This window comes from Anomaloglossus baeobatrachus, chromosome 8, assembly GCF_048569485.1.
Source record: "Anomaloglossus baeobatrachus isolate aAnoBae1 chromosome 8, aAnoBae1.hap1, whole genome shotgun sequence".
NCBI classification, from domain to species: Eukaryota; Metazoa; Chordata; class Amphibia; order Anura; family Aromobatidae; genus Anomaloglossus; species Anomaloglossus baeobatrachus.
In genome coordinates, this window is record NC_134360.1 from 173,882,389 (window position 1) to 174,170,746 (window position 288,358).

At 46.0% G+C, this 288,358-nt stretch overlaps 1 protein-coding gene across 2 annotated transcripts; it reads right to left on the reverse strand.

The window, feature by feature from the left end:
- Window positions 1–57,371: 57,371 nt before the first annotated feature.
- On the reverse strand, window positions 57,372–240,184 carry CDC14A (cell division cycle 14A). 2 transcript variants are annotated; one of them, XM_075322218.1, is made up of 16 exons: window positions 240,023–240,184; window positions 234,473–234,563; window positions 221,183–221,258; window positions 148,669–148,761; window positions 141,655–141,734; window positions 127,409–127,475; window positions 122,248–122,310; window positions 118,117–118,204; window positions 113,900–114,130; window positions 97,293–97,431; window positions 96,207–96,366; window positions 85,491–85,600; window positions 85,197–85,244; window positions 80,301–80,429; window positions 65,845–66,124; window positions 62,405–62,527 (listed from the first exon to the last, which is right to left on the reverse strand). In XM_075322218.1, the coding sequence occupies exons 1-16, from the start codon at window positions 240,063–240,065 to the stop codon at window positions 62,498–62,500; spliced, it is 1,728 nt and encodes a 575-aa protein (XP_075178333.1). In that variant the 5' UTR covers window positions 240,066–240,184; the 3' UTR covers window positions 62,405–62,497. The 2 variants fall into 2 exon arrangements, with proteins under 2 accessions (XP_075178334.1, XP_075178333.1); XM_075322219.1 differs by lacking the exon at window positions 65,845–66,124 and having other exon boundaries at window positions 57,372–62,527.
- Window positions 240,185–288,358: the final 48,174 nt, after the last annotated feature.

The window sequence follows — 288,358 nt, forward strand, 5'->3', positions numbered from 1 at the left end:
GCTCTGTGATAGCCTCAGTGTTCTGTTTAAAGCACAGATAGCATCATGAAGACCAAGGAACACAGCAGGCAGATCCATGATACTGTTGTGGAGAAGTTTAAAGTCGGATTTGGTTACAAAAAGATCTCCAAAACTTTAAACATCCCAAGGAGCACTGTGTAAGTGATCATATTGAAATGGAAAGAGTATCATACCACTGCAAATCTACCAAGACCCGGTCGTCCCTCAAGATTTCATCTCAAACAAGGAGAAGACATATCAGAGATGCAGCCAAGAGGCCCATGATCACTCTGGATGAACTGCAGAGATCTATAGCTCAGGTGGGAGAGTCTGTCCATAGGACAACAATCAGTCGTACACTGCACAAATCTGGCCTTTATGGAAGAGAGGCAAGAAGAAAGCCATTTCTCAAAGATATCCATAAAAAGTGTTGTTTAAAGTTTGCCACAAGCCACGTGGGAGACACACTAAACATGTGGAAGAAGGTGCTCTGGTCAGATGAAACCAAAATCGAACTATTCGGGCACAATGCCAAATGATATGTTTGGCATCAAAGCAACACGGCTCATCACCCTGAACACACCATCCCCACTATCAAACATGGTGGTGGCAGCATCATGGTTTGGGCCTGCTTTTCTTCAGCAGGGACAGGGAAGATGGTTAAAATTCATGGAAATATGGATGGAGCCAAATACAGAACCATTCTTGAAAAAACCTGCTGGAGTTTGCAAAAGACCTGAAACTGGGACGGAGATTTTTCTTCCAACAAGACAATGATCCCAAACATAAAGCAAAATCTACCATTGTAGATCATTGTCTTGTTGGAAGTGAAATCTGGTTCACAAATAAACGTATCCAAGTGTTAGAATGGCCAAGTCAAAGTCCAGACCTGAATCCAATCGAGAATCTGTGGAAAGAGATGAAAACTGCTGTTCACAAACGCTCTTCATCCAACCTCACTCAGCTTGAACTATTTGCAAAGGAAGTATCGGCAAGAATTTCAGCCTCTCGATGTGCAAAACTGATAGAGACATACCCCAAGCGACTTGCAGCTGTAATCGCAGCAACAGGTGGCGCTACAAAGTATTAACTTAAAGTGGACGAATAATATTGCACGCCCCAATATTCAGTTATTTATTTTTTTTAAAAGTTTAAATATGCAATAAATTTCGCTCAACTTCACAATTGTGTCCCACTTGTTGTTGATTCTTCACCATAACATTAAAATTTTTATCTTTATGTTTAAAGCCTGAAATGTGGGAAAAGGTTGAAAAATTCAAGGGAGCCGAATACTTTCGCAAGGCACTGTATATATAGATGTATCACAAAGCACCTATTCTCCAGTCAGTAAAATTATAGGGAATTAAGCAACTTGAGAAAAACAGTACTTTCATGTGTGATGTTTATGGCAGATTCTTCCTTTTTCTGCTCGAAGTTGAAAACTGCTATTAAATCTCATAATATGACAATCATAGTCCATTAGGAAGATGAAATGGGAAGCGCAGGACGATTTCACACCCACACATGGCAGATAAAAATATAGCATTTAAATATGTATATCATGTGTGTATATATATATATATATATATATATATATATATACAGTTAGGTCCAGAAATATTTGGACAGTGACACAATTTTCGCGAGTTGGGCTCTGCATGCCACCACATTGGATTTGAAATGAAACCTCTACAACAGAATTCAAGTGCAGATTGTAACGTTTAATTTGAAGGTTTGAACAAAAATATCTGATAGAAATTGTAGGAATTGTACACATTTCTTTACAAACACTCCACATTTTAGGAGGTCAAAAGTAATTGGACAAATAAACCAAACCCAAAAAAAAAATATTTATTTTCAATATTTTGTTGCGAATCCTTTGGAGGCAATCACTGCCTTAAGTCTGGAACCAATGGACATCACCAAACGCTGGGTTTCCTCCTTCTTAATGCTTTGCCAGGCCTTTACAGCCGCAGCCTTCAGGTCTTCCTTGCTTGTGGGTCTTTCCGTCTTAAGTCTGGATTTGAGCAAGTGAAATGCATGCTCAATTGGGTTAAGATCTGGTGATTGACTTGGCCATTGCAGAATGTTCCACTTTTTTGCACTCATGAACTCCTGGGTAGCTTTGGCTGTATGCTTGGGGTCATTGTCCATCTGTACTATGAAGCGCCGTCCGATCAACTTTGCGGCATTTGGCTGAATCTGGGCTGAAAGTATATCCCGGTACACTTCAGAATTCATCCGGCTACTCTTGTCTGCTGTTATGTCATCAATAAACACAAGTGACCCAGTGCCATTGAAAGCCATGCATGCCCATGCCATCACGTTGCCTCCACCATGTTTTACAGAGGATGTGGTGTGCCTTGGATCATGTGCCATTCCCTTTCTTCTCCAAACTTTTTTCTTCCCATTATTCTGGTACAGGTTGATCTTGGTCTCATCTGTCCATATAATACTTTTCCAGAACTGAGATGGCTTCATGAGGTGTTTTTCAGCAAATTTAACTCTGGCCTGTCTATTTTTGGAATTGATGAATGGTTTGCATCTAGATGTGAACCCTTTGTATTTACTTTCATGGAGTCTTCTCTTTACTGTTGACTTAGAGACAGATACACCTACTTCACTGAGAGTGTTCTGGACTTCAGGTGATGTTGTGAACGGGTTCTTCTTCACCAAAGAAAGTATGCGGCGATCATCCACCACTGTTGTCATCCGTGGATGCCCAGGCCTTTTTGAGTTCCCAAGCTCACCAGTCAATTTCTTTTTTCTCAGAATGTACCCGACTGCTGATTTTGCTACTCCAAGCATGTCTGCTATCTCTCTGATGGATTTTTTCTTTTTTTTCAGCATCAGGATGTTCTGCTTCACCTCAATTGAGAGTTCCTTAGACCGCATGTTGTCTGGTCACAGCAACAGCTTCCAAATGCAAAACCACACACCTGTAATCAACCCCAGACCTTTTAACTACTTCATTGATTACAGGTCTTCATTGATGACGCCTTCAGAGTTAATTGCAGCCCTTAGAGTCCCTTGTCCAATTACTTTTGGTCCCTTGAAAAAGAGGAGGCTATGCATTACAGAGCTATGATTCCTAAACCCTTTCTCCGATTTGGATGTGAAAACTCTCATATTGCAGCTGGGAGTGTGCACTTTCAGCCCATATTATATATATAATTGTATTTCTGAACATGTTTTTGTAAACAGCTAAAATAACAAAACTTGTGTCACTGTCCAAATATTTCTGGACCTAACTGTATATATACCCAGCACTGCAATGCCAGTAGAGTGGCATTGCAGTGCTGGGTCCTGGGTTCAAATCCCATCATGGATGAAGTTTGTAGGTTATCCCTGTGGATAATCCGCTATAGTACTTGTGCCTCTGTGCCCATTGGATGAATATCTGTTTTTAATCATTCCAATAAATGCAAGTTTTAGTTTTCCACTCTCCATGATGCTGGATCTTCTTTTTTCCTGAATGTGTTTCCCGCCCGGGCCAGGGCGTTCCGTGCATCAGTGTGGAATCCAGGAGTGAAGAGGGGTGAGCTGACAACGTTCTTTTGTTTATCCCTGTGGATTTCCTCCGGATGTACTCCAGTCCCCCCAACCTCCTCCCAAACACATACTAATATTGAATTTAGATTTTCAGCCCCAAAAGCACTGGATAGTAATGGTGCCACGGTATATGAGTAATTAAATAAATAAATAAATAAATAAATAAAATAAATTCATATTCCATGTAGTTTAGTGATTGTGCATCTACACTGGAGATCAAAATTAGAGAACAATGTATGATCACTTGCTTTTTTTTTTCCAGAAATAACGTAATCTACATTGATGAATATTTGAAGGTTTTTGTAAGGGGTACACCATACCATTAGAAAAGTGTTTTTTTTTAGTTAAACCAATTTTTATTGAATTTTCTTTCTTTAAACAGGATACAGAAAGAAAAAAAACAGGGACAGGGGAAATATTATGAATCACAACATCACCCAGCTTTAGAGAGGGAAGGCCTCTCATCTCTGAATTCCCTATCCAACTACTTTCCTATTTCAATCCCCTCGAACTTGTTTCACCTCTTAAGCCCCCTCCTCCCCAATATTCCAAAACATCATAAACCCCCACATGCAACAAGACTGAATCCCTTTCTTTCCCTACTCTTAAGTCAACCGACTGTTTTGCCTTAATGAACTTGCAATTTTAGTTTGCCCAAGGAACCCTTCAGGTCCTCCATTAGATACCACTCGTGTATGTGAATGGAGATACAATCTGCCTTATCTCTTCACTGAGCACATCCATGTTATAAAGGCTCTCCATTCTCCAAAACATGCTGCAATCAGCTTATCTTTATTTCTCTCCGCCTCCAATTTATTTCTCCAAGCTGAGCACTTCTTTCAGTCGACTTACCATCTCTTACCGAGATGGTACCTTTCTTACCAACCATTTTTTTAAATATTGCCTTTTTGCCCAACATTGCTATGTGGTGAAACAGAGGTGGTAGCCTTCCCCCGTCCTCCCCTCCCTTCCCTCCTTCTTGATGTCGGTAATGAAACAACCAAAGTAAAGGCTCCAGTTCCACCCTTGACTTCCAAATTTCTCTCATTAGCCCCTGGGCTTGATTCCAAACTTCTGTATCTCCCTACATGGCCATACCCCATGGTAAAGATCCGAACTTTCCACATTATATTTCAAGCAGTTCAGATGTTTGTGTGTTAGGAATGTTAAATCCATAGATTGCCCTGTGCATGAGCCTGAATTGAGTATCCCTCGAGCTCCCGTTGGTGATATATTTCTGTAGAACCAGCCATCCCTTCAGAATTTTCTCCTCCCCTTCTTGATCCTCTATTTGCCGGAGTGTGCCCATGCCCCAAGAGTTGCACTCTTTATGTTGGGGATTAGCATCTCTCTCAGCTTTCTGTATAATGTGGAAATATTTATTTCACTTGTGTGTCTCATTATGATCTCATGCATCTGGTTAGCCCTGTACTCCTTGGTGATGTTCTGTAGTTTGAGCATTACGCCCCATCTAACCTGCTCATATTGAATAATTTGAAATGGTTACAAGTTAACCCCTCTTTTAATTCCTCATAAGTCAGCCATCTCGCCTCCGTGCCATGCAGCAAGTCCTTAAGTTTTTTTTTATACCCTTTTCTCTCCACTCGTGGAAGAGCTTATTTTCAAGTCCCTGTGGAAAGCCCAGATGTGCCCAAATGTTCAGATATTTAGAGACACTCCATGCTAACCCAAATTTTTTTTCCTCACTGCTTTCCACGCCAATACCGTATCCTTACAAATCAAAGATTGTTTTATTCTAGCTGGTAGATTCGGGATGGATGCATGTAGAATTGATCTCAAGTCCCAGGGTCTACAGAACTCTGCCTCTAATGTACAGTCTGAGTAGCGTTTCATCTTTCTCAACCAGTCTACTACATGTCTCAAAATACAGGCCAGATTATAACCTCTAATGTTGGGTAATTTAATCTCCCCCCTCTCTAGCGGCAATATCAGTATTTTGACGCTGATCCACGATCAAGTCCCCTTCCAGAGAAAGTAAGAGAATGTTCTGGTCAACCTGTTCACATCTGTGTTTCTTAATGCCCCGTTACATGCAACGACGTATGATAATGATATTTCGCCGGAGTCACGGATTCTGTGACGCACATCCGGCATCGTTAGCGACGTCGTTGCGTGTGACACCAACGAACGGCCGTTAACAATCAAAAATATTCACCTTATCGTTGATCGTTGACAAGTTCATTTTTAAAAAATCGTTGACTGTTGCAGAACGGAGGCTGTTCGTCGTTCCCGAGGCAGCACATATCGCTACGTGTGACACCTCGGGAACGACGAACTACAGCTTGCCTGCGGCCGCCGGTAATGAGGAAGGAAGGAGGTGGGCGAGATGTTACGGTCGCTCATCTCTGCCCCTCCGCTTCTATTGGGCGGTTGCTTAGTGATGCCGCTGTGACACCGCATGAACCGCCCCCTTAGAAAGGAGGCGGTTCGCTGTCAACAGCGACGTCGTTAGGCAGGTAAGTCCGTGTGATGGCTCCTAACAATTTTGTGCGCCACGGGCAGCGATTTGCCCGTGACGCACAAATGACGGGGGCGGGTTCTTTCATGCTAGCGATATCGCTGCGTGTAAAGCCCCCTTTAGGAGAAGCGGTATCATTTGAAGTGGGTATAGGCGTTTAGAGAAGCTCAACATCTTTATCAAATGATTTCTTCCTAGCAGTGTCAACAGGAGATTGGTTCACGCATGTAGTTCACGCTCTATTTTCCCAATTAATGGGGAGTAGTTAAGTGAGTAGATGGTCTCAGTATCTCTCCCTACGTGGACCCCTAAATATTTGATCGTTGACTTCACTATTGGTATACAAAGCTTATCCATCTCTTCCTGTTGGTTACCCGGCCTCCCCCGTCCCAAGAACAGTATTTCACACTTAGTCTCATTGAGTCTAAACCTCGCAAGTCTCTTGAAGGTTTCAATTCGCTGGAGGACTTCCTTAAATTGATCACAAGGTTTGTTCATGGACAAGATAATGTCGTCTGCAAACAACGGTGAATAAAGTGTTTTTTTCCCAATGTCGATCACTTCAAATCACACTCCCTCATTTAGGCGTCTATGGCCAAGTTAAACAATAATGGTGACATTGGGCATAGTCCCCTTCATAAGTGGGAATGTCCCTGACAAAAATCCTGGAGTGCACACTCTTGCCTGTGGGTTAGCGTATAAGACCCTCACAAAGTCCCAAAAAGCCCTTTGCAAACCAATTTGATCCAGGACTTCTAGCCTTGGCCACCTCACATTATCGTATGCTTTTTCTGCATCCAGAGTGATCAAAGCTCTCACCTCTCCCTTTGACTGCATCTATCACCAACATCGCTTTCCTGATATTTACCCCCACTGAAAGTCCTTTGACAAAACCCGTCTGAGGAAGGGCTGTGATCTCCGGTAAAACCATCACTAAACTATTTGCCATCAACTTCGATAATATTTTTAAGTGGTTTATTAGTGAGATAGGCCTGTAACTAGAAGGGTCTTCAAGGTTCTTCCCCCCTTGGGTATGAGCTTTATGCAGACAAAATTAAGCACTGGTGATATCGCCTCTCCTTTCAGGATTGTATTGAATACATCCGTCAGGATAGGTGCTAATTGTTCCGTCAGGATTTTATAAAAGTCCCCACTAAAGCCATCAGGTTTGGCGCCTTAAATGTGTCAGCTCCCCTATGACTCCCTGGATTTTTGCCAGTTGTAAATTCCCCGTTCAATGCATGTCATGTTTCATCAGTAAGCTTTGGCATCTTAGTATCTCTCAACCACTCTCTTCCCTCCTCCAACTGAGCTTCTCCTCCCACTCTGTACAGACCTGCATAAAAGTTTCTCAAAATGTTGTTTATTTCTTTGGGATCTGTCGTCTTACCCCCAGCTGGTCTTGTCAATATAGAAATCTGTTGTCGGTCGTCTGTCCCTTGCAAGGATCACCAACAGTCTTCCTGCCTTATTTCCAAACCTGTACAAGTTAACCTCCTGTTATGTTTTGTATATATTTTTTCTCCTTTCCGCCGATTTCTCAAAATTGCCCTTTGCCTCTATCCATCTAGTCTTGGTCCTTTGTGATGGGTTTTCTGCAAACTCCGTATAGGCTTCCCTAACTGCCTGACTAGCTTCCTGGAACTTTTCATTAGCTTGTTGTTTCAACTTCGCCGCGTACCCTATCAGCTTCCCCCTCAGAACTACTTTGGCGGTCTCCCAGTACAATAATGCCTCTTGTGCCTCTCCCTCATTAGTCAGAGTAAAGTCCACCCACCACTCCTTTAAGATTTTATGAAAGTTGCCACCTTTAGCAAGAAATGTGGGAAAGCACCAAATGTAAGCTTGGCCCCTTTGGACACTGCCCCCTATCGAGGCCAAAACTAGACTATGGTCCGAGATTATCATGTTCTTTATTTTTATCTCATCTCTGGGACAGTGTGGAGCTCATCAGTAAAAGATCTATCCTTCACAATGCGTCATGTGGATGGGAGTGGTGGGTAAACCTCCAACAATCCTGCAGTGTCGTGGTCATCAGCAGTATTTGTAGCAGCCCACTTGAGTTCCCTCTCGGCCCCTTCTCATGCCTCCTTCTATCCTCCCTGGAGACACAACTGAATTAAAGTCTCCCCCCCACCACCTTGTGCACTCCCACGTCCAGCAGAATCTTGCTTGTTATAAAATCATAGAAGGGTCTCTGTTCTGTATTAGGAGCATATATATTATGGATGCTTAAATTACTCTGACGGCTAGCTAGCTCTAAATGGATGTACCTCCCCGCCTCGTAAACATCTTGAGACTCTACCATATGAACAAAATTCCTATTAATCAGAAATTAAGACCCCAGCTTTTCTACCATTTGAGTAGGACCCATATACCCCACACACATCTTGTTCATGCAAAAGAAACCTCCCATCTGCAAATGGGACCTCTATAATAAAGCAATATCTACCTTGAGCCGTTTAAGATGGCTCAAAACCATATTTTGCTTGTGCAGTGATCGCAGCCCCTTCAGATTCCAAGTAAATAGCCTAACCATTATCCCAGTGAAACTGGTGTCTTGGTCTCGGCCGTGTCGCATAAAATCTCCCACCCTCCTTCCCAACACACCCCACCATAAACTGTAAATGGCAAACCGCCACCCTAACTTTACTGGAACTTTTTCTGGAATGGCTAACACTCCCTTCCGGCCCCTATCTTGCATAGAGCCTTCTTTAATAGCCTATGTTACTCTGTCACACCAAGCCCACCACTTGTACATTTCATAAACATCTGTAGCTGTTACATCATACCATCTTGAAAATGAGAAGAACAATGATGAAGAAAAGGGAGGAGAAGGCAGGAGAGGAAGAAAGGATGAGAAATGCAGAAAAAGAAAAAAAAAAGAAGAAAAAAAGGGGGAGGAGAAGTGGGTGGGGGTGGTAAAGGGAACAATGTCACCATTATAAAGGTCCATTTAGCAGTCCTTAATTACAGCTTACCTCCCTCTCTCTCAGGAGCAGCCGCCTATTCCACCTGACACCTGTTGCTGCTCCTTTGGGCTGCCTGGTCGGGAACCAAGTGGTTCTTTTCTGATCTTGGGCCAGTTCCTCCAGACGTTAATGTCCGAGAAGGCTCCTCAATGTCATTGCCTGCAGGTTCTCCACCACCGCCAAACGTCTTGCGTGGCACCGCATTCCACTCCTGCAACAGAATCCTCTCAGTTTCCAGGGAATCTCTGAAAGTCTTTGTATCCCCATCCAGGTCTCTCACCTTCAATATGGCTGGATATAAAAGTTGGAATTTGGTGTTTTTGTGATAAAGGGCTGTACAGACCTTGCTTAAAGCTTTCTTTATCGAGTTACCTCTGCTGAGTAATAGCCAAAGAGTAGGATCTTATATCCCTTAATATTCAGAGGTTGTCTCCTGATCCTAAAGGCTGCTTTACACCAGACAATCTATCGTGCGATAGATCGTCGGAGTCACGGTTTTTGTGACGCACATCCGGCATCGCTGGCGATGCCGGCCTGTGTGACACCTCCTAGCGACGCAGTATAGCTCACAAATCGTGAGTCATGTACTGCTCGCTAGGTTCCATAATATCGTTTAATTTAGTTGTTCATCGTTTCCGGAGTAGCACACGTCGCTCCATGTGACACTCCGGGAACGATGAACAGCAGCTCACCTGCGTCACGCGGCCGCCGCCGGCTATGTGAAGGAAGGAGGTGGGCGGGATGTTTACGTCCCGCTCATCTCCGCCCCTCCGCTTCCATTGGCTGGCGGCCGTGTGACGTCGCTGTGACGCCGAACGTCCCTCCCACTCCAGGAAGTGGACGTTCGCCGCTCACAGCGAGGTCGCACGAGAGGTAAGTATGTGTGACGGGGGTTACTGACTTTGTGCGACACAGGCAGCGATTTGCCCGTGACGCAAAAAGGACGGGGGCGGGTGTTACATCTCGTGGCTCTCCTGAGGCAAGGACTGAGGCAGTCTCCCATTCCTTGCCTGCCACGAGCACTCCTGCTCAGCAGCGCCGAAGGTCTGCCAGACTGCGCAGTGTGCAGGAGATACCTTCTCAGAGAGGCAGCAGAAGGGTGACACCTAGTGGTTCTCCTGTTACAAGGAGTGAAGCGGTCTCCCATTCCTGGCCTGCCGCAGACTCTCCTGCTCAGCGGCCCCGAAGGTCTGCGAGGCTGCGCAATGTGCAGAGGTTTACTGCTCAGGGAAGCAGTGAGATTCCCGTTATCTCTGCACATTGTGAGACCGAGGATCCCGCCTCTATTTCCCAGAGGCAGGAGGGTGAGCATGTGCAATGCGTGGTGGGTCCTGATTCGCTCACTGACGTCACACGGCTTGATGACAAGGCTGGTGACGTGGTGAATCCTGACTGGCCAGGCTGGGACGTCGTGGACCCTGATTGGGTCAAGTCCGTCATCTCCGCCTCGCGCCCGCCCTCGGGTGGAGCTGCACCTCCTTAAAAGCTCCCCCTGCCATCATGGCGGCGCGCGACCATCCTTCTATGTTTGGATGTCTGGCAGCGTGCTGCCACGCCACTGCTCAGGCATTACTGTCTCTTGTGGGCTTGGCCCTTGCTGCTCCGGCAGTACCTCGTTTGCAGGCCGTGTTCCTGCCTTGCTGCTCCGGCAGTACCCCCGTCAACAGGCCGTGTTCCTGTCCCAGGTGAGCTCCTCAAGTCTCCATTGGACTCACCTGGTTATTGAAAGCACACGTGCGTGGGCACCTCTGTGCTACCCTCGTGCCATATTCTCGTGACTTCCACTGGCACACGTGCGTGGGCACCTCTGTGCTTCCCCGTGCAACAGGTACACCGAGCCGTGAGATCTGTGCCATACAACCCTCAGGGGTTAGGGCAGATCGGTGTACATAGATCGTCTGTGACATTCCAGACGATCGCTAGCAGCAACCCGCTCACTCTTCACCCACCATAGCGGCGGTCCCTTACACCGCACAGTGGACCTTGACCGGCGGAAGCAGTCCATTTCCCATCTTGGCACGCTTCCCCGGGTCCCCCTCGTAACATTACGGTCGCGCCAAAGGTCTGGCTATGGCTGAAGAGCAGCAGCAGTTGCTGCGTTATGTGCAGCAGTTGGAGTCACGATTGGCAGCAGTGGAGCAGTCTTCCTCCGATAAGACTACTCTGACGACAGTCGCCACCCAGGCGGCTACCCAGGCTGTGCTATTGGGCGGAAGGTCTCCTCGCCTTGCGCTTCCAGAGCTCTTTAGCGGCAACAGCTCTGAGTGCCGTGGGTTTATAAACCAGGTTACCACCTACTTAGAGCTGTCCGCGACTCTTTACGCTACCGAGAAGGCGAAGGTAGCCTTCGTCCAGTCCCTGCTCACAGGGAGAGCGCTGAAGTGGTCCACGCCGTTGTGGGAGCGCGGAGATCGTGTGGTGAATAACTTAGCAGCTTATCTTGGGGCCATGAGAATGGTGTTCCTCGGGCCTCAAGTCACCCACGATTCCGCGCTGCGCCTCCTACGACTTCGGCAAGGGTCTGCTTCAGTCGGGGACTTTGCTGTACACTTTAGGACACTGGCCGCAGAGCTGGACTGGCCGGATAAGGTCCTTGTCCCTGTGTTTTGGGAGGGCCTGGCAGGGTTTTTCAAAGACGCACTGGCCACACGTGAGGTGCCTGCCACTTTAGAGTCCTTGATTCAGGTTGCCTCTCGCATAGACATGCGCCAGGCGGAGCGAAGGCTCGAGGTCTCTTCAGCACCCACGTCTTCTCGGCCTAAAAAGCGTCTGACTCCCGTCTTCCATCAGACAGGTCCCCCAGCCAGTCCTGTAGGCGACTCCGTGGAGTCAATAGACGTGTCCAAGGTGGTCTCCTCTGCCCCAGGTTCTCGGTCTTGTGTCATCTGCTTTTCCTGTGGGCAGAGGGGACACATAGCTACCCGATGTCCCAAACCGTCGGGAAAAGACAGCGTCTAGTTTCTATCAGAGGGGGGACTCTAGACGCTACTTCTCCCTCTAGGTTGACTATCAGCGCCCAGTTGCAGTTCGGCACTACTCTCTTCTCTGCCCTGGCTTGCTTGGACTCAGGCGCTGAAGGCAATTTCATCTCGACCTCCCTGGCAACCCGATACTCAGTTCCCCTGGTTCTGTTGCCCAAGCCACTCAGGGTCCGGGTAGTCGACGGGTCCATACTACTCGATCCTATCACCCAGATCACCATCCCTCTCAGGATGGATGTACCACCGGGACACCATGAGCAGGTGTCCTTCCTGGTGCTTCCAGGGGGGACGGATGAGATCCTACTGGGTCTTCCCTGGTTGAGACAGCATGCTCCTATACTCAACTGGGCAACAGGGGAGATCTCATCCTGGGCAGGATCCTGTAGAGAGCACCTCGTGACTACCGAACCACCCGCTACCATTAGGTCGGTTGGGTCCTCAGGGAATACTGAGGGGCCGGGTTTACCGACACCTTATGAGGCCTACAGGGATGTCTTTTCCAAAAGGGCCGCAGATACTCTTCCTCCCCACCGGCCATATGATTGCCGAATAGACCTGAAGCCAGGCTCCGAGCCCCCTAGGGGCAGAGTGTATCCACTCTCTGCTCCAGAGACGGAGGCTATGTCCAAATATATTCAGGACAGCCTGGCGAAGGGGTTCATTCGCAAGTCTATTTCACCGGCTGGTGCAGGGTTCTTTTTTGTGCAGAAGAAGGAAGGGGATCTGCGCCCCTGTATCGATTACAGGGGATTAAATGCAATCACAATCAAGAACAAATACCCTTTGCCCCTCATTACTGAGCTATTTGATTGATTCCGCGGGGCAAAGGTCTTCACAAAGCTGGATCTACGCGGGGCGTATAATCTAGTGCGAGTCCGAAAGGGCGATGAGTGGAAGACCGCCTTTAACACCAGGGACGGTCACTACGAGTATCTAGTAATGCCCTTCGGACTCTGCAATGCCCCCGCCGTATTTCAAGACTTTGTGAATGACATTTTCCGGGATTTGTATCTTTCCGTGGTTGCATACCTGGATGACATTCTTATCTTCTCCCCCGATCTTACCACCCATCGGAGGGATGTCATCCGAGTACTTAAGAGGCTCCGCACCCATTCGTTATATGCTAAGCTGGAAAAGTGCATTTTTGAACAGGAATCCTTGCCGTTCCTGGGGTACATAGTGTCCAGTCAGGGGTTAGCAATGGATCCGGGGAAGTTGGAGACAGTGATGAACTGGCCTGAGCCCCGCTCGCTGAAGGCGATCCAGCGATTCTTGGGGTTTATCAATTATTATCGCCAGTTCATTCCCAACTTCTCGACGGTGGCAGCACCCATCATTGCCCTTACCCGCAAGGGCGCTAATCCCAAAGCATGGACACGGGAAACGGTAGAGGCATTTCACACTCTCAAAACTCACTTCTCCAGAGCTCCCATCCTTCATCGTCCAGACATCTCCAAACCCTTCCTACTGGAGGTAGACGCCTCTTCGGTCGGTGCAGGTGCAGTCCTGTACCAGAAAAACGAACGAGGAAGGAAACATCCGTGTTTCTTTTTCTCCAAGACCTTTTCTCCGGCCGAGAGGAACTACTCCATAGGGGATAGGGAGTTACTGGCGATGAAACTAGCATTCCAGGAATGGCGGCATCTCCTGGAGGGTGCGAAGCATCCATTTGAGTTTTTTTCTGACCACAAAAACCTCACATACCTCCAGACAGCACAACGCCTGAACCCAAGGCAGGCCCGTTAGTCTTTCTTCTTCTCCCGGTTCCGCTTTAGCCGATGCCTTGTCACGTTGTATGGTTGTGTTGGAGGAGGACGAGGAGGAGCCTCGTCTTATACTACCCCCGGACAGCTTGAGGATGGTCACTCCCACTTCTTTGGACCAGGTGCCACCTGGCAAAACCCTCGTTCCCCCTGAACTACGGAACGAGGTGCTATCGTGGGCCCATGCCTCCAAGGTCGGGGGTCACTTCGGGGTCAAAAGGACCAGAGACCTGGTGACCAGGCATTATTGGTGGCCGAGACTACCCCAGGACATACAGGAATATGTGGGAGCCTGTATGTCGTGTGCTCGGAATAAGCCGTCCCGGCAGAGACCGGCAGGTCTTCTTCACCCACTGCCAGTGCCGGATCGTCCCTGGGAAGTGGTAGGGATGGACTTCCTGGGAGATCTGCCCAAATCAGCAGGGCACAGGGTCGTATGGGTCATCACGGACCACTTCTCTAAAATGGTCCACTTGGTGCCTCTCCCACGACTCCCGACGTCACGTGCTCTCGCCACCTTGTTCATTCGGCATGTATTTAGGTTGCATGGCATGCCTGACAAGGTGGTGAGCGACCGGGGTCCCCAGTTCGCGTCTCGCTTCTGGAGAGAGCTCTGTAAGCTCCTGCAGATAGAGCTGAACATCTCCTCCGCATACCATCCCGAGACCAATGGACTAGTGGAGAGGACTAATCAGACCTTGGTAACTTACCTCCGCCATTTTATATCCGCGCACCACGACAACTGGGCTAACCTCCTTCCTTGGGCCGAATTTGCCATTAACAATTCGGTCCATGAATCCTCTGGCCAGACTCCGTTCCTACTCAATAACGGACAACATCCCAGAATCCCGGTTCCGATGCCCATTACGTCACCCGATACTAGAGTGGAGGATTGGGCGACCAAGGCCCGGGAGATCTGGGATGACACCCAAGAGGCTCTTAAAAGGGCCAAAGACCGGATGGTGACAACAGCTGATGTTCGCCGCCGCCCTGCACCATCCTTCGCCCCTGGTGACCTAGTATGGCTGTCCTCTAAGAATGTTAACCTACGGGTACAGGCAGCCAAATTCGCCCCTAGGTATCTGGGTCCGTTTAAAGTACTACAGCAGGTAAACCCAGTGGCATATCGACTCCAGCTCCCTCCACGCTGGGCTATAGCCAACACCTTTCACGTGTCCCTCCTGAAACCCGTACGACTTAATAAATTCTCGGGGTCCCTGCCGGCTCAAACCGACTCCCCGTCCGACGACCCTGAGGTGGCAAAACTTGTGGAGACAAAAGTCATACAGGGCAAGAGGTACTACCTCGTGGAGTGGGCCGGCCGTGGTCCGGAGCATAGATCCTGGGAGTTGGAGGATCATATCCGCGCCCCGGGTTTGATAGCGGCCTTCGAGCACGGACAGGGGGGGGGCCTAGACGGGGGGGTAATGTTACATCTCGTGGCTCTCCTGAGGCAAGGACTGAGGCAGTCTCCCATTCCTTGCCTGCCACGAGCACTCCTGCTCAGCAGCGCCGAAGGTCTGCCAGACTGCGCAGTGTGCAGGAGATACCTTCTCAGAGAGGCAGCAGAAGGGTGACACCTAGTGGTTCTCCTGTTACAAGGAGTGAAGCGGTCTCCCATTCCTGGCCTGCCGCAGACTCTCCTGCTCAGCGGCCCCGAAGGTCTGCGAGGCTGCGCAATGTGCAGAGGTTTACTGCTCAGGGAAGCAGTGAGATTCCCATTATCTCTGCACATTGTGAGACCGAGGATCCCGCCTCTATTTCCCAGAGGCAGGAGGGTGAGCATGTGCAATGCGTGGTGGGTCCTGATTCGCTCACTGACGTCACACGGCTTGATGACAAGGCTGGTGACGTGGTGAATCCTGACTGGCCAGGCTGGGACGTCGTGGACCCTGATTGGGTCAAGTCCGTCATCTCCGCCTCGCGCCCGCCCTCGGGTGGAGCTGCACCTCCTTAAAAGCTCCCCCTGCCATCATGGCGGCGCGCGACCGTCCTTCTATGTTTGGATGTCTGGCAGCGTGCTGCCACGCCACTGCTCAGGCATTACTGTCTCTTGTGGGCTTGGCCCTTGCTGCTCCGGCAGTACCTCGTTTGCAGGCCGTGTTCCTGCCTTGCTGCTCCGGCAGTACCCCCGTCAACAGGCCGTGTTCCTGTCCCAGGTGAGCTGCTCAAGTCTCCATTGGACTCACCTGGTTATTGAAAGCACACGTGCGTGGGCACCTCTGTGCTACCCTCGTGCCATATTCTCGTGACTTCCACTGGCACACGTGCGTGGGCACCTCTGTGCTTCCCCGTGCAACAGGTACACCGAGCCGTGAGATCTGTGCCATACAACCCTCAGGGGTTAGGGCAGATCGGTGTACATAGATCGTCTGTGACATTCCAGACGATCGCTAGCAGCAACCCGCTCACTCTTCACCCACCATAGCGGCGGTCCCTTACACCTCACAGTGGACCTTGACCGGCGGAAGCAGTCCATTTCCCATCTTGGCACGCTTCCCCGGGTCCCCCTCGTAACAGGCGGGTACGATCGATTGTGAAATTGCACAATCGGTCGTACCGTGTAAAGCCCCCTTAACAGCATGCAGAATCTCCTCTTTGTCTTCATATTGTAGGTACTTTATTACAATCTTTCGTGCTCTGGACATCTTTCCTGGCCTGGCTGCACCATCACCTCCTCTTTCTCCCTCTGGCTCTCTCATGGGAGCCACTCTGTGAGCTCTCCACACAGCATCTATGATTCATTCCAAGTGCCTGGGGTAGATCAGTTTCACACAGCGAGTCCAAGTGACGGGCACTCACAGATTCCGGCAGGCCCACCACCCTTACATTGCTCCTCCTGGACCTATTCTCTAGGTCATCAATTTTGTCTTTCATCAATTGGGCAGTTGCGTCCAGCTCCTTAAACCTGGTCTCCTGCCGTGCACTGCTGCTGCTGCTCTCCCTCCCCTCTTTCCTTTCTCACTTTGTCCAGTGCCATCTTGGGATCTCTCACCCAATCCTCCCGCCCGTCTCCACCGGCTTTACTCGGAAGTGTACAGGCCTGTACATTGAATGACTTTGGCCATAACTTAGTCACCAAGGATTTTCCAGAGGTTTCTACTGGGATTAGATCAGGACACTGGACTGGCCATTTCATTGTTTCAATGTTGTCTGTTTCGAGAAATTGCCTTACCCGTTCTGTTGCGTGACAGGGGTCATTGTCCTGCATGAAAATTGCTGGCTGAGTGATAAGAACCACGTGTTGTTGAAGAAGGTCCTGGTACACGCATGCACTCTGCCATGTGTATGTATACATATATATATATATATATATATATAATATATATATATATATATATATATATATATAAATATAGAGAGAGAGAGAGCTTGTTTTGCCATTTTCTGACACCCGTAACATTTTCAACTTTCATGATATTGGGTTGTGTGGTGACTTATTTTCATGTTTGTACTGATACCATCTTGGGGTAGATACAATGTTTTCTTTGCTTCTTATTGCATTTTATAGCAGTGTTACAGTGACCAGAAAAAAAAATAATTCTGACATTTTGATTTATTTTCTCGTTTTGCCTTTTATTGATTGGATTAATTTGTTTTATATTTTGATAGATTGGACTTTTACAAATGTAGTGATACTAAATATTTGTGTGTTTTTTTTAATTGCTTCAATTTTATGGGGGCAAATGGGATGATTTGATATATTATATTTTTTTATTTTTTCATATTTTTCAAAACATTTTTTACTGTATTTTGTTAGCCCTTAATGAAACTGAGATCATCTGATCGCTTTTACTATACACAGCAGTGCTACAGTAGTGCTATGTATAACAAAAATTACGATTTCACGATTGCAAGCTATGGGCTGGTTTTCACAGGAGCATCATAATGACTGGAACAGAGGTCTTAAGGCCGCTTTACACGTAACGACATCGCTAACGAGATGTCGTTGGGGTCATGGAATTCATGACGCACATCCGGCCTCGTTAGCGACGTTGTTGCGTGTGACACATACGAGCGACCGCTAACGATGCAAAATACTCACCAATCGTTGATTGTTGACACGTCATCCATTTCCCAAATATCGTTGCTGATTTTGGACGCTGGTTGTTCGTCGTTCCTGAGGCAACCCACATGGCTACGTGTGACACCCCAGGAACGACAAACAACACCGTACCTTCGTCCTCCGGCAACGAGGTGGGTGTGACTTTCATGTGGCTGCTCTCCGCCCCTCCGCTTCTATTTGATTTGATTTGATTTTTTATGCTCTCGTGTTTAGTTTTTTAAATTTGTCAATTAAACAAACAAGACTGTGAAAAAGTTTGAAAATAGAACAAAAAAACAGCAATTCTGCTGTTGTTTTTTTAACGATATACTATACACTTGACCTGGTAAGTTCATTCCATGGGTAAGTATGCTTAAAATACAAAATTTCTGTATATTTTTTTTTCTTCTTTTCTTGTTCGTAAAATAAAAAAGGAAACTTGCAAAGTAAAATCGTCTTTAGTCACCATATTCTGTGAGCCATAACCTTATGTTTGAGGGGGTTGGTATTTTGGGGTCCGACAACTTTTTAAGTTCTTTTATCCAAATGTGTTGTCCCATGACCAAAGTTCATTTTAATCAATAGATCTAAAAAATAATAATATTTTCCACAATTTTATGTGTTTAAAAAATGTTCCTGAGCGGAGATAATCTTATATACAGTACAGACCAAAAGTTTGGACACACCTCATTCAAAGAGTTTTCTTGATTTTCATGACTCTAAAAATTGTAGATTCACATTGAAGACATCAAAACTATGAATGAAAACATGTGGAATGAAATACTTAGGGGTACTTTGCACGCTGCGACATCGCAGGCCGATGCTGCGATGCCGAGCGCGATAGTCCCCGCCCCCGTCGCAGCAGCGATATCCTTGTGATAGCTGCCGTAGCGAACATTATCGCTACGGCAGCTTCACATGGACTCACCTGTCCTGCGACCGTCGCTCTGGCCGGCGACCCGCCTCCTTGTTAAGGGGGCGGGTCATGCAGCGTCACTGCGACGTCACACGGCAGGCGGCCAATAGGAGCGGAGGGGCGGAGATGAGCGGGATGTAAACATCCCGCCCACCTCCTTCCTTCCGCATATCCTACGGAAGCCGCAGTGACGCTGGTAGGGGATGTTCCTCGCTCCTGCGGCTTCACACACAGCGATGTGTGCTGCCGCAGGAGCGAGGAACAACATCGGACTGTCGCGTCAGCGTAATCATGGATTACGCCGACACTGCACCGATGATACGATTATGACGCTTTTGCGCTCGTTAATCGTATCATCGAGCCTTTACACACTACGATGTCGCATGCGATGCCGGAAGTGCGTCATTTTCAATTTGACCCCACCGACATCGCACCTGCGATGTCGTAGTGTGCAAAGTACCCCTTAAAGTGTGAAACAACTGAAAATATGTCTTATATTCTAGGTTCTTCAAAATAGCCACTTTTTGCTTTGATTACTGCTTTGTACACTCTTGTAATTATATAGTGCCGTTTGCTCTACCAAATTCACAGTAACAGCCAAGCAAAAGGGTCTGAAAAATGTGGTAAACAATTAAAATGTAACCTTTAATAGCTAATCATTAAAAAGTCATAAACCACACAACAATAATGGTTGTAAAACCAACCCAATAAGAAAGGAGCAGATGTCAGGCTCCTATATTTGCTAACTCAGGACAACCTTCACATGGAGGGGGAACTCGTCCCTCCGTAGTGATGGTAATGAAGACAACACTGAGTGAGTTGTCAGACACAATAAATAATGTTCAGCAGGGTCATATAGACAAAAATCACTGTAGTCTCAATATAAAAAAGAGAAAACAAAGTTGTCCAATATAAAACAGGATGAAATGACGAATCTTTATCTACACTTTTAATAACTGTTCCACAGAAGTACGCCGGATTCTCGAGCGACATTGGGCCATCCTGAGGATGGATGTGGACATAGGTGATGCAGTGGGTGCTTCTCCAAAATGCACCTATCGGAGGGGCCGTTCCATCGGCGATAGGGTCGTTCACAGCCATTTTGTCCGTCCTAAGTAAGTCAGTTGGTTGCATTCGGACCTAAAAGGCTGTTTTACCACATTTTTCAGACCCTTTTGCTTTGCTGTTACTTTGTACACTCTTGGAATTCTCTTGATGAGCTTCAAGAGGTAGTCACCGGAAATGGTTTTCCAACAGTCTTGAAGGAGTTCCCAGAGATGCTTAGCACTTGTTGGCCCTTTTGCCTTCACTCTGTGATCCAGCTCACCCCAAACCATCTCGATTGGGTTAAGGTCAGGTGACTGTGAAGACCAGGTCATCTGGCATAGCACCCCATCACTCTCCTTCTTAGTTAAAAAGCCCTTACACAGCCTGGAGGTGTGTTTGGGGTCATTGTCTTGTTGAAAAATAAATGATGGTCCAACTAAACGCAAACCGGATGGAATAGCATGCCGCTGCAAGATGCTGTTATAGCCATGCTGGTTCAGTATGCCTTCAATTTTGAAGAAATCCCCAACCGTGTCTCCAGCAAAGCCCCCCCACACCATCACACCTCCTCCTCCATGCTTCACGATGGGAACCAGGCATGTAGAGTCCATCCGTTCACCTTTTCTACAAAGACACGGTGGTTGGATCCGAAGATCTCAAAGTTGGACTCATCAGACCAAAGCACAGATTTCCACTGGTCTAATGCCCATTCCTTGTGTTCTTTAGCCCAAACAAGTCTCTTCTGCTTGTTGCCTGTGTGCTGCCCCAAGTCCCCGTTACCTTTAGGTCGTCTCAGGGTCTTCAGGGACGACGCGCCCTGGGTCCTTCTGGTCACAGGTAGGTTGACTTCTATAGGATTCGTGACGCCACTCTCGGTATTGCGGTCAGGGCGACCGCCACTGCAGATTAGGGGACGCCTGGGGCTGATGTTGAATGCAGTTAGATGTAGTGGCCTCCCGAGAGTGAGGCTGGCCCCAGGGCCCGGTGTGGGTGTGTGGAACCACAGGTCGCAGAATGACTCATATGCACAGGAAGAATATCTTTCAGGGTTTTTACTCACGTCAGATGGCAGGGGGTGAGTAACCCGGGCGAAGCTGTGATAAACAGGTGGAACCAGGAATTCCTTCAGGCTGACTTGTGAGGGTGGCTACTGACTCGCCTTCCTAGCCCTTGTGTTTTTGTGGTAACCCAGACTTGTAGTCCTACAGGGTCACCCAGGGAAGTTGCTTCTACCTTTTCTCCCCTTTTTCAGCTTGTCTGATTGTAGCCTGGACCAGGTCACTCTGGCTGCTTGCCTCTTGTGAACTATGGGCCCTCTTATTGCTACGTGGCTCCGGACTCTGTGGTGTTATGGTGGAGGGTATGAAGTACCCCCCCACCTGTAGGTTTGGCCAGTCAACTGAATGGGACCCTGCGCTGGGGACCTGTAACCCCGTGTGGCCTGGTCCTCTCCTGGCAGTCCCTGTACTCAGCCACCTCTTTGCACTCCAGCCTTGGGTGGTTTTCGGGCGGCACTACCAGGTGACCGTTCTCCTCCATCAGTAACCACTGCACCTGCGGTGTCTGACTAGTGACAGCCTCCAGGTCTCCTCCTTTGCGACTGCTCTCCCTGAGCTTCACTTCAGACTGGCTCACTACTTCCTCCCCTCTGTGTTTTTCCTCCGCAACTCTAGCAACCAGGCTCTCTACCACACCCCTTGAGTGGAGATGGAGGCCACACCCCCTCCTGGACTTCCCTGGGGTCCCTTCAAAGGTCAGTGTGGGAGACCTGGTTACTATGTGCTTGCGTAACCACACCTCAGTCAGCCTTCTGGATTACCTGTGTTGTACTGCCCCCAGCATGGGTGCAGTACTCAGTGGTGCCTAACCAGGTCAGGGGCGCCACATTCCCCCTTAGTTATCAACAGCACGTCCTCGGGCTGCAAGATAAACATTTTAAAATGCATAAAACAGTAAAACATGTAAAAGCATCATAAAACACTGTAAAACCACACCAGGTACCATTTTTCACCCACCTCCACCCACAAGTGCGTTACCCACCCAAACCCCTCTCAGGAGGCAGGTCACCGGTCCTTTTAGCAACCAGGTCTGGGCCATCAGTTTCCCCAGACCTTTCCTCCAATTTTCCTCTCCTGGGGCTGGTGGTTGAAGGCAAGCCCCTTCCCGTCGAGCCGCGTCTTCAGCCTCTTCTGGCAGGATGTAGAGGCGGCTTTCTCAGTCGGTGTTGTTACCGGGTTGCCCTCTCTCTTGTGGAGCAGCGCCTTCGGCCTCTTCTGGCAGGAATGTAGAGGCGGCATCCACAGTTGATATAGACAGGGTACCCTTGTTGTGATGGAGAGCCAGGCCTCATAAACAGGCGTGCTCTCTGGTCACAGACGAGCCAGGCCCCATAAACGGGCATGGCCAGGTAGTTGTACCTCTGGGGTAACTACATACACTGCGAGAGATTGTGGCTATAGCCAGTTCATAGCCTAATGGTCCTTTAGAAATGCACAAAACCGGGTGCAAAACCAGACTTTGTAAACAGGGTTCTCACATCAGTCTATGTGGGCACATACTCTTAAACTTTTTCTTTAAATGTTGCAAACTGGAACATCAACTTCTTGCTTTACTTCTCTTTACATGGACTTTTCTTCCTTCTTACCAGGGCTTTAGCCTGTAGGGCTGTGGCACCTGTCAATCACTGTGTCTCTATCGTCATCTGTGGTACTCGCTGTGTCTAGCTCGTGCTCTTTGTCTTTATCTTCTTCTTTTTCTTTATCTGTTTTTGTTTCTTTGCCTTGTTCTGTTTCTGTTTACCTTGGGGTAGGCTGGATGGAGACAGCTGGGCTTCTATAGGCATTTCTGGGGCATGGTGTGACATCTAGTGCAAACCAGCCACGTTCTCCCTGATGCTTTGTGAACTCCACCAGGTCTCCCATATGCAAATTTCTTCCAGGATGTCCTCTGGGCAAATGGGCTCTCACATCCCTCCGGCTGACAAAGATTCCTTCTCTGACACCAGGTGCTACAATGAAGCTGTATCCTGATTTAAGGCTGAATTCTTCGATTACTCCACGGCAAAGAGGTCCTCTTTCCTGGTGGCGGGCTTTTCTTAATATCTGTTTGTCTTCTAAGTCCCGGGCTGTAACATCTTCTCTATGCCAATCTGGGGACTGCTGCATTGTGGTCTGTTTTGCAGTCTGTTTTGCTCTGGCGCGACGTCGTGCTCTGCTCGTGGGACTTTTTGTAACTGCAGGCTCCCAGGCTACGTACATTCATGGTATGGTGATGGCCAGAGGTTCATCTTCAGCGGAGACGTCAGGCTCTCCTCATCCCAGCGGGAGTACGGTAACATCTCTGGCTCTGGGCCCCCTTCAATCACACATGGTGCCGCGTCCTCCTCCGACAGTTCTGGGGTCAGCTCCTCAGCCTCCAGGCCTCCCCTCCCCCTTAGTTCTCTTGAGCACTCCTCCGGCAGCAACACTGGGGACGGACATTCATCGGATGGCAAGGGCGGTGGGCTCATCTTAGCCAAAACAGCTGCAGGAGTTGCTGGGTCCACTTCGGGTGAGCACCTGGGTACTAAGTACGTGTCCAACAGGTCTTTTGGGAACCGCGCCTCCAACTCCGCTTTGAATTTTAGGAACGCAGGGTCTTCTCCCGGCGGGGACGCAGGACCCGGTTCTTCAGTCAGCGGCTGGGGTGCGGTGGCTTTCTCTGCCTTGCGGACAGGTGTAGATGGCCTTGCCGCCTGGTCTTGGTGGGCCGAGCCTGGCAGGGTTGCGGCCAGGTCTTGGTGGACCGAGCCTGGCGTGGCTGCGGCCTGGTCTTGGCGGGCCGGGCTGGGCGCCGCTGCTGCTGCTTGGTCTTGGCAGACCGGGCTGGGCATCGCTGCTGCGGCTTGGTCTTGGCGGGCCGGCCTTGGCTACGGCTTGGTCTTGGCGGGCCAGCCTGCTCTTGGCAGGCCGAGCATGGCAGGGCTGCAGCCTGGTCTTGGCAGGCCGAGCCTGGCGTGGCTGCGGCCTGGTCTTGGTGGGCTGGGCGTCGCTGCTGCGGCTTGGTCTTGGCAGGCCGGGCTGGGCATCGCTGCTGCGGCTTGGTCTTGGCGGGCCAAGCTGGGCGTCGCTGCTGCGGCCTGGGCTTGGCGGACCGAGCTGGGCGTCATTCCTCCCGGCGTCTCTACAGGGACTGCGGGCTTCACAGCGTGGGCCGTGGCGGGCATCGCCTCCGGGGCCGCAGCAGGGATCTTCGCGGGTGTGACAGCGTGGCGCGCCGCGGGCATCGCAGCGGCCGCAGGTTGGGACAGCGCCAGCGGGGTCAGTACTCTCACGAGGGCAGGGGCAACACTGAACTCACTCATTGGCAGCATCATCGGCATCTGAGTGGTCGCCGCCCGGTGTGGCACTTGTTGCGCGGTCCACCTCTCATAGGCCCGAACCGCTGTAGCCATCTCCCGGAGCTAGGTGTGTCCTTCCCTGAGCTGCTGTACGATTCTGGCCTCCAGCCGGTCACAGAACTGGGCAAGCTCCCAGTCCCACCAGGCAGTGGAGCCTGGCTCTGGGTCTCTGTATGCAGACGCCATGCTTCCTATGTCGCTTCTCGTCCAGTCCTCTCTCTGCATCTGCTGAGTTTCGTTATCTGCAGACTGATAGCTTCCCACCGTACAGGGACAGATCCGCCTCTCATCCTCTCTTGCAAGGTCAGGACACTGCAAGGGTTCTCTGGGTAGCCACACGCTCTTCGTAGGCGGCTACTTCTTCTTGCGCGGGCTTCTGTTGTTCTTTGGAGAAAAGGAAGGAAATCCAGCAACTCCAGGAGAAAATCAACTTAAAATCAGTTTCTTTATTGGTAATAAAATTTTTTCCATCAGTACAAGACAAAAATAGGGAGGCAGATAAGACAGAGGAGCAATTTCCTACGCGTTTCGACCTATAAAGGTCTTAATCATGGAAAGATGGGCTTCTGTTGTTCTTTGGCGCGCTTTCTTTGGTGGCAACATGCCGGCGCTTCAAATTTTTCATGTGGACTGCCAAAGCACATGGTCATCTGTCTTCACAGGTCTAGTCCTTATCCTGTTCGTGGCGCAGGAATTGTGCCGCCCCGTGGCCCTGTTACCTTCAGGTTGTCTCAGGGTCTTCAGGGACGGCGCATCCTGGGTCCTTCTGGTCACAGGTAAGTTGACTTCTATACGATTTGTGACACCACCACTCTCGGTATTGCGGTCAGGGCGACCGCCACTGCAGATTAGGGGACGCCTGGGGCTGATGTTGAATGCAGTTAGATGTAGTGGCCTCCCGAGAGTGAGGCTGGCCCCAGGGCCCGGTGTGGGTGTGTGGAACCACAGGTCGCAGAATGACTCACATGCGCAGGAAGAATGTCTTTCAGGGTTTTTACTCACGTCAGATGGCAGGGGATGAGTAACCCGGGCGAAGCTGCGATAAACAGGTGGAACCAGGAATTCCTTCAGGCTGACTTGTGAGGGTAGCTACTGACTCGCCTTCCTAGCCCCTGTGTTTTTGTGGTGACCAAGACTTGTAATCCTACGGGGTCACCCAGGGAAGTTGCTTCTGCCTGTTCTCCCCTTTTTCGTTCCGTCTGCTTGTAGCCTGGACCAGGTCACTCCGGCTGCTTGCCTCTTGTGAACTATGGGCCGTCTCGTTGCTACGTGACTCCGGACTCTGTGGTGTTATGGTGGAGGGTATGAAGTACCCCCTCACCTGTAGGTTTGGCCAGTCAACTGAATGGGACCCTGCGCTGGGGACCTGTAACCCCATGTGGCCTGGTCCTCTCCTGGCAGTCCCTGTACTCAGCCACCTCTTTGCACTCCAGCCTTGGATGGTTTTCGGGCGGCACTACCAGGTGACCGTTCTCCTCCGTCAGTAACCACTGCACCTGCGAAGTCTGACTAGTGACAGCCTCCAGGTTTCCTCCTTTGCGACTGCTCTCCCTGAGCTTCACTTCAGACTGGCTCACTACTTCCTCCCCTCTGTGCCTGCCTCCACAACTCTAGCAACCAGGCTCTCTACCACACCCTTGAGTGGAGATGGAGGCTACGCCCCCTTCTGGATTCCACAGGGGTCCCTTAAAAAGTCAATGTGGGAGACCTGGTTACTATGTGCCTGCGTAACCACACCTCGGTCAGCCTTCTGGATTACCTGTGTTGTACTGCCCCCAGCATGGGTGCAATACTCAGTGGTACCTGAACAGGTCAGGGGCGCCACACCTGTCCTTAGCAGTGGTTTCCTAGCAGCTATTTTACCATGAAGGCCAGCTGCACAAAGTCTCCTCTTAACAGTTGTCCTAGAGATGAGAAAGTGTGTCCAAACTTTTGGTCTGTACTGTATGTGTCCCTGCTATGTACTGTGTAATGGCCATGTCTGACTGTACAGGGACATGGTCTGATCATACCACAGCTCCTCAGCTGAGTCCGGACAGCATGGGATTACAGCTAATTCTTTCTGTGATGTAAAACATTTTCTGCCTGTTCCTAAACATCTTTTACCCCACTGAAAGCTGCATTCCCATGTTCTCCTATATTAATACACTTTTGTTTCTTCCCCTGACCAGGAGCTATGGTATGTTCATGCCATGTTCATGTATGGTCAGACATGGCCATTACACAGTGCACACAGTGACACATCTATAAGATTATCTCAGCACAGGAACATTTCCAATTGTGAAGCTTATTATTACAAAATATATTGTGTCATGTAAAACTGTTGAAGGGTGTTCACCCCCCTCGTTTCCACCATCAGCCACAGATCGTCAAGACGATTATCTGATCGGCCTGGAAGCTTAAGGTATTTACGACATGGGTGATGGTATATCTACAGAAAACAAAATGCAGAGAAAGACAATCCTTTGTTATATTGGCGGGAAAACTTCCAAAGCAGGTTTTAAGCGCTGTGTTAATGCTAGAAAAATGAAAAACATATTGCCAGAATCCCTGTGTCGTGCAGAACCCAGCGTACCGTCTCGCTTGACGGGGAGATCGCCGGAATCACGACAAATTAGTATTGGCCAGTAAAATCTTACTAGAGGCATTGTGTTTGGTATCAATGTAAATGTAAAATCGAGATATAAAATATGACGCTAATATCTTTCACCTGTGTGGCCCAGGAGCAAAGATATGAAAAACCCTAGAATTATGGAACTTTGTGAACATCGCAGCACAGCCCACAAGAGACCATAAAATGATGTCACAGACAAGGGGGGCCACCTAGGGCATAAGAGACAGCTCCTGTCTGGGGGGCTCAGTCAGTATTTGGAAGGCATCTGTAAGAGGTGATGCTGGCTCTCTTAACATCTTCTTCCTGTGGAGACCTCCCTCCCTAAGTAGACGCCACTTCTATGGCACAAGCTTAGTAAGTTTCACGTTTTATACCTTGTAATTTTAATGTAACTGTCTATACTGTATGTGTATTTTTCCCTTTTGTAAATTCTTGTATATTTTTTAAACACTGCCTATTCTCGGATTAAATATATAAAATTTAGTATTTTCTTTCCTCATGCTTTATATACAAATCCAATAAACCCGAAGGGCCTTATGCTATCTGAAATGGGTCCCCAGCTATCCCGAAAAGCTGGGTGGTGGCAGCGTAATTATTATTGCATAGAATTATTGGAGTGCTATCATTAAGGGTACAAAGCTATATATATATTCCATTAGCGGGAATTGGTGATATATACATTTACCCTTGCTGTGAGACCTCCAATATTTGGCATTATTAGCTCAGCAGCCTCATCTTATGCATTGTCCTGCAGTACCAAAAGTGGCCTGCAGACAAGGAGGGCGCTAGAGAGTAGTCGTGTTTGTGACAAATCAGTGAACAGCTGCGGATTTCTGAGTGACTCCCTAGGCTGTTCATGACAAATTGGTGGCAAGCAGTGGGATATATAGAGCATTAGTGATCTGGTTTGAGCAATCATCCCTTTCACTAAAAACTTGCAAAAGTTTTGAGGATTGAACTCAGTGTTTAAATATACCTGGAACAATACTGTACGCGTAGCAGTTACCCCCTCCCTTCTCTCTTGTCTTTCTATCCTATCTTTTTTTTGGCAATGATGGATGCAGTGGTACAATCAGCAGAAGAAGGAGGTTCTTGCTGCAGATCCAAGTTGATTGATGCTCATGGCAAAACAAGGCAGGACCTCATTAAAGAACTTTTACAATGGGACGCAGAGCATGTCCGTTCCCCCAGTGCTGAAGAACAGGAGGCAAGCCAAGCCCTGGATGATACTGCGACCAGGGCCTCTCCTGCAGCTTCAAGCCAGAGCAGCGTCCGGGGCAGCATGGACTCCTACCTGCAGATGGCCCTACAACAACTCGCTGCAGATGACCAGGCGGGACGGCTGAACCTCATTCAGCAATTTCATGAGAGAGCCGAGCGCCAGGCCGAGCGAGAGGCTGAGAGAGCTGAGCGAGAGCGTCAAGCCCAGAGAGACCATGAATTGAAGGTCATCCATGCCCAGCAGCAGACATCTTCCTCACTGAACGGTGAGTCCAATAATGCCAGCAGCTGTAAGCCTCGACCGGAGCACTTTCCTATGATGGAAAAGGACAGGGACTTGGACACCTTTCTGAGGGTATTTGAAAAGAATTGCTTGCAGTACCAGTTGCCCTCAGCACAATGGGCACGATACTTAACCCCAGGGCTGCGAGGCAAGGCCCTGGACGCGTTTGCCAGTCTCCCTCAAGAGCAGAGTGGAGACTATGGGCCATAAAGCAGGCCCTAATACGGAAGTATCAGATGACTCCAGAGGTGTACCGAAAAAAATTCCGGACCCTCCAGCGCGGACCTCATGACAGCTACAGCGATTTGGAGGGTGTGCTCCAGACCACCTTTGACCAGTGGATCCAAGGACTGTCCGTTACAACCTTTGAAGGGCTAAAGGACCTCATGGTGAAGGACCAACTCCTACATGTTTGTCCTGTGGAGGTTCGACAGTTTGTTATGGACCGAGAGCCCAAGGAGGCCTCAAAAGCAGCCCAGATTGCCTATGTGGCCAAACATGCATCGGGGGTGCGGAAGCCGTCCACCGCCAGCTGGAAAGGGGGTAAGATGACAACTACGACCACCCCTGCCCCTACCAGCCGACCTCCCGTAGGTCCTGTGTCATCCACCAGTGCCCGGCCCACCTCTGACACTCGCAGGTGTTTTTCCTGCAACCAGCCTGGACACCTCAGCTCCGCTTGCCCAGAGAGGTAGAAGAGGAACCCCACCTCCAAGGCCCAAGGGCCTGGTGACACTGTCCTTTTGGCAAGGGAGGTGGGTGGTAGGGCCTGCGAAAACCTACATCCCGTCACCGTGGGCGGAACCCCCACTGTGGGGCTCAAGGACACTGGGGCCGACCGAACCCTGGTCCGCCCCGAACTGGTGCCTCCTGAAAACTTTATCCCGGGAAAACTCCTGACTGTCACTGTGGCTGGGGGTGTTCGCCAATTCTTCCCAATGGCCCTGATTTCCCTCGACTGGGGTGCTGGGAGAGTGTGGAGGGAAGTGGGGGTGGACGAACATCTACCAACCAATGTTTTACTGGGGACTGATCTGGGGCGATTGGTTGCACAATTTCTCCCTGATGATCCTCCCGAATCCAATAAGTCATGTGATACAAATGTTGTTGATAAGTCATGTGATGCAAATGTCGTTAAATCATGGGATGCAAATGTTGTTAAGACATATGACCTGAATGCGGATATCCAGAACGTGATTACAAATGTTGTGCATGGTAATAAAGTGGAGGTTTGTACAGGGGAACTCAGCCATGCTACGCTGCAGGGTGACATGACTGAGGACGACCCCAAGGTAGCAAGTGTCTATGCTGACCGAGATGGAGGCAGACATGAGAACCACGAGGAAAGTGGTCAGATGCAGCTGACCAGTGTCACAGCGGGCAGTGACACAGCCGGTGGCACTGCTCCTAAAGTACTGCGGGGTGAGGAGCAAGTAGCACCCAAAGCCGGTCAGGCTGATGGGGAAGAGTTATCCCTCGGGAAGACAGCCTTCATCGGTGCTGTCACCCACAGTCAGAGTAGACCGAACGCAAACGAAACCTTGCCTTCTGACGCCTCTTCACCTAGAGGGATAACGGAACTGGTTACGGACCCAGAGCAGGGCCCAGAGGGTCCCGGTGAGCTTGGAACCTTAACGGCACTTTTGGCTACCTCTAGTCAAGAGTTCCAGGTGGCTCTTCGAACTGATGCCAGTCTAGAGACGTTAAGGGACCTCGCAGAGAAGCCCTCCTCCGAGACCGATAAGGAGAGGGTATTCTGGGACCAGGGGAGGTTGTACCGGGAGACAATTCCCTGTAACCCCCAACAAGAGTGGCTGAAGGAAAGACAGCTGGTGGTGCCTCACCGCTTTAGGAGTGAGTTGCTGCGGATTGCCCATGAGATCCCACTCGCCGGACACTTGGGGGTCAGCAAAACCAAGGCCCAGCTGTGTCACCACTTCTATTGGCCCAAAATGAGGACAGATGTTGCCAATTACTGCCGCTCCTGTATCACATGCCAAAGAGTGGGAAAGTCAGGGCCTGCTCCCAAAGCTCCCCTGATCTCTTTGCCAGTGATAGCAGAGCCTTTCCAGAGGGTCGCTGTGGACATCGTCGGGCCTCTGGCCGTCCCCAGCAGCTCTGGAAAACGTTTCATCCTTACTGTGGTAGACTATGCTACCCGGTATCCGGAGGCAGTGGCTCTGTCCTCAGTTAGGGCCGATAAGGTGGCAGATGCCCTCCTGGCCATATTCTCACGAGTAGGATTTCCCAGGGAGATGCTTACCGACCAGGGGACTCAGTTCATGTCTCATCTAATGGAGGCTCTCTGTAAGAAAATGCAGGTGTGGCATCTGATATCAAGCGCTTATCACCCACAGACCAATGGTTTGTGTGAGCGATTTAATGGTCCCCTTAAGCAGATGCTTAAGATGCTGGTTGAGTCACATGGACGCGACTGGGAGAGGTATCTCTCACACCTGTTGTTTGCTTACAGGGAGGTACCACAGGCCTCAACGGGGTTTTCCTCCTTTGAGCTCCTGTATGGCAGACAAGTCCGGCGGCCCCTTGGTCTGGTAAGGGAATCCTGAGAAGAGGAACTGAACTCCCCAGAAGTGTCCGTTGTGGAGTATGTCATCCGGCTCCATGACAAAATGCAGTCAATGACGCAGATGGTGCATGAGAATATGGTGCAAGCCCAGGCCAGCCAGAAGCTATAGTACGGCCAACACGCTCGAGAGCGGGTGTACGAAGTGGGTCAGAAGGTGTGGGTCCTAGTCCCAATGACCCAGAACAAGCTTCAGGCGGCCTGGGAGGGTCCATACCTTGTGCATCAGCGCCTCAATGACGTAAACTACGTGGTTACCATCGACCATGCCAAGAAGAGGCAAAAGGTCTTCCATGTCAGCATGATGAAAGCTCATCATGACAGGGAAGCCTTTGCCCTTCCCGTGTGTAGTCTTCCCGAGGAAGGCGAAAGTGAAGTCTTTATGGACTTGCTCGTCTCGGCCCGGGATGGAGGGTCTATCGAGGAGGCAGAATTCAACCCACAGCTATCCATGGACCAAAGGTCCCAGCTGCGGGAGGTATTCCGGCCCTACCTGATGACCTTCACGAATGTCCCAGGGAAGACATCCCTAGCCACCCACCAGGTGGCCACAGGGAGTCATTCCCCAGTCCGTCAACCCCAATACTGTGTCTCCCTAGAGGTACAAAAGGACATAAAAAGGGAGATCGATGAAATGCTAGTCCTGGGAGTGATCCAGAGGTCCAAAAGTGCATGGGCCTCGCCTGTAGTTTTGGTTCCAAAAAAGGACCGGACAACCCGGTTTTGTGTGGACTACAGGAGGCTAAACGCAATCACAGCACCCGACGCGTACCCAATGCCACGCATCGATGAGTTACTGGATTGCTTAGCCGGGGCCCGGTACATGACAATCATGGACCTGAATCGAGGGTACTGGCAGATTCCTATGTCCAAGGAAGCACAAGAAAGGTCCGCCTTCATCACCCAATTCGGGCTGTATGAATCCCTCGTCATGCCCTTTGGCATCAGAAATGCTCCTGCCACTTTCCAGCGATTGGTCGACCAGCTACTCGAGGGGCTAGGAGGGTTTGCAGTCGCTTACCTGGATGACATTTCCATCTTTAGTCCCACGTGGGATGAACACCTGGGGCACCTGGAGCAGGTGCTCAGGCAGATCCAAAGCGCTGGTCTGACTAAAAAGCCAGGGAAGTGTCAGATCGGCATGACTGCGGTACAGTACTTCGGACACTGAGTGGGTGGCAGGACCCTGAAACCAGAGCCAGGGAAGGTTGATGCCATCACCTCCTGGCCTACCCCCAAGTCAAAGAAGCAGGTGATGTCCTTCTTGGGTACGGCAGGGTACTATAGGAAGTTCGTTCCTAACTATAGTGTTCTTGCTAAGCCGTTGACGGACCTCACCAAAAAGAAGCTACCGCAAGTAGTCACCTGGACAGATGACTGTGAACGGTCCTTCAGAGCACTGAAAGCTGCCCTCGCCAGTTCCCCAATCCTACAAGCCCCGGACTTTACCCGACGGTTCATAGTCCAGACAGATGCCAGTGCATTTGGCCTGGGTGCAGTACTCAGCCAGGTAAATGGGGAGGGAGAAGAGCATCCGGTGGTGTTTGTCAGCCGCAAGCTCTTATCCCGGGAAGTGGCCTATGCCACTGTGGAGAAGGAGTGCCTCGCTATAGTGTGGGCCCTGCGGAAATTGCAGCCCTACCTATATGGACGCAACTTCACCTTAGTAACAGACCACAACCCTCTCAGCTGGCTACGCCGGGTGGCCAGCGACAATGGTAAGCTACTGCAGTGGAGCTTGGCGCTACAGCAGTATGATTTTACCATTCAACACAGGAAGGGTGTTGAGCATGACAACGCTGATGGGCTGTCCCAGCAGGGGGATGCCAGCGAGGTAGGCTTAGGAGATGATTGGCAAATCAATCTCCCATGCTACCTCAAAAAGGGGGAGGTGTCATGTAAAACTGTTGGAGGGTCTTTACCCCCCTTGTTTCCACCATCAGCCACAGATCGTCATGACGATTATCTGATCGGCCTGGAAGCTTAAGGTATTTACGACATGGGTGATGGTATATCTACAGAAAACAAAATGCAGAGAAAAACAATCCTTTGTTATATTGGCGGGAAAACTTCCAAAGCAGGTTTTAAGCGCTGCGTTAATGCTAGAAAAATGAAAAACATATTGCCAGAATCCCTGTGTCGTGCAGAACCCAGCGCACCGTCCCGCTTGACGGGGAGATCGCCGGAATCACGACAAATTAGTATTGGCCAGTAAAATCGTACTAGAGGCGTTGTGTTTGGTATCAATGTAAATGTAAAATCGAGATATAAAATATGACGCTAATATCTTTCACCTGTGTGGCCCAAGAGCAAAGATATGAAAAACCCTAGAATTATGGAACTTTGTGAACATCGCAGCACAGCCCACAAGAGACCATAAAATGATGTCTCAGACAAGGGGGGCCACCTAGGGCATAAGAGTCAGCTCCTGTCTGGGGGGCTCAGTCAGTATTTGGAAGGCATCTGTAAGAGTTGATGCTGGCTCTCTTAACATCTTCTTCCTGTGGAGACCTCCCTCCCTAAGTAGACGCCACTTCTATGGCACAAGCTTAGTAAGTTTCACGTTTTATACCTTTTAATTTTAATGTAACTGTCTATACTGTATGTGTATTGTTCCCTTTTGTAAATTCTTGTATATTTTTTAAACACTGCCTATTTTCGGATTAAATATATAAAATTTAATAGTTTCTTTCCTCATGCTTTATATACAAATCCAATAAACCCGAAGGGCCTTATGCTATCTGAAACGGGTCCCCAGCTATCCCAAAAAGCTGGGTGGTGGCAACGTAATTATTATTGCATAGAATATTGGAGTGCTATCATTAAGGGTACAAAGGTATATATATATATATATATATTCCATTAGCGGGAATCGGTGATATATACATTTACCCTTGCTGTGAGACCTCCAATATTTGGCATTATTAGCTCAGCAGCCTCATCTTATGCATTGTCTTGCAGTATCAAAAGTGCCTGCAGACAAGGGGGGCGCTAGAGAGTAGTCGTCTTTGTGACAAATCAGTGAACAGCTGCGGATTTCTGAGTGACTCCCTCGGCTGTTCATGACATATTGGTTAAAATGTGCTTTGTTGATGAACAACCTCTTAAGTTGAAACTGGAGTTAGCAATGATCTCAGCATTTACTCTTGGGTGCAGGCTATATAACGCAGCTGCCACCTGTGCAGTATGGAGCAGGCATAGTTCCTGAGCCTGCTTTAAAAGTGTGCACATCTTCCATAAATGTACAGTGTGTCACCAATGGATTACAGAGAATATGTCTAGGTTTAGATTAGCCCAACAATTTAACATGCTTTTCCTATTTGTCCTACATTACAGATATTATTTTTCTTTATTGAGCTTGTAATTGAAATCAGAGTATAACTGAAAATTGACCACTCATAGGTTAAAGGGAACCTGTCACCACTTTTTTGGCATATAAGCTGCGGCCACCACCACTGAGCTCTTATATACAGCATTCTAACATGCTGTATATAAGAGCCCAGGCCGCTGTGAGAACATAAAAAACACTTTAAAATACTTACCTAACGGTCGCTCGGTTGGCCAGATGGGCGTCTCAATTCTCCAGTGCCGCTGTGGTGCCCCTGACCTGGTCAGGCACCAATGGGTACTGCACCCATGCTGGGTCAGTACAACACAGGTAATCCCAGAGGCTGACTAGGGTGTGGACACACGGAACACTAGTAACCAGGAACACACACACAGCTAGTGGGGACCCCTGAGCAGACTCAGGGAGGGGGTGTGGCCCTCGCCTCCCAGCTAGTGGTGGGTGGTGTCACTGGGAACAAGGGAGTTGTGCAGAGGCAGCCAAAGGAGAAGGAGATAGAGGAGTCGCGTCTGGAGGGCAGAGCAGTGGAGCAGGGCCCTTCCAGACACTGCACCGTTCGTAGCTGCTGGCGGGAGGGAAAGGGCTACTTGGTAGTGCCGCCCGAAAACCACCTGGTGCAGAGAGGTGGCGGAGTACGGGGACTGCCAGTAGACCCTGCCAGCACGGGGTACAGGTCCCCAGAGCAGGGGCCCATTCAGTTGGCCTGCCCAACCTGCCGGTGAGGGCACTTTATGCGCCTCACCAAACTTAGACAGAGTCCATAGCTACAGCAGCAACGAGGGGCCCATAAGTGACTGACGGCAAGCAGCCAGAATTACTTGGCCCACGCTGCCCGCAAACGGGCCAAAAAGGGGAGAACGGCGTATGCGACTTCCCTGGGTGATCCCAGCAAGACTTCAGGTCGGGGTCACCTCAAAACAAGAAGGGCAAGGAAGGTGACTCAGCTGTCACCCCTACATCAGCCGAAGGGATATCTGGTTCCACCTGGTCCACCATAGCATCGCCCGGGTTAACTCACCCCTGCCACCTGAAAGTGAGTAAAACCCTGAAAGACATTGCTGTTTTGTCTGTGAGTTCTTCTGCGACCTGTGGTACCGCACACTTACTTCGGGCACTGGGGCCAGCCTCACTCTCGGGAGGCCACAACATCTAACTGCACCTACCATCAGCCCCAGGCATCCCCTAAACTGCAGTGGCGGTCACCCCTGACCGCAAATACCGAGAGTGGCATCACGAATCCCCCATTGAAGTTAACCTACCTGTGACCAGAAGATTTCCAAGCCTGTGGAGACCCTGCGGCGACCTGCAACAGAAGGTAATGCGGGGCTTCACACCGGCACCGCCTCTTTCGGCCATCATCGTCTTCCTTCTTCTCTACCTGCGGTGCATGATGCGTCCGACGTCATCCACACTCGCCGGCATTCAGGTCCTCAGCAGGCGCACTTTTATTCTGCCCTGAGCAGGGCAGATCAAAGTATTGTAGTGTGCCTGTGCAGGACCGGCGAGTGTGTATTACGTAGGATGATTCATGCACACAGGAGTCAGAAGGAGGACGAAGATGGCCAAAAGAGGCAGCGCCGGCACCGGAGAACGGAGACGGCCATCTGGCCAACCGAGCTACCGTTAGGTAAGTATTAGGCCTCTGTCACACGTTCGTGCCTCCGGTATGTGTTTGACAGTTTTGTCACGTACCGGAGACACGGGCACACGTGGACCTATATATTCCTAATGGTTTGGACACACGTAAGTATTTTGGAACGGAACGTGTGTCCGTTCCGTACTTACGTGTGTCTATCACGCTGACATGTCTGTTTTTCTCTGGCATCACGGGTGTCACACGGCCCGCACCCATACCACACGGATGTAGTGTGGATGCAGTCCCATGTGACACGCGCCGGAGAAAACTCACGTGTCAGAGAAAAAAAACCCAAATCTTTACTCACCTTCTCCAGCCCTCCTGTCTCTGCCGCTGCTGTCACTTGCTGCCGACCGCCGCTCATTTAATATTCACTTCACTGCGGCCGGAAGCAGCAGCAGCGGGGGGTCGGCAGGGCTGGAGACCGAAGATCAGCACCACGGACAGCAGCAAGGACCACGTGAGTATGCAAATTACCGGTTCTCCGTGTGTTATCGCGGATAGCACACGTAGAACACACGTGGTACGCACGTACCAGAGACACGTACTTACCAAACGCAACACGCAGGGAAAATACGTGTTTCGCGGCACGTGCGTGATTTTCACGTATGTGTGGCAGAGGCCTTATAAAGTGTTTTTTATGTTCTCACAGCTGCCTGGGCTTTTATATACAGCATGTTAGAATGGTGTATATAAAAGCCTGGTGGTGGTGGCCGCAGCTTACTGTATAGGCCAAAAAAGTGGTGACAGGTTCCCTTTAAAGTAACAGAAACACTAAAGTTAGGATGTAGATGATGATTAACTGAAGCCCATCTTTTCTGTGTCAGCAAGCAGTCTCCGCTAGTTATAAAAAACGTCAGTATAAGGTGGCTGGTACTGCGCACAGCACAATGTTTCAGCAGACATTTTCACCTGTAGCTGAGGAGTAATGTCACTGTGCTCTGTGAAATGCCATTAATGCCACGTCTTCGTAACTACTGACAGGGATGATTTTATTTAATTTCAAAGTGACATCTTGACATTTCGACAAGGTAACTGAGAGAACCATTTAGCTGCCAGCGTACTGGAATTGGACCAGTCTATACGTGGCCTGATTATGTCATAAATCATACTCATGGGAGATGTAGAAGAACATACTTTTTTTGTTCCTAATGTACTTATTGTTTGAAATACCATCTTCAAGATCTTCCTGTGCTGTCAATGCATCAAATTCTTCTTCTTAACATTCAAAGACAATGGGTCTGTGGATATAATTCTGTTGTACTGTATGCAGCCTAAAAGAATATATGTGAGCAATATTAGCAACTTAAATCTCCTTCTTGAGTCCAAAAAATAGAAGAAAAAGAGTGGCACTCACCATAGCATAAAATACATTTTTATTTCAGTCCATGCGTAAAATCCAGCAGTTCAGCGGCTGGATGCAGGCACCACAGAGGACGACGGCCATTTTGCACTAGAGGTGCTTCCACGGGTCCTCAGGAAGATGGCCAGATGCAGGCACCACAGAGTACGACAACCACTTCACGCTTGGGATGATTCCACGGGTCCTTAGCATGAAACGACCGTCGTCCTCTATGGTGCTTGCATCTGCCCACCAACACACTGGCTTTTACGCATGGACTGAAATAAAGATATATTTTACGCTGTAGTGAGAGCCACTTTTTTTCTTATATTTTTTTGAATCATGTTTGGACTTTTTCCCTATTAGAATGAGCACCACCATAGCGAACGTTAGGAGCATCCAACCTCACCTACTCACCAATGGTACAGGAATAGTCAATACTGGTGAAGCTGGACCGCATCTCCTTGTCTGTTAAATCTCTTTCTTGTCCTGATAATCTACTAAAAAGTTGTAATACATGTCAAATGTATGAGCCAGGTGTCTGAATTGTACTAAAAACAAAAAACCTAAGTAAAGCTCAATCCATCCCCAGGTCTATTGCTGAGTCTCTGCTGCTGCTCATGAAGTCTCTTTATGTCTTCAGCACTGACATCTTACCAGCAAAGTTGAAGGAAAAAAAATGAGGTCAGTGCCTGTCTGAGTAGACAGCGTGAGGTGCTGAGCTCACTGATTAGCTGCAGTATTAGTAACATGACATCAGCATTGCAAACAGTAACAGACACTGGGAGAAGTGGAGACACAGCATTGGACCCAGGGAGAGTGAGGACAAACTGAGCTTGGGGACAAGGGTTTTCTGAAAATGAAAGACCCCTTTAAACATAGATACTAATCCTTCATCTCCTGAACTTTATTCTAAGTTGATGGATAACTTGTGATGAGCGAACCCGCAAAAAAAAGTCTGGTTAAGCTCGGACTTGAACCCAAACATTTGCCCAGACGTCGAACCTCATATATGTCAATGGGGACCCAAATAGCCTGTAAAATAATGGGTTAAAGCAGAAGCAATATACTTACCAAGCCTCCCGTGTGGCTGTAATGCTACTTCCTGGTCCACTCATCAGTGCTCATACATATTCAGCTGTCCCCCTAATTTTGATACCCAGCCAAGATAAAGCCAACAGCTGGGGGCTAGTATTCTCAGCCTGGGGAGGCCCATGATTATTGGGACCTCCCAAGCTAAAAATAGCAGCCTGCAGCTGTCCCGGAATTGTCACATCCATTACATGCAAAATACCCGGTGCTTTTCCCTGCTCTTCCTGATTGCCCTGGTGCAGTGGCAATAGGGGATAATGACAGTGCACATCTGTCACGAAGCCCAGAATTAGTGATTCATAGAGGTCTATGAGATCCCCCCCACCACTGATCCTATAAGTCAAAAGAAATAAACACAAACACCGAGAAAAATCCTTTATTTTAACTTTTTTTTTATTACCACAACATACCCAGGTCTAGCGAAAATCCACAAACACGATGTCCACGACGATCCCAACTCTGCTACATACTGGACTGGCAGCAGGGCAGAACATAACTGCTCTGCTGCTACTCCAGGCAGAGACTGACTGAGCCACAGTTGAGAGCTGTGACATCTCTGAGTTTAGCTGAGTTCACAGGTGTTGGACACCTGCAGGCTTTGAACTCTTGTAATACCTCCAGGTGTCTACACACCTGTGAACTCAAATAACCTGACCTGAGGTGAACTTAGTGAACTCACCTCATTGTCAGATGCAGCAAAGCTGAGAGTGTCAGATGCAGCAGAGCTGAGAGTGTCAGATGCAGCAGAGCTGAGAGTGTCAGATGCTGAGAGTGTCAGATTCAGCAGAGCTGAAAGTGTCAGATTCAGCAATGCTGAGATTGTCAGATGCACCAGAGCTGAGACTGTCAGATGCAGTAGAGCTGAGAGTGTCAGATTCAGCAGAGCTGAGAGTGTCAGATTCAGCAAAGCTGAGAGTTTCAGATTCAGCAGAGCTGAGAGTGTCAGATTCAGCAAAGCTGAGAGTGTCAGATTCAGCAGAGCTGAGAGTGTCGGATTCAGCAGAGCTGAGAGTGTCAGATTCAGCAGAGCTGAGAGTGTCAGAGGCAGTAGAGCTGAGAGTGTCAGTTGCAGCATAACTGGGAGTTGATCTGACATCACCAAGGCCAGCCCCAGTCTTCCTGAGTGACTGGGCTATGGGCAGAGTTTCACCACTTGTCGCAGCCCAGCATCGCTCCAGCCTTCGGAGCTCTGTAGTGAAGGAGAGTGTGCGCATGTGAGATGCTGGGCTGTGACGTTGGGCTGTGATGAGTGTTGAAATGCCACCCACAGCCCAATCACTCAGGAAGACTAGGGCCGGGCTTGGTGGTGTCAGGTCAGCTGAAAGTTGATGTGACATCACGGGACCCCAAAGCTCACGGAGCCCGGGGGTAACTTCATGGGGATGAATGGACCACAATAGCGCCACTCACAGACAGAATTGGCTGATGAAGGTATTTAGAAAAAGCCTTCACCTATCCGTTTTACAGGGATGTGGCCACTATTGCAGAGTAGTGAGCCACCCCTTTAAGACTGGTGTAAGAAATGCCAGTCTTAATGAATTGAGCCCAAATTATATTAGAAAACTGCTTAACCTTTCATCATAGAGTCATTAACCAGTAAAACCAGAAGACCCCTTCAATTGTGTCCCTGATTTTGTGACTTTAGACATGATTAACTCAAACATCACAAATTTTATATTGAAATGTTTGATCTGATGCGAACTGCCTCCATCTCTCCTTGGAGATGGTCACAACGTAATCACAACTGTAAGGATATTATCAATGTTCATCGTAAGTGTTAAACCCTTGATATTATCAGCATTAAGGTCAACAAATTATTGTTCTTCAGTTGGAAATAAATACAAAAGAAACAGTTAATATGAAAATCCATCATACCATAATGCTGAAAGCAGTTCATGACGTTCTAGGAATCATGGCTTATATATTCTAGACCTTGGCCTCAAAAGGAACAACAAAAGGAAAACCTTGTCTCCATAAACCCTCTGTTAATGCTGAATGTACTAATAGACTTGGCAACATTGTACATTTTATTGCTTCTGAGTCTCGGCATTGAAGCAGAAGTAGCAAAGAATTTCATTGGCGGGGTCCTTCAAGAGTGATGCATCGTGGTGGGTAAAACACATGACCAAAATCTCACAAAGGTTAAGTCCACATTTGCACTAAAAAGTTCAGGGTTTCTGTTCTGTTCTGTCATAGGAACAAGAAACTGAAAATTGCAATGTACTGGATTCATTTGGTGAACACCGATGACTCCCGACAGATCCTATTGGCTGTAATGGGGTCTATTGAAGGTCTGTCATGGTGTCAGCAATTTACCCTTAAAAATAGTGTTTCCAGCTATAATGATGAATTTGTAAGGAGGCTTGGAATGGATCCATCAATGCAGAACTGATCTTGACCTAACTGAGAATCAGTGGAAGTAATAAGTATTGAACATGTCACCAATTTTCGAAGACAATATACTTGTAAAGTTGCTATTGACATGAATTTCTCACCAGGTGTCGGTAACAACCCATTCAATCCACAGATACAAAAAAAAAAAATCAAACCATAGATATCCAAAAATGTAGTGATAAAAAATTACATAAGGAAAAAGTATTGAACACACTTACTGACATTTTTCTTGGTTGTGCCTAGTTTTTGGTGAAATTATGTTCTCTCCATTTCCAGATTATGGCAACAACAGTGTTCACTGGAACCTTCAGTAATTTAGAAATTCTTCTATAAACATTGTCATCAGTATACAGTATTTTTTAACAATAAGGTTGCGAAGGTGGTCTTGAGCAACTCACTGGTTTTACCCATCATGAGATGTTTGTAACATCAGCATCCCTTCAGCAGTGATGTCGGCATACTTACCACAGCGGTTGGCCTGCACCCTCACCCGCCTTTGCGCAGCCACCATGTGTGCTCCTGCTGCCTCCTTTTCATATGGCCAGTGCACTTAGTGTGCACTCGTGCACCTTCCCTCCTCCTAAATGACCAACACCCTTTTACCTGGAAGTGCCTCTCAGCCTATGGGAGGGAGGTGCCACTAGCGGAGGTGCCTGAGCACCTTAGCCACTAGTGGTGGTGCCTGAGCAACTTTATCAGGTAATTAGTGTTTGTCTTGCTAATTAGTTGTTAGGTGCCATTTGTCCGCTCGCTACCTGTAGCCATTACCTGTCCCTATGTCCACCTTCAACCTACCTGTCAGTATCTACTGTACCCTCTGTACCTGTCTGCATCATCCATCCTGCCTGCAGACGCTACATCTACAGGCTGTACTTGAGCCTGTCCCTGCCTCGGGGGGGTTAGCTGCCACAGTCTCAGACAATGCCCTGGGAGTGGCACGTGGCATCTACTGGCAGCCAAGCCCATCCTCACCATCTGAGCTTTTGGTGTATACCCGGTGGGTGCTTAGTTAAGCCCATACCACCTCAGGGTAAGACCGGGCTTCCCCCCTGTAGTCAAGTGGGTCCACTCCCGCTCACCGTCGTAACACCGGCAAGTGCTAGTCTGCTCAAGCCATGGACTTCACTAACTCTCACACCCTTTAGACATATTTACCGCTATGGTTGGCTTGCGCCCTCCCCCGTCTGTCCGCAACCATCCAAGTGTGCTCCTGGTGAATCCTGCTCGCGGGCCTGTTAAGCCCCTCCCACATTAGGATAAGACCAGATACCCCTTGTGGTACAGTGGGTCTACTCCCGCTTGCCACCTCAATATGGGCGAGCGCTACAATATTTTTTATGTGGCACCTTGGTAATGAGACACTATAGGGCATCAGTTGAATCAACTGATATTATTTATCATTAAGTGGCAGGATTGCTTTCTAATTACTGAGAAACTTTAGCTAGTGTCATAACTTTCCATGGCTTTTTGCAACTCCCATTCTTCATTTGTTCTATAATTTTTCCCAGTGCCATTTCTCATTATTACACATAACTATAATAATAACAATAATAATAATACATTTATAGACAGCTATGATTTTATTTATTTGCAGGGGTGGATTGGATGGGTAGTTACTACCGTATTGAGAATTTCATGTCACTAGCACCTTTAGGGTTGACTCACAATAGCGTACAAAAATTGATACGATTTTCATCCAGAAGTTGGATGAGTTTCATGCACATGTATTTCCGCAAGTCAAGTGAGTGTCATGCAAGTGCAATTTTTCTCTCTCCTAGCATACATACAGTGGGGGAGGGGGGGGGGAAGTACCGTATTTAGTCAACCACCAATTGTGCAAGTTCTCCCAGTGTTAAAAAGATGAGAGAGGTCTGTAATTGACATCATAGGTAGACCACAACTATGAGAGACAAAATGAGAAAACAAATCCAGAAAATCACCTTGTCTGATTTGGCAAGATTTTTTTTGAAAATTATGGTGGAAAATATGTATTTAGTCATCTAAAAACATGCAAGATTTCTGGCTCTCACAGACCTGTAACTTTTTTAAGAGGCTCCTCCGCTCATTACCTCTAGTAATGGCACCTGTTGAACTTATCAGTATAAAAGACACCAGTCCATAACCTCAAACAGGCACACTCTGAACTCCACTATGGTGAAGACCAAAGAGCTGTCGAAGGAAACCAGAAACAAAATTGTAGCCCCACACCAGGCTGTGAAGACTGAATGTGCAATAGGCAAGCAGCTTGGTGTGATGAAATCAACTGTGGGAGCAATAATAAGAAAATGGAAGACATACAAGACCACTGATAATCTCCCTCTGTATGGGACTCCATGCAAGAGCTCACCCCGAGGGGTCAAAATGATCACAAGAACGGAGAGCAAAAATCAGAGACCTACACGGGGGACCTAGTGAATGACCTGAATAGAGCTGGGACAAAGGTTACCATCAGTAATACACTACACCACCAGGGACTCAGATCCCGCAGTGCCAGATGTGTTCCTCTGCTTAAGCCAGTACATGTCCAGGCCCGTCTAAAGTTTGTTTGGAGGAGACATAATGCTGAATTTCATCCAAAGGACACCATACCTACTGTGAAGCATGAGGGTGGCAACATCATGCTTTGGGGCTGTTTCTCTGCAAAGGGACCAGGACAACTGCTCTGTGTACATGAAAGAATGAATGGGGCCATTTATCATGAGATTTTGAATGCAAACCTCCTTCCATCAGCAAGGGCATTGAAGATGAAACGTGGCTGGGTCTTTCAGCATGATAATGATCCCAAGCACACCACCAGGGCAACGAAGGAGTGGCTTTGTAAGAAGCATATGAAGGTCATGGAGTGGCCTAGCCAGTCTCCAGATCTAAACCCCATTGAAAACCTTTGGAGGGAGTGAAAAGTTCATGTTGCCCAGCGACAGGCCGAAAAAATCACTGCTCTAGAGGTGATCTGCATGGAGGAATGGGCCAACATACCACCAACAGTGTGTGCCAACCTTATGAAGACTTACAGAAAACAATTGACCTCTGTCATTGGCAACAAAAGATATACAAGGTGACCATAAAATAACCTAAGGTGTTTGGAACCATGTGCAGACTGACCCAGTAGACAGAATTGTCTGAAAATTGGTATGTATGCTATTCAAAGCATAAGGAAATGGAAGGCATCTTTAAAAAAAAATGTATACAAAAACTCCCAACCAGGTGAAAAGTGGCGCTGTACAGTGAGCGAGCGGCCCAAAAACCATGTGCCGATAATTGGAGATGTCACAATTGTTCCACAGGCTAGCATAACTGTTCAATATTGCCATCATCATGCATGGTGATCATGTTCACCCTATGCAGAACATGCTCGACGCTTGTGTGTAACATGTCTGGTGGGATGCTGCGCACTTCCACAATGATGCGGTCTTTGAGATCAGCCAGGGTGTCAACATTTCCCCGATAAACATGCTCTTTCAAGTGTCTCCCAAACCAGAAATCACAAGGATTGAGATCGGGCAAACGCGGTGGCCATGCATTAGGGAAGGAGCGGCTCAAAATCCTATCATCGGGAAAATGTGCACATACAACATTCTTCACACGATTTGTGATGTGAGGAGGTGTTCCATCATGCATGAAGGTGGTCTTCTGAAGACACTGCCGCTGTTGGATTGCGGAATGACCACTGTTTCCAGCATTGTCTGGTATCTCGCTGCTGTCACTGAACAGATAGCAACCCCAGTTAGCCTCATTTCTTCGTAAAAGAAAGGCCTGAGGATGAATGATGAGGTGAAGCCATACCAAACAGTTACCTTTGGCGAATGCAGCGAAACCCTCTCGACTGCAAGAGGATTTTCAGTAGCTCATATGTAACAGTTTTGTATGTTCACCATTCCATTCAGGTAAAAATGCGCTTGGTCGCACCACATAACATTCCATGGCCAATTACCATCCACTTCAACTCTCGCCAGAAATATGAATGCAAATGTCATGTGAGTATCATTGTCATGAGGGAAAAGTTGATGATGATGACTAATTTTGTACAGGTTTGCCCGCAAGACCTTTCGGAGACCTTTCCACACTGTGCTGTACAGTAGCCCCATTTGCCTGGAAATACTGCATACACTGCTGTTCCAGGCAGGGTTGTTCATGCCCTGTTGCACAATGGCAGTGACAATGTCCTTCACAACCTCTCTGCTTACCGGTCGTCGCCCGAGTCCTGGCTGAACACTCAGTAGCCCTGTTGCCTCAAAACATACCATCATCTGTCTCAGTAAACGGACAGCCAATGGACCGCTACGTGTGTGAAGGTCTTTCAAATGACAAAAGGCTCTCAGTGCAGCTGTAGCATTCCTGGCATTCTCATAAAACAACCGCACTAAAGGGTGCTTTACACGATGCGACATCGCTAGCCGATGCTAGCGATGCTGAGCGCGATAGCACCCACCCCCATCGTACAGCCGATATGTGGTGATCGCTGCCGTAGCGAACATTATCGCTACAGCAGCATCACACGCATATACCTGCTCTGCGACGTTGCTGTGACCAGCGAACCGCCTCCTTTCTAAGGGGGCGGTTCGTTCAGCGTCACAGCGACGTCACAGCAGCGTCACTGAACTGCCGCCCAATAGAAAAGGAGGGGAGGAGATGAGCGGCGGAACATGCCGCCCACCTCCTTCCTTCCTCCTTTTCCGCTGGACGCAGGTAAGATGTTTGTCGTTCCAGCGGCGTCACACACAGTGATGTGTGCTGCCGCAGGAATGACAAACAACATCGTACCTGTCGCTGCAGCGATATTAAGGAAATGAGCGACGTGTCAACGAGCAACGATTTTTCACATTTTTGTGCTCGTTGATCGTCGCTCATTTGTGTTACAAGCTGTGATGTCGGTAATGGCGCCAGATGTGCGTCACTAATGACGTGACCCCGACGATATATCGTTACCGATGTCGCAGCGTGTAAAGCACCCTTAACACGCAAGGTCCGACAAAGAGGCAGGCATCTTGTAGACTGAGTTGCAAGGCACGCTCACCGTACAGCACCAATTTTTCACTTGGTGGAGAGTTTTGGTATAACATTTATTTTTTAAGATGCCTTCCATTTCCTCATGCATACATACCAATTTTCAGTCAATTCTGTCCACTGGGTCAGTCTGCACATGGCTCCAAACACCTTAGGTTATTTTATGGCCACCTGGTATAACAAAATATTGAGATGAACTTTTGTTATTAACCAAATTCTTATTTTCCACAATAATTTGCAAAAAAAAAGCCTTGCCAAATTAGACAAGGTGATTTTCTGGATTTGTTTTCTCATTTTGTCTCTTATAGTTGTGGTCTACCTAAGTTGTCAATTACAGGCCGCTCTCATCTTTTTAAGTGTGAGACTTGCATAATTGTTGTCTGACTAAATACTTTTTTCCCCACTGTATGTAGGGATAAGTGAACCCAACAGTAATGTTCGGGGTTCAGACTGGACACCGGGTGTCTGGGGTATGAACTCTTAAAAAAAAGTCAGTGTCCGAGATCAGTTGCTGTTCGTATGCTAATTAAGTAAGTTTGTTGAAAGGCTGCAGCGCAGACAATTAACAAGCTTTATTGAGTAGGGAAGATGTCTGTATGTTGCTATGAACAATAAAAAAAATGATGTGGGCTCCAGCCTATTTTTGATAACCAACACATGTAAACTGGAAGCTGCAGCCCTCAGCTGTCTGCTTTACTGGTTATCAAAAATAGAGGAGACCCCACCCCAGTTTCTAAAAATTATTTAAGTATTTTTAAAAACTTCATGGGGTTCCCTATTTTTGATAACCAGCCAAGGTAAAGCACACAGCTGAAGCTGATATTATCAGGCTGGGAAAGTCCATGGTTATTTGACCCTTCCCAGCCTAAAAATTGCAACCCACAGCTGCCACAGAAGTGGTGCATCATATTAGATGTTCCATTTCTGGTGCTTTGCCCGGCTCTATTTAATAAAAAAAAACAATGTGTGATTCTTTATTTTTGATAACCAGCCTAGGTAACGCAGAAAGTTGAGGGTTGCAGCCCGCAGTTGTCTGCTTTACCTGCTCTGGTTATCAAAAATAGGCAGGATCACACATAATTTTTTTGTTATTATTCCCTTTCCACGTTTATTTGCAGGGCAGTTGCCGTTATTTTACAGCCCCCTAGCCCTTACTACAACCATTTTACAGCACATAAGTTTGGGTCTTCACTGATTTATATGGGGTTCAGGGTTCAGCGTCAAGCGCGGGTCCCAAACCAAACTTTTAACTAAAGTTCAGTCGAACCCGGTGAACCCGAACATTTACAGGTCCGTTCATCCGTATGCCATCTGTATTTTTTTTTCTCAGCAGCTATTATTCAACAATCATTTACAAGACCATTTACAGTTTTCTATGCTACAGAATGGTAATGTATCTGTAAAAATCAGATGGTACATGGATGGTTCATGTGACATCCACTTTCTTTCTCACACCCCTTAACTTTCATTGGCGAATCTCGGCCGTTTTCTGAGACCATACGCAGCATGCCATGGTTTTTTCCTCAGGCCGAATACATCAGAGGAAAAAAAAAAAATCGCAAATCAGCACTACCTCATTGGAAAACATTGGTTCCGAGGCTAATCCGATTTTTTTCTCACATTGCACTTGTCCATTTTATATGCTAGTGTGAACAAACCCTTAGAACTATATTTACTTAGAAAATTGGTGATGCGTTCAATACTTATTATACCCGCTGTTTATGCCGGTGTGTTCCTACTACACATCTGCCCATCTAACGCACTATACTAGAATAATAGTGACCGTACACTTTAAATACCTGTTTAATGAATAATTGTTGGACTGACTCCTATCACTCTTGAAAGCCAAACATACATGCATTTTTCAGTTGGCTGAGTGTGCATTTGGCCGAAATGGGAATCAGTTATTGAAATTTCCTCATGTCTGATTCATATTTTACCTCAACATCCTGTTTTGGGGAAGAATTAAGAAGCCCCTATACGCACTTGATGGCTAACTGGTCTCATCAAAAATGGCAGGTTAAGATAACTATTCTATACTGTGCCTGCGCAATGTGTATGACCACCGTAAAGTGTTAGTTCCACGTTCAAAAAAAGAAAGCGAACGACAGACAGAAATAGTCAATGTGTAATATACTTATTATTTCTATCTGCATCCATTTATCTCTGCTTTTGTCCTTTTCTTTGCAGCTTATTACCTAAGGGACGAACTGGTGATGGGCAAATTCCTATCACGCTTGTAAGCACTGCTCTAAAATTGGCTGGGCTCGTTGAGGTGCACTGTTAGCTCAAGTCATGGCCAGCATTGGGGGTATTGTAGTCTTTTATGCTGCATAGGAAGGGTGCTGTCACGGTTTCCTCTCGCCATCCACATGGCTAGGGGGTGGAGCCTTCTCCCAGGCCTCACTTCCAGAGCTGGGATGCTTTAAATACTGTCATCTCCGGTGAACCAGCACCAGCTATAAGCTTAGCACTGCTTTGTCTGTGAGTGCTAGTCCCTGTAAGTGTGATCCTGATCCGTTCCCTCTCTGTGCCCTAGTCCTCTGTCTGTGTTCTGTCCCCTAGTCGTTCTACCATTCCTCTGTCTCACCTCCTTCTTTCCCACAATAGCCCCGGTTGTTTCCCACAATAGCCCCTCCGGCTGATACTGGCAGACACTGCATCAGCACACACTGGGAGTTCCCCTCCTTGCTCATTCAGCTCCGTGTAGTGTCTTTCCCTGCAGGACTCCAGCTCCCCCTGCTGGCAACCTGACAGGTGCGTTCTATAGCAGCATCGGAGAGAGCACTGTTCTGGCCACCGGCTAAACTATACTGTTAGCCTGTACTGTCAACCAGTGAGAACCCCAGTAATCAGGAAGTCAGAAGGGTGAGGAGCGGTGTGCCTCTGAACATTGATGATAGTACAACTAACCCCTTTATTTCTTGCTACTTCTGTATGAACACACGCGGACACACTTGCGTAATACAGTTCTTCTTTATTAAATGAAATAGTTAAATCAATAAAAACAGTGTCATTTGGGAGGGAGGTAGAAATAGAGTTCTGTTGCTGTCCATTTATTAAGAGCTCATTTATGACTACACAGAATGTTTAGTTTCATTGAACACATTTGCAATTTTTGCATCCCAGCACTTTATAATCTCCCAGGAAACCGGGATTATTGTGATTGCCATATTCACACGTCACCATTGAACCCATTCACAGAATAGAAGCTAATCTAAGTTCTTACGGCAATACTATGGTAAATTTCAGCTTTTGACTTGTATTAACACTTTGTAGGATATTAACATCTTCCTATGAATTCATCATTAGCTCAGGGAATTTTGAAAATGGAGGGCAAGTGGTCTGGATATTGCTGGGAAAGACCCATAGATAAAATACAAACCCTTAGCTCTACTCTGACTACAGTAGAATCAACAGAAACATCTCCTTAGTAGGCTTATGTGTTTATTGCTTATATACACATGTCCAGTATTAAGTACATAATGCCTAATTCCATTCAAAACCTAGAAATGAAAGTGTGCTGCTGCAAGTCCCTTAACATAGGTTCAGAAGGCTCAGTTATTGGAGGATTTTTCCCATAGATTAATCAATACTAATCAATATCAATCAATATGTTTATCAATTTGAGAAAGCGCAGAAGTACCAACCACTAAATCACCAAACACTTTTCTCTTTAACGAGAACCTTTCAGGTGAATCTTGCTGCCCAAACTCCTACTAAATAGAGGCATGGCAAGATTAACGAGTCAATACAGTTTTCTAACCCTTCATAGTTATGATAAAACATTTTGATAATTGGACAACCCCTTGGATACCCAGTTTAAGGAAAGAAACTGGTAGCTACCTTTTCACTGGGTGTCACAAGAGGCACAAAAGCTTAAATGGCTCAATTGTGGTGACCCAATACCAATCTCAGACTGTGAAAAGGGTGAAGAAAGGTACTGTGTCACACCTACAGTCACACTGATATTTCTGGGTTGAGTGGAGTTAGTATTTGAGGTGCATTTACTACGATACATTGAATATATGGTTTGTTTTACAGGAACAAGCCATCTAAAACATAAAACCCGAAACTCAAGTTAGTCTTAAAATAATAGTTTCCACTGCTAGTGTAATATTGCTTTAAAATCACCCATCAGTCGAGGCAAATACTGTAAAAACTGACTTTGATAACATAAGAGGATAAATGAATGAACCGATAAATAGACCTCTAGGTCAGGCAAATGCACTAGACTGGTGAGTAACTCATTATGTACAGTAATGTTTCAAAAAATTAATATCTCACATCCATATATGATATCTCTGAGAAGATCTAAAGTCAGAATCACTGAGCAGTAGAGATGAGCGGACCCGTGGAAGTTGAGTTTGGCGGGTTCAGCTGGACTTTAGATCAGTTTGGGACCCGGACTTGACCTGAACCCCAATAGAAGCCCTAATTGGGCAGTTTGGTTCTCTGCCCACATGTAAACAGCCATGAACAGATCACTTCCGGGGGCGGGTAGGCGGAGTATTCCATTTTTTTATTTGGTTCACACTACATCTAATAATGCTATTGTTACCCCCAATGCAAGGTGTTCACACACTGCAAGTGGCTTGCACTGGGCTGCGTACCAATGCTCGTGCAAGTAGTTTGCATATTTAATTCCCCTGAACTCCGTTTTGTTTTTTTGTTTTTAAGTCTGTGTTGGTAAGAACACCGAACCTCGGGTCACTCATCTCTACTCAGCAGTAGTGATAACTGTCGATCTGAGCTGTGGCTCTTCTTAATGTCATCATCTACTTACTGATTCAAGCCCAAAGCTTTGTGATTGATCTCTTTGCCAGATTTCCAAAAAGGTTGTACAGCTCTTCAAAACTCCAGTAGCACATAACTGCATGACCTCTAGGCTTTCCACTAAAAGCAGCAGAGCTTATTAAACTAATCACGACTCTAGTTAGAACTATGTATTTTTCTCTCTCGGGGAGGCACAGCTTGTCTATTCATTACACAGACAGCCAACTGACTTTACTGAGGTCCATGTAATGCCTTATTTCTTCAATGTATGGATCGTCATAGGTAACATACAAGGGCTCAAAAAAAATGCAGAAATGCTCATACTTACACCTTTACAAGCAATAGTTAGAGCTGGCTAGCACATCAAGCTATGCTGTATGGTAATTGAAGGCAACTAAGACCACACAGTGCCGCAGACAGAAAGTGCGGCATGAAAACAAAGGGCTGCGCACTAAGAAACCCACAATCCTTTTTTTAAAAAATAAAAAATATTCAGGGAGCTTTTTTCGCTAGTAAGGAAACTCCTGGGTCATGCGCACAGTGCCAAAATCCAGTGTTGGGTGGCGATGGCAGCGGAGAGGTGAGTGAGATCATCCTCTGATGCTGTACATTCATTAGCATGTTAGCACACCTACAGGGGCCCACAGGGGAGTACTAACATGCTAATGGGGCCGACTAGCCAAGGGAAGTAACGCCCAGGGGACTAGTGCCCGCGCTCATTAGCATAAGATAAAAGATGTTTAGAAATACTTTTTCTAAAGATCCCTTTATCTATGCTAGTGTATACAGGGACCGTTAGGCAGGGAATAGCAAATTGCACCCAGAACTGCTCGTGGTTCTGGGTACATATTGGACCTGCCAGATTCCCTTTAAAGGCTTAAAAAGGCCTCTGTCAGCATAGAATAACTGTTCAAATCCAAGAAAAGGCACTCAGTGCATCATGGTGGGGCCAAACATTAAAGTTTGTGTTCTCAACTGGTTGTTTTCCCTCAAACTCCATCTTCCCTCTTCTTTGATTGACAGTTCTGGCTTCATAGAGCCAGAGAGGGACAGAGATAGAGGGAAAACCAGCACATGGGAAGGTGCACCTGGACTTGGTCTGAAAAGTCATTCTATGCCAATAGAGTTCCTTTTAAATTTATTAAAAACAAGGTGATGAAAATGCCATAAACACTGCACACAGATGAATATTGTCTAGATGTGCCATTGACAATGCCCTGCAATGTCACAAAACAGCAAGGGCTCGCAGCTGCTGCTTTCTGAGGTAACACATTTTCCTGATTGTTTTTATACAGGAGTGTTTCTGCCATGTCACCAGCACTGTGAACTCATCATAAAGCAAGTCAATGACATACAAGTGCATTTCAATAAATTAGAATATCCTCAAAAAGTTAATTTATTTCAGCAACTCAAAATAAATAGGGAAGCGCATATATTATATAGAGTCATTACACACAGAGTGATCTATTTCTATATATTATATGGAGTCATTACACACAGAGGGATCTATTCTTATATATTATATGGAGTCATTACACACAGAGGGATCTATTCCTATATATATATATATATATATATATATATATATATATATATATATATATATATGGAGTCATTACACACAGATTGATCTATTCCTATATACAGTCATATGAAAAAGTTTGGGTACCCCTATTAATGTTAACCTTTTTTCTTTATAACAATTTGGGGTTTTGCAACAGCTATTTCAGTTTCATATATCTAATAACTGATGGACTCCGTAATATTTCTGGATTGAAATGAGGTTTATTGTACTAACAGAAAATGTGCAATCCGCATTTAAACAAAATTTGACCAGTGCAAAAGTATGGGCACCCTTATCAATTTCTTGATTTGAACACTCCTAACTACTTTTTACTGACTTACTAAAGCACTAAATTGGTTTTGTAACCTCATTGAGCTTTGAACTTCATAGGCAGGTGTATCCAATCATGAGAAAAGGTTTTTAAGGTGGCCACTTGCAAGTTGTTCTCCTATTTGAATCTCCTATGAAGGGTGGCATCATGGGCTCCTCAAAACAACTCTCAAATGATCTGAAAACAAAGATTATTCAACATAGTTGTTCAGGGGAAGGATAAACTTGTCTCAGAGATTTAAACTGTCAGTTTCCACTGTGAGAAACATAGTAAGGAAATGGAAGAACACAGGTATAGTTCCTGTTAAGCCCAGAAGTGGCAGGCCAAGAAAAATATCAGAAAGGCAGAGAAGAAGAATGGTGAGAACAGTCAAGGACAATCCACAGACCACCTCCAAAGACCTGCAGCATCATCTTGCTTCAGATAGTGTCAATGTGCATCGGTTAACAATACAGCGCACGTTGCACAAGGAGAAGCTGTATGGGAGAGTGATGCGAAAGAAGCAGTTTCTCCAAGCATGCCACAAACAGAGTCGCCTGAGGTATGCAAAAGCACATTTGGACAAGCCAGTTACAATTTGGAAGAAGGTCCTGTGGACTGATGAAACAAAGATTGAGTTGTTTGGTCATACAAAAAGGCGTTATGCATGGAGGCAAAAAAACACGGCATTCCAAGAAAAGCACTTGCTACCCACAGTAAAATGTGGTGGAGGTTCCATCATGCTTTGGGGCTATGTGGCCAATGCCGGCACCGGGAATCTTGTTAAAGTTGAGGGTCGCATGGATTCAACTCAGTATCAGCACATTCTTGACAATAATGTGCAAGAATCAGTGACGAAGTTGAAGTTACGCAGGGGATGGATATTTCAGCAAGACAATGATCCAAAACACCGCTACAAATCCACTCAGGCATTCATGCAGAGGAACAATTACAATGTTCTGGAATGGCCATCCCAGTCCCCAGACCTGAATATCATTGAACATCTGTGGGATGATTTGAAGCGTGCTGTCCATGCTCGGCGACCATCAAACTTAACTGAACTGGAATTGTTTTGTAAACAGGAATGGTCAAATATACCTTCATCCAGGATCCAGGAACTCATTAAAAGCTACAGGAAGCGACTAGAGTCTGTTATTTTTGCAAAAGGAGGCTCTACAGAATGTTAATGTCACTTTTATGTTGAGGTGCCAATACTTTTGCACCGGTCAAATTTTGTTTAAATGCGGATTGCACATTTTCTGTTAGTACAATAAACCTCATTTCAATCCAGAAATATTACTGAGTCCATCAGTTATTAGATATATGAAACTGAAATAGCTGTTGCAAAAACCCAAATTGTTATAAGAAAAAAGGTTAACATTAATAGGGGTGCCCAAACTTTTTCATATGACTGTATTATATGGAGTCATTACACACAGAGTGATCTTTTCTTATATATTATATAGAGTCATTACACATAGAGTGATCTATTCCTATATATTATATAGAGTCATTACACACAGTGATCTATTTCTATATATTATATAAAGTCATTACACACAGAGTGATCTATTCCTATATATTATATAGAGTCATTACACACAGAGTGATCTATTTCAAGTATTTATTTCTGTTAATGTTGATGATTATGGCTTACAGTCAATGAAAACCCAAAAGTCATTATCTCAGAAAATTAGAATATTATATAAGACCAACTGAAAAAAAAATTTTAAACTCAGAAATGTTGGTGCCTACTGAAAAGTCCGTACAGTAAATGCCTCAATACTTGGTCAGGGCTCCTTTTGCATGAATTACTGCATCAATGCGGCGTGGCATGGAGGCGATCAGCCTGTGGCACTGCTGAGGTGTTATGGAAGCCCAGGTTGCATTGATAGCAGCTTTCAGCTCATCTGCATTGTTGGGTCTGGTGTCACTCATTTTCCTCTTGACAATACTCCATAGATTCTCTATGGGGTGTAGGTCAGGCGAATCAAGCACAGTGATACTGTGGTTATTAAACCAGGTATTGGTACTTTTGGCAGTGTGGACAGGTGCCAAGTTCTGTTGGAAAATGAAATTTCCATCTACAAAAGCTTGTTGGTAGAGGGAAGCGTGAAGTGCTCTAAAATTTTTAAATGGCAAAATTTTTTAATGGTCTTTTCTTAAAAAGCTTATCAAGGGTGTAGTTGTCTCGTTGCTTGTGCACCTTTTTCTACCACACTTTCTTTCCACTCAACTTTCCATTAATATGCTTGGATATAGCACTCTGGGAACAGCCAGCTTCTTTAGCAATGAGCTTTTGTGGCTTACCCTTTTTGTGGAGTGTGTCAATGACTGCCTTCTGGACATCTGTCAAGTCAGCAGTCTTCCCCATGATTGTGTAGCCTACTGAACGAGACTAAGGGACCATTTTAAACTTTTAGGAAGCCTTTGCATGTGTTTTGTGATAATTATTCAAATTTTCTGAGATGATTACTTTTGGGTTTTCTTTGGCTGTAAGCCATAATCATCAACATTAACAGAAATAAACACTTGAAATAGATCCCTCTGTTTGTAATGACTCTATATAATATGTGTTTCCCTTTTTGTATTGAATTATTGAAATAAGTTAACTTTTTGAGGATATTCAAATTTATTGAGATGCACGTATAAACTTACTGGCTGCTGGAGCTTCTATATCACTGGTTTGATTTATGATGAGCTCTGAGGGCTGGAAATGCAGCAAAAACATTCAATCCTGTGATAAAACAGGCAGGGAAATGTGCTACCTCTTACCTCAGAAAGTAGTAGTCGTGAACCCCTGCTTTTTCACTTGCATACTCAATTATCATAAGTGATTTAGGCTTTCCCCCCCAGGCCAGGAGCAGTGGTATGTACTGATCATGAATTGGAGCAGCTCTGCATGGACAAATAGAGAAAATAACAGGTGCACATTTATAAGATTATCTCAGCACAGGATAATGTTTTTTGGTACCTCCAATTATTATTCTAATATCTACTGATTAAAATGTAATTGGTTTATAGGGCAATTCCTTTAAAGAGACATGCATCTAGGTTATAATTCTTACCACTTCTATTCTCAATACCGCTGCAATGTATAGAGGTGAATTGTGTAAGTGAGACTGCCTGCAGTGCTGTTGTATTGTGACTACTGGAACCCTGAAGTAGCAGAGGAAATTGTTATAATTTATTTTACATCTGGCAGAAAAGTCAGTATTGGGTATGCACCACTGCAATGTATATTACTACACCGTATAGGTGGATTTCTTATTAACACCATTTCTATTATCTGGATGGAGCAGTAAATTGAAATCATCAATGAAGTTACGAAGCAAAGTATATATACATGAATTGAAACTCACTACCATACCTAAAAATGACAACAAAAAAAAGGAAAAATAAAATAAAACACAGAAAGGAAGGAATGAAAGCATTAATACAATGGAGTTTTTTTTGTTTGTTCTTTTTTGTTAAAAAAACCTAAAAACACAGTGGAGATCTCATCAATGTAATAATTCAGATTCTAAGAGCAGCAATCAGATTGTTTTCCGTGGCTCATGCACCATTTGCATTAATTTTTGAAAAAAAGCCACTTCATAATTGGAGAGATATATCATATACACATTTCCAGTTGATATACGTTTGTAAGGTACATTGTTTAAGGAATATATATTACAGTACACACCAAAAGTTTGGACAAACCTTCTCATTCAAAGAGTTTTCTTTATTTTCAGGACTCTGAAAATTGTAGATTCACATTGAAGGCATCAAAACTATGAATTAAAACATGTGGAATGAAATACTTAACAAAAAAGTGTGAAACAACTGATAATATGTCTTATATTCTAGGTTCTTCAAAGTAGCCACCTTTTGTTTTGATTACTGCTTTGCACACTCTTGGCATTCTCTTGATGAGCTTCAAGAGGTAGTCACCGGAAATGGTTTTCCAACATTCTTGAAGGAGTTCACAGAGATGCGTAGCACCTGTTGGCCCTTTTGCCTTCACTCTGCGGTCCAGCTCACACCAAACCATCTCGATTGGGTTCAGGTCTGGTGACTGGAGACCAGGTCATCTGGTGTAGCACCCCATCACTCTCCTTCTTAGTCAAATAGCACTTACACAGCCTGGAGGTGTGTTTGGGGTCATTGTCCTGTTGAAAAATATATGATGGTCCAACTAAACGCAAACCGGATGGAATAGCACGCCGCTGCAAGATGCTGTGGTAGGCATGCTGGTTCTGAATGCCTTGAATTTTGAATAAATCCCCAACAGTGTCACCGGCATAGCACCCCCACACCATCACATCTCCTCCTCCATGCTTCACGGTGGGAACCAGCCATGTAGAGTCCATCCGTTCACCTTTTCTACAAAGACACGGTGGTTGGATCCAAAGATCTTAAATTTGGACTCATCAGACCAAAGCTCAGATTTCCACTAGTCTAATGTCCATTCCTCGTGTTCTTTAGCCCAAACAAGTGTCTTCTGCTTGTTGCCTGTCCTTAGCAGTGGTTTCCTAGCAGCTATTTTACCATGAAGGCCTGCTGCACAAAGTCTCCTCTTAACTCCTCCTCTCCTCCTCGTTCTAGAGATGTAAAGGTGTGTCCAAACTTTTGGTCTGCACTGTATATATAAAAAGAGACTAAGGGCGGCTTTGCACGTTGCGACATCGCACGTGCGATGTCGATGGGGTCAAATCGAAAGTGACGCACATCCGGCGTCGCAGTCGATATCGCAACGTGTAAAACCTTTTTGATACGATGAATGAGCGCAAAAGCGTCGTTATCGTATCATCGCTGCAGCCTCCGACATTTCCATAATGCCGGTGCAGCGACAGGTGAGATGTTGTTCCTCGCTCCTGCGGCAGTGCACATCGCTGTGTGTGAAGCCACAGGAGCGAGGATCATCACCTTACCTGCCGCCGGCTGCAATGAGAAGGACGGAGGTGGGCGGGATGTTTACATCCTGCTCATCTCCGCCCCTCCACTTCAATTGGCCGCCTGCCGTGTGACGTCGCTGTGACGCCGCACGACCCGCCCCCTTAGGAAGGAGGCGGGTCGCCGGCCAGAGGGACGTCGCACGGCAGGTATGTGCGTGTGAAACTGCCGTAGCGATAATAATCGCTACGGCAGCTTTCACTAGATATTGCACGTGCGACGGGGGCGGTACTATCGCTGCAGCATCAGTAACACATTGTTACCGATGTCGCAGCGTGCAAAGCCCGCCTAACAGTCTTTTATGATCAACAATCAGTAACCTGCGGCATTTTAAAACCACCTTTTTAGTTTCTATTATGTGAAGTAAATATGAAATGGCCATGTTGACATGAACTGCAATACTAGACTCAGCCTATAGAGGTGCTATGTCCAGTAAAAAAATTTTTTTTCTAATTTCAAACAATTTATTACATTTAAACCGACCAAAAATTGAATGTTAGAGATTAAATCGAAGGATATATTTGACAGCCACTGTCCAGAGCCCGGAATCTATTGCTGACAGTTCAATAAGTTACATCATAAATAAGCTGCATATTTAATAACATGATATGAATAAAGCAAATGTTCAGTAACCTCAAGGCAATGACTTTAGTTTTAATTGAACGAGTCTCTGGCTTAAGGCACATTTAATCCATTTACACCATGTTATTAATACACATTTGTCTTTGTAAGGCAGGACTATAACAAACAATGTAACTGCCTGGAAAAGGAAAAAAAAATACACAAAATAGGAATACTACACTAGATCTGAACGCCATGTCCCAGGATGCATATCATGTGTTTGCTAAATATTTTATAAAAATTCTATAAAAAAAGTTACAGATTATCCTCCCATTTTCCCCATTTGTTCATTATACAACTGCCCTAATATTGCATTTATATAAAATGTACCCACACCAATAATGCAGGTAAAGAATAATCCACAGCAAACATTATTACAAAAATATGATTCTAGACAGAAAAATATATCTTCTGATTTTTTTTGGTTACAAAGAATTTCTAAAATTGAAAATAGACTTCAAGATATGTCAATAATATATAACCATTATCTATCTACTGAATGTATATATATATTGTACATATATATATGCGTGTGAGTATAAATATATACTATATAGACATACATTATATATAAATATACAAAATATATAGATATATAAATATACACACACAGTGAAAAACAGCCGGAATGCCAGATTGTAACGATCAGTAGCGGAATTGTACATAAGGCCGTAATACCCAAATCTTCCTTGGTTTAGCTGAACCGGACATAAATCGTGGTCATCTAAGTTCACTTTAGCTGAACTTCAGAAGGTTCAGATATTACAGTCATAAGACACAGATGCTAAAATGGGCCAATATTACAGTGTTATGAAAACAGTCTTAAGGACACTTTACACGCAGCAATATCGCTATCGATATCGCTAGCGAGCGTACCCGCCCCCGTCGGTTGTGCAACATGGGCAAATCGCTGCCCGTGGCGCACAACATCGCTTACACCCGTGACACATACTTACCTGCCTAGCGACGTCGCTGTGGCCGACAAACCGCCTCCTTTCTATGGGGGCGGTTCGTGCGGCATCACAGCGACATCACTAAGTGGCCACCCAATAGAGGCGGAGGGGCGGAGATGAGCGGGCCAAACATCCCGCCCACCTCCTTTCTTCCTTATCGCCGGCGGCCGCAGGTAAGGTGAGGTTCCTCGCTCCTGCGGTATCACACGGAGCAATGTGTGCTGCCGCAGGAACGACGAACAACCTTGTCCTGCTATCAACGATAATCGTGAATGGAACGACGCGTCAACGAACAACGATATGGTGAGTTTTTTTGATCGTTAACAGTCGTTTGTGCATTTCACACGCAACGACGTCGCTAGCGAGGCCGGATGTGCGTCACGACTTCCGGGACCCCATTGACATCTCTTTATCAATGTCGTTGCGTGTAAAGCAGCCTTAAGGCTCTGCTCACATGTCCATTTATTTATTCATTTTAGGAACAGACAAACGGATTAAGTAAGTTATCCGTTGCTTCAGTTATGCAAATTGCAGCAAAATTAATCCATTGTTTATTATGAAGTTCATTTTTTTAGAAAGACAGTACTGCACGAAGAACTTCTTCTGCCGTATTAAATAATAGAATCCGGACAGATCCGCAAAAATCAACGGGGTTCATCCGCTTCCTTTAGCATCATTGATGCAAGAGATCTGGTTGTTTATAAAATGGAAAACCCACAAAGGGGGCATTAAAACAACCAAGAAGTATGAATATAATATAAAACATAAACTTTATTGAAGATGCATCAGATAAAAATATTTGAAAACAATTAAAATGAATCTACACAAAGAAAAAAGGTGGGAAAACCAGAAACCTTATATATGTACAGGGCTGGGCACATAAAGAAATAGTAGAGATGAGTGGACTTGTAGAAGTTCGGTTCGATGGGTTCAGACGAACTTTAGATAAAATTCGATTTGGGACCCAGACTTGACCTGAACCCCAATGGAAGTCACTAATTGGGCAGTTCGGTTCTCCGAACACATGCAGCCAGCCATAAACCGATCACTTACGGGGGCAGATGGGCAGGGTTTTCCCAATTTTTTGGGGTGCACACTACATCTGTTGATACTCTCAGCGAGAGCCGTTTAAACACTACAAGTGGCTCACATTGGCCTGAGCACCGAGCTTACCCCAGCATAGCGATGATCACATGAGTGGTGTTCATATGTAAAGCACTCGAACTCTGTTTTTTTTGCAAAGTCTGTGTTTGGCACAAACCCCAAACCTCAGGTTCGCTCCTCTCTAATAGTAACAGAACCAAAACAATTCAAGAAAAGCCCAAAACAAAGGTAATAGGTCTATGTATAAGTATACATACCATAATATAGCAGCTGTAAAGCAATAACGTTAAAAAAAGGCTACCATGTGAAAACAATATATCATGAATACATATAATAATCATAGATATGTAATTATAAAGTCAAGATAATGATAGCCAGAAGATCATAGTAAACACAAATTCACAGACATAGATCTGATTAAAATAAGGGATCAAGGTTTCTTGCCCATCCATCACGCGTTTCGCACAACATGCTTTGTCAGGGGCTGGGAATCAAGTGTAACGACACTCCCCTGATAAATGCATTGAGCATAGACCTACTAGCTTTGTTTTGGGCTTTTTCTTGAATTGTTTTAATTGTGCTATTATTTCAGTAAGTGCCCAGCCTCATACATATACGGTGGAACCCTTGGTTTAAGAGTATCTTGGTTTGAGAGCGTTTTGCAAGACAAGCAAAGCTTTTTCTAAATTTATAACTTGGTTTAAGAGCAATGATTTGCAAAAAGAGCAAATACTCACTGTGCACACTTCCGGTTCTGTCCTTTCACCACGTTCTGACCCACTCTGGAGGAAACTTTCTGTACATATGTACTGTATACAATTGTACAGTATATACTATATAGCATGTCTATCAATTTGCATTTGTGAATACAGTATTGTACTTTCTTTCTGCTAACCAGTACAGCACATTGCTTGTATAGTACCTCTCGCACACCAACAATTCTATAATGTGCAGTTTAATTTATTTTTATGTTTTTTTTACTACTGTACAGTATTTTGTTTTAGTGTACTGTAATCATTTTATATGAATACAGGACATTACTTTGTATCACTGTAATAAGTTTGTATAAATACAGTAAATATTTTTGGGTTGTGAAACGAATTGTCTGCGTTTCAATTATTTCCTATGGGAAAATTCGCTTTGATATAAGAGTAACTTGGTTTAAGAGCACACTCCCGGAACCAATTATGCTCGTAATCCAAGGTTCAACTGTATAGGTTTTCTGGTTGTCCCATCTCTTTTTCATTATGTGCATTCATTATAATTGTTTTAAACTTTTTTATCTGATACAATTTCAATATAATTTGTGATGTTTTACCGTATATTATACATACACTACTTAGTCATTTCCATGTGCCTTCTATGGGTTTGTTAAATATTTCTTGCATGTGACCTTATACACACTTTTTGATAGAATAAGGCTATTTTCACACTTGCGTTTTTTTCCTTTAGTCGCAATCCGCCGTTTTGGAAAACAACGGAATCGGTTAACGGATTCCGCTGCTTCCCATAGACTTGTATGGACGACGCATTGTGACTGATGGTCTTGTGTTGCATCCGCCGGGTGGAAATAACGCAGCATGTAGCGTTTTTCTGTGCTTCCCTGAGCATAAAAAAAACGCAATGTGCTGGATTCCATCGGCGTCCATCGTTTCTATAATGGAAGCCTATGGTGGCGGAATCCGGCGAAATCCGTCATTTGACGGATTCCTGTGACGCATCCGTTTTTACACAACTGCGCATGCTCAGTTTAGTAATTGTTGAAAAAAAAGCTACAACGGATTCCGTTGTTTTGCAGCATCCGTCGCATCAGTTGTGCCACTATATGCAACGCATCCGTTACATCCGTCACACAACGCAATGCAACGGATGCCGCACAACGCAAGTGTGAAACTAGCCTATCCGAACAGACATATGGACATAGCCTCACTCAATAGTCTTAGCTTGCATTACAAGGAGCCTTTTACGATCAGGGAGGCTGGGAAAGAAGCCTTCCTATACTGATACGTTTCCTAATTACATCAAGGTTATTCCGCTGGTGCACAGGCAGTATACCAGAGGGAAGTTTTGGACCCAAAGCACTGGATCCTGAAGACAGAGCCGACAGAACCGGGGTAAGTATTTTCCAGCAATTGTCTTCACACCATGCACTTGAAATCTGAGGTTCCCACCAGAACACTGCCAACTTGCTATGTACTGACAATGTCAATAATCTGGCATTCTATCTATTTGGTCCTACATGTGCCAGAGAATCAGGATATACTATATATATGTACATACACCTAAACATACCTTATTAGTACATTCATATTTGCAAACCTAATATGTACAAATCAGTACTGAATTCTACAAAAAAAATAAATTCAATATAAAAATCCAGTCCATTTAAAATAAAAATCAAAGATGATTAAAAAAAACCAAACAGTCAGTAGCAGAGCAATATACGTCAGTAGTGGGTAGTGATCATGCTTTCATTAAGCTTCAAATGCTATCTGGACAATGGATTCCTTTTTTTTATTCCACTTTCATTTCTCCACGGCAAAGGATTCATGGCGGGAAAAGGGTTAACAGCTGCGTGGGCGCCTTTAGAACTGAACAGATTCAGACTGAAGGGACTGGAAGAAAAAAAAAGATGCATAGTCATTATCCAGCAGAACCACAATCAATCCAGACGTGGGGAGTGGCGGCGGGGGGCTTTGGAGGGAAGCAGAGGGAACAATGATACACTAATTGGACATTTTAGGTCCAGTAAAATGTTTACACTGACAAAACTAAACAGAAATGGAGGAGAATGCTTTTAAGGATTTGCTAACTATGAAATAGTTGTGTAAAATCAATGTAGGTTAACATCTTACATTTTACACACACTAAAGGGAATCTGTCATCAGGTTTTGCCAACTAATCTGAGAGCAGCACAATATAGACGGAGAACCTGTTTCTAGCAATTGTCACTTACTAGGCTGCTTGCTGTAGTTTTGATAAAATCATTGTTTTATCAGCTCATGATTATCACTAGAGAACTAGTAAATCCACTGCCATGTAATCCTCCTGCTCTGTATAACCCCGCCCCCACCACTGATTGGCAGCTTTTTGCCTATATAGAAAGTACACAAGCAATCAGTGGAGTGGGCGGGGTTATACAGCGCTCAGCATTCAGTGAACTGGTAGATCTGCAGCAGATAAAACACGGCTTTTATCCAAACTTTATAAAAGCAGCACAATAAGTGATACATCACTGGAATCAAGATCTCTGCCCCACATTATGCTCTTAGATGTGGCAAATTTACTTTAAAGGGGTTTCCTGACAATATATATACACGTTTCTAAACTGTATGTATCCACTAATGTAACATAGGGATAGAAGTGAGAGATGCTGCTGCTGCTCTCTGACTTCCACCAAATGTCAATTATATCTGAAGGAAGAAAGAGTGAAGCGGCTGCAGGGCTCCTGTGACCGGCTGCAGGGCTCCTGTGACCGGCTGCAGGGCTCCTGTGACGTAATGTCACACAAGTTCCTGGACCGGAGCCTGCACCGAGGCTAGGTATAGCTATTATTATTTCACATTTGGGAAATGTGGTGATTGGGAAGGAGTTTAGTTGAAAATCCCTTTAATTTAAATATTTACTCGATGGTTTAATTTCTAGGTTAAAGGCTTCAATGGTAAATGTCTATAGTCTACATTAATAAAGGGTTCTGCTTTACCCACTTTCTCTCACTTTCTCTCCTGAACAAAGTATTGTCGCAGAGTTCAGGAACGCATCAACTATTTAAGTGCCATTTTCCTGCTCTACAAAATCTTTCTTCCTTGAGGTGCAAGGAGGAAATCACTTCTCACTGTGTAGCCTGCTTGGTTGTCATCATCTGGAGGAAGCACATCCTTAAAATCTCCTAGTCACGGGACCCCGGGAAAATGCAATCTGATCCATTAACTAGTACTTCCTAAATAAACCAAACAGTATCTCACAAAAGTGAGTACACCCCTCACATTTTTGTAAAGATTTTATTATATCTTTTCATGGCACAACACTGTAGATATGGTACTTTGATACAATGTAGTCAGTGTGCAGCTTGTATAACAGTGTACATTTGGTATCCTCTTAATAACTCATCAAACAGCCATTAATCTCTAAACTGCTGGCAACAAAAGTGAGTACACCCGTAATTGAAAAAGGCCAAATTGTGCCTAACGTGTTAATATTTTGTGTGGTCACCATTATTTTAAAACACAGCCTTAACTCTCTTGGGCATGGAGTTATCTAGAGCTTCACAGGAGCCGCTGTATCCTCTTCCATCCTCCATGACAACATCACAGAGCTGGTTGATGTTAGAGAGCTTGCACACCTTTCGCTTGAGGAGGCCCCACAGATGCTCAATAGGGTTTAGGTCTGGAAACATGCTTGGCCAGTCTAGCACCTTTACCCTCAGTTTCTTTAGCAAAGTAATAATCGTCTTGGAGGTGTGTTTGATGTCATTATCATTTGGGAATACTGCCCTGCGACCCAGTTTCTGATGGGAGCGGATCATGCTCTGCTTCCGGATGTCACAGTACATGTTGGCATTCATGGTTTCCTCAATGAACTGCAGCTCACCACAGCCGGCAGCACTCATGCATCCCCAAACCATGACTCTGGCACCACCATGCCTGACTGTAGGCAGGACACATTTGTCTTTGTCCTCCTCACCTGGTTGCTCCCACACACGGCTGACACTATCTGAAACAAATAAGTTTATCTTGATCTCATCAGACCACAGGACATGGTTCCAGTAATTTATATCCTTAGTCTGCTTGTCTTCTGCAAACTATTTGCAGGTTTTCTTGCGTATCATCTTTAGAAGAGGCTTCCTTCTGGAACAACAGCCCTGCAGACCAATTTGATGCAGCGTGCGGCGAATGGTCTCAGCACTGACCTCCCCCATATAACTTCTGCAGTAATGCTGGCAGCACTCATAAATCTATTTTGAAGAGACAACCTCTGGATATGACGCTGCGCACGTGAGGTCAACTTCTTTGGTTGAACATGGCGAGGCCTGTTCGAAGTGAAACCGATCTTGTTAAACCGCTGTATGGTCTTGGCCACCGTGCTGCAGCTCAGTTTCAGGATGTTGGCAATCTTCTTATACCCTTGGCCATCTCTATGTAGATCAACAATTCCTTTTTTCAGATTCTCAGAGAATTCTTTACCATGAGGGGCCATGTTGAACTTCCAGTGACTAGTATAAGAGAGTGTGTGAGCGATAGTACCAAATATAACACACCTGCTCCCCATTCACACCTGAGACCTTGTAACAATAATGAGTCACATCGGATTGGGAAGGGAAAATGGCTAATTGGGCATAAGTTGGCCGTTTTCACTTACGGGTGTACTCACTTTAGTTGCCAGTGGTAGACATTAATGGCTGTGTGGAGTTATTTAGCTGGCACACCAAATTTACACTGTTATACAAGCTGTACACTGACTACTGTACAGTATATCAAAATGTCATATCTTCAGTGTGTTGCCACAGGAATAGATATAATTTTTTAAAAAAAAAACAAAAAAACATGTAAGGGGTGTACTCACTTTTATGATATAGTGTAGCTATTTTCTAAATATGAGTGCACATTTAGTATAAGGCTGGTGCCCCCTATTGACAGATGTAATACGTTTTAGTAGCGTAAGTTTTTACTTTACAACATTACAATGTAAAAATAACCGTTTAGTCGTCTTTACGCTCGGATTAGTCAATATCTGCTCCTGTATCTGTCATCCAAAGCCAACATAGATGCATAAAACATGTTGCCAGGTAAGCAAAGCTGCATGACTATGTTAGCTGAGAAGAAACCCAAGGCAGGGAAGCGTTAAGCATAGGCAGGAATGAATGAGCGCCACCAGTTGTTAGCAGACTGCCGTGTGCCTGGTGGAGGCTAGGGTGCAATATAAGGACACTTACAGGAATAGAGCGGCTCAGATAACGTGCAGAGGAGGTGAGGCCTGTGTATGAGGGTCGGAAGGATCCGTATGAATCATTGCCAGCGGTAGACACATTCCAGTTACGGTTGTTGTTCAGCTCGCCTTGGCTTCGCCCATGAGGACTGGAGGGGTACAAGCTGGAGGGGTGAGCCGGGGAGTAGCTGGGGCGGGAAGGAGAGGAGCTGCGGGTGCTGTCTATCTCCTCCAGAGCAGAGTTCAGATTCCCAAGTGAGCCGGCATACCGTGAATTTACAGAATAACTGAGAGGAGAAAACAGGGGGGATATCACAGACCCTGGTGCACTGACACAGCTGATGAACATGCAGGAAAATGACATGAACTGATGACATGCTGGAGCTCAAATACAAGCAATTAATAAAGCAAGTACAAGACAATGTATTACACATTTAATGAGTGTCACCAGCATGCACACACATTACAATACCGAGTTATGTTCCCAGTTTATACAGTGTATACATATTCATGCAACAGAAACAATAAAGAAAAAAACTACTGATATATTAGTACATTTCCATATACCATGAGGAGGCACTTTACCAGGCCAGCTGGGTACACAGTTTGTGTATATACCGATGCTGGCACCGGATTTCAAACTGCAAACTGCATACACTATCACATATTGGAAGGGGCTGGTGTATTTACTTTGAAAAATAATGTCTAAATAGCTTTAAATTCCAAAGTTTAACTCAATAGCCAACCATCCTGTCCTATTGACGGCTCCTCAGTGTCCCTCCTCCCTGCTGCTAAAATCTAACACTGCTCAGTACAAGCTGCAGCTGGATGGAAGGCACATAAATATACAGGGTGGGCCATAAGTATGGATACACCCTTATAAAATGGAAGTGGTTGCTGATATCACCTTACCGTTTGTGGCATATTAGTACATGGTAGGGGCAAAACATTTGAGTTCGGGTGACGCCCATGGTGGGCATCTGCAAAGCCGCCATTTTGAATTCAACTTTACTCTTTTTTATCAGGGTGTAGCCATACTTATGGCACACCCAGAGTGTATCCATACTTATGGCCCATGCTGTAGAGTGCTCTCACTGCATAAAAGAAATTAGAATATGCTCATGTCAATATCAGTTATATAGTCATTCCGAGACAGATTTAGAAAATAAATACACCAGTCCAATCAGGACTAAGAGATCCAGTTGATAATGTGTACAGTGTTTAAAGCTTTTGGCGTGTATGCTAAATGTATCCATAGGGCTCCATTCACCTGACAGAAGCCAAAAGAGTGTCGTTTACATTCCATTGGGACGGAAGAAATGGGTATGTATATATTTACCGTATCTGATAGGGTAGAACACTACGCCATTCCATACAAAAGGTTTATAATAATAAACACATACCGCACTGATCTGTTTATTTACTCTAAAAGTAGGCTGAGGCTGCACAGGTATTAGTGCGAGTGTCGCATGACACTGGGCTCATGCTCACAGCACAGCGGGAGCCGAGTGTCATGCGGTGAATCATGAGAGTGTGGTGTGATTAAACCACAGCTGCGGGAGGCGGGCCGGCCCTGCGGAGGGGAGGGAGGGATTTATCTCCCTCTATCCTCTGTTGCCGGCTGATGTGATTCTTGCACTGCACTCGCGTTAAACTGGTGTACTGCGAGTGCAATGTGATGTTTCTCTCCCCCCATAGACTTGAATGGGTGCGAGTGAAACAGGATCACATTACTCCCACAGCATGCTGCAACTGTTGTCTCGGTCCGATTAGGGCTGAGAAAATAATCGCTCATAGGAGCTACCCCATACAGTAATATTGGTCCGAGTGGAATGCGATTTTTTTATCGCATTCCATTCGCTCAGTATTACTCGCCGTGTGTGCTGACCCTAATAGTAAAAGCTGGGAAATCTGCCAGGAGAAAACCTGATTTCTCCTAAATGCTGCCTGATTCCACAAAATGGCTATGTACCCATGAGGCTAGTTAATAGCTCAGCAAAAACCCCACAGGAAATATTTTGTACACAACAGAACAATATGTGGGGGAGTGAAAGTCTACAAGTGATTACGTTTTTTTTACTCATTGATATATAGGTGGGATGACATTTTGTGTAAACCTGAATATCTGATGTTGTAATAAAATTTCCCTCTAGTGTGAAAATAATCTGCTTGATTTCAGCTGCATAATGGGAATTTCCATAGAAAGGAAGCGGTGGGCTGGAGAGCAGTCAGCGCTGCAGGAAGCATTGATTTTTTTAGACATGGCACAGACTCAAGTTGTCATTCAAAGACCCCTTGTCTGTATTCAGTGCTGGCGCTCTCCATAGGTGTGGATGTAATAGATCCGGTCTATACTTAGTGCTGGCGCTCTCCATAGGTGTGGATGTAATAGATCCTGTCTGTATTCAGTGCTGGCGCTCTCCATAGGTGTGGATGTAATAGATCCGGTCTGTATTTAGTGCTGGCGCTCTCCATAGGTGTGGATGTAATAGATCCGGTCTGTATTTAGTGCTGGCGCTCTCCATAGGTGTGGATGTAATAGATCCTGTCTGTACTTAGTGCTGGCGCTCTCCATCCTGTCTGTATTTAGGAAGCCTTTACACTCCATTAACTACTCATTTATTAACTAACCTATTGCAGAATGTGATAGAGCTGGTTCCCTGTGCCCACAACATGCATATGGCTATGGAAGACACTGCCACTATTTGGATTCTTTTGTTTTTTCCCTTCTAAATTAATTAACCCTATATTGAAATTTTATTAAAAGAAGTGCATCATCTATCATTTTTTACTTATTTAACCCCTTCAGCCCCCGGGCACTTTCCGTTTTTGCGTTTTTGTTTTTTGCTCCCCTTCTTCCGAGAGCCGTAACTTTTTTATTTTTCCGTCAATCTTGCCATATGAGGGCTTGTTTTTTGCGGGACGAGTTGTACTTTTAAATGAAACCATACGTTTTACCATATATTGTACTGGAAAACGGCAAAAAAATTCCAAGTGCGGAAAAATTGCAAAAAAAGTGTGGTCGTACAATAGTTTTTGGGATATTTTATTCACTGTGTTCACTATATGGTAAAACTGAGGTATCTATGTGATGACTCAGGTCGGTGCGAGTTTGTAGACACCAAACATGTATAGGTTTACTTGTATCTAAGGGGTTAAAAAAAATTCACAAGCTTGTCCAAAAAACGTGGCGCACGTTTTGCGCCATTTTCCAAAACCCGTAGCGTTCTCATTTTTCAGGATCTGAGGCTCAGTGATGGCTTATTTTTTGCGTCTCGACTTGACGTTTTTAACGGTACAATTTTTGCACAGATGCTACGTTTTGATCGCCTGTTATTGCATTTTGCGCAAAATTTGAGGCGACCAAAAAACATAATTTTGGCGTTTGGAATTTTTTTGCCGCTACGCCGTTTACTGATCAGATTCATTGATTTTATATTTTGATAGATCGGGCATTTCTGAACGTGGCGATACCAAATATGTGTGTATTTTTTATTTTTTTTAACCCTTTAATTTTCAATGGGGTGAAAGGGGGGGTGATTTGAACTTTTAGGTTTTTTCATTTTTTTTAAATTTTTTAAAACTTTTTTTTTTACTTTTTTTTTTATTTTACTAGTCCCCCTAGGGTGCTATAGCGATCAGCAATCCGATCGCTTTGCACTATCTGCAGATCTCAGCTACAGAGCTGAGAACTGCAGATTTGCTGCTTCACTTTCAATGCCGGCTGTATTCCGGCATTGACAGGAAGTGAGTCATGTTAGCTACAGGCGTCATCACATGACCCTGTGCTACCATGGCAACCGCCGAAAGTCACGTGATCATGTCACGTGACTTCCGGTGGGGGCGGGGTAAGTGACTGTCATGGCGGCGCCCATATACATATCGCTGCCAGATTTTGGCAGCGAAATGTAAGGGGTTAATTGCCGCGGGTGGAAGCGATTCCACCCGCAGCTAGCAGGCACACATGTCAGCTGTTGATAACAGCTGATATGTGCGCGGATCGCCGCCGCCTGCCGGCAGCAGGGGGCGGGGCTTACCGGCACACGATCCATGACGTACCCAGTACGTCATGGGTCGTTAAGGGGTTAAACCAGATAGTAATACAAATCCATTTATTTTTATTATTTTTTTTACTGTAGATCTTGTCATTTTAATTTCTGTACATGATTATAGAGTCAGCCATCCTACCGAGCGGCTGTTAACAGCGTTTAGAGCTTTGATTTACAGCTGCCACATGAACTATAAGAACCTGCAGCCTGGAAATGACTCACGGTAGTTTTGTGGGCATGCTCGGTCACCTATGCGTTGGTCACTGCGCAGGGAGGGGGAGGACTTAAGCTAAGGTTATCACCTACTGTAAGTGTCTTCTATATAGGAGTGATTTTTTTATTGTACTCATGCCAGTGATAACAATGAGGTCACTACAGTGCTCAATTTTCGCCATGATTAAAGTGAACCTGTCAGTCCCCTATGCACCCAGAACCACGAGCAGTTCTGGGTGCATACTGCTAATCCCTGCCTAACCGTCACTGTATCTAGTAGCATAGATAAAGAGATCTTTAGAAAAAGTATTTCTAAAGATCCTTTATGATATGCTTATGAGCACAGAGACTAGTCGGAAGGGTGTTATTTCCCTCAACTACTCATTGCACATGATCAGAAGTCACTGCTGTTCCGGTCACGCACACTATGAAGCCAGGTGTATGCGTCCCAGCTTCAGAGAGGTCTAGTGCGCATGACCGGAAGTGCCGGGACTTCTGATCATGTGCACTGAGCGTAAACCCAACGTTCTGAAGCGGTGCCAATGGACACAGGTACGTGCGTCACCGCCGATGATGCTGGGCAATGGGCATGGAATAACGTGTTAGCACGCCCCTGTGGGCGTGCTAACATGCTAAGACGGCAGACTAGTCAAGGGAAATAATGCCTGTGACTAGTCCTTGCGCTCATTAGCATATCATAAAGGATCTTTAGAAATATTTTTTCTAAAGATCTCTTTAATATGCTACTATAGCCTGAGAGAGTTAGGCAGGGATTAGCAATATGCACCCAGAACTGCTCGTGGTGCTGTGCATATTGGACCTGACAGATTCACTTTAAAGAGAACCAGTCACCAGATTTGATGACTATAAGCTGCGGCCACCACCAGTGGGCTCTTCTATATGGCATTCTAACATGCTGTATAAAAGAGCCCAGGCCGCTGTGTAGAATGTAAAAATGACTTTATAATACTTTGATCTATAATAGCACTACAATACTTTGATCTGCGCTGCTCAGGGCAACTCAAAGTGTACCTGTGCACGACCTCAATGCCGGCCTGTGTGCATGACGTAGGACGCGTCATGCATTGCAGCTTCAGAAGAAGGAGGACAAAGATGGCCGAAACAGGAGTTGCCACACCCATCTGCACCGAACCGACCGTTTAGGTGAGTATTATAAAGTGATTTTTACGCTCTACACAGCGGCCTGGGCTCTTATATACAGCATGTTAGAGTGCTATATATAAGAGCCTACTGGTGGTGGCCGCAGCTTATAGTCACCAAATCTGGTGACAGGTTCCCTTTAACTGATCTGAAAATTCTGCTTCTGATAATGTATAATGGCAGACATATATGGGAAATATATTTATATATAGTACCTCCACATTATAGTTATGTGTCAAATCTTTCTTCTGATAGTCATTAGTACAATGACATAATAGTATTGTCACATGCAATCATGGTACATTATCCCACGCAGAAAATCAAAAGTCAGAATCCAAGAGCGACAAAAGGTGTTAACATGTTCAATGCCAGTCATTAGCTCTGATTACGGCCTATGCTGTTCATTCCCTGAAGCTTCATGCGTTTAAGTTAAATTTACAAAAAATTAACGGTGTAAAGACAGTATGATGCTTCACACCATTTTACACCCTATCATAATGATAAAAGTATGTTATTTAACTACATATTTCTGATATATACAGTCATGGCCGAAGGTGTTGCCACCCTCGAAATTGTTCCCAAATATGAAGTATTTCTCCCAGAAAACTATTGCACTTACACACATTTATTTCCTTTTTATGTATTGCAACAACAGAAAAAAGTCAGAGAAAAAAGTCAAATTGGACCTAATTTCACACAAAACCAAAAAATGGGCTGGACAAAATAGTTGGAATTCTCAACCTAATATTTGGTTGCACGTCCTTTGGAATAAATAACTGCAATCACTCACTTCCCATAACAATCGCCAAGCTTCTTACACTTCTCAATTGGAATTTTTGAACATTCTTGTCTTGCAAACTGCCCTGAGTCTCTCATATTTGAAGGCGTCTTCTCCCAACACCAATAAAAAAGAGAATTTTGTTACTTACCGTAAATTCTTTTTCTTATAGTTCTGACATGGGAGACCCAGACCATGGGTGTATAGCTTCTGCCTCCAGAGGACACACAAAGTACTACACTAAAAGTGTAGCTCCTCCCTCCGGCTATATACACCCCCTGGATGACAATCTAACCAGTTCAGTGCAAAAGCTGAAGGAGGACATCCACCCATAAGAAGAGATAGAGTAAAACTCGGAAAAACCGGAACCTCTGTCTACAACAACAGCCGGTGAAACACACGGAACAAGAACTGCCAACAGGCAACAGGGAGGGTGCTGGGTCTCCCATGTCGGAACTATAAGAAAAAGAATTTACGGTAAGTAAACAAAATTCTCTTTTTCTTCATCGTTCCTTATGGGAGACCCAGACCATGGGACGTCTCAAAGCAGTCCATGGGTGGGAAATAACCAAAACTGAGAAGTAGGCAAAACCTATCTTCACAAGTGGGCGACAGCTGCCTGAAGGATGCGTCTGCCCAAGCTCGCATCTGCCGAAGCATGAGCATGCACTTGGTAGTGCTTCGAAAAGGTGTGCAGACTAGACCAAGTGGCAGCCTGACAAACCTGCTGAGCCGTAGCCTGGTGCCTGAAAGCCCAGGAGGCACCGACAGCTCTGGTCGAGTGCGCCTTAATCCCTGGCGGTGGGGGCACCTGAGAATGCTGGTAGGCATCGGAGATGGCCGACCTAATCCAACGAGCTAGGGTCGGCTTAGAAGCCGAGAGACCCTTGCGCTGACCCGTGGTTAGTACAAAAAGTGAGGTGCACCGCCTAAAAGCGGCGGTGCGTGACACATAGATTCGGAGCGCCCGCACCAAATCCAAGGTATGCAACGCCTTCTCAAAGCGATGCACAAGGGCCGGACAAAGGGAAGGCAATGAAATGTCCTGGTTAAGGTGGAAAGGAGATACCACCTTAGGGAGAAAGTCCGGAGTCGGACGGAGAACCACCTTGTCTTGGTGAAAAACCATAAAAGGTGACTCCGAAGAGAGCGCAGCCAAATCAGAGACTCTCCTGAGAGAAGTTATGGCCACCAGAAAGACCACTTTCTGTGAAAGTCTAAACAAGGGAACCTCCCTAAGAGGCTCAAAGGGGGGTTTCTGTAAAGCTGTGAGGACCACCAGATTAAGATCCCAAGGATCCAAAGGCCGCCGGTAAGGAGGAATGATGTGAGATGCGCATGAAGGTGCGCACCTGAGCCAGTCGGGCGATACGCCGCTGGAATAATACCGACAGAGCCGACACCTGTCCCTTGAGGGAATTGAGGGACAGTCCTAGCTGTAGACCGGACTGAAGAAAAGACAGGATGGTCGGCAAGGAAAACGGCCAAGGAGCATGGCCGGAAGAGCGACACCAGGACAGGAAAATCTTCCAAGCCCTGTGGTAAATCTTGGCCGAGGAAGACTTCCGAGCCTGAGTCATAGTGGAGATGACCTCGGAAGGAATGCCTGAAGCAGTCAGGATCCAGGACTCAAGAGCCACGCTGTCAATCTGAGAGCCGCAGAATTCTGGCGGAAGAACGGACCTTGAGAGAGAAGGTCTGGGCGGTCCGGGAGATGCCACGGCATTTCTACGGACAGACGGAGCAGATCTGGGTACCAAGCTCGCCTGGGCCAGTCCGGGGCAATGATTATGACCCGACGGCCCTCCATTCTGATCTTGCGCAGAACCCTGGGCAAGAGAGCTAGAGGGGGAAACACATAGGCCAGACGGAACTGGGACCAATCTTGAACCAGCGCGTCCGCTGCGAAGGCCTGAGGATCGTGGGAGCGAGCCACGTAAACCGGAACCTTGTTGTTGTGCCGGGATGCCATTAGATCCACTTCCGGAGTGCCCCACTTGCGGCAGATTGATCTGAACACTGCCGGATGAAGGGCCCACTCGCCGCTGTCCACGGTTTGACGGCTGAGATAATCGGCCTCCCAGTTTTCTACGCCTGGGATGTGGACCGCGGATATGGTGGACTTGGAGTCCTCCGTCCACTGAAGGATTCGTTGAACTTCCAACATTGCCAGGCGGCTGCGAGTCCCGCCCTGGTGATTGATGTAGGCAACCGCTGTCGCGTTATCTGACTGGACTCGAATGTGCTTGCCCGCCAACAGGTGGTGAAAGGCCACGAGAGCTAGAAGAACAGCCCTGATTTCCAGCACATTGATCGAGAGGGCTGATTCGGACGGAGTCCAAGTGCCCTGTGCTCGGTGGTGGAGAAATACTGCCCCCCAGCCGGAAAGGCTGCCATCCGTGGTGAGAATCACCCAGGACGGAGTCAGGAAGGAGTGTCCCTGTGACAGAGAGAGGGGCCGAAGCCACCACTGAAGAGAGCTCCTGGTCTGCGGCGACAGAGCCACTAGCCTGTGCAAGGAAGAGGTCCGCTTGTCCCAACAGCGGAGAATGTCCAGCTGCAGAGGACGCAGATGGAACTGGGCAAAGGGAACCACTTCCATTGACGCCACCATCTGACCCAGCACCTGCATGAGGTGCCTGATGGAATGACGGCGGGGCTTCAACAGAGAGCGCACCGCCAGATGAAGGGACTGCTGTTTGACTAAGGGCAGCTTCACAAGTGCCGGCAGAGTCTCGAATTGCATCCCTAGGTACATAAGTTCCTGGGTCGGGGTCAGAGTGGACTTGGGCAGATTGACAAGCCACCCGAATTGAACAAGCGTGGCGAGAGTGAGCGAAACACTCCGCTGGCAGTCTGCACTGGATGAGGCCTTGACTAGAAGGTCGTCCAGGTAGGAGATTACTGCCAACCCCTGGAGATGCAGGACCGCAACCACTGCTGCCATGACCTTGGTGAATACCCGAGGGGCTGTGGCTAACCCGAAGGGGAGAGCCACGAATTGGAAATGTTCCTCTCCGATTGCAAAGCGTAGCCAACGCTGGTGTGAAACCGCAATAGGCACATGCAGATAGGCATCTCTGATGTCGATGGATGCTAGAAAATCTCCTTGGGTCATTGAGGCAATGACCGATCTCAGAGATTCCATGCGAAAGCGCCGCACCTGAACATGCTTGTTGAGAAGCTTGAGGTCCAGGATGGGTCGGAAGGAACCGTCCTTCTTGGGGACTAGGAAGAGGTTTGAGTAGAAACCTCTGAACCGTTCCCGGGCGGGAACCGGAACAATTACTCCGTTGGCCTGCAAGGATGCCACGGCCTGAGAGAAGGCGGCGGCCTTGGAGCAGGGGGGAGTGGACAGAAAAAATCTGTTTGGCGGGCTGGAAGAAAATTCTATCCTGTAGCCGTGGGAGATGATATCCCGCACCCACTGATCGGAGACGTGTTGAAACCACACGTCGCCAAAGCGGGAGAGCCTGCCACCGACCAAGGACGTTGCTGGCGCCGCCAGATAGTCAAGAGGAGGCTGCCTTAGTGGCAGCGGCTCCTCCGTTCTTCTGAGGACGCGGTTTCGCGCGCCAGTTGGGTTTACGATCCTTGGCTGAGGTAGTGGACGAAGCTGAGGGCTTAGAGGATGACCAGTTAGAGGAACGAAAGGAACGAAACCTCGACTGGTTCCTGCCCTGGACAGGTCTTCTGGTTTTAGTTTGAGGCAGGGAAGTACTCTTCCCGCCAGTAGCTTCCTTAATAATTTCATCCAGTTGTTCACCGAACAGCCGGGACCCAGCAAAGGGGAGCCCAGCAAGGAACTTCTTAGAAGAAGCGTCTGCTTTCCACTCTCGAAGCCACAAGATCCTGCGGATCGCGAGAGAATTAGCGCAAGCCACCGCCGTGCGGTGAGAGGCCTCCAGAATGGCAGACATGGCGTAGGATGAAAAAGCCGAAGCCTGGGAGGTCAAGGCAACCATCTCGGGCATAGAGTCCCTGGCGAGGGAATGTATTTCCGCCAGAGAGGCAGAGACTGCCTTAAGAGCCCACACTGCTGCAAAAGACGGGGAGAACGAGGCTCCTGCCGCCTCATATACAGATTTGGCCAGAAGGTCAACCTGGCGGTCAGTGGGATCTTTAAGAGAGGTGCCATCGGCCACAGATACGACTGTCCGGGCTGAGATTCTCGACACCGGAGGGTCCACCTTTGGGGACTGAGCCCACTCCTTAACCACCTCTGGTGGAAAGGGAAAACGGTCATCAGAACTACGCTTTGGAAAGCGTTTGTCAGGACAGGCCCTGGGCTTGGTAACAGTGGTCTGAAAACTGGAGTGGTTAAAAAACGTACTCCTAGCTCTCTTAGGAGAGGTAAACTGGTGTATTTCTACCAGAGAGGCTTGTTCCTCTGACACTGGCGGATTGAGGTTCAGTACGGAGTTAATGGATGCAATCAAGTCACTAACATCCGCATCACCCTCAGATAAATCAATGGGGTACATAGAGGTAGCGTCTGAGCCCACAGTAAAGGTATCCTCCTCACCTTGCACCTCAGCTTGTGAATCAGAGTGGGACGAGGAAGGAGAAAGGTCCCTGCGTCTCCGTTTAGGAGGACGGGGTCCTAACACCTGCTCTGAGAGCTCTGCAGAGCTCGGAGCAGCAGAGGCACCCTGAGAAGGGGGCTGCTGCATGGACAACAGAGTCCGGGACAGCTGTCCCATGGAGTCGGCAAAGGACTGTGAGATAGCCTTAGAAAACGATGCTACCCAAGCCGGGGGTTCAGCCACCGGTGCCGGAGCAGCCTGAGGGACCCCTGAGAAGGCTCCAGGCTGAGGCACCACCATGTTAGAGCAGGCCTCACAATGAGGGTATGTGCTCGGTTCTGGCAGAATGAGCTGACATGCAGTGCATATAGCGTACAGCTTAGCAGTCTTCTTGCTCCTAGTGACAGACATGCTGCTGAGGTGGAGGCTCTGCAGTAATAATAATAATACACTCCTGTAGAATGACCCCTGAGAGTGTATAATAAAAGCCCACAACCAGAGGTTGTGGCTTACCAGACCGAATGACCCCTGTGTGTGCCCTCCGGATTCCACAGCTCGGACCCCCAGTGAAGCGTCTGCCTTCCAGGATGCAGAGCTGCAGCAGCCAGCGCCGATCAGTGTGGAGACGCTGATAAAATGGCGCTGGAGTGAGGAGGGGGGGCGGGGATTAGCCCAGGAGCGGGAAAATGGAGGGCCAAGGAGAGATACAGGGGAGGGAAACATCTCCTCAGAGAGGAGTGTCCTCCCCTCTGCTGAACGGCCGGTGGGTGGCGCCACACTTTTCCCCTGCATGAATCATGCAGGGGAAGCTGAAAACGAAACTAGGCCGCAACTGAAGCCGGGGCCTAGATTTTAACATGTGGCCAACGAGCAGGCACCGTCGGCGCGGTTCTCAGGAAAAACCCAGAGAACCGGCTGGAAATCACAACAAAGTAACAAAACACACTCTCCCCACAATAAATGTACCCGGGACCCCTGAAAAGCGTCTCAATACTTAGCTTTGAGGCGCAGGGCCAAGTCCCTGGGAGAGGGCTGTTAAACGCTCCGTCCGACAGGAACCAGACAGGGCTGCGGATGGAGACCGGTCTTCTGCAAGGCAGAAAGAACCGTGATGGCTCCCACTTCAAGCCAGAGCCCATGGGATGGCGAAGGAGCACGGCATGTGAAGGCTCCAGCCTTATAAAGTCAACCTTAACAGCACCGCCGACACAGTGGGGTGAGAAGGGACATGCCGGGAGTCCAGACTGGACCCGCTTTTCTTCCATATCTTTGATATCAAAAATCTTAAAAATGAAAAATCAGAGAATGCATGTGTGTGTGTGTGACCTCCTGAAACACAAAGCATTGAACTGGTTAGATTGTCATCCAGGGGGTGTATATAGCCGGAGGGAGGAGCTACACGTTTGAGTGTAGTACTTTGTGTGTCCTCCGGAGGCAGTAGCTATACACCCATGGTCTGGGTCTCCCATAAGGAACGATGAAGAAAGATCTCTCTGCAGGTATTCAATGGGATTTAGATCCGGACTCATTGCTGCCACTTCAGAACTTTCCATTGTTTTGTTTTCATCCATTTCTGGGGTCCTCTTCAAGTATATTTGGGATAATTCTCCTGCTGGAAGTCCCATGACCCAGGATGCAAACCCAGGTTTCTGACACTGGGAACTACATTGCAACCCAAAAAACTTTGGTAATCTTCAGGTTTCATGGTGCCTTGCATGCCGTCAAGGTGCTCAGTGCCAGAGGCAGCAAAACAACCCCTATACATCTTTGATCCTCCACCATTTTTGACTGTAGGTACTGTGTCCTTTTCTTTGTGGGCCTTGTTCTGTTTACGATAAACAGTAGAATGATGTGCTTTACCAAAAAGCTCTATCTTGGTCTCATTTGTCCACAATACGCTTTCCCAGAAGACATTTGGCTTACTCACGTTGGCAAGCTGAAGTCTAGCTTTCTTATGTCTCTGTGTCATCAATGGGGTCCTTCTGAGTTTCCTGCCATAGCGTTTAATTTCATTCAAATGTCAACCCGATAGTTTGCACTGACACTGATGCACCCTGAGCCTGCAGGACAGCTTGAATTTCTTTGGAACTTGATTGTGGCTGCTTATCCACCATGCAGACTAACCTGCGTTCAACCGTTCATCAATTTTTCTCTGCCGTTCACATCCAGGGAGATTAGCTACAGTGCCATGGGTTGTAAACCTGACTATATTGTGCACCATGATCATCAATATCTCCAAAGACCAACTTGTAACCTTGAGATTGTTGATATTTTTCAACAATTTTGATTCTAAAGTCCTCAGACAGTTTTCTTCACCTCTTTCTGTTCTTCATGCTTATAGTTGCAAACACAGACACACAATACAAACTTGAGTCAACTTCTCCCCTTTTTATCTGGTTTCAGGTGTGATTTTCATATTGCCCACACCTGTCACTTAACACAGATGAGTTTTGAACAAGCATCACATGCTTGAAACAAAGGTGTTTACTCACAATTTTGGAAAGGTGCTAACAATTTTGTCAGGCTCATTTTGGGGCTTGTGTGTGAAATTATGTCCAATTTAATTTTTTTGCTCAGTTTGTTTTTTTATATAAAAAGGAAAAGGAAAAGGAAATAAACATGTGTATGACACAACATGTGTAATTACAATCATTTTTTTGGAGAAACACTTCATTTTCTGGAACAATTTTAAGGATGTTAATATTTTTGACCATGACTGTAATACGTATTTATAAAAACAACTATATCTGTTTATAATATCCATTATTTTAATGCTCTTATAAAAATAATTTTAAAGCCTACATCTGCATTAGACTAACGTCAGGCCAACCTGCAGATATCGACGGGTTTGGTCGACAGTTTAATGTGTATAGGAGCTCCCAACAGATGATTGTTAGGGAAGATAAGGATGCAGCATTTCTGATTTTGGACAGCTGATGTTTTTATCCTCTAGGAAGTAAGTCGTCGGCAGAGATATTTGGCAGCAGCTTTCTCATAGCGAACCGAGGAAAGTGCAGTAGAGTGATGGCTCCTGTGTATAGAAGACGGGAGTGATAGCTGTCGGCCGAACAATCAGCCAAATGGACAGTTATCTAAGGTGTATTTTAGGGGTGTTAGGCACTATTGCACCTTTCCATCTAATATTCTTTCAGTACACATTAAAATTGTATAAACCCCAGATAAACGTGTCCCACAGTGACGATAAGTTCACAAATGCGTAGAGGTTTCTATAAGAGAGACCCATCCGGTGATAGATACCAATGTTGCCTGACTGACATCAATGTGTTCTAATGCAGAGCTATTTTTCCAATCAAATCTACCAGAACCTGTGACAGACTTTATGGAGTTTTTTGTGCAGAACAGAGTCTCGATGTCCCAGCCTACCTTAAAGATCAGACCCTGTCTTGGAGTGTCGGTGGAGATGTGGTTGCGCCAGTTCAGCTCTCGCCATATACTTTTATGGGAGTTTCAGAGAAAAGCTGTAAACATTTGCTTTCCTGGCCCTGTTCTCAATACAGGTGTGGGTACCACCAATGGTGGAACCATCATGTATCAGAGATTAATGTCATATCCACAGGATATGTCATTAAAATCTGTGATGAAACCAGCTCATATATGGTAACAATAATAGAGGCTTCACCGAAAGGCTTCAGTAGAACAGATATTAAGTTAATAAAAGATTGTGCTTTAAAGTACAATCTAGTAACCTTGCCCATATCTAATGGTTGAAACTCACCCTTTCACCTTGCTGGCTGAAGACCCCGAGCTCTGCCCCACTCTTCTTGCAACTGCTGATGTGGATGCAGACACCCTAGATGACTTCAATGGGGACATGGAGCCCTGTGTGCTGTTAGAGGCGATTATTCTAAGGAAGATCATAAAACAGTTATTTACCAAATTATAATCATAAGAGGATAATAAATAATATTTCAGAAAGACAGTTCAATTCTACTTAGAGCCTCTGCTGCCCAGATTTGGATTGTGGTTGGTTCGGATGTTATCCTTTATTTTTGTATTTTTTTTATCTCGGTACAAATGGGGGTGAGGTCCCTCCCTCCGAGCTGGACATATCACCTATATCGCTTCCCATGGACAGGTGCTGTAGTCGGAGCACTGAGCTTTTCTGCCCTGATTCACAATTATATCACTGACACCAGGTAAGGTTTTAATAGTAGAGTAGTACTGATTGGGTACACCTTGTCGTGGTGGGATGGCTTTTACACTTTTTGATCAAACAGTGTTAAAGGTAACCTGTCATCAGATTTGGTGACTATAAGCTGCGGCCACCACCAACAGGCTCTTATATACATTATTATAACATGCTGTATATAAGAGCACAGACCACTGTGTAGAGCGTAAAAATGACTTTATAATACTCACCTAAACAGTCAGTATGATTCAGATGGGTCAGATGGGTGTCTCCGTTGTCCGGGTTCAGCACCTCCTCTTTCGGCCATCTTTGTCCTCCTTCTTCTGAAGCCTGAGTGCATGACGCGTCCTATGTCATTAACACAGGCTGGCATTGAGGTCCCTCTCATGCGCACTACAATACTTTGACCTGCCCTGCTCAGATCAAAGTGCCCCTGCGCAGGACCTCAATGCCGGCCTGTGTGCATGACGTAGGACGTGTCATGCACTCAGACTTCAGAAGAAGGACGACAAAGATGGCCGAAAGAGGAGGCGACACACCCGGAGAATGGAGACACCCATCTGCACCGCACCGACCGTTTAGGTAAGTATTATAAAATCATTTTTATGTTCTCACAGCGGCCTGAGCTCTTATATACAGCATGTTAGAATGCTGTATATAAGATCCCAGTGGTGGTGCCCGCAGCTTATAGTCACCAAATCTGGTGACAGGTTCCCTTTAACCCAGTAGCCTATGTTATTTAAATGTGTGTAATTCCACATGACCTTTGGCATGCCCTTGACGTGATTGCAGAGCCCTGATGTGTTGTGATAACAGCCGGGGTCTGCTTATGACCCCCTTGCCTGTCATTATGATTTTCCTGTGAACACTGGATCGTGCAGATTGTGATTACTGCTTTACATAGCATCATCAGCGCTGGCATAAATAACACAAGTGATCAGACGACCACAACTTCAAGTCCCCCAAGGATACTATCAAATTATTAAAAGTAAAAAAGAAAAGCTTTTAAAAAGTTAAAAATAATTGTATTTGGTATTGCTGAGTTTGTAAAAGTCCAATCTATCAAAATGTAAAATCAATTAATCAGATCTGTAAATCGTGTAACAAGAAAAAAACCCTGAAATGCCAGACCTACGTTTTTGTGGATGCTGCAACATTGCAATACAATGCAATCAAAATATACAATCTACCCCAAAATAATATCAATAAAAATGTCAGCTTGGAGATCAAAAAATAGGCAATTACACAGCCCCATATCTCAAAAATTGAAAATGTTACAGGTTTCGGAAAATGGCGTTTTATTGCGTTTTAGTGCGGTTTCGGTGCGGTTTTTCCTCGGGTTGGTACATCTGTTTTAATGCATTTAATGCAATAAAGCACATTGAAGAAAAAAAAAAAGGTAATTTCCTTTTGATATAGATAGATAAATAGATAATAGATAGATAGATAGGATAGATTGATAGAGGACAGATCAATCTGTTGATTATCTATCTATCTATCAATAGATAGAGTCCCTGTGAGGACACACTGCAGTTCTCATGGTCGGTAATGTGTTCACATCACCGACTGTGAGAAATGACCTGTAGTTACCTCTGCAGGCACGTTACGAGGCTTCATTCAGTACTGTGTGTCAGTCGCGGCTGGATTCAAGCGTCGTGGGACTTGCGTGGATTACGCCGGAGCTGTGTGTTGGGAGGGGTTAATAAAGGGGTGAAAGAGGGGCTTTTATTTAAAATAAAGGATTTTTCGGTGTGTGTGTTTATTCACTTTACTTACGGGTTATTCATGAAAGCTGTCTCATAGACGCTGCCATGATTAAGCCTGGACTTAAATGGCAGCGATCCACTGCCATTTAATTCATTATTACCTGGATTGCCACCGCATTACGGCAATCTGGAAGAGCCGGGGACACTCCGGGACTGTCACATAATGGATGCGACAGTCCCGGGGCAGCTGCGGGCTGATATTCTCGGCTGCAGGAGGGGGGGCATTAACCCTGGCCCTTGCCCTCCCCAGCCTGAGAGTACCGGGCCGCTGTTGCGTGCTTACCTCGGCTGGACGGTAAAAATACAGCGGAGCCAGCGTTTTTTTTTTTTTGTTTTTTATTTTTATATGTACGTTTGATTTCTATGTGTATTCTATATGTCCGTGTCTGTGTGTGAGTGTGATGTGTGTGTTTACTCTCTGCTCCGCTTCCTCTTCCTGTCATAATGACATCACTTCCCTGCAAAACGCAGGGCAGTGATGAACATTATGTCCTGAAAATGCGAAATACCGCAGGGAATAACGCAGGAAAACGCAATGAACCGCACAGAATTTGCTACCTGCGTTATTCCCTGCGGGATTTCACGATTACATTGCAGTCAATCGAGTGAAATCCCCCAGCTACCTGTGGAAAAGAAGTGACATACAATTGTTTTTCCTGCGGGAATCCCGCAGCAAAACAAGCAGCTGTCAAAATCCGCCTAGTGCGCACAGCATTTTTTTTTTCCCATAGGATTTGCTGGTGAATCACTGCAGAGATGTTATGAACATTTTCTGCAGCGAAACATGCAGCAAATCCACAGGAAATCCGCGGCAAAAACCGGCAAGTGCGCACAGGGCCTTACTGCTATGAAAAAAAATGTAAAAATTTAAATAACTTTGCACACAAAAATGGCCAGTTTTATATGAGCCCAACAGCCAGCAGCAAGGCGACCTCTTTTTGTTGGGTCCCTATCAAACAAATCCCTCTCTTTCGGTTAAAAAAACCTACAATTTTAGGACGGATAGGAACATGCTAGTAAAGAATTAAAATATCCTTTCCTACGGCAGCCGTTATTAAAATTTACAAGACCAAATATAGTTTCTTATATTTAATGATTGCAAAGTATCCGTGAACATTGGAGGCTGTATGGATGATCCGTATAGGCACCAGACTTGAATGGGGGGGTCTCATCTGACATATGGAAGAAACTAGTGCACGCTGCAATTTTTTCACCTGCAGAGTCAGACTGAGGAAAAAATAAATGTACATCTGAACAGCCCTATAGAATAACATTAGTCTGACAGTGGTCTCTTTTTGTTTTTCACGAAGAGCACTCAAGCTGACCATACGGTTGTGTGAAGAACACGTTCACACATACAAATATTCTGCTGCGGATTCTTGTCAAATTCATGTTAAGATCTACGACATCCACATCTGTTATATACATTGCACAGGGTGAAATTCGTAGTGACAATCTGACATATAAAAGACATGTGCATAAAAATCACATCACATGTCAATTTTTTCCACAATTGCACTGATGATATTTGGTAAAACCCCATCAATTATTCTGCTCATATAATATTCTAGGAATAGTCCTGACAGAAAGTACACTGTGTACTTGCCATGTGTGAATATACACGTGCAGTGGTCACACTGTAAATAATCATCTGATTTCAGTAGAATAAATGTGGATCCATTCACCTGTTGAGCAAAATGTTGAGCTGAACAATAAACCTGCTTTAGATTTTAAAATCCACAGGATGCTGCAGAAATGTGATAGACTTTCACAATGAGATTTACTCCTTCAATGTAATGGAGTGAAAACCACTATCAAACTGCAGCACAATCCCCACGTGACAAATGCGGATTTTTCCACAATATTGCTACAGATTTGTGAGATTCACATTGAAACAATTCTGGCACAGTTGCCAATAAAATCAATTGGAAAGTGCTTAGTAATCAACTGAATGAGACTATAACCAATGTCTACTGACTGAAGTTTTGCACAAACTTCGCCGACTGTCATGGCGGCATCGGGCTTTGTTCAGATTGCAGATTCTGACACTCTGCCCGATAGCTTCTCTGGTGTCTGGGATCACCACAAGCAGACTCGGGCATCGACCTGCTGTTTGGTGATTCATAGGCAGGCAAGCAAGAGTTAATCTCTGTTGGCTCCTTTGATCACATATTGAGGGGAGGCTTATCACATCTGCTTCCCTCCTATTTATGCTGGTTGAACCCTTCCACCCATGCCAGCTATAGTTTGTCTACATTGGTCTGTGAGGTGTGGTGTTCCAGACTCTCTGGAGAAAGGTGTGCTTATTGTTTGGTGCAGTTGTGGAGTTCACTCCTCTTGTTTTGTAGCTTCCTTATCTTATTTCCTCCTGAATCTCTTATGGTCTTATACTGTGTGTGTACTGTTTGACAAGAATTTTGCTTTTCCCTTGTCTTTTTATCTCTGGGCTTAATCACACACCTGTCCCGTCCCGCCCTAGGAGGAGGGGGAATCAGATTAAACTGGTCGGGAGCAGGGCCGGTAAGGAGACTCAGGAATCTCCACCATCAGAAGTATCCCTGAGATTAGGGATAGCATAGGGCCCCATAGATTGAGGGACATCTTAGGAGCCCAATTCCCGGTTTTCCAGTCATCGTGACATCTATGGCCAAATAAAGAGACCTTTGGACGAGCTAAAACAAAAAAAACCACACAAGTAATTATTGAAGCAAATCACCTGAAAGGCTGTGATGTAGATCTCGTGTGCGGTTTCATTTCCTCTAGCCTGAAATGGAAGATAGATTGTTTCACAAGTTAGGAATGTAAATGAACACCTTTAGTAATGGGAGCTAGTGTATTCTGTAAAAGCTGTTCTGGCCTCAGTTAAATAAGCTAAAAATAGGGAAAAGAGGCATAACATAAGAGACTACTGTAGAAAATACAGGAAAATATATCAAATTTAGTTAGAGGTACCGGAGGTCTACTATAAAGGATCATTTGAAATAGAGTCTATAGTGAATGCTGCAGTTACCGCAGAGCCCCCGTGGTGGCCGACCTCGGCTGTCTCCTGCTTTTTAAGGCACGTAATTTGTCTCCCTGTGTTAATCCATTTCTCTGTTCCAATTCTTCCTCAGAATCAATCTGCAAGTGAAAACATGGTCTGCATTATACACACAGGAAAATACAATTATCAAAGCAATGGCTCAGCGGATGAAAAAAAAGAGCCGCAACTAAAAAAAAAAGTGCATGTTGAAACAGAAGGGGTGTTGGTAATGAAAGGCAGAGGAAGCATTTTACAGTAATGGAGGGATGGGGTCATTTAGAAATGTAAAATATAGTGAAAGGATTACCAGTATTATTACAAGTGCAGGTGATTTGTAAAAACTTGGATGGAGGGTGCAAGGAAGAAAATAAGAGCAAGAAAGTTCTAGGTAGAGTTTGGGGATGAGGATCATAATGGAAGATGAAGGAAAAGTGGAAATGGTAAGTAATGACGGCTGAACATCCGTTTGACCAGTAGCTATTTCTCCTGACCCTTTCCCCCCATACTCATGTACACAGTTGAGCATGAATCTGTTTCATTATGAAGACCTTGTGTGAAAAAATAATCCTTCTATTTCCCAACACTGTTGTCAGGGACGAGGTGGAGGACCCCTCACACATCGATGGTGGACCAGCTCTGCTGAAATTGGTTGTCTTGGCAGACTTTCATCTAAGGCTACTTTCACACTTGCGTTTTTTCCTGCAGTCGCAATCCACCGTTTTGTAAAACAGCGGAATCCGTTAATGGATTCCGCTGCTTCCCATAGACTTGTATGGACGACGGATTGCGACTGATGGACCTGCGTTGCTTACGCTGGCCGACCCTGCATTGCTTCCACCAGGCGGAAGGAACGCAGCATGTAACGTTTTGTGAGCAGCGGAATCCTTAGGATTTCGCTGCGCATACTCTCTCTGGCTCCCTGCACACGTAACCAGGGTACACATCGAGTTACTAAGCAAAGCGCTTTGCTTAGTTACCCGATATTTACCCTGGCTACATGTGCAAGGAGCCAGCGCTAAGCGGTGTACGCTGGTAACCAAGGTAAATATCGGGTAACCAAGCAAAGTGCTTTGCTTAGTTACCCGATATTTACCCTGGCTACGTGTGTAGGGAGCCCGACAATTCCCCGCTCGGCTCCGCCCCCTCCCGCACTCCACTCCGCATGTACACACGCACAGACACACGTATGCACACACACACACACACACACACATGCACTCACCTGTCCCCAGCCATGCAGTCCCCGGCACTGTCGTCCTCAGCGCCATGGCCCCGCTCGGTTCCACCCACCCCGCCCCCCCCGCACACATTTTCGGTGGCCGAACGATCAGCTGATCACCTGGCGGCCGGCTGCTGTGAGCGATCAGCTGATCACCCGGTGGCCGGCTGCTGTGAGCGATCAGCTGATCACCTGGCGGCCGGGTGATCAGCTGATCGTTCACAATAGTCTTCCGCCGGTAAAACTGGTAAAACTGTAAAGAAAAAAAAAAAGCAGATTACGTTGTTTTGTACGATCCGCTGCATCCGTTGTGCCACTCACTATATGCAACGCATCCATTGCATCCGTCACACAACGCAATGCAACAGATACCGTTCAACGCAAGTGTGAAACTAGCCTAATGTGTATGTCCACCAAAAGAAACACTATATACTCTGTTAAAATGGCAGGTTCTTGTCATGTTAAGAAAATCCTATCAATAAGAATTTAGAACTTTTTCCACCTTTAGGGTACGCTTTAATAAGGCATATAAAAAAAATCAGTCCAATTTTCATCCAGAAAAGTTGGATGATTTTTTTTCTCACTTGTCATCCGTGTACTGTCTACTGGCAATCCGTTGTATATCTCAGCAGCTAGTAGGCTATGTACCCATGTGGAGGGTTTTTTTTTAGTTTTCCCTTGCTTATTTTAATCAATAAAAGCAAGGAAAAAGCATCCCAGCAAAATCTATGAGAATCCTGACTTGCTGTGCACATGCTACTTCATTTTTCCTTGCAGATTTTGTTGCTGAGAAAAGAAGCAGCGTGTCAATTGTTTCTGCGTTTACTTCCTGCGTTTCTATAATCCCCTGCAATGCTTTGTCACTACAGGGGATTATAGTGCAGCACCTTGCCTCACACACCATCCTAGACAGTATGGAGTGTGAGGCTCTGTTCATGGTGATGACCCAGGGTTACTATGGCAGCGATCAGGTCCCTATGATCACATTACAGGGAACCGATCACCAGGGAGAGGTAGGCGATTCCTCTCCCTGCCTTCTGAATGCTGTAATCACACCGATCTCAGCATTCAGGGGGTTAAAATGCCGGAAGCGGCACAAGCACCGCTCCGGGCAGTAAGAGCCAGGTCCCGGCTGTAACATCAGCCAGAGACCCGGCATCGATCACTGGGATTACAGAACCCCCGCAATCGCCATGACTAAAATAAAAGCACAAAAAGAAGCAGGAAAAAACACAAGTAAAAAAACACACAAACACAATAAAAAATGCACGTTTTTTCAGCTGCTTTTTTCCTGCCAAAACATGCTTTTTTGTATGCAGGAAAGAAGCACACAAAAAAGCAATGTGGGCACATAGCCTTATTGTACAATCATTTACAGGACCATTTACAGTGCTCTATGATACAGAATTGTAATGTATCCGTAAAACACGGATGCTACTTGGACGGTCCGTGTGGTATCTGATTTTTTTTCTCACACTCATAGGCTTAAATAAGTGAGTCTCGTCTGATTTACTTGTCCACTCGTAGCATGCTGTGATATTTTTCCTTTGGCCGAATACAGCTGCGAAAAATGCTTCCCTGGGAGGGCAGTGTTTTACGCCAAACATACCTTATGAAATTGTGGCCAAAAAGTTCAACCTTGGTCTAATCAAACCATAAAATGTTTTCCCACATTTTTTTAGGAGACTTGATGTAGGTTTTGGCTGAAGATAGCCAGGCTTCGATGTTTTTCTTGTAAGAAAAGGTTTCTGAGTGTCTCTATATTACCCAGCATGTATTCGTGCAGATTCCTCGTTCTTTCTTCCGGTCCCTGGAATCTCTAATGATTACCTTTGTCTGGGGCTCGTCCAGGTCAAGGGTCCAACTGGCCAAATTACAAAGACCCAAGGATATGGGGGGTATGGCACTTCCTGATCTTTATATTTACTATCTGGCCGGACAAGTGAAATATTTGGGTCCATGGACCCTTCCTCGAGTTGGGGGTTCTCCGGAGGGACTCCTGGCAGAGTTCACAGGTGTGGAGCTCCTGTGGCCGTTACTGACGGATCACAGGAGGTCCCCTGAGGGTCGTGTCCTCCCGATACACAAATTGGGGGCCAGGATCTGGAAAGAAGCTAAAGCCATATTTGGATTTTGTGATGTACCAACTGAGACGCCCTTGTGGGATAACTTGGACCTTCCACATTTTTGTGGGTTGCCGGGGTTTGGTGAATGGAGGAATCGCGGAATAATCTCCCTGGGATCACTGGTCCGGGATGGTGAACTCCGCCCCTTTGCGCAACTGCGGACAGAATTTGACTTGCCGGAATCTCATGGGTTTCAGTATCTCCAGATTAGGCACGCCTTTCGAGCTCAGTTCTCTGGTCGTGGGGTTAGATTCTCTTCCTTCCCAGTTATTGGAATTATCAGATCACAGGGCCCTGGTGGTCTTATCTCTAAACTATACTCCTCTCTCATTCGGGCCAAGGCCATGAATAATCCTCTTTCTGTCCGTGAGAGGTGGAGTGCCAGGATCCCTGAAATTGATGATGTAGTGTGGGATGACATTGTCGAATCCCACACATTGGTCTCTCCTGCTGTTAACAATAGACTGATCCAATTATATATAATACACCAAAGTTATATTACTCCCCAGAGACTGAACAAAATGAAAAAGCTGAATAATTCGGTGGGGATGGGCTGTCCGAGATGCGGGAGAGACGGTGCTGATTTCTGGCACATGATATGGGATTGCCGGGTTATCCTCTCCTATTGGAGCGAGATCATAATGACTCTTTCCGCCATATTTCAAAAAGCGGTTGCTATGTGCCCAGTCCTATGTCTATTTGGGGTGGTAGATGCACGCTCCTGGTCCCAAGATGAGAGTCTATTAATAAAGAAGGTTCTTTTTCTGGCCCGGAAAGGCATTATACTAAATTGGATGAGCACTCATTCCCCAACTAGAGCCTCTTGGATTGCATTGGTAAACGCAATAATCCCGTCAGAGCAATTTGTTTACAAGTCAAGAGGCTCCCCAATTAAATTTGACAAAATCTGGGGTAGATGGATGAGGTCGCCCTTGACTGGCGGATCTCCTGGTTCTCTTGCTGATAACCTACAATCGGTATTATTGCAATAGCCAGTAGTGCCCTGAGATGCAGAAAGGAGACACATGTGATCCGTGATGCAAAATATGAGGGATACCACGAGTTCCCCGAAGCTTGGGTTGCTCTCTCCTGGACGATATGGGTTCTCTTGCCTTGAGTTGGATGTGTCTCGCGAACTAATACCTTTGCTAGGTTTGATGCTATTTGGATATGCTGAAAATAATGGACGTAGATTTGATTGTTGTTACTTTATTATTCTGATATACAACCAGTTTACTTGTACACTGTCTCACTGAACAATTTGCTGATTTATTCTTGTTTGTAATGCTTTACTTAACTTTCAATAAAACGAGTTTAAAAAAAAGAAAAGGTTTCTGTCTTGCCACTCTACCACACAGGCCAGACAGGTGTCGAATATGGAAGCTTGTTGCCACAAGCTGTACAAAATCAGTACTTGGTAGAAATTCCTGCAGCTTCTTTAATGTTGTTGTAGGCCTCTTGGCAGCCTCCCAGACCAATTTTCACCTTATTTTGTTTATCAATTTTTGAGAGACATCAAGTTCTAGGCAATGCATTGTGCCAAAGGTAAGCCCCTACTTGAAAGATGTCTTCACTGTGTTCCAATGTATACCTAATATTTTTTTTACCCTTTTCCTGACTGATAACATTAAACCATGAGATCCCTATGCTGTGTTGTAAGCTGTTTAAAAACCATGGCTTTTGCGGTAAAATGCAAAAAAAACCCGACATGAAAATTCTATTAGAACAACTAAGCATTATATGGGGTTAATCAGAATCACATTGAATTATGGCAGCTGTGTACTGACTATTTAACATGAGTGTAAAGGTGATTGGTTAAATGTCATTGACATCTCCCTGTGTTTGGAGGGTAGTGACAGCTTAAGGACTGGAGTCTTTCATCTCCATCTGAGAGTCTTCATTTAATTTTGGTTTTGTTTCTCTTTGTGCTAAAACAGTTAATGTCAGTTTTGCTGCTAGCAGCTTTCCAGCAGTGCATGCAGGTCAGCTGCAGCTGCTCTGTAGCCACATCCCTTTGTGTTTAAGTAACAGGGTTTCCCAGCATTCTTTGCTGATTATACAAAACCATTTGTATGCTGGCTGCCTTGGTGGAAGAAGCTACTGTGGATTCATCCTAAGACATATCTTCTCCATTTCAGTTGTTATTCCCATTTGTCTTACCTACCCTCCTGTTGTACTAGTGCTGCGGTGGGTCAATTGTACCTTACCTCCAACTCCCTAGCCAGGACTATAGTATGGATTTTTCAGGACTTCGGGTATTCCTGCTCAGTAACAGATGTGGAACTTGTAGAGATTCTGGCTAGGAGTACAGGATACAGCACCAAGTAAGACAGGAGGTGTCCCATCTACCCTCTCACTAGTGCCAGGGCCCATCGTTGTTATTGTATTTCCCGTGTCCCCTTTGTTTGTTGTCTTGTTGAGGTGTGTTTTTGTTGTGCCTCAGACATTTGTTGGTGTGAACGCGCTCGTCATGCTTATTGCGTAACAAGTGCACATGAGCGTAAAAGCGTGACACTAATTCTGAACACATTCACTTTCCCAATTATAACATGGTGCTCACACTTTTCCAACCAAATTATCTTAGTTTTGTTTTTCTTATTTCCCCCCTCAAAATGATTTAAATTTGTTTCTCGATGGATTTGTACAGATTGTGGGTAACATTAAAGGTGGAAAAGCTTTGAAATGATTTTTCTAGGTCTGATTTTTTTTTTTACATACCAAAAACCTGCATACAAGTACATGTGGCTGCATGTAGTAATCTCCCAAAATAGCGGCACCAACAGCAGGAAATGAATGGAATAAAGCAATCCCAATCAATGTCTGTCCTCTCTGCCCATGATCATCTCTTCGGAAGCAAGAAAATAACAAGATCTTATTTACACATCCTGAGTGTAACACAGCAGCAGACTTGTGTCTGAGAAAATGGTAAATTGTACGTTTGGATGAAAAGTGATGTCAAATATGGAAGTCAGCACAATCTTATATCACCTGCAGTGAACATGGAGCCAAAGAAATGTTTCACCTTGATTTAGCTACGAAAAAAAAAATAATCCCAAGCGAAACCAACGTAACAAGAATAAAGAGCGTGGATATGACGACTGCTTCATCTGCAGGTTGGCCTCCGCTGGGATAAGCAGGTACAAGGGGAAAGGCAGCCAAAATCATCATCAAGAGAAATCACCAACAGAGCCCGAGCGATGGTAATGTGCAAGGACGTCAGGAGAACGCGGGAATGTCTGTTATTAAAAGGGATAATGACTCCATTATGTTATGTGGAAGGAAAATGCTTCTTGTCAGGACAAAATACGAGCGATTAGTATAAGACAAGCAAAGCTTTTACATGGAGCGCTCTGTGCCCCCGCAGCACACTTACACAAAAGCGTGGACTGCGAGCAGCCGCAAAATACTGAAATAACTCAGTGTATCTACAGATGCTGAGCTGCTTCCTACACGCGGCAGATTACCCATTGGGGCAGCATGGATGTAACACCTCAATACAACAGAACACCTTGTTTACCAGTTCATCATTTGAGCATAATAGCTTCATAGCATGTTGTATGATCTATATTTTATGATTTATTTCCAGGAATACAGTAGTGTATGCTCTGATCGTTATGTAATAGTGCTGTCATGCTAGGTACAGGGAAGTACCAAGCGAACGGCAAAAGGGAAGAGGACCCCTGTGTCTAAGGTGTCTAAGGAAGGGGGAGATGGTAATCTCTAATTAAACCTACAGCTGGTCCCTCACCACCCTAGATAGGCTCCGCACTTATGCGCCAAGCCATAGGTATCCATAGTGCTGGGCCCAAAATAGGGAACGGAAGGGATGAGCTCTTTGTCAACCCCACTAAACACTAAAGAAGACAATAGGAAGACAAATAGGGAAAAATGCATGAACTACTTATCCACATATGACTCAGGTAAAAGTTCAGCAAAGTTATAGCAACAACACCCCAGCTGAGTACAAGCCACCAGCTTGCATCTAGAGCTGGAATTCGCTGAGTAATATAATCAGCACAAGTTCAGGGAAGATGGGAGTATTTAAGCACATGGAAAATACTGATAATCAGCAGCTGGATGGAAGGAGGGCTCTGTTGGGTCTTAAAGGGGAAGAGATGAATCCAGCAGAAAAGCTACCTAATACAATGAATACTGACAGCAGAAACAATAGAAAGTCACGGAGCATTTTGCGTAGCCAAATGCTGTGATCTTCTATTGCAAGAAATCACATGACTGTGTCATCCGTGACAAGTGCGTACCAGATGTTCCACTCGCGGAGTTTCAGGCATATTTTAACCATGATTTAAAGTTCAACTTTTAATCATCTGCAATAATGTAATTCGTGTTCACAAAAGCTAGCTGGAAAGGTGATTTCTAAGCATTTTAACAAGCATAATCCTTTCTGGGCTCCTATACTAAGCACTCATTCAGACGTCTGTTAAAAATTAGCTGCCAAGAGTGAGGTTCATAAGTACAGAGATCGAAGGTTGTCCCTTTACCTTTTTGTACACAGATACCTCCTTTACCCCAAAGGCCAACACAAAGTTACACTGAATCTTCTGTCATACTTGCTGAATGGGGTAACAAGTATTAGACAGCCCCATATTAACAAAATAAAAAAAAGAATACTTACCTCTGAGACCAGAATTGTTCTTTTGATCTCAACCCTATGTCCTATTACATAAATAATGTCACAGGACAGCTGCAGACAATCAGCAGCCATCGGTTAGTGGCAGTCTTCACTATTCCATCAAAATAAACATATTTTATTCAGCTATCAATAAGGGGTTTTACCATAGAGGATAAGTCCTTATAAACTGACACATCGTCATGATCTGCATATTGTTATTTATGCAAACTTGTCTAATAATTACAAATTCTCAACATTTTTTCATCAAAAAATTGAAGACTCCATCCACCCATCATGAGGCGACTTCATACCTTATGTGCAAGAGTAGCCGTAAATAATATTGAGAAAAATATTAGATCTGGCTAAGCACTAATTGAAAGATAGGTGGATAGCGGTGCACGGCCCCAAAAGGCGCCACACCCCAATACACAATACAAAAAGAAAAAAGAATTAAAGCATGTAAGGTCCATCCAATGAGTTCTTGTCACTGATAGATGCCTTCTAAACTTTTTGATACCTGACCTTTCCTTACATGTATAGCAATAGTACAATCCTTGTATTTATTAATGGCAGTGTGCTAACGCACGTTGTATGCAAATCTCTGCATATTGGCCACAGCTTTTGTGCATTTCTACATTAATTTAAAGGGAATCTGTGAGTAGGATCAACCCTCCTACGCCATCTATATGGGCACGTAGTTCATAGAACACTGAATGAAGTTATAACTTGATATTTGTAATCTGATGTTTTATTCCAGAAAAATCCATACATTTTCCAGAGAATCTGCCTCCAGAGCTTACTTTAGATAAAAGTGGGAGTTACCAGTGTAAGACATGTAGAGCAGGCTGTCGGTCATTACATGGGGAGATAAGGTATGCACACCAGTGACTATGGAAGGGGAATACATGTAATAGCAGAAACTGCTGTGTGAATACTGACCTGAAAAATTCAATAGCTATATGTATAGAATGAAATGTGAAAAATGGAACCTGCATTACTGCCATGAATATATGAATAAAGAGAAATTTAGCTACTGAATTGATCAATGCAATAGAGCCCCAACACTACGCCAAAGTATTTCTCTACGTTGGGGTCCCTAGCTTGTGTGTGTCCTCTCATGCAGTTAAAAAACTTACCGTGTATGGGAAGCTGAGACCCAGGCTATATATACGATGTGGATTGGCAATAGGTGTGTATGGGGAGGGTTCACAAACGAAAAATTACTAACATTAAGGAATAACGTTTGGAACTCCATTCTATGTCTGAACTGGGTGCAAAAAACCTAAAAAACATCACTATGGGGAGATAAGGTATGCACACCAGTGACTATGGAAGGGGAATACATGTAATAGCAGAAACTGCTGTGTGAATACTGACATGAAAAATTCAATAGCTATATGTATAGAATGAAATGTAAAAATGGAACCTGCATTACTGCCATGAATATATGTATTCACAGTATTCACACAGCAGTTTCTGCTATTACATGTATTCCCCTTCCATAGTCACTGGTGTGCATACCTTATCTCCCCATAGTGATGTTTTTTAGGTTTTTTGCACCCAGTTCAGACATAGAATGGAGTTCCAAACGTTATTCCTTAATGTTAGTAATTTTTCGTTTGTGAACCCTCCCCATACACACCTATTGCCAATCCACATCGTATATATAGCCTGGGTCTCAGCTTCCCATACACGGTAAGTTTTTTAACTGCATGAGAGGACACACACAAGCTAGGGACCCCAACGTAGAGAAATACTTTGGCGTAGTGTTGGGGCTCTATTGCATTGATCAATTCAGTAGCTAAATTTCTCTTTATTCATATATTCATGGCAGTAATGCAGGTTCCATTTTTCAAATTTCATTCTATACATATAGCTATTGAATTTTTCATGTCAGTATTCACACAGCAGTTTCTGCTATTACATGTATTCCCCTTCCATAGTCACTGGTGTGCATACCTTATCTCCCCATAGTGATGTTTTTTAGGTTTTTTGCACCCAGTTCAGACATAGAATGGAGTTCCAAACGTTATTCCTTAATGTCGGTCATTACATGTCTCACACTGGTAATGCCCTGTTTCATGTAAAATAAGCTCTGGAGCCAGATTCTTGGAGATATCTGTGTTCAGTCCAAAGATCTTATGAGCTCATTTACATGTCAGTAAAAACATGGATTTCTCTAGAATAAGATCACAGATATCAAGGTATTATTGTATCCAGCTTTCTATTACCTAAATGGCAATATATACAGCTTAGGGGGTTGATCCTACTGACAGATTCTCTTTAATATGATGGGTGTACTAACCTTGCTATATGTCTTAAAAAACTAATACGTGTTAAGTATATGATCGCTGGGTCCCAATCTCTAGGCAAAGGATGGCTGATGCTTCACTCTAGTACAGGACACACAACCTCCATACTCATAACTGCTGGGGGTCCTATGGTATGAGCCCCAACAGATCAGATATGTAGCTCTCATTTGGTGGATTGATGATAAATTGCAAGACTCCCTTATAATTATGCAACATTTTAACAGGTATAAAGGCCCATCACCTAATTTTTGGGTAACACAAAGCTACATTGACACAAATATGAACCAAATGAGGAAAAGGCAACAACAATAATGCATAAATGGGTCTCGACAGTATGGAAGAGCTGTGCAATAAATTATATTTAGAGGATATCAGATGTAACATGTAGACATGCCACTGACTCCCGGACACACTAACCTCCCCTGATCTGTCCATACTGTGATGGCGGCTGATCCTGCTGCTCACAGACAGATCTTCAAACTCCGATAAGATCCGGTTCACTGTTCCATCTTCCAGTTGGATCTGTTTCTGTTTACTCCTGTGGAGATCTCCCTGCAACCACAGCCAAGCCTGCTTCCTAAAGACGAGGCAAGAAGACATTAGTCTTCCACAGCTTAAGTCCGTTCTTATAATGATAACAACAAAATGCAGAAATTGTCCCATTCACAGCTGAAGAAATTCTATTGCATGAAGAGGCATCTTATACGTACTTGGCAATATACTCTGGTCACAGCTATAATTTGCAAAGGGCTCGCTCACACGGGCGGATATTCTGACATGCGAGAGAATTGCCCAATTATGTTAATGATACTCGGCTTAAACTCTGGGTTGAGTGCTATCCGACAAAATATCAGATTGCACTCGTGTGAAAGAGCCCTAAAGAAGCCATATAATAAGAAAATTAACATTCATTTTATCACTAAAACCTAAAAATTACTATAAAATGATAAAAAAATGATATTTTTTTTAAAATGTATATCTACAATTTGAAATGGTTGCCATTAATAGTCTCTGTAGCATTACTGATTATAAAGAGAGGCTGTAGTCAGCAAGAGTTCGGTGTGTGGCTACAACTATATGGTGTGTGGATGCAACTACATGGTGTGCACCAGTGTGTGTGGCTGTGACTACATGGTGTGCACTGGTGTGTGGATGCAACTACATGGTGTGCACCAGTGTGTGTGGCTGTGACTACATGGTGTGCACTGGTGTGTGGATGCAACTACATGGTGTGCACCAGTGTGTGTGGCTGTGACTACCTGGTGTGCACTGGTGTGTGGATGCAACTACATGGTGTGCACCAGTGTGTGTGGCTGCGACTATATGGTGTGCCCCGTTGTGTGCGGCTGCGACTACACACAATGGGGCACAGTTTAGAGACACTGGTATGTTGAATAGATTGTGTTAATTACTCAAGTGTCACATAAGTTGCTGGCCTCCAGTTAGAGTAACGGGAGCTCATGCCAGAGTTTGAGCGTTCCATCATCCATACACATAACTTACTCTTCCAGGAAGTGTTGTTGGGGCCCGATGATGGAACCAGGTCGACATATTCTAATCCACGCTATTGCTTCGGCATGTGTGAATCTGTAGTGCTTCATGATATAACAAGCAATCAAAGTACCTGTCCTGCCTAGGCCAGCTGTGGGAAACAACGAAAAGAGAGGTGAGATGATCTGTGAAGTCTTTAATTATTGAAGGATAAAAGCAGACTGGCTGAAAAGCCACAAGACCAAGGCTGCAATTCATCCTTCATTCTCGTTTCTGCAGTGATTTGCTGGCTTTAGTATTAGGCTACATTCACACTTCCGTTGTTTTAAATCCATCAGGTCTGTCGTCACGCAGCAGATGCAACGCGAGGCCATCTGTTGCAATCCGTCGCATAATTTTTGCAGGATACCGTAATTCCTTAAGGCGACGGATTGCGGCAGATGCAAAACAAAACAAGTGTGAATGTAGCCTAAGGCGGGCTTTGCACACTACGACATCGCACCTGCGATGTCGGTGGGGTCAAATTGAAAATGACGCACTTCCGGCATCGCATGCGACATCGTAGTGTGTAAAGGCTCGATGATACGATTAACGAGCGCAAAAGCGTCGTAATCGTATCATCGGTGCAGCGTCGGCGTAATCCATGATTACGCTGACGCGACGGTCCGATGTCGTTCCTCGCTCCTGCGGCAGCACACATCGCTGTGTGTGAAGCCGCAGGAGCGAGGAACATCTCCTACCGGCGTCACTGCGGCTTCCGTAGGATATGCGGAAGGAAGGAGATGGGCGGGATGTTTACACCCCACTCATCTCCGCCCCTCCGCTCCGATTGGCCGCCTGGCGTGTGACGTCGCTATGACGCCGCACGACCCGCCCCCTTAATAAGGAGGTGGGTCGCCGGCCAGAGCGACGGTCGCAGGACAGGTGAGTCCATGTGAAGCTGCCGTAGCGATAATGTTCGCTACGGCAGCTATCACAAGGATATCGCTGCTGCGACGGGGGTGGGTACTATCGCGCTCGGCATCGCAGCATCGGCCTGCGATGTCGCAGCGTGCAAAGTACCCCTTAGTGCCTCATTCTCTATACCCCACTTTTTACTTAATTTTTTATATTTTCTAAACTTTTAAAAATCTCTTTCTTTTTGAAGTCTTTTTTGATTTTTGCTCAACAACTTTACTTATCCAGATTCAGGCAAATCTAGACAAATTCATGAAATGCGACGTCTACCAAAAGTCACCTTTTTTACACATCTGACTCAAGTCTTTGCCTGAAGCAAGGTTTCTGGAGGAGTTTTGAATTAGGCACATTTTTGTAACTTTTAAAGGATTTGCAATTTTTGGTGCTGAAAAGTCACATAAACAGGTTGAAGATTTTGAATTTGCGCCAAATTCATGAACCACATGAATAAAAGTAACATCAATATATCTCAAATGATGAATTGGGCCGTACGTCAAGAGAGGAAACCTATATGGCCACCAGTCTCTCCCTTTATTTCCTGCAGATAGATTGTGGTTTAAGGCTATGACCGCACTTTGCGTCGTCCTAGTTGCATTTCTAAACGCACGTTTTGGAATTAATTGATTTAGCCAAAGTTGCCTTTTTCTGAAATTTAGCGCTAAAAACCCATGCGTATTTACCGCGTTTTAGATGCATTTTCAGCCCTATTTACATGCTTTTTCCCTACGTTTTGAACATCAAGACACTGCTAAATAAAGATTAAATAGTCAAACAGAATGAAAAAAGAGGAAAAAAAGCAAAACATAATTTTTGAATTATTTAAGAAAATAGTTATATTTCATGAAATTATAGCGGTTTTATAATATTTATTGCTAAAATAGCGATAAAATCATAATTTTCAAAAATTTAATTGTCAGACTATGTGTGTGTGTGTGTGTGTGTGTGTGTGTGTGTAAAGGGACATATTATTCCATTATTTTAATGTCTAAAAAGCATGTAAAACGCAGGAATTTTGATGTTTGTTGCTTTTGATACTTCTCATTGACTTCAATGTTAGCAAAACGCTGCAGAAATGGCAAAACAATTGACATGCTGCTTCTTTGAACGCATGGTTTTTGCCACAAATTAAGCCAATTAAACGCAGCGTTTTAAAACGCAAAGTGCGGTCTAGAAATCTACATTTTCCATATACTATTATGGAAAAGCAAAACGTATGCCTTTTGGCATGAATACGCTGCAGTTCAAAACGGACCTAAAAAGCAGCTGAAACGCACGTGGAAACGCAAAGTGCGGTCATACCCTTAAAAAGCCAATTTTGAAATTCCTGACAGGGACAGCTCATTGATTTCATTGAGCACTGTCATGCTTCCCCTGTAAAATTGTTGAAAACTGCCCACCGTATGGTTACAACACATAGTACAGGTTGCTAAAGCCAGCGCCATAGTACATTAGATGCTGGTAGGGGAGTTTTGCAAGTTACTGGAGCAATACAGTGAAGGACTGATCGGGACACTGGAGAGAAGACAGAGGCGTTTTTCTTGACTGCTGTCTTTTCACTGTGCACTGTGGGTAGAACAGGCAGCTGTAGTGTCATTGCCTCTATTGGTGGTAGCTGGAGGCTGCTTTTAGATCTAATCCCAAGTTTACAACTCCAACAATAGTTTTTTTCCCCATAATCTGACTCCAACTCTATCATAAATGGCCAATAATTGTTAATATAAGTATTACGCTAGGGCGGATCTGGAGAAGCATGAAAGAAGGGAATTTTGTTTACTTACCGTAAATTCCTTTTCTTCTAGCTCCAATTGGGAGACCCAGACAATCGGGTGTATAGCTACTGCCTCCGGAGGCCACACAAAGTATTACACTTAAAAGTGTAAGGCCCCTCCCCTTCTGGCTATACACCCTCCCGTGGGATCACGGGCTCCTCAGTTTTAGTGCAAAAGCAAGAAGGAGGAAAGCCAATAACAGGTTTAAAGACAAATTCAATCCGAAGAAACCTCGGAGAACCGAAACCATTCAACATGAACAACATGTGTACCCGAAAAAAACAAAAATCCCTAAGAAAACAGGGCGGGTGCTGGGTCTCCCAATTGGAGCTAGAAGAAAAGGAATTTACGGTAAGTAAACAAAATTCCCTTCTTCTTTGTCGCTCCTAATTGGGAGACCCAGACAATTGGGACGTCCAAAAGCAGTCCCTGGGTGGGTAAAAGAATACCTCGTGATAGGGCCGTCAAACAGCCCTGTCCTACAGGTGGGCAACCGCCGCCTGAAGGACTTGTCTACCTAGGCTGGCGTCCGCCGAAGCGTAGGTATGCACCTGATAATGCTTGGTAAAGGTGTGCAGACTCGACCAGGTAGCCGCCTGGCACACCTGCTGAGCCGTAGCCTGGTGCCGTAATGCCCAGGACGCACCCACGGCTCTGGTAGAATGGGCCTTCAGCCCTGAAGGAACCGGAAGCCCCGCAGAACGGTAGGTTTCAAGAATTGGTTCCTTGATCCACCGAGCCAGGGTGGATTTGGAAGCTTGCGACCCTTTACGCTGACCAGCGACAAGGACAAAGAGTGCATCCGAGCGGCGAAAGGGCGCCGTGCGGGAAATGTAGATCCTGAGTGCTCTGACCAGATCCAACAAATGCAAACTTTTCTCAAATTGATGGACTGGATGAGGACACAAGGAAGGTAATGTGACATCCTGATTGAGATGAAAGGGAGATACCACCTTAGGGAGAAACTCAGGAATCGGACGTAGAACCACCTTGTCCTGGTGAAACACCAGGAAGGGAGATTTGCATGACAGCGCCGCTAGCTCGGACACTCTCCGAAGAGACGTGACCGCTACTAGAAAGGCCACTTTCTGTGAAAGACGAGAAAGGGAAACATCCTTCATCGGCTCGAAAGGCGGCTTCTGGAGAGCAATTAGAACCTTGTTCAGATCCCAGGGCTCTAACGGCCGCTGGTAAGGAGGAACGATATGACAAACTCCTTGCAGGAACGTGCGTACCTGAGTAAGTCGTGCTAGGCGTTTCTGAAAAAATACAGATAGCGCTGAGACTTGTCCTTTAAGGGAGCTGAGCGACAAACCTTTTTCCAACCCGGATTGCAGGAAGGAAAGAAAAGTAGGCAATGCAAAAGGCCAGGGAGAAACTCCCTGAGCAGCGCACCAAGATAAGAATATCTTCCACGTCCTGTGGTAGATCTTGGCGGAGGATGGTTTCCTAGCCTGTCTCATGGTGGCAATAACCTTTCGAGATAATCCTGAAGACGCTAGGATCCAGGACTCAATGGCCACACAGTCAGGTTCAGGGCCGCAGAATTCAGATGGAAAAACGGCCTTTGAGACAGCAAGTCTGGTCGTTCTGGTAGTGCCCATGGTTGGCCCACCGTGAGGTGCCACAGATCTGGGTACCACGATCTCCTCGGCCAGTCTGGAGCGACGAGGATGGCGCGGCGGCAGTCGGCCCTGATCTTGCGCAGCACTCTGGGTAACAATGCCAGAGGTGGGAACACATAAGGTAGCCGGAACTGTGACCAATCCTGAACTAAGGCGTCTGCCGCCAGAGCTCGGTGATCGTGAGACCGTGCCATGAAAGCCGGGACCTTGTTGTTGTGCCGTGACGCCATCAGGTCGACGTCCGGCATCCCCCAGCAGCAACAGATCTCCTGAAACACGTCCGGGTGAAGGGACCATTCCCCTGGGTCCATACCCTGGCGACTGAGGAAGTCTGCTTCCCAGTTTTCCACGCCTGGGATGTGAACTGCGGATATGGTGGATGCTGTGTCTTCCACCCACGTCAGAATCCGCCGGACTTCCTGGAAGGCTTGCCGACTGCGTGTTCCACCTTGGTGGTTGATGTACGCTACCGCTGTGGAGTTGTCCGACTGAATTCGGATCTGCTTGCCTTCCAGCCACTGCTGGAAGGCTTGTAGGGCAAGATACACTGCTCTGATTTCCAGAACATTGATCTGAAGGGTGGACTCTTCCTGAGTCCACGTCCCTTGAGCCCTGTGGTGGAGAAACACTGCTCCCCACCCCGATAGACTCGCGTCTGTCGTGACTACCTCCCAGGATGGTGGTAGAAATGACTTTCCTTTCGACAAAGCGGTGGGAAGAAGCCACCACCGAAGAGATTCCTTGGCCGCCTGAGAAAGGGAGACGTCTCTGTCGAGTGACGTCGACTTCCCGTCCCATTGGCGGAGAATGTCCCATTGTAGTGGACGGAGATGAAACTGCGCGAAAGGGACTGCTTCCATTGCTGCTACCATCTTCCCTAGGAAGTGCATGAGGCGTCTCAAGGGGTGTGACTGGCCTTGAAGGAGAGATTGCACCCCTGTCTGTAGTGAACGCTGTTTGTCCAGCGGAAGCTTCACTATCGCTGAGAGAGTATGAAACTCCATGCCAAGATATGTTAGCGATTGGGTCGGGGTTAGATTTGACTTTGAAAAGTTGATGATCCACCCGAAACTCTGGAGAGTCTCCAGCGCAACGTTCAGGCTGTGTTGGCATGCCTCTTGAGAGGGTGCCTTGACAAGTAGATCGTCCAAATACGGGATCACAGAGTGACCTTGAGAGTGCAGGACTGCTACTACTGCTGCCATGACCTTGGTGAAGACACGTGGGGCTGTCGCCAGCCCGAAAGGCAGAGCTACGAACTGAAGGTGTTCGTCTCCTATAACGAAGCGTAGAAAACGCTGGTGCTCTGGAGCAATCGGCACGTGGAGATAAGCATCCTTGATGTCTATAGATGCTAGGAAATCTCCTTGAGACATTGAGGCGATGACGGAGCGAAGGGATTCCATTCGGAACCTCCTGGTTTTTACGTGCTTGTTGAGCAGTTTTAGATCCAGAACGGGACGGAATGACCCGTCCTTTTTTGGCACCACAAACAAGTTGGAGTAAAAACCGTGACCCTGTTCCTGAAGAGGGACGGGGGTCACCACTCCTTCCGCTTTTATAGTGGACACCGCTAGCAGCAGAGCATCGACTCGGTCGGGAGGTGGAGAAGTTCTGAAGAAGCGAGTTGGAGGACGAGAGCTGAACTCTATCCTGTACCCGTGAGACAGAATGTCTCTCACCCAACGGTCTGTGACCTGTGGCAGCCAAATGTCGCCAAAGCGGGAGAGCCTGCCACCGACCGAGGATGCGGAGAGAGGAGGCCGAAAGTCATGAGGAAGCCGCCTTGGTAGCGGGTCTTCCGGCTGTCTTTTTTGGGCGTGACTGAGTCCGCCAAGAATCTGAGCTCCTCTGATCCTTTTGAGTCCTTTTGGACGAGGAGAATTGGGACCTGCCTGAGCCTCGAAAGGACCGAAACCCCGACTGTCCTCTCCTCTGTTGGGGTTTGTTTTGTCTGGGCTGAGGTAAGGATGAATCTTTACCCTTGGAGTGTTTAATGATTTCATCCAAGCGCTCACCAAACAGTCGGTCACGAGAGAAAGGCAAACTGGTTAAACACTTTTTGGAAGCAGAATCTGCCTTCCATTCTCTTAACCACAAGGCTCTGCGTAAAACCACGGAGTTGGCGGACGCCATTTGAGAGGTTAAGGGTGCCACCTGCGGAGCAGATGTACGTGTGACCGTGTCAATCTGTGTAAGACCAGCTGAAATAGCTTGGAGTGCCCATACGGCTGCGAATGCTGGAGCAAACGACGCGCCGATAGCCTCATAGATGGACTTCAACCAGAGCTCCATCTGCCTGTCAGTGGCATCCTTAAGTGCCGCCCCATCTTCCACTGCAACTAAGGATCTGGCTGCAAGCCTGGAGATTGGAGGATCCACCTTGGGACACTGGGTCCAGCCCTTGACCACGTCAGGGGGAAAAGGATAACGTGTATCCTTAAGCCGTTTGGAAAAACGCTTATCCGGATAAGCGTGGTGCTTCTGGATTGCTTCTCTAAAGTCAGAGTGATCCAGAAAAACACTTAATTTACGCTTGGGATACCTGAAATGGAATTTCTCCTGCTGTGAAGCTGTCTCTTCCACAAGAGGATCAGGGGGAGAAATGTCCAACATTTTATTGATGGACGCTATAAGATCATTCACTATGGCGTCACCGTCAGGTGTATCTAAATTGAGAGCGGTCTCAGGATCAGAATCCTGATCAGCTACCTCCGCCTCATCATACAGAGAGTCCTGCTGGGACCCTGACCAGTGAGATGAAGTCGAGGGCCGCTCATAGCGAGCTCGTTTAGGCTGTCTGGGACTGTCGTCCGTGTCAGAGCCATCACCCTGGGATGTAAGTGACACCCCCGGATCCCGGAGCTGTTCCAACTGAGGGGGACCAAGGAGCAATGAGTTAACAGTGCCCATGGCCTGAGTTACTGGTCTAGACTGCAATGTTTCAAGAATTTTAGTCATAGTCACAGACAATCTGTCAGCAAAAACTGCAAACTCCGTCCCTGTCACCTGGACAGTATTCACAGGAGGTTCTGCCTGGGTCACCTCCAGCAGAGGCCCCGGCCGAGCAAGTGCCACAGGGGCCGAGCACTGCACACAGTGGGGATCAGTGGAACCTGCCGGTAGAACAGCCCCACATGCGGTACAAGCAGCATAGAAAGCCTGTGCCTTGGCACCTTTGCTTTTTGCGGTTGACATGCTGTTGTGTCCTCTGAGTAATCTAGGAGGGTATATAGGAGAGAATCACCGCGACCGTACAGTGCAATGTATAGCTGCAAGCATAAAATACATGAAAGCTGAGGAGCCCGTGATCCCACGGGAGGGTGTATAGCCAGAAGGGGAGGGGCCTTACACTTTTAAGTGTAATACTTTGTGTGGCCTCCGGAGGCAGTAGCTATACACCCGATTGTCTGGGTCTCCCAATTAGGAGCGACAAAGAAATACCTAGTATAAATGACCAGAAATATTGCAGAAGAGGTGATAGCTGAATTATTATGACTACTAGAGCATCCTGGTTATCATTTTTTTAATTAATTGGGGCCTTAGTTTGATAGAACATAAAATATATACTTTTCTAAAATCTTTTGACAGTTTAATTAATTATATGATATCAGTAACAGAAAATATATTTTTTAACCCTTAACGACCACCAATAATGGGTGAAAATGCAGCTGTCCCCTATAGCTGACACCCTGCTGTATCAGCCACAATTGGTGTTGGCACCGACCATGGTTGTTTAAAATACTAGATAGTGCTGTCAATAGTAATATCATAGAGTATCATTAAGTATAATGTGTCACAAAAAAACCTCAAAAGCACTGGGATATGTGTAAACATTCCAGAGTTACTACCACATAAAGTGACACGTCAAATTTGAAAAGTTTGGCTTAGTCACTAAGGGGTTAAAGCTGGAGTCAGAGTTACTACTTTAATATCAACTCCAATTTTCCTGACACCCAACACCCAGGAAAGTCCTAACAGTGACGACTTCCCATATAACATGTACTTCTGTGACGCTACAATTACAGCGGAATAATATAGTGGGGAAAAAAAGAAGTAAATCCTCCCGATAGTCTTTTCTGACTGTAAAGGGACAGACCATAAAAGAAATAAATAAGATAAGATTATTATAATGAAAATATAAAATGGATTATATTGCAGCGGTTTGTGTACCTTTAGGTCCTGTGCGCACGCTGCGGATTTACCGTGGATTTTCCGCAGATTTGCTGCAGAAAATGTGTCTAACATTGCTGCAGTCATTCCCCAGCAAACCCTATGGGTTTTAAAAAAAATGCTGTGCGCACACTGCGTTTTTTTATAACCGCGGATTTTTTGCTGCGGAATTAATGTGTGTCACTTCTTTTCTGAAGGTACCTGCGGTTTTTGCCATAGATAATGGTAAAAATCTGCAGGGAGCAATCTGCGGGAAATCTGCGGCAAACCCGCGGCAAAAACACGGGAGCAGTTTTACCGCGGTTTTTACCGTGGGTGCAGGATTCTTTCAGAGGGTCCGTTTTTTTCTTAAGGAAAAGTCACTTTCTAGTGCGCACATAGCCTTAAAGCATTTGTCTACACATATCCATTAGTAATCACTAATTGATTGGTGAGGGTCTGATCTCTGGAACCCCCCACCCAGTTGCCAGGTGGTGGAAACAGCAATGTACATGCTCGTTCCCGACTCCATTCATTCATTATTTCCTGCGTATGACAGTCCCATAGAGGTGGAAAGGACCAGCGGTAGAACAGACACTGCATTCTAATGGGAAGAAAACTTCCAAGTTCTGCTGTTCATGTTCTCTCGTAAAAATACTTGAGTTCCCTATTGACTTCCATTATTCTTGGGTACTTGAGTCGCGCCCATAAGAATCCAACTGCTGGTTACGAGTACTGAGCACCTGAGCATGGTAGTGCTCGCTCATCACTAGTTATAAACTCTCTTAGGCTATGTTCGCACGTTGCGTTTTTTTCCGCGTTTCTGCAGTGTTTTCAGCAGCAGCGTTTTTGCGCAAAAACACATGCGTTTTTGATTGCCAGCAAAGTCTATGGGAAAAGCAGAAATCCTGTCTGCACTTTGCTTTTTTTTTGCAGCGTTTAATTTGCATATTTGTGGTCAAAAACCATGCTGAAAAAGAAGCAGCATGTCAGTTGTTTTTGCCATTTCTGCAGCGTTTCCTTAACATTGGAGTCAATGAGAAATGGCAAAACGCATATTGGAGTGAATATTCTGCGTTTAATATGCGTTTTACATGCTTTTTACCAGCGTTTTCCATACCAAAAACGCAGTTGCAGTAGGGAAAGAACCAAGGCACAAACGTCATTACCTACATCACTTCCTGTTAACTATAAATACAGAGCTGAGTATGTTTCAGTGCCTGCTACTATTGTGATTTCTCATAATATAAATACTTTGAACTAGTTAAATATAAAATGGCTTGGTTTCAGAGAATGAAAATCGATGTTGCTAAATTAATTTCTATGGTAAGTACATGATTATTTTTCATTTTTATACAAATTTATCTTTAATTATAGTTTTTAACTTATTGCTAAATGGCTTTAAAACTATACTTAATATTCCTTGACAACTTCACAAATTGTTTGAATCCTACAACAAAAGTAATTTGTGTGTTTAACAGGTTAGAAATACATACCTTATTTAATTGTTGTATATTTGCTTTGATGTTTGTTTGCTGAATTTGCAAGACACATGTTATGATGATAAGGTAAACCTTTATAATATTCTTATAAATGTAGTAATCACTTCATTACAATATTTATACATTACCTAACAGGTTGAATCCATGCCATGCCTATGGGATCCTACATGCCCTGAATATATGCTGAAAACAAAGAGGATGGACTGTTGGGGAACCATTTGTGCAGAACTGTTCCCACAATGGCATGAGGCTGATGCAGCCTTACAACATAGAATTGGTATTTTTGTTGTTTAAATTAAGTATTTTTTAATTTTACACAATGTTTGGTCAATTAATTATTTCATTTTCCTTTTTTTTTTTTAACATGTAAAATTATAATAGAGCTTGACGTGCGGAAAAGATGGCGTTCTGTAAAGGACAGATTTCATAAGCTAAGGAATGAGGGCATGAAAAGTGGAAGTTCACCCAAAAAACCCAATTTCATCTATTATGATGAACTGTCTTTTTTATGCACAAGTCGCAAAACTAGAGAGTAAGTATTCATGTAACAGTATGTTTACATTGTTTTATGAAAATAATATTATCATCACACTTATTTACATTTCTTTTAATTGATTTGTATGTTTTCTTTGCCTTCAACAGAACTTCTGGAAATGTAGCAGCAGAAACACCTGTTGATGATGAAGAAGGGCAAGAGAGCCTTCATCAACAACACCAGGATGGGCCATCTGGCAGTATAGATCACATTTCCTCTGAAAATGAAGGGGAGATAGAAATTGGTAGTGTCCCTGAAAAATCACCACCTAGGTCTACACCAATTAGCTCTGGTCCATCAAAATATATAAAGCCAAAAAACAAAAAAAAAAACACCAAAAATATACAATTAGAGGAAGAAGTCATATGTAATGAAACGTTAAAATTATTAAATACAACTGGCCAAGAAGATGACATTGATCATTTTGGCATTAGTATTGCAGGTAGAATTAGGAAAATTAAAGATGTAAAGAAAAAAAATACATGCATGACAGCCATATGTGGGATGCTGACTTGCTATGAGGAAGAGGGTAGTTTCCCTTCATCAGGCTTCATAATTTCTAAAATCGAACAGATTTTTGAAGATGTCAAAAACCCACCAACCCAAAAGAATACTGCAACTATGGCCCCCAACCCAATCTACATACCCAAACCTTATTCTGTAAATCAAAATACCTATAATCCAAATGTTCACCAACAATATTTGCAACAACCCATACAAACTCAAAAACACCAAAGTAGCTAAATGAATATACACCCTACGTTAAATGTAAATTTGCAGTCCCAACAACAACCTCATGGCTATTTCAGTAGCCAATTATTTTCAGATCATTAATTTTATATTGTTAAAATCTTATGTTACTGTATTATGGTAGCAAAAACTTATGTCTTAATTATGCATATAAATTATATGTTGCACATATGTCGAAATGTGTTAAAAAAATGCTTTATGAGTGTAATAAAGCTCTGTAACGAAATTAAATATTGTTTTGAATCAAAATATATGTTTGTATACTTTAATTTTGCAACATATAAAGTGTTTTCATGTTCTAACTTGATGAATTTAGAGTTATCATTGCTTCAGGAAATGACATCATGACAAATTAACATAAACTAGACAGGAAAGGCAGACATTTTTGTTTTTGAATCATTTAACTTTATTTTTGAGTCCAATAACATGACAAACGCATATGCGTTTTTTTTTAACAAAAAAGCATGTGAAAAGCGCTGAAAACGCACTAAAAACGCGGAAAAATAGCATGCGTTTTTAGCGCTAAAAAATGGTCAAAAGCCATTTGGTCAAAAACCAAGGGAAGGAAAACGTGCAGAATAAACTGCAGGTACTCCGACGCAACGTGCGCACATAGCCTTATGGATATGTGGAAACTTCATTTCACCGGACAACCTGTCAGGTCAAAAAACACTATTAACCTGCGGATACAATGAAGGCCCTGCTACTGGGAGGAAACCAACTTTATTCTTCCCGACAGCCTCAGGCTTTCAGTCAGAGCAGATTCACTCATAGCTCAGCCCCCAGCACTGATACACTCAATATAAGGACTAGCTCACACTAGCGTATAGCCTGTGTATAACACAGCTGAGTGCCATATGATGTTTTATTGGATAGCACTCGCTCCAATGTTATACTATGGGGCAGTGCCGACCAGCAGTGTTTTTTCTCATGCTGATATAGCATGAGCAAAACAATCCTCTAATTGGATGTACTTACTAATATTATTATTATTAGGCTATGTGCTCACAAGGAAAGTGTCTTGTGGATATTTCCGCAGGACATTCCACAGGAGCTCCCAGAAAATCGCAGCACAACTTTATCTGTTTACATGCTGCGGTTGTATTGCGGAATGTCCTGCGGATATGCTGCGGTATTCTGCATTGAGGATACAGTACCATGGCTTCGGCACTGCATCCTCAAAGCAGAACAAGTGCTGAGTGATCGGGGGCGTTTATAGTTGCCTCCATCACGCAGCACTTCATTCCGGCCATGTCTGTCTGTACATTGCAGGAGAAGGTGGGCGGGCCTGAACTAGCTCCAGCTGTCACATGACCGGAGCTCGAGCAGGACCCGCCCACCTCCTGGCTCCACCGCGCTCCTCCCGGTGTCTTCTATCAAGGCAGGTAAGTATGGGATTGTGCGGAAAAATCAGCAGGAATAATTCACATGCTGCAGATTTTTCCGCAGGGAAATCTGCATTATTTCCACTGCGGAAAAAAATGCAGCATGGGCACAGCATTTCCAAAATGCCATAGAAATGGCTGGGGACTCGCTGTACTGCTGATTTTTTAAAAATCAGCGGAATTTCCGTGAAAAAAATCACGGCAAATGCCGCAAATTTTTCGCAGCGTGGGCACATAGGCCTACACCCACTACATATTGGGATAGGATCTTGGAGATGGGAATACCCCTTTTAAGATATTATTTACCATTATTACCCATGAGAGTAAAGTACATCTTATGACTATTGTCATTTTTATTTACATATTCACACATTATCTGTTTTCCCGTTTTCACATGGGTTAAATGTCCGTTCCACACCTACTGATTAATTACGTTGTAATTGAAGTAAGTGGCAGAGGCGGGATGGTTTGGAAACCTTTTTAAGAGGGATTTTTTTTGTATGGGTAAGACATTATGATTAAGGAATGATATTGTGAAACACGTGATGTACTGAAGACTCGTGCACACATGGATTTTCAAAAGGTATTGAAGCAAGGAGAATGGAGTGCCCGACCTTCTTCTGGTATACCTCTTTGCCTGCTCAGGCGGTCGTGCACCCAGGATGCAGGTGATGAGGGTGCAGTCAACTGTCATTTACTGTGTTTGTAATACAATTGGAAATGATGGGGTTAAACCCTGCCCTGTCTGAAGAAGAAGTGTGATACTTCAAAAAGCATTGACAAATACAGCGCTTTCTATTCATGTGGTAATTGTATTCATCCATCTACAACCTCCAGGCAGCGCAGGATTTAACCCTTTCATTTCCACTTGTATTACTCCTCTGTTTTTTGTGTCTGCATTGACCTGTTTTCAAGTGTACTAAGTGCCTGTGCTTGACACACGTTTTTACTCATTTTCTGAGATTGGAGATAACCTGAAGGTAAAACCTCCCTCAAGGCTATGTGCGCACGTTGCGTAATTTTACGCGTTTACGCTGCATATTGCACTGCAATGTAAATGCATGCGTCCTGCGTCCCCAGCACAATCTATGAAGATTGTGCATAATCCATCCGCACGTTGCGTTTGAGAGCGCAGCGATTTGCATGCTGAAATTCTGATCCAAATTGCTGCACTCAAAAAAGTAACATGTCACTTATTCCGTGCGCTTTGGATGCTGCTCCCGCTCTGTCTATGGGAGAGGCTGCATCCCGAGAGCATGAAATTGGCATCTATTCTTCAGACACACGGCATTCATTACACAGTGTTTCTGCAGCGATTTGAAGCGCACATGCACTGCCAAATCGCTGCAGATTTTTCAGCATGGACTTTACGCAACATGCGCACATAGCATAATATTTTGAGTTTTTTAGCAGAAGAATAGGAAAGTCCTAATATCTGAGTCTACGGCACACATCATTGTGAATACTGTAACACTAAAGGGGGCTTTACACGGTAGCGATATCGCTAGCAATTTGTAGCGATAGCAAGCGTGTAAGTACCCGCCCCCCTCGTGCATGCGATTGTTTGTGATCGCTGCCGTAGCGAACATTATCGCTGCGGCAGCGTCACACGTACTTACCTGGTCGGCGGCGGCGTTGTGACTGCCGAACAATCCCTCCTTCAAGGGGAGGGACGTTCGGCATCACAGCGACGTCACCGCAACGTCACTAAGCGGCCGGCCAATCAAAGCGGAGGGGCGGAGATGAGCAGGACGTAACATCCCGCCCACCTCCTTCCTTCCGCATTGCAGCCGGTGGCAGGTAAGGAGACGTTCCCCACTCCTGCGGTGTCACACATAGCGATGTGTGCTGCCGCATGAGGGATGAACCACCTGGATAAACAACCCTTACCGATTTTTGAGTTTGGGACGACCTCTCCATGGTGAACGATTTTCACCATTTTTGAGGTCGCTTAAGGTCGCTGGTCAGTGTCACACGCTGCAATATCGTTAATGACGCCGGATGTGCGTCACTAACAACTTGACCCCGACGACCAAACATTAACGATATCGTAGCATGTAAAGCCCCCTTTAGTCATTAAATAAACTGTGTGTTTGATATGGCAGAAACCCGACTTTACTTCCCTTAATAACCAATGAGAAAAATCTATTGCTTCGCAGATAAACAATGACAGGAAACGACAGTGCGCCCATGCCCCAGAGGCCCGGGAAAATCACAGACACTTACTCTCCGATGCCTATAATTGTGTGACTCCGGGCCAGGGAGCACGCTAAGTGCACATTAATTACCGCCTTATAAATAGAAATATTTACATGTGCGGCCTCTCGAGCCGGCTGATACGATAAAGAGCTTAACTAATGGGACGAGGATAAACAGCGCAGCCTGCTGGACAGAGGCATAACTGCAGGTTTTACGGGGGTTTCCAGTTTTCTGTAAATAGGGATGATTTACTGTATACCGATTGAAAGAATTCTGAGCTAAATATCTGTATAATGACTAAAATTCTGTAATCTCAGCATTTTGGAGCATTCAAAACTGCTTTGTAGTTGCATTCTGCACAGTTTTTAAAGGGAACCTGTCCTCTGTAAAAACACCATTAACCTGCAGATATGGGGTTAATATGTAGGTTAATTACGTTTGCATCCTGCACAATAAACTTCGCAGCCGGGAGGTAATCAACTTTATTCCTCCCGGCAGCATTCTGGTTTCAGTCACAGGGGCGGTTCCGGCGCGGATTCAGTCACTGCTCTGTGCATGGAGAGAGACACCTGTAACCCTCCGCACTGACTGACAGCTGGATCTTATGATGAGCAGCTGTCAGTCAGTGCAGGAGGCGCAGTTACAGCTGCCGTTCTTTATACACCAATCGGTGACTGAACCCGGGCCGGCGCCACCCCGTGACTGACACCAAAAAGCTGCCGGGAGGAATAAAGGTCAATACCTCCCGCCAGCGGGATTTATTGTACAGACACCGGACAGGGTTCAAACACTATTAACCTGCAGATTAACTCCACATGTAGGTGACACAGTGGCTCAGTGGTTAAGACTGTTGCTTTGCAGCTCAGGGATCCTAGGTTCAAATCCCACTAAGGCCAACATCTTTAAGGCGTTTGCTTGTTTTCCCAGTCTTTGCGTGGCTTTCCTCCGGCCTCTCCAGTTTTCTGCTAAACACATATAGGGCTGATAGGGAATTTAGATTTTGAGCCTCAATGGGGACAGTGTTGCTGATGTATGTAAAGCGCTGTGGAATTAATGGTGCTATATAAGTGAATAAATATGATTATTATTTCCTCCTGGCAGTGAGGTTTAATCTACAAGTGCCGGTGAGGCATGAAACGCTATTAACCAGCAGATTAACCCCATATCTGTAGGATAATAGCCTTTTAACAGGTGACAGGTTCCCTTTAAGATCTCTGAGATTCCCCGCAATTCCGAGAATGGGGATCTGCAGTGCCCCATATAAATGGAGAGCAAGTCAAACCTACAAACCACTGCTCCATTTATTGCTTATGGGACTGCAGGAGTTTAGTGCATCCATTTAGTGCTCCATTCAGGGGTGCACAACCTGCAGCCTGGAGGCCACATGTGGCCCATGACCGCCATGCCATTTGTGTGGCCCCCAACCTTCCATATATAGCAGTTTCCAAGTCAGCCCCATAGTAACATGTTGTGAAATCTAATACAAAGCAGTATGATACTATTGTAGTGATTTGGGGGCAGCGAAGTGAAGTGGCAGGTTCCTTTTTAGACTCATGCAAATAAGAGAAGAGAAGGAAAGTACCAGGACCTTCTCCTGGTTATACAAAGCAAAATAGCAATCAGTGCCCTTATACAATGATACCAGAAAAATGGTCAGATGAAAACAAAGCAGCCAATTTGGGTGTATCACCAAGCTAATTTCTTAATAAAATCCAGATAATCTCACTCGGTATTATGTAACTCACCTTTGCAGTGAACAGCTATTGCCCCATCTGTGTTCTCACAGAGGTTCAGGAATCTCCGCACTATGCCGTCCCCGGGGGTGCTGCCATCTACGAAGAATAGGTCGTAATGATCAAACCCAGCATCTAGAAATCTCTTGGCATCATATATCTTCTTGTTGAGCCGGATGATGGCGGTGATGTTGTGCTTTCTGAAGTATGGAAAGTAAGCTTCTGGAGCATGGAGGGGATAGCCTGGAAAACAAGGACAGCAGGAATTAGGGTTATCTATCAATGTACAAGCATGAGGTTCCCGTGATGAGGGTTGTAGGCTTCCGTATTCTGGCCATAATACAAACTAAAATCTCATTTTTTTGTACAGGATCCAGCCAGGCTCTTTTCCGTTAGGCCTTCCATATTAGAGTTCCTGCCCCTGTATGGTGCACAGATGGAGCCCGCCTGATCTAATGGTATGGGCGTCACCTAATAGGCTGCGGGTTTGTGACTGTGCATCTACATGTGTGAACAGCGCTCTATGCAAGCCATCAGTGTACAGTTTTATCATCCAGCAATCACTCCCTCCATTTTTTTGGAAGCGTGTGTGTGATTTGCTCTTCTTGCACCTGTGATGCCTCCACTTAGTGGAGGTTTAGCTGTATCCTGCTGGAGTACCAGTTTTTGGCCTGGGCAAAGTACATACTGCAGCCCATCTTTGCTGTAAGCAACACTAATTTTTGGAGGATATTTATTCCTCTTTTTGTTGCTATTTTTATCCCAAAAATACAATGTTACATTAGAGAGGTTCGGCCAACACTACATGGGGGTCTCTAAACAGGTTTGCAATGACAAATGCTGAGACACAAGGGATCTGCATAGCAATCATTTGTTTCCAACACAGTTAAATCATGTGTCTACATTCATATATTCATGTGCAGCGTCTAAAGGGGGCTTTACACGCAGCGACATCACTAGCGATGTCGCTCGTGAAAGCACCCGCCCCCGTCGTATGTGCGTCACTGGCAAATCGCTGCCCGTGGCGCACAATATCGCTAACACCCATCACACATACTTACCTTCCTAGCGACGTCGCTGTGGGCGGCGAACAACCTCTTCGTTAAGGGGGAGGTTCGTGCGCCGTCACAGCGACGTCACACAGCGGCCGACCAATAGAAGCGGAGGGGCGTTGACCAGCTGCATTAACGACACGCCCACCTCGTTGCCGGAGGACGCAGGTAAGCTGTTGTTCGTCGTTCCCAGGGTGCAACACATAGATGTGTGCTGCCTCAGGAATGATAAACAACCTGCGTCCTCAACGACCAACGAGATTTTGAAAATGAACGACGTATCAACGATCAAGGATGAGGTGAGTATGTTTGATCGTTAACACTCGCTCAAAGCTGTTACACGCAACGACGTCGCTAACGACGCCGGATGTGCGTCACGAATTCCATGACCCCAACGATATGTCGTTGCGTGTAACGGGGCCTTTAGGGTACGTGCCCATGATCAGTATTCACAGCATTTTGGATGCAGCATGCTTCAGCTGCGTCCAAAACACAGCAATGTACAATACAAGCATGGTGGATGGATTTCTAGAAATCCCATGCCCCCTGTGCTTGTTTTTCCCGCAGCAAACACTGACCTGCGGTGCGTCTTTCCAGACTGCAGCATGTCAATTGTTTACTGCAGAATCACATGCATCCTCTGTAGGGAGAACACAAGCGAGAAACCGCAGTGCCCCGAACCCTGATCGTGAGTATGAACAGCTGCGGTCTCCTGCAGCAGAGGAGACTCACAGCCCCGCAGGTCAGGACCCACCGCATCCAGAAAGCAGTCACGTACCTTTACAGTTCCAGCTAAGTGGATGGATTTGTAGAAAGCTCCTGCTCACTGCGTTTCTTTCTATGCTGCAGAAACTCAGTGCAATTTTGAAATCCACAACCCATCAATTTCTCTTGCCTTATATATGCATTCTATATGAGGCTTTTCACCATAAATTTTAATGATGAAAATCCACAGATAAAAAGTCATATCCGATTTTTGCGGGTTTCCAAAGCGAAAACGCAATAAAAATGCATGTGATCGGCAAATATCTTTATGAACAAAGTTTTATGAACGCTAAGTAATAGGAAGCAGTTTCATTTTAAAAATACAAAAAAAACTTGTGAAGAAGAGGACTGGGACTATAGCGCCACCTACTGGGGAGAAAAATCCTAAAAGTCAATATCACCCCTTTAAAGGTAATCAGTCAGCAGGTTTTTGCTATGTAAGCTAAAGCCAGCATGCTGCAAGGGTTAAAACAGACTTCAGGGATGCCTGTCTTGTCAAGGTCCAATCTGTTGTTTATTTGCTACGTTTGTTTAAGCAGCAGGACTTCTCATTGCTGGGACTACAAAGTCAAGTGTATGGCAGTCCGGCATGCCACCTTCTGTGATTGACACCTCACTATCAATAAACAATCTCTATAGAGAGCCTGGTGTGTGACCCTGGCAGCTCTCTCAGCTTTGCTACATGGCCAAATCTATAAAGTCTGATTGTGTCAAAACGGCTGCACCCAGTAAGTGATACATCATTGGATTCAGGGTCAATTTGCCTACATCATGCTGCTCTCAGATGAGCAAAAACCTGCTGACAGATTGCCTTTAATCTGCATTGCATAGATGACTAAAGTCGGCCATACACAATACATGGCTGTTTTGTTGGAAGCCATCTCGGCCAAGGGCTCCTGTATTCTCTATTCAAATTGTCTCTTCAGGGAGGAAGGAGACGAACTTTAGTGCTACCTATTGGAAGTAGCAATCTTAAAAGTCAGAAGTGGCCCTTTAATGATCCTTTTCATATGACTTAGGCGGGCTTTGCACACTACGATATCGCAGGTGCGATGTCGGTGGGGTCAAATCGAAAGTGACGCACATCCGGAGTCGCTCCCGACATCGTAGCGTGTAAAGCCTTTTACATACGATTAACGAGCGCAAAAGCGTCGTTATTGTATGATCGGTGTAGGGTCCGCCATTTCCATAATGCCGCTGCTGCGACGGTACGATGTTGTTCCTCGTTCCAGCAGACAGCACACATCGCTGTGTATGAAGCCGCTGGAGCGAGGAACATCTCCTACCTGCATCCCAGCTGCAAAGCGGAAGGAAGGAGGTGGGCGGGATGTTTACGTCCCGCTCATCTCCGCTCCTCCGCTTCTATTGGCCGTCTGCCGTGTGACGTCGCTATGACGCAGCACGACCCCCACGACTGACAAAACAATCTGGCCGCCAATGAGGAGTCTTATAGCTGCAATGCTCCTCTGAGAAATATTCAAATTGTCTCTGTTCTCTATGGCTACTTTCACACTTGCGTTGTGCAGCATCTGTTGCAATCCGCTGCCTTGAGGAATTACAGTAACCGTTACAGGAATAATCCGTTTATTCTTCATAGGCTTCTATTAAGGGCGGATAGGTACGGATGGTCTCGCGTTGCATCCGCCCCGCGGCACATCAGTCGATTAGTGACTGACCGTCGGGCGGGAGGAACGCGCAATGTAACGTTTATTGTTGCTTTAAAAAAACGCACTCCGCAGGATTCCGTTAAGAGGTATAATGAATGTCTATGGTGCTGGATTCCGTCATCATGCGTCTGGCGACTGATTCCAGTGCAGGATTCCATCACGTTCTACTGAGCATGCTCAGCATATCCAGCACAACGTTATAAATCGTGTAAAAGCACTCCCGGTCTCTCTCTCTCTCCCTCCCTCTCTCTCAAATCTCCTTTCCTGGCTAAAACATGAAAAAAAAAACGTTCTTTCACAGGAATTCGTTACCTTTCTTACCACACTATTTGCAACGCATCAGTCACATCCGTCACACAACGCACTATGACGGATGCCGCACAACGCAAGTGTGAAAGTAGCCTATGAGACACAACTGGCTTACCGTATATCTGGAAGCACAAGGCAATCAGCAGTCTGAAATGGACATGCTCTGTCAACATCTCCCCGACACACAGTTGTCTGGGGCCGTCATACACATTAGACTGCCGATATGTGAATCTTTACATCTTAAAGAGGCCTCTCCCCCAGATATTGCTGTCAGTTATAGAGCAAGTCTATGCCAGCCCAAGGCTGCTGTGAGTTTGTTCTTTTGGTGCATACATAGCATGCAGTGCACTGATTTGGAGCCATCTTTCAGGTACACACTCTGGAATATGGGTAAATGCATTGATGCCATTAGTATTACTGTACTTGCTAAACTTACCGTTTTCAATTTTACTTTTTGGGTGAGGGCCACTGAATGCCAGAAATTTCCCTGGGACAATCCAGTTGAAATCCCCATTTTCCACTCTCTGTGAACACAAGAAAAGAGTGAGAAATCACCACCTAGTGTCAAAAATGCTCGAATTTACATATCTGATATCACAAAATGAGAATAATGAAATGAACATTGCCATGGATGTCGCTGGCAGGACGCGTTCTCTAAGCCAGTGTTTACATCTGCTATTTATTTTTCATTTCTCTTTGTATATTTATATGTTGCTGTTTTTTTGCTATGATATTAACTTCCTCCTACAATTTTGTGCTTATTTTTTCCTCCCCATCTCCCAAGAGCCATGACTTCATCATTTTTCCATCGTCTGATCTCCAAAAGAGCTTGTTTTTTTCCCAAACAAGTCCAGTTAATGGTAAAATGAACACACATTGTTTTTTGGTTTGTTTTTTACAACATTCATTCTGCGCTAAAAATGTCCTGATGTCATGATTGTCCGGGCTAGTGTGATTAGGGTGATATAAAACTTCTAAGCTATTTTCTTTTAATTAAGTAGTGAAAGATAATCTAGAACTTTGTAAAATAAGAAGAAAAAAATCTATTTCATTTTTCCATCAATAGAGCTTTGTGATTTCTTGCTCTTTGTGGGGCAAACTGACATTATTACTGGCACCATTCTTTGGGCACGTATTTGATTGTTTATTGCATTTTTGGAAGCAAATGAAAAATGACAATTTTCGCATTTCAAATTTTTCTTCTTTACTGCATTTACTGTATGGCTTAACCCCTTGTCAAAATATTATGTACTGGTAGTCCTGCATCACATATCAGGAGGGGTATATTGGCAACACATCAAATCTGCCACAATTGTGCTGCAGATTTCTATTTCTATCTTTAAAGGGAATCAGTCACCAGATTTTTGAAACCTCATCTGAGAGCAGCATAATGTAGGAAAAGAGACTCTGAATCCAGCACTCACTAAGGAAGATTTACGCACGAGATGCGCGTCGGGGTATGCGGCAAACAGGATGACCAGACCACGCATTAAGGTAGCGGACCTTTCTTATACATTCTATTGCAAACACTGGATATTTAGTACGATTACTATTATATCATAAAGATCTTGGATCTGATCTAGCACTTTATAATATGCCACCAGAATTTTTACCTTTGATATAATATAACTCTAAATAATTATGTTTTATATAATGTAATTTGAATTTTTAACATATTTCTTTAATAAAATTCAGGATTTTATCTTTGCACAATTGTCATGGTCACTATCCCCTTTCTCTAGGTGTTTTATGATAGCTCATAACTGGGGATTTTTTGATTATTGATGTATCACTTAGTTTACTGGGTGCGGCAGTTGTGACACAGAGTTTTTAGGTGTAGAATGTAGCAGAGCTCAGAAAGCTAACCCCACCCACAACACAGCTCTCTGTGTACATTGCATAATGACAGTGAGCTGCTTATCAGAGGTAGGGTGTGGTTGGACCAGGAGGCATGTGAAATCTTTTCAGATAATCTAATCTCCTGCTAATAAAACACTTATTGTAGTGAAACAACAGCACACTGCCTAATAAGTGACACATTACAGAGCTGCGACACCACTGCTCTGTTCAACGCTTAAAGTACCGTCACACTTAACGACGCTCCAGCGATCCCACCAGCGATCTGACTTGGCAGAGATCGCTGGAGCGTCGCTACATGATGGCTGGTGAGCTGTCAATCAGGCAGATATCCAGAGCGATCAGAGATCAGCCATCAGCCACCAGCGACCCGTGTAACGACGCTGTGCTTCGTAACCATGGTACACATCGGGTTACTAAGCAAAGCGCTTTGCTTATAGTTACCCGATGTGTACCTTGGCTACGTGTGCAGGGAGCAGGGAGCCGGCTTCCAGAAGCTGCGGACGCTGGTAACCAAGGTAAATATAGGGTAACTAAGCAAAGCCTTTGCTTGGTTACCCAATGTGTACCTTGGTTACCAGTGTCCCCAGAAGCCGGCTCCCTGCACATTCAGATCGTTGCTCTCTTGCTGTTAAACACAGCGATGTGTGCTTCACAGCGGGAGAGCAACGACCAAAAATGGTTCAGGACATTCAGCAACAACCGGCGACCTCACAGCAGGGGCCAGGTCGTTGCTGGATGTCACACACAGCGACATCGCTAGCAAGATCGTTGTTGCGTCACAAAAAACGTGACTCAGCAGCGATGTCGCTAGCGATGCCGCTTAGTGAGACGTGGCCTTTATTGGTCATTCTCAAGCGCAGCTGTTCAGATACTTTTCACTTCAAAGGGATCAAAGCTGCAGCAGCAGAGAATGGCCACTACACAGTGTATGGGGATGTGTTGTGCCCTCTCTTCACACTACTTAAGGCCGCCTTTACATGTCCGTGATAAAAACGCATGTTTTTAAAGGTCCGTGTTGAAGGTGCGTATGGCCAACCATGTGCCGTGATTTTAGCACATGTGTGTTCTCTGTGTGCTGTGCGTGATAGCACACGGAGATCAGGATATTTTTTACTCACCTGTCCCAGCACTGCTGTCTCTGACACTGCTGCTTCCGGGTCCACGGTCCAGTGAATATGCATGAGGATAATGAGCAGGCCCGGAACCAGGTGACAGCAGCACCGAAGACAGCAGCGCTGGAGACAGGTGAGAATAGAAAATCACTTTATTTCAAAGACACGTGTTTTCTCCGCTATGTGTCACACTGATGTCACACGGATCACATCAGTGTGCGGTCTGTGTGACAGCAATGCTGCTGGAGAAAGAAAACCAACATGTCTCCTTGCGGAACACAGACACATGGATACACGCCACATGGATACACGTCCGTAAAAAAAACCAAACAGATGCGTATGTCCGTGTCTCCGGTACATATGAAAACGGACGTCATACGTACCGGAATCACTGACTTGTGAAGGGGGCTGAGAACAGTTAGCCACCTGAACTACAAAGAGCTGATCAGAGGAGGTGCAGAGTGTCGCCCGCCCACTGATCTGATATTGATGACCTATCCTAAGGAAAGGCCAAAAATAATTAAAGAGTAACCATCATTTTAATATTAATTTCAGAATTCAAGAGTACACGTGAAAATAAGAAACTTTGCAATGTATCTTAGAGAAATCTTCTTCTGTCCTCCTAAATTGATTATTCATTCTCAATTAAAGAGTAAAATCTGTATTAAGTGAGGCAGATTTTCCCATTACTGAGATAGGAGATGCCATTGGTGCTTTCAAAATTCTACAGGAGGAGAATCTAGAGGCAGACACTGACATTCTGCTGCAAGTTCTCCTGTAAAGACAGCAACAACTCTTCTTAGAACTTTATGAGCACCAACTGCCATCTCCTATGTCAGTAAGGCTGCTTTCACACATCCGGTTTGAGCCGTGCGGCTCAATCCGGCTGTGAAATCTATGCAACGGATGCGGCGAAAACACCGCATCCTTTGCATAAGTTTTTACATGCGGCCCGTCCGTTTTTTTCCGGTTGCGGCATGCTACTGAGCATGCGCAGTGAAAGAAACCGCATGCGGCGGCCGGATGCGTTTTTTTACGCATCGCGCCGCATCCGGCGTCCATAGGCATACATTGAAAATGCGCCGCAGCGGCCGGATGCGGCGCGATGCGGTTTTTTTGCCGGAGCAAAAAACGTTGCAGGCAACGTTCCATCCGGCCGCGGCATCGGCTAAATCTGCCGCATGCGGCAAAAACCGGACCGCACGCAAGCCCATGCGGCACAATACGGCACTAATGTAAGTCTATGCAAAAAAAACGCAACCACCGGCAAAAAAGACGGTTGTGGTTTTTCTGCAGAACGCCGTATTGTGCCGCAGAGCAAAAACAGGATGTGTGAAAGTAGCCTAATGGGAAAACAGATTCACCGAAGTCAGTTTGCCCAAGAATTAAGAATTTTGATTGATCAGTTGAGGAGAAAAAAGCAGATTTATTTAATAAGCTATATTACAAAGTTTCTGATTTTCACATATACAATTGATTTCTGAAAATAATAAATCAAAGGTTACCTTTAAGTAGTGGATAACGAACGTTTAGGTTGGATAGGTGACAGGAAAAACCCTTCATCTCCATAAAGAAAAACAATGCAAGAAACCAACCTCATAATGTTCATATTCATCCACGTCAAAGTTTTCAAATGTAAAGAACCCAAGATGCAGCGCCTACAAAGAGAAACACATACCGCCATTACAAACAGTCATTTTTCAAGGCAATATCCAGCCTGAAATCCATAACTGATATAAAAGCTATTAATCCCGAATGCCACCTATACATGCTGCGTATAGGGCGAGTTGTTTTTTTACCTTAGAATGCAAGCCAAAACCAGGAGTGGAACAATAAAAAAATAAAGTATAAGGGTACGTGCCCAAAATCAGGATTAGGTCTTGGTTCCACTTGCGTTTTGCACGGACGAGTGCAATCCGATAAAGCATAGGACTGCACTCGCACCAGTGCAGAACTATGAGGCAGTGTCCATTTGCGATTGATTTCTCATGCCATATCAGCAGGAGAAATGAATCGCAGCATGCTGTGTTTGGCAGCGACTCTCGGCTCACGCACCCCCATACAAGTCTATGGGAGCGTGTGAAACATCGCACTGCACTCGCATGTCATCCGACTGCAGTGTGATGTATGGAGAGACAGGCAGCGTAGGATATGGGGAGATAGTGTCCCCCCTCCCTCTTCTCCGCAGCTGTGACCCAATCGCAAGATCGCATCACAGTTGCATGACCCTCGGCTCACACTTGCAGCAAAGGGTCATTAGCATGTTGCTTCCGATGCTCTCACATCAGAAGCTGTACGCAAGTGGAACCGTACCCTTAGTAGGCATTCTGGACACAGAGTATTTTCCCATACAACAGACTCAAGCAGGAGAAATTGACATGCTGCGGATAGGAAACCCACACGACAAGACAGTTTATGCAGCATTAAAAATAAGCACAGTGGGGTTGAAATTTCTAAGAATCCCATCCACTGTGCTTGTACTGTTCAACGCAGCGTTTTGGACGCAGCAAAAATTGTTCCTACACAGGAGTCCACTCCTGTCTGTGTCCACTCCTGTAATGAAGCATCTAATGTGCGTGTGCGAAGATCCTTGTCAAGGGAGGTGGAACAGGGTCAGCTGTGACATGAGCTTTGTGATAGGTGGATTTTGTATTATCAACTTTAGATAGAGGGATCACCTGTCATTGTAATCCTGGCTCTGATGATAAGGAGCCTGCTGTAAACTCTACCTTCCCATTTCAGGTTACTTTCTTTACGTCATGCCTCTGAGTAGGTAAGCATGTGGGCTCTGGCAATTCTGCTTCACTAAAGAAATTTTACTTACATTTGGGAAATTCTATTTTTACACAGATCTCTTCACGTTCCCCTGCGCAGTGTCTAGTTTTATTAATAAAATACCAAAGTTAATGACGCATAATGATTTTTTTTTTTCATCTTGTTTTCAGTAGCGGGATTATGCCAGTAAGAAGAGAAGTAAAATGACATTCTACCATGAGATATTATGTTTTATGATAATATTTATTATTTGAATCATTTTGCACTTTTTCGGGAATGTTGTAGTAACACATATTCCCTCTGGATGGCAGCAGCTGCTTACACAATGTATAAAGACCTGCAATGTGCTTCGTGGAAATGGATGTGCAATGAATTTAAAAAAGACTAAAGTCAGCTTCTATGTATATATACGATACTCATATCCTGGCAGGGGGAAGTAATTAGGGTCAAAAGAAACGGAGAGCTCCGGCAGACAATGGAGCAGCAGGATTAGTATGAGGAATATCAGACAAGCTCAGCAGCATCACTTATATTCACCTAATATTACATACATACATACAGTTAGGTCCAGAAATATTTGGACAGTGACACAATTTTCGCGAGTTGGGCTCTGCATGCCACCACATTGGATTTGAAATAAAACCTCTACAACAGAATTCAAGTACAGATTGTAACGTTTAATTTGAAGGTTTGAACAAAAATATCTGATAGAAATTGTAGGAATTGTACACATTTCTTTACAAACACTCCACATTTTAGGAGGTCAAAAGTAATTGGACAAATAAACCAAACCCAAAAAATTTTTTTTTATTTTCAATATTTTGTTGCGAATCCTTTGGAGGCAATCACTGCCTTAAGTCTGGAACCCATGGACATCACCAAACACTGGGTTTCCTCCTTCTTAATGCTTTGCCAGGCCTTTACAGCCGCAGCCTTCAGGTCTTGCTTGTTTGTGGGTCTTTCCGTCTTAAGTCTGGATTTGAGCAAGTGAAATGCATGCTCAATTGGGTTAAGATCTGGTGATTGACTTGGCCATTGCAGAATGTTCCACTTTTTTGCACTCATGAACTCCTGGGTAGCTTTGGCTGTATGCTTGGGGTCATTGTCCATCTGTACTATGAAGCGCCGTCCGATCAACTTTGCGGCATTTGGCTGAATCTGGGCTGAAAGTATATCCCGGTACACTTCAGAATTCATCCGGCTACTCTTGTCTGCTGTTATGTCATCAATAAACACAAGTGACCCAGTGCCATTGAAAGCCATGCATGCCCATGCCATCACGTTGCCTCCACCATGTTTTACAGAGGATGTGGTGTGCCTTGGATCATGTGCCGTTCCCTTTCTTCTCCAAACTTTTTTCTTCCCATCATTCTGGTACAGGTTGATCTTTGTCTCATCTGTCCATAGAATACTTTTCCAGAACTGAGCTGGCTTCATGAGGTGTTTTTCAGCAAATTTAACTCTGGCCTGTCTATTTTTGGAATTGATGAATGGTTTGCATCTAGATGTGAACCCTTTGTATTTACTTTCATGGAGTCTTCTCTTTACTGTTGACTTAGAGACAGATACACCTACTTCACTGAGAGTGTTCTGGACTTCAGTTGATGTTGTGAACGGGTTCTTCTTCACCAAAGAAAGTATACGGCGATCATCCACCACTGTTGTCATCCGTGGACGCCCAGGCCTTTTTGAGTTCCCAAGCTCACCAGTCAATTCCTTTTTTCTCAGAATGTACCCGACTGTTGATTTTGCTACTCCAAGCATGTCTGCTATCTCTCTGATGGATTTTTTCTTTTTTTTCAGCCTCAGGATGTTCTGCTTCACCTCAATTGAGAGTTCCTTAGACCGCATGTTGTCTGGTCACAGCAACAGCTTCCAAATGCAAAACCACACACCTGTAATCAACCCCAGACCTTTTAACTACTTCATTGATTACAGGTTAACGAGGGAGACGCCTTCAGAGTTAATTGCAGCCCTTAGAGTCCCTTGTCCAATTACTTTTGGTCCCTTGAAAAAGAGGAGGCTATGCATTACAGAACTATGATTCCTAAACCCTTTCTCCGATTTGGATGTGAAAACTCTCATATTGCAGCTGGAGTGTGCACTTTCAGCCCATATTATATATATAATTGTATTTCTGAACATGTTTTTGTAAACAGCTAAAATAACAAAACTTGTGTCACTGTCCAAATATTTCTGGCCCTGACTGTATATACTGTATATATACAATACAGACCAAACGTTTGGACACACCTTCTCATCTCTAGAATAACTAAGAGGAGACTTTGTGCAGCAGGCCTTCATGGTAAAATAGCTGTTAGGAAACCACTGCTAAGGACAGGCAACAAGCAGAAGACACTTGTTTGGGCTAAAGAACACAAGGAATGGGCATTAGACCAGTAGAAATCTGTGCTTTGGTCTGATGAGTCCAAATTTGAGATCTTTGGATCCAACCACCGTGTCTTTGTGCGACGCAGAAAAGGTGAACGGATGGACTCTACATGGCTGGTTCCCACCATGAAGCATGGAGGAGGAGGTGTGACTGTGTGGGGGTGATTTGCTGCTGACACTGTTGGGGATTTATTCAAAATTGAAGGCATACAGAACCAGCATGGCTACCACAGCATCTTGCAGCGGCGTGCTATTCCATTCGGTTTGTGTTTAGTTGAACCATCATTTATTTTTCAACAGGCCAATGACCCCAAACACACCTCCAGGCTGTGTAAGGGCTATTTGACTAAGAAGGAGAGTGATGGGGTGCTACACCAGATGACCTGGTCTCCACAGTCACCAGACCTGAACCCAATCGAGATGGTTTGGGGTGAGCTGGACCGCAGAGTGAAGGCAAAAGGGCCAACAAGTGCTAAGCATCTCTGGGAACGCCTTCAAGACTGTTGGAAAATCATTTCCAGTGACTACCTCTTGAAGCTCATCAAGAGAATGCCAAGAGTGTGCAAAGCAGTAATCAAAGCAAAAGGTGGCTACTTTGAAGAACCTAGAATATAAGCATATTTTCAGTTGTTTCACAATTTTTTGTTAAGTATTTCATTCCACATGTGTTAATTCATAGTTTTGACGCCTTCAATGTGAATGTACAATTTTGCGCCGCATGGGGGATGGAGCACGATGGGGGGTGCGCAGCATGGGGGATGGAGCACGATGGGGGGTGCGCAGCATGGGGGATGGAGCACGATGGGGGGGTGTGCAGCATGGGGGATGGAGCACGATGGGGGGTACGTAGCATGGGGGATGGAGCATGATGGGGGTGCACGCCTCCCCCCAAAACACACACACCGCCACACGCGCACCGCACAACACACCACACACACACTGGTAACCACAAACACCGCCCTACACAGACACACACACACAGACACACACACACAGACAACGCCGCACACACACAACACCCAACACACAAACACCGCGGCATACACAAATATACGCACATACCGTGCAACACACACACATTGCACAAAACATACCTCCCCTAAAACACACACACGCACCCCACACCCACACAAACCGCGCAACACACACAGACAACACTGCAGACACACAGCACTCCACAAACAATGCAACACACACAACGCAACACACAAACAACACCGCTCTCACCCTCCCACACCCAGACAACACCCAGAACATTTACAGCGCCCTACACAAACACTTGGCAACTACACACAACAACATCGATATATATATATAACACAAATCATACATTAACTTCCCAATGAATTCTAGAATACTCGACGCGTTAGAATCGGGCCACCTTCTAGTAATATATATATATATATATATATATATATATATATATATATATATATATATATATATATATATATATATATATATATATATAATATATAATTATATATATATATATATATATATATATATATATATAAAAAAATGTATATATATATACACACACACACACACACACACATATATATGATGTGTATATGCAATTACATTTACCTTGCGGATGCCATGCAAACAGTCCAGAATGGTAAGGTTATAAGTGCAGTTTCCAAAAGAAGCATCTCTGCAAAAAAAAACAAGAAATATATATATATATATTAAATCAGTTAGTAAAAACAGACTCTGCATGTCTAGAGTAGTTGAAAATCCTCAAAACATGAGCAGATGTAAACGCTTACCGGATGCTACGGTGTGACACCCATCACCTATTGGCTCAAACAAAAATACTCTTTTGGCCACAGACTGGTAAATGAGGGTAAATGGATCAATTTAAAGAGTAATGATCAATTAAACTTTTTATTTCATAAATCAATAGTGCACATGAAAATAAGCCGCTCTGTAACATTGCTTAGAGACATCAGCTTCTTTCGCCTCCTAGACTGATCATTAACAATTCTTATTTCACAAGGTAAAATCTGTCTAGGGAATACAGATTTTCCCATTACAGATGACAGTTGGTGCTCACAAAGTTCTATGCATAACTGTAATTTCAGGAGAACTTGCAGCAGGATGTCTGTGTCCACCTCTAGCTCCCCCTCCTCACCCATTGTCATAGAATTCTAAAAGCACCAATTATCATTTGTCTCAGCAATGGTAATATCTATTGTCACTGAATACAGATTAGCAAAAGAAAAAGATCAGTCTAGGAGCTAAAGAAGCAGAATGATCTGATAAGATCCATTACAAAATTGCTTATTTCCTTTATTCTGTTGATCTATGAAATAAAAATTACAATGAAGGTAATTGTTTAAAGAAAATGTGCCACTAGGTTTTTACCACCTAATCTGATAGCAGCATTACGTAGATGCAGAAATCCTGATTCCAGCAGTGTGTCACTTACTGGGCTTCTTAGTGTAGTTTTGATAAAATCACTATTTAATCAGCAGTAGATTATCATTACAGGACTACTTGGCGTGCTGACAGGTAGTCCAGCATATTCATGAGCTCTGTATAACTGCTAGATCTGCAGCAGAGAAAACATTGATTTTATCAAAATGACAGCAAACAGCTCAGTAAGTGATACATCACTGAATCAGGGTTTCTGTCTCTACATTATGCTGCTCTCAGATGGGGGAGCAAAAACCCTTTAAAAACAGAATTATGTCAGCATATGATACAGTGCCACTGTAGCTTGAATATAGCCTAAGAACTGATAAGGTTGCATTGTAATACAATATCCCTTTTAGACTGACAATATCCTTTAATATCTGTTAAGATATCCCTTAAAGCTCATGAGTTGTGTATGTGTAATCACTAATTACTTCACAATTAACATATAATTGGGTATTCAGTATAGGTGTGACAGGTATAGAACCATAACAGGAGCACATTGTCCCACACTACAAGAACAATGGCTACAGGAAGGTGAAATCCACTGTCACAATATAGCCCTGAGTGGGTTCACCACAGGATATACAACGTAACAAAGGGCTCAGAGTCACATAGAAAAACAGGGTGGGACAAGGTAACCTGCAAATAACAAGGTGAGTAACCTGCAAATAAGAGGCTTCTTAGTAACCGCCAGCAGCGTCCCTGCGTCCAGACGTCATACCTGCGTCCAGACGTCATACCTGCGTCCAGACGTTATAGGATGGAGAACTGAGGGCTGATACACAAGGCCACGTGCAAACGTTCAGTATTTGGTGAATTTTTTACCTCAAACCAGAAGTGGGTGATAAATACAGAAGTGGTGCCCATATTTCTATTATACTTTCCCTCTGATTTTTCCACTCCTGGTTTTGGCTACAAATACTGAGGTAAAAAAGCCACTAATACTCAATGTATAACAAACAGAGAACTAGGAGTAGATATGCTTCAAATCAGTCAATTTATTAGTACAAAAGATCATACAATCGAAAAATACAAGGTCATGGGACCAAGGCAATTATTAGGGCACAGAAGGAGGCAAAGATGAAAAAGGGCAAGAAAAAACGGATATCTGCACTTGTGTGAAACCTCAGTTTCAAGTCTCCACACCTAGACCACATGTATCAAAGGGTAAACAAATAGAAATGTCCAAATAGCTTGTAACGTAACAACATCTAAAGTTTTAAATGGACATATAAGCCATGTCAGGAGTGGTAACAGGACAAGCAGGCAGCAATGTTGGAACACATGCACCATATGCCCCAATTGTGAGGGTAAAAGAAACAAGGGTTCATTAAAGTTAAAGAGGTCAGACCAAAAGGAAGACACTGATGCATGTGCACACTACATTACAACCAACCTGCGGACCTGTATGATGTAACACAAAAGGCATGCAGAAAACTCGGAGGTGACGAGGAGGGAAGACCCCCCCCCAGTGGGACTCCAACTTACGTTTCACGTTAGTGGTATATTCGCTTCATCAGGGAGTGGGTAACAAATGCGGCAGGGCTACTATAAATAGCCCAGCGTCCAGCTGATACACCTCACCGATTGTTCTCGGCGCGTGCGCACATCGCACCACACGGACTCAGCACCTCCCACTGGCCGTCATGACCCAGCGTATGCGCGGGAGCGGGGACGCGTCTCCATAGCTCCCGCGCATGCGCAAAAGGTCAAACAGAGACAGCCGGGGAGAGCAGAGCCGGCGGTGAGATGCAGGCAAGCGCACATCAATGAGAGCACAGAACCCGGAAATTCAGACCACATACCGCAGCAATAACATATGATGCAGAGAAATCGTTGATGATGAACAACATTGTATATCACAATATAAGTATAAATGTACATAGATGCATAAACGTTAATCACAGATAAAAATAGCGCTGGTTCCAGGGCTCCGTGTGTAGCTTGAGAGTAGAAGCATATAGCAGGCAATCATATTTCGAGACCAAAAGATGAGGGTGACAGCTGGAATTATGGCTGCGCCGCATAAGATATAGGGGAAAGAAAAGAGATTATATGAGTAAAAAAATATACGTCCAGGTCAAAAAAGACCAAAACACATAAGCAATGATAATAAAAACAGTAAAACCCCTAAAAATAAAGGGGGAAAGAGAACACCCCATACATGGTGATCTCAAAGGAAAGAGGCAAAACGTAAAGCCTCGTTGAGACCAGATGGGGCGACTGTGCCAAGAGTCACCATCCATCTGGTCTCACGTTGGGCCAGTTTCCTTTTGATATTGCCGCCTCTAATGCCGCCATGGATGACTTCGATACCCTGAACCATTAAAGATTTAGGATCGCATCCATGGTAGGTTTTAAAATGGCGCGGCAATGTCTTTAAGGCGGCAAAATCATCCACCGTTCGGGCCGCCGCAATGTCACGCACGTGCTCCCTAACATGGATGCGTAGCTCACGAGATGTCAAACCAATATAAATTAGTGAGCATCCGCAGACCGCGTAGTTCACGACGTTAGATATGCCGCAAGAGATGTAATCTCTAATTTGAAACTCACGTTTCCCATCCGCGGATGAAAAAACAAAACTACGTGACACATTGCGGCAGGCCAGACAGTGGCCACATGGAAAGCAGCCAAAACGAGGTAACTTAGAACCAAGAAAACTAAATGGTCTCGAAATATGATTGCCTGCTATATGCTTCTACTCTCAAGCTACACACGGAGCCCTGGAACCAGCGCTATTTTTATCTGTGATTAATTTTTATGCATCTATGTACATTTATACTTATATTGTGATATACAATGTTGTTCATCATCAACGATTTCTCTGCATCATATGTTATTGCTGCGGTATGTGGTCTGAATTTCCGGGTTCTGTGCTCTCATTGATGTGCGCTTGCCTGCATCTCACCGCCGGCTCTGCTCTCCCCGGCTGTCTCTGTTTGACCTTTGCACATGCGCGGGAGCTATGGAGACGCGTCCCCGCTCCCACGCATGCGCTGGGTCATGACTTGTCCTGTTACCACACCTGACATGGCTTATATGTCCATTTAAAACTTTAGATGTTGTTACGTTACAAGCTATTTGGACATTTCTATTTGTTTACCCTTTGATACATGTGGTCTAGGTGTGGAGACTTGAAACTGAGGTTTCACACAAGTGCAGATATCCGTTTTTTCTTACCCTTTTTCATCTTTGCCCCCTTCTGTGCCCTAATAATTGCCTTGGTCCCATGACCTTGTATTTTCCGATTTTATGATCTTTTGTTCTAATAAATTGACTGATTTGAAGCATATCTACTCCTAGTTCTCTGTTTGTTATGCTATTTGAGTAGCTCTATAGTAGTGTGGCGATTTCATGTATGACCCACCCTACTGTGTTTTTCTATGCACATGGACATACGGTGTCTAATACTCAATGTATGCACGTGGTCTTAGAAAACTAAGGTAAAAAAGGCACTAAATGCTCAATGTGTGCACACGGCCTAGGAATCGGACCAGAAACATGACAACCATAATACTGAATAAATCAGAAAAATGATCCTCGTTGAGGAGTGTGGTCTCTCTTCGATGTACCCCTCATTAGGTAGGTTTTATCTTCACTCCTGATGGTCACCATATAACTAACCAATATGGCACCCCAACCCAACTCATGCCCCTCCTGTCTTGTTCCAGATGAAATGTTGGACCAGGTTCCCCCTTATGCAGTGCTCTACGCTGATCACTATGGTGGAGTTTCTGCTGGAATCCCTGAAAGGGCTCATGCACACATTGCGTAATAGCATGCATTTACACTGTGTATTGCACTGCAGCGTAAATGCATGCGTCCTGCGTCCCCTGCACAATCTATGAAGATTGTGCATGATACGTGCGCACGTTGCTTTTATGAATGCAGCGATTTGGATGCTAAAATTTTTACCCAAATCCGTGCATTCATAAAAGCAGCGTGTCAATTATTCTGTGTGCTTTGGATGTAGCTCCCGCTCTGTCTATGGTGGGGGCAGCATCCCGAGCGCATGAAATTGGCTTTTTTTAACAAAAATACTGCATTCGTTACGCAGTGTTTCTGCAGCGATTTGAAGCGCACATGTGCTGTCAAATCCCTGCAGAAGAATCAACAGTTACGTGCGCATGAGCCCAAAAACTGTATTCTGACAGGAAGCCCGACAGACATTCACTTGACTGGAGCTGTCTGAGTCACTGTGTACCCAATATGGCCTCCATCCTGGCAATATTTGTCCTTTTCAAAAAAAATGCAGAAACATAGCCATGTTGGAAAAAGAGGAATATTGCCTCAGGAATTCCAACATAGCGAGTGATGGAGAGAGCTGTATAAGTGTGAACCTAACTTCCCGTAGGAATCCCCAAACAAGTCTTGTGATGGGACCCCTGATGTAGCTATTCACTTGTATTAGTGTGAACCAAACCTGAAATGTTCATGTAGTTACTCATGCGGGAAATGAGATCTAAATGAGGTAAGTTCACTACCACCGAGAAATGTGATCGCACACCGCGAGACATGTACAGGGATTAAGTCACCATTATAAATTAGGTTTCTTGTAGCAAAGTGACTTGGAAGAGCACAAAGGAGAACAATTCCTCTAATATGACTGTCCGTTCTGCATTACAGCTAAAAATGGCTTATATAGCAATTCCTCTGTACACTCAATGAATGTGCTCCATGTATTTAGCTAAAGGCTCCAGTGCTCTGCCGGGACTACACATCCCAGCATGCACTGATGCAGCTAAATGCTGGGAGCTGTAGCAAAATCCTTTGCCTATAATTGCAGGAGTTACATGCCAGATGTGAAATGCAGTTAGGCTGGAGTCACACGAGCGTATGGCATCCGATGTGAAAGCATGAGCCAAGTGTCATGCGACTGTGACCGGATCTTGCGATCGGGTCACAGCTGTGAAGCTGAGGGCGGGTGCTGCAGAGCAGAGAGAGGGGTTAATCCCCCCCATCTCCTCCATTGTCAGCCTGTGCGTATATCGCACTGCACTGGGATAACATATGAGTGCAGTCCGATGTTTCCCTTGCACCCATTCACTTGTATGGGTGTGAGTGATACGGCTCTCGCAGAAAAATCGCAGCATGTTGCAACTTTTCTCGCATCCAGAATCTGGATGAGAAAACCTGACTAACTGCTCTCCCTCATTAACTAACATTGGTCAGTGCAATGCGAGATTTTCTCGCATTGCACTTGTCCGTTTCTCACACTTGTGTGAGTGCACCCTTATTAGGCTAGTTTCACACTTGCATTGAACGGGATCCGTAGCATTGCATTGTGTGACGCATGCAACGGATGCGTTGCATATAGTGGCACAACGCATGCTACAGATCGTACAAAATAACGCAGTCCGTTGTAGTTTTTTTTCCTTGACTTTACACATCTTAGCATGCGCAGTTGTGTAAAGTCAGCTGCGTTAACGGAATCCGTCAAATGACGCATTCTAACGGAATCCGCCACCATAGGCGTCCATTATAAAAACAACGGACGCCTAACGGATTCCTGCAGATTGCGTTTTTTTGACACTCCGCCAAGCGAAGAAAAACATTACATGCTGCGTTTAATCCGCTAGACGCAGCGTCAAAATAATGCCGCTGCGTCGTCTAGCGGATGCAACGCAGACACTTGCGTTACAGTGCGTCGTCCATACAACTCTATGGAGAATAGCGCGGTCCGTTAACAGACTGCGCTATTCTCCATAGTGACGGAATGCGCTGAACGCACGTGTGAAACTAGCCTAAGTCATTTCATATAAGTGATCCAGAATATAGAAGCTCCGCATTTTCTTTTAATAATGCTGAGCACACACATTAGATAGTTGTTGTCTGACAGCGATGTCTCCATATCTCCTATACATATGTATACTCCACGTGCTCTGTATAAAGATGGAGAAAAGCCATTGTCAGACATCTCTGGTTTTGGCTTATGTCTCATGAGAAGAAAACAATTGAGCATGTTACAACCCAATTTCCAGATTGTTTCCTCCCTATTATCTCGAGTCTCATGCTCCATTCACACCAGGGGGTACTCGCTGTTAGGTCAGGAGGAATGACAATTTTTGACTTCCAAATTTTCTAATGTCCTAAAATTGGAGCTCAGTGAGCTGCTGCAGGCGTTATTTAAATGTATACCCCACTGGTCATACAGTAACATATCCCGATAATAGGTGATATCTGTTTATCGAAAAAACCTTTACGAATAAATTCTGCTATCACAAGTTGAGGGCATTGAATTTTTGAGACTGATGCCCTTCTAGAATACCAGGCTAATATTGACCATTCATCCATTTTTTGCAGGTATAGTCCTATTGTAGTCAGCCGCCCACGGCAATTTAATTCTCACAAAGATTTGGGGGACAATAAATTTGAAAAAGTAAAACTAAAAACATTCAACCGTCTCAGTCTTGTGATGCCGGTTTTATGGACAGTTCCAATACGTGGAAATGTCTCAATTTGTCTGGCAGATTTCATTTCATATTTACATTTCACATTTTCCTTGGCATTATTAACCCCTTAGTGACCAAGCGCAATTTTTCAAAAGTGACATGTGTCACTTTAATGCAGTAATAAGTCTGGAATACTTCAATACATCCTAGGGATTGTGAGACTGTTAATCGTGACACAATGTACTTTGTGTGGTGGTAACTTTAGAACAGTATGTTTTTCGTATATTTCTAAAAAGAAATCTGACAAAAATTTGGAAAACTTAGAATAAATGAAAACCTTTATACAATAAAATCAGATTCTCAATAAACAAAAAATTAATAAATATTTCCCATGTGTCTACTTTAAGCCAGAATCAATTTTCAAACGTTCTTTTATTTTGTAAGGATGTCCCAAGGGTTAAAAGTTTAGTAGCAATTTTCTATTTTTTAGGAAATAAGTGATTATATATATATATATATATATATATATATATGTATATATATATATATATATTTTTTTTTTTCTTACACACTTATTCAGTTTCGAAATGACCCTGAGGGGATTATATATTGAAAAACGACACCATTTTAAAAAGTGCGCCACTAAAAGTATTTGTTAACCCTTCAGGTGCTTCACAGGAATTAACCCAAAAAATGAATGTAATGAAAAATACGGTATATATTTTTTTTTCCACTAAAATGATCCTGACATCTTCACAGGCCGCCACAGCTGGCAGACCCTGGGGTCATTATTTGGCATCGAAGCAACTATCGAGACCTCGCCATTAAGAGTACTGATAGGGTTAAAGAGTTAAACATCTAGATGCTACTGTCACTATGGATAAGAGCCACAATGGGTGGTCACATGGATACAGATGGCACCCAGGTCAGTAAAAAGCATATTGCTGGTCATTAAAGGGTCAGTGATGGAATAAGACATGAGTGCTTATCTGTACACAGTCATAGATAACTGTATTAAATGTGAGAAGAAAATATGTGTAATAACAAGAGAGAACAAGTAGTCCATGTATTAAATGTGGAGTCATCCAAAAGCTCTTTCCTGGTATGGGATCCCCCTAAGGTATGAGTGACACGTGGAAAATATTTTACATGCAGGGGTTAGCTGTAGCGTCTGCCTGGCCAAGTCAAACTCTGATTTGCAACTGTAAAGGTTTTTTCGCTTTTTTTTTTTTTCTTAACACAACCTTCCCAAAAAGACAACAGAATAGTTAAAAAGCTATTTTACATTCTAAAGGAAAAGGCTGCCACCTCTGACAATGCTCCTGAATAATTACACAGCAGCGCATCCAATTTTCTATTGTGTACTGCAGGGGTGGGGAACCTTTTTTCTGTCAGGGGCCATTTCAAAATTTCTACCATCATTTGGGGGCCACACAACTTGAAAATTATCCTACTATATTTGGTCAAACAATTAACTAACTGTGGTGGCTGGAGCTAGTCTCTTTGGTGCCGCTGTGATATTGGGCGATATTGATCTTGTTGCTTCTCACAACTGTTTTACCAGGTTTGTGTCGCACGGGACTGCTGAGGGCATATACATCACAGGACACACTGGGGGCATATACATCACAGGAGACGCTGGATGCATATACATCAAAGGAGACACTGGGGGCATATACATCATAGGAGATGCTGGGGGCATATACATCACAGGAGATGCTGGGGCATATACATCACAGAAGATGCTTGGGGAAAAAACATCACAGGAGATGCTGGGGGCATATACATCGCAGGAGATGCTGGGGGCATATACATCGCAGGGGAGGGCTGAGAGGAATATACATCACTGGGGAGGCTGGGGTTCATAGACCTCACAGTATAAATTGAGAGCATATACATCACTGGGGAGGTCTGGGAGGAGTATACATCACTGGGGAAGCTGGGGGGCATAAACATCACTGGGGGTACAGACATCTCTGGGAGTATATACATCACTAGAGGGCACAGACATAGTTGGGGGGTACAAACATCGCTGGTGGAATATACAGCACTGGGGGGCACACACAGCCCTGGGGAGGCTGTAAGGGCACACACAGAGGCCTGGGAAGGCAGAATGGTCACACACAGAGGCCTGGAGGGGCAAACTGGGGCCTAGGGAGGCTGGAGGGGCACACACAGAGGCCTGGGGAGGCTGGAGGGACACACACAGAGGTCTAGGGAGGCCGGAGGGACACACACACACAGAGACCTGGGGAGGTCGGCGGGACACACACAGAGGCCTGGGGAAGCTGGAGGGCACACACAGAGGCCTGAGGAGGCTGCAGGGGCACAGACAGAGGCCTGGGAAGGCTGCAGGGGCACACACACTGGTCTGGGAAGGCTGCAGGGGCACGCACGGAGGTCAGGGGAGGCTGCATGGGCACGCACAGAGGCCTGGGGAGGTTGCAGGGGCACGCACAGAGACCTGGGGAGGCTGCAGGGGCACGCACAGAGGCCTTGGGAAGTTGCGTGGCCACGACAGAGGCCTGTGGAGGCTGCGTGGGCATGCACAGAGGCCTGTGGAGGCTGCAGGGGCACGCACAGAGGTCTGGGAAGGCTGCAGGGGCATGCACAGAGATCTGGGGAGGCTGCAGGGGCACGCACAATGGCCTGGGGAGGCTGCAGGGGCACGCACAATGGCCTGGGGGGGCTGCAGGGGCACGCACAATGGCCTGGGGAGGCTGCAGGGGCACGCACAGCGGCCTGGGGAGGCTGCAGGGGCACGCACAGCGGCCTGGGGAGGCTGGAGTGGCTCAGACAGGCCTGGGGGCACAAACAAACCTGGGGGATACTGGGGCAGCTGCTCCTCTTCTTTTGGACAAGAGGGCATTGCAGGCTCACCTCGTCCACAAAGTAATCTTCCAGTGTATGCATGGTTGAGACTAGAATATATGGGTTCCTTCCAGGTTGATGGGCATGCATTGTGTAGAGGGTTTAAAGGGCCAGCTGCCAACAAGATGCGGCTGCTGCCCCAGCAGTGTGGTCCTGGGAATCTGCCCAGGGACTGCAGAAAGGGTCAATGCGGGCCGCATACGGCCCGCGGCCTGGAGATTCCCCACCCCTAGTATACTGAGTGTGACCTTACTTTGGCCAATTCAATCAGGACACCATATAGACAAGATAGAAGTGACAAAACTGCAATCAAAGCCAAATCTGAAGCAATCAGCCATTTACAATCTCACTGTGGCATCCATATGTACTCACACCTGAACGGCTTTATCTCTGAGACAACAGCATGTCACTCGCAAAATCAGGTAGTATACAGACATATAGTACTAAGCGGTGAAAGTTTAACATAAATTTAATACATCTGCACAATGCTAGGTAACACTAATTTTTGCTAAATTCCTAGTTGTGATCCTATTGAAAAATAATGCAGCAACTCACTACAGAAATCTCAGACTCTTCAAGTCTAAGTTGGCTGCCTCCAGAGAATAATAGATAGAGAAAAGATTTTAGGTGGAGTGCCCTTTTAGCTCAAAATAAATTTGCGCTCTTTAGATAAAAATGTATACAGCACAAACAAAAATGAGGAACTACGTGGAATATACCGTATTTTTCGGACTATAAGACACACCGGACCATAAGACGCACCCTGGTTTTAGAGGAGGAAAATAGGAAAAAAAATTTTAAGCAAAAGATGTGGTCATGACACACTTATGGGGCGAGGATCTGCTGCTGACACTGTTATGGGGGTAATATCCCCAAATTCTCTGCTAAGATACCCCATCCTAGTAATGATCCTCCTGCCTTGCATATAATCCCCATTCTTGTATATATGTCCCTCATCCTGATATATACCCCCATCCTGTTAAATACCCCCATCCTGCTCATATACCCCCATCCTGCTATATACTGCGATCCTGGAATATGCCCTAAGCCTGCAATATACCCCCATGCTGCTATATACTGCCATCCTGCTATATGGCCCCATCCTGCTCATATACCCCCATCCTGCTATATACTGCCATCCTGGAATATGCCCTCAGCCTGCAATATACCCCCATGCTGCTATATACTGCCATCCTGCTATATGGCCCCATGCTGCTATATACTGCCACCCTGCTATATGGCCCCATGCTGCTATATACTGCCACCCTGCTATATGGCCCCATGCTGCTATATACCCTCATCCTGCAATATGGCCCCATGCTGCTATATACTGCCACCCTGCTATATGGCCCCATGCTGCTATATACCCTCATCCTGCTATATGGCCCCATGCTGCTATATACTGCTACCCCGCTATATGGCCCCATGCTGCTATATACCCTCATCCTGCTATATGGCCCCATGCTGCTATATACTGCCACCCTGCTATATGGCCCCATGTTGCTATATACCCTCTTCCTGCTATATGGCCCCATGCTGCTATATACTGCCATCCTGCAATATGGCCCCATCCTGCTATATACCCTCATGCTACTATATGGCCTGTATCCTGTATCACACAAAAAAACAATAAACATTTATACTCACCTTTCCTCGCTCCATGCAGCATCGCTCCTCCCCTTGCCTGTGCCGGCCAGCTGATCAGTGTGGAGCCGTCACCGGCCACTTCCGTGCAGCACGCGATCTCCTCCAGTCTGCCGGTCAGCTGACTTGCGTGACTAGCGGGGCGCACAGCGATGACGTCATCGCTGTGGTCACCGCTTTCTACACAGATCAGCTGACCGGCAGACTGGAGGAGATCGCGTGCTGCACGGAAGTGGCCAGTGAGTATGCCGTACTTATTCAATGCTCCCCGCACTGATGATGATACGCGGGGGGCAGTGAATACAGCCGCACATGATCACTCCTGGCTGTAGTTGCCAGGGGTGATCACGGCCGGCTGTTAATTATGCGCGCACCCCCCGCCCATCATCCTACCCACCTGTCAGCGCCGGATTCAGCGCTGAGAGATGATGGACGTGCATATGTAATGAGCGGGTCCACTGCAGGTGCTGCTGCAGCCTGCTCGTGCCCCCGATGACCCGCTCCACCGCAGCACCCACATTCCCGCAGCCCTATAGTCAGACCATAAGACGCACCCCCCACTTTCCCCCAACATTTGTGGGGAAAAAAGTGTGTCTTATGGTCCAAAAAATACGGTAATTCAAGGGGATAACCAGGTCTGTGCTAAAGTCATCAGTCACGATTCCCTGGTATTGCCGGTAAGAGCGAGCGGTCATGGGACCACGTGTTTATCCGATTTACATACATGGGCCGACCAGTCTCATGTGGCATCTCACAATTTACTACTGGTTGGCACATGACCTCCCACAGGCACCGGCGAGGAATTGTGACAGTGTATGCACTACAAAGTGACACCAAACCTTTATCACGAACCAGGACAACCCCTCTAAATTTGGATCAATTGTTAATTCATAATTAGAAGACCCACCATTTACACAGCTTGATTATTGGGAAGGAGAGTCATTAGCAATGTTTGTTTTCTAATAATCAGGCAGTGTAAAAAAGCTGTCAATTACCCTATGAAAGAGCAAAACCTGCTTAAAAATCCTCCCGCTGATAAAACAGTGATTTTTATCAAAACTGCAGCAAGCAGCCCAGAAAGTGATACATTGCTAGAATCAGGGTCATTGTGTTTACCTTATGCTGCTCTCAGATTACATTGCAAAAACCTGCTTACATATTACCCTAAATTGGTTTGAAAATAAAAAGCCCTTATACATATGTGGGGTATTCTTCAGACAATAAACAAAGTAATGATGCTGCTACAACTATATATATATATATATATATATATATATATATATATATATATATATATATATATATATAATTATACACACACATACAGTACTGGAACAATAGTCCAAACAAAAAGAGCTCTATGTATTCATATAAAATATTAATATTTATTGACAATAGACATTAAAAATACAACTTTAAAATCCAGCAAGGATGCCAACAGACAAAAGAGGCACGTGGTATAATAAATGATTTTAAGGCTGAGAGGTGACTCCCAAGATACATCCATGGTCAGATGGTTACAGATAAATAATAAGGTGTCAATAGTGCATTGTCTCTACTGTGTATAATACCCAAATACTAGTGTGGTCTAGGTAAACAGAATGAGTTGTAAGACTAGCGAATCCACAATAACAGAAGATTCAATGTAAATAAGACCTTTAATAGACAACTAGCTGAACATGTTGCTACAGGTTCCATCTACTAATCCACAGAAAGGAGATTGCTATATGATACAAAATCTCTTAGATTACCTCTACAAGTGTCAGTGACTATCCTGGTCCACGACCCTCCTCCCTGATGCGCGTTTCACCTTGCTCCTTTGGGGAGAGGGGGAGGCATCATGGTGGAGGGATGTGGAGCTGGATAGACACTGACACTTGTAGAGGTAATCTAAGATATTTTGTATCTTGGGAGTCACCTCTCAGCCTTTAAATCACTCATTATACCACGTGCCTCTTTTGTCTGTTGACATCTTTGCTGGATTTTACAGTTGTATTTTTAATGTATATTGTCAATAAATATTAATATTTTAAATGACTATCTAGAGCTCTTTTTGTCTGGACTATCGTTCCAGTACTGTATGTATGTATGTGTGTGTATGTGTATATATATATATATATATATATATATATATATATATATATATATATATCACACACTTTTTTTTTTTTTTGGAACTATCTCTAAACTTGGCTAACAGTGACCCCGCCCCCCCACAGGGACATGTGTAGGGCACTTCAGTTGATACGTGTACACCTCAAAGCTAACCAAAAAATACTCTCATTCTCTTTAGTGTGCTCTATGTGACAACAAATGGGCCAGATTAGAGACATTGTCTAAAAGAACGTCTTTGTTGCCCTTTGCAACCAATCACAGCTCAGCTTTCATTTCTTTTAGCGCTCTTGAAAAATGAAAGCCGCTCTCTCATTGGTTGTCATGGGAAACAGTTTCAAGATAGTTTAGATAAGTCTGGCCAAATTTATTTTCTATTTAGCTTCTTGCCTGAAAGGGAGATACTGGGGGCTGGATCCGCTCATCAGTGCTCTGTATGCCTCTTCTGGGGTCTTCTTCAAGTAGATGACCTGGGATGAAAAAAAGACAATTATCAATACATGGGCAATACCAAGTTATACCATGACCCACTAGCACAGAACCATATGCCGAAAACCGACGGGCCGGAAGGAAAACAGCAGACGACTGAGTGAACCGGTCATTGTGATGACTTGGAGATCTTTATTATATACCGTATTTTTCGCTTTATAAGACGCATTTTTGTTCCCCCAAATTTTGGGGGAAAGTAGGGGGTGCGTCTTATAATCCGAATATACGGGGGGGGTGTATATATATATATATATATATATATATATATATATATATATATATATATATATATAATATATATATATATACACACTACAGAGTCCAGGGGAGGTGGGGGCAGCTCTGGAGTGGTGCTGGGGGCTGGTGAAAGCTGCAGGAGTCCGCAGCAGATCTTCGGCTCCCGCTGATATAATATGCACTGCCGCTGTCCATCACTGTGGTGCTGAAACCACACCGCGGTGATGGGCTGGGACAGCGGCGCATATTATATCTGCCTACACCCCCCATTGATGGCACATGCCCCCGTGTGTTAGATATGGCCCCCATGCTGCTGCCCATATTAAAATAAAAAACTCTTTATTTACCTCCTCCAGCGTGTCTCCCCGGTCTCTCTGCTGCCGCTGTGATCAGGCACACAGAGATGATATCACTCTGCTGTGCCGATCACATGACCGGCATCAAGAACCAGGAAGTGCAGGAGCTCAGCAGCACAGAGGGAGACACTAGGGAGGACAGCACTGGAGAAGGTAAGGAAAGAGTGTTTTATTTTACTATGGGCAGCAGCATGGGGGCCATATCTAACACAGGGGGAGCTGTGCCATCCATAGGGGGCCATATCTAACACAGGGGGAGGTGTGCCATCCATAGGGAGCCATATCTAACACAGGGAATATGTGCCATCCATAGGGGGCCATGGGCAGCACAGGGGGACGTGTGCCATCCATAGGGGGCCATGGGCAGCACAGGGGGACGTGTGCCATCCATAGGAGACCTGTGCCAGATGTAGGAGGCGTGTGCCATCTATAAGAGACCTGTGCCAGCTGTAGGGGATATGTGCCAGCAATAGGGGACGTGTTCCAGCACAGGGGGACGTGTGCCATAAATAGGGGACGTGTTCCATCAATAGGAGACATGTGCCAGCAATAGGGGACGTGTGCCATCAATGGGGGACGTGTACCATCAATGGGGGACATGTGGCATCACTGGGGGACATTTGGCATCACTGGGGGACGTGTGCCAGCGCAAGGGGGCTATACTCAATATGTGGGGGCTATGAGGGACATATACCCTATATGATTTGTTAGATGGACACTGGCCTTATAAGAAGGACCCCATTTAACATTAAAAAAAAAAAATCTCTTTTCCTTCACCAAATTTGGGGGTGCGTCTTATAATCAGGTGCGTCTTATAAAGCGAAAAATACGGTAATTAGGAAAATCTCTAAATCCTTCGTAAACTTTTAGCTAATGTTATTCAAAAATACGAATACTGTACAATGAAAAAATAATGTATATTTAAGTTGGTTACTACTAATGAGAATGCTGATATAGTGAATAAAATATACATAAATTACATTATTAAAGTATAAACAAGAGCCGAGGGAAATGTCATGCTCCCCGGGCAGCACACTGTGCCAAGCAGGGAAGCACGCCGGCTGCTATGTGATGGCGGCATCAACCACAGGGACGGAAAAGAAGATTAAAAGGTTGCAGAGAATGCATTCATGGGATTGTTTAGTGCGTACACACAGCAGGTAATCCATGCTGCACTTATATCACTGTGGAAGGTGAATGCAGCAGCCCCGAGGTCACAAGGAGTAACGCTCTGCAGAAGATGCCATAATATGTATCGTGTATGTAATATGGAAATGTAATAAATGAAAAAAGTACAGATTACACATACATTACAGTGTACAGATCTGTATATTCTGCACCCCTTCCGGCCTGATTAACCTTTTGAATTTTTGTTTTTTTATCTTTTGTTGTGCTTATGCTATTCATTGACTTTTTTTTGCTTCAAATTCTTCAAAATATTGCACATGGTTGATAAATTTTGGTAAAAACAAACATTTTCTTTATTGTCTTTTACCCTTTTTTTGCCATTTTAGGCCATGTGCGCACTAGAAATTGACTTTTTCTTAGGGAAAATCCAGACCCTCTGAAAGAATCCCGCACCTGTGGTAAAAAAACGCACCAAAACCGCAACGAAATCTGCATGCGGTTTTGCCGCGATTTGGCGCATATTTGCCGCAGTTTTTCCACAGGTTGGTCCCTGCGGATTCTTACCATTATCTATGGCAAAAACCGCAGGTACCTGCGGAAAAGAAGTGGCATGCACATTAATTCCGCAGCGGAAAATCCGCGGGTAAGGCCGGGGTCACACGGGATCTAATGCAATCCTCGCATGATACTCTGCTTGCGCTGGCAGCCAGCAGGAGCCGAGTGTCATGCAAGTGTCACTGCGACTGAGGTCCGATCATGCGATCGGACCTCAGCTGCGGGGGACGGGCCGGCACGGAGGAGGGGCGGCCCGGCACGGAGGAGGGGAGGGAGGGATTTACCTCCTTTTCTCCTCCGTTGCCGGCTATTGCCATTCTCGCTCTGCACTCGCAGTACACCGGTGTACAGCAAGTGCAGTGCGATCTTTCTCTCGTCCCATAGACTTGAATGGGTGCGAGAGAAAAAGTCTCGGATTACAATCGCAGCATGCTGCGATTGTTTTCTCGGTCCGATTGGGGCCGAGAAAATAATCGCTCATGGGTGCTGGGACATAGGTTAATATTGGTCCGAGTAGAATGCGATGTTTTATCGCATTGCACTTGGTCCGGTTTTCATGCCGTGTGGCTTAGGCCTTAATCTGCATGTATAAAAAAAAATGCAGTGTGCGCACAGCATTTTTTGAACCCATAGGTTTTGCTGGGAAATGACTGCAGGAAGGTTATAAACATTTTCCGCAGCAAATCCGCAGTAAATTCGGATATTTACCTTCGTTACCAGTGTCCGCCGCTCTCACGCTGCCTGTGCTGCCGGCTCCCTGCTCCCTGCACGCCAGAGTACACATCGGGTAAATAAGCAAGGGTTTGCTTATTAACCCGATGTGTACTCTGGCGTGCAGGGAGCCAGCGCTAAGCGGTGTGCGCTGGTAACCAATGTTAATATCGGGTAACCAAGCCCTTGGTTACCCGATATTTACCTTAGTTACCAAGCGCAGCATCGCTTCCACCCGTCGCTGCTGGCTGGGGGTTGGTCACTGGTCGCTGGTGAGATCTGCCTGTTTGACAGCTCACCAGCGACCATGTAACGACGCAGCAGTGATCCTGATAAGGTCAGGTCGCCCGTCGTGATCACTGCTGCGTCGCTATGTGTGAACCCAGCATAAGTCTGCTTGTCTTCAGCAAATTGTTTGCGGGCTTTCTTGTCTATCACTTTTAGAAAGGCTTCCTTCAGGGATGTCAGCCATGGAGACCGATTTGATGCAGTGTGCAGTGTATGGTCTGAGCACTGACAGGCGGACCCCCACCCTGTAACCTCCACAGCAATGCTGGCAGCAGTCATACATCTATTTTGAATACTCAACCTCTGGATATGAAGACATGCAGATGGTTGCATAGTCATATGAGGACTCAAAACCATGTGCTGGCAGATCACAGCTCTAAAGGCTGCTTTACACCAGAAGATCTATCGTGCGATAGATCGTCGGGGTCACGGTTGCGATGCCGGCCTGTGTGACACCTCCTAGTGACGCAGTATCGCTCACAAATCGTGAGTCGTGTTCTGGTCGCTAGGTTTCATAATATCGTTTAATTTAATTGTTTATCGTTCCCGGGGTAGCACACGCCACTCCGTGTGACACCCCGGGAACGATGAACATCGCTTACCTGCGACCCGCGGCTCCCGCCGGCTATGTGGAAGGAAGGAGGTGGGCGGGATGTTTACATCCCACTCATCTCCGCCCCTCCGCTTCTATTGGCCGGCGGGCGTGTGACGTCGCTGTGACGCCGAACGTCCCTCCCACTCCAGGAGATGGACGTTCGCCGTCCAAAGCGAGGTCGGACGGGAGGTAAGTACGTGTGACGGGGGTTACCGACTTTGTGCGCCACGGGAAGCGATTTGCCCGTGACGCAAAAAGGACGGGGGCGGGTACGATCGATTGTGAAATTGCACAATCGGTCGTACTGTGTAAAGCAGCCTTTACTCGTGGACTATTAGTTCACAATTGTGCACTCACAACAACCACCCTTCAGAAAACTGCAGCATGGTCAGGTAAATGGAGGTGTGCCGCAGTACGTGATGGAGCGATGTACCAAGTGACATACTGGGAGCAAGAAAATAATTATTCTTCAATGCACTAATCTGCTAATATCATCACTAAAATGATCTTAAGGATATGTTCACATATAACATTTTTCCTGTGGGGGGGTCTTCTGTGTAAGCAGGAAAAACACATTGTACATTTCGGATATTTTTCATGCAATTTTGTGTTTTGTATTTTTCACTTTCAACTTGATCTCAATGGGTAAAAAAACACATAAAAAACGCTGCAAAATTGCAGAAAGACTTGACATGGTGTGCGGGAAACATATGAAACGAGTGCATAACATTTTTGAAATCTGATTCATTCTACTACAATTATAAAATGCCACCAACACACAGGTATGAATTAGGCTATATTCACCTTCGGAATTCATTTTTTTCCACACACATTTTTCAGTGCAGATAAAAAATGTTTTACAGTAACAACAAAATGAAAAGTTTTCTAACATAACATCCGAAACCTGTTTTTCCTTGCATTTTTGATCTGTGGTTTTTTTGTTGATTTTTTTTTTTTTTTTTTTAAATGCAACATGTTAATTCTTTCAGATTTTTTTTCTATAGTTTTTCCCAATTGAGATCAAAATAGTGTAGCACCAAAGCCACATCGAAAACGGTAAAAACAACAGCAATTTTCTGGCTTTAGCAGGAGTTTTTGATGCAAAAAAAAGCATAACAAATGCTAAGCGTGAATGTACCCTAATAATTCCTTTCTGGACATATGAATAATATAAAATCAGGTCTCCAGCTTGCAGAAATCCACTTTAATGCTATGCTCATACAGGGCTTTTTTGTTAAGTTTTTTTTCCTGACCAAAACCTGATCTTGTGGCAGGAAATCTCCTTTGAGTCATCTGCATTTCTGGTGTGTTTTTTTTAGTGGCGTTTTTGCTGCAGATTTGGTGAGGATTTGCTGCTTTTTTTTTCTACAAAATGGGTTGTATCAATGGAAAAAACGCAGCAAATCTGCAGAAAAGAATTGACATGCTCATTCTTTAAAAACCTGAACAAAACAGTCAGGAAAAAAACCTGATGTGTTTGTGTGTGTGTGCATGAGATTTCAGAAATCTCATAGATTTTGCTGGGACTGTAAGGCTATGTGCCCACGCTGCGGAAAATGCGCGGATTTTGCCGCGCATTTCTCGCGGAAAAGCCGCAGATTTTACAGAAATCGGCAGCACAGCTACTCCCCAGCCATTTCTATGGCATTTGGGAAATGCTGTGCACACGCTGCGGATTTTTCCGCAGCGGAAATTGTGCAGATTTCCGTGCAGAAAAATCTGCAGCATGTCAATTATTGTTGCGGATTTTCGTGCGGATTTTGCCTATTCAATTGAATTTAAAAAAAAATTGCAAAATCCGCAACAAAATCTGCGTCAAATCCGCGTCAAATCCGCACCTATGAAAAGGTGCGGATTCCGGGGGAAAGCTGCGGATTTTGATGCAGAAAAATCGGCAGATATAGAGTCCCGTGGGCACATAGCCTTAGGGTAAGTTCACACAGTGCATTTTTCGCGGCGTTTTTGCGCGTTTTTCAGGTGCGTTTTTGGCCTCAAAACTGCATGACTTTGCTTCCCCAGCAAAGTCTATGAGTTTTCATTTTTGCTGTCCGCGCACAACTTTTTTTTTAAGCTGCGTTTTTGAGCTTAAAAAAAATGGACATGTCAATTCTTTCCTACGTTTTTCTGCGTTTTCCCCCCATGCAATGCATTGCAAAAACGCAGAAAAACGCCGCAAAATGCAGCCAAAAACGCACCAAATCACGGTAAAAACGCATGCTTTTTTTTGCCGCGTTTTTTTGCTGCGGGTGCGTTTTTAGCGGCCAAAAACGCACAAACGCAGCGTAAAAAAACCGCAACGTGTGCACATAGCCTAACAAGCAGCTTTTAATTATCATGGATTTGCATAACATCAAGGCAAATCTGCAGCTAAAAAGCACGGCAAAAACTTACCAAAAAAGCCCTGTGTGAACATAGCCTTAGGAGTGTCTCCCTAGTATACTCAGTCCTGATTTTGTGTCTCTGCTCTTCCACCATGGTAGCTGGAAAGCAGGACACAATTACCGAGCTGTAATTACACGCTGACTTTGTAATTGGTGTTCACTCTCTAGGCCCAAGATTAAACTCTGACTGTCATGGGACGACTCCTAAATTAGTCCTGCAGTGCAATCACAGCCTGCAATTGTCTCTCTTGTAGATGTAACGTAGGTGACCACGGCTTATCGCCATTCAGACTACTGTAATGAGAATTAGCTCCCAGCACTTCTAGCACAGAAGACGCCCTGAAATACCGGTCAGCCTGTAATAAAGGCCCTTTAAATCTGCGGCACTGCTTGGTTTGATGCACCTACTATGATGTCAAGTTCACAAAGCCTGAACTGGACCCTGACATACGAGACCCGTTCTATTTATTTCTGTCCTGTTGTAAAATATTAACAAGGCAGAATGAGAATGTCTCAGACAAAGGAGGATCGGCTCAGAAGAGTAACCGCAGCAGGTCAGGAACTTATCACTCCTCACACACACAAGGGGCAGGTGACAGCCCCCTCAGGATGAAAGTATAGGATCATTGGGGTTCTTGGGTTCACGCCATGAATAAACACTTACCGCGTACGCGCTAATCAGGAAAGCGGCATTGGCTCTTTTCCTCTGATCATAGCTGGTGTAGTGCACAATCTTCTTTCTTGATAAACTGAAAGACTGAAGAAAAAAAAAAAGGAAGAGTAAGAAAATTAACCAAGCTGATCACACCTTGCTAACCAGTCAGTATCAATAGAGAAGACACAACTACTGATGAGCGAGCACTACCATGCTCCAGTGACCGGTACTCGTAACCAGCACTTGATGCTCACATGGGCACAACTACAGTATAATGGAGGTCAATGGGGAACTTAAGGATTTTGCTGGGAGTTCCTCATTGGCTTCCATTATACTCGGTACACTAGACATTCCCATCTGAGGATCCAACTGCTAGTTACGAGTACAGAGCACCCGAGCATGGTAGTGCTCACTCATCACTAGTTACGAGTACAGAGCACCCGAGCATGGTAGTGCACACTCATCACTAGTTACAAGTACCAAGGACCCGAGCATGGTAGTGCTCACTCATCACTAGTTACGAGTACCGAGCACAAGAGCATGGTAGTGCACACTCATCACTAGTTACAAGTACCAAGGACCCGAGCATGGTAGTGCCCGCTCATCACTAGTTACAAGTACCAAGGACCCGAGCATGGTAGTGCTCACTCATCACTAGTTATAAGTACAGAGCACCCAAGCATGGTAGTGCACACTCATCACTAGTTACGAGTACCGAGCACAAGAGCATGGTAGTGCACACTCATCACTAGTTACAAGTACCAAGGACCCGAGCATGGTAGTGCCCGCTCATCACTAGTTACAAGTACCAAGGACCCGAGCATGGTAGTGCTCACTCATCACTAGTTATAAGTACAGAGCACCCAAGCATGGTAGAGCGCACTCATCACTAGTTACGAGTACAGAGCACCCGAGCATGGTAGTGCTCACTCATCACTAGTTACGAGTACAGAGCACCCGAGCATGGTAGTGCTCACTCATCACTAGTTATAAGTACAGAGCACCCGAGCACGGTAGTGCTCGCTCATCACTAGTTACGAGTACAGAGCACCCGAGCATGGTAGTGCTCACGCATCACTAGTTATAAGTACCGAGCACCCAAGCATGGTAGTGCTCACTCATCACTAGTTGAGTACCGAGCACCCGAGCATGGTAGTGCTCACTCATCACTAGTTGAGTACCGAGCACCCGAGCATGGTAGTGCTCACTCATTAATAGTTACGAGTACCTCAGCATGGTAGTGCTCGCTCATCACTAGTTATGAGTACCGAGCACCCAAGCATGGTAGTGCACACTCATCACTAGTTGAGTATCGAGCACCCGAGCATGGTAGTGCTCACTCATTACTAGTTACGAGTACCTCAGCATGGTAGTGCTCGCTCATCACTAGTTATGAATACCAAGCACCCGAGCATGGTAGTGCTCACTCATCACTAGACATAACATCTAATGGAGAACTTCTTGCGGTTAATAGACATCTGACAATTATTTGTCATTAATACCTATGGTGATAATCATCTTGGAAATAAATTAAAACATGCAATGTTTCTCTTCACAAGTGAAAATATATATGTTCAGCTCACTTCTCATAACATAAGATAAAAAATAGCAAAGGATGGACGAAGATCAGGAAAAACTGATGGGAAAAATCCAGCAATTTATGAAAAAAATGAAAAGCAGAAACGTTTATTAAGACCTCTAAAAAAAATTGAAAACATTAAAAACCGGACATACTAGGGAAAAGGACACTTGCCCACGCGTTTATAACCAATGCATATGTATGGTTCTTAAAGCACACCAATCAGCTGGATTTTCCTATATAAGCTAAAGCCAGTGCTATACTGGCGCTATCAGGCGGAGTCTATACATACCTGTAGGGATCAGCTTGGATGTACAGGTGTGAAAATCTAAGCAAGTAAAGTTTGTAAAATGACAGCAGCTGTGGATCAGATAATATCTGGGGGGATATTCATAGCTATCTCCTCCCCCTGTTACTTATGCTAATTCCATTATAGAATCGATTTAGTTTGTGACTAAAAGGACCTGTGCTGAGGTCATACCCATGTGACCAGATGGGGCGGAGCCTCAACCAACAGAAAAATGTTGCTTTCTGGTATCAACTTTGTTGGTTGAGGCCCGGCCCCCTCTGGTCACATGGGTATAACCTCAGCACAGGTCCTTCTAGTCACAAACTAAATTGATGGTATAATAGAATTAGCATAAGTAACAGGGGGAGGGGATAACAATGAATATCCACCCCAGATATTATCTGATCCACAGCTGCTATCACTCAGCAAGCTACTGATTTTACACACTTTACTTGCTTGGATTTTAAAACCTAAACCTCCGAGCTGACACCTAAAGGTACGTATAGACTCAGCCTGATAGTGGCAGTATAGCACTGGCTTTAGGTTATATACGAAAATCCTGGTGATTGTTGCTCGTTAGGGCTCGTGTGCACGTTGCGTAATAGCATGCATTTACGCTGCGTCTAGCACTGCAGCGTAAATGCATGCATCCTGCGTCCCCAGCACAATCTATTGTATGTAGATTGTGCATAATCCGGGCGCACATTGCTTTTTTGAACCCAGCGACTTGGATGCTAAAATTTTGACACAAATCCGTGCGTTCAAAAAAGCAGCATGTCAATTATTCCGTGCGCTATGGATGCAGCTCCCACTCCGTCTATGGGAGAGGCAGCATCCAGAGCGCATGAAATCAGCATGTAATCTGCTGAAACACTGCATCCATTCCGCAGTGTTTCTGCAGCGATTTGAAGCGCACATGTGCTGTCAAATCCCTGCAGACATTTCAGCATTTATGTGCGAACAAGCACTTAATCATGCAATTGATTTGAAACATATACATTGGTTGGAAACACGTAGGCCATTGTCCTTTCCTCTAAGATGTCTTGTTTTTAATATGTGAAAATTTTTTTTTAGATGTGATCATTTAATTAGCAAGCAGGAAATCATTCAAAAAGGATTATGCTGACTTGGATTTTCAGGTAAGAACACCAGCCTCTTCAGGTCCACAAGATCTATTAAATAATGTATGCAATTTGTATTGTGAAATCTTGTAGTAGATACCCTTTAGGATTAAAGCCCGCTTTACACGCTGCAATGTATCTTACAATGTGTCGGCAGGGTCACGTCATAAGTGACGCACATCGTAAGGTACATTGCAGTGTGCGACAGGTACGTGCGATTGCGATTGAACGGTAAAACGTTCATCGCACGCACGCCGTACATTCCTCATGAATTGTACGTCAGATTGTTCATCGTACCCGGGGTAGCACACATCGCAGTGTGACACCCCAGTAACAATGAACAGATTTTACCTACGTCCTGCGGCTCCTGGCCGGTAATGCGGAAAGAAGGAGGTGGGCGGGATGTTTACGTCCCGCTCAGCTCTGCCCCTCCGCTTCTATTGGCCGGCTGCCGAGTGACGTCGATGTGACGCCGAACGTCCCTCCCACTCCAGGAAGTGGACGTTCGCCGCCCACATCGAGGTCGTATGGAAGGTCAGTACGTGTGACGGGGGTTAATCGTTTGTGTGGCACGTTCAACAAAATTGAACGTGCCACACGTACGATGGGGGCGTTGCAAATCGCATACGATATCATATGCGAAATTGCAACGTGTAAAGCAGGCTTAAGATCGGCTCGCAGAGAGGTAGTCACACACCTTATCAGGGGAATTTATCATTCTTAACAGTTAAGGCCGCTTTACACGCTGCGATATCGTGACTGATATCACTAGCGTGGGTACCCGCCCCCATCGGTTGTGCGACAAGGGCAAATCGCTGCCCGTGGCGCACAACATCGCCCAGACCCGTCACACCACTTACCTGTCCTGCAACGTCGCTGTGACCGGCGAAATGCCTCCTTTCTAAGGGGGGCGGTTCGTTCAGCGTCACAGCGGCGTCACAGCTGCGTCACTGAACTGCCGCACAATAGAAGCGGAGGGGCGGAGATGAGCGGGACGAACATCCCGCCCACCTCCTTCCTTCCGCATTGTGGGCGGGAGGCAGGTAAGGAGAGCTTCCTCGTTCCTGCGATGTCACACGTACCGATGTGTGCTGCCGCAGGAACGAGGAACAACTTCGTTACTGCTGCAGCAACGATATTAGAGAATGGACCCCCATGTCACCAATGAGCGATTTTGCATGTTTTTGCAACGATGCAAAATCGCTCATCAGTGTCACACGCAACAACATCGCTAAAGCGACCGGATGTGCGTCACAAATTCCGTGACCCCAACGAGATCGCTTGAGCGATGTCGCAGCGTGTAAAGCGGCCTTTAGAGTCCAGACGTCAAAATTTGCAGAAATTTGGCGCCTGGGGTATTTGCAGAAAAAGAAAAGATAACTTTTTTCCCTGCTGGCCAGCCTTCTAACTTTTATAAAAGCAATGCCAACTACTGTGAGATAAATTCACTATATTCTTTATGGTGCACGTGTCCAAAAAGATTTGCCAAGTTTAATAAGAGGCACACAATTTGGCGCTCCTTACTCCAAACAGCCTTTGGTTCAAAACTGGCATATGAAATGTCCTGTGAATTTTTTATATCTTTGGGAAAATGCCACATAAAGCAAAAAAAGAACAGAACAGCAACTTTAGACTTTAAGATATTATGGAAAAACAGAATATTGCAGTGCTGATCATAGGTTTGCAGATCTCTATTATAAATGATACTGTGCACCTGATAAAGCACTGCACACAGCAAAATGAAATACTCTCCATCCAGGTGCCTCCAGATCACGAGTGCGCTGAACCTAGAGATGATCTATTTTTATGATGACAACCACAACTGTGCTGAACAAGCCATAAACAGATCATATGCAGTCAGAATACACAGTCACATATTGCATTATTTGCTCTAAAGCACACCATGCTAGACTAATGCTGGCTGAGCTCGCCGATATTGCTGGGCTTGGCCAACTGTCTAATGTTTATCTGGGCCTCCTGACTCTCCTCGACAATGATGCTGCAGCACAATCACTCCTGTGTATGGAGGACTCTTCTATGGATGATGCTGGGGAAGAAAAATATATGGTATGTACTAATTAGGACCACTGAATATTTTGTCTTGGTGAGATAAGTCTACCCCAGAAAAGTCTAGTAGAGGGTCTTTTGTAGACAATACAGGAGCACTCTGCAGCACGAGCACTTCTGTATATGGAGGACTCTTCGATAGATGATGATTTTGGTGGAGAAAAATAAACCCTTCCCCCAGAAAAGTCTAGCAGAGGGTCTTTTGTAGAGAATACAGAAGTACTCTGCAGCACGTGCACTCCTGTGTATGCAGGAGTCCTCGGCAGATGATGCTGGGGAGAAAAAGGGGTGGAATAAACTGATTTGGAAAACTGAAAATTTTGATCTTTGTGGGATAAGTTCCCCCAGAAAAGTCTAGCAGAGGGTCTTTTGTAGAGAATACAGGAACACTCCGCAGCATGTGCACTGCTGTGTATGGAGGGGTCCGGAGAGACAGCAGACAGCCAAATGATCTGCAGCAACCATCATTTGGTCAACAGCTATCTATTGAGTGTGAGGCATTCTTTTTTGTTTTAATGGCCTTCAGCTCAATCTCAAGCCATGGCGACTTGATGGATGGAACCTCTGTAGATAGATCAATCTTGTGCAGCCTAGGTAGGCCCACCAGGGTCTTCTCCACCATTATATTGATAGTGTCAAGCCACTGGGGTTGCTGGTCTTCCTCTTGGCCTTCTTCCTTCTATTTTTCCGACCATGATTTCTTTCTGGTCACATGGATGACAAGGGCCAGTACAAAGCTATGGGTACATGTAAACACATACAGCACACGGATGGCATCTGTGTACAATCCGTGTGCTGTACGTGTTTAACACTGAAAGTATAGAAGTTCTGTCATTTAATTTTTTAGAAAAAAAAAAGGATGCCACACATTTTTAAAAATGAACACATGGATGGGTGATAAAAAAAAATAAACAAAACAGCACCACCACACGGACATGTTGTTATACGGACATGTGAAGCGGGCCGAACACAAAGGTTACCGAGTGACAGATCAGTCCAGGTAGGAATAGAAGCAGATTTCTCTGATTAAGATATAATACAAAGTGTCTTATTGTAACATGATTTATGAAAAAAAATAAAAATATATAAATAAATAAAAAGCTACACTTTAAAGTAGTGTTATAATAAAGAAGTCATTAGCAAAATAGCGCTAAACACTTTTTGCCCAATTATATGAAATTATATAAATAAATTCTGAAAAAGTATTTTTGTAGAACTGTAACCTATTCATTACTAGGGAACTTTCCATTTTATGTGTCTTGAATATTTAGTCTATTTATAAGAGTGTTGATGAATGCTCTTATTAAAAAAAAATAGCATTGATGCAATACTTAAGATGGAAATCCCCATAGGGTTGTTATATCAGGCAGATTATCCCTGACCATGTGACATGCTCCTGATATAATAAACTCCTCCAAATTACAGAACGGTGCTCTCATTATTAAAATATAATAATCTTATTCATTTCAAATGTAAGACATCTTTCTTTGCAAATGATTTTATAATTTTCTACATCTTATGTAAATAAGGCTGGGCTTCATAGGAGACCATCATTTAAACTACCAAATATACTACAATGAGTATTACAGTATATTAAAAAGAAAGTGGCTATGTTCACACGTTGCATTTTGCTGCGTTTTCTCTGCAGCCAAGACTGGCTCGCTAGGCAGTAAAAAAGTTGATTCCAAAAAGCAGGTTTTGCTACTTTTTGCTCCTCAAGGGTATATGCCCATGTTGCACATTTTTTGCAAAGAAAACTGCATCTTTCAGCAGGAAAAATGCTGCGGGAAAAAACGTGCAGTTTCGCATTTTGTTTTTTTATGCATTGAGATAGGAAACGTGCTGTGAAAAAACGGTGAAACAATTAACATGTTAATTCTTCGGCGCAGATTTCTTCTGCACCAAAATCTGCACAGAAAAAAATCTGCACCGTGGTCACAGCACTTCAGGATTTGCATTTTTCATTGCAGTATTGATAAAAATCTGCAAAAAAACAACGCATGAAAAACATGAAAAAAAACACAGGATGGGCACACAGCCTTATTTGCTGTGTTTTTGGTTTGCCATTTGTCTACAGTGCATGTTTAATAGAGTTAAGGGTGCTTTACACGCTGCGACATCGCTAGCGATAGCACCCGCCCCCATCGTTGATGCGATATGTGGTGATCGCTGCCGTAGCGAACATTATTGCTACGGCAGCGTCACACGCACATACCTGTTCAGTGACGTCGCTGTTTCTGCCGAACAATCCCTCCTTCAAGGGAGAGGTGCGTCCGGCGTCACAGCAACGTCACAAAACGGCCGTCCAATAGAAGCGGAGGGGCGGAGATGAGCGGCCGGATCATGCCGCCCACCTCCTTCCTTCCTCATAGCGATGTGTGCTGCCGCAGAACGACAAACAACATCACTACTGACCAGACAACGATTTTTGGTAAATGAACGTGTCACAGAGCAATGATTTTTGCCTCTTTTGCGATCGTTTAAGGTCGCTCGTACGTGTCACACGCTGCGATGTCGCTAACGACGCCGGATGTGCGTCACAAACACCGTGACCCCGACGATATATCGTTAGCAATGTCGCAGCGTGTAAATGGCGATTTAGTCTTATTCACTACAAAAGCAGCAAAAACACTGGTTGCTTTTTTGCACTCTCTCATTGCTTTCAATGGTGAAAAAGTGCTGCAAAAGTGCTGAAAGAATTTACATGCTGCTTCTTTAAAAAACGCAGCAGTTTTCCATTTCATTCAGGAAACAAAAAAGCAATTGTGTGCATGAGATTTATAAAATGTCACAGCTTTTGCAGGTACTGTAAAGAGTTTTTAATTTTCATAAAATTCATGCAAGAAATGCTACAAAAAAACACACAGCAAAATCGCAACTTGTGAACATGGCCTAAGAGGACTTAAAAATAAAGTAAGAAAAAAAATCTTTAAAAAATATAAAAATTCAAATCCCCCCATTCCGTAATTTAAAAATAAAGAACTAAAAACATAAACATATCTGGTATTGCCTGTATATTGATTTACCAAAATAATTAACCCATACTGTAAATGCTGTAAGGAGGAAAAAAACTAAAGGTCAGAAATACCATTTTTCAATCACCAAACCTCTTAACTCCTTAATGACCTATGAAAAATTTTCATTATAGATCGCTACGAAAAGTATGAAGCCAGCACAGGAGTTGAGCCTGCAGCATACGAGGCAGATGTCAGCTGTGTTACGTAGCCAGCATCTGCCTGTCGCTTTGTGAAAGCTGCAGTTTAACTATTTAAATGCAGCTATCTCTGAGATATAAGGAAAATCATTGTCGGTGCATGCATTGACTCTTTTGGCCCCCCAGGCCTGTAACTGTGGGAAATTAGTGGGTTAGCATGGTAGCTGGGGGCATGAAAAAAGGTCCACATAGCTGTCATATTAATAGTCCTATGAAGCTCACCCACAGGCTGAGCTTCATAGGAAAACTGCAATTTCAATTCTCTGGTATTGCAGTACATAAGCAACGTAAAGATTGCAGGTTCAAGTCCCTAAAGAAGACTAAAAGGGTAACAAGAAAATTCAAAAAGTTTAAAAAAATTTATAAAACAAAACAGAAGCTTTAAAAATTCATAAAATCACTCCTTTTTCCCTTCAAAAATAAATTAATAAATTAAAAAAAAGAAACCATATTGCGTCTCATAATATCTAAAGAGTCCAAGTTAGCAAAATATAAAGATATTCAAACTGTAATTTCCCAAAAAAGAAATCAAAACGTCAGAATTGTAGTTTTTCAATCGCCACATTTAAAAAAAGAAAATACAATCAAAATGTCATGTACCCCAAAACGATATTAATAAAAGCATCAGTTCAGGGTGCAAAAAACAAGCCCTCATCCAGCGCCACTGACAGAGAAATAAGAAAGTTACAAGTCAGAGAAATTACACAACACAAACTGAACGTTTTTTCTTCACAAATTTCAGAAAGTTTTTTATCAATAAAATAATAAAAAAAGGAACAAGCTTAAAGGGAGCCTGTCACTAGCTTTGTCCTCTATAAACTGCGGCCACCACCAGTTATCCCTTATATACAGCATTCCAGAATACTGTATATAAGTGCCCAGGCTGCTGAGGGCAGATCAAAGTATTGTAGTGCGTATGTGCAGGTGGTCTTTGACCTTTCCTCACACATGCGCACTGCAATACTTTGATCTGCCCTCAGCTGGGCAGATCAACGTGCGCATGCGCAGGAGCCCAATGGAGGCCTGACTCGATGACGTAGGACGTGTCATCCACACGGTGCTGAGATGGAAGATGATCGCAGAGAGAAGGCGCCGGACCGAGCGCAGCGACGCTTATTGGACCGGCCCACCCCCTAGGTGATTGTTTTTTTATGTTGTACACAGCAGCCTGGGCTCTTATATGTAGTATTCTAGAATGCTGCATGTAATGGCTGTCTGGTGGTGGCCGCAGCTTATAGGAGGAAATCCTGGTGACAGGCTCCCTTTAATCATACTGGGCTGGAGAATCAAGTTGTAAGGTAATTTTTATTACACAATAAACACCATAAAAACAAAATCCCCAAATCAAAGGCGGAATTTAATTATTATTTTTTTTGCACTTATACCAAAGTTGAAAATTTGTTCTCCGTTTTCCAGTACATTGTATTGTAAAATGAATGGTGACATTCAAAGCTACAACTCATCGCTCAAAAAAATCCACATATGGCTGTCAAAAGAAAAACTGGCGTCATTAGGGTATATTCACACTGCACCTTTTTCTGGCAGTCAAAAACCTCACGCAGAATATGCATATGAACAGCAAGTTGTTTTCCCATACACATTATTAGGATCATTTAGTGATCATTTAGTGAGTGCTTTTAGAGATATTTTTTTTGACCGGACCCACTCAAAAAACGGTGGGTGATCATGCCCTAACAACTCAGTTTGTGAAATTTCTTCACTCATATACTCCATGATCGGCTGTGCGCGATATTATTGAACATTGAAAGTGTTTAGGAAGTACAGCATCTTGGCCATAAGGTTGCAGACCACTGTAAGTTGCAGAATGGGATAAAAGTCGCCAACGCTCTGCTGACAGTAACTGCAGAAAACAAACCCTCTCTGGCATTAACAGCAAAAACTGTACATTAGACACTTTGTCATATGGGTTTCCACAGCCTCACAGATGGATGTGTGCCTTACATCACCAAGCACAATGGTAAGGGGGGAGAAGTGTAATGCATGCTGCCACTGGAGTCTTGACCAGTGAAAATGGATTCTGATGGACAAGTCTGGATTTGGCAAATGTCAAGTGAATGTTACCTGCCTGTCTGTAAAATTAGGTAGAGGAGGGATAATGCTATGAGGTGATCTGCCATGGATCTGCCATGGATTGGCCTAGACGCCTTCGCTCCATTATAGGCAAATATTAATAATTCATCATATCAAGACTTTTTGAACAATTTTATGCTTCCAACTTTGTGGGAACAATTTGGGTAAGGCCTTTTTCTGCAGAAATGAAAGACCATAAAGACATGGTTGGGTGAAGTTGGTGTGGAAGAACTGGCCACACAGAGTCCACAACCCCATCTAATAACCTAGGATAAACTAGATTGTGAGCGCCTCACGAGTACTTTTCTGGATGAATGGGTGAAAATTGTATGATGTGCTCATCGTCCAAATCCATGGTGAAAAAATAATCCAAATGGTTATTATTTCATTAAAATGATAATAACGTTTCGACCTATCTTTATCAAGACCTTTTGATAGGTCAAAACATTGTTACCTTTGTTATAGAAGAATGACGGTTTGGATTATTCTTTCACCCTGGATTTAGACAGTCTTTTCTTACTTCTTGAGAGCTTTTTTGACGTCTTTAACCATTCTTCCTTTCTACTTATAGCTTACGGGCTGACTGATAAAAAGCTGTGTTTGGTGAACTCTTTTTCCCAACAGATCTCTGCAGGATTTGTTCTAATGGATGATTACTGGAAATGTGAACTCATGCTTAGGCCTGTTTCCCACGTCAGTGAAAAACGCAGACCTTTTCACTGACGTGTTAAAAACATGATTCACGGCACACGTGGGTTGTCCATGTGCTATCTGTGATCCGTCATCTGTGATTGCACATGGAGATACACTCACCTGTCCCCGCTCCTGCTGTCTGTGGTGCTGAACTCTTCGGCTCCGCTGTGTTTCCGCCCCCGCTGCAGCTACTTCTGGGTCGGCTGTGGATGCATACATGAATATGCATGAGAATAAAGAGCTGACTCTAAAGCAGCAGCCAGCAGAGGCCGAACACAGCGTCGCTGGAGACGGGTGAGTTTAAAAAGCTTTTTATTTTCAATGTCCGTGTTTTTCTGGTACGTGTTTCATGGACCACACCATAGCGAGGTCCATGGGACATCAGTGATGCCAAAAAAATGGACATGTCTCCGTGCGGCAATCACGGACATGCGTGTACGCTGCACGGAGACACGGTCAGTGAAAAATCACTGATGTGTGTGCAGACCCATTGATTCTAATGGGCCTGCGTATGTCTGTGAGTCTGGTATGTATAAAATCTGGCACATACGTACCAGGATCACTGACGTGTGAAACAGGCCTAACAGAAAGACAGACTTTGTACTTACAGATCCATCTGAGTTTTATCAGTTTTTTAAAATGATCCAATGATTTTAACTGAGTCAATGGGTAAAAAAACCTGCTTCAGGCTATGACCGCACTTTGCATTCTCCTACTTGCAGTTCTAAACAAACGTTTTGGGCTTAATTGATTTGACCAAAGTTGCCCTTTTTAGAACTTTAGGGCTGAAAACGCATGCGTATTTACCACGTTTAATATGCGTTTTTAGTGCTTTTTACCTGCTTTTCTACTTGTGATTTCACAGATGCGTTTTGAACATCAAGACACTGCTAAATAAAGATTAAATAGTCAAACATCATGAAAAAAGAGAAAAAAAAAGGAAAACATATAATTTTCGAAGTAATAAAGAAAATATTTATATTTCATGAAATTATAGCGGTTTTATAATATTTAATGTTAAAATAGCAATAAAATCAAAATTTTCTTTAATTTCATTGTCGGACTATGTGTGTCTGTGTAAAGGGACATATTATTCCATTATTTTAATGTCAGAAAACCATGCTTTTTTGAAGTCCAAAACGCATGTTTTCAGCACCTAAAAAGCAGGTAAAACGAATGAAATTTGAAGTTTCTTGGTTTTTGCCATTTCTCATGGACTTCAATGTTAGTAAAACGCACCCAAAATGGCAAAAACAATTGACATGCTGCTTCTTTGAACGCATGGTTTTTGCCACAAAATATGCAAATTAAACGCAGCGTTTTAAAACGCAAAGTGGGGTCTAGAAATCCACATTTTACATAGACTTTGCTGTAAAAGCAAAAAGCATGCATTTTGGCATAAAAAGGTGCTTCTCAAAACGGACCTAAAAAGCAGCAGAAACGCAGGTAAAAACGCAAAGTGGGGTCTTAGCCTCAGAGAAAAAAAAATGGATGGGGAACAATATTGCAACTAGGATGACACCTGAAGAAAAATATAGCACCGTTCCTCTCGGATGGTAACACTGGATGTGGGAATTCAGCCTAACTCCAAGCATTTTTCACCTTTATTATAAAATCTGTTGGCTGACAATAAGCCTGGTTCCATCAACAACCAGCAGAACTGTGACCAAAGGTCTGCAATAGAATACCGGCTGTAACATAAGTTATTTACAAAGTTACACGTTTTTATTTAGATTATATCTACCGGTATATGCAAAGTGGAGTAAAGGCAGACAAGTGAGGAATCTGATCATCTACTAATTCAAATCATCTGTACATCCTGTTCGGCACGCAGGTGTACCTAAAAACACATCTGCGTGTATGCAATCACAGGACGCATATGTATCATATTCATATACATGTTTACATAAGAAAAGGAAGAGAGATCTCCGGCTGGGTGACACAGGGATAAATGTTTTTTTTCCTCAGTATTCATTTGCGTTATATCAGGTCCCTGTCAATGTTTCCTGAGAGTGCAGGGTCACCCGCTTCTGTTTATTCATACATGCTTTCCCATCTACCCTACCAACATGCTGTCACACCATATTACTCAAATCACCATTCTATTTGGTATTCTTGGAAAGTCTTGAGTGATATTCTAGATAATGCCAAGTGAAAAGATAATATTATTAATAATAATAATATTATTATATGGAATTTCCAGAAACAAGATTATCTCCACTTTACTAAAACCATGTATGATGATTGTACATCTGTAAACTCTCCACTCAAGGGAATCTGTCAGCAGTTTTTTTTTGCTATTTAAAGAGGTTCCTGCAGAAGGAAGAAGCAGTAGAACAGAGTGCCTACAAAATGAAGAAGCAGTAGAACAGAGTGCCTGCAGAGGGAAGAAGTAGAACAGAGTGCCTGCAGAGGGAAGAAGTAGAACAGAGTGCCTGCAGAGGGAAGAAGTAGAACAGAGTGCCTGCAGAAAGAAGAAGCAGTAGAACAGAGTGCCTACAAAATGAAGAAGCAGTAGAACAGAGTGCCTGCAGAGGGAAGAAGCAGTAGAACAGAGTGCCTGCAGAGGGAAGAAGTAGAACAGAGTGCCTACAAAATGAAGAAGCAGTAGAACAGAGTGCCTGCAGAAAGAAGAAGCAGTCGAGTAGTGTGCCTGCTGAGGGAAGAAGTAGAACAGAGTGCCTGCAGAGGGAAGAAGAAGTAGAACAGAGTGCCTGCAGAAGGAAGAAGCAGGAGAACAGAGTGCCTGCAGAAGGAAGAAGCAGGAGAACAGAGTGCCTGCAGAGGGAAGAAGTAGAACAGAGTGCCTGCAGAGGGAAGAAGTAGAACAGAGTGCCGGCAGAGGGAAGAAGTAGAACAGAGTGCCGGCAGAGGGAAGAAGTAGAACAGAGTGCCGGCAGAGGGAAGAAGTAGAACAGAGTGCCGGCAGAGGGAAGAAGTAGAACAGAGTGCCGGCAGAGGGAAGAAGAAGAAGTAGAACAGAGTGCCGGCAGAGGGAAGAAGTAGAACAGAGTGCCGGCAGAGGGAAGAAGCAGTAGAACAGGTTGCCTGCAGAAAGAAGAAGCAGTAGAACACAGTGCCTGCAGAAAGAAGAAGCAGTAGAACAGAGTGCCTGCAGAGGGAAGAAGTAGAACAGAGTGCCGGCAGAGGGAAGAAGTAGAACAGAGTGCCTGCAGAAAGAAGAAGCAGTAGAACAGAGTGCCTGCAGAAAGAAGAAGCAGTAGAACAGAGTGCCTGCAGAGGGAAGAAGTAGAACAGAGTGCCTGCAGAGGGAAGAAGTAGAACAGAGTGCCGGCAGAGGGAAGAAGTAGAACAGAGTGCCTGCAGAAAGAAGAAGCAGTAGAACAGAGTGCCTGCAGAAAGAAGAAGCAGTAGAACAGAGTGCCTGCAGAGGGAAGAAGCAGTAGAACAGAGTGCCTGCAGAGGGAAGAAGCAGTACAACAGAGTGCCTGCAGAGGGAAGAAGCAGTACAACAGAGTGCCTGCAGAGGGAAGAAGCAGTAGAACAGAGTGCCTGCAGAGGGAAGAAGTAGAACAGAGTGCCTACAAAATGAAGAAGCAGTAGAACAGAGTGCCTGCAGAAAGAAGAAGCAGTCGAGTAGTGTGCCTGCTGAGGGAAGAAGTAGAACAGAGTGCCTGCAGAGGGAAGAAGTAGAACAGAGTGCCTGCAGAGGGAAGAAGAAGTAGAACAGAGTGCCTGCAGAAGGAAGAAGCAGGAGAACAGAGTGCCTGCAGAGGGAAGAAGTAGAACAGAGTGCCTGCAGAGGGAAGAAGTAGAACAGAGTGCCGGCAGAGGGAAGAAGTAGAACAGAGTGCCGGCAGAGGGAAGAAGTAGAACAGAGTGCCGGCAGAGGGAAGAAGTAGAACAGAGTGCCGGCAGAGGGAAGAAGCAGTAGAACAGAGTGCCGGCAGAGGGAAGAAGTAGAACAGAGTGCCGGCAGAGGGAAGAAGCAGTAGAACAGAGTGCCTGCAGAAAGAAGAAGCAGTAGAACACAGTGCCTGCAGAAAGAAGAAGCAGTAGAACAGAGTGCCTGCAGAGGGAAGAAGTAGAACAGAGTGCCGGCAGAGGGAAGAAGTAGAACAGAGTGCCTGCAGAAAGAAGAAGCAGTAGAACAGAGTGCCTGCAGAAAGAAGAAGCAGTAGAACAGAGTGCCTGCAGAGGGAAGAAGTAGAACAGAGTGCCGGCAGAGGGAAGAAGTAGAACAGAGTGCCTGCAGAAAGAAGAAGCAGTAGAACAGAGTGCCTGCAGAAAGAAGAAGCAGTAGAACAGAGTGCCTGCAGAAAGAAGAAGCAGTAGAACAGAGTGCCTGCAGAGGGAAGAAGCAGTACAACAGAGTGCCTGCAGAGGGAAGAAGCAGTACAACAGAGTGCCTGCAGAGGGAAGAAGTAGAACAGAGTGCCTACAAAATGAAGAAGCAGTAGAACAGAGTGCCTGCAGAAAGAAGAAGCAGTCGAGTAGTGTGCCTGCTGAGGGAAGAAGTAGAACAGAGTGCCTGCAGAGGGAAGAAGTAGAACAGAGTGCCTGCAGAAGGAAGAAGCAGGAGAACAGAGTGCCTGCAGAGGGAAGAAGTAGAACAGAGTGCCTGCAGAGGGAAGAAGTAGAACAGAGTGCCTGCAGAGGGAAGAAGTAGAACAGAGTGCCGGCAGAGGGAAGAAGTAGAACAGAGTGCCGGCAGAGGGAAGAAGTAGAACAGAGTGCCGGCAGAGGGAAGAAGTAGAACAGAGTGCCGGCAGAGGGAAGAAGTAGAACAGAGTGCCGGCAGAGGGAAGAAGTAGAACAGAGTGCCGGCAGAGGGAAGAAGTAGAACAGAGTGCCGGCAGAGGGAAGAAGTAGAACAGAGTGCCGGCAGAGGGAAGAAGTAGAACAGAGTGCCGGCAGAGGGAAGAAGTAGAACAGAGTGCCGGCAGAGGGAAGAAGCAGTAGAACACAGTGCCTGCAGAAAGAAGAAGCAGTAGAACACAGTGCCTGCAGAAAGAAGAAGCAGTAGAACAGAGTGCCTGCAGAGGGAAGAAGTAGAACAGAGTGCCGGCAGAGGGAAGAAGTAGAACAGAGTGCCTGCAGAAAGAAGAAGCAGTAGAACAGAGTGCCTGCAGAAAGAAGAAGCAGTAGAACAGAGTGCCTGCAGAGGGAAGAAGTAGAACAGAGTGCCTGCAGAGGGAAGAAGAAGTAGAACAGAATGCCTGCAGAAGGAAGAAGCAGGAGAACAGAGTGCCTGCAGAGGGAAGAAGTAGAACAGAGTGCCGGCAGAGGGAAGAAGTAGAACAGAGTGCCGGCAGAGGGAAGAAGTAGAACAGAGTGCCGGCAGAGGGAAGAAGTAGAACAGAGTGCCGGCAGAGGGAAGAAGTAGAACAGAGTGCCGGCAGAGGGAAGAAGTAGAACAGAGTGCCGGCAGAGGGAAGAAGTAGAACAGAGTGCCGGCAGAGGGAAGAAGTAGAACAGAGTGCCGGCAGAGGGAAGAAGTAGAACAGAGTGCCGGCAGAGGGAAGAAGTAGAACAGAGTGCCGGCAGAGGGAAGAAGTAGAACAGAGTGCCGGCAGAGGGAAGAAGTAGAACAGAGTGCCGGCAGAGGGAAGAAGTAGAACAGAGTGCCAGCAGAGGGAAGAAGTAGAACAGAGTGCCGGCAGAGGGAAGAAGCAGTAGAACAGAGTGCCTGCAGAAAAAAGAAGCAGTAGAACAGAGTGCCTGCAGAAAGAAGAAGTAGAACAGAGTGCCTGCAGAGGGAAGAAGTAGAACAGAGTGCCGGCAGAGGGAAGAAGCAGTAGAACAGAGTGCCTGCAGAAAGAAGAAGCAGTAGAACAGAGTGCCTGCAGAAAGAAGAAGCAGTAGAACAGAGTGCCTGCAGAGGGAAGAAGCAGGAGAACAGAGTGCCTGCAGAGGGAAGAAGCAGTAGAACAGAGTGCCTGCAGAGGGAAGAAGCAGTAGAACAGAGTGCCTGCAGAGGGAAGAAGCAGTAGAACAGAGTGCCTGCAGAGGGAAGAAGCAGTAGAATAGAGTGCCTGCAGAGGGAAGAAGAAGTAGAATAGAGTGCCTGCAGAGGGAAGAAGCAGTAGAACAGAGTGCATGCAGAGGGAAGAAGCAGTAGAACAGAGTGCCTGCAGAGGGAAGAAGCAGTAGAACAGAGTGCCTGCAGAGGGAAGAAGCAGTAGAACAGAGTGCCTGCAGAGGGAAGAAGCAGTAGAACAGAGTGCCTGCAGAGGGTAGAAGCAGTAGAACAGAGTGCCTGCAGAGGGAAGAAGTAGAACAGAGTGCCTGCAAAATGAAGAAGCAGTAGAACAGAGTGCCTGCAGAGGGAAGAAGCAATAGAACAGAGTGCCTGCAGAGGGAAGAAGCAGTAGAACAGAGTGCCTGCAGAGGGAAGAAGCAGTAGAACAGAGTGCCTGCAGAGGGTAGAAGCAGTAGAACAGAGTGCCTGCAGAGGGAAGAAGTAGAACAGAGTGCCTGCAAAATGAAGAAGCAGTAGAACAGAGTGCCTGCAGGAAGAAGAAGCAGTAGAACAGAGTGCCTGCTGAGGGAAGAAGCAGTAGAACAGAGTTCCTGCAGAAGCTGTAGAACAGAGTGCCTGCAGAAGGAAGAAGCAGTCGAGTAGTGTGCCTGCAGAGGGAAGAAGAAGTAGAACAGAGTGCCTGCAGAGGGAAGAAGTAGAACAGAGTGCCTGCAGAGGGAAGATGCAGTAGAACAGAGTGCCTGCAGAGGGAAGAAGCAGTATAACAGAGTGCCTGCAGAGGGAAGAAGCAGTAGAACAGAGTGCCTGCAGAGGGAAGAAGTAGTAGAACAGAGTGCCTGCAGAAGGAAGAAGCAGTAGAACAGAGTGCCTGCAGAAAGAAGAAGCAGTAGAATAGAGTGCCTGCAGAGGGAAGAAACAGTAGAACAGAGTACCTGCAGAAGGAAGAAGCAGTCGAGTAGTGTGCCTGCAGAGGGAAGAAGAAGTAGAACAGAGTGCCTGCAGAGGGAAGAAGTAGAACAGAGTGCCTGCAGAGGGAAGATGCAGTAGAACAGAGTGCCTGCAGAGGGAAGATGCAGTAGAACAGAGTGCCTGCAGAGGGAAGAAGCAGTAGAACAGAGTGCCTGAAGAGGGTAGAAGCAGTAGAACAGAGTGCCTGCAGAGGGAGAAGTAGAACAGAGTGCCTGCAAAATGAAGAAGCAGTAGAACAGAGTGCCTGCAGAGGGAAGAAGGAGTAGAAAAGAGTTCCTGCAGAGGGAAGAAGTAGAACAGAGTGCCTGCAGAGGGCAGAAGCAGTAGAAAAGAGTTCCTGCAGAAGCTGTAGAACAGAGTGCCTGCAGAAGAAAGAAGTAGTAGAACAGAGTGCCTGCAGAAGGAAGAAGCAGTCGAGTAGTGTGCCTGCAGAGGGAAGAAGAAGTAGAACAGAGTGCCTGCAGAGGAAAGATGCAGCAGAACAGAGTGCCTGCAGAGGGAAGAAGTAGAACAGAGTGCCTACAAAATGAAGAAGCAGTAGAATAGAGTGCCTGCAGAGGGAAGAAGCAGTAGAACAGAGTGCCTGCAGAGGGAAGAAGCAGTGGAACAGAGTGCCTGCAGATGGAAGAAGCAGTAGAACAGAGTGCCTGCAGATGGAAGAAACAGTAGAACAGAGTGCCTGCAGATGGAAGAAGCAGTAGAACAGAGTGCCTGCAGATGGAAGAAGCAGTAGAACAGAGTGCCTGCAGATGGAAGAAGCAGTAGAACAGAGTGCCTGCAGAGGCAAGAAGCAGTAGAACAGAGTGCCTGCAGAGGCAAGAAGCAGTAGAACAGAGTGCCTGCAGAGGGAAGAAGCAGTAGAATAGAGTGCCTGCAGAGGGAAGAAACAGTAGAACAGAGTACCTGCAGAAAGAAGAAGCAGTAGAACAGAGTGCCTACAGAGGGAAGAAGCAGTAGAACAGAGTGCCTGCAGAAGCAGTAGAACACAGTGCCTGCAGAGGGAAGAAGCAGTAGAAAAGAGTTCCTGCAGAAGCTGTAGAACAGAGTGCCTGCAGAAGAAAGAAGTAGTAGAACAGAGTGCCTGCAGAAGAAAGAAGTAGTAGAACAGAGTGCCTGCAGAAGGAAGAAGCAGTCGAACAGTGTGCCTGAAGAGGGAAGAAGAAGTAGAACAGAGTGCCTGCAGAGGAAAGATGCAGTAGAATAGAGTGCCTGCAGAGGGAAGAAGCAGTAGAACAGAGTGTCTGCAGAGGGAAGAAGCAGTAGAACAGAGTGCCTGAAGAAGGAAGAAGCAGTAGAATAGAATGCCTGCAGAATGAAGAAGTAGAAAAGAGTGCCTGCAGAAGGAAGAAGTAGAACAGAGTGCCTGCAGAGGGAAGAAGCAGTAGAACAGAGTGCCTGCAGAGGGAAGAAGCAGTAGAACAGAGTGCCTGCAGAAGGAAGAAGAAGTAGAACAGAGTGCCTGCAGAGGGAAGAAGCAGTAGAACAGAGTGCCTGCAGAGGGAAGAAGCAGTAGAACAGAGTGCCTGCAAAGGGAAGAATCAGTAGAACAGAGTGCCTGCAGAGGGAAGAAGCAGTAGAACAGAGTGCCTGCAGAGGGAAGAAGCAGTAGAACAGAGTGCCTGCAGAGGGAAGAAGTAGAACAGAGTGCCTGCAGAGGGAAGAAGAAGTAGAACAGAGTGCCTGCAAAGGGAAGAAGTAGAATAGAGTGCCTGCAGAGGGAAGATAAAGTAGAACAGAGTGCCTGCAGAGGGAAGAAGAAGTAGAATAGAGTGCCTGCAGATAGAAGAAGTAGAATAGAGTGCATGCAGAGGGAAGAAGCAGTAGAACAGAGTGCCTGCAGAGGGAAGAAGCAGTAGAACAGAGTGCCTGCAGAGGGAAGAAGCAGTAGAACAGAGTGCCTGCAGAGGGAAGAAGCAGTAGAACAGAGTGCCTGCAGAGGGAAGAAGCAGTAGAACAGAGTGCCTGCAGAGGGAAGAAGCAGTAGAATAGAGAGCCTGCAGAGGGAAGAAGAAGTAGAATAGAGTGCCTGCAGAGGGAAGAAGCAGTAGAACAGAGTACCTGCAGAAAGAAGAAGCAGTAGAACAGAGTGCCTGCAGAGGGAAGAAGCAGTAGAACAGAGTGCCTGCAGAGGGAAGAAGCAGTAGAACAGAGTGCCTGCAGAGGGAAGAAGCAGTAGAACAGAGTGCCTGCAGAGGGAAGAAGCAGTAGAACAGAGTGCCTGCAGAGGGTAGAAGCAGTAAAACAGAGTGCCTGCAGAGGGAAGAAGTAGAACAGAGTGCCTGCAAAATGAAGAAGCAGTAGAACAGAGTGCCTGCAGAGGGAAGAAGCAGTAGAAAAGAGTTCCTGCAGAGGGAAGAAGAAGTAGAACGGAGTGCCTGCAGAAAGAAGAAGCAGTAGAACAGAGTGCCTGCAGAGGCAAGAAGCAGTAGAACAGAGTGCCTGCAGAGGGAAGAAGCAGTAGAAAAGAGTTCCTACAAAGCTGTAGAACAGAGTGCCTGCAGAAGGAAGAAGCAGTCGAGTAGTGTGCCTGCAAAGGGAAGAAGAAGTAGAACAGAGTGCCTGCAGAGGGAAGAAGAAGTAGAACAGAGTGCCTGCAGAGGGAAGATGCAGTAGAACAGAGTGCCTGCAGAGGGAAGAAGCAGTATAACAGAGTGCCTGCAGAGGGAAGAAGCAGTATAACAGAGTGCCTGCAGAGGGAAGAAGCAGTAGAACAGAGTGCCTGCAGAGGGAAGAAGCAGTAGAACAGAGTGCCTGCAGAGGGAAGAAGTAGAACAGAGTGCCTACAAAATGAAGAAGCAGTAGAATAGAGTGCCTACAGAGGGAAGAAGCAGTAGAACAGAGTGCCTGCAGAGGGAAGAAGCAGTAGAACAGAGTGCCTGCAGAGGGAAGAAGCAGTAGAACAGAGTGCCTGCAGATGGAAGAAGCAGTAGAACAGAGTGCCTGCAGATGGAAGAAGCAGTAGAACAGAGTGCCTGCAGAGGGAAGAAGCAGTAGAACAGAGTGCCTGCAGAGGGAAGAAGCAGTAGAATAGAGTGCCTGCAGAGGGAAGAAGCAGTACAACAGAGTACCTGCAGAAAGAAGAAGCAGTAGAACAGAGTGCCTACAGAGGGAAGAAGCAGTAGAACAGAGTGCCTGCAGAGGGAAGAAGCAGTAGAACAGAGTGCCTGCAGAGGGTAGAAGCAGTAGAACAGAGTGCCTGCAGAGGGAAGAAGTAGAACAGAGTGCCTGCAGAGGGAAGAAGAAGTAGAATAGAATGCCTGCAGAGGGAAGAAGTAGAATAGAGTGCCTGCAGAGGGAAGAAGCAGTAGAACAGAGTGCCTGCAGAGGGAAGAAGCAGTAGAACAGAGTGCCTGCAGAGGGAAGAAGCAGTAGAACAGAGTGCCTGCAGAGGGAAGAAGCAGTATAACAGAGTGCCTGCAGAGGGAAGAAGCAGTAGAACAGAGTGCCTGCAGAGGGAAGAAGCAGTAGAACAGAGTACCTGCAGAAAGAAGAAGCAGTAGAACAGAGTGCCTGCAGAAGGAAGAAGCAGTAGAACAGAGTGCCTGCAGAGGGAAGAAGCAGTAGAACAGAGTGCCTGCAAAGGGAAGAAGCAGTAGAACAGAGTGCCTGCAGAAGGTAGAAGCAGTAGAACAGAGTTCCTGCAGAGGGAAGAAGAAGTAGAACGGAGTGCCTGCAGAAAGAAGAAGCAGTAGAACAGAGTGCCTGCAGAGGGAAGAAGCAGTAGAACAGAGTGCCTGCAGAGGGAAGAAGCAGGAGAACAGAGTGCCTGCAGAAGATAGAAGTAGTAGAACAGAGTGCCTGCAGAAGGAAGAAGAAGTAGAACAGAGTGCCTGCAGAAGCTGTAGAACAGAGTGCCTGCAGAAAGAAGAAGTAGTAGAACAGAGTGCCTGCAGAGGGAAGAAGCAGTAGAACAGAGTGCCTGCAGAGGAAAGAAGCTGTTACGGGGGAACCGGCAGATTAGGACCAGGGGGTATATATCCTAATCGCCAGTCGGGGCCCACCGTGCTCCAGATGACAAAGGAGCTGCTGGCACCTGAGGGTTAGGCGGAGACTATAGAGCTGGATGGCTCTGAGATAACCCAGGAACTCTGGGAACCGGTCACGTGTGTTGGGACACATCAGACCGGACGACAACCCGATTAGCGTTTTGGTGCACTTAGCGCTACACCAACCACGTGTGCAGGAAACACGTCAGGCCGGGTGGTAACCAGGTAGCGTTGACCGGAAGACCGCCACGAAAGCGCCCTGTCGGCCACGTGTGTAGGACACGTCAGGCCGAGCGGTCCTCCGATTAGCGTTTCTGGCCACCTTTCGACTGGCCACGAGTGTGTAGGACACGTCAGGCCAGATGGGTACACCAGTAGCGTTGACCGGGAAGCCGAGGAAAATAAGGAACACCCTGTTAACTCCACAGGGGTCCTGGAGTACACTGTCCGTGCGCGTAGGGGGCACAACCGGACAGGTGGCGCAGCAAGTGCGTTGTCCGTGTGCGTAGGGGGCACAATCGGACAGGTGGCGCAGCAGGTGCGTTGTCCGTGTGCGTAGGGGGCACAATCAGACAGGTGGCGCAGCAGGTGCGTTGTCCATGTGCGTAGGGGGCACAATCGGACAGGAAGCACAGCAGCCGCAGCCCAGTTAACGCCACTGGGCTGCTATAGCAAGACTGGAACGGCAGGAGGGAAGCACGGCGCCTGACCCTGATGTGCCGAGCCACGAATCTTGGCGTAACAGGCACCGTTCGCCTAACCCTACCTACCGCTTCCCAACATAGGCTTATGCCGCAATGAGGCTCTAACATGGCGGTGTGCTCTGACTGAGCAAAAGTGAAGACTGCACCCCTCCATGTTGTCTCCAGGCCCTTTTATAACTGGGTCCGCCCCAAACCCAGGGTGGAACCACCAAGGTCCAATAGCAGAGTGCCATGTCATCAGTGACGTTACATGCGACCTATCCGGAACCGCCACGTCATTGATGACCTCATGGCAGCCACGCCCCAAACACTTCACCAGTCATCGTCTGACGACCAATACTGAGGTGCCAGATCATAGGGGCGGGCCTCTGCGAGCCAGTCCGGAGTTGCCACGTCATCAGGACACCTGACACCCTCTGCCCTATCAGGGCCTGCCACCTCACGGACATGCTCAGTGAGGTCCTTACCGGACCTAGCCTCTGATGGACTAAGTGCCTGAGCATGCTCAGTAGCCTGAGCCACAGGCTTAGAAAGCAGACTATCAGTTTGAGCATGCTCAGTAGCCTGAACTGAGGACTTAGTCTCAGACATAACACAAACAGGCTGAGCATGCTCACTAGGCAAAACACAGGGCTTAAACTCTGGCTGGCACACATGCGCACTAGCCGCCTCTCCACACTTAGACGTGGTGGAAGGAACAGCCAACTGGACGACCCGAGGCACGGCCAAGAACGGCAGCCGGCGCCTGGGCGCAACAGGAACCGCAGCAGGCTGCTTGCGGCTGTGGCGGCGCCCGTTCGTAACAGAAGCAGTATAACAGAGTGCCTGCAGAGGGAAGAAGCAGTAGAACAGAGTACCTGCAGAAGGAAGAAGCAGTAGAACAGAGTGCCTGCAGAGGGAAGAAGCAGTAGAACAGAGTGCCTGCAGAAGGAACAAGCAGTAGAACAGACTGCCTGCAGAAGGAAGAAGCAGAAGAACAGAGTGCCTGCAGAAGGAAGAAGCAGTAGAACAGAGTGCCTGCAGAGGGAAGAAGCAGTAGAACAGAGTGTCTGCAGAAGGAAGAAGCAGTAGAACAGAGTGCCTGCAGAAGGAAGAAGCACTAGAACAGAGTGCCTGCAGAGGGAAGAAGCAGTAGAACAGAGTGCCTGCAGAAGGAAGAAGCAGTAGAACAGAGTGCCTGCAGAGGGAAGAAGCAGTAGAACAGAGTGCCTGCAGAAGGAAGAAGCAGTAGAACAGAGTGCCTGCAGAGGGAAGAAGCAGTAGAACAGAGTGCCTGCAGAGGGAAGAAGCAGTAGAACAGAGTGCCTGCAGAGGCAAGAAGCAGTAGAAGAGTGCCAGAAGAGGGAAGAAGCAGTAGAACAGAGTGCCTGCAGAAGGAAGAAGCAGTAGAACAGAGTGCCTGCAGAGGGAAGAAGCAGGAGAACAGAGTGCCTGCAGAGGGAATAAGCAGTAGAACAGAGTGCCTGCAGAGGGAAGAAGCAGTAGAACAGAGTGCCTGCAGAGGGAAGAAGCAGTAGAACAGAGTGCCTGCAGAGGGAAGAAGCAGGAGAACAGAGTGCATGCAGAGGGAAGAAGCAGTAGAACAGAGTGCCTGCAGAGGGAAGAAGCAGTAGAACAGAGTGCCTGCAGAGGGAAGAAGCAGTAGAAGAGTGCCTGCAGAGGGAAGAAGCAGGAGAACAGAGTGCCTGCAGAGGGAAGAAGCAGGAGAATAGAGTGCCTGCAGAGGGAAGAAGCAGTAGAACAGAGTGCCTGCAGAGGGAAGAAGCAGGAGAACAGAGTGCCTGCAGAGGGAAGAAGCAGTAGAACAGAGTGCTTGCAGAGGGAAGAAGCAATAGAACAGAGTGCCTGCAGAGGGAAGAAGCAGGAGAACAGAGTGCCTGCAGAGGGAAGAAGCAGTAGAACAGAGTGCCTGCAGAGGGAAGAAGCAGTAGAAGAGTGCCTGCAGAGGGAAGAAGCAGTAGAAGAGTGCCTGCAGAGGGAAGAAGCAGTAGAACAGAGTGCCTGCAGAGGGAAGAAGCAGTAGAAGAGTGCCTGCAGAGGGAAGAAGCAGTAGAACAGAGTGCCTGCAGAGGGAAGAAGCAGTAGAACAGAGTGCCTGCAGAGGGAAGAAGCAGTAGAACAGAGTGCCTACAGAGGGAAGAAGCAGTAGAAGAGTGCCTGCAGAGGGAAGAAGCAGTAGAAGAGTGCCTGCAGAGGGAAGAAGCAGTAGAACAGAGTGCCTGCAGAGGGAAGAAGCAGTAGAACAGAGTGCCTGCAGAGGGAAGAAGCAGTAGAACAGAGTGCCTGCAGAGGGAAGAAGCAGTAGAACAGAGTGCCTGCAGAAGGAAGAAGCAGTAGAACAGAGTGCCTGCAGAGGGAAGAAGCAGTAGAACAGAGTGCCTGCAGAAGGAAGAAGCAGTAGAACAGAGTGCCTGCAGATGGAACAAGCAGTAGAACAGAGTGCCTGCAGAGGGAAGAAGCAGTAGAACATAGTGCCTGCAGAGGGAAGAAGCAGTAGAACAGAGTGCCTGCAGAGGGAAGAAGCAGTAGAACAGAGTGCCTGCAGAGGGAAGAAGAAGTAGAACAGAGTGCCTGCAGAGGGAAGAAGAAGTAGAACAGAGTGCCTGCAGAGGGAAGAAAAAGTAGAACAGATTGCCTGCAAAGGGAAGAAGAAGTAGAATAGAGTGCATGCAGAGGGAAGAAGCAGTAGAACAGAGTGCCTGCAGAGGGAAGAAGCAGTAGAACAGAGTGCCTGCAGAGGGAAGAAGCAGTAGAACAGAGTGCCTGCAGAGGGAAGAAGCAGTAGAAGAGTGCCTGCAGAGGAAAGAAGCAGGAGAACAGAGTGCCTGCAGAGGGAAGAAGCAGGAGAACAGAGTGCCTGCAGAGGGAAGAAGCAGGAGAACAGAGTGCCTGCAGAGGGAAGAAGCAGTAGAACAGAGTGCCTGCAGAGGGAAGAAGCAGTAGAACAGAGTGCCTGCAGAGGGAAGAAGCAGTAGAAGAGTGCCTGCAGAGGGAAGAAGCAGGAGAACAGAGTGCCTGCAGAGGGAAGAAGCAGGAGAACAGAGTGCCTGCAGAGGGAAGAAGCAGTAGAACAGAGTGCCTGCAGAGGGAAGAAGCAGGAGAACAGAGTGCCTGCAGAGGGAAGAAGCAGGAGAACAAAGTGCCTGCAGAGGGAAGAAGCAGTAGAACAGAGTGCCTGCAGAGGGAAGAAGCAATAGAACAGAGTGCCTGCAGAGGGAAGAAGCAGGAGAACAGAGTGCCTGCAGAGGGAAGAAGCAGTAGAACAGAGTGCCTGCAGAGGGAAGAAGCAGTAGAAGAGTGCCTGCAGAGGGAAGAAGCAGTAGAAGAGTGCCTGCAGAGGGAAGAAGCAGTAGAACAGAGTGCCTGCAGAGGAAAAAAGCAGTATAACAGAGTGCCTGGAGAGGGAAGAAGCAGTGGAACAGAGTGCCTGCAAAATGAAGAAGCAGTAGAACAGAGTGCCTGCAGAGGGAAGAAGCAGTAGAAAAGAGTTCCTGCAGAGGGAAGAAGAAGTAGAACAGAGTGCCTGCAGAAAGAAGAAGCAGTAGAACAGAGTGCCTGCAGAGGGAAGAAGCAGTAGAACAGAGTTCCTGCAGAAGCTCTAGAACAGAGTGCCTGCAGAGGGAAGAAGCAGTAGAACAGAGTGCCTGCAGAGGGAAGAATCAGTAGAACAGAGTGCCTGCAGAGGGAAGAAGCAGTAGAACAGAGTGCCTGCAGAGGGAAGAAGCAGTAGAACAGTTTGCCTGCAGAAGGAAGAAGCAGTAGAACAGACTGCCTGCAGAAGGAAGAAGCAGTAGAACAGAGTGCCTGCAGAGGAAAGAAGTAGTAGAACAGAGTGCCTGCAGAGGAAAGAAGCAGTAGAACAGAGTGCCATCAGAGGGAAGAAGCAGTAGAACAGAGTGCCTGCAGAGGGAAGAAGCAGTAGAACAGAGTGCCTGCAGAGGAAAGAAGCAGTAGAACAGAGTGCCTGCAGAAGGAAGAAGCAGTAGAACAGAGTGCCTGCAGAGGGAAGAAGCAGTAGAACAGAGTGCCTGCAGAAGGAAGAAGCAGTAGAACAGAGTGCCTGCAGATGGAACAAGCAGTAGAACAGAGTGCCTGCAGAGGGAAGAAGCAGTAGAACATAGTGCCTGCAGAGGGAAGAAGCAGTAGAACAGAGTGCCTGCAGAGGGAAGAAGCAGTAGAACAGAGTGCCTGCAGAGGGAAGAAGAAGTAGAACAGAGTGCCTGCAGAGGGAAGAAGAAGTAGAACAGAGTGCATGCAGAGGGAAGAAGCAGTAGAACAGAGTGCCTGCAGAGGGAAGAAGCAGTAGAACAGAGTGCCTGCAGAGGGAAGAAGCAGTAGAACAGAGTGCCTGCAGAGGGAAGAAGCAGTAGAAGAGTGCCTGCAGAGGGAAGAAGCAGGAGAACAGAGTGCCTGCAGAGGGAAGAAGCAGGAGAACAGAGTGCCTGCAGAGGGAAGAAGCAGTAGAACAGAGTGCCTGCAGAGGGAAGAAGCAGTAGAAGAGTGCCTGCAGAGGGAAGAAGCAGGAGAACAGAGTGCCTGCAGAGGGAAGAAGCAGGAGAACAGAGTGCCTGCAGAGGGAAGAAGCAGGAGAACAGAGTGCCTGCAGAGGGAAGAAGCAGTAGAACAGAGTGCCTGCAGAGGGAAGAAGCAGGAGAACAGAGTGCCTGCAGAGGGAAGAAGCAGGAGAACAAAGTGCCTGCAGAGGGAAGAAGCAGTAGAACAGAGTGCCTGCAGAGGGAAGAAGCAATAGAACAGAGTGCCTGCAGAGGGAAGAAGCAGGAGAACAGAGTGCCTGCAGAGGGAAGAAGCAGTAGAACAGAGTGCCTGCAGAGGGAAGAAGCAGTAGAAGAGTGCCTGCAGAGGGAAGAAGCAGTAGAAGAGTGCCTGCAGAGGGAAGAAGCAGTAGAACAGAGTGCCTGCAGAGGAAAAAAGCAGTATAACAGAGTGCCTGGAGAGGGAAGAAGCAGTAGAACAGAGTGCCTGCAAAATGAAGAAGCAGTAGAACAGAGTGCCTGCAGAGGGAAGAAGCAGTAGAAAAGAGTTCCTGCAGAGGGAAGAAGAAGTAGAACAGAGTGCCTGCAGAAAGAAGAAGCAGTAGAACAGAGTGCCTGCAGAGGGAAGAAGCAGTAGAACAGAGTTCCTGCAGAAGCTCTAGAACAGAGTGCCTGCAGAGGGAAGAAGCAGTAGAACAGAGTGCCTGCAGAGGGAAGAATCAGTAGAACAGAGTGCCTGCAGAGGGAAGAATCAGTAGAACAGAGTGCCTGCAGAAGGAAGAAGCAGTAGAACAGACTGCCTGCAGAAGGAAGAACCAGTAGAACAGAGTGCCTGCAGAGGAAAGAAGTAGTAGAACAGAGTGCCTGCAGAGGAAAGAAGCAGTAGAACAGAGTGCCATCAGAGGGAAGAAGCAGTAGAACAGAGTGCCTGCAGAGGGAAGAAGCAGTAGAACAGAGTGCCTGCAGAGGGAAGAAGCAGTAGAACAGAGTGCCTGCAGAGGGAAGAAGAAGTAGAACAGAGTGCCTGCAGAGGGAAGAAGAAGTAGAACAGAGTGCATGCAGAGGGAAGAAGCAGTAGAACAGAGTGCCTGCAGAGGGAAGAAGCAGTAGAACAGAGTGCCTGCAGAGGGAAGAAGCAGTAGAACAGAGTGCCTGCAGAGGGAAGAAGCAGTAGAAGAGTGCCTGCAGAGGGAAGAAGCAGGAGAACAGAGTGCCTGCAGAGGGAAGAAGCAGGAGAACAGAGTGCCTGCAGAGGGAAGAAGCAGTAGAACAGAGTGCCTGCAGAGGGAAGAAGCAGTAGAAGAGTGCCTGCAGAGGGAAGAAGCAGGAGAACAGAGTGCCTGCAGAGGGAAGAAGCAGGAGAACAGAGTGCCTGCAGAGGGAAGAAGCAGGAGAACAGAGTGCCTGCAGAGGGAAGAAGCAGTAGAACAGAGTGCCTGCAGAGGGAAGAAGCAGGAGAACAGAGTGCCTGCAGAGGGAAGAAGCAGGAGAACAAAGTGCCTGCAGAGGGAAGAAGCAGTAGAACAGAGTGCCTGCAGAGGGAAGAAGCAATAGAACAGAGTGCCTGCAGAGGGAAGAAGCAGGAGAACAGAGTGCCTGCAGAGGGAAGAAGCAGTAGAACAGAGTGCCTGCAGAGGGAAGAAGCAGTAGAAGAGTGCCTGCAGAGGGAAGAAGCAGTAGAAGAGTGCCTGCAGAGGGAAGAAGCAGTAGAACAGAGTGCCTGCAGAGGAAAAAAGCAGTATAACAGAGTGCCTGGAGAGGGAAGAAGCAGTAGAACAGAGTGCCTGCAAAATGAAGAAGCAGTAGAACAGAGTGCCTGCAGAGGGAAGAAGCAGTAGAAAAGAGTTCCTGCAGAGGGAAGAAGAAGTAGAACAGAGTGCCTGCAGAAAGAAGAAGCAGTAGAACAGAGTGCCTGCAGAGGGAAGAAGCAGTAGAACAGAGTTCCTGCAGAAGCTCTAGAACAGAGTGCCTGCAGAGGGAAGAAGCAGTAGAACAGAGTGCCTGCAGAGGGAAGAATCAGTAGAACAGAGTGCCTGCAGAGGGAAGAAGCAGTAGAACAGAGTGCCTGCAGAGGGAAGAAGCAGTAGAACAGTTTGCCTGCAGAAGGAAGAAGCAGTAGAACAGACTGCCTGCAGAAGGAAGAACCAGTAGAACAGAGTGCCTGCAGAGGAAAGAAGTAGTAGAACAGAGTGCCTGCAGAGGAAAGAAGCAGTAGAACAGAGTGCCATCAGAGGGAAGAAGCAGTAGAACAGAGTGCCTGCAGAGGGAAGAAGCAGTAGAACAGAGTGCCTGCAGAGGGAAGAAGAAGTAGAACAGAGTGCCTGCAGAGGGAAGAAAAAGTGGAACAGATTGCCTGCAAAGGGAAGAAGTAGAAGAGAATGCATGCAGAGGGAAGAAGCAGTAGAACAGAGTGCCTGCAGAGGGAAGAAGCAGTAGAACAGAGTGCCTGCAGAGGGAAGAAGCAGTACAACAGAGTGCCTGCAGAGGGAAGAAGCAGTACAACAGAGTGCCTGCAGAGGGAAGAAGCAGTAGAACAGAGTGCCTGCAGAGGGAAGAAGTAGAACAGAGTGCCTACAAAATGAAGAAGCAGTAGAACAGAGTGCCTGCAGAAAGAAGAAGCAGTCGAGTAGTGTGCCTGCTGAGGGAAGAAGTAGAACAGAGTGCCTGCAGAGGGAAGAAGTAGAACAGAGTGCCTGCAGAGGGAAGAAGAAGTAGAACAGAGTGCCTGCAGAAGGAAGAAGCAGGAGAACAGAGTGCCTGCAGAGGGAAGAAGTAGAACAGAGTGCCTGCAGAGGGAAGAAGTAGAACAGAGTGCCGGCAGAGGGAAGAAGTAGAACAGAGTGCCGGCAGAGGGAAGAAGTAGAACAGAGTGCCGGCAGAGGGAAGAAGTAGAACAGAGTGCCGGCAGAGGGAAGAAGTAGAACAGAGTGCCGGCAGAGGGAAGAAGCAGTAGAACAGAGTGCCGGCAGAGGGAAGAAGTAGAACAGAGTGCCGGCAGAGGGAAGAAGCAGTAGAACAGAGTGCCTGCAGAAAGAAGAAGCAGTAGAACACAGTGCCTGCAGAAAGAAGAAGCAGTAGAACAGAGTGCCTGCAGAGGGAAGAAGTAGAACAGAGTGCCGGCAGAGGGAAGAAGTAGAACAGAGTGCCTGCAGAAAGAAGAAGCAGTAGAACAGAGTGCCTGCAGAAAGAAGAAGCAGTAGAACAGAGTGCCTGCAGAGGGAAGAAGTAGAACAGAGTGCCGGCAGAGGGAAGAAGTAGAACAGAGTGCCTGCAGAAAGAAGAAGCAGTAGAACAGAGTGCCTGCAGAAAGAAGAAGCAGTAGAACAGAGTGCCTGCAGAAAGAAGAAGCAGTAGAACAGAGTGCCTGCAGAGGGAAGAAGCAGTACAACAGAGTGCCTGCAGAGGGAAGAAGCAGTACAACAGAGTGCCTGCAGAGGGAAGAAGTAGAACAGAGTGCCTACAAAATGAAGAAGCAGTAGAACAGAGTGCCTGCAGAAAGAAGAAGCAGTCGAGTAGTGTGCCTGCTGAGGGAAGAAGTAGAACAGAGTGCCTGCAGAGGGAAGAAGTAGAACAGAGTGCCTGCAGAAGGAAGAAGCAGGAGAACAGAGTGCCTGCAGAGGGAAGAAGTAGAACAGAGTGCCTGCAGAGGGAAGAAGTAGAACAGAGTGCCGGCAGAGGGAAGAAGTAGAACAGAGTGCCGGCAGAGGGAAGAAGTAGAACAGAGTGCCGGCAGAGGGAAGAAGTAGAACAGAGTGCCGGCAGAGGGAAGAAGTAGAACAGAGTGCCGGCAGAGGGAAGAAGTAGAACAGAGTGCCGGCAGAGGGAAGAAGTAGAACAGAGTGCCGGCAGAGGGAAGAAGTAGAACAGAGTGCCGGCAGAGGGAAGAAGTAGAACAGAGTGCCGGCAGAGGGAAGAAGTAGAACAGAGTGCCGGCAGAGGGAAGAAGTAGAACAGAGTGCCGGCAGAGGGAAGAAGCAGTAGAACACAGTGCCTGCAGAAAGAAGAAGCAGTAGAACACAGTGCCTGCAGAAAGAAGAAGCAGTAGAACAGAGTGCCTGCAGAGGGAAGAAGTAGAACAGAGTGCCGGCAGAGGGAAGAAGTAGAACAGAGTGCCTGCAGAAAGAAGAAGCAGTAGAACAGAGTGCCTGCAGAAAGAAGAAGCAGTAGAACAGAGTGCCTGCAGAGGGAAGAAGTAGAACAGAGTGCCTGCAGAGGGAAGAAGAAGTAGAACAGAATGCCTGCAGAAGGAAGAAGCAGGAGAACAGAGTGCCTGCAGAGGGAAGAAGTAGAACAGAGTGCCGGCAGAGGGAAGAAGTAGAACAGAGTGCCGGCAGAGGGAAGAAGTAGAACAGAGTGCCGGCAGAGGGAAGAAGTAGAACAGAGTGCCGGCAGAGGGAAGAAGTAGAACAGAGTGCCGGCAGAGGGAAGAAGTAGAACAGAGTGCCGGCAGAGGGAAGAAGTAGAACAGAGTGCCGGCAGAGGGAAGAAGTAGAACAGAGTGCCGGCAGAGGGAAGAAGTAGAACAGAGTGCCGGCAGAGGGAAGAAGTAGAACAGAGTGCCGGCAGAGGGAAGAAGTAGAACAGAGTGCCGGCAGAGGGAAGAAGTAGAACAGAGTGCCGGCAGAGGGAAGAAGTAGAACAGAGTGCCAGCAGAGGGAAGAAGTAGAACAGAGTGCCGGCAGAGGGAAGAAGCAGTAGAACAGAGTGCCTGCAGAAAAAAGAAGCAGTAGAACAGAGTGCCTGCAGAAAGAAGAAGTAGAACAGAGTGCCTGCAGAGGGAAGAAGTAGAACAGAGTGCCGGCAGAGGGAAGAAGCAGTAGAACAGAGTGCCTGCAGAAAGAAGAAGCAGTAGAACAGAGTGCCTGCAGAAAGAAGAAGCAGTAGAACAGAGTGCCTGCAGAGGGAAGAAGCAGGAGAACAGAGTGCCTGCAGAGGGAAGAAGCAGTAGAACAGAGTGCCTGCAGAGGGAAGAAGCAGTAGAACAGAGTGCCTGCAGAGGGAAGAAGCAGTAGAACAGAGTGCCTGCAGAGGGAAGAAGCAGTAGAATAGAGTGCCTGCAGAGGGAAGAAGAAGTAGAATAGAGTGCCTGCAGAGGGAAGAAGCAGTAGAACAGAGTGCATGCAGAGGGAAGAAGCAGTAGAACAGAGTGCCTGCAGAGGGAAGAAGCAGTAGAACAGAGTGCCTGCAGAGGGAAGAAGCAGTAGAACAGAGTGCCTGCAGAGGGAAGAAGCAGTAGAACAGAGTGCCTGCAGAGGGTAGAAGCAGTAGAACAGAGTGCCTGCAGAGGGAAGAAGTAGAACAGAGTGCCTGCAAAATGAAGAAGCAGTAGAACAGAGTGCCTGCAGAGGGAAGAAGCAATAGAACAGAGTGCCTGCAGAGGGAAGAAGCAGTAGAACAGAGTGCCTGCAGAGGGAAGAAGCAGTAGAACAGAGTGCCTGCAGAGGGTAGAAGCAGTAGAACAGAGTGCCTGCAGAGGGAAGAAGTAGAACAGAGTGCCTGCAAAATGAAGAAGCAGTAGAACAGAGTGCCTGCAGGAAGAAGAAGCAGTAGAACAGAGTGCCTGCTGAGGGAAGAAGCAGTAGAACAGAGTTCCTGCAGAAGCTGTAGAACAGAGTGCCTGCAGAAGGAAGAAGCAGTCGAGTAGTGTGCCTGCAGAGGGAAGAAGAAGTAGAACAGAGTGCCTGCAGAGGGAAGAAGTAGAACAGAGTGCCTGCAGAGGGAAGATGCAGTAGAACAGAGTGCCTGCAGAGGGAAGAAGCAGTATAACAGAGTGCCTGCAGAGGGAAGAAGCAGTAGAACAGAGTGCCTGCAGAGGGAAGAAGTAGTAGAACAGAGTGCCTGCAGAAGGAAGAAGCAGTAGAACAGAGTGCCTGCAGAAAGAAGAAGCAGTAGAATAGAGTGCCTGCAGAGGGAAGAAACAGTAGAACAGAGTACCTGCAGAAGGAAGAAGCAGTCGAGTAGTGTGCCTGCAGAGGGAAGAAGAAGTAGAACAGAGTGCCTGCAGAGGGAAGAAGTAGAACAGAGTGCCTGCAGAGGGAAGATGCAGTAGAACAGAGTGCCTGCAGAGGGAAGATGCAGTAGAACAGAGTGCCTGCAGAGGGAAGAAGCAGTAGAACAGAGTGCCTGAAGAGGGTAGAAGCAGTAGAACAGAGTGCCTGCAGAGGGAGAAGTAGAACAGAGTGCCTGCAAAATGAAGAAGCAGTAGAACAGAGTGCCTGCAGAGGGAAGAAGGAGTAGAAAAGAGTTCCTGCAGAGGGAAGAAGTAGAACAGAGTGCCTGCAGAGGGCAGAAGCAGTAGAAAAGAGTTCCTGCAGAAGCTGTAGAACAGAGTGCCTGCAGAAGAAAGAAGTAGTAGAACAGAGTGCCTGCAGAAGGAAGAAGCAGTCGAGTAGTGTGCCTGCAGAGGGAAGAAGAAGTAGAACAGAGTGCCTGCAGAGGAAAGATGCAGCAGAACAGAGTGCCTGCAGAGGGAAGAAGTAGAACAGAGTGCCTACAAAATGAAGAAGCAGTAGAATAGAGTGCCTGCAGAGGGAAGAAGCAGTAGAACAGAGTGCCTGCAGAGGGAAGAAGCAGTGGAACAGAGTGCCTGCAGATGGAAGAAGCAGTAGAACAGAGTGCCTGCAGATGGAAGAAACAGTAGAACAGAGTGCCTGCAGATGGAAGAAGCAGTAGAACAGAGTGCCTGCAGATGGAAGAAGCAGTAGAACAGAGTGCCTGCAGATGGAAGAAGCAGTAGAACAGAGTGCCTGCAGAGGCAAGAAGCAGTAGAACAGAGTGCCTGCAGAGGCAAGAAGCAGTAGAACAGAGTGCCTGCAGAGGGAAGAAGCAGTAGAATAGAGTGCCTGCAGAGGGAAGAAACAGTAGAACAGAGTACCTGCAGAAAGAAGAAGCAGTAGAACAGAGTGCCTACAGAGGGAAGAAGCAGTAGAACAGAGTGCCTGCAGAAGCAGTAGAACACAGTGCCTGCAGAGGGAAGAAGCAGTAGAAAAGAGTTCCTGCAGAAGCTGTAGAACAGAGTGCCTGCAGAAGAAAGAAGTAGTAGAACAGAGTGCCTGCAGAAGAAAGAAGTAGTAGAACAGAGTGCCTGCAGAAGGAAGAAGCAGTCGAACAGTGTGCCTGAAGAGGGAAGAAGAAGTAGAACAGAGTGCCTGCAGAGGAAAGATGCAGTAGAATAGAGTGCCTGCAGAGGGAAGAAGCAGTAGAACAGAGTGTCTGCAGAGGGAAGAAGCAGTAGAACAGAGTGCCTGAAGAAGGAAGAAGCAGTAGAATAGAATGCCTGCAGAATGAAGAAGTAGAAAAGAGTGCCTGCAGAAGGAAGAAGTAGAACAGAGTGCCTGCAGAGGGAAGAAGCAGTAGAACAGAGTGCCTGCAGAGGGAAGAAGCAGTAGAACAGAGTGCCTGCAGAAGGAAGAAGAAGTAGAACAGAGTGCCTGCAGAGGGAAGAAGCAGTAGAACAGAGTGCCTGCAGAGGGAAGAAGCAGTAGAACAGAGTGCCTGCAAAGGGAAGAATCAGTAGAACAGAGTGCCTGCAGAGGGAAGAAGCAGTAGAACAGAGTGCCTGCAGAGGGAAGAAGCAGTAGAACAGAGTGCCTGCAGAGGGAAGAAGTAGAACAGAGTGCCTGCAGAGGGAAGAAGAAGTAGAACAGAGTGCCTGCAAAGGGAAGAAGTAGAATAGAGTGCCTGCAGAGGGAAGATAAAGTAGAACAGAGTGCCTGCAGAGGGAAGAAGAAGTAGAATAGAGTGCCTGCAGATAGAAGAAGTAGAATAGAGTGCATGCAGAGGGAAGAAGCAGTAGAACAGAGTGCCTGCAGAGGGAAGAAGCAGTAGAACAGAGTGCCTGCAGAGGGAAGAAGCAGTAGAACAGAGTGCCTGCAGAGGGAAGAAGCAGTAGAACAGAGTGCCTGCAGAGGGAAGAAGCAGTAGAACAGAGTGCCTGCAGAGGGAAGAAGCAGTAGAATAGAGAGCCTGCAGAGGGAAGAAGAAGTAGAATAGAGTGCCTGCAGAGGGAAGAAGCAGTAGAACAGAGTACCTGCAGAAAGAAGAAGCAGTAGAACAGAGTGCCTGCAGAGGGAAGAAGCAGTAGAACAGAGTGCCTGCAGAGGGAAGAAGCAGTAGAACAGAGTGCCTGCAGAGGGAAGAAGCAGTAGAACAGAGTGCCTGCAGAGGGAAGAAGCAGTAGAACAGAGTGCCTGCAGAGGGTAGAAGCAGTAAAACAGAGTGCCTGCAGAGGGAAGAAGTAGAACAGAGTGCCTGCAAAATGAAGAAGCAGTAGAACAGAGTGCCTGCAGAGGGAAGAAGCAGTAGAAAAGAGTTCCTGCAGAGGGAAGAAGCAGTAGAACGGAGTGCCTGCAGAAAGAAGAAGCAGTAGAACAGAGTGCCTGCAGAGGCAAGAAGCAGTAGAACAGAGTGCCTGCAGAGGGAAGAAGCAGTAGAAAAGAGTTCCTACAAAGCTGTAGAACAGAGTGCCTGCAGAAGGAAGAAGCAGTCGAGTAGTGTGCCTGCAAAGGGAAGAAGAAGTAGAACAGAGTGCCTGCAGAGGGAAGAAGAAGTAGAACAGAGTGCCTGCAGAGGGAAGATGCAGTAGAACAGAGTGCCTGCAGAGGGAAGAAGCAGTATAACAGAGTGCCTGCAGAGGGAAGAAGCAGTATAACAGAGTGCCTGCAGAGGGAAGAAGCAGTAGAACAGAGTGCCTGCAGAGGGAAGAAGCAGTAGAACAGAGTGCCTGCAGAGGGAAGAAGTAGAACAGAGTGCCTACAAAATGAAGAAGCAGTAGAATAGAGTGCCTACAGAGGGAAGAAGCAGTAGAACAGAGTGCCTGCAGAGGGAAGAAGCAGTAGAACAGAGTGCCTGCAGAGGGAAGAAGCAGTAGAACAGAGTGCCTGCAGATGGAAGAAGCAGTAGAACAGAGTGCCTGCAGATGGAAGAAGCAGTAGAACAGAGTGCCTGCAGAGGGAAGAAGCAGTAGAACAGAGTGCCTGCAGAGGGAAGAAGCAGTAGAATAGAGTGCCTGCAGAGGGAAGAAGCAGTACAACAGAGTACCTGCAGAAAGAAGAAGCAGTAGAACAGAGTGCCTACAGAGGGAAGAAGCAGTAGAACAGAGTGCCTGCAGAGGGAAGAAGCAGTAGAACAGAGTGCCTGCAGAGGGTAGAAGCAGTAGAACAGAGTGCCTGCAGAGGGAAGAAGTAGAACAGAGTGCCTGCAGAGGGAAGAAGAAGTAGAATAGAATGCCTGCAGAGGGAAGAAGTAGAATAGAGTGCCTGCAGAGGGAAGAAGCAGTAGAACAGAGTGCCTGCAGAGGGAAGAAGCAGTAGAACAGAGTGCCTGCAGAGGGAAGAAGCAGTAGAACAGAGTGCCTGCAGAGGGAAGAAGCAGTATAACAGAGTGCCTGCAGAGGGAAGAAGCAGTAGAACAGAGTGCCTGCAGAGGGAAGAAGCAGTAGAACAGAGTACCTGCAGAAAGAAGAAGCAGTAGAACAGAGTGCCTGCAGAAGGAAGAAGCAGTAGAACAGAGTGCCTGCAGAGGGAAGAAGCAGTAGAACAGAGTGCCTGCAAAGGGAAGAAGCAGTAGAACAGAGTGCCTGCAGAAGGTAGAAGCAGTAGAACAGAGTTCCTGCAGAGGGAAGAAGAAGTAGAACGGAGTGCCTGCAGAAAGAAGAAGCAGTAGAACAGAGTGCCTGCAGAGGGAAGAAGCAGTAGAACAGAGTGCCTGCAGAGGGAAGAAGCAGGAGAACAGAGTGCCTGCAGAAGATAGAAGTAGTAGAACAGAGTGCCTGCAGAAGGAAGAAGAAGTAGAACAGAGTGCCTGCAGAAGCTGTAGAACAGAGTGCCTGCAGAAAGAAGAAGTAGTAGAACAGAGTGCCTGCAGAGGGAAGAAGCAGTAGAACAGAGTGCCTGCAGAGGAAAGAAGCTGTTACGGGGGAACCGGCAGATTAGGACCAGGGGGTATATATCCTAATCGCCAGTCGGGGCCCACCGTGCTCCAGATGACAAAGGAGCTGCTGGCACCTGAGGGTTAGGCGGAGACTATAGAGCTGGATGGCTCTGAGATAACCCAGGAACTCTGGGAACCGGTCACGTGTGTTGGGACACATCAGACCGGACGACAACCCGATTAGCGTTTTGGTGCACTTAGCGCTACACCAACCACGTGTGCAGGAAACACGTCAGGCCGGGTGGTAACCAGGTAGCGTTGACCGGAAGACCGCCACGAAAGCGCCCTGTCGGCCACGTGTGTAGGACACGTCAGGCCGAGCGGTCCTCCGATTAGCGTTTCTGGCCACCTTTCGACTGGCCACGAGTGTGTAGGACACGTCAGGCCAGATGGGTACACCAGTAGCGTTGACCGGGAAGCCGAGGAAAATAAGGAACACCCTGTTAACTCCACAGGGGTCCTGGAGTACACTGTCCGTGCGCGTAGGGGGCACAACCGGACAGGTGGCGCAGCAAGTGCGTTGTCCGTGTGCGTAGGGGGCACAATCGGACAGGTGGCGCAGCAGGTGCGTTGTCCGTGTGCGTAGGGGGCACAATCAGACAGGTGGCGCAGCAGGTGCGTTGTTCATGTGCGTAGGGGGCACAATCGGACAGGAAGCACAGCAGCCGCAGCCCAGTTAACGCCACTGGGCTGCTATAGCAAGACTGGAACGGCAGGAGGGAAGCACGGCGCCTGACCCTGATGTGCCGAGCCACGAATCTTGGCGTAACAGGCACCGTTCGCCTAACCCTACCTACCGCTTCCCAACATAGGCTTATGCCGCAATGAGGCTCTAACATGGCGGTGTGCTCTGACTGAGCAAAAGTGAAGACTGCACCCCTCCATGTTGTCTCCAGGCCCTTTTATAACTGGGTCCGCCCCAAACCCAGGGTGGAACCACCAAGGTCCAATAGCAGAGTGCCATGTCATCAGTGACGTTACATGCGACCTATCCGGAACCGCCACGTCATTGATGACCTCATGGCAGCCACGCCCCAAACACTTCACCAGTCATCGTCTGACGACCAATACTGAGGTGCCAGATCATAGGGGCGGGCCTCTGCGAGCCAGTCCGGAGTTGCCACGTCATCAGGACACCTGACACCCTCTGCCCTATCAGGGCCTGCCACCTCACGGACATGCTCAGTGAGGTCCTTACCGGACCTAGCCTCTGATGGACTAAGTGCCTGAGCATGCTCAGTAGCCTGAGCCACAGGCTTAGAAAGCAGACTATCAGTTTGAGCATGCTCAGTAGCCTGAACTGAGGACTTAGTCTCAGACATAACACAAACAGGCTGAGCATGCTCACTAGGCAAAACACAGGGCTTAAACTCTGGCTGGCACACATGCGCACTAGCCGCCTCTCCACACTTAGACGTGGTGGAAGGAACAGCCAACTGGACGACCCGAGGCACGGCCAAGAACGGCAGCCGGCGCCTGGGCGCAACAGGAACCGCAGCAGGCTGCTTGCGGCTGTGGCGGCGCCCGTTCGTAACAGAAGCAGTATAACAGAGTGCCTGCAGAGGGAAGAAGCAGTAGAACAGAGTACCTGCAGAAGGAAGAAGCAGTAGAACAGAGTGCCTGCAGAGGGAAGAAGCAGTAGAACAGAGTGCCTGCAGAAGGAACAAGCAGTAGAACAGACTGCCTGCAGAAGGAAGAAGCAGAAGAACAGAGTGCCTGCAGAAGGAAGAAGCAGTAGAACAGAGTGCCTGCAGAGGGAAGAAGCAGTAGAACAGAGTGTCTGCAGAAGGAAGAAGCAGTAGAACAGAGTGCCTGCAGAAGGAAGAAGCACTAGAACAGAGTGCCTGCAGAGGGAAGAAGCAGTAGAACAGAGTGCCTGCAGAAGGAAGAAGCAGTAGAACAGAGTGCCTGCAGAGGGAAGAAGCAGTAGAACAGAGTGCCTGCAGAAGGAAGAAGCAGTAGAACAGAGTGCCTGCAGAGGGAAGAAGCAGTAGAACAGAGTGCCTGCAGAGGGAAGAAGCAGTAGAACAGAGTGCCTGCAGAGGCAAGAAGCAGTAGAAGAGTGCCAGAAGAGGGAAGAAGCAGTAGAACAGAGTGCCTGCAGAAGGAAGAAGCAGTAGAACAGAGTGCCTGCAGAGGGAAGAAGCAGGAGAACAGAGTGCCTGCAGAGGGAATAAGCAGTAGAACAGAGTGCCTGCAGAGGGAAGAAGCAGTAGAACAGAGTGCCTGCAGAGGGAAGAAGCAGTAGAACAGAGTGCCTGCAGAGGGAAGAAGCAGGAGAACAGAGTGCATGCAGAGGGAAGAAGCAGTAGAACAGAGTGCCTGCAGAGGGAAGAAGCAGTAGAACAGAGTGCCTGCAGAGGGAAGAAGCAGTAGAAGAGTGCCTGCAGAGGGAAGAAGCAGGAGAACAGAGTGCCTGCAGAGGGAAGAAGCAGGAGAATAGAGTGCCTGCAGAGGGAAGAAGCAGTAGAACAGAGTGCCTGCAGAGGGAAGAAGCAGGAGAACAGAGTGCCTGCAGAGGGAAGAAGCAGTAGAACAGAGTGCTTGCAGAGGGAAGAAGCAATAGAACAGAGTGCCTGCAGAGGGAAGAAGCAGGAGAACAGAGTGCCTGCAGAGGGAAGAAGCAGTAGAACAGAGTGCCTGCAGAGGGAAGAAGCAGTAGAAGAGTGCCTGCAGAGGGAAGAAGCAGTAGAAGAGTGCCTGCAGAGGGAAGAAGCAGTAGAACAGAGTGCCTGCAGAGGGAAGAAGCAGTAGAAGAGTGCCTGCAGAGGGAAGAAGCAGTAGAACAGAGTGCCTGCAGAGGGAAGAAGCAGTAGAACAGAGTGCCTGCAGAGGGAAGAAGCAGTAGAACAGAGTGCCTACAGAGGGAAGAAGCAGTAGAAGAGTGCCTGCAGAGGGAAGAAGCAGTAGAAGAGTGCCTGCAGAGGGAAGAAGCAGTAGAACAGAGTGCCTGCAGAGGGAAGAAGCAGTAGAACAGAGTGCCTGCAGAGGGAAGAAGCAGTAGAACAGAGTGCCTGCAGAGGGAAGAAGCAGTAGAACAGAGTGCCTGCAGAAGGAAGAAGCAGTAGAACAGAGTGCCTGCAGAGGGAAGAAGCAGTAGAACAGAGTGCCTGCAGAAGGAAGAAGCAGTAGAACAGAGTGCCTGCAGATGGAACAAGCAGTAGAACAGAGTGCCTGCAGAGGGAAGAAGCAGTAGAACATAGTGCCTGCAGAGGGAAGAAGCAGTAGAACAGAGTGCCTGCAGAGGGAAGAAGCAGTAGAACAGAGTGCCTGCAGAGGGAAGAAGAAGTAGAACAGAGTGCCTGCAGAGGGAAGAAGAAGTAGAACAGAGTGCCTGCAGAGGGAAGAAAAAGTAGAACAGATTGCCTGCAAAGGGAAGAAGAAGTAGAATAGAGTGCATGCAGAGGGAAGAAGCAGTAGAACAGAGTGCCTGCAGAGGGAAGAAGCAGTAGAACAGAGTGCCTGCAGAGGGAAGAAGCAGTAGAACAGAGTGCCTGCAGAGGGAAGAAGCAGTAGAAGAGTGCCTGCAGAGGAAAGAAGCAGGAGAACAGAGTGCCTGCAGAGGGAAGAAGCAGGAGAACAGAGTGCCTGCAGAGGGAAGAAGCAGGAGAACAGAGTGCCTGCAGAGGGAAGAAGCAGTAGAACAGAGTGCCTGCAGAGGGAAGAAGCAGTAGAACAGAGTGCCTGCAGAGGGAAGAAGCAGTAGAAGAGTGCCTGCAGAGGGAAGAAGCAGGAGAACAGAGTGCCTGCAGAGGGAAGAAGCAGGAGAACAGAGTGCCTGCAGAGGGAAGAAGCAGTAGAACAGAGTGCCTGCAGAGGGAAGAAGCAGGAGAACAGAGTGCCTGCAGAGGGAAGAAGCAGGAGAACAAAGTGCCTGCAGAGGGAAGAAGCAGTAGAACAGAGTGCCTGCAGAGGGAAGAAGCAATAGAACAGAGTGCCTGCAGAGGGAAGAAGCAGGAGAACAGAGTGCCTGCAGAGGGAAGAAGCAGTAGAACAGAGTGCCTGCAGAGGGAAGAAGCAGTAGAAGAGTGCCTGCAGAGGGAAGAAGCAGTAGAAGAGTGCCTGCAGAGGGAAGAAGCAGTAGAACAGAGTGCCTGCAGAGGAAAAAAGCAGTATAACAGAGTGCCTGGAGAGGGAAGAAGCAGTGGAACAGAGTGCCTGCAAAATGAAGAAGCAGTAGAACAGAGTGCCTGCAGAGGGAAGAAGCAGTAGAAAAGAGTTCCTGCAGAGGGAAGAAGAAGTAGAACAGAGTGCCTGCAGAAAGAAGAAGCAGTAGAACAGAGTGCCTGCAGAGGGAAGAAGCAGTAGAACAGAGTTCCTGCAGAAGCTCTAGAACAGAGTGCCTGCAGAGGGAAGAAGCAGTAGAACAGAGTGCCTGCAGAGGGAAGAATCAGTAGAACAGAGTGCCTGCAGAGGGAAGAAGCAGTAGAACAGAGTGCCTGCAGAGGGAAGAAGCAGTAGAACAGTTTGCCTGCAGAAGGAAGAAGCAGTAGAACAGACTGCCTGCAGAAGGAAGAAGCAGTAGAACAGAGTGCCTGCAGAGGAAAGAAGTAGTAGAACAGAGTGCCTGCAGAGGAAAGAAGCAGTAGAACAGAGTGCCATCAGAGGGAAGAAGCAGTAGAACAGAGTGCCTGCAGAGGGAAGAAGCAGTAGAACAGAGTGCCTGCAGAGGAAAGAAGCAGTAGAACAGAGTGCCTGCAGAAGGAAGAAGCAGTAGAACAGAGTGCCTGCAGAGGGAAGAAGCAGTAGAACAGAGTGCCTGCAGAAGGAAGAAGCAGTAGAACAGAGTGCCTGCAGATGGAACAAGCAGTAGAACAGAGTGCCTGCAGAGGGAAGAAGCAGTAGAACATAGTGCCTGCAGAGGGAAGAAGCAGTAGAACAGAGTGCCTGCAGAGGGAAGAAGCAGTAGAACAGAGTGCCTGCAGAGGGAAGAAGAAGTAGAACAGAGTGCCTGCAGAGGGAAGAAGAAGTAGAACAGAGTGCATGCAGAGGGAAGAAGCAGTAGAACAGAGTGCCTGCAGAGGGAAGAAGCAGTAGAACAGAGTGCCTGCAGAGGGAAGAAGCAGTAGAACAGAGTGCCTGCAGAGGGAAGAAGCAGTAGAAGAGTGCCTGCAGAGGGAAGAAGCAGGAGAACAGAGTGCCTGCAGAGGGAAGAAGCAGGAGAACAGAGTGCCTGCAGAGGGAAGAAGCAGTAGAACAGAGTGCCTGCAGAGGGAAGAAGCAGTAGAAGAGTGCCTGCAGAGGGAAGAAGCAGGAGAACAGAGTGCCTGCAGAGGGAAGAAGCAGGAGAACAGAGTGCCTGCAGAGGGAAGAAGCAGGAGAACAGAGTGCCTGCAGAGGGAAGAAGCAGTAGAACAGAGTGCCTGCAGAGGGAAGAAGCAGGAGAACAGAGTGCCTGCAGAGGGAAGAAGCAGGAGAACAAAGTGCCTGCAGAGGGAAGAAGCAGTAGAACAGAGTGCCTGCAGAGGGAAGAAGCAATAGAACAGAGTGCCTGCAGAGGGAAGAAGCAGGAGAACAGAGTGCCTGCAGAGGGAAGAAGCAGTAGAACAGAGTGCCTGCAGAGGGAAGAAGCAGTAGAAGAGTGCCTGCAGAGGGAAGAAGCAGTAGAAGAGTGCCTGCAGAGGGAAGAAGCAGTAGAACAGAGTGCCTGCAGAGGAAAAAAGCAGTATAACAGAGTGCCTGGAGAGGGAAGAAGCAGTAGAACAGAGTGCCTGCAAAATGAAGAAGCAGTAGAACAGAGTGCCTGCAGAGGGAAGAAGCAGTAGAAAAGAGTTCCTGCAGAGGGAAGAAGAAGTAGAACAGAGTGCCTGCAGAAAGAAGAAGCAGTAGAACAGAGTGCCTGCAGAGGGAAGAAGCAGTAGAACAGAGTTCCTGCAGAAGCTCTAGAACAGAGTGCCTGCAGAGGGAAGAAGCAGTAGAACAGAGTGCCTGCAGAGGGAAGAATCAGTAGAACAGAGTGCCTGCAGAGGGAAGAAGCAGTAGAACAGAGTGCCTGCAGAGGGAAGAAGCAGTAGAACAGTTTGCCTGCAGAAGGAAGAAGCAGTAGAACAGACTGCCTGCAGAAGGAAGAACCAGTAGAACAGAGTGCCTGCAGAGGAAAGAAGTAGTAGAACAGAGTGCCTGCAGAGGAAAGAAGCAGTAGAACAGAGTGCCATCAGAGGGAAGAAGCAGTAGAACAGAGTGCCTGCAGAGGGAAGAAGCAGTAGAACAGAGTGCCTGCAGAGGGAAGAAGAAGTAGAACAGAGTGCCTGCAGAGGGAAGAAAAAGTGGAACAGATTGCCTGCAAAGGGAAGAAGTAGAAGAGAATGCATGCAGAGGGAAGAAGCAGTAGAACAGAGTGCCTGCAGAGGGAAGAAGCAGTAGAACAGAGTGCCTGCAGAGAGAAGAAGCAGTAGAACAGAGTGCCTGCAGAGGGAAGAAGCAGTAGAACAGAGTGCCTGCAGAAGGAAGAAGCAGTAGAACAGAGTGCCTGCAGAAGGAAGAAGCAGTAGAACAGAGTGCCTGCAGAGGGAAGAAGCAGTAGAACAGAGTGCCTGCAGAAGGAAGAAGCAGTAGAACAGAGTGCCTGCAGATGGAACAAGCAGTAGAACAGAGTGCCTGCAGAGGGAAGAAGCAGTAGAACATAGTGCCTGCAGAGGGAAGAAGCAGTAGAATAGAGTGCCTGCAGAGGGAAGAAGCAGTAGAACAGAGTGCCTGCAGAGGGAAGAAGAAGTAGAACAGAGTGCCTGCAGAGGGAAGAAGAAGTAGAACAGAGTGCCTGCAGAGGGAAGAAAAAGTAGAACAGATTGCCTGCAAAGGGAAGAAGAAGTAGAATAGAGTGCATGCAGAGGGAAGAAGCAGTAGAACAGAGTGCCTGCAGAGGGAAGAAGCAGTAGAACAGAGTGCCTGCAGAAGGAAGAAGCAGTAGAACAGAGTGCCTGCAGAGGGAAGAAGCAGTAGAACAGAGTGCCTGCAGAAGGAAGAAGCAGTAGAACAGAGTGCCTGCAGAAGGAAGAAGCAGCAGAACAGAGTGCCTGCAGATGGAAGAAGCAGTAGAACAGAGTGCCTGCAGAGGGAAGAAGCAGTAGAACAGAGTGCCTGCAGAGGGAAGAAGAAGTAGAATAGAGTGCCTGCAGAGGGAAGAAGCAGTAGAATAGAGTGCCTGCAGAGGGAAGAAGCAGTAGAACAGAGTACCTGCAGAAAGAAGAAGCAGTAGAACAGAGTGCCTGCAGAGGGAAGAAGCAGTAGAACAGAGTGCCTGCAGAGGGAAGAAGTAGAACAGAGTGCCTGCAAAATGAAGTAGCAGTAGAACAGAGTGCCTGCAGAGGGAAGAAGCAGTAGAAAAGAGTTCCTGCAGAGGGAAGAAGAAGTAGAACAGAGTGCCTGCAGAAAGAAGAAGCAGTAGAACAGTGTGCCTGCAGAGGGAAGAAGCAGTAGAACAGAGTTCCTGCTGAAGCTGTAGAACAGAGTGCCTGCAGAAGAAAGAAGTAGTAGAACAGAGTGCCTGCAGAGGGAAGAAGCAGTATAACAGAGTGCCTGCAGAGGAAAAAAGCAGTATAACAGAGTGCCTGCAGAAGGAAGAAGCAGTAGAACAGAGTGCCTGCAGAGGGAAGAAGCAGTAGAACAGAGTGTCTGCAGAAGGAAGAAGCAGTAGAACAGAGTGCCTGTAGAAGGAAGAAGCAGTAGAACAGAGTGCCTGCAGAGGGAAGAAGCAGTAGAACAGAGTGCCTGCAGAAGGAAGAAGCAGTAGAACAGAGTGCCTGCAGAGGGAAGAAGCAGTAGAACAGAGTGCCTGCATAAGGAAGAAGCAGTAGAACAGAGTGCCTGCAGAGGGAAGAAGCAGTAGAACAGAGTGCCTGCAGAGGGAAGAAGCAGTAGAACAGAGTGCCTGCAGAGGCAAGAAGCAGTAGAAGAGTGCCAGAAGAGGGAAGAAGCAGTAGAACAGAGTGCCTGCAGAAGGAAGAAGCAGTAGAACAGAGTGCCTGCAGAGGGAAGAAGCAGGAGAACAGAGTGCCTGCAGAGGGAAGAAGCAGTAGAACAGAGTGCCTGCAGAGGGAAGAAGCAGTAGAACAGAGTGCCTGCAGAGGGAAGAAGCAGTAGAACAGAGTGCCTGCAGAGGGAAGAAGCAGGAGAACAGAGTGCCTGCAGAGGGAAGAAGCAGGAGAACAGAGTGCCTGCAGAGGGAAGAAGCAGTAGAACAGAGTGCCTGCAGAGGGAAGAAGCAGTAGAAGAGTGCCTGCAGAGGGAAGAAGCAGTAGAACAGAGTGCCTGCAGAGGGAAGAAGCAGTAGAAGAGTGCCTGCAGAGGGAAGAAGCAGTAGAACAGAGTGCCTGCAGAGGGAAGAAGCAGTAGAACAGAGTGCCTGCAGAGGGAAGAAGCAGTAGAACAGATTGCCTGCAGAGGGAAGAAGCAGTAGAACAGAGTGCCTGCAGAGGGAAGAAGCAGTAGAACAGAGTGCCTGCAGAGGGAAGAAGAAGTAGAACAGAGTGCCTGCAGAGGGAAGAAAAAGTAGAACAGATTGCCTGCAAAGGGAAGAAGAAGTAGAATAGAGTGCATGCAGAGGGAAGAAGCAGTAGAACAGAGTGCCTGCTGAGGGAAGAAGCAGTAGAACAGAGTGCCTGCAGAGAGAAGAAGCAGTAGAACAGAGTGCCTGCAGAGGGAAGAAGCAGTAGAACAGAGTGCCTGCAGAAGGAAGAAGCAGTAGAACAGAGTGCCTGCAGATGGAAGAAGCAGTAGAACAGAGTGCCTGCAGAGGGAAGAAGCAGTAGAACAGAGTGCCTGCAGAGGGAAGAAGCAGTAGAATAGAGTGCCTGCAGAGGGAAGAAGCAGTAGAACAGAGTACCTGCAGAAAGAAGAAGCAGTAGAACAGAGTGCCTGCAGAGGGAAGAAGCAGTAGAACAGAGTGCCTGCAGAGGGAAGAAGCAGTAGAACAGAGTGCCTGCAGAGGGAAGAAGCAGTAGAACAGAGTGCCTGCAGAGGGAAGAAGCAGTAGAACAGAGTGCCTGCAGAGGGAAGAAGTAGAACAGAGTGCCTGCAAAATGAAGAAGCAGTAGAACAGAGTGCCTGCAGAGGGAAGAAGCAGTAGAAAAGAGTTCCTGCAGAGGGAAGAAGAAGTAGAACAGAGTGCCTGCAGAAAGAAGAAGCAGTAGAACAGAGTGCCTGCAGAGGGAAGAAGCAGTAGAACAGAGTTCCTGCAGAAGCTGTAGAACAGAGTGCCTGCAGAAGAAAGAAGTAGTAGAACAGAGTGCCTGCAGAGGGAAGAAGCAGTATAACAGAGTGCCTGCAGAGGAAAAAAGCAGTATAACAGAGTGCCTGGAGAGGGAAGAAGCAGTAGAACAGAGTGCCTGCAAAATGAAGAAGCAGTAGAACAGAGTGCCTGCAGAGGGAAGAAGCAGTAGAAAAGAGTGCCTGCAGAGGGAAGAATCAGTAGAACAGAGTGCCTGCAGAGGGAAGAAGCAGTAGAACAGAGTGCCTGCAGAGGGAAGAAGCAGTAGAACAGTTTGCCTGCAGAAGGAAGAAGCAGTAGAACAGAGTGCCTGCAGAAGGAAGAAGCAGTAGAACAGAGTGCCTGCAGAGGAAAGAAGTAGTAGAACAGAGTGCCTGCAGAAGAAAGAAGCAGTAGAACAGAGTGCCATCAGAGGGAAGAAGCAGTAGAACAGAGTGCCTGCAGAAGGAAGAAGCAGTAGAACAGAGTGCCTGCAGAGGGAAGAAGCAGTAGAACAGAGTGCCTGTAGAGGTGTTGAAGCAGTAGAATAGAGTGCCTGCAGAGGGAAGAAGAAGTAGAATAGAGTGCCTGCAGAGGGAAGAAGCAGTAGAACAGAGTGCCTGCAGAGGCAAGAAGCAGTAGAAGAGTGCCTGCAGAGGGAAGAAGCAGTAGAAGAGTGCCTGCAGAGGGAAGAAGCAGGAGAACAGAGTCCTGCAGAGGGAAGAAGCAGTAGAACAGAGTGCCTGCAGAGGGAAGAAGCAGTAGAACAGAGTGCCTGCAGAGGGAAGAAGCAGGAGAACAGAGTGCCTGCAGAGGGAAGAAGCAGGAGAACAGAGTGCCTGCAGAGGGAAAAAGCAGGAGAACAGAGTGCCTGCAGAGGGAAGAAGCAGGAGAACAGAGTGCCTGCAGAGGGAAGAAGCAGTAGAACAGAGTGCCTGCATAGGGAAGAAGCAGTAGAACAGAGTGCCTGCAGAGGGAAGAAGCAGGAGAACAGAGTGCCTGCAGAGGGAAGAAGCAGGAGAACAGAGTGCCTGCAGAGGGAAGAAGCAGTAGAACAGAGTGCCTGCAGAGGGAAGAAGCAGTAGAACAGAGTGCCTGCAGAGGGAAGAAGCAGTAGAACAGAGTGCCTGCGGAGGGAAGAAGCAGTAGAACAGAGTGCCTGCAGAGGGAAGAAGCAGTAGAAGAGTGCCTGAAGAGGGAAGAAGCAGTATAAGAGTGCCTGAAGAGGGAAGAAGAAGTAGAACAGAGTGCCTGCAGAAGGAAGAAGCAGTAGAACAGAGTGCCTGCAGAGGGAAGAAGCAGGAGAAGAGAGTGCCTGCAGAGGGAAGAAGCAGTAGAACAGAGTGCCTGCAGAGGGAAGAAGCAGGAGAACAGAGTGCCTGCAGAGGGAAGAAGCAGTAGAACAGAGTGCCTGCGGAGGGAAGAAGCAGGAGAAGAGAGTGCCTGCAGAGGGAAGAAGCAGTAGAACAGAGTGCCTGCAGAGGGAAGAAGCAGGAGAACAGAGTGCCTGCGGAGGGAAGAAGCAGGAGAAGAGAGTGCCTGCGGAGGGAAGAAGCAGTAGAACAGAGTGCCTGCAGAGGGAAGAAGCAGGAGAACAGAGTGCCTGCGGAGGGATGAAGCAGGAGAAGAGAGTGCCTGCGGAGGGAAGAAGCAGTAGAACAGAGTGCCTGCGGAGGGAAGAAGCAGGAGAAGAGAGTGCCTGCGGAGGGAAGAAGCAGTAGAACAGAGTGCCTGCGGAGGGAAGAAGCAGTAGAACAGAGTGCCTGCGGAGGGAAGAAGAAGGAGAACAGAGTGCCTGCGGAGGGAAGAAGCAGGAGAAGAGTGCCTGAAGAGGGAAGAAGCAGGAGAACAGAGTGCCTGCGGAGGGAAGAAGCAGGAGACGAGAGTGCCTGCGGAGGGAAGAAGCAGTAGAACAGAGTGCCTGCGGAGGGAAGAAGCAGGAGAACAGAGTGCCTGCGGAGGGAAGAAGCAGGAGAAGAGTGCCTGAAGAGGGAAGAAGCAGGAGAACAGAGTGCCTGCGGAGGGAAGAAGCAGGAGAAGAGAGTGCCTGCGGAGGGAAGAAGCAGTAGAACAGAGTGCCTGCAGAGGGAAGAAGCAGGAGAAGAGAGTGCCTGCGGAGGGAAGAAGCAGGAGAAGAGAGTGCCTGCAGAGGGAAGAAGCAGTAGAACAATGCCTGGAACACTAGTCCAGATTAAACAGATGAGATGAGAAGAACATATTATGTGGGAATTTAATTGAAGCTGATTATTTTATATTTCTGGCCAGTGTTAGGGAATGGCACATCATCATCAGACAGATAACTACTAGTGTGATGGAAACAAAATAATACCCTGTTGTGAGAAAAAATCTACACCACATAGTATAGAACACACACACCAGACTTTTGGGGTTGTAAAATAGCTCAATATAAGTTAGGTCAGAAGATAAATGACCTGACACAAGCTAAGATCTCACTACACTACTTACTAGTAGTATATTATTACAAATATGTATTTATAACATTAAAGGCATAATAATAGCTCATATTACTAATATAAGTGTCTGGAATGAATTTTACCACTATGAACATTACTTTTATCTTTATCTTATATATCTCCAGTACTAAGAATTAGGTTTGGGAAAGACATAACCTGCTCTTTTTATCAGCTGCGCTTTTACTGGCTTTGTACTTTAGGTTTAGCGACAAGTGACAAAGACTGGCACAAAGTCACACATAAGCGCGGCAGGGGTCGGCACCCAGCTGAATCATGGTTCTTTATGGACTTTGACCTTTTTTGAGTGGACTGTAATATAGCAGCATCATAGTGATCTAGGTTGGGTTTGATAGAACGGTGCAGGGTCCGGAAGCTGCTACCATATTACAGACCCTAAAATTCGATCCTAAAGAGTTGTCTGCAAGGGAACTTATTTGACACTTGTCCTGCAGAAAATCAAAAACAGTAATTTCTTACTCACTCTTCTTGTTATAGATCTGAAGAAATCAATTACAGGTAACTCACAACATCATGCTTTATAGGGATTGTCCCCTTTTTGGAAATCTGGGACCATGGGTGCAGTTTGTTATTAGTTATGAGTGAGCACTACCATGGTCGGGTGCTCAGTACACATAAGGAGCAGTTGGATGCTCGGATGGGTGCTACTTGTGTATACAAGTATAATGGACGTCAATGAGAACCTCTAGCATTTTCCCAGAAAAATGCTTGTTTTCCTTATTGACTTCCATTATACTTGGGTATTCGAGTTGCGCCCATCCGAGCACTGAGCACCCAAGCATGGTAGTGCTCACTCATCACTATCTGTTATAGAAAAACAAACCATGCTTTTCTCGCCGTCCCCAGGTCAAGCACTGAGTCTCACCGAGGCAGCCGGTATTATGTCACGTCAACAGCCAATCAGTACACTCAACAGCTCTTCTCGTGTAGACAGAACCTTAGAGCCACGGAAATCACTGATTGCCTACCAAGCTGTCAATGCGACGTCAATACTAAAGTTGAGCAGATTGCTAATAATCCGGATCCGGTGGATCAGTGGCAGGTTGACAAGGAAGTCCGAGATCCGATCCGGAATCCTGGCCAATATATGTCAATGAGGAGTGGAATCTGGGTCCGGGTCCGCTCAACACTAGTCAACACCAATACCAGATACCGGGAGCAACAGAGTACGCAGCACCGGACCTGAGGACGGTGAGTAACATGCTGGTATTTTTGTATATTTATTTTATTTATCAAACTGTTCAAATATTTTCTAAAAGGAGACAACTTTATTAAGTGGAGCTTATTTCAAGGGGTTAATAAGGGAAATAAAAAAAACCCATCTGAATAAGGCCTAATTTAGACGTCCATTTTTTGCTGAACAAAAGAAAAAACTGACTATTGTTCATGAGTGTGCGGAATCTGATTTTCATTCATTATTGTTCCGTGTGTCCATTTTTACCATCATTGTCCAGGGTGATTTCCAAGCTCCTCCTTGGCCACTCGTGTGCTGTCCTTTTTTTCACAGACCTATTGACATAAATGGGTTTGATCCTTGACTCGGATCAAAAAATGGACGCCTCAAAAACCATAAAAGTGAACAGACGGATAGAGTATAATGAGCTCATGTATTATCCGTGAAAAGCAAAGATAGAACACGTACGTGGAAAAACGGACGTCTGAATGAGGCCTAAGAGAACAGGTGGGATTTTGTTTGGCAGTGAACCCCTTGTATTGTCAGATCTGATGAGAGATCACACATTGGGTGGGCATGCTAAAAGTGGAGATTTATTTCTGTCCACAGCCAAGCAGAAGCAAACACTTGTAAGATCTCCAGCCAAGGAGGAGGAGCGGGTTCAAACTCAAAATCCCAAACAGTTTCCTTGACAGCGTGGCATGCAGAGGATCCTTATCAGCAGAGGCTTCCTCCCGTAACTCCGGCACCGTGCTCTGCCTATTTCCTTGGTGATTCCAGGGCAACACACACAAACCAAGCAGCTCTCAAAAGAAACTTTACCTGTAATTTCCTGATTAATGAGCAGCATCGGCAAACATTCTGCACAATAAGACACAGCGTCACACAATGCTGCTTCTTCACAGCTCTCGATGACAGGTTTTCAGTTTTATCTCAACAACTCAGTAATAAATATCAACATTGACTCTGATGAAAGAGCAGCGCAAGTCTGGATCCTACTGACGCTGGAAGGGCTTCCACCTTTCCTGAATAATATTGTATAATGTAGAGTTCTTCAGCTTACCTTTACACTATGGGCCTAATTCTTCTCTTTTTTTTTCTTGTGGCATTCGTTGACAATTATGTGACAAATATAAATGTCGCACATGTTTCATGAAAAATCAAAAATGCTCTTTATTTTTTACCTTAACCCTTTTTTTTTTACACTGTGTGCAGAATTATTAGGCAAGTTGTATTTTAGAGGATTTTTTTTATTATTGATCAACAACTATGTTCTCAATCAACCCAAAAGACTCAAAAATATCAAAGCTTAATATTTTTGGAAGTTGGAGTGGGGTTTTTTTAGATTTGGCTATCTCAGGAGGATATCTGTTTTTGCAGGTAACTATTGCAGTGCAGAATTATTAGGTAACGTAATAAAAACCAAATATATTCCCATTTCACTTGTTTATTTTCACCAGGTAACTGCACAAAATTTAGAAATAAACATTTCTGACATGCAAAACCAAAACCTCAAAAAATTAGTGACCAATATAACCACCTTGATGACACTCAACAGCCTACTATCCATAGATTCTGTCAGTTGCTTGATCTGTTTACGATCAACATTGCGTGCAGCAGCCACCACAGCCTCCCAGACACTGTTTTCCCTCCCTGTAGATCTCACATTTTATGAGGGACCACAGGTTCTCTATGGCGTTCAGGTCAGGTGAACCAGGGGACCGTGTCATTATTTTTTCATCTTTTAGACCTTTACTGGCCAGCCACACTGTGGAGTAGTTGGATGCATGTGATGGAGCCTTGTCCTGCATGAAAATCATGTTTTTCTTGAATGATACCAACTTCTTCCTGTACCACTGCTTGAAGAAGTTGTATTCCAGAAATTGGCAGTAGGTCTGGGAGTTGAGCATCACTCCATCCTCAACCTGAAAAGGTCCCACAAGTTCATCTTTGATGATACTAGCCCATGCCAGTACCCCACCTCCACCTTGCTAGCGTCTGAGTCGGAGTAGAGCTCTCTGCCCTTTACTGATCCAGCCTCTGGCCCATCCATCTGGACCATCAAGAGTCACTCTCATTTCATCAGTCCATAAAACCTTTGAAAAATCAGTCTTAAGATATTTCTTGGCCCAGTCTTGACGTTTTATCTTATGTTTCTTGTTCAAAGGTGGTCGTTTTTCAGCCTTCCTTACCTTGGTCATGTCCCTGAGTATGGCACACCTTGTGCTTTTTGATACTCCAGTAGCAGCTCTGAATTATGGCCAATCTGGTGGCAAATGGCATCTTGGCAGCTTCACACTTGATTTTCCTCAATTCACGGGCAGTTATTTTGCGCCTTTTTTGCCCAACACGCTTCTTGCGAGCCTGTTGACTATTTGCCATGAAACGCTTGTTCGGTGATCACGCTTCAAAAGTTTGGCAATTTCAAGACTGTTGCATCCCTCTGCAAGACATCTCACAATTTTGGACTTTTCAGAGCCCGTCAAATCTCTCTTCTGACCCATTTTGCCAAAGGAAAAGAAGTTGCCTAATAATTATGCACCCCTTATATAAGGTGTTGATGTCATTACAACACACCCCTCCTCATTACAGAGATGCACATCATCTGATTTACTTAATTGGTAGTTGGCTCTCAGCCTATACAGCTTGGAGTAGGACAACATGTCTAAAATGATCATGTGATCAAAATACTCATTTGCCTAATAACTCTGCACACAGTGTACTATCTAGCCCAAAAGATTTTATGTTCTAAGATAGTGCCAAATATGCAAAAATATTTCAGATGTACATTATATCTCTTCGTGGTGGGGAGGAGGGGAGACTAGAGTATCTATTTTTGCAACTATATAAAATGTCACAATTGATAAATCAGCTGAAAACATGTAAACCCCAAACCCTGCCCACAACTACTAACTTAAAAACAAACAAAAAGGCGAACAAACACGTATAAAGTAGACTTTTAAAAAAATAAGGTGCAAATGAAAAACACCAAAAACTACACAAAAGTTTACATACCCTGGTAGATTTTTTGCTTTCTTGGCCTTTTTTCAGAGAATATGAATGATAACACAAAATCTTTTTTTCCACTCATGGTTAGTGGTTGGGTGAAGCCATTTATTGTCATCTACTGTGTTTTCTCTTTTTAAATCATAATGACAACCAAAAACATCCAAATGACCGTGATCAAAAGTTCACATACCCCGGTGATTTTGGCCTGATAACATGCACAGAAGTTGACACAAATGGGTTTGAATGACTAATAAAGGTAACATCCTCACCTGTGACATGTTTACTTGTAATCAGTTTGTGTGCATAAAAGCTGAGTGAGTTTCTGGGATCCAAACAGACTCTTGCATCTTTCATCCAGTCACTGACATTTCTGGATTGTGAGTCATGAAGAAAGCAAAATAATTGCCAATGGATCTATTGAAAAAGATAGTTGAACTGTATAAAACAGGAAAGGGATACTAAAAGATATCCAAGGAATTGACAATGCCAGTCAGCAGTGTTCAAACTGTGATTAACAAATGGAAAATCAGGGGCTCTGTAAAAACCAAACCACGATCAGGTAGACCAACAAAAATTTTGGCCACAACTGCCAGGACAATTGTTCAGGATGCAAAGAAAAACCCACAAATAAGATCAGCTGAAATACAGGACTCACTGAAAACTAGCAGTGCACAATAAGGAAGCACTTGAAGAAAAATGGGCTGCATGATCAAGACGCCAGAACAAAGCCAATACTGCGCAAATGCCACAAAGTATCTTGTCTACAATACACCAAACAGCACAGAGACAAGCCTCCAAACTTCTGGAATAAGGTAATTTGGAGTGATGAGACCAAAATAAAACTTTTTAGCCACAGCCAAAAATGTTACATTTGGAGGGTGTCAACAAGGCTATGATGAAAGGAACACCATTCGTACTATAAAGCAGAGAGGTGGTTCGCTGATGATGTGGGAATATTTGTGCTACAAAGGCACAGGAAACTTGGTCACAGTTGAAGGAAAGATGAATGCAGCATGTTATCAGCAAATACTGAAGACAAATTTTCATTCATCAGTCTGGACTTGTCTGTCCATGTACGCATGGGACGTACATGGACATTCAAGTCAAGTCGACCTGTCATTGGCTACAGCAGAACAAAGTGAAGGTTCTGGAGTGGCTATCTCAGTCTCCTGACCTCAATTTCATTGAAGCACTCTGATGAGAACTTAAGGCCACAGTTCATGCAAGAAAACCCAGGAATTTACAGGAACTGGAGGCTTTTTGCCAAGAAGAATGGGCAGCTTTACCATCTGAGAAATAAAGAGCCACATGCACAACTACCACAAAAGACTTCAAGCTGTCATTGATGTTAGAGGGGGCAATACACGGTATTAAGAATTGGGGTATGTGAAATTTTCATCAGGGTCATTTGGATGTTTTTGGTTGTCATTATGATTTAAAAAGAGAAAACACAGTAGTTTGACAATAAATGGCTTCACCCAACCACTAACCATGAGTGGAAAGAAAGTTTTTCTGTTATTATTCATATTCTCTGAAGAAAAGGCCAAGAAAGCAAAAAAATCTGTTGGAGTATGTAAACTTTTGAGCACAACTGTATATGCCATAATAAATCTTTGTGTTTCAATTGTTCAGCATCTTTCCTTATTACAATCTTTTTTGTCTTACATCAAGTGACTGCTGAAGACAAGCAGACTAAAGGCTGCTTTACACGGTACGACCGATTGTGCAATTTCACAATCGATCATACCCGCCCCCGTCCTTTTTGCGTCATGGGCAAATCGCTGCCCGTGTCGCACAAAGTCGGTAACCCCCCGTCACACGTACTTACCTCTCGTGCGACCACGCTGTGGGCGGCGAACGTCCACTTCCTGGAGTGGGAGGGACGTTCGGCGTCACAGCGCCGGCCAATGGAAGCGGTGGGGCGGAGATGAGCGGGACGTAAACATCCCGCCCACCTCCTTCCTTCACATAGCCGGCGGCGGCCGCGTGACGCAGGTGAGCTGCTGTTCATCGTTCCCGGGGTGTCACACGGAGCGGCGTGTGCTACCACGGACACGATAAACAATTAAATTAAACGATATTATGGAACCTAGCGACCAGTACACGACTCACGATTTGTGAGCGATATTGCGTCGCTAGGAGGTGTCACACAGGCCGGCATCGCCAGCGATGCCGGATGTGCGTCACAAAAACAGTTACCCCGACGATCTATCGCACGATAGATTGTCTGGTGTAAAGCAGCCTTTAGAACATGGATTACTGGAACCATGTCCTGTGGTCTGATGAAACCAAGATAAACGTATTTGGTTCAGATGGTGTCAAGCGTGTATGGCGGCAACCAGGTGAGAAGTACAAAGACAAGTGTGTCTCTACAGTCAAGCATCAAGCATGGTGGTGGGAGAGTCATGGTTTGGGACTGCATGTGTGCTGCCGGCTGTGGAGAGGTACAGTTCATTCACGGGACCATGAATGCAAATATGTACTGTGATATACTAAAGCAGCGCATGATTCCCTCCCTTTGGAAACTGGGCCACAGGACAGTATTCCAACATGATAACTACCCAAACACACCTCCAAAAAGGCCACTGCCTTGCTAAAGAAATCGAGCATAAAAGTGCTGGACTGGCCAAGCATGTCTCCACACCTAAACTCTATTGAGCATCTGTGGGGCCTCCTCAAATGGAAGGTGGAGGAGCGCAAGGTCTCTCTACATCCCCCAGCTCTGTGATGTTCTTAAGGAGGATGGAAGAGGATCCAGCGACTCCTGTGAAGCTCTAGATAACTCCATTCCCAAAAGAGTTAGGCTATGTGCCCACGGGAGCTTGTACCTGCGGATATATCCGCAGGTACGGCCACAGGTTTCCCGTAGCTGCTTGCCGGTAGTACAACGAAATAGCTAAAAACCTGCGGACATTCATGCGGATTACCTGCGGACGTCCCGGCCCTATCTTCATAGTGGAGGGCCGGGATTTCTGCAGGTAATTAATTCAGCAGAAAGAATTGACATGCAGTTATGTGCGGCTGCAGAACATATTCCGCAGCCGCACGTATCCGCGGCATGGACACAGACACTCCCCATGTCCCATAGGATAACATGGGGAGTGTCTGTACATGCTGAAACCTGCGGATTTATCTGGAAAATCCAGAAAATCAGCGAATTTTCAGCAGATAAATCCGCAGGTTTAGTCTCCCTTGGGCACTTAGCCTAAAGGCAGTGCTTGAGAAAAATGGTAGTCACACAAGATATTGACATTTTGAGATGGCACCAAATTTACACTGTGTATACAAGCTGTGCACTGACTACTTTACATTGTATCAAAGTAACATCGTCAGTGTTGTCTCATAACAAGATCTAATAAAATATTTGCAAAAAATGTTAGGGGTGTACTCACTTTTGTGATCTACTGTGCAAATATATTTTTATTTTACCCTTTTTAGTGATGAAGTCTATATCTATATCACCATGTTAACCAAATCTTTGGTCACCCCTTAGGGGTACTTTGCACGCTGCAACATCGCTAGCCGATGCTAGCGATGCTGAGCGCGATAGTACCCGCCCCCGTCGCAGCTGCGATATCTTGTGATTGCTGGCATAGCGAACATTATCGCTACGGCAGCTTCACATGCACTCACCTGCCTTGCGACGTCGCAAGGCACTCACCTGCCTTGCGACGTCGCTCTGGCCGGCGACCCACCTGCTTCCTAAGGGGGCGGGTCTTCCAGCGTCACAGCGACGTCATACGGCAGGCGGCCAATAGGAGCGGAGGGGCGGAGATGAGCGGGACGTAATCATCCCGCCCACCTCTTTCCTTACGCATTGCAGCCGGGACGCAGATAGGAGATGTTCCTCGCTCCAGCGGCTTCACACACAGCGATGTGTTCTGCCGCAGGAACGAGGAACATCGTACCGTCGCTGTACCTACACCGATGATACAATAACGACGCTTTTGCACTCGTTAATCGTATCATCAAGGATTTACACCCTACGATGTCGACTGCGATGCAGGAAGTGCGTCACTTTCGATTTGACCCCACCGACATCGCACCTGCGATGTCGTAGCGTGCAAAGCCCCTCTTACATTTACTTACATACCAAGGCTTCTAACACCGAGGATGCAGTAAAGTAGATTTAAAGGGGTTGTACCAGGCTGTACATTCACTAGTGTGTCACGGAAGCAATGATGGACGCTTCTACATGTGGCAGGTAAGACCTATTAGTGGATTTACAGGTCCCATTCTCATATTGGCTCAGCTTACATAACGCATGCACCAGCTGTGTGGAGGCTATACTGTATGTTAATGTAGAATCAATATAGCAATACCACTACAGAGGCATTATTACACTGAACTAGAAAATCAATGGCCGGGTCATCCACTGAATATTTGGGCTCTTACATTTAGGATATAAATCCTCTCATTGATAGTTTTCTGAATTCTTGACACACCAAAAAGATATAATCACATTTCGGGCGCGCTCACACGAGCGTATGAATCGGACAAGTGCAATGTGAGAAAATCTCGCACTGCCCTCGGACCAATGTTATTCAATGAGGGAGAGCGGATGATTAGCTATTTTCTCATCCAGACTCTGGATGAGCGAAAAGTCGCAACATGCTGTGATTGTCAGTAAGGCCCTGTGCACACACTGCCTTTTTACCCACATTTTTTTTTGCGTTTTTGCTATAGAAATTTCTTGAGAAAATGGCTGTAACCTTTCTGCAGACATTCCCCAGCAAAACCTATAGAAAAAAAAAATAGCTGTGCGCACACTGCATTTTTTTCTCAAGAACATTCTTTCTGCAGAATTTCTTGAAAAAACAATGTGCATTTCACTTCTTTTCTGCAGGTAACTGCATTTTTTGCCATAGATAATGGTAAAAAATCACTGGGACCAACCTGCGGAAAAAACGCACCAAAACCGCACTAAAAACGCACAAAACTGCAGTAAAAACGCATGCGGTTTTCGGTGCATTATTGGTGCGTTTTTGACAGCAAGTGCGGTAATCTTTCAGACTCTCAAGAAATTTCTTGACAAAAATCCTTTTTCTAGTGTGAACAGAGCCTAAAGGGTGCTTTACACGCTGCGATAGCGGTACCGATATATTGTCGGGGTCACGTCGGTAGTGACGCATATCCGGCGCCGTTAGCGACATCGCAGCGTGTGACACCAATAAGCGACGATCAATGAGCACAAAAATGTGAAAATCGTTGCTCGTTGACACGTCGCTCATTTCCTTATTATCGTTGCTGCTGCTGGTACAATGTTGTTCGTCGTTCCTGCGGCATCACACATCGCTATGTGTGACACCGCAGGAACGACGAACATCTCCTTACCTGCGTCCACCCGCAATGAGGAAGGAAGGAGGTGGACGGGATGTTACGTCCCGCTAATCTCCGCCCCTCCGATTCTATTGGACGCCTGCTATGTGACGTCGCTGTGACGCCGCACGACCCGCCCCTTTAGAAAGAAGGCGGATCGCCGGCCAGAGCGACGTCGCAGAGTAGGTAAGTCCGTGTGATGGGGGTAAGCGACGTTGTGTGCCACGGGCAGCGATTTGCCCATGTCGCACAACCGACGGGGGCGGGTACCATCACTTGCGATCTCGCTAGCGGGATTGCAGCGTGTAAAGTACCCCTAAGAGCTGTGTCACCCGCACCAATACAAGTCTAAAGGCCTCGTCACACACAGAGATAAATCTTTGGCAGATCTGTGGTTGCAGGGAAATCATGGACATATTGTTCCATTTGTACACAGCCACAAACCTGACACTGATTGTCCACAATTTCACTGCAACCGCAGATCTGCCACAGATTTATCTCTGTGTGTGACAGGGCCTTAAGGGTGCGAGTGAAACATCGGACTGCACTCGGATGACATCCAAATGCAGAGCGATAATTGCATCAGCTGACAATGGAGGAGATGGGGAGATTAATCCCTCAATCTGCTCCGCAGCGGTGATCCGATTGCAGGATCGGATCCCAGCGTATGACACTCAGCTCACGCTCGCAGCACAACGGGAACCAAGTGTCATTAGTATATCACATCTGATGCAGTCGCATCGGATGCCATACCATCGTGTGAATCCAGCCTTACCAAAGAAATTCCTGTCCATTAGGCTCCTCCAATAAAAAAAACAGCTCCATCATGTGACGTATTTGTCAATTAAAGCAGGGTGGTGGACATGTCTGGTCTCATGCTTCTCCATTAGCTGTCATATTTTGGACAGAAAGGAGAGCCCTGGAGTCTCCGAAGGAGCCACAAAATTTTGTCCCCGACATACAGTACAGACCAAAAGTTTGGACACACCTTTTCATTCAAAGAGTTTTCTTTATTTTTATGACTGAAAATTGTAGATTCACATTGAGGGCATCAAAACTATGAATTAACACATGTGGAATGAAATGCTTAATAAGAAAGTGTGAAACAACTGAACTACAGTCATATGAAAACGTTTGGGCACCCCTATTAATGTTAACCTTTTTTCTCTATAACAATTTGGGGTTTTGCAACAGCTATTTCAGTTTCATATATCTAATAACTGATGGACTGAGTAATATTTCTGGATTGAAATGAGGTTTATTGTACTAACAGAAAATGTGCAATCTGCATTTAAACAAAATTTGACCGGAGCAAAAGTATGGGCACCCTTATCAATTTCTTGATTTGAACACTCCTAACTACTTTTTACTGACTTACTAAAGCACTAAATTGGTTTTGTAACCTCATTGAGCTTTGAACTTCATAGGCAGGTGTATCCAATCATGAGAAAAGGTATTTAAGGTGGCCACTTGCAAGTTGTTCTCCTATTTGAATCTCCTATGAAGAGTGGCATCATGGGCTCCTCAAAACAACTCTCAAATGATCTGAAAACAAAGATTATTCAACATAGTTGTTCAGGGGAAGGATACAAAAAGTTGTCTCAGAGATTTAAACTCAGTTTCCACTGTGAGGAACATAGTAAGGAAATGGAAGAACACAGGTACAGTTCTTGTTAAGCCCAGAAGTGGCAGGCCAAGAAAAATATCAGAAAGGCAGAGAAGAAGAATGGTGAGAACAGTCAAGGACAATCCACAGACCACCTCCAAAGACCTGCAGCATCATCTTGCTGCTGATGGTGTCAATGTGCATCGGTCAACAATACAGTGCACGTTGCACAAGGAGAAGCTGTATGGGAGAGTGATGCGAAAGAAGCCGTTTCTGCAAGCACGCCACAAACAGAGTCGCCTGAGGCATGCAAAAGCACATTTGGACAAGCCAGTTACATTTTGGAAGAAGGTCCTGTGGACTGATGAAACAAAGATTAAGTTGTTTGGTCATACAAAAAGGCGTTATGCATGGATGCAAAAAAACACGGCATTCCAAGAAAAGCACTTGCTACCCACAGTAAAATTTCGTGGAGGTTCCATCATGCTTTGGGGCTGTGTGGCCAATGCCGGCACTGGGAAAGTTGTTAAAGTTGAGGGTCGCATGGATACAACTCAGTATCAGCAGATTCTTGACAATAATGTGCAAGAATCAGTGACGAAGTTGAAGTTACGCAGGGGATGGATATTTCAGCAAGACAATGATCCAAAACACTGCTCCAAATCTACTCAGGCATTCATGCAGAGGAACAATTACAATGTTCTGGAATGGCCATCCCAGTCCCCAGACCTGAATATCATTGAAAATCTGTGGGATGATTTGAAGCGTGCTGTCCATGCTCGGCGACCATCAAACTTAACTGAACTGGAATTGTTTTGTAAACAGGAATGGTCAAATATACCTTCATCCAGGATCCAGGAACTCATTAAAAGCTACAGGAAGCGACTAGAGGCTGTTATTTTTGCAAAAGGAGGATCTACAAAATATTAGTGTCCCTTTTATGTTGAGGTGCCCATACTTTTGCACTGGTCAAATTTTGTTTAAATGCGGATTGCACATTTTCTGTTAGTACAATAAACCTCATTTCAATCCAGAAATATTACTCAGTCCATCAGTTATTAGATATATGAAACCGAAATAGCTGTTGCAAAAACCCAAATTATTATAAAGAAAAAAGGTTAACATAATAGGGGTTCCCAAACTTTTTCATATGACTGTATGTCTTATATTCTAGGTTCTGCAAAGTAGCCACCTTTTGCTTTGATTACTGCTTTGCACACTCTTGGCATTCTGTTGATGAGCTTCAAGAGGTAGTCACCGGAAATGGTCTTCCAACAGTCTTGAAGGAGTTCCCAGAGATGCTTAGCACTTGTTGGCCCTTTTGCCTTCACTCTGCGGTCCAGCTCACCCCAAACCATCTCAATTGGGGTCAGGTCTGGTGACTGTGGAGGCCAGGTCATCTGGCGTAGCACCCCGTCACTCTCCTTCTTGGTCAAATAGCCCTTACACAGCCTGGAAGTGTGCTTGGGGTCATTGTCCTGTTGAAAAATAAATGATGGTACAACTAAACGCAAACCGGATGGAATAGCACGCCGCTGCAAGATGCTGTGGTAGCCAGGCTGGTTCAGTATGCCTTCAATTTTTAATAAATCTCTAACAGTGTCACCAGAAAAGCACCCCCACACCATCACACCTCCTCCATGCTTCACGGTGGGAACCAGGCATGTAGAGTCCATCCGTTCACCTTTTCTGAACCGCACAAAGACACGGTGGTTGGATCCTAAGATCTCAAATTTAGACTCATCAGACCAAAGCACAGATCTCCACTGGTCTAATGTCCGTTCCTTGTGTTCTTTAGCCCAAACAAGTCTCTTCTGCTTGTTGCCTGTCCTTAGCAGTGGTTTCCTAGCAGCTATTTTACCATGAAGGGCTGCTGCACAAAGTCTCCTCTTAACAGTTGTTCTAGAGATGTGTCTGCTGCTAGAACTCTGTGTGGCATTGTCCTGGTTTCTAATCTGAGCTGCTGTTAACCTGCGATTTCTGAGGCTGGTGACTCGGATAAACTTATCCTCCGCAGCAATGGTGACTCTTCGTCTTCCTTTCCTGGGGCGGTCTTCATGTGAGCCAGTTTCTTTGTAGCGTTTGATGGTTTTTGCCACTGCACTTGGGGACACATTCAAAGTTTTCCCAATTTTTCGGACTGACTGACCTTCATTTCTTAAAGTAATGATGGCCACTCGTTTTTCTTTACTTAGCTGCTTTTTTCTTGCCATAATACAAATTCTAACAGTTTATTCAGTAGGACTATCAGCTGTGTATCCATCAGACTTCTGCACAACACAACTGATGGTCCCAACCCCATTTATAAGGCAAGAAATCCCACTTATTAAACCTGACAGGGCACACCTGTGAAGTGAAAACCATTTCCAGTGACTACCTCTTGAAGCTCATCAAGAGAATGCCAAGAGTGTGCAAAGCAGTAATCACAGCAAAAGGTGGCTACTTTGAAGAACCTAGAATATAAGACATATTTTCAGTTGTTTCACAATTATTTGTTAAGTATTTCATTCCACATGTTTTAATTCATAATTTTGATGCCTTCAATGTGAATGTACAATTTTCAGAGTCATGAAAATAAAGAAAACTCTTTGAATGAGAAGGTGTGTCCAAACTTTTGGTCTGTACTGTATTTGTCAATTAAAGCAGGGTGGTGGACATGTCTGGTCTTATGCTTCTCCATTAGCTGTCATATTTTGGACAGACAGGAGAGCTGTGCAGTCTCAAAGGAGCCACAAAATTATGTCCCCGACATATATGTTAAAATAAAGATAAAGTGGCCAACCCTGTCTATCTACAGATACAACCTTGTGGCATCTTCAGGAGCACACCGCTCTCCTAGCTCCTGCTTTGCCGGCTATGGTGCGCTCCTGAATATTTACAGTTCGGACCCAAGATATGATGACACTGGTGGCCCAAACTGTGCATTCTCCCCGGCTGCTAGAATAGACAACATTGCCTCTGCAGCATGGGGAGAGCACAGGGGGGTGAATCTATCCGGCCAACTTCACACCATAGCCATAAAGCCTGCTCACAACGGGCTCTTAAGGCTGCTTTCACACTATGTTTTTTTAACATGCGTCATGAACGTTTTTTTGCTGTAAAAGTGGATCCTGCTTTTACAGCAAAAAAGCGCATGCAAACGCATGTGTTATTTTGCAGGATCCTGTCACTTTAAGTTTATGGGCGGGCATTGGAGTCATGTGATCGGGAGTCAGAGGAACTGAACGTGATAGACTGGGAGCCGGCTTCTCACAGCTGCAGAGGCTCGTAACCAAGGTAAACATCGGGTAACTTGCTTGGATACCCGATATTTACATTGGTTACCATGGTCGGCAGCTGCTAGGAGCCGGGCTTAACCAACGTAAACATCGGGTAACTAAGAGAAGCGCTTTGCTTGGTTAACCGATATTTATCTTGGTTACGAGTGTCCGCAGCTCTCAGGCGGGGGAGAGGGAGAGGAGAGGGAGAGGAGAGGGAGAGAGAGACAGAGAGGGAGGGGGAGAGGAACTGATCACCCGAGGCTGGTTTCTGGGCATGCTCAGTAGAGCAAGCAGGATCCTGTCTATCAGCACGCCAGCGTTCACATGCGTTTGCGTGCTGTTTAGTCAGGATCCAGCAATTTGCAGTATTTGGACGCAGCTCAAAAACGCTACATGTAGCGTTTTTGAAAAATGTTAAAAAACTGCAACTCGCTGGATCCTTACTATGACGCACGCAAACGCAGGTGAACGCATGTTGACGAGAGTCCATTGCAAATGCATTGAAATGAAAACGCATTTGCACTGGATCCGTTTTTGCGTTAAAAAAACGTTCATGACGGATGTTAAAAAAACATAGTGTGAAAGCCGCCTTACCTAGGTGACCGGCCAGGATAGGATTGTAGTGTTGCCGATAATCCAAGCAGTGACCTGTACATTACAAACAAACCCATTAAGTAGAGCTGATTGGTATCCATGGTTGAACACCATCGCTCGCTCCCTTCTCTCCACCATACAACCCAGTTACTATCGAAAGCTTTTCCATGGTGGTGGCCACAATGTAGAGCTCATCTACATGCCTGTACACTTTCAGCAATTTTCCAGTGATATGTGTTCAGGGCTGACTTATGTACAGTAAAGAGGATTCCTGATTTATTAATACTGATATGTTTTCATGTCTATCGGAACATCTAGGAAACTATGTCAAGGGACACAAGGGCAGATGTGTTGGATTTATACCAATCCTACTCCCTTCTTCTACATGGCATATGGCAGTGGCTGAATGGCCTCTAAATGTCAGAGCCATCAGTGCTATAAATGGGCTGTTTCATTTCATCGATAATTCACTACATCTAAACACTCATTGTGCAATCATCTGCAATTAGGAAAAATGAAATGTCTGCAGCTTATTGTGGTGTGCAAGCGCGCAGCGTCTTCCATAGTAACACATTGTTCTCCGGGCATTTAGGATAACATTGTTTGTACACAGCCTTTCTAACAAGCAAATCGGTAATTTATGATAATTACTAGTAGTGTTCTGTCTGGTTTCACTAAACGATGGGCATTGTAATCATCAGATTAAGATCACAGATGATACAAAAGCCTTAAAGCTGGTGTCACACATAACGACGACGACAACGACGTCGCTGCTACGTCACCATTTTCTGTGACGTTGCAGCGACGTCCCGTCGCTGTCGCTGTGTGTGACATCCAGCAACGACCTGGCCCCTGCTGTGAGGTCGCCGGTCGTTGCTGAATGTCCAGCTTCATTTTTTGGTCGTCACTCTCCCGCTGTGACACACACATCGCTGTGTGTGACAGCGAGAGAGCGACGAAATGAAGCGAGCAGGAGCCGGCACTGGCAGCTGCGGTAAGCTGTAACCAGCGTAAACATCGGGTAACCAAGGGAAGACCTTTCCCTGGTTACCCGATGTTTACGCTGGTTACCAGCCTCCGCTCTTGCTGCCAGTGCCGGCTCCTGCACTGTGACATGTGGCTGCAGTACGCATCGGGTAATTAACCCGATGTATACTGTAGCAAGGAGAGCAAGGAGCCAGCGCTAAGCAGTGCGCGCGGCTCCTTGCTCTCTGCAGTGTGACATGTAGCTGCAGCACACATCGGGTTAATTAACCCGATGTGTGCTGCAGGAGAGCAAGGAGCCAGCGCTAAGCGCGGCTCCCTGCTCTCTGAACTGTGACATGTAGCTGCAGCACACATCGGGTTAATTAACCCGATGTGTGCTGCAGGAGAGCAAGGAGCCAGCGCTAAGCGCGGCTCCCTGCTCTCTGAACATGTAGCACAGCGACGTTATGATCGCTGCTTCTGCTGTGTTTGACAGCTAAGCAGCGATCATAACAGCGACTTACAAGGTCGCTGTTACGTCACCGAAAATGGTGACGTAACAGCGACGTCGTTGTCGCTGTCGTTTAGTGTGACACCAGCTTAAAAGGAACATGTCAGAAATGTCTTCATCCCCAAACCAGTCTGTGTAGCCCTTTAAAAGATAAGCAAGTTGATGGGTGTATATGTATGTATATATATATATATATATATATATATATATTTTTTTTTTTTTTTTTTTTTTTTTAATCACTTATATTGCATCATTAATTCCACAGCGCTTTACAGACAAGATCATCACTGTCCCCATTGGGACTCACAATCTAAATTCCCTATCAGTATGTCTTTGGAGTGTGGGAGGAAACCGGAGAGCCCGGAGGAAACCCACACAACATGGGGAGAGCAACAATAGTTCTAACAACTAAGCCCCTGTGCTGCACAAAGCCATGCTGTAGCAGAGAGAAAACACATTTTAAAGTTCTGTTTATACAGTATATCACAAAAGTGAGTACACCCCTCACATTTTTTTGGTAAATATTTTATTATATTTTTTCATTGGACATCACTGAAGATCTGACACTTTGATACAATGTACAGTAGTCAGTGTACAGCTTGTATAACAGGGTAAATTTGCTGCCCTCTAAATAGCTCAACACACAGCCATTAATGTCTAAACCTCTGGCAACAAAAGTGAGTACACCCCTAAGTGAAAATGGTCAACGTATGCCCAAAGTGTCAATATTTTGTGTGGCCACCATTATTTTTAAGCACTGCCTTAACTCTCTTGGGTATGGAGTTCCCTACAGCTTCACAGGAGCCGCTGGATCCTCTTCCGTCCTCCATGATGAGATCCCAGAGCTGGTGGATGTAGAGACCTTGCACTCTTCCACCTTCTGTTTGAGGAGACCCCACAGCTGCTCAATAGGGTTTAGGTCTGGACATAGCTTGGTCAGTCCTGCACCTTTACCCTCAATTTCTTTAGCAAGGCAATTATAGTCTTAGAGGTGTGTATGGGGTCGTTATGTTGGAATACTGTCCTGCGGCCCAGTTTCTGGAAGTAGGGAGGGAATCAAGCTTATCTTCAGTATGTTGCATTCATGGTTCACTTAGTGAACTGTTGCTCTCCAGTTGGAAGCACTCATGAAGCCCCAAACAATGACACTCCCACCACCATGCTTGACTGTAGGTGAGACACACTTGTCTTTGTTCTCCCTAACTGGGTGCCTCCCCCCCACCCACCCATATGCTTAACACCATCTGAACCAAATACGTTTATTTGGTCTCATCAGACCACAGGATTTAGTTCCAGTAATCCACGTTCTTAAGGCCGCTTTACACACTGCGATATCAGTACCGATATCGCCATCGTGCGTAACCGCCCCCATCGTTTGTGCGACACGGGCAAATCTCTGCCCGTGTTGCACAACATCGCCCGGACCCGTCACACATACTTACCTGCCCTGCGACGTCGCTGTGACCGGCGAACCGCCTCTTTTCTAAGGGGGTTCGTTCAGCGTCACAGCAACGTCACAGCAGCGTCACTGAACCGCCGCCCAATAGAAGCGGAGGGGCGGAGATGAGCGGGATGAACATCCCGCCCACCTTCTTCCTTCCGCATTGTGGCCGGGAGGCAGGTAAGGAGAGGTTCCTCGTTCCTGCGGTGTCACACGGAGCGATGTGTGCTGCCGCAGGAACGAGGAACAACTTTGTTACTGCTGCAGTAACGATATTTGAGAATGGACCCCCATGTCGCCGATGAGCGATTTTGCACGTTTTTGCGATGATGCAACGGCATCGCTACAGTGGCTGGATGTACATCATAAAATCCGTGACCCCAACGAGATCGCTGTAGCGATCTCCTAGCGTGTAAAGCACGCTTTAGTCTACTTGCCTTCAGCAAACTTTTTGCCTGCTTTATTGGGCATCATCTTTGGAAGAGGCTTCCTTCTGGGAAGACAGCCATACAGACAAATTTGATGCAGTGTGCGGCGTATGATCTCAGCACTGACAGGCGGACCCCCACTCCCACCACTTTAATCTCTGCAGCAATGCTGGCAGCACTCATACGTCTATTTTGAAAAGTAAACCTCTGGATATGATGCTGAGCCCGTATCTCAGACTACATCTAAATGAGAAGGAAGAGAAGATAATATTTCTCCGTGAGTGCTGTTTGATCTGTAGGGTCATGGATGTATGATGAGGTCCAGATTTAAAAAATGATTAAGAGGTAAGTTCTCTCACAGACCGTATATACATTCTGCTATAGGTATCAACACCAATATCAGCAGGACTGGCTGGACGTCTAATATATATGGCAGCCTACTGACTGTCTAATGACAAGAGAAGTCAGGGAGTGAAGGATCAGATTTGTTGGATTTCCAGTGGTTGATCCTTTTATTCTCTCTAAGATAAGCCAGAGCAAGAAAAGTCTACGAGCGGCTCTCTCATAGAGAACACAAGAACACAAGGTCTGGCCAAGGGGTCCTCTGTATGGGGTAGTCAGAAAAGATGGATGTCAGCCAAACAATCATACAATCAACAGCTATCTAATGTGCATGTGGAGGCTTGAAGAGGTACAGTATGCCCACCTCCAAGATCCTATCCCAATATGTAGTAGGTGTAATAGTAATAATATTAGTAATACTGTGGAGGAACAACGCAATTGGGTCTTACCCAATAAAAGAAGTGAAAAAGAGAGTTAGGGTGGCTTTACACGCTGCGACATCGCTAGCCGATGCTAGCGATGGCGAGCGCGATAGCACCCGCCCCTATCGTTATGGCGATATGTGGCAATCGCTGCCACAGAGAACATTATCAGTACAGCAGCGTCACATGTACTTACCGCCTCGGCGACGTCGCTGTGACCGGCGAACCGCCTCCTTTCTAAGGGGGCGGTTCGCTCGGCGTCACAGCGACGTCACGAAGCGGCCGCCCAATCAAAGCGGAGGGGCGGAGATGAGCGGGACGAACATCCCCCCCACCTCCTTTCTTCCTCATTGCTGGCGTGTGGCAGGTAAGGAGAGGTTCCTCGTTCCTGCGGTGTCACACGTAGCGATGTGCGCTGCCGCAGGGATGAGGAACAACTTCGCCCAAGCGAGAGCAGCGATAATTGGGAAAGGACCCGCATGTCAATGAGGAGTGATTTTGGACGTTTTTGCAACGATCCAAAATCGCTCCTAGGAGTCACACACAACGAGATCGCTACAGCGGCCGGATGTGCGTCACAAAATCCGTGGCCCCAACGAGATCGCTGTAGCAATCTCGTAGCGTGTAAAGCCCGCTTTAGCCTCTCACCTTGTGTGGCTATGTGATACACAACCAGTGTAGAAGGCAAAACAGCAGCCACAAGATCCACGAGCCCTAAGCTGGAGGTAATAGATAGAAGCATGGAGAAGTGTGGAATGATCTGCGCTGCTGTGGACTTCATTTATTCCAAGCAACGCAGATCATTCCACGCTTCTCCAAGCTTCTATCAATACTAGGAATAATATATTTCCACATGGATGAAACAATGGCCCTAAGCCAATCAGATCATCCATGACATGAAGGTCTATTCCTACATTTGGGATTTTGCTTGTTAGACCGGTGATTGCTTACATTTTTACATGGGCTGATAATTGGGATTGAGTTGTCACGAATGCTCGTTCACGGATTATCAGCTGGTATAACTGTGCCATTACTCTCTTCTCCCAATGAACACTTGGCCATGCATCGTGTCTACACGTCGGTGGGGGTCAGGAGAGACACCTCACGGCCTTAGAGGCACCTGGATTTTTTCTTGATAGATTAAAAGGATCGGGTAACTTGGATTCAAACTGTCCAATCTTTCTCTCCTCCAATACCAGATGTCGGGGGAGGGTTGGGAGACTCCCATACATTGGTGGTCGGTCGGTGCACTACAGTCAGTGAGTTTCACAGATTTGAATCTAATTTGTGCTGGGAAATTTAGGAATCTGTATCTCCACAAAAGGAGCAGCGGCACTACTGTATACAATCGCCTGTAAATACTTACCAATCAGCAGTCATTTAATAGCCTGTGCACACAAGCAGACGAGCTAACACTGATAGATCTGTAATAGATCAGTGCACATAGGCGGCCATTGTTATGGGCAGTGTCCTGTTTGCAAAGAAAGATGCACTGCTGAAAACTCTGCAGCTTAAATATCATTTCACCTGACAAATGAGTGTTTTGCTCCTTCCCTGGGTGATTGGCCGCCTGTTTACACTGCAAGATTATATCAAAACGAGCGTTCCAAGGAATACTTGCTCATGATAATCTTTCAGTGTAAAAGCGGCTTAAAGGGGTTGTCCACTATTCTGACAACTCCTTATTCCACATGCTTCCCCCAATTAAAATAAAAAAAGCTTATACTCCACTCCAGTGGTGGTGGCGTTCCAGCGCTGCCGGCACTCACATTCTTGGGACTCACTTAAGGTTGGGATGTCACGTGAGCCCCCCAACCCCACTTACCTCCTCTCTCTCCCCGCCTCCGGATGCAGGAGCAATCAGCAGGAAGTGAGCAGCAGCCGTAGTGCTAACTTCCTGTTGATTAAGTCATATGTCCAAATGCTAGAAGAGAGAAGCCGGCGATAAATGGGGGAGTAGGGCTCGCATGACGTCATAACCTTAAGTGAGCACCAGGAACGTGAGCGCCGGCACCACTGAAACGACACCACCACCGGAGTGGAGTATAAGCTTTTTATTTTAATTGGGGGAAACATGGCATGAGAAGGGGTTCTCCGAGTAGTGGACAATCCCTTAAAACCATCAAGACTGGTGTATATATACACCGATCTAATAAAAAAGTCTGCTGGAGTAACATGCGCCAAATTTATTCAGTGGTGCATGACTTTTCAAGAAATTTGGGGCATCTCTCAGGCTGCCCGTGCACCAATGTCAGAACATGTAATCGAGTCATCATGGAATTTATAAAATATATACACTGATACCACAATATCCCTTTATAACCCTTGCCTATATGCTTTATTAGAGCATGTGGGCATTATAAAGAGGGTCTCTGCTCAGATCACCCACCCATGAGCTGTCCCAATATCACTTAGAGGGCTCCTCGGATTAATGTGTGCTATGTTTTCACTGCAGCGGCAGATATAATGGGCTGTTTGCCGCCGATGCTAGGAATGGATCCTGGTGCAATGACCTGATCACCAGGAGGACTACATCTGATCAGACCAACTACCTGAAAATTCGAGAATTCCCTAAATATTTTCATAGAGCTACAGAACCCAATTCTCACTGACCTGGAAATGACACATTCAAGGTATTGGCTACGGCTGTGCATTAACACAACTGATAGCTTTGCTGGACATAGTTTGCTGTATAAATAAGTAATAACCCATGAAATAGCTGCAGTAGCGCCATGTCACGGGGAAGGAGGCACCTGGTAGGCGAATGGACGGAAAGTCTGCGCATTCAGCAACCTTTACTTGCTGCTCAGGGAAGCTTGTTAAAAGATTCTGCTCAGATTTCACAGCCCGAGATACAGACTTGTCTTTTGTGCAGAGCACACGGATCTCGGATTCCTCGCACAATCAGAATGAAGCGAGGAGGGGCAGACTATACAATGGGGGAAGGGGAGCGCCAACACTGCCTCATTTAATTCTGAGAGAGAGGCCGTCTTAATGCCAGTTCATCTCCTGGATACTGCCTGCCAGGCTCATTAATAGGAAAATGCATCCACTGTAGCGGGAGACAAGCCTCATCAGGTGCACGAAAAGTTAACGTCAGGTCAATGAATTGTGAATGCAGTCAGCAGAGCCGCCTGCACTGACCTTGACCAAATCCCAAGGAGCTAAAGGTCTGATCTTTACACCGTGCCAAAAATATATCTGTAGTACAGTAAGTGTAAAAGCGAACAACGCACCCCAAAGGGCCAAGAGGGCCGGCCATGGCTCCCAGTATGTCAGTTCTAAAGGAATTCACTATTAAAGAGTAACTAAACTTTGAACATTTTTTATTTTTCAGACATTTTAATTGCCTTTCAGATTGGTAAGTGTCCGAGCGCTAAAACTCTGAAACCCCCCACTGATCACAAAAAAGACCACTGAAAAGTGCGGAGCTCAGATGCAGCTTCTGCCTGGGCTAGTGCACAATGACGAATACCTATTATTATTATTTATTATTATAGCGCCATTTACTCCACGGTGCTTTACCTATTCAATAGAAAGCCCAAATAATCGCTATATATGCTCCTGTATCTCGAGCGTCACACTTTTTAGTGGTCTTTTGAGTGATCAAAATACAATTAAACTGCCGGGATATATATATATATATATATATATATATATATATGTTGAGTAGAGCCATTAGAGCAAATACTTAATTAACCTCTGGACATAAAGGACTGTGGGAAGTATGTTCAATGAAATCGATTCTCTATATATAAGCCAGTCAGTCTGTCAGTCTTCAGAGATATACAAGATGGCCCACGATGATATCATGGACCTGCCCATCAGCGTCACCATGGATTCGCCCAATTATGTCATAGGCCAGCCCATCAGTGTCACCATGGAGCCGCCCGATGATATCTTAGACCCACCCATCAGTATCACCACAGATACGTCCCGATGACATCATAGACCCGCCTACAATGACGCCCACCAATCAGCTCATTGACTAATTATTGTTCAACCCACTGACCAATGGACACAGACGGGCATGCCCAGTGTAGAGTTGACCATGCCCCTTTCCTAGGTTATATAAGGGCATGGTTCAGTTGAAATAAACTCTGTTCTGGGCAAACCTCGATCGAGGAAAGATGAACATCCGACTGTGTGTGTCTGATGTCATTTTTCAAACATGTACTTGAGCCAACATTAATTAGAATCAGGCAGTAGGCAACACGAGTGAACCCTGGTTAGGTATTCACCTCAACATATATATATATATATAGATTATATATATATATATATATATATATATATATACACGCACACATAAGGTCTGGAGCATCTTTCAAAACTCTGTTGCACTATTCCTCTTTCATTCAAACATATGGACAAGTGGACAACTAGGTGTTACTACCCCACTTGACAATGGGGGGCTGTCACTGTCAGCAATAATTGCACACCATCTAGGTGTATGGGAGTCAACCCCTCAGACAAATAAATAGTAAAATCCGTTTCAAAATATAATCATCCATTTCCAGGAGACATGACAGAGGAACATCAAGTCTTATGGTGCTCATAGCCTGATCCAAAGTAACCGATTTTGACGATAACGAATAATTTTCGGCTATTTAAGTGAAAAGAAAACTGGACTTCTTAATGGGTACAAATGAAAAACAATCCCCACCATGTATGTGCTTAAGGACAATCACTCACCTTGAGCTTTTTGTTGAGTTTGCAGCAGTATCTGTAGAGCAGTGCAAGGTTTAAAGGTCCAAAATCTGCATAGAAGCTGAAAGACAAAAGATGAAGGTTAAAAAAGACCCCAAGAGAGGTAAAAGATGGAGACGTTTCCATCTTCATCCTTTTAGCGAGAAATGGGACATAATGTGCACATCTTTTCTGCATTGTGATAATGCCGTGACGCTAACTACAGAAATCCACATATTAAATTTTACAGTATAAACTGCTGACAAACGGCATCTGACAAATTCTGAGTTACATAAAGCAAAAAGAAACATAAACCGCATTTAGGGCCCTTATACACGGACGAATGATCATCAGAACAAACATTCATAGTCGCCCTCCTCCCCGATCATTGCTGTATTAATCAGTCTACAAATCATCATAATTGCTGAGAGTGACAGCCATCATTGTCAAGTGGGGTGGTAACACCTTATAGTCCTCTCGTCCTTACATTTGAATGAAACAGGAGTAGCACAAGACAGAGTTCTAAAATATATATATATATATATATATATATATATATATATATATATATATATATATATATAAATATATATATATATATATAAATGGCAGCTGCTGGCATAAATGTTATTCGCAGTCCACAAAACACCCCAAATTGAAAAACGTATTGCAAACATAGTAGAGAATGACAATTGTGGTAATATTCGTCTCCGTACAGTTGGCACATTTACAGTGATGGCTAATCAAGCCATTATCTTACTATATTTTCTATATCATTGGGGCAGTTTATCTGCTCAAGCAAAAGGACCCTTAATGCCCCCATACACATTAGATGAAAGTTGACCAAACCTGCCAATTTCAGAAGGAATGAAATCCAGACTGTGCCCAACAGATGATGGAGGCGAGATCAGGATCCGGGCACTGGAATTTCAATGACCGACCCATTTGTTTTCAGGGGAAATGTAACAATGAACAACCAATTTATTCCCAAAATTTATTTTATTGCAGAATATAAAATTTGATACCACACCATTTAGTGAAAAATGACAAAAAAACATCAATTTGTCTCAGATTAAACCAATCTAATTTAATCTGAGACAAATTGATGTTTTTTGTCAATTTTCACTAAATGGTGTGGTATCAAATTTTATATTCTACAATAAAATAAATTTTGGGAATAAATTGGTTGTTCTTATGCATATAGTATTCCCTAGACCTAGAATCTCTTTTGATATAAGAAATGTAACAATGACTTTGAGATAGCAGGGAATCGGGGCTGCTAAGCTGTCCCTCAAGCTAAGGGATCCTATGCTATCCCAATTCTCAGGGATACCCCTAATGGTGGGGATGCCTGAGTCTCCTCCCTGGCCCTGCACCTGACCGGTTCTGATCGGATTCCCCCTTCCACCATGAGAGACGGGACAAGAGTCACGGGACAAGAGTGTGTTGAAAACCACGGAAAGAAAGACAGGGGAAAAAAACAAAACTCTGTCACACTGTAGGCACACACAAAAGGTAAAGACAATAAGAGATTCAGGAGGAAAAACAAAAGCAGGAGGGAAGCCACAAAATGACAGGAATACACTCCACAACCACTCCAAGCAATAGGCACAACTTAAGCACAACTTTCACCAGAGAGTCTGGGACACCATACCTCACAGACCAACATAGAATAAACCATAGCTGGCATTGGTAGAAGGATTCCACCAGCATAAATAGGAGGAGGGCAGATATGATAGGTCTCAAGCAGACCAGCAGAGATTAATTCTTGCTAGCCTGCCTATGAATCAGCACACAGCGGGTCGACATACGAGTCTGCCTGTGTTGATCGCAGACAGCAGAGAAACCATCCGGTGTAGTGGCAGAATCTGCAATCCGAATTCTGAACAGAGTCCAATGCCGCCATGACAGTCGGCGAAGTTTGTGCAAAACTCTGTGTGACAGAGAATGAGCTAGATTTCTCGTCACCTCATTGAAAACACGTGAATGCTCAGCAAGCCAAGTGCTCATGTATTTGCGCGAGTCAGGAGGGATAAAGAGACTGCTGACAGCAATCTCATGTGTATGGCCAACTTTACAAGACAATGACAGCCAAGAAAAAAAAAATATGGTGGCCATAAACCTTAGATAACAGCCTGCCAGGGACTCCTGACTCAACAGCTGTTCCCTCGAATCCCCCCTTAACATATCTACATTTGGTTTGGCCAAGCGTGAATATGTTCTCAATAGAACCTGCCACACAACTATTGTAGCAATATATCTCCCTTGAGAGCAAACGATCAGGCATGTTGATCTCCTACATGCCTGATTGTTTCATCGACATCATCGGTCGGGGAAGAGTTGGGATACCGCCACGCACAACAGACAAACGTCCAGTCCTGACCACCGCAGATGGTTTGGTTGATGTTATTCTGACTTGTGTATGCACCTATTTATATTAATGCTCATTTTATTTCTAATCATAATAACCCTTTCCTTTTCCTTCCCTGCTCTTGCACTTTCATTTCATAGCGTGCGGAGGGATACTGGGAGGATATAAGAAACAGATAAGGAGGTTCATGGAAAAGAAAAAGAGGGACGGCTGAGCGGGAGTCAGAGGAAGCGGAGTAGAGGAAACATGACATATCAGAGGTGGGAGCGCGGCTGACCCATTGTGTGGCTTTCCTAAGCTCCCTTTTGTTACAATATTACTGCCTAGCAATGTATTCCCCAGGGCTCTTATCTTGTCACATCGCGGCACAATATCATTCTCCGCACAGAAAAGCTGCAGACCGAGCTTTACCAATGTCAACTGAGGAATTGATGGTAACGAGCTCAGTTCACATCGCATCAATGTAAAATGAAGCTCTGTCGTACAGTCACATGTATACAACTACAGGACATAACAAGGGTTTACGCTGGCCCAAGGTACATCCATACAGGCAGGAATGACGATCCTTTATGTATGAGCCACAACCACAATATATTGGAACTGGAAGATGCTCATAAAGGATTAAACCAGATTATAAGGACTTTCCGGAATAACCATTTATCACCTCTCCAAAGTGTAGGTGTTAAACAATAACTATCATGTGATACAGCATTTTAATAATTACAAAGCCTTCTGATCGGGGTGTTTGGGTACCGAAACCCCAATCGATCAATGACAACTCTGCACTTTGGTGAGACTGGTACGGACCCATAGAGTTACTATGCTTACTTCTGGAGTAGGGATTATATTCTAAGCATACTCAAAAAAGCCCAGAAATTCTACTAGGGTTTATTTTTAGGGTATGTCTTATTTTTGTGGAGACAGGGTAATGATCCTGCACATCACCTTGTGTGTCCAGCATGAGCCGTACACTTCTCAGTGGTGTTTCAACCAACCAGTGGTGTCTCTGGACCCACATAGATCAGCAGTACATAGGAACCCCCATAAGACATAAAATATTTTATTAAATGATGACATCTATTTGCTGGGAATCTCCCTGATCATGACCACAGGGGTCCGGTGTTATCCTGTGATAACTACAAAACACATACAGCTGCACTCTAAAATACCGACAATGAACAAGTGAACTCTGGCATTGCATTACTGCTATAGGAATGTTTGAAAAAAGAGATATTTGGCCAATGCATGTAAGCCCGGTCACCATGACAAGGTGATCTCAATATACTGGGAACCTAACTCAAATGCCTCTGTCTGGGTTAAAAACCTACATGTCTGGGCAGAAAGGATCCAGCTGTAAAGGACTGGAGGATGGACACAGCCTGGTTACAGGGCGGAGTGTTCAGCCAGAAAGAAATGCACTACAAATATATCAAAAAGACTGACCCACACATCCCACACATGTGAACAGGTGCTAGCTGAAAACACATTCTAACTACAAAACACATACAGCTGCACACTAAAATGCCAACAATGAACAAGGGAACTCTGGTTGCATTACTGCTATAGGAATATTTGAAAAATTGCTAGGAATCCCACCGATCATGACCACAGGGGTCCGGTGCTTCCTGTCATTTCACTGCAGTGGGTAGTTTGAATGGAGCATTGGCAGTGTCCACCTACTCAAAATCTATGGAGCTGATGAAGATAGCCGAACGCAACCTTAGTTTTCACCGCTGCCGTTACACATTGGTCTTCTTACTGACAGTTGGTGGTCCTTGCAATGAACCCTATAAGATCATCTTGTCTCCAGTAAGATATAATTTTATAGGGATCAGCTTTAAAAAATGAATTCTAAAAAAAACATTAAAACAAGAAAACAATACACATGACTCTTTTAATATAGTATATTGAGGTAATATAACTTAAAGGGATTGTCCAGAACTTTAATAATTATGGTCTATGCTAAGTATAGGTCATCAATATATGATCAGTGGGGTTGCGACACCCTGCTCATCCGCCGATCTGCTGTTCCCAGTACACAGCCCCATCAACATCATAATTGGCAAGGCCGGGTACTGCACAACTGCCCCCTATTGATTTGAGAACAGAGGGTAAATGTGCACTGCATAGTGTGGCCACTATACAGATGACGTAGCAGTGCAGCTCAATACTGAGCACATCAGGCTGCCATTGGCTCCATTAATAGTTGATTGGCGGGGATGCCAGGCGTTGCACCCCCCACCTATCAGATACTGATGACCTATCCTAAAGCTGGTGTCACACTAAGCGACAGCGACAACGACGTCGCTGTTACGTCACAATTTTCGGTGACGTAACAGCGACCTTGTAAGTCGCTGTTATGATCGCTGCTTAGCTGTCAAACACAGCAGAAGCAGCGATCATAACGTCGCTGTGCTACATGTGCAGAGAGCAGGGAGACGCGCTTAGCGCTGGCTCCTTGCTCTCCTACAGTACACATCGGGTTAATTAACCCGATGTGTGCTGCAGCTACATGTCACAGTGAAGAGAGCAAGGAGCCGCGCGCACTGCTTAGCGCTGGCTCCTTGCTCTCCTTGCTACAGTATACATCGGGTTAATTACCCGATGCGTACTGCAGCCACATGTCACAGTGCAGGAGCCGGCGCTGGCAGCAAGAGCGGAGGCTGGTAACCAGCGTAAACATCGGGTAACTAGGGAAAGGTCTTCCCTTGGTTACCCGATGTTTACGCTGGTTACAGCTTACCGCAGCTGCCAGTGCCGGCTCCTGATCGCTTCATTTCGTCGCTCTCTCGCTGTCACACACAGCGATGTGTGTGTCACAGCGGGAGAGTGACGACCAAAAAATGAAGCTGGACATTCAGCAACGACCGGCGACCTCACAGCAGGGGCCAGGTCGTTGCTGGATGTCACACACAGCGACAGCGACGGGACGTCGCTGCAACGTCACAGAAAATGGTGACGTAGCAGCGACGTCGTTGTCGTCGTCGTTATGTGTGACACCAGCTTAAGGATAGGCAAGCAATATAACAGCCCGGCCCGGACAGCCCCCTTAAAAACGTGACACCCATATAAAATATGTGCAGCAATACTGCATGGTCTGAACACACTTTGGTGCACACGGCTCAGGTAGCAGAGGCCTTGGTAGGATACCTTTTAATCCTCAGGTCACACTGTGGAAAAATAACCTCCTGCCATTTATCAAAAACTTGTACGAGCTGTAACAGCTGGAAACTGCAGCCCATATCCTATAGCTGGAAGGAAATCTGTGACATATTTCTGCTTTAGAGAAGTTATTAACTAATATTGCTTCATCAAGACGTGACTCAGGTCATGCTTTAAGACAATCATAAATGAACCTGCCTCCACTCTTCTTCACACCGACCAGTAAAAGACGATTTAATTATATGGACTGGTATTGGTTCACACCTCTGCTTTTATTGTGTAGGTGGAAACTGTTTAATATTAATGCATTCCCAGGACAAATCTAAGCTAAAGGGGTTACATGGGAACAAATTATAATATGTACTATGCTCTATATCTATCCCACCAATGCACAATGCTGAGACCGTACAGACAAAGGCCTGGTAATTGGTGTGTAGAGTGATGGGGATCAGTATCTCCAGACATATACGTGTCAACTGACGTATAAATGTGTACTCTGTGGAATAAAAATTTCTTCTATTGTTCCTGCCTTCATTAACTACAAAGATGAGATGCATTGTGCTGTTCTTGTACCTGTAATTGAGTGTTATGGTGGAGATGCTCCTTGTTGCTCCCCCTCCCTTCTGGGACGATACGTCACACATCAGTGGGCATGGCCTGCTCTATGCTTTTTGGGTGTGGCCACGCAAACACCTCGCCTCCTGCTCTTGGTCAGAACAGGACCAGATATTATCAGGGGGTTGGTTTATACCAATAGCATGGAGCAGGCCATGCTCCCTGATTGTATGATGTAATGTCCCAGAAGGGAGGGGGAGCATCAAGGAGCAGTTCCGTCACATTGAATTAGAGGTAAAGGAACAGCGCTGTGCATCTTATCTTTATGCTTTATGAGGGAAGGGATAGTAGAAGAACTTTTTATCTCCCCGCTGCACCCCTTTGTCTGTTATGTGACTGCAGGCTGCGTCACACATTGTCACGATTCCCCCGTATTCCCAGCTGGCAGTGGTCATGTGATTGCTTGTATGCGATTTGCATACTTGTGGTTATGTGCCAACTAACCACATCGCGTTTCTCTAATTTCTCTTCTATTGAGAGAAGACGTGTGAGACTACTCGGCACGTGACCGCAAGTATCTAAATGGCATACAAGCAGTCACATGACCAGCACAGAATTGGTAATACAGGGGAATCATGACAGTGTGAGCATCCCACACTGTCAGCGTTCAGTAGTCTACAGTCTCATAGCATCACTGCAGACTTTTGACACCAGACAACTCCTTTAAAGAGTTGTCCGCTACTTATTATTGATATCTATTCACTTCAATAACAGCTGAGCTGCGATGACCAAGAACAGCTACTACAAAGAGTACGGTGTAAATACGATCCGTCTCAATACAGTTATTACATCTGACCGCTGACGGAACTACAATCATATGATAGATGGGGGTGTATGGTGGCAGACCCTCACCAATCTAATATCTAAATACAGTCCCTGACAGAAGTTCTGTCGCTTATCCATGTTATGTAAAAATAAGCTTAGAACCTGACTTTAAATTCATCCATTGGTTTTATAAATTACTCTTTTGAAAGCTGAAACCCTCCCAAATTTGGTATAGGTTATGAAAATAAAGTTGCTGCAAAGCTGAAATATTGATCATTTAATGAACACAGAAAGGTCAGATTTTGGCAAGACAAAGGTTTTGTCGCCTTGTCATATAATGCACCCAATCCTAGTTTACAGCCTCACTGATCGGTTAATTAGTCGGCGTGTATAAAAAGAAACCCAGCACCCCAGACCTTCACTTGAACTGCAACTTGACCTCTGACAACATGCCAAAAATCCACCCTGTGATCAAAGCCTTGATTATCAAGAGGCTGAAGACCAGATCCACTTCAGAGATGGCTGGCACCTTTAATGTGTCTCAGCATCAAGTACAAAGAATTAAAAAAAGATTTGAAGAGACTAGAGGTGTTTTTGATAAGCCCAGGTCCGGCAGACCCCGCAAGACAACTGCTCAGGAGGAACGTTTGTTGGTTAGAAACTCCAAAGCCAGCTCCTCTTCCACTGCAGCAGAGCTCCAAAAGGCCTGGTCACCTCAAGTCCCTGTGTCAACTAGAACAGTAGGATTCTGTCTCGACATGGCCTCCATGGTCGAATCAGTGCCCAGAAGCCAGCACTATACAAAAGGCAATTAAAAAAACGTGTGCCATTTGCCAAGTCCCACAGCCTGCTAAACAGATGGATGCTGGAAAAGAGGCAGAAGATGGATTTCTCTGATGAATCTTCAGGTGAATTAAACACAGCTGCCGCAAATACTGCAGGAGACCTACTGGAGCCCATATCGATCCAGAAAACAGTTAAGTTTGGTGGTGGAAAGATCATGGTCTGGGGTTACATTCAGTATGGGGGTGTGCAAAACATTTGCAAGGTAGAAGGCAATATCAATAGCCTAAAATATCAAGAAGTATTAGCTACCTCTTACATTCCCAATCATAAAAGGGGTCAAATTCTGCAGCAGGATGGTGCTCCATCTCATATATCCATCTCTACAACAAAGTTCCTCCTGGCAAAGAAGATCAAGGTGCTCAAGGACTGGCCAGCCCAGTCGCCAGCCATGAACATCATTAAGCATGTTTGGGGTAGGATGAAAGAGGAGGCTTGGAAGACAAAACCAAAAAATCTAGATGAACTCTGAGAGGCATGTAAGACTGCATTCTTTGCTATTCCTGATGACTCCATCATTAAATTGTATGAATCATTGTTGAACCGCATGGATTCAGTCCTTCAAGCTCATGGAAGTCACACAAAATATTAAATATGGCTCTAATAGCACCACAACTTCATTCACCAATGTTATGCAACATATCTTTGTATTAGAAGTTAATTGTTTGAATTTCACATTACTTTCTGTGGGCGACAAAACTTTTGTCTTGCCAAAATCTGACCTTTCTGTATTCATTAAATGATCAATATTTCAGCTTTGCAGCAACTTTATTTTCATAACCTAAACCAAATTTGGGAGGGTTTCAGCTTTCAAAAGAGTAATTTATAAAACCAATGGATGAATTTAAAGTCAGGTTCTAAGCTTTTATTTACATAACATGGATAAGCAACAGAACTTCTGTCAGGGACTGTAGAGGAAAAGCCCTTTAATTTCCTATGTAAGACCACTTTATTCATCACAGTGGGTAGGCTTGCCATTTCTACAGTTCCCACTTAACCTATTGTGTTCTTACAGTAGATGATAACTGTACTACTTCCAATGCACTATTTTATGGGGGAGCTTTGGAAGATTGCTCAGCACTGCACAATCCCAACCACTGCGTTTTTGCTGCTTTTGTAGTCAATTTAACTAACTTTATTAAACATGCTGTAGATAAATGACAAGCAAATAAACGCAACAACAAAACACAGCAAAAACATAGTAAAAACAAGTAGCAAAACTTGCTTTTTGGAAGAAGCTTATTTACTGCCAAGAGAGCAGTTTTTGGCTGCAGAAAAAAAAAAGCAGCAAAAACGGAAAATGTGAACATAGCCTTAATGTGTTATTTTGACCATTTCTTAGCAGTGAGAAAACAATGCAATAGCTATTTATCTTCCTTGCTTTCCGAGATTGAGTTAATGAAAGTAAATCAAAAAGTTATAAGTAACCTAAAATGGTGCCACTAAAATAAAAGTTCCGCTAAAAAAAGACAAAAAAACAAGCCCTAATATAACTATATAGAGGGAAAAATATAAAAGTTATAACTTTTGAAATGTGAAAATAAAGAAATAAAATATAAAGGCCTGGTCCAGGGCATGTTCGGTGTTGTGGGGCTAAGAGTCTTGTCTGGCAGCATATTATCATGCTGGTTTTTCCGTTCTTATTATTTCCTTATTGTTTTCCCCATGCGCCAGAGTAATGGTGCAGGGTAAACAATGGCACTATAACAAAAAACTAAATTAAAAATCACAGGGCCCTTTTCAGAAAACTAGGTCAATGCTGTGAGACAACATGTTCACCAGACCAGAGATTGTCATACTGTCTCTGAGCCATTAGGCCTAAATCTTTACAGTTTGATTGCCACGTCCGTATCTATTTAGATTAATCCCTGTAAGGAAATGAAATCCCCTAAAGATTCCATCCCACAGCTCATTCAATAAAAAAGGAGATTCTTCCTTGGAATCAGGGTACGGTTTCCCCGGAGGACAACATCTTAAGGCATCTTTTAGGCTTCTCTTTGGGGTAAACTTTAGGCATTCAGAAACAATGTTTGTCACTTTTAAAGGGAATCTGTCACCAGGTTTTTGATACCTAATCTGAGAGCAGCATAATGTAGAGACAGAGAACCTGATTCCAGGGATGTGTCACTTACTGGGCTGCTTAAGGTCCAGTCACACTAAACAACTTACCAGCGATCCCAACAACGATAGGGATCGCTGGTAAGTTGCTAGGAGGTTGCTGGTGAGATGTCACACTGCGACGCTCCAGCGATCCCACCAGCAACCTGACCTGGCAGGGATCGCTGGAGCGTCGCTACACGAGTTGCTGGTGAGCTCACCAGCAACCAGTGACAAGCCCCCAGCGCCACGTGGAAGATGCTGCGCTTGGTAACTAAGGTAAATATCGGGTAACCAACCCGATATTTACCTTGGTTACCAGCGCACGCAGCTACACGTGCAGAGAGCAGGGAGCAGCGCACACCGCTTAGCGCTGGCTCCCTGCTCTCCTAGCTACAGCACACATCGGGTTAATTACCCGATGTGTGCTGCTTCTACATGTGCACAGAGCAGGGAGCAGCGCACACCGCTTAGCGCTGGCTCCCTGCTCTCCTAGCTACAGCACACATCGGGTTAATTAACCCGATGTGTCCTGCAGCTACATGTGCACAGAGCAGGAGCCGGCACTGACAGTGAGAGCGGCGGAGGCTGGTAACAAAGGTAAATATCGGGTAACCAAGGACAGGGCTTCTTGGTTACCCGATGTTTACATTGGTTACCAGCCTCCGAAGAAGCCGGCTCCTGCTGCCTGCACATTTAGTTGTTGCTGTCTCGCTGTCACACACAGCGATCTGTGCTTCACAGCGGGACAGCAACAACTAAAAAATGGCCCAGGACATTCAGCAACAACCAACGACCTCACAGCAGGGGCCAGGTTGTTGCTGGATGTCACACACAGCGACATCACTAGCAACATCACAAAAGTTGTTCGTTAGCAGCGATGTTGCTAGCGATGTTGCTTAGTGTGACGGGGCCTTTAGTGTAGTATTGATTAAAATCACAGCTTAATCAGCAGTAGAATATGATTAGAGGACGACTTGGCCTGATGCCAGGTAGTCCAGTATATTGATGAGCTCTGTATAACTGATAGATCTGCAGCAGAGAAAACATTGATTTTATCAAAATGACAGCAAACAGCTCAGTAAGTGACATATCGCAGGTAGCACAGGGTCTCTGTCCTGAACCCAGTAATCTAAGTGATACATCACTGGATTCAGGGTCTCTGCCTCTATATCATGCTGCTCTCAGATGACGTAGCAAAACCCTCAGGCAGATTCCCTTTAATAAGTTAATTTAACAGCGTGAATTATTGCATTTGAGCTTTAATTCATGTCCAGTGCAAGATCCAATTGTTTATAACTTTTACACATATATTTGTCCCTTTTTAATGATTATGATTCTAGGTAATTCTAAATGACCTATTCAATAATTCTCATTATTTATGTTACTGATATGCCGTCATCCTACAAAAGACTTTTTACTCCTTTTTGACATCGTCCGTCACTCATTTATAGATATTGCATGTCTAAATTAGGGTAACAGGGTCAGGGCTAAGACTACCGGAACAAATTGTGAGGGGGGGGTGGGCATACAATATCTATACTTTTTAGTTATTCTGTAACTTGAAGGTTGGTTTTTTTTACTATTTTTGTTGATTTTTTACAGATTATGCAGTGAAGAAAAAAGTAGCTTTGTAAATAAATTGCTTTGATCATCTAGTATAACCCTGTTTTTGACCAGAGCTGAATTAAATCCATCTCAGATATTTTTTGGGAACGTGTATGCCACCTCTGGAATCCTGGGAATGTCTGCCCCTGTCTCGTAGCATTTGTGAATGGAAAAGTGGCCAAACTAGTTGACCTGGCTATTCCTAGAATGTCCATAGAAGTGAATGAAGAAAGATGCATATACTCCGAGACACCAACATGGATAACAGACAGGAGAGCAGGTCTTGGGGGTACTTTGCGCGTTGTGACATCGCTACTGCGATATCGTCGGGGTCAAATCGAAAGTGACGCACATCCGGCGCTGGTAACGACGTCGCAACGTGTAAAGCCTAGATGCGCCAATAAACGATCGCAAAAGCATCGTAAATCGGTGATCTGTGTAGCGTCGGACATTTTCATAATGTTGCACCAATAGGAGATACGATGTTGTTCCTCGTTCCTGCGGCAGCACACATCGCTGTGTGTGAAGCCATAGGAGCGAGGAACATCTCCTTACCTGCCTCCACCGGCTATGCGGAAGGAAGAAGGTGGGTGGGATGTTTACATCCCGCTCATCTCCGCCCCTCCGCTTCTATTGGCTGCCTGCCGTGTGACGTCGCTGTGACGCTGCACGACCCGCCCCCTTAGGAAGGAAGCGGGTCGCAGGCGAGAGCGACGTCGCAGGGCAGGTAAGTGCGTGTGAAGCTGCCGTAGCGATAATGTTCACTACAGCAGCTATCACAAGATATCGCAGCTGCGATGGGGGCGGGTACTATCGCACTCGGCATCGTTACCATCGGCTAGCGGTGTCACAGCGTGCAAAGTACCCCTTAGTCTCTCTGCTCCTACTCTCCTGTCTGTCAGACTGCAAACAGGCATAACAGAAAGAACGGCTTTCAGTTTTGGGGAAGTGAACCCATAGTAGGTGCAAAGTAAGGAGAGAGAAGTTCCTGCTCATATAGTACTGGCAGAATGCTGGACAACTCAAAATGAGTGGATGGCAAGTTAGAAGGCATCAGAAATAAGATGGTTCCTAGACATATAAGAATGGTATGTGCACTAAAACTTGTTTGGCATAAGGCAGCAGGTCCATGCTTTTACAGGTCTGGTGAGAAATGACAGCTACCCATTCATCTACCCCAATACACGGTGTATGCAGAATGGCCGCATTTACAATAATCAGGAAAAATGGAACAAGTTCATCACAAAGTTTATTCGTCAAGACTAATTCTTTGGATAAGATCTGATTAGAAAGAACACATTAAAAGGGTTGTCCACTAGACTGACAACCCGTACTAAAGCCGTATGTTTCCCCTTTTTAAAGTAATAACACCCATACTCACCTCCGTTGCGGGTGCTGTTCCAGCAGTGTCGACACTGTCTCTCCTGGAATCGTGCGACAGTGCTATGTCACATGATCTTGGTGGCCAATCAGTGGCCACCTCACTCTCCATTGGACGCATCACATACATCTGAAGGAAGAGAGAGAGCAGTAGCGCTCTCTTCCTCCGCATGTAAGCGATCTGTCTAATGGAGAGAGTGAAGTGGCCACTGTTTGGCCACCAAGATCATGTGACATAGCACTGTCGCACGATTCCAGGAGAGACAGTGCTGCTAACGCTGGAACAGCACCGGCAACGGAGGTGAGTATGGGTGTTATTACTTTAACAAGGGGAAACATACATATTTAGAAGGGGATGTCAGAGTAGCAGATAACCTCTTTAATAATTTACACTAATGTCTATAGAATACAGAGAGCAAAAAATATATATACAGTACTCCAATACCCATACTCACTTCTCATATACCAGCTCCTCATCAGTGCAGAAATAGTGCGTGTTTATGGTACTTTTTGGTTTGTTCCTCAAGGTTGCAAAGTACAAGCGATCTACAAAGAAGAACAGAACAATGCTCAATATTAAAGATCTAGTAAGTAGTGACGGCCCGTCCAGCGCAGACCCCCACCCCCTCGTAGGGTCATCAGCCCAGACAGCAACTACATAGGACTATAGAAGAGCGTGAAAGGCCCCGTACACCCTGCTGACGGGAATTACACTCATGAATAACAGGTACGACAAGTCTGAGGATACAGTGAGCAGATTTGTCCTCTGCTACCATCACTGCGGGGTTTAATCACAGGCTGCTCTGCACTGGCTCCCGCTGCTCCGTGCTCGGCTCATTATACTGCACTTCAGTGCAGGAAACACATCAGATTATCAGATTTTAGGGATTATCAGATTAAAGCAATTTCCCTGAAATTTGAAAGAATGTTCAGTGATAAATAAAAAGAAAAACCTCTTGTCTGACCGCCTATTTCTAGTAAATTAGAACATCTCTGTGACATTTTCCAGTTTGACCCCAAATCTCAATGTACAGGTGCCTCTCAATAAATTAGAATATCATCAAAAAGCTCATGTATTTCAGTAATTCAATCCAAAAAGGGAAACACATAATATACAGAGTCATTACACACAGAGGGATCTATTTCAAGTGTTTATTTCTGTTAATGCTGATTATTATGGCTTACAGCCAATGAAAACCCAAAAGTCATTATCTCAGAAAATTAGAATAATTACCACAAAACACCTGCAAAGGCTTCGTAAGCATTTAAAATGGTCCCTTAGTCTGGTTCAGCAGGCTATACAATTCATGGGGAAGAAGGATGACTTGACAGATGTCCAGAAGGCAGTCATTGACACACTCCACAAGGAGGGTAAGCCACAAAAGGTCATTGCTAAAGAAGCTGGTTGTTCCCAGAGTGCTGTATTCAAGCATATTAATGGAAAGTAGAGTGGAAGGAAAAAGTGTGGTAGAAAAAGGTGCACAGCAACCAGGATAACCGCAGCCTTGATAGGTTTGTTAAGAAAAGGCCATTCAAAAATTTGGGGGAGTTTCACAAGGAGTGGACTGCTGCTGCTGGAGTCAGTGCTTCAAGAGCCACCACACACAGACATATCCAGGACATGGGCTACAAGTGTCGCATTCCTTGTGTCAAGCCAGTCTTATCTGGGCCAAGGAAAAAAGAACTGGACTGTTGCTCAGTGGTCCAAGGTGTGGTTTTCAGATGAAAGTAAATTTTGGATTCAATTTGGAAATCGCAGTTCCAGATTCTGGAGGAAGAGTGGAGAGGCCACAATCCAAGCTGCTGAGGTCTAGTGTGAAGTTTCCACAATCAGTGATGGTTTGGGGAGCCATGTCATCTGCTGGTGTAGGTCCACGGGGTTTTATCAAACCAAAGTCAGGGCAAGCCGTCTACCAGGAAATCTTAGAGCACTTCATGCTTCCCTCTGCTGACAAGCTTTTTGGAGATTAAATTTCAGTTTCCAGCAGCACTTGGCACCTGTCCACACTGCCAAAAGTACTAATACCTGGTTTAATACCCAGAGTATCACTGTGCTTGATTGGCCAGCAAACTCGCCTGACCTAAACCCCATAGAGAATCTATAAGAGACACCAAACCCAACAATGCAGACGAGCTGAAGGCTGCTATCAAAGCAACCTGGGCTTCCATAACACCTCAGCAGTGCCACAGGCTGATCGCCTCCATGCCACGCCGCATTCATGCACTAATTCATGCAAAAAGGAGTCCCGACCAAGTATTGAGGCATTTACTGTACAGACTTTTCAGTAGGCGCCAACATTTCTGAGTTTAAAATCATTTTTTCAGTTGGTCTTATATAATATTCTAATCTTCTAAGATAAGTTTGGGATTTTCATTGGCTGTAAGCCATAATCATCAACATTAACAGAAATAAACACTTGAAATAGAGCACTCTGTGTGTAATGACTCTATATAATATATAGGAATAAATCCCTCTGTGTGTAATGACTCTATATAATATATAGAAATAGACCCCTCTGTGTGTAATGACTCTATATAATATATAGGAATAGATCCCTGTGTGTAATGACTCTATATAATATATATAGAAATAGATCACTCTGTGTGTAATGACTCTATATAATATATAGAAAAAGATCCCTCTGTGTGTAAAGACTCTATATAATATATAGGAATAGATTCCTCTGTGTGTAATGACTCTATATAATATATAGAAATAGATCACTCTGTGTGTAATGACTCTATATAATATATAGAAATAGATCACTCTGTGTGTAATGACTCTATATAATATATAGGAATAGATCCCTCTGTGTGTAATGACTCTTTATAATATATAGAAATAGATCACTCTGTGTGTAATGACTCTATATAATATATAGAAATAGATCCCTCTGTGTGTAATGACTCTATATAAAATATAGAAATAGATCACTCTGTGTGTAAAGACTCTATATAATATATAGGAATAGATCCCTCTGTGTGTAATGACTCTATATAATATATAGAAATAGATCACTCTGTGTGTAATGACTCTATATAATATATAGAAATAGATCACTCTGTGTGTAATGACTCTATATAATATATAGGAATAGATCCCTCTGTGTGTAATGACTCTTTATAATATATAGAAATAGATCACTCTGTGTGTAATGACTCTATATAATATATAGAAATAGATCCCTCTGTGTGTAATGACTCTATATAAAATATAGAAATAGATCACTCTGTGTGTAATGACTCTATATAATATATAGAAATAGATCCCTCTGTGTGTAATGACTCTATATAATATATAGGAATAGATCCCTCTGTGTGTAATGACTCTATTATAATATATAGAAATAGATCCCTCTGTGTGTAATGACTCTATATAATATATAGAAATAGATCACTCTGTGTGTAATGACTCTATATAATATATAGAAATAGATCACTCTGTGTGTAATGACTCTATATAATATATGGATTTCCCTTTTTGTACTGAATTACTCAAATAAATTAACTTTTTGATGATATTCTAATTTATTGAGTTGCACTTGTACATGGCCATTGGATTTGATGAATTTATAAAAGGGATCCACAGCAGATTATTCAACAGCAGAGCACAAGCCCACTACACCAGACAGAGCAAGATAACAGTGTGTGCAATTTATTATTATAACACTCTACACACTTTATTATAACACTGTGCATGCTCTTATTATTATAACACTGTGTGTACTCTGTATTATTATTATACATTCTGCACAGGTTATTATTCTATAACATCTCTGGGCCGGTGACATTGCGGTCAGCGTTTGTGCAACACTTGAGTGTTCCGTTACTATGGGGACAAAGAATGTATCACCACAAAGACACACAATACAGGAAGTGGACCTGAGGAACAATGCACTTTACATGAAAACTGGTTCTGAAAGTCAACTGTGCACTATCTATATGGTAACTATATATGCACACGGGCATTGAGTTTACAGTCTATTCTGAGAGTCATTGAAATCCTGATAATCACATTACATTACCAGGCTGATCTGTGGTCATAGGAAATAAATGTGACGTCTGTCCATCAGGATCACATCCTCTCCCATCAAGTGACTTACAAAGTGTGACCTAAAGCAAATCTCTGCAATCATGAATCGATCTGTAACATCCTTTTCTACTTCTTGGATAATCACAGAAGATCGGCCGATGTTTCCATCACTTTTAGGAAAATGCTTTAGAATTTGTCTGAATGGGGATAATGTGATGGCAGTGATGTTATGGTGGCGCAGGACACGTGTTGTGAGGTGTGTGCAGACGTCTGCGGGCACCAATGAGTGAGACTGCTGGGCACTGTGCTGAGACTGCTGGGCACCACTGCTGGGCACAGGGCTGAGACTGCTGGGCACAGGGCTGAGACTGCTGGGCAGGGCAGAGACTGCTGGGCACTGTGCTGAGACTGCTGGGCACAGGGCTGAGACTGCTGGGCACAGGGCTGAGACTGCTGGGCACAGGGCTGAGACTGCTGGGCACAGGGCTGAGACTGATGGGCACAGGGCAGAGACTGATGGGCACAGGGCAGAGACTGCTGGGCACAGAGCAGAGACTGCTGGGCACAGGGCTGAGACTGCTGGGCACAGGGCAGAGACTGCTGGGCACAGGGCAGAGACTGCTGGGCACAGGGCTGAGACTGCTGGGCACAGGGCAGAGACTGCTGGGCACAGGGCAGAGACTGCTGGGCACAGGGCTGAGACTGCTGGGCACAGGGCAGAGACTGCTGGGCACAGGGCTGAGACTGCTGGGCACAGGGCAGAGACTGCTGGGCACAGGGCAGAGACTGCTGGGCACAGGGCTGAGACTGCTGGGCACAGGGCAGAGACTGCTGGGCACAGGGCAGAGACTGCTGGGCACAGGGCTGAGACTGCTGGGCACAGGGCTGAGACTGCTGGGCACAGGGCTGAGACTGCTGGGCACAGGGCAGAGACTGCTGGGCACAGGGCAGAGACTGCTGGGCACAGGGCTGAGACTGCTGGGCACAGGGCAGAGACTGCTGGGCACAGGGCTGAGACTGCTGGGCACAGGGGTGAGACTGCTGGGCACAGGGCTGAGACTGCTGGGCACAGGGCTGAGACTGCTGGGCACAGGGCTGAGACTGCTGGGCACAGGGCTGAGACTGCTGGGAACAGGGCTGAGACTGCTGGGCACAGGGCAGAGACTGCTGGGCACAGGGCAGAGACTGCTGGGCACAGGGCTGAGACTGCTGGGCACAGGGCAGAGACTGCTGGGCACAGGGCTGAGACTGCTGGGCACAGGGCAGAGACTGCTGGGCACAGGGCAGAGACTGCTGGGCACAGGGCTGAGACTGCTGGGCACAGGGCAGAGACTGCTGGGCACAGGGCTGAGACTGCTGGGCACAGGGCTGAGACTGCTGGGCACAGGGCTGAGACTGCTGGGCACAGGGCAGAGACTGCTGGGCACAGGGCTGAGACTGCTGGGCACAGGGCAGAGACTGCTGGGCACAGGGCAGAGACTGCTGGGCACAGGGCAGAGACTGCTGGGCACAGGGCTGAGACTGCTGGGCACAGGGGTGAGACTGCTGGGCACAGGGCTGAGACTGCTGGGCACAGGGCTGAGACTGCTGGGCACAGGGCAGAGACTGCTGGGCACAGGGCAGAGACTGCTGGGCACAGGGCAGAGACTGCTGGGCACAGGGCAGAGACTGCTGGGCACAGGGCTGAGACTGCTGGGCACAGGGGTGAGACTGCTGGGCACAGGGCTGAGACTGCTGGGCACAGGGGTGAGACTGCTGGGCACAGGGCAGAGACTGCTGGGCACAGGGCAGAGACTGCTGGGCACAGGGCAGAGACTGCTGGGCACAGGGCTGAGACTGCTGGGCACAGGGCTGAGACTGCTGGGCACAGGGCTGAGACTGCTGGGCACAGGGCTGAGACTGCTGGGCACAGGGCTGAGACTGCTGGGCACAGCGCATGTCCCGTACACATGCACCGTATTGTGCGGCTTACCCTTGATGATCTCCGCCGCGCTGATCAGCTCCTGATTCTCCATCCCCGCGGTCACAGGGACAGCGCCGCTTCCTCTGTCATTGCCCCCGGAGAGTCCTCCCGTTCACTATCACATCACTCTCCCGCCCGGCCTCTTCCCGCCGCTGCCGCCGCAGCACTTCTTTCCGTCTTGCCCCCGTGGTGTCAGCCTCTACCCCAGCCCCCTGCACTCCGTGTCCGCTCTCTTAAAGTCACACGTCTTGGTAACCGCCTGCCAATCCGCGGCCGGCCTCCGTTACTAGGGCTTTGTGTCTCCCGGCCAATCAGGGTGGAGTAAGGAGCAGTGAGGTTAACTGTTGCTGTGCCTGAGCGCTGCGGGCGGGCAGTGTGTGTGGAGGACGGGGCCGCCTCGTTACTGCTGTGACCGCAGCGGTGTCTCGGGCAGCAGTACAGCACGAGGCTTCATAGCCTGAAATGCCACATTCCAGCCAGGGCCCCACAGGAGCCCTCAGAGGGCCACTGGCCCTGATATCACAGGGACTGCCCCATGTGGTGTCTCCTGGGGCCACTTTTTATGTGGTAAAATAAATATGGCAGAACACATTAGATAGAGGACTGTAGCCAGTGTGCAGTCCTCACTGACACAAAGACACAGAATTATGGCGGAAAGGAGTCCTGGAAAGTAACCGGACACATGGCCGCCACCAGGGCAATGAAGGCAGCGCTGTCGCCAGGGGCGGACGGGCCATTGGGCATCCTGTGCAACCACACCATGGCCCGAGCTGAGGGGGCCACTACCTCCTACTAAGTGGCAACCAGCTTCTGTCAGCCCCATGACTGGACTGCCCAGGGCCCATGTATTGTTCTGGCACAGGGGCCCCTCCTGTCTGTGCCCACTAGTCAGAGGCGGACAATCCATTGGTAGATCCAGTGCAACCACACAACGGCCCAAGCTGAGGGGGCCACTACCTCCTCCAAAGTGGCAACCAGCTTCTGTCAGCCCCATGACTGGACTGCACAGGGCCCATATATTGTTCTGGCACAGGTTCCCCTCCTGTTTGTGTCCAGGATCCAACCTGCGGGCAGTCGCGGACCACCCACTACTCACCTGTTTAGACCACAGATCCAAACATTAGGAAAAAGGGATTTGGTAAAATTCCTGTAAGGGAGTGAGGGGCAAATCTGGTGCCCACCATGGTGCCCAATTTGAGTACAAATGCCCAGACCTTACTGTGCTTTATGATGGAACCACTAAACATATAACCTGACAGAAGGATTTCCTACCATTAGCCTGTCATCAGATTGACAATGCCCCAAATAAGGGCAGTAAAATAGCAATCCAAATATAGATAAGGTACAAAATCAGCATATAAAATACACCTTTATTCCTAAACTTGTAGGAGCAACAGTGTTTACTCCAGAACACACAAGTCAGGTACTGAAAGCCATCACTACTAAAGGTGAATAACACCCTGGTCACGTAGGTTAACCCAATAAGGCACGCGCCCAGAGGGGTCACGTATAGTGATGGCCACTAGAATAACAAACACATGAAAAAAACTAAACAAACATAAAGGAAATTGATGTTGCTGTAGGCAAAGGACAGTGGTCCAATTGACAGAAAAAACACAACATACAAAATAATACCTAAAAAAACAAACAAGGTGCAATGCACTCCATTGACTGACAATGGTCAGTCATACAGATACATGAAATGCAATAAATTTTTAGGCATTAAAAAGGAATGGTCTCACCCAATCCCTTTTGATGGAGGGACACGCAGTCTCTTGGTCCTGAGTAGTGGATACGTCCGCCATATACTGGCCCTACCACCTACCAGATATAAAATAACAAAAGACTGCTGCCCCAGACTTCCGTCCTGACAAGGACGGACCACAACTAGGTCTCAGACTGGACCCCTATGCTGACCCTGATGACATCCCGGCGTCCCGACGCGTTTCGTCACTAAGACTCCTCAGGGGACATGATAGTCGTCAGTCAGGTCCTTGCTGCCAGCCCTCACCAAACCATAGTGTCAAAGGTTCTGGCGTGGTCAAGATTAGGGTCATTTAAACCTGTGAGTGATATCATTGCTCCAATCAGAAGCTACATTCCACCTGATGCTTATTCAATCGAGATGACGTGGATATCCTCATATGGGTTTGGATTAAACATGTGTAAAACACACCCCCTATGTGATGTCACCAGCAGTACACCAACGTGACATCCATATCCTCAGAGGGAGCTAGTCCAATCAACGATTAGGTGTATACCTGCGACAGGTGCATACTCAGGAGCCCTCCCCACATCCCCTCCAATCAAGTATTTACTCACATCCGGCCGGGGAGGCACATCGCATGTGCGCCGGCATCAGGGGGGAGGGACTTCCTCTCTAATCAGGTGTTTTGCTCACCTCAGGCCAGGGAAGCACATCCAGTGTGCGCCAGCATCAGAGGGGAGGGACTTCCTCTCTGGTCGGATGTTAATCCACTTCCGGCCGGGGACGCACATCTCGTGTGCGCCGGTGTCAGGGCGGGACTTCCTCTCTCCTCGGATGATGATACACATCCGGCCGGGGACGCACATCTCGTGTGCGCCCTTCTCGGGGGGGAGGGACTTCCTGTGGGCCGTGATCATGTGATCGGGAGTTTCCCGCATCACTTCCGGTCCCTGGTGTCAATCATTCCACCGCCGGAGCAGTTCCCACATGCATAAACAGTAGGGGAGGTGCTCCCATCATGCATGGACACATCATCGGAGGTGGGCGTCAGGACTGCACCACGCATCCCCACCCGCTCCATGCCCAGTATGGAGATAAGGGGACCGCCCCCTCTCCATGGGGATACGGTCCGATCGAAATATAAATGCCATAGCGTGCATAACCTCTCACCCCCATAAACAACAACAGTAAGGGGCAAAATATTGCACAGAGGCATATAGCCAATAGGCTTCATCGGACAGATCACCATTCTTCATATGGGCATGTTTAGGGGATATCTCCAACACCTGAATATCTTAAACATAAAGGTTACAATAACTAAATCCAACCCAACAGGATAATCAAATCCACAAGGTGTTGTTATATTATCACATATGCATGCAGCTGAGTTGCCAGATGCATACATAATACTTGTGACAATTATTGATGAAAAGTAGGAAAGGCAAGAATAGGTTTCTTGCCATGATTCCAATGAATGTAAAGGTATCATTAGAATAAGATGGCAGCGAAATACACTCCATAGGACCTAAATTGCCTTATTGGGTTAACCTACGTGACCAGGGTGTTATTCACCTTTAGTAGTGATGGCTTTCAGTACCTGACTTGTGTGTTCTGGAGTAAACACTGTTGCTCCCAAATAAGGGCAGCATGACAGATCCTGGCTGTGCAATATATATCTTACTCTGAAATGCTGTGGAATTTAGGTGAAAACATAGTTTGAGAAGTCATCTGGTAATAATGGGGAGAGACCTGACTAGTCCAGTGCAACCATCGGCAGCTTCTCCCAGCTCCACTCCCAGTGATTGGCAAATCTGAGAAGTATGACAGCTATCCTAAGCTGCGCACCAAAATGTGCACATGAAGTTGTCAGATATCAATTAATTAATATAAAGGAGTTGAGACCCCTGCCGACTTGCCCATATGGGTAATCCCTATAATAGTTGTCGGCCTCCAATTCAGATCTTCAAAGTTTGGGCACCCTGCATGGTTAGTTTCTAGTAGGCACCCCCTTTGGCAAGTATCTCCGCTTGTAAACACTTTTGTAGCAGCCAAGACTTTCAATTCTTGATTGAGGGATTTTCATCCTTTCTATCTTGGAAAAGTCTTACAGTTCGGTGAGATTCCTGCATGCACTGCTCTTTTGAGGTCTTCTTGGCACAGATTTTTAATGATGTTCAGATCAGGAGACTTGTGAGGGCCATTGTAAAACCTTCAGCTTTCACCCTTTGAGGTGGTCTATTGTGGCTTTTGACATGTGTTTGGGATCATTATCCATTTGTAGAAGCCATCTTCTTTTCAGCTTCAGCTTTTTTAGAGATGGTGTTATGTTTGTGTGGCGCCCCTGAGGCTTCCGTCGCCACAGGTCATTGCACCCCATCAGCGGTGTGATGCCCCATTCTGGGAGAGGAAGAAAGTGAACTCCGGTCCCCTGGTAAATCCACACTACACCCATTGCTAGGGACACACAGGACCAGGGAAAGTGGCAGGCAACCCTCCCATGCTGCATGCTGAGAGGGGCTGTAAGACCCATCCCTGCTCCCATAGGGTGGTAGCTTAGCAACTGGGGAGGTGGGAGGAGCCACCAGAGAGCAGATAGAGAAAGGAAGGTCAAGTTAGTTGCAGTTTACCTCAGGGAGTGAGAGAAGCAGCATGTAGTTGGAGGAGAAGAACGAGAGAAAGGAGGGAGGAGGAGGCCTGCTGAGGCAGGCAAGGAGGAGAAAGAAGAGAAGGAAAGAAAGGGTCGCAGGGCCGCGGGTAGTCCTGTAGGTACCACGAGCTGTCCTTGTTGGGTACCGAAGCCGAGGGCCCAGAGGCGCTACGGGTAGCTGCAGGCTGCGGTGGCCCGTTCCACGGTGACATCGGTGGAGTGATTAGCTGCGACAGGGGACGGTCCCTAGAAACTGGAGGAGTGAAAAGACAGTCTCCAGACAGTAAAAACCGAGGCCCAGGGAATTGCAAGCTCCCAGGGCCAGAACCCAGAGCAGACCTTCAGAAAAGGGGTAATCAGCCGACAGGTGACCCCCCAGCCTGGAGGCTGTAATGGAGGCCAAGCCAAGTCCATCTAACTAAGGCAAGGCTAGTGAAGACAGCAGAGAAAGAGACACTAAGAGAGAGGGTACCGGATTTCACACTGAATCACCCAGAAGACGGAGGTCCCTGACAGCGGTCCCAGCAGTCCAAGGGTTCTGCCTGCCCTGACAAGAACTGTGAGTAAAAGAACTTGAACTGCACCTCTGAAGTTGCCTCAGTTATTTCATCTGCATAGACATTTACAAGCACCAACTGTGCCCCGGGCATTGCTCCACCTGTGGGGAGCAGTACTACCATTGCTGCCATAATATCATCCCGGAGGCCTCACACAGCAGCGGCGGCTTATTAGCCGCATACCACAGGTGGCGTCACGAACACAAACTTTAACTTAAGCCACTTATTCTACTGACACCCACCAGGGCCACGGAGCCGGGCCCAGCCACCACTGACTACCACCGGACTAGTCCGGCCCGGCACCGAGTGTCCCATAGCCCTGGGGTGGGCGAGTCAACTTTTGGCGTCACGAACAGGATTTCGTGCCCGGTCTAACCGGGTACTGTGCGCCTGAAGAACCGTGTGACAGACTGTGTACTTTACTGAGAAACCACCGCCATTAGCGCTGCTGAGAGCGGGAAGAAGGGGGGCGTGCAAGAAGAAAGGGCGCGAAGAGAAGCCCCGCCCCCTTGTCCAAGAAAAGCGCGCGAAGTGGTGCCCGCCATAGAAGGCGGAGGAAGAAAAGATGGCGCGTGAAGAAGCTAAAAGGATGGACGCCGAGCAACGAGCGGCCAGAGGAGGAGTGGCCGAGCCGGGACACGCACCTCAGAACCGGGTTGTGTCCTGCGTCCTGGAGAGCGGAGAAGATCTGGCCGCCGCTGCAGAGCCGGGTAAAGAGCGTGACACCCCCAGCCGGCGGAGCCCGGATTGCCCGGTGGGGTTCCTGCCCGGTCCTCCTGCAGGCGCGCGTGCCACGACCGCAGCTCCGATACCAGCACCCTGCAGCAAGACAGCGACCACCAGAACACCGGAGATGCTACTGAGGGGTGAGTCATTTAATGCCCCTGCCGGCGCGGGTGCCCCAACCCCCGCTGCCATGCCCGCGGTCCCTGGAGAGACGCTCGGCACGGCGACGCCGATCCAGGCCGCAGCCACGCCAGGTGCGGCCCGCCAAGATTTTGCCGCCGGAGCGGCGCCCATCCACACCGCAGCAGCGACTCCAATACAGGCCGCCGCCATGCCAGGCGCGGCCCGCCAAGACCAGCAGACGCAGACTGTGCTGACCGCTGTCTACCTGCTGCCAGGTGGGGAGCCGGAGAAGAATCTCTACATGTAAAGAAGTAAAGAAGTAAGGAGTTGCTGAACTGTACATAGCCCCTCATTCTTTTTGAAGAAGTCCCTCGTGTTTTGCCCCTTATTCTTTTCGAAGATGACACCCTTTCCTGCTGTACTGCCCCTGATGCTTTTTGAAGACGTCACCCCCCCATGTTATGTGCTACCGGGCCACTGAACTGGAATGTGGGCCCCGGTGAAGGTGTATGTGTTATGTCCTACCAGGCCACTGGACTTAGTGGCTGGTATGTTGTTTATGTGTCCTATGTAACCAGGCCATTGGACTTAATGGCTGGTTGAATTGTCCCATTAGTGTTTGATTGAAAGAAACGAACTGCCGGGCTACTGGACTTGTTGTAGCCGAAAATGTAGATAGTTGCACCCGTTGTGCCCCCTACCAGAATTATGGGGGAAGTGCCCAAACTGTGCAATGAACTGAAAGTGCACACATAGTTTCTTTATAAGAAGTTCGCAACGTTCACTGATATGTGCCTCCCATAAAGGGAAGAAATGTTTTATTGTTTTATGTTTTGCATAACAAAAATTTTGCAGTTTCTCCACATGTTTTTGTTGTTTTTCAGCCCGAGGACGTGCTGGGATTTGCTGTGGGGGAGTGTGGCGCCCCTGAGGCTTCCGTCGCCACAGGTCATTGCACCCCATCAGCGGTGTGATGCCCCATTCTGGGAGAGGAAGAAAGTGAACTCCGGTCCCCTGGTAAATCCACACTACACCCATTGCTAGGGACACACAGGACCAGGGAAAGTGGCAGGCAACCCTCCCATGCTGCATGCTGAGAGGGGCTGTAAGACCCATCCCTGCTCCCATAGGGTGGTAGCTTAGCAACTGGGGAGGTGGGAGGAGCCACCAGAGAGCAGATAGAGAAAGGAAGGTCAAGTTAGTTGCAGTTTACCTCAGGGAGTGAGAGAAGCAGCATGTAGTTGGAGGAGAAGAACGAGAGAAAGGAGGGAGGAGGAGGCCTGCTGAGGCAGGCAAGGAGGAGAAAGAAGAGAAGGAAAGAAAGGGTCGCAGGGCCGCGGGTAGTCCTGTAGGTACCACGAGCTGTCCTTGTTGGGTACCGAAGCCGAGGGCCCAGAGGCGCTACGGGTAGCTGCAGGCTGCGGTGGCCCGTTCCACGGTGACATCGGTGGAGTGATTAGCTGCGACAGGGGACGGTCCCTAGAAACTGGAGGAGTGAAAAGACAGTCTCCAGACAGTAAAAACCGAGGCCCAGGGAATTGCAAGCTCCCAGGGCCAGAACCCAGAGCAGACCTTCAGAAAAGGGGTAATCAGCCGACAGGTGACCCCCCAGCCTGGAGGCTGTAATGGAGGCCAAGCCAAGTCCATCTTAACAAAGGCAAGGCTAGTGAAGACAGCAGAGAAAGAGACACTAAGAGAGAGGGTACCGGATTTCACACTCTGAATCACCCAGAAGACGGAGGTCCCTGACAGCGGTCCCAGCAGTCCAAGGGTTCTGCCTGCCCTGACAAGAACTGTGAGTAAAAGAACTTGAACTGCACCTCTGAAGTTGCCTCAGTTATTTCATCTGCATAGACATTTACAAGCACCAACTGTGCCCCGGGCATTGCTCCACCTGTGGGGAGCAGTACTACCATTGCTGCCATAATATCATCCCGGAGGCCTCACACAGCAGCGGCGGCTTATTAGCCGCATACCACAGGTGGCGTCACGAACACAAACTTTAACTTAAGCCACTTATTCTACTGACACCCACCAGGGCCACGGAGCCGGGCCCAGCCACCACTGACTACCACCGGACTAGTCCGGCCCGGCACCGAGTGTCCCATAGCCCTGGGGTGGGCGAGTCATTTGCATCAAGAATTTGTTGAAATTTCATTGAATCCATTCTTCCCTCTACCCATGAAATGTTCCTCTTGCCATTTGCTTGCAACACAACCCTGAAGCATGATTGATCAACCCCCATGCTTAATGGTTGACCTGTGCCCTTTTATCTTCACACATACCTTTGATCATTGCGATGAAAAAGTTCTATTTTAAGCTCATTGGTCCACAGGACTTGTTTCCAAAATGCATTAGGCTTATTTAGATGTTCTTTTGCAAACTTCTGAGCTGAATTTTATGGTTAGGACGCAGGACAGGTTTTCTTCTGATGATTCATCCATGATGGCCATATTTGTGCAGGTGTCTCTGAACAGTAGAACAATGTACCACAACTCCAGTGTCTGCTAAATCTTCCTGAAGGTCTTTTGCAGTCATACGGGGTTCTGATTTGCCCCTCTAGCAATCCTACAAGCAGCTCTCACATACATTTTGCTTGGTCTTCCAGACCTTATCGTGACCTCCACTGTTCTTGTTGATGGCCATTTCTTAATGACATTTAGAACTGAGGGAAGGACAAGATGAAAACGCTTTGCTATCTTCTTAAAGCCTTCTCCTGCTTTGTGGGCCTCCACCATTTTCATTTTCAGAGTGCTAGGCAGCTGCTTAGAAGAAACCATGTCTGCTGCTTGTTGGCAAAAGATCAAAGGAGGCTGACTTTTTATAAAGCTGTGAGATTTCCATCACCTGGCCTTTCCTAACAATTATAGTGAACAAACCATAACCCTAACCTTGGTCAAAGTTATTTGGCATACAAATCTCCAAGGGTGCCAAAACTTTTGCATCATCCCATTTTCTTTTCTGTAATTTTTCAAATGTAAAACATGAAAAAAAAAATGTTTTTGCCTAAAATGCAAAGAAATGTGTCATCTTTTACTTTATGGCTCATAGAGAACATTTCATCGTCAAGTTGGTTCACAATAACAGTAATTTTGACCAGGGGTGTTGCATCCCACTGTATGTTGCAGCTCTTTTTCTGTATTGAATCTTTTCTGATATATATTTTTGTTACTAAATTAATCATATCACAATAAAATATTCAATTAAGTGAATTACCAGTTTATGTATTGGTGGTTATTTTCTTTTGGTATTTTACTACACTCTACACTTTTTTAGTGTCTAGGTTTAAAAAAAAAAATAGAGAATGTTCAAAAATAAAAAAATAACCGGTATTTACCCAATGAAATCCTTGTCAAACCAACGTTGTAGTGATAAACTTCTGTTCAGCATTCATGTGGCCACTGGTCTGCATGGGACGGCTGAGGCCAGTGATTGTCAGCAGCAGTCACGGGAAAGATGAGCAGAACGTCTTCACTGCAGGAGTGGTGGGGAACACTGGAACACGTAATTGGTATTTATTTATTTATTTTAGACTATTCCCCAACTCCTTTGGTTCATTGCCAGAAAATTCTTTAATGGGTGTTGTCCACTTCAAAAAACTCATTTTAGCTACACTATTAGGGAATTTTGTGTTAAAGTGTCACACAATCTGGAAGTCCCTTCCTTTTCTGCAGGATCTGAATGGCCTTTTTAATTTAAGGGATTTTCCACTACTTCTTAAGCTACACTCATAAGTTCCAAGTCATTAAAACAATCCACAATACAACATGTGACTCACTGCAAGATGCTCCCAGAGAAAGAGTGCAGGTAATAAAAGTATTTTTCAATGTGGATAGTTTTGACTAGTTGGGACTTATGAAAGCAGGTAAAACTTCCAATGGGTGGGGATCTGGATCCTCATACCCCAACTGATCACTAAATGTATGTGGAGCACCCCACGGGGCCTGGGGGGATACTTGTCGCCAGGCCGGTGAAGGGTCAGGGGGATATCACGGGTGGCCTGCCCGGTTTCATGACCCCATGGTGTCCACGGAGAAGGGGGGATGGATGGATGGATGAATGCATGGATGGATGGATGGATGGGGATGATTTTGTGATGCCACCTGCAGTACGCGGCCAGTGATTATCCGCCACTGCTGTCGCTGTCCTCCGGGGCTGATGGTAATAGCAGCAAAGATGGTTTCTGCTCCCCACAGGTCGAATGGGCCCCGGGAAGAACGATGAGGGCAGTAATTATGGCCATTGGCGCCGAAGCGCGGGGCGGCGGCATCGGCAATAACAAGCTGACACAGTCTATGCGGTTCCAGGTGTCTTTACTCATTGATCAAGTGCAGTGCAAGAGTACCAGTCACCACCGTAATGGGCCCCAGTCAATCCCGGTTAATTTAGAGGTAGCCACCAGTATTTTGAAAGTGTCCTTTCTAAGAGTTGCCCCTCCAGTAGTAAGGAATCTGGGCTGAGTGTCCCGCTCTAAGCCACAGGCCTTGTGAGAGAAGAAAAAGAAGAAGAGAGTGGTGTCGTGTCGCCAGGACTGAAGTCCTGGCTACACTGACTCACTTGGTGTCCAGTTGGCTCCTTCTTCTACCCCAAGTGGAATTCGCCCCCCAGGTGGTTGTCCTAGTGACCCAGAAAGTCCCATGCCTCATGATGGCTACCACCCTGTCTATCCTAATCCAGCTCCCCAGTGAGAAGGCTCCTAAGCTGTATGAAAAGTGTAAATGTGGAAACACCGGTGATTAACCCCCTCCTTACCCGAGATGGATACCACAGCTTATATGAGCTGTAGTACCATGTGGCGACTGAAGCCTCAGGGGCGCCACATATGGAGCAGTGGTTCTGAGTCACATTCTGCACTCCTCCGAAACTAAAACCAGACTCAATTTTTATTAAGGCCATTTTCACTCTTGTAGGAGAACAGTGGTTAAGTGAGCACTTCTGCTCCTCCTCAGTCCTGGTCTTCTGCCAATCAACAGTTATGACATGTCTCCATAACATGTCAAAAGTTTTATAAAAGTGCATTTACACTTTTACAACTGATTCCTGGTCCCAGCAGTGAGTCACTATATATTACATTTAAGGGAGTCTTCCAACAAATTCCAAGGATTTGTTCAAAGTGGAGAACCCCTTTAAAGGGAAGCTGTCAGGTCCCCTGTGCCCTCCAACTCAGCAGCATTCATATCTGTATGCCAAAATTCCCTGCCTAACCAGCCCTGTATAACGTTATTCACTAATATGAATGTTTAAAAATAGCATTTATACTGTAAAGTGTTCCTATGCTATGCTAAATAGGCCTTTGACTAGTCGAAGGGGCAATGTTTCCCCAGACTAGTTGGCCCTATTTCCATGTTATCACAACCCTGTGGGCGTGAAGACATGAGTTCCAAGAGCCGATGTTATCGCAACTCCTGGAAATCCGACTAATTTCGGCAGCGTCAGTGGATCTCTGAAGCCATGTGCACACATCCAGTTTTCAGAGAGGAGCACTATGCATCATTGAGTGTGCAGGTGCTGTTCTTCTGTTATGCGCAGTGTGCCTATATGAATCCGCGTTGAGTAAACCCAGCCTCTGAGGCACACTGACACTCCCAAAATGAGCCATGCGCATGCGCAAGATTTCCAGGAGCTGCAGTTACGTCGACTCTTGGAAATCATGTTATCACGCCCAAAGGGTCATAATAACACGGAAAGAGGGATGACTAGCCTCGAGAATCATTGCCCCTGTGACTAGTCACAGGCCCTAATTAGCATAGGAACAACGCACTTTATAAATGCTTTTTTTAAAACATTTATTTTAGTGAATAGCATTATACAGGGCTGGTTAGGCAAGGAATTTTTGCATACATATGTGAATGCTGCTGAGCTGGAGGGCATAAGGGACCTGACAGGTTCCCTTTAAACCGTTCATAACCAAAGACGTACTGGTACATCCTTGGTCATGTCTGCCCATTACCACAAACTCCCACTGTGAGCCTGCTGTAATCCTTGCACATGTTTGCTGATCTGATCAGCAGACATGTTAGGAAAACAGGCGAGGGTGGATCGGAGATCGCGCTGTCAAACTCTGACAGTGCAATCTGTGTGCCGGCGGGAATTATGCCATTCCCCAAGGCCATTGGCGGCTCCATAACGTGATCACAGGGCGCCAATGAGCTGTCATGGCAGTGCAGGGTCAGATGATGACCCCTGCCACTGTCATGACTCCCTTCCTGTGAATGCTGGCAGTGTGCCAATACTCACAGGAGATCAGTATTTTGCCTGATTAGACAGAAACGATCAAACTGTGTAATCATAGTAAAATCAATAAAAAAGTTTAAAAAAGTTTTAAAAAATATAAAAAACTAAGTATTAATCACCCCCCTTTTGTTCCATTGACAATAAAACAATAAAAGAATAGACATATTCGGTATTGCTACGTTCAGAAATGCTCGATCTATCAAAATATAAAATCAATTAATGTGATCTCTACATGGTATAGTGAGAAAAATATATATAAAATACAGAATAGTGAGTGTGACATTTTTATGTTAGCAAACGTTTGTGGAGTGTTATGTTATGTGCATATACATCACTACTACCGTGTTTCCTCCAAAATAAGGCTAGGTCTAATATTATTTTTTGCTCTGAAAAATGCGCTAGGGCTTATTTTCAGGTTGTGTCTTATATTTTCCCATGAACAACAATCCACATTTATTCTTTAAAAAAAAAATCAAAATTTATTCAAATATAATTGACATCACATTCTGAAACATCAACATTTTGTGTTAATCCTATTACTGGTTCTGAAGCACATTTTCTTATCTGATCTGCTAATCTTGTGATGCAGAACCAGTCCTATAGTGGTGGACACATAAGATATTTCTTTTGGCGGCATCTGCTTTCTTTTGGGTGTGTCTGCTTTATTTTGGCCTGAAAATAAACCCTAGTAGGATTTTGGGGGCTTTTTAGAATATGTTTAAAATATTTGCCCTACTCTAAAAATAAACACTAGGTGCAGTTCCATAAGGAAGTGTCCAAGCAGCTAAAAAAGTTAAAGAATACAGCAGGACTTTTCATCAAAGAAAGCAGACACCCCCAAAAGAAAGCATACACCCCCAAAAGAAAGCAGACACCCCCAAAAGAAAGCATACACACCCAAAAGAAAGCAGACACCCCCAAAAGAAAGCATGCACCCCCAAAAGAAAGCAGACACCCCCAAAAGAAAGCAGATGCCACCAAAAGAAAGCAGACATCCCCAAAAGAAAGCAGACACCCCCAAAAGAAAGCAGACACCCCCAAAAGAAAGCAGACATCCCCAAAAGAAAGCAGGCATTATCAAAAATAGCAGTTGCACGCAAGCAGAGGAAAGGAGAAATAAAAGAAAGGGATGCAAATAGTGAACATTGGAATATGAAATGCACTACTGCAAATAAAACATGAACAATTTGAAAACATTTTTTTAGGAAAAAAATGAGTTATTTTGCAAACAAAATTGGCCAAGTTTACTTGAGTCCAGTTACCACACCAAGGCATAACTCTCAATTGGGTCCTAATCTAAATTTCTGCCCTCTTTATAAGGGCTAGAGAAGAAGCTGCAAAAGGAAAATTAAAACACCTGAGGTCACTGGGAGGAGTGCGCAGACAAAGGACAAAACTGCACAATACAAAATACAAGATTTTTTATTTTTTTTTTATTCTGTGGAAGCACAGTTGAAAAGCAATGTCTGACTTTCATTTGTTCATTTTCATAGATTTTTTTTATTTATTATTACTTTTGTCAGATTTAAGTTATTTCTGTGACCATTGTGGGGTTTCCTTTCATTAAATGAGGGGTACCAACAATTTTGATCACATGTTTATTCCATCAGTGTTACTAGTGTTCAATCTAACATTGACAGCAAAGAAAATGTAACGTTCAGGCTTTGCTTTAGGACATTACTTGTATTCCCCGAAAATAAGACCTCCCCCAAAAATAAGACCTCCCAGGAGTTTTCAGGGAAGCCTTAATATAAGACATCCCCTGAAAATAAGACCTAGCCATGGTCAATAATGAAGTGTCATGCAGCGGTGAAAGAGTTAAAGACACTGCAGGACACTTCATTATAGGCAGCGGGCACCCCCAGAAGAGAGCAGGCAGAAGAAAGAAGACCCTTGATCATACTTACCAGACGCCGACCGAGAGCAGGTGAGTGCATCAAGGTCCTGCGGTGGAACACAGACGCACACACACACACATCAGATCACACACATCAGATCACACACACACACACACTACAGATCGCATCCACACACTCACAACATCCGGCGATATCGCTTGCTTCTCGGCGGCGATACTGTGCGTGCAGTGACCTTCCAGGACCTGCCGAGGATCACATGGCGAGAATCATGTGGTATGTCTGGATGTTGTGAGTGTGTGCGCGCGTATGTGTGATATTGTGTGTGTGTGAATGTATGCGATCGGATCTGTGAGTGTCGGCAGAAGGCAGAGGAGTACGGCGTGCAGCACAGCTGCTGGGAGTGCCCACCGGAGGGCACAGGGAGAAGTGGTGTGTGTGTGTGTGTGTGTGTGATCTGATGTCAGCCAGACGCAGGGGAGCACAGCTGCAGGGAGATCACAGGGAGAAGTGGTGTGTGTGTGTGTGTGTAATCTGATGTCGGCCAGACGCAGGGGACGCATGCAGTGTACCTGCTGGGAGATCACAGGAGGATACAGACACCCGGGGATGCTAAGTATGACGATCCTGGGAGGGGGGGTTGGTCTGCTTTTTGTGGGGGGTAAACTTACCCCCAACGATGTCTCCTCGAGAATAAGACACCCCATGAAAATAAGACCTAGCGTTTTTTTCAGGGCAAAAAAAAATATAAGACAGTGTCTTATTTTTGGGGAAACAGGGTATCTACTACCTCCCTATATAGCAGAATACCACAACATTGTAGCTGTTTCCCAAGGAGATTTTTCACCATGTTGGCATTAGTAAGAACAATGATATTTTTTTATACCATATTTTGTATATTCCAATATAATTTTTTGAAACGGAAGCTTTATGTAGTGAAAAGTGTCATGTAAGCCATAATACAAATAGTGTGTGAAGAGCTGCTGGGCATCACTTCACATTAGTAAATTCACCAACCTGGAGTCAGAATTCCTGAATTCCGAAATATTCGCTGCTATTTTATTAGAATATTAGAAATCAGTGTTTTGTGGAATGACAGATTGCATGTCCGCAGTACTCCAGTCTATGAATGACCCTTCCTCCACCTAATACTATGTTACTCTAGCTCTCCAGGCTATTTTTGGCCCTGTACACCCATCACCAGCCAAGGTGTTGACTTTCAGATTTCCCAGGGTAGAATGGTGACCGAGAGTTAAACTAACAGAGCTGAAATAGTTAAGTTCACAAATTATTCATGACAAGGAAGCTTCCCTGTGGTTTATATGATTTATTCATTTATAGCATTTAATACTATGCTGTCCGTTTGGGTAATTTCATGTTTATAACTATAGTTTGGGAACATTGAGATAAAAAAATATAGAAGAAAAAGCTGTATTAAATAAAGGCACTTCCATTTTCCAATATTTGAAGCATCTGAAATTAAAATCAGTTTTATCTTGTTGTTAAGGGCAAGACCTGGTATATTTATATGTTCTTTTTATGACTTTAAGCTTTTATATTTGGTGTCAATTTGATCAAACTAATGGAAATGTGTCTACGTCATACACACGCGCAGGTCCTGCGCAGGCACACTGAGCATCTGAACAGGGCAGATCAAATTATTGTAGTGCGCCTGCGCAGGACCTCAATGCCGGCGCGTGTATATGACGTAGACGCGTCATGCACCACGGCTTCAGAATAAGGAAGACTAAGATGGCCAAATGGGGAGGCATCGGTCCCGGAGAACAGCGCCACCCATCCGACCATTGTTAACCGGAGCCACCTCCTAGGTGAGTATTATAAAGTGATTTTTACGTTCTACACAGCGGCCTGGGCTCTTATATACAGCATGTTAGAATGCTGTATATAAGAGCCCAGTGGTGGTGGCTGCAGCTTATAGGGCAAAAAAACTGGTGACAGGTTCCCTTTAAACGGAACCTGCCATCTTGGCAAACGCTATTTACCTGCAAATATAGGGTCAATTTGCAGGTAAGTAGCATTACAATGCTGCCTGGCCACCTCACTGAAAGTACGCTATTGGGAGTAAATGAACTGATCCCCAGGGAGGCAGTGGCTTTCAGTCACACAGACTAGCATGAAGCAGCTACACTTAACACTCACATCTCACCATACTTTAATCAGCGGCTGTAAGCATGTCACCAGTACTTTGATTGACAAATGGCTCTGCAGCGCTATTTATCTACAGAATAACCCTACATCTGCAGGTGAATAGCATTTTCCAAGCTAACAGGTTCCCTGTTACATTTCCAACCAATCCATGTTCTTACCTTAAGCTGGTGTCACACTAAACGACAGCGACAACGACGTCGCTGTTACGTCACCATTTTCGGTGACGTAACAGCGACCTTGTAAGTCGCTGTTATGATCGCTGCTTAGCTGTCAAACACAGCAGAAGCAGCGATCATAAGGTCGCTGTGCTACATGTTCAGAGAGCAGGGAGCCGCGCTTAGCGCTGGCTCCTTGCTCTCCTGCAGCACACATCGGGTTAATTAACCCGATGTGTGCTGCAGCTACATGTCACAGTTCAGAGAGCAGGGAGCCGCGCTTAGCGCTGGCTCCTTGCTCTCCTGCAGCACACATCGGGTTAATTAACCCGATGTGTGCTGCAGCTACATGTCAGTGCAGAGAGCAGGGAGCCGCGCGCACTGCTTAGCGCTGGCTCCTTGCTCTCCTTGCTACAGTATACATCGGGTTAATTACCCGATGCGTACTGCAGCCACATGTCACAGTGCAGGAGCCGGCGCTGGCAGCAAGAGCGGAGGCTGGTAACCAGCGTAAACATCGGGTAACCAGGGAAAGGTCTTCCCTTGGTTACCCGATGTTTACGCTGGTTACAGCTTACCGCAGCTGCCAGTGCCGGCTCCTGATCGCTTCATTTCGTCGCTCTCTCGCTGTCACACACAGCGATGTGTGTGTCACAGCGGGAGAGTGACGACCAAAAAATGAAGCTGGACATTCAGCAACGACCGGCGACCTCACAGCAGGGGCCAGGTCGTTGCTGGATGTCACACACAGCGACAGCGACGGGACGTCGCTGCAACGTCACAGAAAATGGTGACGTAGCAGCGACGTCGTTGTCGTCGTCGTTATGTGTGACACCAGCTTTACCTTTCTGAAGGTATATTTAGTGTCAATATTATTATTATTATTAATAAAATCCTGCAAAATTAATTAGTGGAATTGTTCTCATGTAAAACACCTGCTAAAGCAAACAATATTTTAGGGTGTATAAAGATTCAGTTTTGGGCTCCACATTTTAAAAAGGACATTCAGAAAACAGAGTCAGTTCAAAGGCGGCTAACTAGACTATTACAAGGAATGGAGGCCGTCCATATGATGAGAGGCTGAAAAAGTTAGATATGTTTAGCTTAGAAAAAAGACGTCTTAGAGGAGATCTAATTTATATGTATAAATACATGTGTGGTCAATATAAAGGACTGGCACATGACTTATTTCTTCCACAGACAATACTAAGGACCAGGGGGCACTCACTGCGAGTGGAAGAAAAGCGATTCCGATAGCTAAATAGGAAAGGGTTCTTTACAGTTAGAGCAGTCAGACTGTGGAATGCCCTACACAAGAGGTAGTAATGGCAGATACTATAACAGCTTTTATAAAAGGGCTGGATGATTTCCTCAGTACACAACATTGTTGGTTATAAGTGACTTAGGGACAAAATGTAGAACTGGTGGAGGAAGGTTGAACTAGATGGACATAGGTCTTTTTTCAACCTATGTAACTATGTAACATATCATGTGGGAGGTGAAGTCACAGTAACATCATGGATATACCTTTCCTCTTATTCACAACATTATACAATTGATCCAGAACCTCTCATCCCTTGAATCCCGTATTATCCTTCAGGTTATTGTTATAAATGTCCACAAATGTGTGATAAAGAATGCTAATGAAAAGGTAAACCAATAAAGCACAACTGGGCATATGTGGTGAAAAATGTTGACATGAGCATTAAATGCACACAGGCATACTACAGCTATGTGCATCCTCTGAATTGATTGAAAATTGTACCTGTAATATGGCACCCATAGCACTCTATGGGGAACTACTGTACATCCATATGATTGCAATTTGAAACTGGGCTATTTCAGTCTACATCTGCCAGAAAGCAAAAATTATGGTATGTTCCTTTAGATGACATCTTAGAATTAGCCCCATGGCTTAGGCATCATGTTCTAGCACAGAGATTGCTATGTGAAGTCTCAGAAGCAAGAATCAGGACCAGCGATATATACCCAATGTATCGATCAACTGAAGGAAGGTACGGACATCAGGCCATGGGGGCTTCGAACTCCTTAATCAAAGAGAATCAGTGGGTGTGCATGACTTCGGGAGGGGGGGGCAAAACTTACTGGTTTCTTCAGGCTGGTGTCCATCACCTCGTTGCCGGTCCCATCGTAGACGCAGTAGACAAACACGTGACACTGGGGTTCTCTTGCAAACCAAACTTTGACTGTTTATTCTTTTCACCATTATGACATAAATTAATCAAAAATAACGTCTGGAACACCATACTGAGTCTGAACTGGGTGCAAAAAACCTAAAAAATCTACACTATATGGAGATAAGGTATGCACACTAGTGACTATGCAAGGGGAATATATGAAAAGGAGAAACTGCTGTGTGAATACTGACTTGAAAAATCCAATAGCTATATGTAAGAATGAAGGTATGAACAATGGAACCTGCATTACTGCCATGAACATATGAATAAAGAGAAATTTAGCTATTGAATTGATCAATGTTTTGGCGTAGTGTTGGGGCTCTGTTGCATTGATCAATTCAATAGCTAAATTTCTCTTTATTCATATGTTCATGGCAGTAATGCAGATTCCATTGTTCATACCTTCATTCTTACATATAGCTATTGGATTTTTCAAGTCAGTATTCACACAGCAGTTTCTGCTTTTCATATATTCCCCTTACATAGTCACTGGAGTGCATACCTTCTCTCCATATAGTTCACCATTATGACAGACATGACCTCACTTTCGACGGTTCTGTGATTGCTGTACTTTTGGGGTACTCTAACTAGACCTATCTATGCTATCTTGAATCTTGGCTGCATGCTGCTGAGCACCTGAGTTTCCATTCCCCCACTCTTTTTCTCATAGCTGACCGCTTCTGGGCTGTCTAGTATTACGACTTCCTTAGCCCGCCGGGGTGAGCTGTAGGCTCCAGCTCTTACGAGGTTACCTCCATGCTGCGCCTTTACTCCTCGAACCCTATGGAGAACTGCCCCTCCCATGGTCCGTCTCTCTAACTAACCCACTGTGGCCATCTGTCACTACTCCCCTCATTGACTCTACCCTATCATATCTAACATCTAATCCATCGCTGCTCTTTGCCCGATCACTAGATGGCGCCGGCCGCTACACGGTCCCGGCTCTGGTACATTGGGAATTCACACTACACTAGCAGCAGTGCATGTTATCACGCAAATTTAAAATACTCAACAGCATATACATTATGCCTAATAGTATAGGGGGGCACAACCTCCTCCTACACAACCACAACATTATAATTGGTGATATGAATACCATTGATTATCTCATTATAATGGCGTCTGTCAATGGGTTGAATAAATTAGAAGGAAAACAATCAGTTCTAGATGTTCATCTGTTGAAGACAGATAAAATAGTTGTGTGAAAGTTTAGGCAACCATGACAAAAGTCAAATTGTGATGCACAGACGTATGAGTATTTCCAAATTCTATTTCTTCTTTTGCGTTCCTGGGATGCCTGGTCCAAGGAGAAACTTCTAGTGATAGTGTTATGGGTGCCAAAGACATATTGATTCACTCACGTGGGAACAGAACACTAGACCGTCCAGTGCTGTTTTGACAGCAAGATGGTATACAATATCAGGCTTTAATGGTTTGGCTCTTCAGTGGCCCATGTTAATACACTATTTATATGGAGCTCTTCACGTTGCTGCTTCTCAGGATCAGTGGAGGTTCCAGCGGTCGGACCCCAAGCGATCAGCAAGTTATCCCTATCAAAAGATTGGGGTTAACTTCCAAACTTTAGAATACCCTTTTACTTTAATGTGTACATCAGAACTAGCATTGTATCTCCAAAAATCATGAATAAAATAACTCGGACTTTCCACTATACATACATTCCGTGTTACTGGGCCGTGCCACATAGTAGGTTATATAATAGTTCCAGCTAATATGAGTTACCAGCAGTCTACATGGATACATTGGCATCTTGCAGGCCTCTCAGTTCTAATTTCAAAGTTGAGTGATTCTTGAAGAACACCGCTAACATCAATGAGACCTCAACAAGTGACAAGAACAGGAGGTGACATGACAGAACAGGGGGAGCGCAGTATCCAAGAATTACACTCTCATACCAGTGGATATCAGCACTGTACAGAAATGCTCTATTAGTTACTATTAATATGCAAATCCTGTACTTGATAATTTGTGTTACTGTATTTTTTGGTTCTCAAAGAGTAATATCGGACTCACACCTTCCACCGAAGTTATCACACAAACCAAAAACAGCATTGTGGACTGAAGTGTAACGCACCCCAGGGATTTATTATGTAATCACTGAACAGATTAGTGCTTCAGCTCAGTAAATGGCAGCCTAGATTGAAAGATGGCTTCTTATACAGTGACATGGAAGGATTCCAGGATTTTATTTATTTATTTATTGTTTTTACCTCGTTTGACTTGTTTGACCACAAGTTATTTATTTTATGTTATCATCAGACTTTTTTTTCCTAAGCAACATGTGAGATACCGCATTACTTTATAAGTTTCCTACCATAATAAAGTGAAACTATGTATCAAACTTTAGATTTTCTTCTCATAAAACTGCCTATTAGGGCAAGTATTAAAAGGGTAGTCATCAGTGGCGATGGTTTCAGGGACCAGGCTTGTCCCTGCTGTGTCCCTGCACACTATCATTGTGCAATTTTCACAGTGACAGTGCACTCTGTGACATCACTTGTGGGGGCAACACTGATCTTTGAACATCATTGGTCACTCTGATACTGCAAACTAACAGTGTGCTCTGCTCTATTGGCGGTTCTACTGATCTGAGCTGACAAAACAGAGTGCACTGTCACTATGCAAATTGTCCAATGCCAGTGCACAGGGACAGAGTAGCCCCCTGAAACAAGTCTCACAACATATGGTGCTTCGGTTTAAGGGAGGAGGTAGGGGCTCTGACAGTGTCAGCAGCATCTGCCCCCGATGACGCTTTGTTTGATTATCCCAGCATGCACTGGGATTCTCAAACAAAGTGTCATCAGACAGGAAGAAGAGGAAAAACATCAATAGTAGTTAGTGTAGTGAAGGAAAAATAGGACATTTTTAATGCAGCCATATTAGAACATAGTTTAGATTAGTGAAATAAATAGATATAGCTAATTTCTTGCACAAATTTCCGTGACTGAAAGTCAGTTCCATTAATGAGAATGGGGTATTGTTTTGGTGGTATGCATGTGGATTTCTGCAAGCCCCATTCATTAAAATAGAGTTATCTGCATTTACTAACCAGATCATAAATGTCTTGGGGAAGGAGTGCAAATCACCTTATAGCCCTGGATTGGGTTGCAGAAGACTCATGCATGAAGCCAAGTATCTTCCAACGGGGAGCAAGAAATGTAGTGATTCACTAAGTTCAGGCTGAGGAGACCCCATGGAGTGGGATTCCGTATATGGTGGCCTTAAGGGGGCTTTACACGCTACGACATCGCTAATGCGAACTCGTTGGGGTCACGGAATTGGTGACGCATATCCGGCCGCATTAGCGATGCCGTTGCGTGTGACACCTCTGAGCGATTTTGCATCGTTGCAAAAAACGTGCAAAATCGCTCATCGGTGACATGGGGGTCCATTCTCAAATATCGTTACTGCAGCAGTAACGAAGTTGTTCCTTGTTCCTGCGGCAGCACACATCGCTCCGTGTGACACCGCAGGAACGAGGAAGCTCTCTTTACCTGCCTCCCAGCCGCTATGCGGAAGGAAGGAGGTGGGCGGGATGTTACGTCCCGCTCATCTCCGCCCCTCTGCTTCTATTGGACGGCGGTTCAGTGACGCAGCTGTGATGCTGAACGAACCGCCCCCTTAGAAAGGAGGCGGTTCGCCGGTCACAGTGACGTCGCCGGGCAGGCAGGTGGTGTGACGGGTCTGGGCGATGTTGTGCGGCACGGGCAGCGATTTGCCCGTGTCGCACAACAGATGGGGGCGGGTTCCCACGCTAGCGATATCGGTACCGATATCGCAGCGTGTAAAGCGGCCTTTAGTCCACATATGCCAGTACAGACAGCCCACCCTGCTACTGTAATACCGCTGCCATGTACCCTCCCCTCTAATCACACCAGTGCATCCTCCTAGCATTGCTCCCCTTTCCTTTTCCTCTCTGCCCAGCACTCACTCTGCCTGATAGGCCTGCAACTGAGAATAGTCCATACAGAGACACAATACTTGGACGTTACTGAAGGGGAAGAATACGGTAGTATATACAGACTGGGTCAGCGGCTAGGTGCCTCTGTGCTGCGAAGACGGAAAGTCAGTAATTCACCTACTTATTAGAACGCTCAGTAGTGTGGAAAGGGAGTCAGTTGGTCATTAGGAGATTTCTTAAGCAATTCTCAAGCAAATACTCAGGCCCCGATCTCTATTTCACAGAGAGGTTTTGTGCAATCATTTTATTGACACAAGCTTACCGAAGTATTGCAGGATATTAGATCAGTGATCAGACAAGTATAAGATAAAGTTCCATATACGGACTAATTAAAAAGTTAACAAAAAGGAAAATAAATTGTAAAAGTGGAAAAGAAATTGTAAAAATTACAAAACAAATGTTAAAATAAAGTATGAAAATATAATGGAAAATATTTCTGCACTAAAAAGGTTGTTTTATGTAACAATAAAAGTAAACAAAAAAATAGTACACATTCAATATCACCGAAACTACAATGACCCATGCTCTAAAACTGTAACATAACTCATATGATGAACACCTTAAAAAAACACAACAAAAATGTGGCTGTATCACTTTAGTGATACACAAAGAAAAAAAAAAAGTTGTATAGAAAAAATGGTATTACTGAAAACATCATCTCATCCCAGAAGGAATGTGGCCCATCAACTTCTATTTTTTTGTTTGCATCCCATTTACCCAGGAAAGTTGGAGAATCCATGAATGATCTACGGTCATCTTTCTACCAATTTGTTTTGTCTTATTATTATTTCAGTCGTACTGTATTAACTCATAATAGTGTCATTACTGTTCTCTCTCTTTTTTCTTTTTGCATTTTTACATTCTGTTATTATGTCTTCTTTTAAATGTATTAAATTTATTAGTTAAGTTGAAATTTTTTGGGCTATCACTAGGAAAGTTTGTTTTAAAGCAGTTGTCCTCTCTAAAATGACAAGTCTGCAGTCACTCTGTGTGACTGAAGACTAGTGAATCCACATATTGCACACCCTATGAGGATTCTCCATTGTCAGTATCGGGAAATGCGGTCATGTGACTACAAATATGCAGTATGCAGACTCCCGTCTAGAATCCAAGTAGACTATTTGGCCTCATGCAATACACTTACATTGAGTGACACCGGAAACATTCTAGTCGGATTCTGTCCGGGAATATTCATATCACATACTTGCGTACACTTGACCACTATTCCCAGTGCTGACATCGGAGAATCCTCACAGCGCACACAATGTGAGGAATCATAAGTCTGCAGTCACATAGTGTGACTTCAGACTTGTAATTTTAGACCTGACAACCCCTTTAATGAGGGCCTCCTACACTTTTATTAAAACCTCTTTGGGTCGCATATTGAAATTTCCCATGTTATTGGGTGTAAATTCAGAACTTGAAATTCATTCCAGACTGGATATCTCCTTAAAGGGTAACAGTGCTTTCAAGTAAGTTTGCAGAAAAAGCTGTGATGTGTGAGTACATAAGGAATAACACTTTCAATAGTTTTCCCAAGTGAGACTATCTTTAAATTTGCAATTGACTAGGTGATATGTTGTCTATACTAAACACAGAAGTGAAGGATCTGTTCTTTACGTAGCACACAGACAAAAGCAGAAGCAGCTTTGAGGATGTTATACATCACTTCTGAGCAGGGTAGATGTGAATCCAACTCTGGGATGAAGTAAAAGACTTGTTAAAAAGCTCGGCATAATCTTTCTGAGTCTCCTTCTGTTTGTTTTTTAACTCTGCCCCTCATTCATTCTCTGACACATAATTATGATTCTCTGACACATAATTATGCTGGTGTGTCGCCCCCGCATCAGCAGCCGGGCTGCTCGGATCCGGGGTGGCTCGAGAGGGCTCCGGACCTGGGGGTCGTGCGGCTCCTCAAACAAAGTGGGGTTATGTACAGGGGATGGTGTGGAAAGTTTGTGACGCCACCCATGGTGCGTGGTAAGATGGAGTACCACAGCTGCGATTGGGAGTACCCGGTGGTGATAGCGTGGGAAGCTAGGTGTTTAACCCCTCCACGGGTAGGGGAAAATGCCCCGGGACTCGGTGATGGTAACTGGGATGTGCCGTTGGGACGGTAGAGGTCACTTGCGTACTCACTCAGTCCCATAACGCTGACACTGACAACCGTAGTAAACCAAAGTTCTGGACACCGCTGCCGCTGAGGGGGAGCATGCCTGGGTCCCGTTTCTGTTGGTGTTGCCTGTTAACCTGTGATTTTTCTCCGTTGCACCTTGTCTTCTAGTTGGCCCCTTTAGTCTGAAACTAATTGGGTCCTGCTCCCCAGTGTAGCTACCTGAAGGAGCTTGCTCTCAGGGTTCACGCTCGGGATTTTATGGACCGTGTAGTGGAAAGTTCTATCCCCCTTGTTGCGCTAGTACCCCTATTTTGGAGCGGGTGGAGAACGGATCTCGAAGGCTCTGTCCTCGTTGGGTAAATTGTCAGGACGCCTAAAGCTACTCCCTGACCTAGGGTTCACGTACCCCTTCGTGCCCTGGCCCCTGCCCGGTGATGGCACAAGGCCGCCAGCTGTCCTCCTCGACAGTCCGTGCCCCTTGTCACAATCTCCTGCGACCGGGGTCCAGCTCCTACCAGGCCCAGACCAACGTCTGCTACCTAGTAGTTCCAAGGAGCCCAGCTCCTGACCTCCTCTCACTTTCACCTCCAACACTTCACTCTCCCTTTCTCTGACTTACTCCTGACACTCCTAACCTCCCCTTTAACCAACCCCCCAAGTGGGCAACCCTATTCCACTCAGGCCGTCTACTGGTATGTCTGGTGGGTGTGGTGCAGAGTGTTCCTAGGATTTTGATTAGCTGGTCTTTGGCAACACCAATGGTTAGGGACCCGTAACCAAGGAGGAGGTGGATATTGCACAGAAGGGCAGATTGCACAATACCCTGTGAGGACCTGATAGGCCAGGGCAGTCCTTCTGGTCTTTAACCCCTTAACGACCGCGGGCCGTAAAATTACGTCCTAAATGACATAATCTTACTGCCCGCGGTCCTCCGGCGGCAGCATGCCGCGATCGGCACACATCTCAGCTGATTTTCACAGCTGAGATGTGTGCCTGCTAGGCACGAGCAGAATCGTTATCTGCTCGTGCCGATTAACCCCTTATATGGCGCTGTCAATACATGACAGCGCCATTATAAGCGCGATTGCGGTAATGTTTTCCTTACCGCCCGATACCGCCCGATACCGGAAGTCACGTGACGCGATCACGTGACTCCCGATAGTTGTCATGGTAGCACAGGGTCATGTGATGACTCCTGTACTACACCTGACTTGGTTTCACTTTCGCTGTGCCCGGGGCACAGCAAAAGAGAAAGACAGCGTATCTGCTGTTTACAGCCTTCCAGCTGTGATCAGCAGATACTGCAGAGCGATCGGAATGCTGATCGCAATAGCCCCCTAGGGGGACTAGTAAAATAAAAAAAAAAAGTTAAAAAATAAGTTTTAAAAAATTAATAAAAAACAAAAAAACCTAAAAGTTCAAATCACCCCCCATTCGCCCCATTGAAAATTAAAGGGTTAAAAAAATAAAAAATATACACACATTTGGTATCGCCGCGTTCAGAAACGCCCGATCTATCAAAATATAAAATCAATTAATCTGATCAGTAAACGGCGTAGCGGCAAAAAAATTCCAAACGCCAAAACGACGTTTTTTTGTCGCCACAACTTTTGCGCAAAATGCAATAAGAGGCGATCAAAACGTAGCATCTGCGCAAAAATGGTACCGTTAAAAACGTCAGCTCGAGACGCAAAAAATAAGCCGTCATTAAACCTAAGATCCCGAAAAATGAGAACGCTACGGGTCACGGAATATGGCGTAAAACGTGCGCCACTTTTTTCGGACAAACTTCCGATTTTTTTTTAACCCCTTATATAAAAGTAAACCTATACATGTTTGGTGTCTACGAACTCGCACTGACCTGAGGCATCATACCCACACATCAGTTTTACCATATAGTGAACACAGTGAATAAAATATCTCAAAAACCATATTGCGATCGCACTTTTTTTGCAATTTTTCAGCATTTGGAATTTTTTTGCCATTTTCTAGTACACTATATGGTAAAACTGATGGTTTCATTTAAAAGTACAGCTCGTTCCGCAAAAAATGAGCCCTCACATGACCATATTGACTGAAAAATAAAAAAGTTACGTCTCTCAGAAAAAGAATGGCGAAAAAAAAAAACGGAAAGCGAAAAATCGGCCGGTCGTGAAGGGGTTAATTAGATAAAGTTGCGCTGCTATTTATTTCAGAGTGAATGATGTGTTGAGTTCATGAGGAAGAGGGAGTGGAAGAAGAGGCTTATATGTGGAGAAAGAAGCAGGTTTCTCTGATAAGCTATATTACAAAGTTACGTATATTCACATGTACATTTCACTTATGTAAAGTTTGCTAAAAAATACAGTTTTTGTAAGAAAATAATGAAGTAGCAGGTTACACGGGATCATGAAAAGACACTTCAGTCAATTTTTCAAATTAATTTTGAGTCCTTAAAAATGAAGCAACCATTTAAAAAATTCTCAAATTTCTCTCCTGTTTAAGCAATATTTTTTCTGAAAACACCTTGAGCCAACTGCATCTCTTAGCTGAATGTCTCCTTTCATTATATTCTTCTAATGCTCCTGAAATTTGTCTTCCTTGTAATATTTCTCTGTTACTACGCAAACTGTTACTGCTTGTAAAGCTGGAAGCATGAATATAAACCTCTTCCTCACCAGGTGATATTCTGTTTTCGCTTTTACTCACCTTCTGCCAAGTGTCATAACTTTTTTTTCTATTGATATGGGTGTATGAGGGCTTTTTTTGCGCAACAATTTGTAGTTTACACCATAGTGAAGTTTCAACAAAAAAAAGTGCAATTCTGCAATTGTTGTGGGTTTTTTTTTTTTTTACTGCACTCATTGTCTTGTAATTATCAATACGATTATGGTGATACCATACATGTATAATTTTTTTTTTTTTCATTTAAAGAGAACATGTCATCAGGATTTTATACCTCAAACTAATGGCTTTTGTGTAAAGGTGATTTATGCTGAATAAATCCTTACTTTTTGTCATGAGTGTGTTCCGCTCTGGGGAGACCTCTGGTAAATGTGGGACCAGAAGGTCACAACGCCTTATTAGGCTCAGATCTATAACTTGTATTTGAGAATCTACTTTCTTTTAGTGCTGTAGGCGTTAAAGATTCTTTCCTATCTGGTTGTCCTTTGTAGCCTTGATCTCAGGTGCAGTTCTTTTGTGACCACTCCCCTTTGTTAAAAAAAAGTCATGTGTCTTACCATCTGACGCCGTTTATAGAATCGCATTCTTATGCTGAGCACTTTGAAAGTACCCTATCTCTGAAAGAAGCTGATGAGTTGTGACTTTTGCAGCTGTGGCGTTTTGCTGCATTGAAGGAGTTTGGAGTTTGTTTTCATTTTTGTGTCTATCTTTCCTCTGTTTGTCTCCCTTCACTTGTGTTGTATTATTCCAGTGGTGAGTTTTCTCGACAGCCTTCTCACTAGCCAGGGTGAGTTCAGGGGAAGTGAGGGCCTAGGCACACAGCAGCGACGGGTGGGAGAGGGGGGGAGACCTGTATAGGGATTTAAGGGAACGATGGGTACAGACTCAGGTGAGTTGCAGGTGTCCCCATCTTCCTCTCCTTATCACCAGGTTCTTCCTTCTACACCATTCCCAATGTTACCTTTGTGTTGCGCTGCATGCAAAGCATCTGGACACTCCAATGTGCCACTTTTCTTGTACAAATCCATTTAGCTGTTTTAGAGAAATCTATATTTGAAACTGTATGCTAATAGAGTTGCAAGTTTAGTGGGACAGGCACTGTATTTACAGTTCTTCTGCATCTCTGTCTTTTTCCTGCCCACTCCCTGCCACCTGTCTCTAACTGACAGGTCACTGAAACATAAGTCAGAGACAAGAGGCAGGCAGTGGGCGACAATTTGGGTTATAAAATCCTGATGACAGGTTCCCTTTAAAGAGGATCTTTCACCAAATGTTTCATATTAAACCAAATACACAAACAATGTAATAGATTCTTCAAAGCATAATAAAACTTTTTTTGTTTCACCTTTCTAGTTTCACCTTTCCATTGCAGAGATATTAGCTATCAAAATATTTGACACCCAAACAATTAAAAAAATAAGTGAAAGTGGACTTTCCAGAGAGCTTTCACTGTGGGCGTGTACTTCTTCCTCTTTCTGACACTGACCAGTAATAAGCAGGCAGCAACACACAGGGGAAAAAAGAACACCCCCCCATAATGACCTAGGACAGGCTCAGTGTGAGAGGCATCGTCAGTCTGCTCTCACTGTAGAGTGATGACGTGCTGGAGAATATGTGTGTGTGCAAAATGCTCATTTATCGGGTTAAATTATCTTATTGTTTGCCTAAAATATTGTTCTTTGCAGTGCAAAATCCTGTGTAAACAGCACTTTTGCTTCCGAGAACAATGGCACTGAATGATCTATTACTGATTGTTCAGTGAGAATCTGAAATATTGTCTGCCTGTGTAATGCCACACACTGCTAATAATGCCACACACTGGCTGGTGTAAATGCACCTAGAGCCGCTCCCACTCATAGGAGTACTGGAAGGTATACTGTGAAAAACACTTCAGAACAGGACCTTCAACCATTAACCCTTATGCTGCCTTACAGCTTTGTCAGGTGCATTTAATAGCACTTATACTTGAATTGCTTTTCACTCTGTTAACCCTAGAACGCATACCTGGGCCTCGCAGGCCTGCTAGGTTACTTGTTTTCTTTTGTAGATTTCTATGGTTGCACGTTCTAGGGTTAAAGGGTTAAGTACTGTAGATGTACTGCAGCTATCCAGCGCCAAGTGCAAGATACACAGACCACAAAGCTGGTTTCGACAGACCAAATCTGGGAGTGGTTGATGGCTTCCCTGGATACTGTTGAGATGGAGAAGCTTGGGACAAACTATGTGACTGTGGGAAGAAATCAGTGAGGCTGAGGATGGGACGTAATCTTCCAAAACATAAACTGATGTAAAGATTGATCAGTCAGAAAAATTGTATCCTGTGTCAGACAGGCTGCGGTCTGTTGCCCAAACACATTACCCCGTCTCAAAATCCAGCAATGGATTGTTAAATAGTACAGAGGTTTAAACTATTGTTCTTATCTTTCAGTCAGTCCTGGTTTACCTGGAAAAATTTGCATCAAAAATGGTATCAGAACCGAAGATAAAAAAGGTGCAAATGCTGCAGCAACCGGTGATGTACCATATGCACAACTGTCACGGTCATCTCCTTGTTTTTTTTGAGACTAGTGACAGCATTATGACTGGAGTCTCCCATCTCCATCTTGACTCCTCATGTTAACGAAGTTTCCTTTCCTTTAGCGTCTCATGAGTTACTTTCAGATTTTTTATCAGCAGCTCTGAGCAGGGCAGGTCACCATTTAGGTTAAATACTGGATCCTTCCCAGCAGACCTTGCTGCTATTAGAATCATTTCTACTTTGGCCAGCCTGGTGGAAGGAACTGCTGAGGATTTGTTCTGTGCCTGTCCACCTGCTATCTTAAGAGTCTGTCTTCTATGGTGAAGTTGTCGATTCGTATTGAATTGATGATGCCCTACAACTTTGTAATTCACTTTTTTTCTCTCTCGTTCCGTTTTCGAGATAAAAATGCTGACTCCGTTGTTTTCCACCAGGTGGCGCAATAGGTGGTTTCATTACGTAGCGCATGGATACTTTACTATACCTAGATACCACTTCTATGCCTATAGCTGCCGCCGTTCTCAAGTTAATGGCAGTGGACAGGATATGGGTGGACACACTGTATAATGTTTGTTGGTTTTTTTGTAACATGTTGTAAGCTCTTTTTCTGGTCCCTAGATCAGGATTCTGGATACACCATTTGTCCTCTATGTACAGAGATTGGATAATGCAGCATGGTCGCACATAATCATGAACTAGCCTAGCTGAGTATTAGGCCGGTTTCACATAACAGTAATTTTGGTATGTGCGCTATGACTTTTGTGAATACATCAAGGAACCATTACAATTAATGTGACTTTTTACATGTCCTTTTTTAATATGTACTGACTGATTGTCGGCAAAAAAAACCCAGAAACCATGTCTTATGTCCACGTTGAGAGAAAACTCTCCAATACAAGCCAATGGCAGAGTTAAAAAAAAGGGATAGTTTACGAATGTCATCTGTGTGCTGTCTGTATTTTGCAGTTTACTGAGAACACACCGAGATTTTTTGTCATACATGAAAATCGGATGCAAGGCTTGTAAAAACTGAGACAAGGACTAAAAATAGGTTAAAAAAAAATATGGACTGCTTTCACGTATGCAAACCAAAAAAAGGATTAGTGAAAGGGGCGTCAGGGTAGGTTTACAGGATAGTTTTCACTACATCCAAGTAAAATGGTACGCCTATTCTGTTCAGATTTCAGAGTTTGTTCAGAGTCTGTTTTTCTTGGACGTTCTCCTCCTTCTCCATTCTGTCAGTCATCCGAGAGTGGTCCAATTTTTTCCACAGACCCATAGACTTGCATTGCCAATTTTGATCTGACAAAATCGGATATGTGCACAGCCCAACAGAATATCATAGTAATGAGAAAATCTGTGATGTGCACGAGTCCTTAGGCCTCCTTCACATGTCCGTTTAAAAGACGCACGTGTTTCACATTCTATTTTCTCCATTTGTGTAGCCATCCGCGTGCTCTCTGTGTGCCGTTCCTGTGTACCTTCCCTCTGACATCTGTGTGACAGGTACCGGACAAAAATAGCTTGTACAGCTACTTATCTAAATAAATAAATTAATTAATTGAAAGGAAAAAAAAATTATGTGGAGACCCCTATTTTTCATAAGCAGCAAATATAAAGCTGCGACTATAGGCTGTAACCATCAGCTGGCTGCTGTTCCTTGGTTGGTTATGAAAAATGGGGGGGAACACCATGCTGTTTTTTAAAGTTATTTATTTAAATAATTAGAAAAACAGTGTGAGATCCTCTGTATTTTTCATAACAAGACAAGGTAAAGTTAACAGTGGAGGGTTGCAGCCCTCAGCTGCGGCTTTACCTGTCCTGGTTATGAAAAATAGGGAGCGTCCCACATAATTTGTTTTCCTTTATTTAATAATTCGGCTAAAATAGCTGTATAACCTATCTAGCGTGTATCTATCTTTGTACATCTTTTACACATAAAAAAAAATTTCAGAACATTTTTTTCTGATACATGTCACATGGATATCACAAGGATGCCATCCACGTGCTATCCGTATTTTAGCAGTGCTGCAGGAAAAAAATGGACATGTCTCTTTGTGGATCACACAGACAAGCAGGTGGTTCACACGGAAACATGGTCCATGTGAAAACACAGAGGCGTGAAGATCACCACTGATTAAATTAGTATGATTGTGAGCGTGTTTAAGGTACTTGTGACAACTTACACCACATATACCGGCAGTGTCAGACTTGCTACCGGAGGAATTGCCAGTAATATCAGTTCTGGCTGCAGTTAACTGGATTGAACTCCGGAGCACTCACCTGAGCTCCGGAGTTCAGCCCGGCCTGTGTGACATGAACCGCAATCGCCAGGGAATTAGTCAGCGCTTGTGGTTCAGTCCTGCAAACCCGAGTTCAGGCCAGGCTGCACTCCGGAGCTCAACTGAGAGCTCCGGAGTTCAATCCAGGTAACCGCAGCCAGGACTGGTATTACTGGCGGTTTCTCCGGTAGCTAGTCCGATTCTGCATACCGGACATACAGACATGTAAAGAGAGCCTTAAGCTATGTGCGCATGCTGCAGTTTTATTTCTTCAGCAAAAAACGCACCCTCTGGCTGAAAAACATAAAAAATGCAGCATGCACACAGGACCTAAGGCTATATCTATTAGTCCCAAAGACTATGAATGAAGTAGTAATAGTCACAACCATGACACTTCATCCAATACCAATCTCAGTGAGGAGAAAGAAGGGTGGGGTACCTGTTTAGTGGTCGGTATGAGACACTCTGATCACTCTGTCATTCATGGGATAACCTTTAGGCCTCCTTTACATGTCCGCATAAACCACACCCATGTTTCACGGTCTGTGGTGAAGGTGCTTATGTGTGTGCTGTCCCTGTGTCATCTGCGTGCCATCCGGATATCACAGGGACAACATGAGCTGGTACACTTTCCTGTCCCCAGCGCTGCTGTTACTTACAGGTCCGTGGTGAGTGCAGTGAATATGCAATGAGCATAATGAGCGGGCCAAGAAGCAACAACAGAGGCAGAGACAGCAGCACTGAAGACAGATAAGTATAAAAATTCTTTATTTTTATGTCACCTGTGTTTTCTCTGGTACATGTCACATGGCTCACATCAGTGTGCAGTCCGTATGACACCGCTGCTGCAGGCAGAAAACGGACATGTTGCTGTGTGGAACACACAGACGTGGTCCTTGTGAAAACACGGACGTGTGTGCAGACCCATTGATTATAATGGGCCTAAGAGTGTCCATGTGTCTGGTACGTGAAAACGGACATTACACGTACCGGAGACACGGATGTGTGAAGAGGCCTTAAGGGGTAAATCAGATTTATGTAGTCTTGTAGAAATCCAAGGACAAGTGTTTACCGGCTTCTCTACAACTAAGGATTAGTGATCAAGTAAACATCAAAAAGTTGTTTCATAAGTATAAAGATATGTTCACACATTGCAAACTTATTGCTAAAATTCCTGGTATTGAAAATCCATTCCTTATATCTAATTGAGATGACTTTCACAGCGACTATAGATATTTCTGCAGGGCCCAATAAAATGTGTACAGAATGTAAGTAAAACGCCCTGGACCTGCATTTGGCATAAGCAGTCCCTGCCATTCTCAGGCTGTTTTCTACTTCAGCAATAGACCACAAACACATATCATGTGCCTCTCCGCAGTCATAGTCATCAAATAACAAACCGATAAAAAATATCACAAGGGTGTCAGCGCAATAAGAACTCCAGAAAAAATATTTATGAAGCAGAAAGATGGTTACACGCAGGGTGTGCACAGCTTGAGTGTGTGGGTGCGAGGTCCCAGTCATGCAGATGACATACAGGTGATAGTCTCTAGAGAATGTATCATTGACGTGGAGAACAGAGGCGATTCATGACACGGCCACGACTTTCTCTTATATATGTCTGAGCTCGTCAACTTTTCCAGCACATATAATATATATATCACACGTCATATTAAAAAGAGCTAATTTAGGTTTAGAGTTTATTACAATGAACTTGTTACCCAAGCTGATGATTTTTTATTACTGTTTCTATGACATCATGCCTTTAAAAGGAACATCAAGGCAACAAATTCACAAGTGTCACAGTTTGTAATCCGTAGTTCAAATTCTAGCTTTCTATTTTGAATTTTCATTCCTGTCTCATTGCCTCTGCTGTACAGTACTCTACTCCCTTTCTTCACACGGTGCTATTTTGATGCCTTTAAACAAAGGGTTCACTACTTATTTTTCCAAGCCACATCGATATAATGTTGAGAAACAAGGCTTCTCTCAAATACCTTGTGTTGGCAATAGTGCATGTGAGCGGCGTAATTCTGGTCCGCTCATCCCCCTCTCATGACCCCCCCGGACTCCATGACTTCTGATGTCCAGTGATGTCACATCAACCTCCAGTTGACCTGACATCACCGCAGCCGGCCCCAGTCTTCCTGAGTGACTGAGCTGTGGGCGGAGTTTCACCGCTCATTACAGCCCAGCATCGCTCCTGCTTGTGGCGCTCTGCAGCGAAGGATAGAGCAGGGAGACGCTGGGCTGTGATGAGCGGTGAAACTCCACACACAGTTCAGTCACTCAGGAAAAGTAGGAATAACTCCAGCACACTATTTACCCCCACAAAAAAAGGACAGTTAAGAATTTTACATGCAAAATTCATTTTATTGATCAAAGAATTATTTGCAATAAACGATATATGATGTTGTCCACAACAAGGTGACGTTTCTGCCAATAGGCCTTTGTCAGACTGGACTTTATCAGAGCTCGTGTATCAATTATAAGATCACTCAAGTGTAGGTTATAATCGGTTTGTCACCAAGTATGTCTCTTGCTGTATCAATAAAGGTGGTATAGTACCGTATGCATAGGTGCATTCTGGGATCATTGCCTCTGGTATCGAAAATGTACTACATAATCCAATACATCAGCAGAAGAAACTGGATAAATCCTGATAGTTATATTGCTGGGTATGTTGTCCTTATAGACAGGAAAGGTAAGTATGTACAGGGGTATATCTGGACCACTCTAGTCCTGCAATGCAGGATTACACAGACAGACTCCACGTCCATCAGCGGTATAATGCCACGACTTTACAGATATCCGGTTCCTCCGGTGATATATCACATACAGTCCATTGCACTAGAGTGGTCCAGATATACCCCTGTACATACTTACCTTTCCTGTCTATATGAGTTATTCCTACTTTTTCAGAATATTTTACTCCAGAGCACCTATCAATCGGTGACGCTGAGCTTCCTTCTCTATTTCAGTCACTCAGGAAGACTGGGGCCAACCACGGTGATGTCAGGTCAACTGGAAGTTGATGTGACATCACTGGACATCAGAGGTCACAGAGTCGGGGGGAGGGGGAGACAGCGCACAAGAAGGGGATGAGCAGACTTCAATAGCGCCCCTCACAGGCACTATTGGCAACACAAGGTATTTGAAAGAAGCTTTGTTTCCCAACATCATATAATTTTGGCTTGGAAAAATAAGTAGTGATCCACCTCTTTAAACATCCAGTGGAAATTTTCAAAATTGTGGAAGTCAATCTGCACAGATTAATATGGACAAATTATGCCCTAAAGTCCACACAGATCTCTTCTATTTTGTAAACTCTCTTGTACTTTGTGGTACCACGATGAGAAGGATATTCAGTGCAGAGTGCTTGAAAAACATCTGAAGTGTAATAACACTTTACATTTCTTTATACAGCCCCCCCAAAATTAGAAATCTGTCACCCGGAAGAAGTTCATGATTCTTCAGCAGTGATGAGCGAGCACTACCATGCTCGGTACTCAAAACGAGCAGGTTGGACGTTCGGATGGGCTTGACTCGATTATCGAGCATAATTGAATTCAATGGGAAACTTCCATTACACTTTGTAAGCGAGTTGAGCCTGTCCAAACGTAAAACCTGCTACAGTAGTTTTAAGTACTGAGCATGGTAGTGCTCGCTCATCGCTAGTTACGAGTAGAGTTCAGCGAGTACCTAACTAGTCGTACTCACTATACTTATAACGAGTACTGCCTACTACTTGTGTATTCATTCCAAATACCATGTGCAATGCAAGTCAATGGGGAAAAACTCGAAAAGTAATGAGTAAACGTATGCCGTACTAGTCGTGCGTGTAGTGAATAGTACGGAATTTGGGTTACTCATTACATTGCGAGTTTTTCCCCATTGATTTGCACTGCACACGCTATTTGTAACAAATACGTGAGTAGTAGACAGCATTCGCTATGAGTATTGCAAGTATGAAGAGTTAGGTACTTGCTCAACTCTAGTTACGAGTAAAGAGCACGAATATGGTAGAGCTCGCTCATCACTAGTTACGAGTACCGCGCACAGTACTGTCCGCTCATCACAGGTTATGAGTACCAAGCACCCGAGCATGGTAGTGTTCATTCATCACTTCTTACGCATACTGAGAACCCAAGCATGGTAGTGTCTGCTCATCACTAGTTACAAGTACTGAGCACCCGAGCATGGTAGTGCTAGCTCATCACTTGTTACGAGTACAGAGCACCCAAGCATGGTAGTGCCCGCTCATCACTTGTTACGAATACAGAGCACACAAGCATGGTAGAGCTCACTCATCACTAGTTACGAGTACTGAGCATGGTAGTGCCCGCTCATCACTATTCTTCAGCCCTAATACCTGATGTATCTTTTTTAGGGAATCTGCTATAAGATTTACTACCCCATCTAAGGGTAGCACAATGTAGGGACAGAGACCCCGATTCCTGCAATGGGGCATGTTGCTGCTTTAGACCCGCAACACACATCCGTTTAATTTGTACGTGTGCTGTACGTATTTGCACGTACCGGAGACACGTACACACGGAGACCCATGTTGTTCTATGGTAGATGGCACACACACGTAAAATCGCACGGAACGTGTGTCCGTGAGGTAAGTACGTGTGTGCGCTTTTCTACACGGACAACATGTCAGTTTTTGGCCGGCAGCACGCAGGCACGGACCCGCTTTAGTCTATGGGTCCGTGCCTGCACGTACCGCACACGGAGTAAGTCCGTGTTCAGCACGTTTCGTGCGTGTGCGTTTTTACACTAGTGATCTTAATTTTTGTTTTTTTTTTTTAAATTAAATTCAGTATACTTACCTTTTTTTCTGCTGTTCTCAGTCATACTTACATTGGCGCTCGTTTTTTTTCTTCCCCCGGCTCATACCGCTCCCCGATCACCAGCGCGGCGAGGAACAGCTGTGCAGAGAATGCGCGGCAACAATTACTTTGAATATGCCGGCCGCTCATTAATCAATCTCGTATTCCCTGCTTTCCCCACGCACAGACGCCTGTGATTGGCTGCAGTCAGACACGCCCCCCACGCTGAGTGACAGCTGTCTCACTGCACCCAATCACAGCAGCCGGTGGGCGTGTCTATACTGTGCAGTAAAATAAATAAATAAATTAAAAAAACGGCGTGTGGTTCCCCCCCCCCCCCCATTTTAATACCAGCCAGATAAAGCCATACGGCTGAAGGCTGGTATTCTCAGGATGGGGAGCCCCACGTTATGGGGAGCCCCCCAGCCTAACAATATCAGTCAGCAGCTGCCCAGAATTGCCGCATACATTATATGCGACAGTTCTGGGACTGTACCCGGCTCTTCCCGATTTGCCCTGGTGCGTTGGCAAATCGGGGTAATAAAGAGTTTTTGGCAGCCCATAGCTGCCAATAAGTCCTAGATTAATCATGTCAGGCGTCTCCCCGAGATACCTTCCATGATTAATCTGTAAGTGACAGTAAATAAACACACACACACCCAATAAAATCCTTTATTAGAAATAAAAAACACAAACATATACCCTGGTTCACCACTTTAATAAGCCCGAAAAAGCCCTCCATGTCCAGCGTACTCCAGGATGCTCCAGCGTCGCATCCAGCTCTGCTGCATGGAGGTGACCGGAGCTGCAGAAGAGACCGCCGCTCCTGTCACCTCCACGCAGCTAATGAAGGCAATAGCGCGATCAGCTGTATTCAGTATTGGCCGCGAGTAACCTCAGTGACAGCTCAGCTGATCGCGCTATTACCTTCATTAGCTGCGTGGAGGTGACAGGAGCGGCGGTCTCTTCTGCAGCTCCGGTCACCTCCATGCAGCAGAGCTGGATGCGACGCTGGACCATCCTGGATGACGCCGGACATGGAGGGCTTTTTCGGGCTTATTAAAGTGGTGAACCAGGGTATATGTTTGTGTTTTTTATTTCTAATAAAGGATTTTTTCGTGTGTGTGTGTGTTTATTTACTGTCACTTACAGATTAATCATGGAAGGTATCTCGGGGAGACGCCTGACATGATTAATCTAGGACTTATTGGCAGCTATGGGCTGCCAAAAACTCCTTATTACCCAGATTTGCCAACGCACCAGGGCAAATCGGGAAGAGCCGGGTATAGTCCCAGGAACTGTCGCATATAATGTATGCGGCAATTCTGGGCGGCTGCTGACTGATATTGTTAGGCTGGGGGGCTCCCTATAACGTGGAGCTCCCCATCCTGAGAATACCAGCCTTCAGCCGTATGGCTTTATCGGGCTGGTATTAAAATGGGGGGGACCGCACGCCGTTTTTTTAATTATTTATTTATTTTACTGCACAGTATAGACACGCCCACCGACTGCTGTGATTGGGTGCAGTGAGACAGATGTCACTCAGCGTGGGGGGCGTGTCTGACTGCAACCAATCACAGGCATCTGTGGGTGGGGAAAGCAGGGAATACGAGATTGATTAATGAGCGGCCGGCATATTCAAAGTAATTGTTGCCGCGTATTCTCTGCACAGCTGTTCCTCGCCGCGCTGGTGATCGGGGAGCGGTAAGTATGAGAGAGGGCTGCTCACTTCAGTCACTCGGGGGATTAGCGGTCACTGGTGAATCCTTCACAGGTGACCGCTAATCAGTACGCGGCACACAGACAGAGCCGCGGCATGACAATGAAGTCAGGTGAAGTTCACCCGAGTTCATTCTCATCGCGCAACTCTGTCTGCTGTCAGCGACATGTATCAACGACATTGTGCAACATATAAACGGACATTCCACGTACACATACACGTTATTTTACACACAAACACGGACATTTTACACGTACACACGGCTCGCATACGCCACACGGATGCCATACGTACCGGAGAAACGCCCCAAAAAACCGGAAGACGGACCCGAAAAACGGACCGTGTCACACGCACGGTTTTTTTGCGGAAGTGTGTTTCAGGCCTCATGCAGCTTTGATTAAAAATGGTTTTATCTAGTGAGCTATCAGTTTTCTGAATGCAGAGCTCTGTAAAACCCTGACCACACAATAGATTGGCAGGTTTATGTACGAGCACTCTGCACAGGCAGAAAGCTGCCAATCAGTGGTGGGTGCAGGGATGAACTACGTAGCCGCAGGGAAAGTAGTGATTTTGCAAAAACTACACTAAACAGACTAGCAAGTGATACACATCTGGAATTAGGGTTTGGTGGCAATAATCTAGCTATAGTGATACCTTTAAAACATATTAGTATCTTTACACTATAGGAGGCAAAATTCCAGCTCATAATTAAGGATGGTTCTCATCTGAAATGTGTAGATCTACATGTTTATGGATTTTTGTAAATGACATTTGAGATCTGAATTTTGACCCTTTGATTTTCTATGAAATACATTTTTCTACACACCATAGAGCTAAAATGTTGCCTTGTTTGCGATCTACTATGTCTGAACAGTGTGTGTCCTTGCTCCGGAGTGTTGCAGTTCCTTTTGCGGGTGAGTTGGACTCCTTATATATCTATCTTCACAGTATGGCACAATTATTCATTGCGGTTTCTCCAATTTTCTTAAGTAATTTACTGGGTTTTTTTTAGCCGCTTTAGTTTTGAGTCTTATTCTCTATACATTTTGTTCCACTTTTTAAAGTTGTCTTCAATTTTTTATTTTTCCGACAACTTTGCTTATCTGAAATGCAACAAACAAGCATCTTACTCCAATCCCGCTTTTGGTGGCGTTTTCAATTTGGCAAGTTTTTAAACAATTGTACAACTTAATAAAAGGATTTTATGACTTTTTGTTATAAAAAAGTCACGTTAAATATAAAAAGAACACTTTTGATTTTGCACCAAATTCAATAAAAAATATGCTATTGTAAAGAATCCAAGATGGGAAAAAAAGTAACTCAAGAAATTGCAAATAATTAATCAGTCCCTAGTAAAGCTTTAGTCTGCAAGTGTTTTCAGAGACTAATGATGACTATGCAAGTCTTTACTTTTAATAGTTTTACATGTAAAAAATATATTCTACACAAGTGTAAAGTAGAACCAGTTTAGTCTTGGGCCAGCAATCCAGTTTAATGGGATCTGACAGATAGGACTCCTAAAAAAAATCCTTATAGAATAGAGAAAGTCATCTGTGCACCATCACAATACCCAAGCATGTACCTGGGGAAAGAAACCCAAGGCATTTGGCCTGAGTGCTGGATGTCCCAACAAGCCCTATTTCCAGGACTGATACTAGATGAGGGTAGCACATTTCACCTTTTAACCAGGGTGATGGAAAGGACACTGCTCTCCAGTACCCTTGTAGAATTCATGCATAACAGAAGATTCATTTGCAACCAGAAGCAGTGAGAGCAGAGGGAAAACTTAGGACACTGGCTTTAGCACTGTAGTAATCTTTTAATCCCACAGCTCACACAAGCGGGGATCATCAGCCTGATACATGAAGCGCAGGTATCGGGTCTTGGCTGCCATCTCATGGCCGCACCCAGCAACATGCTACATTCACATCATATACGCACCTTACCTATCTTTAGTGGCGTAACTTGAAGCCCCTGGGCCCCAAAGCGAAAGCTCCAACGAGGCCCCCAATTATTGCAAGTCTATTAGCATTGGCCTTTTCTATAGGCCAAAGGGTCTTTTAGACTGATCGAGGCTCCAGGGCTGGCTGTAACCCCTGCAGCTAGTGTAGTTACACTTCTGCCTATATGCCTAGCTGCTCTATAGCTACCATATTTTTTGGATTATAAGACGCTCTTTTCGTCACAAAAATTTGGGAGGAAAATGAATGGTGCATCTTAAAATATGGATATAGCTTACCGGGAGGTCAATGGGCAGGGGGCTGTCTGTGCGGTTCTTTGTGCGGGCGGCCAGCGGAATGCCTGTCCATGCGTGCGTGTGGGCGGCCGGGTACCTCTCTGTCCCGGTAGACGGCTGCCTCTCTGTGCAGGTGGACGGGCGGCCTGCTGGCTGCCACTCTGTGCAGCCAGGTGGCTGTGCGGCGGGTGTCCCAGTCTGTCCGCGATCCCGGCTTCAAATGATAGCGCCGTAAGTCGGCGCGTGCGCAGATGGAGCTCGTGGCTGAGAACTCCATCTGCACATGCGCCGGTCCAGACGCCTTTCTTTGAAGCCCGAACCGCAGCCAGACTGGGACAATCGCCGCACCGGCCTGCTCCACCACATAACCAACACAGCTTCCACTGCCACCACTTACCCAGCGCTGCTGCCCCCCTCCGGTAAGACAACACCGAAGTATAAGACAGACCCAATTTTTTTTTTAACTTTTTTGATCTCTAAATTTGGGGTGCTTCTTATAAAACAAAAAACGGATTTTTGTGTACTCACCGTAAAATCGTTTTCTCTTAGCCATCATTGGGGGACACAGGACCATGGGTGTTATGCTGCTTATCCATAGGAGGACACTAAGTAGATGCAAATATGTTAGCTCCTCCCCTTCAGTATACACTCCCTGGCCCAGCCAGGCTACTTCAGTTTTAGTACACAAGCAGTAGGAGAACAAGTAACAAAAAACGTGAGTGAATACTCATAACAAAAAAGTACTGAGACAGAAAAAAGCTAAGGCTCAACAGGGCAAAAGGGAGGGTGCTGTGTCCCCCAATTATGGCTAAGAGAAAACGATTTAACGGTGAGTACACAAAAATCCGTTTCTCTCTGACGCCTCATTGGGGGACACAGGACCATGGATGTCCTAAAGCAGTCCATGGGTGGGTAAACAATAAACAACGCAACCCAAGGACTAGGAACCAGTCCCAGATAGCCAGGAGCGCCTACTGAGATAGTGAAGTACCTATCGTTTGCAGAATTTTCCTACCTAGGTTCGCCTCAGCTGAAGCCTGGGTATGGACTCGGTAATGCTTTGAAACAGTATGTAGGCAAGATCCGTTCGCAGCCTTACACCTCTGTTCCACTGAAGCTTCATGCCTAATGGCCCAAGAGGCACCAACTGCTCGCGTGGAATCAGTCCGCAGGCTACTAGGAATGGGCTTGAGTTGCAAGCGGTAGACCTCCTGGATCACAGAGCGAATCCAGCGAGCCAGCGTTGCCTATGAAGCTGCCTCTCCTTTCTTAGGCCTTTCAAGAATGACGAGCAAGGAGTTCATGTTCCTAAAGGGGCTGTCATAGGTACGTAATATTTGAGAGCCCTCACAAGGTCTAGCGAATATAGAACCCTTTCCTCCCCAACGACTGGGTGTGGACAAAAGGAAGGCAGAACAATGTCCTCGTTCATATGAAACAGGGAAGTAACCTTCGGAAAAAAATCCAGAAGGGGGCGTAGAACCACCTTGTCCTGATGAAAGATCAGAAAGGGTTCGCGGCAAGAGAGTGCTGCCAGTTCCGAAACGTGTCTGATGGACATCATCGCCACTAAGAATGTTACCTTCCAGGAGAGAAGAGCAAGAGAAGATCCCTTAAGCGGTTCAAAAGGGGACCTCTGGATACCGTCCAAAACGAGATTGAGGTCCCATGGGTCCAGCGACCGTTTATACGGGGGAACTAGATGGGAAACACCCTTGAGGACAGTCTTGACTTGCGGATTGCAAGATAGGCGGTATTGATGGAATATCGAGAGAGATGAAACCTGCTCCTTAAGGGAGCTGAGGGCCAACCCCTTTTGCAACCTGACTGCAAAAAAAAAAAAAAAAATCATCAAGAATTCTGGGGATCGCCAGAGGCATAGGTTGGACATTAGATTCCCTGCACTGGGAAAGGAAAGTTTTTCACGTATGGTGGTAAAAACGGGATGAAGGCCGGCTTTCGGGCACTGTACATGGTGGAGATGACCGCAGGAGAGAATCTCACTTTTGTTAAAGTCCAGGTCTCAATGGACAGGCCGTCAGCTTCAGGGCTCTGGAGTTCTGATGCGAAATGGGCCCTTGGTCAGCATGTCTGGGATGCTTACGAGGCGCCATGAGCAATTGTACCAATTCAGCATACCAGGCGCACCTGTGCTAGTCCGGTGCTATTAGTATCACCGGGACTCCTTCTGCCTTGATCTTCCTGATTACTCGCGGCAGCAGGGGCAGAGGCGAAAAACATGTAAGTTGGACGGAAACGACTTCAGGAGACTAGAGCATCCGCGCCAATGGACTGTGGATCACGTGACCTGGCTAAGAACACGGGTACCTTTGCGTTCAACCTTGAGGCCATTAGATCCACGTCTGGTGTACTCCAGTGAGTGCAGATGTGTGGGAACACTTCTGGGTGGAGAAACCACTCTCCGGCAGCCAGTCCTTGGCGACTTAGAAGGTCCGCCGCCCGGTTCTCTACTCCCGGTATGTGTAACGCTGAAAACACAGACCCCCATCGATTCGGCCCAGGTGAGGATCCTGAGGACCTCAAGATAAGCTGTCTTGCTGCTGGTACCTCCCTGCCGATTGACCTATGCCACAGCTGTTGCATTTTCCAATTGGACCCGAATCAAACGACCTGCTAGCAGAAGGGGGGAATGACCTGAGCGCGAGGAGATCGCGCTGATTTTCAGGATGATTTCTGGGAAGGGAATACTCCTGGGGTGTCCAACGTCCCGAAGCAGTGTGGAGCCAGTACGCTGCTCCCCAGACTAAGAGGCTGACGTCCGTGGTCAGGAGTAGCCAGTCCACTTGGGGGAGAGAAACTCCTTCTCGATATGGAAGAGGACTGAAGCCACCAGTAAAGCGCATACCTGACTGAAGGTGTCAGGTGAAAAGTTTGTCCAAGGAAAAAGGGGCTCTTGTCCCAGGCAGCTAGAAATGCAAGCTGCAGTGGGCGGTGGTGTGGCTAAGCGAGCAGCACTGCCTCTATAGCCGCCGCTATCCTACCTAGCACTCTCATACTGAATCGTATGGAGCGAGAGGAGTACGTAGAGGGCAGTGTACCGCTTGTTGTAGAGCAGTCGCCTTGTCTTGAGGGGAAAATATCAAGCCCCAAAGAGTGTCCAGGGACATGGCCAAGGAGGTGACGGATTTTGACGGGACCGGGGATGATTTGACTGGAGTCAGAAGCCGCCCTAAGCGGGATAGGGTGCCCACAGAGATCTGCACGCTGGTTGAGCCCTTGATGAGGTCATCCAAGCAAGGCAGAACAGCCACTCTCCTTGCGTGAAGGGCACTCATGGCGGCCGCCATGACCTTCGGTAAGACCCTTGGTGCTGTGGCAGAGCCGAGGGTAGGGCCACAAATGAAAAAAAAAAAAAAAAAAAGTCCTGAACCGCGAAGCGGAGGAACTTTTGGTGAGCTGGAGCGATGGGTATGTGCAGGTACGCATCCCTGATAGCTAGGGAGGCAAGGAATTCTCCTTCGACCATAAAAGGTAATAATGGACCCTAGGAAGTCCATTCTGAATCTCCTTACGTGCACATGTTTGCTCAGGTGTTAGAGGTCCAGGATGGGACGAACTGACCCGTCCTTTTTTGAGGACCACGAGAGGTTGGAATAGAAGGCCTTGAACCTCTCGCCGTCCGGAACAGGTACCATCACCCCCGCCGTTTGGAGGGAGTGGATTGCTGAGGAGAAGGCCTCGTGGTGTTTTGGAGCCTTTGGGGGGGGTTTGAGAGAAAAGACTGACCAGGGGATCGGGTCCAGAATTCAATGTGGTAACCGGAAGACACAAGGTATCACACCCATTTGTGGTCTGAGGCGGCGGCCCAGATGGAGGAGGACGAGACTCCTCGGTCTTTGTCTAGACTGCCAGGACGAGGTGGACTCAAGGAGGGCTGAGAAGGTCAGGCCCTGCGTGTCTAGTAAAAAACATCCTGGGCTAGAGTTGGGGTAGGGAGGTACTCTTTTCCTCCCGTTGCGTCAGACAAAAAAAAAAAGAGCCTGTCCAGATGATCGGCAAACCATCGGTCTGGAAAGGAGTACTGTGAGAGGCTTCTTAGAGACCGAGTCCGCTCTCCATTATCGGAACCAGAGGGCCTTAAGGATGGCTATGGTATTTGAGGCGGCAATAACTGCGCAGGTAGCAGCTCCGAGGGAAGCCTGCATGAGGTACTCTGCCGCCGCAGCAATGTGAACTGTTACATCTGTGAGGGTCTGAGGGAAACTGGTAGTCCTGGTGCCTGTGCGACCCACACGGAAGGGGAGAGGGACCCGCGGCCTCGAGGCAGAGCGATCCAGCTGCTCCACTTGTCTGTGTGTCAGGTCCTTGAAGGAGGATCCATCAAGTAAAAGACAGGAGTGGTCCTTCAGGCAGGCGGAAGCCGGGTGAGGGTCCACCGAGGCCGGATCGGCCCAGCCCTCAGAGACAGCTAAGCCAAAGAGGTACCGGGACTCCATGAGTTTACGGATACCGAAACCCTCTATAGAGGTGTCATCAGGCTGCGTTCTGTCCAGGGGCCCTGAGGGGAGTGAGGACGATATTGCATAGCCAGCACCAGGTTCTGGGAACTGTGCCCATTCCGGGGGACCGGGAGCTGTAGGCGCTGGGCTGGCAGCGGTTGCTGCGGTGGTGGCGGGGGTGGTAAGCTACAGGGGCACCGGACTCACAGAAGAAAGAGGTGCTATCATCCCCTAGTAGCTCAGCATCTTTTAGTTGTTGCTATAGTTGTGCAGGGCTTAAAACATGTGACTGCAGCCACTGGCTGATGAGCCACAAACTGATTGTAATGCGGGAGCAATGCTCTGCATAGCTAATATGCAAGTGAGGCTATAACTCACCCAAAACACTGATAGCCCTTCCCACCCCCCCTCCTCCCTCCCTCCTGTGTCACAGTTCCTGTGGGAAGGAGGAAGCCAGCTCTGAGACACGCCCACAGGCTCTGATCACAACAAGAGGGAGCAATGCTCTGCAGATCCTGTGTGGGGGGGCGTGGCTTATCGAGTGTTGGAGGGGACGGGGCTTAGCTCTGACAAGAAGGCATGAGAAAACATAATAAAAAAACAAAAAATGGTGGGAAGGGACTCCCCTTCCCTCCTCCAGCCCTGCACAACAATGGTGGACAGAAAAACCTCTATAAGTCTACCACAGCTGCGGCTGCACTGAGTCCTGGGAGCTCTCCCCTCCCCCCGCCACAGGTGGAATGCTATGCAGGAGTCTGCAATCACAACCCATGTGCATCCAGTCAGTGTGACCTTTGCTCCAATTTCCTGTCAGGGAGCCAGTGTGCAGACTCTGACGCCTGCTGTGCCCTGTCACAGAATGTGTATCAACTCAGACCCTGCCAGAGGGAGTGAGGAAGTTTTCATCTGCTCTGGAAAATCAGTGCTATGAGACCTGTCGTCCAGTGAGTAACAGCCCAGGATCCAGCGTCGCAGGAGGTGGTACGGGGAGGCAACACTCCGCGTTCCCGCCTGTTGATGGTTTGGGGAAATCTGTCCCCGAAGGAACCGTCGCCCTCTAAAAACAAAAAATTCTTGCTGCAGTAGTCTGCAGAGATGTGCCTCCTATAGACACTAAGGTAAAAACTGAAGTAGCCTGGCTGGGCCAGGGGGTGTATACTGCAGGGGAGGAGCTAACATCTTTGCATCTACTTAGTGTCCTCCTATGGATAAGCAGCATAACACCCATGGTCCTGTGTCCCCCAATGAGGCGTCAGAGAAAAATACGGTATATACTTTTCATCCGGCACCCGATTTAGCCCCAGAACCTTCTAAATCAAAAGCACAAAAACGTTTCTTATTTGAGGGCCACATCTCACAGATGTGGCAATTAAACTTACACATGATTTCCCTTCCGAGCTGGGCATACTAATAGCACAGTATATTCCATAAATGTCTGATCATTGGGCGTTCCACTTCTGGGTGACACGGTGGAGGCACATACACACTTACTGTACTGTATGGGAGAAAAAGTAATGAGAAAATGTCTAGTGATGGCGATCTACTTTCTCCAGGATGTGGCCGTTTTGGGTTTTTATGGTGTCTTTCTGATAAATCAACCATTTTGTGACCCAATCTTTGGGGGCTGCACAAATGTTGTTGCAGATTGCCTGAAACCACCAAACTTGTTTAAATCTTTCTTCATTAATTACAAAGGCTTTTAGTAATCCTCACTTGCTGTTCTACTAACGCTTATTCACACTTTTTTTTCTGCAGGATGACGCATAAACAAAAAATTGCACAGAATTATTGTACCAGTAACATAACAGATTTCTGAAATCTCATGCTGCTTATGTTTTCGTTGTGTGGCGGCAATTCAAACGGACAGCCACAGCGCAGTTTTGAACAGCTCTGAAAGGCGCACGTCACCCGGTTTAATGGTCCAGTCCTTATCCTGTTCGTGATGCCAGAAACGGTTAGAGGTGTGCCGCCCCGGCGCATACCGAGGTGCTCGGATCCAGGATGGTCGTGGCTCGAGGAATCCGGACCTGGGCTCGGCCGACACTCAGATCCTTGAAAGGGGATTATTTACCAGGGAGAAGTTTGTGACGCCACCTGCAGGTTGCGGTAATGGGAGTACCGCCGCTGCTGGAAGGAGTCCCGGGGCAGATGGTGGGAAGAAGCAAGGTGTCAGTCCCTCCGCAGGTAGGGAAGGCCCGGCCTCTGGGGTCGTTGGTGAGATGTTTGGGAGCGCAGGGGAACCAGGGTACTCACTGCAGGTAGTCGTGGTGCAGGGTGAGGATAAGGCCTTGTGCGCATGCTGCGGATTTACCGCGGAATTGCTGCAGAAACTGTGTGTCTAACATTGCTGCAGTCATTCCCCAGCAAATCCTATGGGTTTTAATAAATGCTGTGCGCACATTGCGGTTTTTGTTTTTTTTTTATACCTGTGGATTTACCGCTGCAGAATTAATGAGCATGTCACTTCTTTTCCGCAGGTACTTGCTGTTTTTGCCATAGATAAATGGTAAAAATCGACAGGGACCAACCTGCGGCAAACCGGGGTAAAACCGCATGTGGATTTCGCTGCGTTTTTTTACCGCGAGTGTGGGATTCTTTAAGAGGATCCGTATTTTTCTTAAGAAAAAGGCACTTTCTAGTGCGTACATAGCCTAAAGCAGACGCTCACACTATAGATAAACCAAAGACTCTGTGCATCACAGTCTATGGGGAAGGGGGGGGGATCCCGTCCAGGTGTCCGCTCCCACTGGGTAATCCGGAGCCGCCTCCATGCACAAGTTAGTTCTCTGTGTGGCTCGGCTTGAAGCTGTTGGGGCCCCGCTCACTGTTTTTTGTAGCTGTGCTCTTCATGGCTGGCACTTGGGATTTTAGTGGGCCGCGTTACTGGAAAGCCCTATCCCCCGCGGTGTGCTGTCGCCTTCAATCTCTGAGCTCTTAGGGAAGGTCATACAGAGACTCTTCCTCCCAGGTTAATTGTCAGGACGATGAACTGGCTCCTGATCTAGGGTCCTGTATCCCTTCATGCTTGGTACCGGTCAGTTCCTTTTGGATGTCAGATGCCGACAGTCCTCCTAGACTATGTCCGTCGCACCCTTCCAATGTCGCTGCCAGCAGTCCCCGACTCCTCTGGTCCCGCCCTACCGTCTGCGACCCAACCTTGGT

Coding starts and splice junctions, on each gene's coding strand:
- CDC14A (XM_075322218.1), bottom strand. CDS start 240,065: ATGGAGAATCAGGAGCTGATCAGCGCGGCGGAGATCATCAAGG. Junction 85,601..96,206: donor GTATGGACAGATCAGGGGAG/GTTAGTGTGTCC, acceptor TTTCACTTGCAG/ATTGATTCTGAGGAAGAATT. Junction 62,528..65,844: donor ATCTGAGCCGCTCTATTCCT/GTAAGTGTCCTT, acceptor TTTTTCTTCCAG/TCCCTTCAGTCTGAATCTGT.